The 230,861-nt window shown below is 43.7% G+C and overlaps 3 protein-coding genes across 30 annotated transcripts in view; 2 read left to right on the forward strand and 1 right to left on the reverse strand.

Moving 5' to 3' along the window:
* Positions 1-13,528: 13,528 nt before the first annotated feature.
* On the forward strand, positions 13,529-28,163 carry rgmd (RGM domain family, member D). Of its 3 annotated transcripts, XM_011473839.4 has the most exons (6): positions 14,153-14,229; positions 18,382-18,415; positions 21,013-21,155; positions 23,819-24,118; positions 25,081-25,592; positions 26,506-28,163. In XM_011473839.4, exons 2-6 carry the CDS (start codon positions 18,402-18,404, stop codon positions 27,190-27,192), a joined length of 1,656 nt encoding a protein of 551 aa, XP_011472141.1. In that variant the 5' UTR covers positions 14,153-14,229; positions 18,382-18,401; the 3' UTR covers positions 27,193-28,163. The 3 variants fall into 3 exon arrangements, with proteins under 3 accessions (XP_020557898.1, XP_011472141.1, XP_020557899.1); XM_020702239.2 differs by lacking the exon at positions 23,819-24,118 and having other exon boundaries at positions 13,529-14,229; XM_020702240.3 differs by lacking the exons at positions 14,153-14,229; positions 18,382-18,415; positions 23,819-24,118 and having other exon boundaries at positions 20,902-21,155.
* Positions 28,164-34,121: 5,958 nt separating this feature from the next.
* On the reverse strand, positions 34,122-207,114 carry celf5a (cugbp, Elav-like family member 5a). Of its 25 annotated transcripts, XM_078946523.1 has the most exons (13): positions 206,631-206,979; positions 190,230-190,312; positions 146,624-146,702; positions 103,152-103,200; positions 64,310-64,438; positions 61,037-61,116; positions 52,996-53,142; positions 45,606-45,762; positions 40,623-40,838; positions 40,413-40,511; positions 38,656-38,799; positions 37,834-37,997; positions 34,122-37,110 (listed from the first exon to the last, which is right to left on the reverse strand). In XM_078946523.1, the coding sequence occupies exons 3-12, from the start codon at positions 146,627-146,629 to the stop codon at positions 37,870-37,872; spliced, it is 1,155 nt and encodes a 384-aa protein (XP_078802649.1). In that variant the 5' UTR covers positions 146,630-146,702; positions 190,230-190,312; positions 206,631-206,979; the 3' UTR covers positions 34,122-37,110; positions 37,834-37,869. The 25 variants fall into 25 exon arrangements, with proteins under 25 accessions (XP_078802649.1, XP_078802644.1, XP_078802641.1 ...); XM_078946518.1 differs by lacking the exon at positions 146,624-146,702 and having other exon boundaries at positions 45,627-45,762; positions 64,310-64,435; positions 206,631-207,114; XM_078946515.1 differs by lacking the exon at positions 146,624-146,702 and having other exon boundaries at positions 40,419-40,511; positions 40,623-40,835; positions 64,310-64,435; positions 206,631-207,114.
* A 21,060-nt stretch (positions 207,115-228,174) lies between these two features.
* creb3l3a (cAMP responsive element binding protein 3-like 3a) overlaps positions 228,175-230,861 on the forward strand; it is a 7,077-nt gene continuing 4,390 nt past the window's right edge. Inside the window, exons 1-6 of one of the 2 annotated variants that reach the window (XM_020702247.3) lie at positions 228,175-228,302; positions 228,736-228,852; positions 228,970-229,219; positions 229,815-229,957; positions 230,550-230,660; positions 230,736-230,842. In XM_020702247.3, coding sequence (XP_020557906.1) covers positions 228,207-228,302; positions 228,736-228,852; positions 228,970-229,219; positions 229,815-229,957; positions 230,550-230,660; positions 230,736-230,842 — 824 coding nt within the window. In that variant the 5' untranslated portion in view covers positions 228,175-228,206. Of the gene's footprint in view, positions 228,408-228,735; positions 228,853-228,969; positions 229,220-229,814; positions 229,958-230,549; positions 230,661-230,735; positions 230,843-230,861 lie in introns of both variants that reach the window. The other variant, XM_004067695.5, reaches the window with a different exon arrangement.

The raw sequence follows: 230,861 nt of genomic DNA on the forward strand, positions 1-230,861 counted from the left end.
AGACAGACAGTGTTGTCAGATTGGGCAGTTTTCCGCTCAAATCGTGCAGATTTTTGCTCAAATTGGGTTGTTTTTTTGCCCAATCTGGCAACACTGCAGACAGATAAACACCGTGCAGGACTCCATAAGTAAATTAATTAATTAACGTTAATGTACTAAATTATCAGTATTAAAGAAAAACTGGGATCCGCCCACCCCTACTATCCATCCATCCATCCATCCATCCATGCTCAAAATACCAAACTGTACAGTAAAAAAGAGGCTAGAGGTCACCCACCTGGGATTTGAACCACAACATTATCTGTGTAATGCAAGAGTGCTAACCACTACTCCACAGTGCAGCCCTTTAGAAGAGCCTTTTTTTCCTGTTGATTTGGGATCTAGAGGAGAAGTCAATCTAAAATATTTTTGTGTCATTTTTGTGTTATCCAACATATTGACCTGGATTTTGTGTGATAAATAATGAGCATCAGGAATCCCCAAAACCAACTGAGAAGAAGAAAGGGAAGATTGCTGAAAGCTCATTCACTCATTCATTCATTCATCTTCCTCCGTTGTGTCCCTTTCTGGGTCACGGGGCTGCCGGAGCCTATCCTGGCCACTTGTGGGCGAAGGCAAGGGACACGCTGGACGGGTCGCCATGTCTGTTGCAGGGCCACAATCACACACCCATTCCCTCTCACACCTGTGGATTTGGAGTGGCCAGTTGACCTATGAAGCATGTTTTTGGATGGTGGGAGGAAGCCGGAGACCCTGGAGAAAACCCACGCATCTACAGGGAGAACATGCAAACTCCACACAGAATGGTGTGGTTGTTGAAAGTTGTATTAGTTAACTTGTGTTTTCTCAAAGTAAAGTTCTTCCTTTTGTGGATGCAGCCGTGTTGCTTTGTGGAACAACAGACTTAAATTCCACATGATCCAACATTCATCTCTGAAATGGATGCAACATCCATAACCGGGGGACGGATCAGAGTTTACACCAATTAAGAATCATTTATTAAAATAATTAACCATTAACAAAAAGTGACAAAGACTTTGGGTCAAGGAAATAACCCCCCCCCCCCCACACACACACACACACACACACAGCACTTTGTACAAAGGGGCAGAACAGACAGCATTTAAACAGAGAGGACAACAAAAGGATTTCACTTACTAGGGGGGGGGTTCTCATGTGGGGTTGGTCAGGAGCTCCCACCAAAGAATGCCAACACCCTCCATTGAGCACCTCCTACTAAGCACCCCCCACCCTCCCTGGTTCACCTTCCCCCCTCTCTCTCGCTCCCTCCCCCTCGCCTGACTCGCTGTGACCCATCTTGCACCTCCCAAAGCCCACAACAGACGCTTGGTGTGTGAAGAAGGTCAGGAGTTCAGGCCCGACCGAGGCTCCACTCCTCCCTCTGCACAGGGGGGGGGCGCCCTGTGGGTTTATAATTATCTGCCGTTGGCATTCAGCACAGGTTCAAGCACAGTGCAAACGCTGGCACCAGCAAGGGGGAGATGTGCTTGGCTACACACCGACTGATTAGTCCTCCCTAATTGCCAGTTCCTGGTTCTTTTTTACCTTTCCCTCCATCTCGGCCCATTTCAGGAGGTCCTCCTGGTCCAAACATCTTCACCTGAAGCCTTACTACTCTTGAATGTTTCTGTGGTCCATCAGTGACTGAAGCAAAGTCTGATACCAACATCACAGCTGAGTAAGAATATGACAAAGTTATGCTGGATACCTTTAGTCATACCAGGAGGTTTGGTTCTTGTGGGTTCTCTCATTTTGTCTTTCTTCAGTCTTTGTGAATCAGATTTGCTCCAAGTTGAATGTTTGCTTCCCGTCAGGTATTTATATTGGCACTGCCCTGGGGGAGGGGGGCAAGTGACCCCCCACCCCATAAATTTGTTCTTCAGAGATGTTTCGGCGCCATCAGTCACTCACAGCAGAGTTTAGCTTCTCTGTGGAACACATCTGCAGACCTTAAACAGACCCTGAAATAGGCTCACAACTGAACCCTTACTGTTGTCGGGTGGGGTGGGGTTGGAGGGGGGCATTAGAAAAGAACAGCAGTCAGGCAGATGTGTGACCTGGACTGCTGCCAAACAGCCCCGTCACCCACAGCAGGGCCTTCATCTCCACACGAGTGAGGCAGAAGGGAAGAAGGCCAAACATGGAGAACAGCAGGAAGTAGACGGGGGTAAAAGGAAGACATCCCTTCACTTTAGAGAACAGCTGGTCCTCCGTTTGAAAAGATCCTCCAGAACCTGGACGCCATTACAGTGACTGCAAACCCACAGCCCCCCCTTCAACGGGAACGCTGGTGTTGGAGAAGCTGAAATGCAAAAACTCCTTATGAAAGATCGCTTTGACACTTCAAAGCGATCTTTTCTGTTCTTTGGAGGGTTCCGGAAAAATGCAAAGCACTCCTCCTACTGCAGACACAGGAATAAAGGCCTTCAGATGGGGTGGGGGGTGGGGCATTTCAGGCTGGTGCTCAAACTGGGCAAGTAGTCCATCTTTACTGTTCTATGCATCTCCGGCCTACTACCTTTGCCACCAACGTCACAGGAGCCAACACCCGTGGGTGCAGACCACTTTCTAGTCATATGCAACAACAGTTGTAAACTTATAAAGAGCTTTCCATCTGCTTATACCCCTGTCCCAACTGTCCACATGGATGGATACGGGCTGTCTGCGGGTGAAAAATGGGTGAAAAATGGATGAAAAATGGTCAAATCTTCGTGGAACATACAGGGGACATTTACCAACTATCTCTGTGGGTCCAAATAGCGTAGAACGCTAAGTGAACCCACACAGAGAAAGTGTTCATGTACATTTCTTCTGCGTTCATGCTGTGGGCGACAAGTCATAGTGAACACTTCTACAACACATAAGGGTAAGTAAGGGGGAGGTGGGTGAGACGCAAGTGTGTAGTACGGATTTTTCAGTTTTTTAGCCCCACCCCAAATCCTGCAGACTAGAGTGTAGTTTTTGTGAACATCCCACAGGCACATACTGATCAACTGCACACCCTTTGCTCACAGCATCAGTAAGAAGTTGGTAATCATCTCACTAACGACTACAGTGTGGCATATGGGCGCCATATGACAGCATCACCCATACGTGCCTGTAACTTCCATTTTCCTTACGAATACCTCACGATACACTTACCACATGTACAACAATGGTACGTTCCAATTTAATGACGCCCCTTGAGGTGGTTGTACGAGCCTCAAGGGAACTGCAACACAAACTTGTGCTCTCCTTAAGATGCAGCCGATCCTCTCTACGACCCTCCAGGGACTCAGGCAACCCAAAAACCCACAGCACCTGGATGGGTCGAGCCCAGCACAGGTCATGTGATCAAGGCTTTTAAGAGGCTTTCCTGTCACACCTACATTCACACAAACACACTGATGAAGGCTTAATGCCAAGCTTCAATGTACAGCTCAGTGTCTTCACTTCAACAGACAGAGGCCTGTAGAGCGGGACTAAGCTTTTTTTATTGTTGCAATAATAAAGACTTATCCCCCCCACCCCCAAAAATAATGCCTGTTTCTGCAACTGGTGGGCTGTATTTCCACAGTGACCCCCACAGAGCTTCAGACGCCTCTTCTCCCCCCCGCTGGTCCACTGTGACCACCCTCTGCTAATCTTTTACTGTAACAAAGACGTGCTTGAACTGACCACCAAAAACCCCGCCCTCACATGTTCTAAGGGTTTTCCAATGAGCTCCACATTAAGTTTTTACCCAAGAAGTTTCTGTCCTCCATCACCCCGTCTTGACTGACACCAGAGTCCTGCCCCCAACTTGTGAATCACAACTCTTTGATGTGCCACAATACAAGTGTTTTAGCCATGTGCAGAATCTCAACATGAATCTGGTAAAGTCTACTTCTCGTCTGACACTACGAAGAGGGGGAATTTTCCTCAAATTCTCTTCAAACAGAAGCTGAGAACATCTTCTGCCAGTCGCTTTCATTTTTCTTCTGCTGCAGCAGATGCAGGTTCTTTTTTTAACCGAGCAATCACCTCTGTCCAATCAGCTACTGTAGTCTGGCTTTACCAGGAGCTTCACTGAGGCTCGGTTTTTAGACTGACCTACTTTCAAGAAGAAGGTTGATGGTTTGTTCTCAACATCTCAAGCTGCTCTGGAAAGATTCTCACTTATCCTGGTGTTGTTGCCTCCAGAGTTCCTTTTTATTGAAGGAAATTTGACTGTTATAAAGTTCCTGAAGAAATGCCAACAGTTAACATCTTTAAGAAGATTGGCGTCACATAAAAAAAATCATTTTTACCACACATAATTCATGAAGAACTGGAATCTGTCAGTGCATAAAACAAGCAAACCCACTTGGAAGTGACTTCAGTGTCCAGCCAGTAAAGTTTACTTTCTTTACTGGGCCTGGCAGAGAACTGTATGATGACCAGGTGGGATTTGGAGGTCTGAATGACTGATGCTCAAAGTAAGAACCTGTTAGTTGTTTCTGTGAAACTCAAAGTTGTGTTGAAGGGGTTTAAGAAAGGGTTTAAGGATGTCTGTAGAACACAGATGATCCAAAAAGCACCGTTCAAAAGGAACTGAAATCTGCTTTTCTTCTTTTGTTTCTTGAGGAACCAAAAGAACCAATGAAGGTTAGAAGTAACCCCCCGGATCCAATTTTCCATGTCTTAACAAAAACACCCCTACTTAGGGCAGAGTTCCCATCATGCCTCAGTCCTTTTCCTGCAAACACATTGCAGTACATTTTTAGTTTAACTCCAGAAGCAACAACACTACAAAAGGAACCCACAATCCAGTTCAGAAAGAGTTTATCAGTTCGTTTATCAGCAGTTATTCAGGTCAGTCAATAACAAGAAAAAAACAAGAAACCTTTGGGTTATTAGAAAGACTGTATTTTTCAGGGCTGAGGAAGGGGCCACATCTTTCTTATTAATAAGAGAACCACAGACTGATGAACAGTCTTGGATGAGCGATGAAACGTTTTAAAAAAGATGTTAAACAGTCCAGATTCCATGATTCAACTTCAAGACAAACTACTTGGATGGGCGAAAACCTTCACCAACATGAGAACCATCCATTCACCCACCCAGCCCGCCCTCCATCCATCCATCCATCCATCCATCCATCCATCCATCCATCCATCTGTTTTCCTCCGCTCATCAAGGGCCGGGTCCTGGAGCTCGGGGGAGTCCTAAAGGCATCTGGACCAAATGCCTGAACCACCTCAGCTGGTTCCTCTTTGGAGGGTGGACTTGTGTGAAATAGGGAACAAGTTTCCATATTCTGTGAAAAGCAGAGCAGGAGGAGCCTCTGAAAACCCCTAACATCACTGCAGGGGCCTGTGCTCCAGCTTCCAGTTAGTTTTCCTGCTGCAGACGCAGCAGTGAAGCAGCGATTGACGCGATTAAGCAGCAATTCCATTTGAAACGATGATCATGTCAATTGAGCTTGTCAAGGATGAATAATTTCAGGGGAGACAGTAAAACGTAGCAAATAAGGCTTTCCTCCACAGTAAACATCAGGCTTTTAAATCTGCAATTAGCCTTTTAATGTGAAACACATGGCCAAAAAGCCATCCACATGCCGACTTCCCTTTATCACTTCTCCTCCTGAAGGCCGTGTCACACAGCCTCTACGTAGATTATGCGCATATTGCACAGATGAAAATTGTTCATACGTGAAAATAGCTGGAAAAAGTGAGAAAAGTTGTGGTCTTTTCATGAAGTTTTCACGTTTGTATTATGAATGAACCACGTTAAAACCACAGAAGTAGGAATAAACCACACAAAGAACACACAAATCAACGTCAAATCCAAATCAGGTTTAAAATATGTGCGTCAATTACGTAATTTTAAAGTGATATGTGCGCCGTGATATAAAAGTTATATAACAGTGGCACATGCAAGAAAAGTCTGTTCGCAGAAAATCAATACAATTGTGTTCGTTTTATAGAATTATTGGGTATAAACTACATAAAATAGGAACACAGTTCAATTCAGGTAAAGACCTGTCGGCTGAAACCCTCAACAGACATCTGAGTGTATCGACGAATGACAAACGCAAGAAACACTTATGAAAGACGTAGATCACGCAAGTATCACAGGAGCCCTGAATTTCAGATAATATTAAAAAAATAATAATTATTATTAATATTTTCAGTCAGCTTTCACTTGCACAATCTACAGGTCATCCTCCACAGATTCTTTCTGGTCTAACTCCTCAGGGAAGCCTAATGACAAATTAAATGTATGAATATAGAGGCCAATGATTCTGAAATGATCCTTTTTATCATTTTTATAATACTTTTAGCCCTTATGAGAAAGCTGAACATCTAATTGAATACAGAGCGTTTTGTGTTTTCTGAGAAGCAAGAATTAAAAAAAAATCCTGTAAAATGCAGAGAAAAAAGCGTCCGTGAGTTTATCGAGTTTTACTCTCACTAAGCCCCCCCCCCCAACGTTTCTGCTTCACAGACAGACACACATAATTGGTCACAGATTTTTGTTGGCAGGTCACAAAAGGACCTTCTGTTCATCACAGCACAGCTGCCTGCATCTCCCGTCTCTGTCCCCCACTAATTCTGGCCCCTCTCAAAGCCCACCACCACCACCTCCACAGTGAGCGCCATCAGTCAGGCAAACACGAGGCCTCCTTCTCTGACCCGGACCGTCACTTTCAGAGTGGGACCTCCCAGTCTCCTACCTTGGATGACTCGATGCCTCTGATTGGGAAGTCACTCCTGATGTTTGCTGTTTATGTTCAAATAATTGACTTTATATGAAAATATACATTTATTGGAAGCTGTCAAACTTTAGCGCTCAGCTTAATGCTTGGGATTCCTGCAGAAACATCTGAGGAGGTGGGATGGTTCCTGCAGGACCACAACACGGAGGACTTTGTCCCTGTTCTGTTTGGGTCACGGAGGGTCTTCTATGGATAATCCCACAGTTCCACAGCAGGTGTGGCCAATTTGGAATAATCTGGATTAAAATCACAGAACTGAACTGAAAACTGTTAGAATTCTCTCACTCCAGAGACATGCCTTAAAAAACTGCAGGCTTGAGTGTTTTGGGTTTTTATACCTGCAGGTTTGTGGATTCAATGCAAAAATGTAACCTAGAAAGTAAACATTTGAGGTGAAAACATTTTGACTGGATTTAAGAATTTCAGAAACATATTTTTTCTGTGCTATACTTTTTTGATGCCATTTAAAGGTAAGAGTTTTTACTTTAGTTCTTCCAAAATTAATTTTCTGTTCAAATCTCACTGATGAAAAGGTTGCAGCCACCGCTTTGATGCAGCAGAGAGAAGAAACATGTTCATTCAGGAAGTGAGAAAACAGCAACAGGCTTCACCCTCAGCTTCCTGCACTTTCTCCTCCTTCTGCCTCTCATAATGGATCACACGTGCGGAGTCAGCGCCGGCGAAAACACACGCAGGACGTGAAAATGGGAACGCAAATTAGAAACGGTACGGCTGTGAAAGAAGGGAGAGGCGGAGAGGAGGAGAAGATGGAGCATTCAGGAGAATAACACGATTACAATTCCAGTCACAAGCCAGCTCAGCACTCCGAGCACTGATCCCGGATTTCTCCAGCCTCACGGAGCTGATCCCAGGGGGCTCGTGGGAAGGCATAGGTCAACCACCCCTTTCCTGACTCACCACATGTTAAAGGAATTTAGCAGTGCATTGTGGGATATGACACCAGTTACCCCCACAACCAAGTTTCCAAATTACTAACACACTCTCAAACCAGTCTACCTTCTAGAGTTCAAAAACATCTCAGACTCAGATTTTAAGGACGAATTCTGCAGGTCTGAGTGAATACACGTTTTTTTTTTTTATTGAGAAAAATAACATTCTAAAAGAAAATAAAAGAATACACTCTTAAGCTACAGACACTCCAGGCATGTGACGCACGTTCAAGAACGCGCTAAATGAGCTAAATGCTAAACAAAAGGGTTCTTTCTCAGCTCGATTCCAATCCATGAAAAACAGCTCATTTTAATCTCTCCTTCATGAAAATCGATGTTTAATATTTGCAGATAAATATGTCTTAAAAATTATGTGTAAATGTCTGTTTACTTCTAAACTTCTGTTCTGTCATTAATCTGAACTGTGTCAAGAGCCAAAAAAACGTTCCCGTTTGTTGAAACAAGAGCGCTGACCATCTCACGAATAAATCTACTGCTGAAAAATATGATTTACAATAAAATAACTTGTTTTTATCTTTTCCCTAAGAGGTTTTTGACATAGAATGACTCAAGATATTAAAGATTGCCTTAAAAGACGTTGTTACATCTCATAGAAAAGTTAACAATAAGACAGATTTGTCTTAAATCAAGCGTGATAAGATAATGAAACGAGGCTGCGACTGCATTTGACTTCCTCACTATGTCAGCTGGGGAGCTCAGGTTGGTGCCACAGCAAAGAAGGGGCGTGGCCACAGGTGGCGTCCAGCGGCTGCCGGAGACTAATGTTGCAGGAGGCTAACATCAGAGCAGAATAAACACGTGTTATGTCATGTGGACATATGATGTCCTCAAACGCAGGCCGTTTGCAGCTTTGCAGACCCTTGTGCCACTGGATTCTGTTGTTCTGGCTGTGGGTTCACCCACACCGGATCCTGATGAAGCATCATGACCTTCAAGTAAACATGCAAACACATGCCAGCACTGCACAGAGGCGGGAGCAGCTGATGGTCACATGGTTCAGGGAGAAATAACAAGATCTCTTCAACAGGGAATGAGGCTGGCTCCTCCGCCCTCACGTAGATTCCTGAATGCTTCTGTCCACCTTTCAGCAGTTATAGCAACCCCCCCCCCCAGAAAAAACATTGCAGTTTTATTGACTGGAACTGACTTGATTTCTACCTTTTTTCCACGCTAGTCTGTTCCTCCTGCTTGTAGAGGTGGAACCCAAACTGCAGCAGAAGTGATTGTGTAAATCTGATGTTTACTCAGTTTCAGGTGCCGTCTAAATGCTGAAGCCAGATGATCTGCTCAAAAATAGAGGTTCTCCGGAATTCCAGAGCAATGAGGCAACAAACAAAAACAGGATCTGGAGCTGAACCTGAGCTTTCACGGGGAGCAACAAGACACATGACTGACTGAATGATCAACCCCCCCCACAATGAGTTGTCTCTTTCATTATTCCCCGAGGACAGAGCTCTGCTTTCCAAACGTCTGCAGCTAGTTGAGATGAATACTTAGAGTCCCATTCCTGCTCAGGGGTTCTGGTTCGGTTCTAGATGAAACCTTTGGGTTTTTTTGTTTTAAAGACCGAAGCTTTAGTTAACTGTGAAGGTTGAAGAACCGCTGAGGGAACAGAGGGCCTGTAAGTGAGCTTCCTCTCCAGCCTTCAGTCCCTGGAGTTTGTACTTTTCACAGCTGCTATAAATATGAACCACTTCTCTCAATTTCCTGTGCAGGAGGCCTACACAGGGCGGGCAGGTTGGAAAAGCAGCGAGAGCAGAAATCCCCAATGCTCCCCAGCCCAGAACAGTGAAAGACTCGTTCGCAGTCTGCAGGAATTCCCTGTTTTTATTGATCTCAGCTTTGATCGTCTAAATAAAGAAGTGATTGTTTAAGCCGTTTGTCCCTGGTGTGAAAGTCTTCTGCAGCGGCAGTTCTGCTTTGGTTCCTGTCAGAAAGGATCCCGTTAAACTCTGTATTTGTCTTTCAGGAGATGACGGTGGGTGGGGGATGGGTGGGATGAGAGGAGGAGGAGAGGGGGGGGGGGGGGGGTTAAAATCTGACAAATTGCTGAAAATTGCCTTCATGCAGTCATTCCTGTTTGGACACACTTGGCACATCTGGTTGTGATCTGGCAACAAAAGTGCGCCGACCGAGCGCTCAGCTCTCAGACCGGTGCCACATTTACCCTACCCACCCCCACCTCCTTCCCCCTGTCCTCTGGTTCAGCCTGCAGATGCATGGATCAGCCCCCACCCACTCTGCATGAGCAGCATGGTGTGGTCGTGCCGGCGAAGTTCCTCCATCTTTACGGTGTTTGCTGGTCACTCATTCATGCAAACAACTTTTGACCAAAGAAATGCTAAAGTCATCTGCTGCCTACACATTCTAACACTTGTTCAAATGTCAGAAAGACAAATGGCGCCGTGCGACACCACAAATCCAAAAACTCTGACTAATGAATCTGATTTGTCTTTAAAGATGAAGATGTTCTCCTCCAGCACCAGCCGACTCTGAGCTCGGGCCAATAGAGTCCCCCCCCCCCCCTCTGCCGTGTGCGTCAAACAAACATCAATGGATCGAGAAGTCTGGGGGGGTCATGAGTAAATACGTGCAGCGCCGCCGGTCTGCAGCTGTGCAGCTAGGAGAAGAAAAGTGAGTCCACAGCTGCAGACAGAGGCGTAGACGTCTCAGATTGCTTCTGCCCCGGTTTCTCATTCTTCCTGATCACACCCGGCCCCCACCCACCAGCGCTGCTGGGGCCATCTCTGCTCCTGCCGCAGCATTTACAGGTGTGGGACGCTGTCTGTCTGCCAGTCTGCTGCAGCTTTGACCCCCTGTCGCATTATAATAGGGATGCTACAGCCCTGATCAGACCTGTGGGGGCTTCGTTGTGGAGAGATGTGTGTTTTTAGCAGCAGTCAGTAGCTGGATAGATTTCTAGAACTTGAGGTTAGTTTGTCGATCCAACGCTCATAGAAGACAAAGTTCAGCAAGCAGCGGTGCACATGTGGCCGACAGGAAGTTCCCCAGCTCTGGATTGGGGGGAAGGGAGATGACAGGCCCTCCATTCCCAGCAAATATCAGACAAGACTCCACAGGAAGTTGGAAATAACCAGATCATATGGTCCTCACTTCCTTTTTAAGCCTGTGCAGTCCACACATGGTAAAGTCTTTGGCTCATAATGGAGTGTCTGTCCTTCATTGCAGCCGCGGTTTCAAATGAGTGATGGGGATCATCTGTCCGGAGGGGGGGGGTCATCAGAGCTCTGAAGTGTTCAGCTGTGGGCCTCTCATTACTTGCAAACTTCAACTCAGCATCTCCTGTGTTCAAACGTCTTTAACCCTTGTGCTATCCTATGTACTTTAACGTTGGGAGTTGGGTCATTTAGACCCACTACTAGACAGTGCACTGAACCTTTTTTCTTCAATGATTTGTGATCTTCACTGGTGTCCATGGATTACATGAAACCTTTCCACCTTTATCCACCTTTGTCATGGTAGGGAGAACACGTCAATGCAAGGGTGGGGTCATCTAAGACAGCACAAGGGTTAAATGCAAGAAATCCACCAAGCAAACCTCAAAGAAATACTGTATCAGGGAAATCCAAAGGAAGGTTTAAGATAATTATGGGATGGCCACAGGACCTACAGCTAGTCGGCCAGTGCAGTGAAATTTGGTACTTTTCACAATTCCCCTCAATATGGGACAAAAAAACTTATGTTTGAGCAATTTTCACAAAATTTTACACACCAGGTTTAGTCTACACCACAATTTATGTTTTGTTGACCTTTGACCTTGGTATGAGGCAACCATCTTGAATGTAAAAATAAAAATTCACCTTTGTACCTTCTACAAATGTAAACTTCTCCTAGGAATTTAACTCCTGCTGCATCACTGGGATGTTAAAGTTTGTAGATTTTGAACAATGTTAGCGCACAAGCTCACTACTGTTGCAGTCCTTTTATTGCTTGCGCATTTTTAGGTGGAATACTGTGAAAATTCAATACATGAGTTGTTGGCTCAAGCTAAGAGAAACGATATGAACATATCAGGAATGTGGGCGTGGTTTACAAAAACCTCACTTGCCAAGGAAATCCAAAAATGTGTTTTTGCCGATTCTTCTACAAATGAAATAGACCTATTTGTTACCCCCAGGCGACCAAAAAATAAAACGGTCGCTATGGAGATAAAACCACCTTAAAAAAATGTTTTCTTTGGTTTTCTATGAATTTGTCACACGCAGCTGTGACCAGAGAAACGGGGGCGGAGGGAAAGAGTGAGCAGTGCCTGCGGGCCACACAATGCCGCTTTAATCCCTTTTTTTTACTTTTCATTTCTTCTGTTGACGGCAGAATATCTAAGTTTTCAAAAAATTAGTCCACGATGAATAAAATATGAAGAACAAAACTTTAAATGTCCAAATGTTCATTAAAAAAACGTTTTTTAATAGAATATGTAAATATTCCTTAAGGATTATTTATGCTCCATTTATCTCACAAATAAGTAAATACTCTTTCTGTACTGAAGGTGAACAGACATCAAGTTTTGTTGCTGTGAACGTCTCCTGTTCTTATTGCTTGGACAAGTTTCTGCAGTTTGATGCCGAGGAAGTCCTCTGTGGCTGAAGGAAGGAATGAGAACGTGTTCTGGTAGAAGGAACGCTCGGAGGCCACGTGTGGTAAATGTCAGGAGGCTCATGCAGCCCATCAGCCAAAGACTTAATCCAGTCCAATTCTCCAGAGCAGACGCAGCAGAGCACACACATTTAAAAACAATGGAAAAGCTGTTCGGAATATGTCGCTCAGCTTCAAGGCCCCGGCCAGCTGGATGGAGCTCCAGCTCACACCTGCCGTGTGCTGTGAGAGGCGGGAACAACTGTGCATGTGTGCACGCTCCAAAGCTACAAGCGCCACTGAGCATGCAGGGCTCTGCCATGAATGCGAGCGTTTACGTGGACTTTCAAGAATGCACCGGTGCTTGTGCCACAAGGCATGGCCTCGGCTACATTTAACCTCCGCTGAATGCCGCCGTGACGCCAGTCAGACTTGGTGTGGTCGCATACCTCCACCGGGGAAGACATGGAAAAAATGTGTGGACCAGTAAGTCTTGGAGATTACGTGGCTCCCCTCGGCTCTGGCCTCAAAAATGCCTCAAATCCGGTGTTGTCATGTCATCACAATTTGGAGGATTTTGTAACAAAAAGACTCTCCATTCCACCGCGACAGTTGGCATTCTCAGTGTGGATGAGCAAACGCGAGCATGCCTGAGAAAGGGCCGGCATCGGCATGTGTGCCCATTAAAGAGTGTGGTGGCATGAGAGAGGGGATTATGTATAGAAATAGCGATGGATCAACTAAAACACAACATTGGCTTGATTTTTTTAATTGCCTCTGGGCCACAGCGAACGGCCGGTGCAGCTGTCTGCAAGAACAGCTGCTGGCCTGAAAAAAAAACTGCAGCCAAAATCCTGTGCAGACAAAGAGGCAGCTTTGATAAATGCATTCAGGCTTCAGATTCAGGAAATTTCACTCTTGGTTCCCAGGAACTCAAACAGATGCAGGGTTTGCTCAGACGCTCCAGGAGCAGTGGTCTCTTCCTCTTCTCTCAGTTTGGAGGTGTGGCATTAAATGTACAAATGCAGAACAACTAGGGGGTCCGAAAGGTTGGATGGAGTCACCTGTGTGGATTTCCTGTAAAAGTCTTCATCAGACTTGAGGGAAGTGCTTTTGTTTAACCCCAGGCCTCACGTCTGGCTTCCCCACGTCCATAAATCACCTGAAAGCATGCTGGTATCCAGAAGCGAGCGCGCTGACTCAGTCTGCATCACACAGCCTCACTCACATCTCCTGTTAGCAGCAGCCAGACACACATTACAGGGCATGATCACTCTTGTTTGCAGATTCTCATCATTTCTCCTTTTATCACTGTTGGATGTAGATGAAGCCGCAGGGCGGCTCCGTTTGGCGAGCAGAAAACTGCAGAGGAGTTTTGGCTGACAAAAAGAGATGGGGGTTGCACGGACAGGTTTGGGGTTTCAGTGGACGATGTGGTGCTCATGCTCTGCTCCGCCGGGGGCTCGGCTGCACCCACATCAATCTGTCTGCGGGAATGATGGGAAGCTTTCCAACTCAGACACGTGGCTTTAAGCCCGAAAATGTGTCTGTTCTGATTGTCATGTCGCCGTGGGTGTGTTTGCAAAAGCACGTCTGCCGACATATGATTGTGTTTCAATCTTTTTTCCGTTCAGCAAAAGCTTTGACTTCTTCCTTTGTGCCGCAGCGCCCTGCCCAGATATGTAGGAATTAGGCCGCATCACTCACTAGCATCCCGCTCTGATCAAAGCGCCGAGCGGCCAAACTGCCAAACGGACAGCTGTTGTCACGCGCCTCCAATGGCTATCTGTCCCCACCGCTGCCGGAGCTCTTAGTTGGCGGGCTGGAGTGGTGGAGGGAGCGAGGGTAGAAGGCGTCGGCCATTTGGAACTCCTGCCAGCGTCGGGCTCCACGCTGCAGAACTGACCCCAGACTCTGTTGAAGGTATGTCGCCCTTCTTTGATCTCCTCATTTGAATGCTCCAGCTGCTAATCAGAACTTTTAAATTCATCCAAATCTGTCATCAAAATGCCTCCCTGCCTGTAAAAACCCAACAGCAGCAGATGGAAGATCTCCTGCAGCCTGACAGCGTTTGTGGACCTTCACTAATAAAGGTTTCAAAGTTTTGGCTCCAACATGCATGAACACATCTGACCTCATCAGGAGCAGCTCATGCTCTCCGAATGTGAGGAACATCTGCTAAAACTCAAAGGTGTGGAAAACAGTCGTATTGATTTCCCTGCTCGTCACTAACCCCCCCCCCCCCCCCCCCCCCCCCCCCCCAAACACACACGATTGTGGTCGGAATCAGCAGCTGAAGGGCTTCACCCCACTGGCTGCTGCGTTTCCTCCCACCTCTGAGGTGCTTTGAATCTGTGGAAAATGTGCTCCTGTGTTGGTCACTGGTGCCCCAACTATTCCTGGTCCATGACAGTTGTCCTTTGGTGGTGGGGGGTGGGGGTAGAAACAATAACCTATCAGCTGTTGCTGGCGTCAAGAGTGTCGTGACACAAAAGAGGTTCACGTTTCAACCGATGGATGAGTGCTACACCTTAACCAGCCTTACAACTTCCATGACTGGGAAAAAGTCGGTTCAGGACTTTTTGCTTCCTTGTTGAGATAAGTTTTAATCAGGGGAATGTGGTCAGGGGAGGCAGGTGAGGCATGGACCTGGAGCGACAAACAACAATGTAGATATGTGTCCACTGAGCTGCTCTATAAATATAATTTAGTTTTATCTTTTCATTAAATGTTCTCACTTTCCATGTAATAGATCATATATTTGACGTTTGTCTGTCGTTTATTTAGTGTCTGGATCAGACACAAAGCTGCACTAAAAAATCAAAAGCTGAGGCGGGAAAACAGCTGTGCTTTTTGTGATTTTAAAATGGAAACAAAAGATCAATATTTTTTATAAACAAGTTTTCGGGAGGATTTTTATTCTTGGTGTTGCACTGAATTAACTTTTTGGATTCATCTCAAGTGATGACTTACAGTTTTTGATTTCATTTTTAATGTTTTATTAACACTTAATAACATTGTTTTCACTAAAACAGGTTTTTAAAAATCCAAACACCCTTGAACATGTTTCACAAGAACATCTGATTATATTTGACCTGAGTAAAGTTCATGAAAAGTAAAAATGAAGGATCAATTTTCACTTTCTTCCTGATAATAAGTGACACTGGAGTCCCTGCTACTTGAATATTTCTGTTTTTTGTTGTTCTTGATGAGCTCACATTTGATCTTCGGCGGTCGCTAATAAAGTTCAACAGGAGTCCTTTATTTAATGTTTTGCTCTGGCAGCCAAATGATGAAAATATCTGCAGCTGCTTTAAACTTTATTTTTTGACTAGATTTCATGTAGGAATAAAAAAAATGTAATGAAGATTTTAGCATGCAACAGTCAAAGTGGAAACTATGAAATCAGATGCCAACTTCAGCCTCATCCAACTTCTAATGTGAGACAACTGACTGTATCTGAGAACTGGACTGAGTGACTCCTCCTCCCTTGCGTTCCAAACAGGAAGTACCCGCAAAAGGCCATAGACTTCTATAGAGAAATAAACAGCTGTTACTCAGTCATTGTATTGGTCAAAAGAACTGTTCTGGATTTGATATCTTGTTTTAGCATCTTTTTGATAATCCTCATTAAAAAAATATTTTTTTTCTATAGTTCAAGTTATTCTAGTTATAAACTGACCAATCAGTTTATAACTAGTCTTCAGGTTCCAACATGGCAGGAAAATGGCGACTGAATTGACTTCATTTGATTGGAGCAGGAAGTAAGCCATTTTCTATGGATGACGTCAGACGTGCTCAGTCCAGTTCTCTTGTACGGTTGATGTGCGCGTTGAATACATTTAAAAAACTGTCACTAAAACTGGTATTTTCTAAATATGATAAACTTAAATCCACCTTTTGAATAACTTTATCAGCAGCATCCTCGTAACATTAGACAGCCAGTTGCTGAATATTCTGCATTATTATCATGGTCTGTCGGAACAACTGTCACAATAAAACCATATTTGGAGAAAAGACTCCAAGTTTTTGTCTGTTAAATGCAGATTTATTTTATTTTGAAGTGGAAGTCTCTTTGAAGCGGAAGTCTCCGTTTCCTCTTTTCTGCCAAAAGACACAAATTTGTTTCTTTTTTGTTGTCGTCTTTGCTAGCTTGGGGACTTTAATTTAGTGGTCGACGCAGCCACTTTAATAAATTAGGGGATGGATTCAGGCTCCATTCACACCGAACGCCATTCGCACGGAAAAATTCCTGTCGGCCACCCCTCTTTCGCCGTGCAGCGAATTGTCTAAAAGTGCGTTCCTGTACGTGGCGCTCTCGCTGTGCGTGGGAGGAGCTTCCAGCTAATGTTTTTGGCGTGATGGCTCCATGGAGTGCTGTCTGTGTTTATGTCATCTACAATGCATGGAAATCACGGATAAAGTTTAGAAGAAAAAACACTTTACAACTCGAGATCATTCAAACTTTTATCTAAACTAACTGCACTGCTATAAACATCATGGGGTATTTTAAATAAGACGTAGCTGTAACTAAAGACAAAGAAAAAGAGATTCTTCCTTTTCCTCACTGGCTGATGCAAAGAGAAACACTCACAGCCCAAAAATGCAGGCAGGGCCTGTGGGGTCAGAGGTCAAACAGCCCTGAACTCTTCATTTTGGCTGAGGACATCAGAAGTCCCTCTGTGTGACGCTCTCCATTTATTTTACTCATCATCCCTCATCAGGTTGGGGTGACCCTGTGACCCCAGACTTGGGCCTACCTGCCAGAGGAGGAGCACACCGCTGTGAGGCATTCGCTTCAGCGCTGGACTTTCTGTTGGTGCCAAAGTCAAATTAGTCCACAGAAATCCACAATTCCTGTTTGTCCAAAGATCTGAAGGAAGACAGCAAACCCCGCATGGAGGAGGAAGTGTTAAAAAAACACTACCAACCCCCCCCCCCCAGTGTGGCTGTCAGTCATCAATCAGGGAGCCATAAGTGGGATCCTTGAGTTAAGATGCTATCAGCCCTACCTCATATTCACTCACACCACAGTTTGCCTTATCTCTACCGAGATAACAAATCCCCTCTGAACCCGGCATGCTGGCTTTCAACAGTTTGTGTCACTGTGGAACTGGGGGCCACTTTAATTCACGTGGTGACCCCCCCCCCCCCCCCCAAACAAAACTGAGCCCAAATAAATGAAAAATAAAAACATTCACTTTCTTTTTCAATCCTGTTGAAAATTCAATAAGCGTGAGCGTCTACTGCAGCCACGTGGTTCCAGCAGAGTGCTGATTCCAGCCTCTGATGTCATCAACCTCCAGGACAAACGTCTCTGTGGACAAATCCGGACGGACATGAAATGAAGCTGGAATCACATTAATGATGTTGGGCTTTCAGCTGCTGAGCAAACTGAAGAAAAACTGTTTGAAATTGACAGTTTTCACACACAGAAAACCACATTTGTCCTGACATCTGACACGCCGACCCGTAAGATCGCACCAAGACTGCTCCTAGGCTTCCACTGCACCACAGCCGGTTAGGCCTAATGACAAAAACAAGCATCCTGGCGTGGAACTGGTCCCACAGTGTGAGGACTTTAATGAGGAACATGTGGGGCAGCCCAGACTCTCTGTCAGAGGAAACCCAATCCTTCCCTCCCCCTTTTCCTCCCCTCCCAGCATTTCTCCTGTTTGAACACCCAAACATTCCTTCAGGGTTCTCCGAAGGTTCCCATGTCTGACCCAAACTCCTCTGTCTGTTCTCACTCTGAAGAGAAACGTGAAAAAAGTTTCAAATTTCTTTTGTTTCCAATTGTTAGTGTGTCTTAATGAACACTCTTGTGTGTGTGCATGTGCTTGTGTTCTACAATGTAAGGTCAGGAGGAAGAGAAGAAAGAGCTCTTTCTCCTCCATGGAGGCCAACATGCCTCCATGAGCTGTTTTCATGGCTGAGTTCTTCCTCTCTGTCGTCATGGATCCGTTTGCTTCAGTGGTCGTCGTGACAACAAAGTGGAAGCTCACATTATTTACTGAACGGCAAGCAGCGATGTTTATGATCAGCTTCAAACCCTCGCTGTTTCTTCTTCTTCAGGTGATTCCAGACGTCGCCTCATGCTTCCTGACAGGTGAGGATCTAAAAGAATTACCTTTGGGTTCCCTCTCGGCAACCCTGCTCTGTTGAAACACAAGGAAAGTGAGGAGCAACCTGTTGAGGGGGGTGGGATTAAAACACGAGAGTGAGCTGCAGCCGAGCAGGAAACCCCAAAATTAGCTGGGTAAACGGAGTCAGGTAGATCCTTCTGATGGGGCGAGACTTAACACAGTGGATCCAGTGTGGCCGGGGCCCTTCTTCAGCTCAGACAATCTCCACCCGAGTCCTCCACATTCTCCATCCAACAAACACCGTCCCAGTCCACGGTCAGAACACAACAGCCCACTGCTGTCAGTGTATCAACACATGCATGCTGCCTGCAGCTTACATGTTTGAATCCCACAATCCTCCAGAGCTGCAGTAACGTGCATGAAACATGAAACAGCCTCATCTGATCCAAATGTTGCAGCTGCACCAAAACCAGAAATGCTTGAAAACAAGAAACTTTTAGTCCTGAATTTTGAGTTCATCAAATATTTTTGTGCATCAAACCATAAACCAGCAGCTGCAGCTGCATGCAGATCTCCTCCTCAGACCTCCTACAGCTGCATGCAGATCTCCTCCTCAGACCTCCTGTACATGCAGATCTCCTCCTCAGACCTCCTACAGCTGCATGCAGATCTCCTCCTCAGACCTCCTACAGCTGCATGCAGATCTCCTCCTCAGACCTCCTACAGCTGTATGCAGATCTCCTCCTCAGACCTCCTGTGCATGCAGATCTCCACCTCAAACCTCCTACAGCTGCATGCAGATCTCCTCCTCAGACCCCCTACAGCTGCATGCAGATCTCCTCCTCAGACCTCCTGTACATGCAGATCTCCTCCTCAAACCTCCTGCAGCCGCATGCAGATCTCCTCCTCAGACCTCCTGTACATGCAGATCTCCTCCTCAAACCTCCTGCAGCTGCATGCAGATCTCCTCCTCAGACCTCCTGTACATGCAGATCTCCTCCTCAAACCTCCTGCAGCTGCATGCAGATCTCCTCCTCAGACCTCCTGTACATGCAGATCTCCTCCTCAGACCTCCTACAGCTGCATGCAGATCTCCACCTCAAACCTCCTGCAGCTGCATGCAGATCTCCACCTCAAACCTCCTGCAGCTGCATGCAGATCTCCACCTCAAACCTCCTGCAGCTGCATGCAGATCTCCACCTCAAACCTCCTGCAGCTGCATGCAGATCTCCTCCTCAAACCTCCTGTACATGCAGATCTCCTCCTCAGACCTCCTGCAGCTGCATGCAGATCTCCTCCTCAGACCTCCTGTACATGCAGATCTCTTCCTCAGACCTCCTACAGCTGTATGCAGATCTCCTCCTCAGACCTCCTGTGCATGCAGATCTCCACCTCAAACCTCCTGCAGCTGCATGCAGATCTCCTCCTCAGACCTCCTACAGCTGCATGCAGATCTCCTCCTCAGACCTCCTACAGCTGCATGCAGATCTCCTCCTCAGACCTCCTACAGCTGCATGCAGATCTCCTCCTCAAACCTCCTGTGCATGCAGATCTCCACCTCAAACCTCCGGCAGCTGCATGCAGATCTCCTCCTCAGACCTCCTACAGCTGCATGCAGATCTCCTCCTCAGACCTCCTGCAGCTGCATGCAGATCTCCTCCTCAGACCTCCTACAGCTGCATGCAGATCTCCTCCTCAGACCTCCTACAGCTGCATGCAGATCTCCTCCTCAGACCTCCTACAGCTGCATGCAGATCTCCTCCTCAGACCTCCTACAGCTGCATGCAGATCTCCTCCTCAAACCTCCTGTGCATGCAGATCTCCACCTCAAACCTCCGGCAGCTGCATGCAGATCTCCTCCTCAGACCTCCTACAGCTGCATGCAGATCTCCTCCTCAGACCTCCTGCAGCTGCATGCAGATCTCCTCCTCAGACCTCCTGTACATGCAGATCTCTTCCTCAGACCTCCTACAGCTGTATGCAGATCTCCTCCTCGGACCTCCTGTGCATGCAGATCTCCACCTCAAACCTCCTGCAGCTGCATGCAGATCTCCTCCTCAGACCTCCTACAGCTGCATGCAGATCTCCTCCTCAGACCTCCTACAGCTGCATGCAGATCTCCTCCTCAGACCTCCTACAGCTGCATGCAGATCTCCTCCTCAAACCTCCTGTGCATGCAGATCTCCACCTCAAACCTCCGGCAGCTGCATGCAGATCTCCTCCTCAGACCTCCTACAGCTGCATGCAGATCTCCTCCTCAGACCTCCTGCAGCTGCATGCAGATCTCCTCCTCAGACCTCCTACAGCTGCAGCCTGACAAAATTCAGTTTTATTCCACAGATTTCCCAGCAAAACCCCAGAGGTGAGATCCCCCTGGTTTTTCATCCCTCTGTGCGTGAAAGTTTCCTTGTGTTTCGTAAGCATCAGATTTGGGGCAATTATTGGTTGACACCGCTGCTCGGCCCCCAGTTTGCCCCCCATGTAAATATCAGGCGCTTGGCGGATAATTAGTCTTTCATTGGCCAGAATCACCTCTGCGCGGCAGACCCCTCCCCCGGAGAGCCGCCCTGAAGACGGGGGCCCCTTGACTGACAGCGCCTGTTTGCGTGGTTTCCCGCAGCGTCCGCGTGCAGCAGCCGAGCGGCTCCATTCGGCGTGGATGGATTGGTATGGGGAGAAGCGGAGCCCTCCTCGCGGCTCGGCGGCAGCTCTGGGACAGTGTCGCGGCCACCATGCTCCTCCTGGCTCTGCTCTGCCCCGCGGGTAAGTCAGAGTCACCGCCTCGCTCCGGCCGCGCGCCCCGCATGCTGCGAACCGCACTCCGACGACGGCTATCTGTGCTTGAACACTTTCCATGTTTCTTGCTTGTTTTCCACCGCAAACGTCTGGCGCTTTTAGCGTTCGCTGCGCCCGTTTGAAACTTCACGCAGCGTCGCCGCGCGCGTTCACGGAGCCGACTGCTTAGCGGGACTTTCACGCACGGCTGAAACTCTGAGCCCAGGCCCGAGAGAGGGAAGTTTGTTCCCGGGGAGAAACCCCGCAGCTGCCCGCAGCGAGGCCGCATAGCCCCGCCAGAGACGAGCGCGCTGCTGCCGGACGGACGGACGGACCGAGGGCCCGCGAGACCGCGGTCAAGCAAGGGACGGTTCGCTCCCGCCCGGCCCGCAGACCTCCGTTAGCGGCCCGCCGGGCTGCGGTGTGGGCTCTGCGGGACTTTCCTTCACACCCAGAACCGCATAGAGGATGGCCAGACTCGGACCGGTTCAGAAACGGAACCGTAAAGGATCACAAACGGGTTCTGCCGGGCCGGAACATTTTGCGATGCCTTCACTTGCACTTCACGGGACGACGCGCAGGTCTGAGGACCCGAACCAGGTTCACCTAAAGACCCAGATGTTCCCCAAAAACCAAAGGGGTTCGAGTTTGACATGAAACCAGAACATCAACAGACCAGAACAAGCGGGAAATATAAATAAACAAATAAACAGTATTTTTCCTCCTTAATTTTTCATCATACGAGCTAAAAACATCAATCCGCCTGTAAACTAGACCCCCCCCCCCCCATCTCTGAAAAGTCCTTTTGGCATCTTAGTTTGTTTTCTGGAAACCTTAATCCTGTGATGCCATAGACGCTGGAAGGGGTTGGGTTCAGGTCTAGAACCGCAGTCACCCTCTTCACCAGTGGGACCAGTTTTTTTGTTTTTGTCTATATATTTATATTTTTGAAATTAAGATAGACGTTTATTAAAATATAACTTTTAACTGTTTGCAATAAACAAATATTTACACTTTTATTTTCTATAATTACTTTAATTTCTTTTAATTTGACAACAGGAAACAAAGATTCCTTTCAAAATAAAATACAGCCTGTGTTGAATATTATAGCCCTGCAGATGCAGGTTTACTGGAATTAAAATGCTTGAAAGTCAAACGTGACAATTTCTGTCATTCTGACTTAAATATCTTCTTTTCTGTTTTTACCATAAACATGACAACATGGGTGTAGAAATCTAAATATGTATATGCATTTCTATACAAAAGTAAAAATAAATAAACAGTAAGTATTGTCATACAACCAGAGTACAGAATATGAGCTTTAAGCTAAATCTAATAATAGATCCCTCCCGCAGTAGATTAAATCTTTTACAATCATTTTGCTTGTTTGTTTAAAACAACATTTATTGAAACATTGTTAGCACTTTTCCATAAAGCCATAAAGTCTCACGTGGCTCTAGAGCATCTGGTTACAGACTCCGTCCATAGATGATGTTACTTTTTTATTTATTTATTTAATCTAACTGACTCCTCAATAATAATGTAATGTACAGCGTTCATCAGAACCATCCTGGTGTTTAATGCTCTCATGGAGATTCCTCACATTTGTTGGCGCTGCATGACTGCTGATGGCCCCTAGAACGACCCCCCCCCCCCCCCCACACACACACACACACACAGTTATCGAAGCTGGAAGTGCTGAGACTGTCAGATGTCTTCATCTTTTCTCTACATCAGAAAATAAAGCGGGCAATTCTTCATTTTTTGTTGGTTGGTGGGAGGTAAACTTAGAAATGTCCTGTATGGTTTTAAAGGTTTTTCTGTCAGTTACTAAAATCAGACCAATGTTAGTCAATGTGGGGGGACTGTTGCATTTAAATCAGTGATAGCATTTGTCATGCCCTGCAGTGTTGCACAGTTATGAGCAATAAAGTTTTATCGATATCCATCACAGAGTAGCATGCAGCTGTCACCAGCAGAGGGCAGCAAAGAGGCATTGTTGTATGGAAGCGTGTAGCCTCCAGCTGTTCACGTCAGCTGATTTGTGACGTGAGGACACGTTTAAAATAACACGGGACGTGTGTAAAAAAACTACGTAAGTACGTAGTTTGTTCCTAAAACTACAAAAACTGCCAAACGGTTTATAGTTAAAACTTTAAAATACTTTACAGCTAAAACTATAAAAGGCTTTACAGCTAAAACTACAACAACGACCAAATGGTTGAAGGCTAAAACTACACAAACTACAAAACAGTTTAAAAAAAAACTACAAAAAATATAAAACTGTTTACAGCTAGAACTGTTAAACTACAAAAAAATATTTGTACCTAAAACTACACAAACGGTCTACAGCTATAACTGAAATAACTACAAAACTGTTTACAGCTAAAACTACAAACACTATAAAAAGTTTACAGTTATAACTACAAAATCGACCAAACGGTTTACGGTTAATACTATAAAACGGTTTACAGCTATAACTAAAAAACTACAAGACCCTCTCGCTCAGGCCAGCCAGGTCTCCTGGCCTTTCCTGGACTGGGATGTTCTGATTTTCTCCTGCTCTTCATATTCCGGCTTTTTCTATGTTTTTTTTAGTTCATCAAAGTGGTTTCAGTTCAGGTCTGATGATGATCTGGTTTCTCGCCCAGCTCACTGCCAGCAGTGTCGGATCAAGAGGTGTAACACGGATTACGTGGCGTCTACGTCTCCGGCCAGCGGCCTCCAGGAGGATGCGGCTGTGGACTACTGCACTGCCCTGCGGGCCTATGCTCTGTGCACAAAGCGACAGGCGTGCAGTTGCCGTGGCGACCTTGTCTACCACTCAGCCGTCTTTCGCATTAAGGAGTTATTCTCTAAACACAACTGCTCCAGCGATGGGCCCGCTAAAGCCCCCAGCACGTCCCGGCCGGCGGTTCATGTTCAGGGTTTCTCCATGAATTTTTTAGATGGTGAGTATTAGTCCACAGTAGGCCTGCACAATATACCGCAAATTTATTGTTATCGCAATATCAAGCTATGCAATATGCATATCGCAAAAGACAGCAAATTTGCAATAAATGGTTACCATAGATGTGGCCAAACAATCTTATGGCAACTTGAAGTGTTTAATGGATTGAAAGAATCCCTTTCTGCATTTGAACAATCAGATGGACCCCTTCACGTTGTTAACTAATCGGATGGCGCCCTATTTTGTTGTATGTTCGCCTCCTATGTCAACAAGGGTCATTTGTAGTATAATTTTTAAGCTGTTGTAATGGAATGGGAAGAATATTTTTGGTTGTTTTGCTAATTGTTTATATACCGCAAATTATATCGTTATCGCAATATTAATCACTGATATCGCACATCGCGAGTTTTCTTCATATCGTGCAGCCCTAGTCCACAGAGTAACCTTTATGGTCATACATGTCCGTACACGGGTCACCGCTGCGGTCTAACGTTTGTCTGGATTTCTGTCGGGCGCGTTGATGATGAAGGTTGTGCTCTGAAATGTTTCGGCTCCTCAAGCTCCTCTGCTGGGAAACGCATTGCGTCACAAACGACGAGTTATTCAGATCTCACTAACACAGGAACAGGAAGGTTGTGGTCATTGGACCAGCGGGGGATGGCGTTCAGTCAGAACACGCTGTCCACGTAAATGAGGATTTATCAAGCTCTAAATCCAGCAGTCGGACTGAACCGTTTTGCTCCTTTGAGCCGTAAAATCCCTTCTGTTGGCGGTTGAAGGACATGAGTTCTGGGTCTGGACCTTGGTGAGGAAGCGGGTCACCGGGCCGAGCTTCACATCAGAGGCTGAGATGTGGTTTTGTCTACAGATGGAACAGATCAGCGAAGGAAATCTGGTTTGGATTTTAAAGTTCGTCAAAGTGGTTTCAGTTCAGCTCTAATGATGATCTGCTTTCTTGTCCAGCTCACTGCCAGCAGTGTCGGATCCAGAGGTGTAACGCCAACTACGTGGCGTCCACGTCTCTGGCCAGCGGCCTCCAGGAGGACGCGTCTGTGGATGTGGACTACTGCATTGCCCTGCGGGCCTATGCTCTGTGCGTGAAGCGTCAGGCACGCAGCTGCCGGGGCGATCTGGTCTACCACTCAGCTGTCTTCCCCATTAAGGAGTTATTCTTTAAGCACAACTGCTCCAGCGACGGCCCCACCTCGTTCGCCAAATCCCCCAGCACGCCCCGGCCGGCTGCGTCTGAGCTCTGCAACTATGAGAACCGGGTCCTGATGTCCGGCTCGGCCGCTCAGCAGAAGAAGTACGCCCACTGTGGATTATTTGGAGATCCACACCTACGAACTTTCCGAGATGAGTTTCAGACCTGCAAGGTGGAGGGGGCGTGGCCACTGATCGATAACCGCTTCCTGTCGGTGCAGGTGACCAATGTCCCTGTTGTCCTCGGCTCAAGCGCCACAGCAACCAGCAAGGTAACAGACATTTCTGCTCCGTGCGTTTCACTTATACTTGAACTCAAATGCAGTCCGTGCCTCACTCACAAGGCCCCTCCCAGATGCAGAGCGTTTTTGATCGAGAGCTGTGGCGGCGCTGCCATCAAGCGTCAAACATGTGAAGTTAATTGTCACGCCGTGGAGCCTCTTAGGTCTCCAGCATTCCTGGTGTCTTGAAGCTCCTTCAGATCTCTGAGGGGAGCAGAGGGGGGGTCCTTTGAGGGTGTTGGATCACAGACATGCTTGAGTGCTCCACCTTTAACACATGGGTGCTCATATGGCTGTGATTAACGCTCAGTCAAACACTTTCCTCCACATCGGCAATCTGGAATGTTTTTCACGCCTCTGGTCAAATCATTACCTCTGAGCTTTCTGGGAAAATATGAGAATAATCTGGAAAAATAAAGGAATAACCGAGACTGGAATGTGTTGATCAAACTGGCGGGTCTTCCGTCAGAACCTTCAGTTCACATCCAGTCTGCTTTAGATGTAGAGAGAACGATCCACCAAAGAAAATGAGAGCTTGGAAAAATAAAACAAATTTGATCAACATCATCAAAGCAGATGAAAATGCTTTATACTCTGCTGCCCCCTAGTGGCTCTAAAGTGCACTGCTAAAGACTTTATTTGTTTTTTTTTTTAACCCGGAAATCAGGTGTGGCCTTTTTTTTAAGAAACATTTTAATTTAAATATATTTTTTTAAATTTGATCTGTAAATGTATGCATTTATTACTATTTTTTATTTTACTTTATTTCTTAAAAAAAAACCTAAAATGACCAAACAAACAATAAAAGGTCAAATACACTTTAACAGCCGAGAGGAACGTTGTTCTGCAGTTCTCCTTAGTTAACAACATCGAACATCAAAGCTGCCTTCACTTCCTGTTTCAGATCACAGTCATCTTCAAGTCGTACCTCGGCTGCTCGGATCAGAAGGTGTACCAGGCCACCACAGACGACCTGCCGCTGGCATTCCAGGACGGGACTCGAAGTGGCGGCGAGAGCGGCAGTCTGAGCGTCTCGGAGAGAGGCGGCTCCGGTGTGGGTCGGCAGGTGAGGATCCAGGCCCGTTACATCGGCACCTCCATCATCATCAGGCGGGTGGGCAGCTACCTGACCTTCGCCATCCGCATGCCCGAGGACACCCTGGACTTCTCTGAGGACGGCGGTGGCCTGCAGCTGTGCCTGCACGGCTGTCCTCGAAACGAGCTCATCAAAGAGCACACCGTGAGCCGCCAAAGCCAGCGCCCCCGTCTGCAGGGCGCCAACACTGAGCCGGGCCCTCTGCGGCCTCCCCACCAGGCCTACACGGTGGAGCGAGCCACTGCCAAGTGCAGAGAGACCCTGCAGGTGGAGGACGTGTATTTCCAGTCCTGCGTGTTCGACTTGCTGACCACAGGCGACCCCGAGTTCTCCATGGCGGCCTACGGCGCCCTGGAGGACTTGAAGGCGCTTCCACCCAGTAAACTGAAGCAGAACCCCCCCAGGACTCCTCCCAATCCCAGCAGAGGGGCGTCTGGGACGCTGGCAGCAGCGCCCGGCCTCCTGCTCTCTCTCCTCTGCATCCTGCTGCTGTAAAACACGGAACAAAGAGAACGGGGAAGATCTGCCAGCTAAGAGACGGAAGAAGAGATGTCGGATCTTTAAAGAAAAAGATCTGAACTTTTGAAGGATTTAATTTTTACGTGAAAATATTTCCAGTTTTTCAGGATTAAATGAGCGTTTTTCAATCAAAGATGGACAGGTGTACCATGGGAAATTATTCAGTTATAGCTAATTGGTCTAAAAACATTTTCTATTGTCAGGATTTCATCTCATTAGGACCAGGTAGAAATAAGCAGCACTAAATAAGCATTTAGTCTTTGGGTTTATTTGATTCTCATTCAGTTGATAAGGACGCCTGTGTGTTTCTATGCAGACAACAGTTTCATTTAAATTTCCATTTTGGGTTGATGCTGTGCCTTAGGACTTTTTTCAGAGTGGCTCCAAAAACGGTTGAAAAACAGAACTAAATGAGGAACCAGTCATATGAAAACCATTTCAGAGCCTCTGTTAATTACCTTTCAGCCTAGATGGTGTCAGGACTTTTCTCAGCGGGAAACCTGGAGCTGCGTTCTCTGATGCCGCTCAGGTCCAGGAGGAACACTCCGGCTCGGATGATAACGTTTGGGAACGCAGAGCAGAGCCACTCAGAGATCCCATGTGTGATCCAGAACAGCGTGGGATTTTATTTTTAAAAGTTTCTTTTCCTTCGATTTCCTGAGAAAAATGCAGGAACCAGCAACTGTCTGTAGAAACTACCTAAACTCAACATTTACTTCCTGTGAAAGTCGCTCCTCTAGCTGTTTGGCTTCCAGTTTAAAGGGGAAAAAAGTCAAATGTTTATATAATAATATATTAAGAGTGTATATATGTGTTTTATAATGTGTACATTTTCTTTTTGTATAGACGTTTAAACTGAAATGTGTTTTTGCTGTTTGGTAGATTATTTTATGAAACTGTGTTGTGATGTATCCTTAATGTTGTGTATTAAAGTGACGGACACTCCACATCAGGATTTCAGAGGTTTCTTTGTTTTAATAAAGGTTTTGGGCCGACGGATTTCAAAAGCTGCTCTTTTGACTCTGATTGGTATTTAAACGATAAAATGTCTGTTTTTGTCAGAGATGCTGGGAAAAACTTCCCAGGATGCTTTTCTGAGCAGAGCAGTTCCAGATGTGTCCAGGTGGGGTCCTCGGTCCATCAGGCCTGGCAGCTCCTAATGTGTAAAGGCCAGTTTGACAGGCTGGCTGTGTGCCTGGGGGGTCCACAGTATGTGCCGCCCCCCTCTGAGTAAATGTTACTGTGAGTGCTGTACTGGCTTCCTTTGTCAGAGTTCTGCATCACCGCAGATAGGGAGGTTACACCCCCCCACCCCCATTCTGAGGTTTGCACTTATATGTAAAAGAAGTTTCTTAGTAAAAGGCTTGAATCACTGCCCCCCCCGCAGACAGTAAGGATGATTTGATATACGTTTATTCTCTCATTCATAGAGCAGACCCGACGGCCCCTGGAAGGAGGTGAAAAGTCTTTACTTCAGCTTTTCTACCTGGTGTCACAGCCGACCCGTAACAGGGAACAGCTCATCAGCCATGTTGAAACCAGTCGACACTGATCGGTCCGAGTTGCTCTGAGTTATCGTATCTATGGCAACTACTGTTACCATTGCCATAGATACGATGACTGTAGGCTGGTTTCAACATGGCGCCGCCCCTACCAGGAAGCATTGGTGAGGGATTTGGCTTTATTTCACAAGGCATTTTCTATGGATGATGTCACACCTCAATTCATCCATTGTTTTTACAGTCTATGGTTTAGTGTCATGTCCAGGGCGTCTTTAAGATTCAGACTGGACACATTTAGTAACTTTAATTAAACCAGAGTTCGTTTCCCCCGATAATCTGGAACAAATTTTCAATCTAAATGGTCCGGGACTAGGAATCGCTTGGAGTCTTCAATAAAAAAAACAAAATGTAGTCCATTCAATAAATGTAATCTCCTCCTAGGGATTTCTCGGCTCTGAACGCCTTGAGCATCACTGGGAAGCTACTTTGGATCGTAGCAGAAGTGGCTGTCACAAGAAAGGACAGACTGCTGGTTCCAATTGCAGAAGGTTTTATTAGCACAGCTAAAAGTCCACAATGCAAAGTTAGGGTCAGGCAGGGTCCTTCATGGCCAGCAGTTCCCAGTCGCCAACGTCAAAGTTCCGCTCGGCATTGTTACGTTTTCTGGAAAAGTAGGCGCATGGGAACGTCTTGGCTGGCTGACCATGAGGTTGTGAGAGCACTGCTCCACCCCCGTGTTAGAGGCGTCCACCTCCACCATAAATTGTATGACTGGATCCAGGTGATGGAAGGATGGGTGTCTGGGTAAATCGCTGTTTCAGCGGCTGAAATGCCTCAGCGGCCGCCGGAGTCCAGAGCAGTCGCTTGCGGGTGCCCTTCAGGAGAGAGGTGAGAAGGCCACCATTGTGCTGAAGCCACGAATGAACTGGCGAACCAGAGGAACCGCTGCAGCTCTTTCACTGTGGTCTGCTGGGACCACTGCAGCACCGCCTTCACCTTGCCCTGGTCCATTGCCCCCCCCCCACACACACACACAAATGTGACAGAGGCCTTGAGGAGCTCACATTTCTTTCCTTTGGCATACAGGTTGTGTTTGTTCAGCCGCTGTAACGCCTGCTGGATATGCGCAATGCTCTCATCCAATGAGCCTGACTAGATCAGGATGTCGTCTATATAGAGGACAACAAAGCATGGCAGCATGCCTGTCCAAAGTGCAGCTATCCACTCACACGCATCTCAGGTCAGGAGAGAGCACACCAGTGACACTTTAGCATCTTCTGTAGGACAGAGGTTTGTCGGCGGATGTGTCGCTGACAGGCGGGTTGATTTGCAGTCAATACATGATGGCTTCAGTCGCAGAGGTTAGATGTTGGAGCTGGCGACCGTGCTTCAGCAACAAAGTAGCAAACCCCGTTGGGTTCACTGGGCGAAGAACTCCTGCTGCTTGGTCTATGTTTGGCATTGTTTTCTGTCACAAAACTAAGGCTTGTTCTAATTATAGCAGGTTTATTAGCTCAGCTAAAAGTCCACAAAGCTAAATCAGGGTCAGCCAGGCAGGGGTCAATAACAGGCATGAGATCATCAGAAAGAAGGAGGATTAGTCAGGATCCAGGCAAGATTCAGGGCAGGTGGCAGGAAACTGTCTCTATTTCAGGCACGAAAAGTTTTCAACGTCTTTCTAAAACCTGGTTTAAAACCAGGAAACCACTCAAGCCGGTCTCAGACTGCTTGTCCAATCTCTCTAAGACATCCTGTTCCTGACTTTCTGCTGTAAACAAGGACAATTACTAAGCTAATGAGTTGAGAAAAAAATGCATGATTGATTGATAACCTCACGGGAGAAATTAATTTGACAATAATAAAGCACTTGGCAAGATAAATAGATAGTGCTGTGAGTTTTCTCCTTGATTGGTAATAGATAGATTGATGGCTGCCTTAATAAATGCTGCTCCTCAGACCAAAATGAGCTGGCTGTGAAGACGACACATTCTTGTACGATGAGATTGTCAAATGTGTGGAGCACCAGGTTGCTTTAACTATGTTTTGGGTTGTTTCACAGCTTTGCTTTATCAAGAATGAAAGAAAAACAGGATCAGTGGCAGGAAAGGACACATTTAAGATAGAGTTTAGTCCAACAGTTACATGTTTGTTTGATTTGTTACAGCTAAATTAAGCACAAAATGTTGGTTTTCAAAAAGTTTCGGGATGGTCTGCTCCAGGCTGAAAGGATGGACCATCGTTCTCACTCATAACCCGAGCATCTGCCGCTGCAGCATTTAGTTTAGTGATGAACTCACAGCTAATAAAAGGGCTACACATGTGTGTGTAAGTGGATGAAAAGGTATGGATGTGTGTGTCAATGTGTGTGTATAAATGTGTAAAATGTGTGTAAGTAAATACATATTTCTGGGTATGTGAATGAATGCATGTGTGGGTGTGAATGTGTGAGTGTGTTTGCATGAGTGTTTGAATAGAGGTGTGTGTGTTTGTGAATACACTACAGTAACAATCTAGAACAAATGAGATCACCTGGATGTCTGGGTGTGTTTTTTTATTAACGAGTCCAGATCACCAAACTTTTAACAAATGGCCCTCCAGCACCCTGACGCCCTGAAAAACCTGCTAGGAAATTAAGCATCTGCATCATAAATCTTGGAAAGTTACAATAATTTGCAATTCACTCCCTCATCAAAGGCAATATTACCCTAATTTATTATCTCCCGGCACGAGGGGCGCGCAAAGGCCGTGGAGATAAGAGTTTATCAGGAGGGGGATTGATTTTCATTAACTGATTGTAATAAAGATGAACTGCCTGCCGTGCATGCTGACCAAGAGCCACACTTTATTGTAATTGGGACAATTTATTTCATGAGTCAGTAGCCCCACTTTTTTGTGCCTCACGTTGAATTTTTTATTCAGATGCCACTCTTCAGTGTAGTGGACCTCAGGTCTTTTTTTTTTTTTTTTCCTTTGATTCCTGATGGAAGAAAACGGAGGTAATGGGATGTACAGAGGTTAAAAAAAGTCTTTGTAGATCACAGATTCTTTAAGTTTTTTCCCATAAAAACACAGAGTTTGGGATGATCATGAACCATGAGAAAGAATTTAAAACTGACTCCGGGAAATCAGAGAGTTTGATTTGAAATATGAAGGAGCAGAAAATAAGGATTCGTTCAATACCAAAAGTTCACCATAGTTCTTTGTAATGTGACGCTGCTTCAAATGACAGAGGTCAAAGGTCTCCTGTAGGTCTTCAGCAGGTTTGGTCCATTCCTCCATGCAGATCTTCTCCAGAGCTGGAGAGTTTCGGAGCTGTTGTTAGGCAACACAGACTTTCAACTCCCTCCACAGGTTCTCTGTTGAATTGACTGGCTTGAACCCCTCAGAACAGGGATGGGCAACTCCAGGCCTCGAAGGACGTATTCCTGCATGCTTTCCAACATAACCAGTTCTGCATGTTCTCATTGGCTGGAAACACCCGAACCTGGTAATTAGTCATGAGTAGGATTGGATATCTGGAAATCATGCAGGTCCTTGAAGCCTGGGGTTGCCCATCCCTGGTCAAGAACCTTCAAAGGTCTTTTACGAGGTCACTTTGGTTGCCATGGAGATGTGTTTGAGATTTTTGTCATACTGCAAGATCTAACCCCATTTTATCCTCACTGATAGACAGAGGTCTTAGACCAAAGTCTCACCAAACATAGATCCATTCGTCCTTTCCACCATGCGGATCAGTCGTTCTGGTTCCTTTGGAAAGAAGCACCCCAAACCACGATGTGACCTCCTCCGTGCTTTACAGTGGTTATGGTGTCCTTGAGATGCAGCTCCTAACAGGGAGTTTTTACCAAAGACTTCCATTCTGGTTTCATCTGACCACATGACCTTCTTCTGATCCTCTTCTGGATCATCCAGATGGTCTCTGGAGAGCTTTAGACAGACCTGGACATGTGCTGGTTCAAGAAGGGGAATCTTTGGAACTCTGCAGGATTTGAATCCATGACATCGTGTGATATCATAGTAACCTGTGTTACTGTGGTGCCGGCTCTCTTCAAGTCACTGACCAGTTCCTCTGTGTTGTTCTGGGCAGTTTTCTCACTGTTCTCCAGATCATTTGTTCCATCAGGTGAGATCTTTCATGGAGGTGGAGGGAGATTGTCAGAGATCTTCTTCCATTTTCTAAAAATTGCTCCAAAAATTGATCTCTTCTCTCCAAACTGTTAGTTTTATCGTAGACTGGTTCATCCCAGTCTGGTTCAAGTCTACCATCACGTCCCTGATGTCATTCGACAGCTCTTTGGTCTTGGTCATAGCGGAGGGCTTCCAGTCTGACTGTTTACAGGTGTGGACAGGTGTCTTTATACAAATAACCAGTCCAAACAGGTGACATTAATACAGGTGGAGGAGAGAAGAGCTCCTTAACCTTGTGTTATCCTAGGCACTTTTACATTGGGAGTTGGGTCATCTAGACCCACTAAACAGTGCTCTGAACCTTTTTTCTTCAATGATTTGTGATCTTTACTGGTGTCCATGGATTACATGAAATCTTTCCACCTTTATCCACCTTTGTCATGGTAGGAAGAACACGTCAATGTGAGGGTGGGGTCATCTAAGATAACACAAGAGTTAAAGAAGAAGAAACAGGTATGTGAGGAACAGAATTCTTTTTCTTTGGAGATAAATCCTTATTTTCTGCTCCGCTAAAGATTTTTTTTTTTAAATCCAACTATGGGATTTCCTGGATTCATGTTTTACATTTCGTCTCAGTTGTTCCTATGGTGAACATCACAGACGAAACTCTTCAGAAGAAGAAGAACAGCTGTCAGAATCTGAGACTGACAAACACGGCAAATAAAAGAGTTAACTGATGTTTTGTCCAATTTAGCTTCCAGCTTCGACAAAGTTTTGCTGATTACACTTGTTGCCTTCCTTTCATCATTAAATTCCAGCCTGTCTTTTAGAGCCACGTGTTGAGCTGTTTTTACTTTGCAGACATCTTGCAGGTCGTTTGTTCTCTATTTGATACTTATCCATCCTCCAGGTGTCCATCCATTTTTTGAATGGAGCGTGTTTTTGGGGAGGAAGCCGGAGAAAACCCATGCATGCATGAGGAGAACATGCAAACTCCACACAGAAAGGACCCAGATGGGACATGAACCAGAACCTTCTCGCTAACCACTACACCACAGTGCAACCAATGATTCTGTCCACCAAGTTCATTTTTCAGTTAAGAGGCATTTTTATGTTCAGCACACCCCTTTAGGTTTACTCACAAACAAGACAGCATCGTCACTAAAGAAGGAAACAGCTTCTGGGCTGGAGCAGCAGCATCTGACAGTTCAGACGCTGGTCAAGGGGGGTTTAGTTTTCCATTACAATGCAACACAACTGTGAGACAGCAAAACATCCAGTTGGAAATTTTATTGTAAAATTGGAAAAAAGAAAAGAAAGAGAGAAAAGCCCCGATAAGCATTTCCTTTGATACATATCTTTATCGTACCGTAACAGGAAAAGAAAGCAAAGAAACGTGGCCAGTTTCAGCAAATAAATAAATAAATTAACATCAAGTTACATTTTTGACCAGATAGTTGATTATAAAATTATTAAATCATTGAAGTAGTCTAAGCAGCAAGTATTAAGAATTACACCAGGGGAAAATGTTTGGTTTCTCAGGCTAAGACAGAACACACTGTTTTTTTTTTTACTTTTTTTTTCTAGGTTTTACTTTTTTAAATATTTATAAAAAAGATACTGCTTTTCCCTGTCAGTTATTTCATGCTGTTCTGATGCTGCCACAAAAACAGGTGGCACTCATACTTAAAAAGAGAAGAATAAGAAAGGAAATGAAAAGAATCGCCTGTAAACAGCATTTTCTCCTTCAGGTTGAAAGTACTGAGATTCATCTGAGCGCCCTGCATGTCGGAGAAGTCTCCTCACAGATATTCATACTGCAGTTTGTGTTTCTGTATGCGTTGTGCTGAGAAACCAGTAAGTTTGCTTAACCCCCCCACACACACATATCAAACCCCAGCCTATAGGAACCCAAAGGAAGGTCCAGTGCTGATTTTTCACAATATACAGATTTCATATTTATAATGAGCTTCAATCTTTTGCATTCAAACCAGATTCCTATTGTTAATACAAGCAGTATTCCAAACCCTCCCCACCCTCAATGAGCATGCTCAGAAACGGAAAGGGCACCATGGCTGCATGGCCTAAAACGATTAATGATAAAAATGATGCAAGAGTGAATCTTTGTCAAATCAAACTTTATCTCAAACACATGCAACTTGTTGAGCAGAGTGCGAGCGAGGATCGCTGCTGTTCTCCTCCTCTGTGAGCCCCACAGAGATTTTCAGCATTTCTGTTTCTGGCTACAAATGCACCTTCTAACCATCACCTCCTGCAGCTTGTAGTGGACATGTATGCGCAGGCGTCTGCACCTGCTTCCATCCACAGAAAATATCCGTTGTCATTTTTCAGTGGTGCTTTAAATAAAGGAAGCATCAATAGCTGCTATCTTTCAATTGATTCTCCCAACCTGTCAGAACACTCACTTTAATCACATTTTAATAATACTTGTAAAAAACCAGAAACTCTTCAGTTCTAAAAAGAGAAAACCTGGACAGGATTTCAGAAATGGGGCTGGCAGCGGCCAGGAGATTGGCTTCAACTCCCTAGTGAGAAGAAGAAATCCAACTTTTCTTTTTTTTGTAAATCAATCCCTTTACAGCCTGAGCAGACCCTCTCTCTACAATGGTACAGTATTTTACAAAAGCAAAGTGTCCTGTGTCAGAGCGATTACTTGTTGGGAGGGGTAACCTGGCAGTAGAGGGCGGAGCTTCAGGGGATATGCTGGCATCATTTGGCAATTGTGGATGAAGAAAGGCATCTCAACAGTTTGGCCAATGCTCTGTAGCCTCCCTCCAACACCACTGATATACTCATGGCACAAAAACTGAGCCAAAGTCCATTCCACTTCTGCTCTGGATTTTAGGAGTCATACCCATGGAAACATGAAATCAGACCGCCGAGGCATGCCATGCTATCTGAAGAATGAGACGGGTGCTGGTATGTCTAATGTTTATGAGATCTGGGATGTTCTGATGTTGTCTGGTGATGAAGAAGGCATCATGCCGGCTCTGGACATATGAAGCACATTTTCAGGCCCGCTGATCTCCAGATGATGGACTCTTGGTGATGATGCTACGGATGATCCAGCTGCTGTTTGCTGAGGAGCTCCCGGTTCTGCTCCGTTCATCTGCAGGAACGTCCAGATTCTGATGGTTGAGGAAACAAAGATGCTGATGGGCGCTGAACTCCAGGGCTGCTCCCCTTTGGATCAGTACTACCCTCATTGTGGTTAGCGTTGGGGCCCCCCAGCACTGGGCTGGTCTCTGTAACAGCAGATGTGCTGATACTTTGACGGGGGGTGGTGGTGGTGGCTGCAGACGCCTCTAAAATCCAGGTGATGAGTTGGATCAAGGTCTCCATGGAGGGACATGCGGTCCTTAGGGTCAGCGGCTGGAATCCGGTTGGTCCTCTTCACACCTTCACATGAACTCTGGGATGAAGTGGCAGACACAATGCAGGTGAACATGCCCCAAAATATACTGTAGCTAACCCATAAATTCTATGCTGCTAAAATAGTAACGTTTTCTTTTCTGAGCACATTTCCTGTTTGACTCTAATGTTCTCAAACCCAGAACTAGAAACCCTTACTGCTTTTATTTTCAACCTGAAGCTATTGTTTCCTGTTAACTTTGAATACTATTAGCAGTAGTTTGTAGTATTAGTTTCATTAATACTATATATGCCTGTTCAGAACAATAAAAATGTTTGGTCCTTTGGTCCCTTGGGGTTGAAAGCTCTACGGCTGCTTATGGAAACGTCCACAGTTCTGCAGAGACAGAAGAAGAGGGAAGGAGACCGGAAGTCTGTAGGAAGCTTCTCGTCTCCACTGCTTTTTCTGATCTTCAAGTTTTAACCCTCATTTGTCCAGGAGACGCCACAGCGCCTCTTTTCATAGATATATAGAATATGTATATAGAAATCTATTTGTTGTTGCTGCTTTTTTGTTTGTTGCTTAATTAACAGATAAAGTCTCAACAAGAAATCAGCTCTGTTGCTGATCTCTCGTGTCTTTCCTCCTCTGCTGGTTCCGGCTCTACTCCTTCACGGATTTTCCTGTTCCTCGCTGAAACGCCTCCTCCTCCTCCTCCTCCTCCTCCTCCTCCTCCAGGTGTCCTTTCACGACCTCGCCTACATCCTCATGTGTAATCGTTGATATGTCTCCAAAAAACTCCTTAAAGTCTTGATTTTTTTTAAAACATATTTTGCGTTCAAAGAAAAAAAGTTCAGCTCCTTCGAGATTTTCTCATGTGTCCTTTAAAACCTGGAAAGGAAAAAAAAGGAGATGTCGGACTTCAGAATGTTGGTTAATCAGAGCATCCTTGTCCTTCAAGTTAGAAAGGCTCTCAAGGTCTGGAGAACCCCAATTCAGTCAAGATGATCCTAACACTCAGCTAACATGTGGCTAAATGCCTTTACTGACTACATCAACAGCCAACGAGCTAGAATGATACTAAAGAAGAAGAAGATCTGTTGGACAGGAAGGAGGAACCAGTTTTCTCCTCAAAGTTCTTCCATTTGAGTCTTCTTGGTAAAAGTTTTGTTTGAGGTTTGCTTCTGTTCTCTATGATCTCTCCTGGTAACTAACATTTCTCATTTACTACTTACAGCATATACTCTTATTTTTAAGAACACTCAAGTCTTCAGGTAATGCAATTCTGGGTCTAATTGACCCAGACCCTCTAAACGGTATTTTTTCTGTTGCGTTTTTTCTAAAAGTGTCCCATATGCTGTTCATTTTTGTGTCCGTCTGTCAATTTGACCCCAAAACCATAAAAAGTGAAGTTTCAGTGTAAATAAATAAGATTTTTGCTGGAAAAAAGCAGACTGACCTCATTGATCACTTAAATCTTTGATCAGATTCTGTATTTCGACCTCATGAAGGACCTGAACTAAAGCTGTGACAAAACCAAGTGATGCTGCTGAACTCGGGATAACCATAACCTTGAAGGGCCAGTTCCAACACTTTGGTGTTTCCTGAAATCACCTGTGCTGCTGCTGTGAAAACTGAAGGTAGGCGGTGTCAGTAAGGGCGGCTGGCGTCCTTCGGTCTCTTTAGCTGCACTTTCAACCTCTTCATCCCGATCTGAAAGCCGTTCATGGCCTGGATAGCTGCCTGGGCACTAGCAGGGTTGTCGAAGCTCACAAAACCTGTGAGGAAGAAAACAATGCTCACGGACGATCTGAGTGAACCTCAACCTGACCTCTGTAACTTATTAAACAAAGAAATGGATCAGAGGCGGAAATCTGTGATGAAGATCAGAAGCTGTTTTCTTTTTTGTAGCAGCAGTTTATTATTACCGTAACTCTTTGACCGTTTAGGAAATTTACGTAATTCCAGCAGATTCTGAAGTGGAGAGAAGCAGCCTTGTGTTGACATGCAACAGTTCATGGTAGAGAACCATGGGGTGTCCAAATCCAGGCCTCGACGGCTGGCCTCTTGCTAGTTTTCCAGAAATCCTGCATTTTCTGATTACCTGGATCAGGTGTGTTTAGCCAATAAGAAGCTTCAACGGCAGGTTGGTTGGAAAACGTGTAGGTCACGGGTAATCGAGGCCTGGAATTGGGCACCCCTGGAACGGAAATCAGCTCATTTTGATGCAGGGAAAGCAGCTTAGCACTGTAAGGCAACACTTAACGGTCATGATGTGTTGCACAACGGTGCAAAAAAGCTACTTTTCTCTGGGTCAGAATCAGCTGATTCAGGTTGTGTTTTAAGTGTCTGTAGGATGTCCACACAAACTAAATACACTCTGATTGTCTAATTTCCTTATTTATGGGATGCCGTGTGGACAGCAGAACTTCTCACCAAAGCACTTGCTCTGGTTGGTTGCTCGGTCCATGAAGACTTTGGATGAGATCACGGTCCCGAATGGCAGGAACATCTGCATGAGTTCATTGTCTCCAAACTCCTGCGGCAGGTGGTAGATGAAAAGGTTACAGCCCTCTGGACCTGAGGACACACAGAGGAACAGCGGTCACACCTCTGCAGCCTTCAGACACACAACACACCTGACCCTGATCCTTCAACCTGAAGAGGGAACACCTAGTACCTGGACTTGCCCTTTGAGATGCTGTTATCAGAAATGATTTGACTTTGCAAAAGCAACTGTCTGACGGCAAGCAGAGGACGGTTCACGGTCCATTGATTTCTGATAATGGACACCTCGTTGAGCACTATGCCTTACATATTTGTACAGAAATTTATTTTTTATACCTAGATATTTATTTTTTTATACTTTTTAATACTTACTACTCTTCTTCTTGGGCCTTGTACTCTGTTGGACAGTCATGAAACTCATTTTAGTATATATTGTATCATGTATGTAGATGTGTATGTATCAAATAAAATCTGAATTTTGTCAATCCATCCTTTTATAGCTGTTTTCTGCAACACTGGGCAGTGTGCTAGAGGTCATCCCTGCTGTCACAGTCAACTTGGTCAACTCGGCGCCCACCCTGAGACTAGAAGGTCGGGAGTCCAAATTGAAGGTCGACCCTAAATACGGGACCTAATGCCTCCCTGTTTGACACTGGTTAAACTGGATGGGGGGGGGGGTGTTAAAGCTCAAATGTGGAGGACAAATGTCACAAACCAAAGTGTGTGACAGCTAATGGGACCTTAGGAGGGGGGTTTGCTTTGGTGTGTCCCATCACTGAGCGACACTAACATCTCCATACAATTACACTGAAGACACTGAAAAGTCCCTCTGCTCTGAGGCGACAGAAACAACAACACAGATCTTTATGGAGTAAATTACTGATATCAAACCTTCTAAAGCTTCATGAGGTCATGACTCTTTGGTTCTGCAGCATTTAGAACTAACAATAGCAACAGTTTTGTGTAGAAATAATCTGTGTCTCTGTCCCAGCATGCAGATCAGCTCTCAACAAAACCCAAACCTGTTCCAACACCGTGGACCCCCCCAACCTAGAAAAGCTTTCTCTCCAGATGATTCAACAAGCAGCAGCATTCAGACCAACACCGTCTTTAGCTCTCTGCCAGTCCCAGGTTCAAGGCCCCCCCCCCCCCCCCCCCCACTGCTCTGCCTCGCTCCCAATATAAAAAAAGACACATCAAAACCTAAACTCTTCTGCATGTTCGACTTTTTTGGAATTTAGAAATAGTTATTGTATGGTTTCTGCTCTTGCTCCTATGAAAATTTTGAGGCGCCTTCCCTATGTTTGACGGTTCTAAACACCAGAATCCCGACAATGAAAGTCACATGGATTGGTGGGAGCTCATGTTCATATTAAACATTCATGTAGTTCCATATGTGTCTGTATATTCATCATCATGTTACTCTTAAAGTGAAAAAAATCCTTTAAAAAAACACAAGGCATTTGGATAAACATAATAATAGTTATTTTGACAAAGCAATGTTACCTCACATGAAATCAGTGGACCCATAAGAACACATGACAAGTGTCATCAGTAACAGAAAAGATCGGAAATGTGTTTTTGGTCTGTGGACTGGTCAACAAAATGGTCATTTTCAGGGTTCTGATGGGTAAAAGGGTTTAGTAAAGAGGATGTGAAGTGTCAAATAAATAATGTTCTCTCACCCTCACCTTCTCGCTGCTGCTGTTGCTGCTGCTGGATGACCTGGGGGGCTTGGGGCAGCGTTTGGCTGATGGGGGTCAGCGTGGTTGCCGGGTAGATTGCTGCAGACAGAATGGAGAGAAGGTGTTGAGAACAAGCAGAAGCCCTGCAGTGATGATCTTCTTCATCCTCTAGCAGGTGTAACGGTCCAAGAAGGGGGCGGTGCCTCTCACCTGTGTATTGCTGTACACCTGTGAAGGCTTGCTGAAGTGTGTCAGCTGCGTTGGGGCTCTGGGTGGAGTAGGGCGGCAGGCCGTTGGTGTAGACGGTCTCCACAGCAGGATGTCCGTTGGGCTGATGCGGGATGCCGGTGAATCCGTTGACGATGGGCGTTACGATGCTGGGCACGGCGGAGGTGGTGATGTTGGCTGGTGGAGAACTGAGGCCTGCTGGGGGGAAAAAACTCTCTCTGTTATAGGATGGAGGGAAACAAAGTGAACGGAGCAGTATTACACTACAATCATGAAGGAAACACACACATGCTACACACTCAACGTTCGTGCTGCATCCCTCCTCTAATGCAAGGACACGGGTGCAACATCCGGCTGTCACGTTTCCCGGTCTGCGGCGACACATTCTGTAGAACAAAGTCAACCTGTGAAAAATGAGCCTGTGGGAGGCGTCTGTGTGGGACCCTGCTGGCTCATCCTGCTGCAGATGATGAAACCGCCGTGCAAGTTCAGAGAAAACAATAAAAAAAGGTCCACAGAGCACCAGATTACAGAGGGAGACAGGCCTGAACGAGAGGGACGCTCCGACACACAGATGCCCCTCCCTTTGGAGCATCATATTAAAAAACAACCGGTTGTCAGTTTGACGAATGTGGGGGTCAGGACATGAGTGTGTTTGCCTGATGAGCAGCTGCAGAGAGCTTCCTGAGTGGAATCAGAATGTGATGCTCTGTCCTTCAGAGCGTTTCTGTCAGAAAGGCCTCCGATCATAGAGCAGCATATGCCAGCTCACTGAAGTACGGCTCCCCAGAGGACCACCTCTCACTCTGAGGACTTCCATCCTGATTGGACAGACGGAATAGGTTGTCATGGTTGTCATGGAAACCCTTCAGCATGCCTTATTCCTGCAATCCGGTACCTGAGTGGGTACGGCTGCGTTCGGAGACGTCACCTTGACGTTCACAGAGCGCTGAGGCACATCGCCCCAAACTGGAAACATGATGAGCAAAAGCGTTTCTGCTTCACTCTGACGGTTCATTCCGCCTCAGCACCATCAGGAGGGGCTGGGTGGGGGCAGCTCCGATCCAGTGAGAACTCTGGTTCCCTCTTTTTTGTGTTCCTTTCTTTAAAAGGAGCCCCTCCACTGCTGCTGGTCGTCCGTGGAGCTGTGATGAATGAGACTGCAGCTTCAGCCCATTCTCCTATCAGGACCCAGGAGACCGGCGCTCTCACCGCGAAGGCCAGAGGCAGCTCGTCTGCTCCGGCCACACGCATTCTACTGTACCAGCAGATAATGCACCCTCTCCATCATCAGGCACATTCATTTTCCAAAGCTTAGCGGTGCTGTGGGGGCTCCACTGTCTGGATGAAGGCTGGAGTCTGCTTCACCGCTGCACAGCAGTAAGTAAACACTTGATCCAGACGTAACTGAATTGAAGCAAATATTACTGCAGCGGGGTCATAAATGTGCAGAGACTCTCCAGGGTTTATGATATCAAGGAAAGACAATAACGTGATGCCCGCAAAAACAAAGAGCACACAGAAAAGGCCTTTATGTGGACGACTCATCATCTTTATTCCTTCTGTCACAAAGGTCTAGTTTCCAGCGGGAGCAGAACTGAGAGAAATCTTTAAGCCGCTGTGACTGCAGAGCTCTGACACACAGGTAAACAGGTTTCCAGGTGAGCCTGTGGCTGTCAGCCAACCAGGATTATGACAGCAGATTACATTTTAAAAGAGCGAGCTCTGAACTATTAATCCCTCTTATTAATCCACAAAAGGACGCTATATGCTCACGCGTGTCACGCGCACACATTGCCATTGCGTTTACATTCTTGCTGGTTCTGGCGAGAAGGGGAAAGTGTTGACGTACTCCCTGTAATCGTCGCCTCACAGCAGAACTTTTTGGCTGTGACAGAAGTGTTTGTCATGCTGATTATGTCTTCAAATCACAAAGGACTGCTGCAGAGAGCCGTCGTTACAGTGCGAGGAGCCGCAGCGACTGGAGCAGGCAAAGCAGACGCTTTCATCCCGTCTGCTGTTGACTCTGGCTGAGGGTCAGGGGGGAGGAGCCTAAGGAAGACCCGCTCACACGGCCAGAAAACCCACATGATTGAACCATCAGGTAAGACAGGACACATGAATTCAGCCTTAAATCAGTAGTGAAGGCTTTAAAGCTCATCTGTTGGTGTCCATGGTTACGGGACTGATATGTGTCCAATTTGTAAAAAAAAACTGTGATGAATCGAGGATAAAGTGGATTTTGGTTGAAGAAATTCAAACTCAGTATTTTTTTAACTAATCTGCATATTTTGATTTATTCCTTTGAAACAAACTGAAAATAAAGAAAATGAAAATTTTCACTTCATGTGGTAATTATGATCCTGGAGAATTAAAGAAGCAACATTTAAATCATAGTCAGAAACTTGAATCTGTTTTATGAATCAATCAACTACCGAGTCAAATATCCACACAGATGAGCTTTTTATGTTTTTTTTTATCTAAGGTTATGACAAAACGCATTGGTGCTTTGAATTTAGCGTGCAGAAACACATGTTCCCATAATGTGAGTAAAGCTTCAGAACCTGCCTCTGCTTGTTCTCCTTCTAAAATCACGCTGGATGCCAGACGGTCTTGGAGTTTTCTGTCCATCAAAAGTACACGCAATCATTAATTGCCCTCTGCACTGCAATTGACGTGGAACAAGCCCTTAAAGGTAACCAGGAGCCGGTAGGACAAGTAGTAATAGGAAAGATGGGCGTGTCCAACAGGTTCCTGGTGTTTGCACTGTGGAAGCGTTTAGCACCAGCCGAGGGTTTGAATCCAGCAGTGTTGTTATGGTACAACATCCCATTCCTGTCTGTGCAGCGTCTGCAGCACATCCATGTTTCTATACTTCACCCACCCAACAAGCTCTTCCTCCACCCTCCACCCACTGCTCCACCTCTTCCGCGCTTGTCTTTGCCATGCGCATGTTTTATTTCTTCGCATTTCTCGCAGAGCTGCAGAACATTCGGGTCAAAAAGCATCATCGTGTAGGGAAACCGTCCAGACGAAGAAAATGCTTTTGCATCGGTGGCTCTGACAGGAGTGGGCTTGTTTTTTCTGAGGATGTCTCGTAACCTTTGAGCCTCTTTGAGCTTCAGTCTGCTGCCAAAAAAGGCTTTTATTGTTGCAGAAGTTCCCCAAATGACAGATGAGGATCACACATGATGCTCCGAGATCAAAAGGCTTTTCCTTCCATAAATGAGCTGCTGGAGCTTCCTGTGAACCTGCAGAGACGTGTGACCGACAGCAGAGAAGACTTCATTCTGAGCTCAAACATTTCTGGAAAAATCCAGCTGCCGCTCGGTTGATGAAGAAACTCAAAGCTAAAGTGAAACCCCCCTTACAGCAAAGCGACTCTGTAAAATGAGATTCATATTTCTATAAATTATTCCACTGACTCATTGCACACATTTTGCAATCTCTCAGTAGTGTCACATTCTCTTGGCCTACTTGTACAGACGGCTTTGCCGTAACATCATGTATTCCTATAATGAAGTGTAAAAAAGCTGCAGTCACAGGGATCCAAACCGCCATCAAAGCGGGACGTCTTCATGCTTCATTCAGCAGCAAACTTCAGGATTATTCTCACTTTCTGATTATTTGACGTGACGAAACTCCATGAAGAAGAAGAAACATTTTCTAGATTTTTCTGGAAAGATTCTTAAATGAAAACAGAGCCGTCATTCTTGCTCTTCTTCCATGAAGAATAATCTTTTCAGCAGGAAGGTTTTTGACATGGTGATATCTTCTGATAGGAACATTTTCTAATTTTCTTTCACCTTCTGGCCATGCCCACTGCAAATGTTCATTGATTTATTAATCAACTGCATTCTACGTTTTGGTTTCTTGAATTTTGTTTTGATTTCTAGAATGTAATGTTTTTTTTTTAAATATTATTATTTTGCTTTGTTTTATAGCTGTGTGTTTTTTTTTAATGCGTTTAGTGATTTATTAATGCAATTTGGACTTTAGGGCCACAGTAGTCACAGGAAAAAAGCGGCTCTGATGGGGTCTGCTAATTGTTCAATTTGGACCTTCAGACTTCTGAAATTCTGGATGTAAATTCAGATGCTGCAGATGCAAATACTTTTAGCTGGTATATATAATAAGTCTGACCATTGCAATCCTAAGGAACTGAAACACAAACCGAACAGGTTTCTATGATGAATGACTTCTTTTGTCTTTTTTATAAACAGTGGAAAGTAGGTTAGTCACATGCAAAGCATAGAGAAGAAAGTGAAGGTTCAAAAACCCAGCAGTCTCCATCTTTATATTGGAGTGAATCACATGGAGGTTTGAGCCACCTCTCATTTGTGTCTTTAGTTAAAGATGGACCTGTTTTTACAAGAAAATTCACTTTTGCGGCCTTAACCTCCAGAATATTTCTTTCCCACAAACTAAACAGGTGATTGATGCAGACAGAGCAGGAAACTTTGCAGAAACAGAATTTCTTCAGTCTAATGAAGAATCTGAAAGCTGAATTCGATGATGGGACTCCTCCGCCTGGATCCCTGCTCACCTTACAGATGACAAAGCAGCTGAGCAGAGAGCAACAAAGACTTGTAGCATGTATAATTTATTTTGGCCCATGCTTTGTTGAGCATGAAGTTTCCAGTGTCCAGAGACAAAAAGAATCTGCTGAATCAGCAAATGTAACTCAGTGGGTTGGCATTTCAAAGCGCTCCTCTCTGTAAGGTCTCAGCATCCAGGCGGTTTGTTCTGGAAAACAGAAGCGTCTGCATGCAGATCATGCACAAGTGCTTCAGAGCTCAAGGTCACCACCAGGCATTATGGGTATTCCCTCTGCTGCAGCACCGCAGGCGCTCACAGCAACACGCCAACATCATGTTAGGCTGCGTTGTTGTTGTTTATAAGAAAAACACAAACCAACAACTCACCAACACAAACAGCAAAAAGGAAATGAAACAGAGTGCTCACCCAGGGTTTGATGAAACTCACCCGACACCGGGGTCATGGGGGTGGGGGGGAGACTGTTGATGTTAAGCGGCCCCATCTGGTGTATCTGTGTGGCGGGAAAAGCCACGCTCGGTGTGAGGTAACCTCCGTGGCTGGCCGCCATGATGGCTGCCTGCTGCTGCATGAGCTAAAGAAGAGGGACATGGAGAGATGGGCGTAGGACAGGAGGGTGTGGAGAGGTGGAGGTGGTGGTGATGGTGGTGAAATGTAAATATAGTGAAATGCAAAACAACAGAGAAAGAGAAAAAACAAAGCTGGAGCAGAGGGATGCATCAGGAGGTCAATGGATGGATGGATGGATGAATGCATGAAAAGGAAGTAGAAATAGAATAAAGGAAGTAGAAATAGAATAAAGGGAGTAGAAAAAAAGCCAGTCAAGCTTTGTTTGGTGGATCTTCTGTCCTTCCAGCAGGATGCTTTACAGTTTTTCTCAGTCGCTTTAGTACAATTCTCAGATCAGAATGAAATTCCCAAAACTATTTGTTCAATCTTCACATCACATCACACATCACTTTTTCGAACAAGTTGCAATTGCTTTGGTACATCCATGCAAATGATAATGTACAATTCTCTGCTCTTTGCTACATTATCAATTGTTTATGTCATGTTGATCCAAATGTATTATATAGTTCACTGTGCAATAGTCTTACTCCTCAAAACACCCAGTCAGTAGTTCATCGTATAAGTCGTTAACTGCAAAATGGTTGACCAAGTTGTCATAATGTGACAAACATATTTCCCTGCATTGCAAGAGAGGATATTCGCTGTAATGTGGATGAGAATTTGTGGCCTAACATACAGGAAGGACAAGAGGTGTAGGAAGACCACACCAATTCCTACTGCACTGCCTGTACTGTTGTACAGAATATTGTCCTATCTTTTTTCCCGTTTCTGTTACTGCAGTGGTTTTTTTTTCTATGTTGGTATGACATGGTCTGTCAACAAATTACAATATGAAAAATAAAAGTGTAAATGTGAATCTTGTCCAGTCTCTTGCAATCAAACAAAAAAGGTGTAACTTAAATTTTACAACAATAATTGTCATCAAAACTTTAGCCATAGTTTACATCAGAACCTCCCTCTAAAGTACACAGTTATATTGACAACATGACTAAGTCATTTGACTGTCTTGTTCGTAGACAATGACACAAGGACTTGACATTCTGATGGTACTGACATGTTCAATGACATAAAGACTTAGTTTTGAGAGATGAACTAAAGATTTTGAGCAAGTTACAGGCTTTTGCAAGAAATCCATAGTGTTTTGCTGTTTGTACAAATTGTTTTGAGAAATGCACACATGAATTTGCAAACTTCAATTCTGATCTGAGAATTGCACTAAAGCGACTGAGAAAAACTGTAATAGCTCACACAGATCAGGTCATTCATAAAAGCATATTATCACAGAGCTCAACAAACAGACAATGTTTGCAGCACCTTTTCCCTGTAATTTCCAAATGTCACATGACAGTTTAGCCTCTTAAGAGCGAGGCAGGCTCCTCACACACTCGTCTGTTTTCTCGACTCAGATTTTCTCGAAAGACAAATGTAAAATAATGTCAAGAACTGTTGGACATGCAGCTGCTTGAGTGTCTAAAGCTTTCGTCCCAGCTGTCCTTACAGCAGTCTGCAGGTGAAAAATGGTCAAACCTGTATGACCCACATGAAAATATCAGGCTTGTAGGTCGCTCCGTGAACCCGTGGAGAGAAAATATTCATAAACATTTTTTTCCTACGGTCATGCTGCAGATGAAGGGTCAAAGTGAACACCTAGAAATATTCCTTTACCATTTTCTGGTGCTGTTCAAATCTACAGTACCCCTAGAAATTTCCCAGAAGTCTCTGCAAAAAAACAGTATGCATCAATGCACATCATGCATCATGGCCCAGCACTGACTCACACAGGCAGGTATCGAACCCACAGGCGCAGATGCTAATGAGGCCGATGTGGGAGCGGGGCTCGTATCTGCATGTGGACGCAGCAACAGAAAAGCCAATTATTTTCCCTCAATGCCCCTGTCATTTCACCTGAAAGCGGCTGTCCTGCTGCTGGCCCTCATTCATTAGGCACACTTCTCGACAGCGCCACCTTTTGGGGCCTTTTGTCATCTGAATTATTTCATCAACATGACTAATGGGGACCATCTATTTCATTTCAAATAAGATTAAGCTGCAGAAGACAGAAGACATGTACAAGTTCAACAAAAGCAAAACAGAGTCAGGGATCTTTCAGGACCCCCCTGAGATCTGGAGGTAATTCTAAAAATCTTCCATCCTTTTTTTACACAATCTAAAGTGAACCAGAGCACAAGTCCCCCCCCCCCGCCCAGATTTTCCCAGATCAAATCTGACATCAGTGGATGTTTTGTATGTGGGAATATTGTGGCTTTTGCTAACTGAAGGGTAAAAAGAAACAATTAAAAGCAAAAACTCATTTTGTTCTGCTGACAGAGAGAAAGAAAGTCACTTCATTGTCTTACAATTTCAAAAGCATTCAATTCTAACCTCTTTTTTTTATCTTTTATTTGTTCCCCTACTGAAAGTGGGCAAAGGAGTCTGGACTCAAGACTCAACAGAGTCTTCATCACCACAGACAGTTTTTCTAGCATCTCTTCTGTCCTCTTGAAACACAAAAGGCCGATGGAAACAATGAGACAAAATTCAAGAGGTCCGCGTGAAAGACACCAAGGAAAGTCTGAGATCCAGCAGCATTCAGTTAGTGTCAGACATCTGCTTTTTATTGCAACCTGATGACATTACTCTCCTCTGGTGCTAACAGGCAATCACCTCTTTATCACATGGCAATTATCCCAGCAGCGCTGCTCTGTGACTCGCCGGCTCTTAGCACGGTCACGTATGACCCTTTACAGCCCAACCAGCCAGTAACATGAAAGGGTTAGAGGAAAACAAAGGAGGGTGGGGTGCAAAAACGGTAAAAACAAATGTAGAAAAGTATCGGGGGGGTGGACAAGAGTGCAATGAGGTAAACAACAGTCTGAGGACTGAAGCTCAAAGGCCACATTGTTAGTGCAGCGCTTTTCCAAAGACAGATTTTAGAAAAGATTTGATCCCTTTGACATTTCTGCATGTGAGCATGCACACACACATGTGCGTGTGTGCATGCATGAACCTGTGCGTGCATTCTTGTTTGTATGCAGGTATGTCGGGCAGCTGTGGTGGAGAGGAAGAGTGGTACCTCTGATGTGACTATCAAAGATTTGATTCCTGCCTTGCCCGCCCTTGTGTTGAAGTGTCTTTGGGCAAGACATTGAAGCATACATTGCTCCTGGTGGTTACAGGTTGGTGCCAGTGTTCGGCAGCAGAGCCGGCATCAGTGTGTGAATTTGTGTGAGTGGACAAATAGGACAGTGTATGTAAAGCGCTGTGTAAGTATTCACCATTTGCCATAAGTGCATGCATGAATGTGTGTGCATCTAGGTGTGCATGCATGTATATATGTGTGCATGTGCATGTGTTTTTGCATGCACATGTGCATGTGTGTAGATAGATAGATAGAGAGAAAGAGAGAGAGAGAGAGAGAGAGAGACAGAGAGACAGAGAGACAGAGAGACAGATAGACAGATAGATAGATAGATAGCTTTATTAATCCCACGTTGGGGAAATTTCATTTATCTGTAGCAGCAACAACGACATTCAGAAATAATATAATATATAATATAATGTCCCCCGCCCAGCACACAACTCCATAAAGGACCACTGAGGCCACCACAGTGTCAATCCTCAGCAGCTGTCTGCACACGCCAAAGGACATGCATGTGCGCGCACATGAGTGTATATGCATGTATTCATGCATAAATGTGTGTGTGTGCATGTATGTGTGCGTGTGTTTGTGCATGTGTGCATGCAAGTGCGTGCACGTGCATGCGTGTGTGTAAATGTATGCGTGCACATGTTCGTGCATGAAAGTGTGTGCATGCATGTGCGTGCGCCTATCAAAAGTCCATCTTCTGTTCCCAAATTTGACGCTAACCAGTAAGTTCCAAATGTTGCTGTGTTTTTGCGTGTTTGTGTTGCTCTGTGTTTTTGTCTTTGTGTTACCATTGTTTTAAAGGGCCAGTGTGACTGCAACAACAGCTGAGGATTTTTCTGTCAGTCTCCCTTTCCATCCAAAATGCTAGTGCATCTCACAGCTTAATCAGAAACTGCTCTGTGAGGCTCTATGAAGTCCTCAACCAGAAGAGGCAGAGACGAACAGCTTTAGATGGCGATCAAAAACACTGATTTAAACTTTGCTCTGAGACCCTGTCTGGATGTTTATACAGAATTCTGTGGGGTTATCATGTGAGGACCTGATTAGTTCTGACTATTACTCAGAACTGGACTATAATGTGTAATGTCCTGCTTTTGTTTTCAAAAAATCATCTTTTTACTAATGGGGTTTCTCCTGTCAAAGCACACCAGTGTCGGTGCTGGTTGCAAAACTGGCAGATTTCTCATTTTTGGCGTATGTTGTCAAGTGTCGTAGCACTCCAATTTGTGTTCTGAGCCTCCTCTTTTGCCTGGTTTGACCAAAATCCAATTTACTGGCTGTCAGCTCAACTCTATAATCCTATCCACTGCTGTAGTGGAGGGGTAGCACTTTGAATTTAACATTTACTGTATTTGCTGGCTGTAGCTATTTATACCGTCTCTTCTGGAGTCTGGACCCCGTACTTTGCCATCTCGTCTTCTCATGGACGGTGCATATAGAGAGTGGGTGAACGCGTCACGTGTAAAGCCCTTCTTTTCTGTCAGTTTGCAGTTTATCAGCAAAGAAGTACTTTAAGAAGAAGATGCACCGCATGAGAAAGCAGGCAGCAGTCAATGCAAACATAAATGTCACGCTGAGATGTTAAACTAATACAATCAATTTTGTCTCATTTCTGTGTGCTTGCATGCTCCGGTATGTGGCATGCATCGGTGTGTGCATGCATCTGTGCACACATGCATTGCTGTGTGCATGTGATGGTGTGTGCATTTATTGGTGTGTGCATGCATTGTTTGTACATGTGTACATGTGTTTGTAAACATGCACACTCTGGTGTTGAGGCATAGGTTCTTGTGTGGGATTGTTTTAGTGTAGGTGTGTAGTTTCTGTTGTGTGCCTGCACACGCAGAGGTACTCATATATGTGTGCTACAGTGTGTGTGTTCCATGACACACGCTGATGTGTGTCTGTGTTTGCACATTGTAGTATGTATGTTGGAGAATGCATACTTCGCTATGTGCATGTCTATGCCTTGTCTGTGTTGTGCGTGAGTGTCCGCCCTTCGGTGTGTGCACGTGGGGACGTGCATCCTCTGATACGTGCTTGCGTGTGCACGCTGTGGTCTGTACGAGCCGACATGGGTCTCTGCTACAGTAAATAAAAGTCACGGCTGCCCGAAGCAGAGCACAATAGTTTCCCCACAGACCAACGCCGTCCCCCACCCCCTGACCCTCCAGCCACATTTGCATTTCTCCACATTTTCCCAGGAAAACGCTGCATTTCATGAATGGTAATGAAGGTGGGAGTTTTACCAGAGAAGGCCTTGCAATTACTGTGAGATGGTCAATTTGCACATGTCACTGCAGGTCCCACAGCGGTAATATAAAACTGAGGGGAAATGGAGACGCGCCACAGCCGGCTAACGTCAAAAACTTGTCCTAACGGCTAGAAACCATAGAAAAATACAAGTTCAGCATCAGAAGAAGTTCAGGACAAAAAGAGACGATTTTATGTTTTTTTTTTAAATGAATACTATGCAGGTATGATGGTGGGAACCTGTTCCAATAATACTTTTGCTAAATGTAGGTCTCCTTCCAGGTCACATGTTAGCACGCCAGCTCATAACTTCAGGATGGGACGTATAGAAAAGCACTCTGCCTCCAGAGGAAAGAGACAGAATATTCTGACTCAACCGTGGAGGCTAAAGCATCACGCACACCCAGAGGTGGGGAGGGAAGAGGAGCTATGTGGGGGGCCTGATGAAGGGCTCAGCCCCTCTGCTTGGGGCAGCCTGAGTATAGCTGGGGTGGCACGGGGGCTTCAGACGGGCTGCTGCTCATTGTGACGTCAGCTGTGAAAAAGAGAAGTGTAAATGTTCCCAATCAGACACCCGCACACGCGTAGATCCCAGACATGCTCAGACACCTGCACACGCTCAGATTCCATACATGCTCAGATGTGAAGATGTGACATTTGATAACTCGTGTGCGAGTTAATAAATGTCTTGTATGAGTTAATGTTCATGTCTTTGTTTAATTGTTTGTTTTGTCTCAAGAACCTGGTCTGCATATTAGCTGTTAGATGGCCTATGAACACGGCAACAGTTGCATTTGAAACTGTAACAATGTATTTTTTTTGTTCCATCCTTTCCAAATAAATAATTTAAAAAAAATTATGTGAGGGTTTCAGATGTGAAGAAGAACCAGATGAACATGAATGACGGCTCACCTGATCCTCAGCAGAATGACTGACTGTTGTTTTAGCTGTTTCTGTCATTTTATGCAGAAATGTTCTAACTTTATACAGCAAATGTCTGAATCTCTTCACCACTCACTGCTTCAGGGACAATAAAGAGTGTTCGCCGTTTTGTTGAGGTGTCTGAATCCAAAGTTCTAGAAATGACTCTGTCAGACATAGCCCAGGTTTACTTATGGGTGTCATGTGTTTGCTGCTTTCAACGATTGAACATTCCTTGTATGAGTCAAATGGGCGGGGCATCCCGCTGCCTCCTTTGGGGAGGAATATTATTTTTGTTGTTTCTAAAAAAAATGTTGTTCTTCAGATGATCCTAACGCTTCTTTCTTTGACTCTGTGAGATATTATCAGACAGAACATTTGAAGCAGCTTCCATTTTCTCCAACAGTCTGAGAAGAAGAGGAACAGACGGCGAAGCCAGCACGAACGTCTTTTGAGGATTTGGGTTGTCAGGTCCGTGGAGGGTCGTAGACGAGCGGCTGCAGCTTCAGTGGAGCGCAGGAGTGTCTGCAGTTCCCTTAGGGGTTGTACGGTCACTTCAAGGAACGTCATGAAAATGGAACGTACGCCAGCATCACCTGTATGTGGAACTTTCATTATCCTTAAAAATACTTCACGATACACTTACCACACCCACAACAATAATTACGCCACACTGTGGTCATTAATAAGGTGTGAGTACTGGCTCCATACTAACCACACACAAATGCTGAACGCATGGCGTGCCCCTTACCGCTTTGACCATTTTTCCCCGGCAGACAGCTTTAGAAAGGATCAGCTCAGTGTCTGCTGGTTAGTTTTGATCATAGGTTGACCTCTGCTGTAAACGGACTGCTCTAGTTGTGTTGGTTCTTCTGCGGCACGTTTAAAACGACCTTTCCAACTCACCGCATGTGCATAAGAGCTGTACGTGCTGAAGGGAAGGGCGATGGCGGGATTGAAGATGCCAAACTGCCCCACCATCTGCTGCATGCGTCTGATGGTGCGCTCTTTGTCTGTGTCGGCGAACTTGACCACCAAGCTGGAGGAAGCGCCCTGAGGGTCAGACAGAAACAGGAGAAGATCATGGTTTGCTCAGTCAAACACAGAGGAGCACATGTGACGCGTGATCCTCTTCATCTGTGATCGGCTGCATTTCACAGGACGGAATAATGCAGAAAAAGCCTTCATCATTTCCCAGTGGACACTGTGAGCAGCAGCTGTTGTTACTTGAACACCTTCTCTGCTCTTCTGACTCCACGTCAGACATGTTGCTCTTTGGCTTTTGATGGGGGGGGAAGCTCCATCACCCCAAACTGAGGCTCACATCCATAAACATGAAACCCAAAGAGAAACGTAAACAGAGGTGCTTTGACAGCAGAGAGGAAGTCACTACAGAGAGAAGTCTGTACTGTCCATTCCTGTGACTGAAAACCTCCCATGCAGAGAAGAGAGAAACAATTTACTAACCTGGATACAGGTGCGTTTACATGTTCAGACCTGCTCCTTTCATCCTGCCGGTTAGGCTGATTTACCGGACAAATCCTGCTTTTTGTGGTAAAAGCACCAAATTTGGTTTGGATGCACTTTAGGATCCTCTCTTTCACAAAAGCACATTTACCACAAAAATGTTTTAAAACTAGTGGGTTTGTTTTTTTAAATGGCTGTCTTACACTCAAATGTTACAAACAGATTTAATTTCTACTTTGCCCCACTCTCAACAATATGGGCTGTTCATGCAGAAAATGCAGTCTTTACCTACAGAATACTCAAACTATATTTCAAAAGCTTGGATTTTCTGGAACACTGGTTTTATCAGCTGCAATCAGGCCAAATGTGCTGCTTCCACCACAAAATACCTGATTATTTTTAGTCATCGGCTCCACTACTCCTGCTCTTTCTAACTTTGCATCTCTTCATCAACGCTGCGTCTTTGTGTGACCCAATAATGAAAGCAGCATTTGATCGAGCACTACTGTTGACCTTTAGGGTGCTCCGCCTCTTTCTGAACCCTCCTCCCCCAAGAAACCAATCGATTGGCATAAAAGGCCGGAATATTTCTCTGGTCTGACAGTTCAGTAAAGGTTGAGTGTCAGATTTGATACGAGGCTCCATAAAATTGAAGCAGGACTGTCAATAGAGTAGTGATGTGCAAGGACTGAAGGCTGGGCGGGGGCTACAAAGTGGGGCTCAGGTGTTTTGGTTTGTTTGAGATCCAACGCGAGCTGTGTTGGGGGGGCACAGGGATCTGAATGGGGATTATAATCACAGAGTTGCTGTGTCTCCTGTCTGTAGAGCCTCCTCTCTCTAAAGTCTCCTGCTGATGAAGATGTCTGCAGACAGCAAAAGATACTCAAAGACAGGCTTGGACCTTTCCACTGCAGCTTATAGATTTTATGCTCCTCTCCCCGCTTTGCTCAATATTCCCCGCAGCCCTCTCCTCCGGGTCTACTCGGTTGAATCACGGGCTGGAAAGACGAAAGGTGAACGGCCCGTTGGTTAGTTGGCTCTCTGACTGAGGACTGGCCGTCGCGGTAGTTAATGATTTAGTGACTGGCAGACTAGCTTGCTAATTGCTCAACAGACTCTTCGTCAGGCTGATTGAAGGCAGGGCTCCTCTCCATCAAACGACTGCATGTTTCGCCTCCTCCTGGATTGGCCGCTCTATTTCACAGTGAAGCAGCAGACAAAGTCAGAGCACAAAACGACGGGTCACTCTTTTTGGAGCCGAAAGAATTTGAGTTTCTACGTTAGCCTGTTGGGTCAAATTAGATACTGAATTTTTTTTCAAAAACATTTTTCTGAATCATTTTCAGTATTAGGATGAGCTGAGAAACAGCTGTGGGCTAAGCACATGCATACAGACAAAGTTCTGCTAAACCTTCCAAAAAAAAATATGAACATTTTGTTTTTTATTTAACATGTCTGATGTGAAAACAATTTGTCTGGGGTTCGAATCTGACGGTTACATTACAGACAGATTTATTGAATCACAAAATATCGATTCAGCAAAGTGTGCATAAGAATAGAGGCTCATTTATTGAACTAAACTAGAATAGAATAGAACTTTATTGAAAACTGAGACTGAAAATGACCTCGTTACCATAGCTATGTTGAAACAACAAACAAACTAAAAAGCCGCCATGTAATAATTACAGCAATCTCCAATCGCTTCTCTGGTTGCTTAGCAACAGCAGCTGATTGTGTAAACAATGCAACCACAGACCGTTTCAGACCCAGAAATGACAGAAGATGGTACCAAAAAAGAACAGCAGACAACAAACTGCACTGTCTCTTGTTTATGACATCACTGCTGCGACATGAAGGTTAGTGATGATTAGTTGTGACCAATGATCATTAATAAAATCATTAAAAAAAGAAAAGTACTGCAGTGATGTACAAATCTTGTAAACTTCTAATCAGTTCCTGATTGTTCTCCATCCCCCTGACGGATTTTTGACCGTAATTTAACAAAAAGGTCATATTCAAAACGGACATGAAAATTGAAAACCATAATTTATTGAGTTAAAGTGAGCACTTTGAGCACATGATCCATTTTGACAGTTATCTCAGCCCGTAAACAGCCCGGCCCTCTGAGGTGAGTGAGAAAAAAGGTCAAACACCTGAGAGGAAGCTTAGGACACCTGAAGAGTGTCTTTATTTTGGGAGCAGGCTGTGAGGATTTGCAGCCATGCAGCCTCTAATGCAGCTGCACAGAGAGAGGAGTGTACCTGCATGAATAATAGAGACCAGCTTTATTGAGAATTGACCTGTCTGCTACATAAGAGCGCTGTGCTCTTCTTCCTACTCCTGGTTGTAAACCCTGTCCCAGGAAGCCTGTACACAGAGACCCCCCCACAATGGGTCTTTTTGGGACGGATGAGTCTAGTTGGCGGAGCATCCGTTTCCACATTTGTTTATCTCAGAGGTTTCCCGTTTAGGCCTGTCAGGATATCAGCCAGCAGAATCACCACAGCTTTAAATAGGGGGTGGGGGATGGGGTGGTGGTGAAAGTCTCATTAAATTTTTAAGCTGCCAAGTGTGAGCACAATCCCCCCGCCGAGCGGCTCCCAGCTGCTTGGAGAGCCGCTGAAGGAAGTCAAGAAGCACTACAGAGACGCTCGGCCAGAACGAAGGCCCGCCTCTTTACGGGGTGCACCTCACTGCCGGCGAGCTCCAGCCGGCGCCGTCCCAGAGACGAAAGATGTGAACTTTTCTGCTCAAGAGTTAAAGACTGGCAGCTGCAGGACAACTTCTCTTTATATTTAGTTTAGCAAACATTTATTGTCCTTACAAAGTTGCTGCTTCTGCCTTCAGGACTGATGTTGGGGAACTTTTCCAGAATATACCGGGACTGTTAAAGTCCTCCAGAAATCCACCAAGCTTAAATCCTCCTATGGAATCTAAAACACGTTTTAGTGCTAAATTTCTAACTGCAATAATCCTCAGGAAACCCCAAACCATAACAGCCCCACCTCCGTGTTTCATCATCAGTATGTTTTTTTTTTTTTTTTTAGTAGGCAGGTCTTAAAAACCCCAGATTGGTTTCTGGTTCTGCAGTGGACCTGGTTTCTGCTGGACGGCGTTATAATCCCTAGAAGAATTTTTTCTAAACAGATGAACAGTTTTTGATAATTTTGCCTCAGACTCTCTTTCTGCGTTGGCACAAAAGGTAATTTTCCACATTTTTAGATCCAACATTTGTCATGTCTCCTCCTCTCTACTCATTAGGCAACAGAAACGTGGGACTCTGTCATCGGAGCAACTGAAACATCCTTTCAATCTTTTGGCTACTAAAAGAATGGACGCCAGGCATCGTCTAGATTATCAGAGAAAACCAGCAAAAGCTATGAAAATGATGAAAGCAGAAGGTTGTCAATGTTGTTTTAGTAAAAACTCTGAACTTATTTAAGGATTTTTAAGGATTTGAGACTTAAATCTGAACCAGAAAAACCACGACTTTTCTTTCAATGAAAACAATTATAAAGTGACTTACACGGGGCTGATGAATTAAATCAAACAAATCTGCAGTTATTTTGGTTTTGTGTTAAATACAGGCATTCATGAGAATGCATGTATGCATGTGTGCATGCATGGTGTGTGTGTGCATTCTGCATGTATGCAAAGCCCAATACTGCAGCTTAAAGCCATAGTTACATTGATGATAATAAATAAAGCCAGCATCAACAGCTGCGGTTGATGTGACAAAGTGTGCGGTTTGTTCTCATGGTACGGCCGGCAGCTCCATGGATCTACTGCTGTGTGTGTGTGCGTGTGTGGGTGCATGTGTGTGTAATTACACACTGAACGTCTAAATCTGCGTTGAAGGCTGAGCTTAAACTAACTGCACGTTTAACCAGAAAGGTCTCAGGTGTTTGTCGGCTCTGCCTTTCACTTCCTGAGGGATGAAACGAAGAAGGTAAAGTGGAAATCAATAAAAGATTCAGAAATTCATGGATGGAATGTAACAAACTCATATTTTTTGGTAGTTATAAAACCAATACACAGCTATCAAATAAAATGAAGAAGGCCTCAATCAAAAGTCAAATTATTATAACTATTGATAACGAAGTAAGCTGGAAGCTGCATATCAGACACATACAAACTAAAGTTTCCAAAAATATTTCTATCATGAATAAATCTAAATATATACTAGAATATAACTGTAGATATTTACTGTACTGCTCCTTAATATTACCATACTTAACCTACTGTATAGAAATTAAGGGTAGTGATTATTAAAGTTCACTGAATCTTTTTTTTTAATTATTTTTTTTTTTTTTTCTCCAACTTGTCCTGTCCAACAGCTAGGCAGACAGATGAGAGCTGAGGGCCTCTTGGGTTGGACATATTTTACTTTAACAAGAGGGGTTATTAATCGTCAGACAAACCAAAGGTATGTCTGAATAAACCCCCTTTGTAATTGAGGCCAAACTTTATTAATTTCAATCATGTTTGAAAATCTTTGGTGTTGGACCGGACGGAAAAGGAAAGAAGGGAAGAAGAGAGAGGGATGTTAGAGAGGGGGGGGGGGGGGTGATAGTGGGAGGGGGGGGGGGGGGATAAGACCATGAAGCAGCATAGAGCAGACAGGTTTACTGGTTGTTTATCATTACGGTAAGGTTCAAATGTAGTACAAAAAGGGGGTCAACCATGGGAGGGGTACCACTGCCAAGTAGCTCCCCCCTTGTATAGTTTAATGACCTTGTTGATTTTTAATTACAAAGCTCGTGTGGAGTCATGACAATGCAGCATCCAACAAGATTTCTTCTAAAATAAAGGAAGCAACAAACTGAGGGAGGGGATGTAGGATCTTTATGATCCAATTGATAAGAACCACAAAGAAAAGTTTCTGTGTGTGGCACTAAGCTTTGGAACGAGCTTAAGTAATGAGCTCAAACATCTGAAAGTAAATGCATAAAAGTCTTAATTTCACAATATGAAAATAAGAGGAGTTAAAGGCATTTGAATACATTTCAAATACGTGGATGTGTGAACTTGAATGTGAGGAAATAATTAATGCTCATTTTTGTTAATTGATCTTTCATGTGTAATATTGAATTATTACTGTAATGAAGCAAAATTGTTATCTGATCAGATTTCTGGATTAATGTGATAAAGTATTCTGAGAATAATTAATGAGTATTACATATATGTTACATGACGTGTGATTCACCTGATAATTTACTGAAATTAAAAAAAATAATTGGGGGAGAATAATGAGTATTCACTAGATCTGATCAGAACCGAAAAATGACGACTACCGGTATGCAAAAATCTAAAATGAAGTAACTCAGTAGAGGTGGGATGGTATAAGTTTGCTTCTTCTCACTACTTTTCAAGCAAATAAACAAACACTATGTGACTTTAGTTAATAATCACTATATTTAATACAGCCCAGCGTGTATTGTATGCATCACTGCAAAAATCTCCAGTTGTGATTTTTAGTAATTACACAATGACTTTCTTTATACATTGACATTATTTTTTCTTCTTGTTTTTTTCTTAGTCAGTGCATTTCATATCAGTGTGATTTTTTTTGTTCTGGTGTCCACAATGAATGCTTCAATAAACCAATACATCACATCAAATTAGATCTGGGACCCGTGTGGAGCATCTTTCGTCCCGTTCACTCAACCCTGATGCCTGATACTGTCTCTTTCGTAGCAGTGATTCACTGAGCATCTGAACGAGCCTCAGTGAGAACAAAGGAAGTACAGTTCATGGTTCATTCCAGGATCTCTGCTGTACCCATGAACCCCCTGCTGAGGCGGAACAGTCCACCGGTGGTCGACTAATCTCAGCGAGGCAGGAACGCTGCGCCCTCTCCTCCTGCAGTCACAGGATGTGAGGCGCTGATCAGATTTCTATAATCAATTTACCAAAGCAGGAGGTATAAATCCCTTCCATTTCCTTTCTGTCTTTCAACCCCCCCCCCCCCCCAACCCTCTGCTTAAAGTCAGATGAATAATTCAGCAGCCGATGTGGTGAAAGGTGGAGTAAACAAGTCTATTGGCTAATATCTCCAGAGGTTTCCAAACAGACACAAGTGAGAGCAGAAAGCGAGCAGAGATGGGGGGGGATGGCGTGCCGCAGAAGGACATTTGGGGGCTCACTTTTGACCTACACTCATTTGGACTTAGATTGACCCCTAATTGCACTAAAATTGTCTAGCTGGATTTGGCATCGATGGATGAAACATTGGAAACTTAAAAAAAAAAAAAACCTTAGGATTCTGAGATTCACCAGAGCAGAGATGGAAAATGGGACACACGCAGGAAAACGTTAGAATTTTGCACGTGTTTTGCTCTCACAGGCCGTAGATCTGGTTTGGGCAGCACAATAATGATCAGTGTGAAAACCACAGATCAGTATTTGCTGTTCGATTCCAACCACCTGCTGCAGCTCAAACTATAAAAACCCCAAACCTTCAGATGAGAACAGGAACAGGTCTGACCGAGCAACACTTTAGTGATTATCCAATAATCATCTTTGCTGTGCATTATGGTGATCTGGTGCTCTCCCCTTATTAATTATTTTCTTAAGTGTGCTCCTCACATTATCTCACTGTTAAATTCCAATGATTTTATTAGTTTTTGCTTTTACTTGTTCCTACTACAGGTGAAAATGAGCCATTTTGCTATAACCTGGCACATTACATCTGTTCTTTTGTGCATTGTCCCTTGTTTTAACTATTAACTCTAAACTCTGAACTCATTCTGTTGCATTCACTGTCAGACAAATAGATCAATTTACATTTTTGTTTTCCTCGTTTTAGCTGGAATCTGGATCTAAACTGTACGGTTAGATAGTTCTGATGTTGCTGCTATTTTTGTTGCACCCATAATGTTAGGTTGGAGCCGTAAGAGGCTGTAAGCTACTGGGAGAGCATGTTAACAAGAGAGCTCTCAGCAACAGTAGAATTAGGGGCAGGGCTTACTCCACACTAACAGTTTCAGCCACAACTCAGGTGAATGTCTAATAAACTCCTGCCGCTCTGACGAAGCTATGTCCTAAAAAACAACACAGTTTTTTGGATTTTGGCTAAAAAACCGCGTCATCATCAATAAAAGACCACAGGGAACACTTTGAAAATAGATCACAAGATGATGGGAGTGGGAAAAAAATGAAAAACTAAATGATAATTTTAACAGCTTAGGATCATTTTTTTAAGAAACTGTGGTTCAATAACATCTGATCAACCAATGTTAACAACGATGAGGTTTAAAATTTTCAACACAACCAGATGTCACAACTTCAACACAACACCTGGATGTTTGAGACCCTTCTGCGATATTTTAATGCCTTAAACGCACAACTTTTTAGCCTGTTAAACACAAAAAAAGTAACACACAGCCTTGTGTTTGTCCCAACAGCATCCTCTCTGTGTGCAACAGTGCAGAGATGGTGCTTTGAGGTGTTTTCGGGGGAAGTAGGCGGAGTTTCTCACCGGCATGGTCTGGCTGCCGTGCAGAGCTCCAATCGCAGACTGAGCCTCTGTGTGTGCAGAGAACTTAACAAAGGCGCAGCCTGGAACAGAAAACACACACAAACAAAACACATTTTACACAAAAATACACACACAGTATTCAGGTGAAGACATAATAAGAAAATGCGACGTTTTTGTGTCCCAGGAATGAGGCTTGTTGCACAGCAGGCTGCCTCACTTCAGGCATTAGGCAGACGCTGCAGGCTGAAGATCGCACTGATGAAGCAGAAAACATGCTATTTCACAACACATGCCTGTCTGTGCACATTAACCACTAGAAGACACGACTTCAGTCAGATAGAAAAGCCAAATCCCATCATCAGGCACACAGACCAAAGAACAGAAGTGACGCTTGAGTTTGGAACATGACAGAATATTTGGAAAGGTTCCTTCCAATCAGAAGGAATGTTCCATCCACTGATATTAGAAATGGAAAACTCAGAAATATGCTGACTGCAGGAGCTAAAAGAATCATCACGTCATGCTGAAAAATGAACCGGGCTCTATACCAGGTGTGGCTTCAGGTGTAAAAGGCTGCTGAGTCACATGACCACAGCTTCTCCACAGTGGTCACAGAGCCACCATGTTCTGTCCTGATTACACCCTTATTCATCTAATTTTATTTGAAGTTTCTTTTTACTATTTAATCTTTCATGCTTTATTGGTTTATTATCTCCTGTGTGACCCCGTCACCCTGCCATTCTTTTCCTGTTAATGGGCTTACCCTTGTGGACGCCAGCCCATCAAGATTCCCATTCAGCTGTCAAACCACTGCCCCCTACTGAGATATGGACAGAGAGGAGCTGCAGCTCTGGATGACCTGCACAAGGTCTTCCTACAGTAACGCACACTATGAAATCTTTTAATTAGTCTTTTCATATTTAAAGCACTGAGGAACTCAGAAACCATGCAGAAGACATGAGACATCACTGTTGCCATGGTGATGAAACAGTGCAACAGTTGACAATCCTGATCACTGTGGCACATTATTTGTTGCAAACTTGTATTCATTTATAGTGGATCAAAACATAACAGTCTTTTTTAAACTCACAGCTGTAGAGTCTGATAGTTTTATTTTGAAAATCTGCAAAATGAATGCAGAGACCACATGTCCTGTCTCTGTCCCTGAGCTTATTAAGGTTTGCAAATATTTAAAAGGTCCAGTGAGTTAATATTGAAAGAAGGAAACAAAGAAAACCAGAAAAAGTTAAAGACCAAGACTCGCTAACACGGCTCTGCATTCAAACAAAGAGAAAGGGAAGTAAGGCGCCATTGAAGAATGGAAAGCCATCATTTCGGCACTAGCAGTTGTTTGTTTACCATCTTGGTTTGTTCAGAGCACCGACTGTATTAGAGAACTGTACTGAGTGAGTGTGACATCAACAGAAAATGGTTTATTCCAGCTCCAACCAAATGAAGTCTTTTTTTTTGTTTCAATACCGTCAATACGTCGTCAGTCGGCAGCGATTGGTCAGAGTTGGTTTGAGTCATTGTTGTCTAGAGCAACCCCTGTCACCAATCAAGAGTGAGCTTGTTGGAAGGTCACACCCCTACCAATTGAAAGCAGGCTACACAAAATCTGTCAAACATTTTAAACATTAGATGTGGGGCCAGCAGGCTCCACCTACTTTAATTGAGGCATCTGATTGGTCAGTTTATAACTTAAACTACAGAAAAAATAACCTGAAAGAAATGAGGATTATCAATAAAATGTTACAAAAATAAAAAATGAAAAGGCATCAGAGCTAGAATGGTTATTCTGACCAATAGAATGACTGAATAATAGCGTTTTTTTCTCTATAGAAATCTATGGGATTTTGGCTTCATGGAGCCAGCAGGTACTTCCTGTTTAGAATGCCATGGGGGAGGAGTTGTTTTTTATATTCTTCAGCAGCAAATATGGCGAAAGGTTTAATGCTGCAAATAATTAGCATATTAGAAGATTATTAGTAAAAGAGTGTAAAAGGATCCAGAAAAAATCTATTATCTTAAGGTGGAACTGAAAACAGAAATAAAATAGCAGCTGTTTAGCAAACATCACACAATGATATCACTGTTTCAAGGTAGAATCACTTTTTTTATAAATACAAGAAAAAGAAGATGAATAATAAAATCTCCACTACTGAACTTATTTAGCCAACACAAAAATAAATATGGAAATACTTATATAAATATAGATACTGTCATCCTGCTTACTTTCCAAATCTGCCCGCAATAGGTGAAACCTGTGAAGGAGTCATCTTTATTTTTATAATATTTCTAGATGTTTTAAGGATGTAAATCTCCTCACCACTTTCTCCACTTTTCTCAGACCGACATGAACATTTTCACACTTTTCTCTCTAAAACTCTCAAAGTTTAAACCTCCATAGAAAAATATGTCCAATATTATAGAATGAAAGTAAAGATCTGATCACGACCAACGATTTCTGTAGATTTGGCAAACTGAACGGATCGTAAAACAGAGGAGAATGATTGACAAGCTTAACAGCCAATCAAGACGCAAAACACAGTGTTCTACAAAAAAATAGCATTTAAAATTTCTAAAAAAAAAAACAGCAAAACTGCAAAGGCTAAACCGTGGTCTATTGGGGGAAAACTGTACACTTATATGTATATAGTCGACCCTTAAATGAGCTCATGGAATTTGCAAAGGAAGAGGTCATTCAGCTTCCTATTCCGAACTCAGCATCTGGAAAGGTATTGGGGTGTGTTCATGCACAACGGCTGGTGACACATCTGTTTGAGCAGCTGCTGCATCCAGACTCTGCATCCAAGGAAGGCTATCCTGCATGCAGCAGGACACCAACGCAGCAAGTTGCCTACGGATTACAGCAGCCAGGTTTGAAGCATCACGCTGCTGAGCTCATGTATGAAGCAAGAACCGGAAAATAATTTACTTTCACATCAGGAACAACGATTTCATCACCAACCCCCCACAACACTACTTACAGTCCTTTTTAAGTAAGGGATGACGCAAACTTGTGGTAAAGAAACATATTTCTGGGATCATTTCAAAATGAAGGGATGGTTATGGTTTCTTTACAGCATTTATGCATTTCGGCTTAAATTCCTTCAGCAGCTTTGCTCAGCTCTGCAGGTCGTCTTATCAAACAGGGCAGAGACCATTCATCTGTGATCACATGAATATTCCACCTGACTTGTATCTGTGTTGATAGAGTCTCACACACACTCATTTCTCTTTGACTGCCACAAATGAACCTGACGGCTGTACCTTTGCTGTTTCCATCCGGACCTCTTAGGACCGTGCACTCCTCGATGACTCCGTAGGGTTCGAAGAGGCGGTAAACATCCTCTTCGGTCTGTTGTTTGTTCAGCATCCCAACAAACAGCTTCCTGTCTTCTGGAACAAAAAGAAACCACAAACGGAGACGAAAGCTTTCGTTAAAATGGACCCGATCAAGAGACCAGTTTGATTGTCGATGTTTCTGGGGAAAAAAACGGCAAAATCGGAACCTAATAACCTAAAGAAACGCACACACATTCGCGGGCAGAGATCGACAGACTATCACGTTTAGACCTAATGAAGACCGAACTGGGGTCACTTCCTTTCTGACCCCCATCAGTCAGCAGAACAAGTGGAGTTTGTCCCACACGTGCTGCAGCTGCAGGGCGCCGAGTCCACGCTCAGAGAAAAATTCTAAACTAATGAAGAGGTTTCTCATGTGCGCACACACACATGCACGCTCAGATTTGGGTCATTGAAATGCATGTGAGGCTCCAGGCAGACTCCAGCCTCCTCCACACTAAACTGTACAGTCTGAACTTCTCTACTCCTTTACTCTCCGCCTCACCTCCGCCTTTTCTTCATCCATCTCTGGCTTTTTCTCTCGCTGATTCTACATTTTTCCCCCCTCATTCTTTTCACCCGCCGTCCTCCCTCCCATGCTCTCTTCATCTCGCTCTTACTCCACTAATTGCTGCTGATCCAGTGTTTTTTTGCTAGCCAGAGAAATATTTCAGCGTGCTCTTCAGTGAACAATGGCACGTTTCTCCTGTGAGCAGAGAGGGCTGGGAGACATGCTATGAATAACGCTGACTTTTCAATAGATAGCCTGTATGCTATTGAGTACTGTTAAATGCTGTGGGATCTGATCTTTACCTTGACCTGACAGGCGGTGTTTACTGATGCACTCTGGCACTGGATGATTAATGCTGCAGTTCAGTGTCTTTCTGCTGGCAGCAGAAGATTGTTTCCACAACTCTGACCCGTGGAGCCGCACCGGAGGGTAACAGGCGGGACTAACAGCCCTGCTGTGAACACAACAAACCGCTACCAGAGGTATTGGCTAATGCCAGCTTTTTGGTGCCGCCCCCTGACCCGGTGCAAAGCCGAGCCCTCATTCTGGCATCCTGCATGGCACCAACTCCACCCAAACGTGGCATCCGACTGGGATTCCACCGCTCAGCACCGTCAGTGATGCACCTTTGAAATAATCTTCCATGTCAGAACGTTGTCTAGGAACGGCCGTCCCTGGTGTTGGCTCCTTATTGCAAGTGGCAGGATCAGAGGCTACGTATCAAAAGGGAAGTGATGCAATGTGACATCTGTCAGGGCGGATTGGAGAGCATTTATCTGCAAAAAAAGCCCTGAACTGGAAAATGAAAGGCCAAGATGATCCTTGCTTCTGCTGGAGGGAAGAAATATATTCTGCGGCTGCATCCGAAGATAACTCAAGAGTGGTGGGTGGGGCTAAAGCTATTGAAAGCCTGTCAGATCAATACAAAGACAGAAAGAGGCACAAATTATTTTGGTGGTTTGTCTTCAGAGTGGAAGAGAAGCAACTGTAATTATGCATGACCTTTATCAGCTTGTTATGAGGTGCGCTCAGAATCACACGGTGTCCCGGGGCCTTGGCATGCCATCCGTCCTACAGCTGCAACACTTAGCTCTGTTTCTGCACTGAGGCTGACAGATATGGTGGCAACCTCAGCGGAAAGAAAGGTGTGATGATGTTTTTACAATACTTAGAAAAGATGTGCATCCGAGACAGAGGCGGCATTCGCTGCGTGGAACGGAAATTGGCTTTGGAAACCAGCATAGCCTGATCATCTGCACCATCTTTTCTATCTGCCATGTGGCTCTGGCACTTCTCCACTGAAATACGCCGTTGGGAATTCAGGTCTCGTCTCCATCGGTGATACGAACATTATCTTATTTATCTGCAACCGTGCAGCACAGACAGCGAACAAACAGACACAAGCTGCAGACAAAACACTGGCGGTCATTTACACCCATCTGACAGACTCAATGAGAGGAAAGAGGGGAAAAAACGACTCCCTGATTCAAAGGATTAGAGATAACAGCTCCCCCGCTGTGACCGCACACATCCTATACACATGAGTGCACCCTCCTGTGCTAACTATGTTGTAACACTGTATTGACTTTTCCTCGGAAACATCACACATCCCCGAGTGAGAGCTACTAGCTTGATTCACCAGCTGCAGAGCAGCTTCCAAAACGCCGTCATTTGATCGGATTTCAGTCACTCTGATTGCTTAATGGCTGCGAGTTGTACTTCCTGCTAATCTCTGGTTTAACTGCAGCTGAATTACAAACTGAAACACACTGCAGATAATCCAGATGGGTGTTTGCTTCCACAAAGCTCTGTGTGGTCCTGCTTGAAACTAATGAACGAAACATTTTGCTGTTTTTTTCAGTCAAACTTTCCAGAAAATTTAGAAGTAAACCAAAACTTTTAAACCCGTGATGCTGATGATTTCAGGTAAAAAACCTGCTGGTTCCTGTTCAGGGTCACGGCGATGCTGGAGTCTACACAGACACGGACAGGTGGAGGTACGGTACAACTTGCACTTCACCTGTCCATTAAAGGGACACAACCAACAGGGAAACAACTGAACCCATTCACACCCAAAGGCTTGGCCACATGCACCTATGCACCTACATGGGAGGTTGAGCCGTATGGTTGTCCGTGTCTGTTGAGAGTCATAGAGAGGAGAGGCTGCATCTTTAGGGGAACACAAGTGTGTTATGCAGTTCTCTCGAGGCTTGTATGACCACCTCAAGAGACGTCAGGAAAATGGAACTTTGCATTGTGATGCATGTGGTAAGTGAATCATGAAGTATTCGTAAGGCTAATGGGAGTTACACACACTGACGTACAGGTGATGCTGTCGTACGGCGACCTTACGCCACACTCTAGTCAATAATAGGGTGTGAGTACTGTTTCCTGCACACACGAGGTGTGCACATGATACATAAGTGCGTAAGATGCCCACACAAACTACACTCTGTCTAATTTCCTCTTTTTTTAAAGGCAGGCTAAAGCAAGGAGCATGCATGTATCACACAAACAGGCCTAATGGTTTGGGGGATTCTAAAAATGAAAAATCCATGCCATATGCCTGTGTCTCGCCCACTTGCCTCTTACTCACCCTTACGTGTTGTAGAAGTGTTCACAACGACCTGTCAATCGTAGCATGAACATAGAATAAATGTGCATAAACCTTTTTTCTCTACATGTTCACTGAGTGGTGTGTGACCTTCATATTTTGTACTGCACTTGCAAATCCTGTACAGATTTGACCATTTTTCACCCATAGACGGCCTGTATCCACCCATAAGGGCAGTTGGGACTGAAACGTAAAGGACACCAGTTTATCTGAAGCATGTTTTTGGACTATAGGAGGAAGCCACACAAGTACACAAAAAAATAACCCAGCAGGGATTTGACCTACTCACTGCAAGACAAGAGTGCTTACCACTACACAACCGTGCAGCCCTAATGCCATCTTCGTGACATAATCTGATTATTCCAGAGCGTGGATGAAACCTGGCATGACTTTTGTTGTGTGCATGAGCTCAGCATCTCCTCGTATCAGCGAGACGCTTTACAATCTGTTTCTCATGAGGAGCACGTTCCTGCTCCTCAGTCCTCTGGACTGCAGACTTTATTACACCACGCTTCATGATTACACTGCGGGCTTCTGAGGAGTTCAAAGAAGACTTTGCAGAGCAACAATATAACTAGTTTCTTTTAGGAAACTAAAAAGCAAGACAAACTCTTGGAAAGCTAAGTGAAAGCAAATGGAGGAGAAAGAGTGTCATAGACAGATTATCATAGATAAAGATGATAGATGAAGAGTTGCAGACGGAGAGTCATAAACAAGGAGTCGCAGACGGAGAGTGAAAGAGTTGAAGAGTCCTATACAGAGAGTCATAGATGGAGAGTCATACATTGTCATTTAGAGTAAGCTGCAGCAGTCCTGCCGGCCATGGCTCCAAAGTATGTTGGTGTTGTTGGTGACATGATGGAGAAAATGGGGGGAACTGGAGTAGAGAAACGAGTGGCTCCCAGGATGGCGACATGAAGGAAGGAAGGATTTCCAAAGTGCTTTCTGGTTTTTGGCGTTTCAGAGCTGGATGAAGGAGGCAGGGGAAATACTGAGGCAGACAAAAAAAAAATACTTTCAGAAGGATGGCCAGGTTGCCATGACAACTAGTTATACAGTGGACTGTCATCATGTTTGATTGGAGTTTGGAGAAGAAGAGACAGATGAAGAGAGCGGAGGACGTGGAGAAGGAGGGGCCGGGGAGAGGTCATTTTTCCATCTGTCTGCTGAGCCTGAAAGTAAATTTGACTGTCAGGCTGAAAGATAAGGACAAATTATGAACAATATTAGCAAGCCGATAAAAGGAACAATAATGAATGGATAAATATATTAAAGCTGCAGGAGATAGCATCCAGGCAGAAACAGGGGCCCTCCAGAAGCCATGCAGGTTTTGTCATTTGGAAGCAAAGATAAGAGCTGAAGAGGGGCTGTGGAGGGGAAGGATCCCGCTTATTACAGCGAGCTGCTCCACAAGTCTTCCACACCACCGAATGAAGGAAAGAGTCAAAATCACTTTACAGAATGAAACATGGCAGCTTCATGAGCCTGCTATCCTTTTGCAATGAGCAGGATGCCTTCCAGAGTCAGAAAGAACAAAACAGAAACAGAAAATTAATCAACCCCATTAGGCCTGGGTAGATAAAATCGACTTATCGATCTGAAACGATCCAAGCTTCACAGATTAATAATCGATCCATAACTACAAAAGGTACAAATATGATACTACCTCCCTGTCAATGCCACTGTCACGTGTTATGTATTTTAAAGGTCCCACTATTACATGCAATGAGTACCTCTGGATTACTTTAGTGAGTAATAAGTTTCTTCTGATAGCTGTTGATTTTTCATATGACAAATAAACACCAAACATACATAGGGGTCAAAGTAGAGTTGTGTTTGCACATCCAATGATTCTCAAATGTTCCAATTACTGGACTCCTAAACAATGAATCTCCAATGAAGAGTCCTGTAAAAGTCTGACACACTGACATTGTCTACGCTGGAAGAACCTCGACCTCAGCTTCCTCCAGCAGGTCGTCAACTAAAACAGAAAAAACAAGTTCACACAAAAGTCTGTTTAGAAATTCCCCCAAAATATCAGCATCCTGGTGTGAAAGCATTGTTTCTGCAGCTGTTTGCATTCTGGCCCACTGAGCTGACAGCACCAAGCGTGGAGGCCTACCATGCACCCACTCTAATGAGGTGGCTTATTAGTGCTGCTTTCCTCATAAGTACAGAGCTGTTGCTCAGAAAAGCCATGAAGGAAACAACAGCAGAGTTCTCACTCTCGCTCCGTGTTTCTGCAGAAGTCAGCGTCTGAATGACCCTGGAAAAGCATGTGGTTTGTGTAGAATGGTAGGCATCATCTCTGCAACCTCGTCAGCCATTAGTTTGGTTTGTCTTCCTTAGACCTGCTTCTCCAATCTATGAGGCACAGGAAGGAGCCTGATTTCATGTGATAACGTCATCCTTTTGGTAGCAGAACTGACCATCAATAACTTGATTTCACCACTGTCAGTCACGCTTAAAAATGATGTAAAGCAGTGGATGTGAGGCCATAACGTGTTACTGAAACGGTCTCCTTCACCTAACACTCCTCTGCCTCTCCATTTAAACCTAGATGCACAGAAATGCATCTATAAAATCAAATAAACTGCGCTTACTTAAGATAAACAGAAACGTTTGCAAATACAAGCAACTGCATCAGCAGGCGCGCCCGAACACCCAGAGTTTGTGTTGCTGAAAGCAGAACAAAATGCTATGTGGAAATGCAAAACATATTCAGCAAACAAACATCTCGGCAGAGGAGGGGGTCGTGCTTGGTAACGGTTGCATCACGAGCCCCTATGGCGTGTTAATCGGGCCAAAGAGCTTAACATCAAACTGTAATGTGTTAATGAGCAGCAGCCTCGCAGGAACAGCAAGCTGCGTTCGAAGGAAGCGCCCGTCCTCCTCCGACGAGTCCTCTCCATCTCGGGGGGGGGGCAAACCAGTGATCATGGATTCACTCTGTGCCTCTGGCAGACACAGTGATGCTTACAACATGTGACATCTGAAAGGCTGAGTGTGCTTGTGGTCATGCGGTTGTCCGCACAAATAATTTCAGAGGTCAGGTGTTGTCTGGTGGGGTCTTTTGTGGTCTCGTGTGGTTAGGTGCCGTAAGTGTGGTCTGGTGGGGTCTTTTGTGGTCAACTGTGGTCAGGTGTGGTCTGGTGAGGTCGTTTGTGGTCAGGTGTGGTCTGGTGGGGTCTTTTGTGGTCAGGTGTGGTCTGGCGTGGTCTGGTGCCGTCAGGTGTGGTCTGGTGTGGTCTGGTGCCGTCAGGTGTGGTCGTGTGTGCTCTGGTGCGTTTAGGTGTGGTCTGGTGCGGTCTGGTGGGGTCTGGCGTGGTCTGGTGCGGTCTTTTGTTGTCTGGTGGGGTCTTTTGTGGTCTCGTGTGGTTAGGTGCCGTAAGTGTGGTCTGGTGGGGTCTTTTGTGGTCAGCTGTGGTCAGGTGTGGTCTGGTGAGGTCGTTTGTGGTCAGGTGTGGTCTGGTGTGGTCTTTTGTGGTCAGGTGTGGTCTGGTGGGGTCTGGTGGGGTCTTTTGTTTTCAAGTGCCGTCAGGTGTGGTCGTGTGTGCTCTGGTGCATTCAGGTGAGGTCTGGTGTGGTCTGGTGGGGTCTTTTGTGGTCAGGTGTGGTCAGGTGTGGTCTGGTGCGGTCAGGTGTGGTCTGGTGGGGTCTTTTGTGGTCAGGTGTGGTCTGGTGGGGTCTGGTGGGGTCTGGCGTGGTCAGGTGTGGTCTGGTGGGGTCTTTTGTGGTCAGATTTGGTCTGGTGGGGTCTGGTGGGGTCTTTTGTGGTCAGGTGTGGTCTGGTCTGGTCTGGTGAGGTCTTTTGTGGTCATGGTGTGGTCTGGTGGGGTCTGGCGTGGTCAGGTGTGGTCTGGTGTGGTTAGGTGGGGTCTTTTGTTTTCAGGTGCCATCAGGTGTGTTCGTGTGTGCTCTGGTGCATTCAGGTGTGGTCTGGTGCATTCAGGTGTGGTCTGGTGCGGTCTTTTGTGGTCAGGTGAGGTCTGGTGTGGTCTTTTGTTTTCAAGTGCCGTCAGGTGAGGTCGTGTGTGCTCTGGTGCATTCAGGTGAGGTTTGGTGTGGTCTGGTGGGGTCTTTTGTGGTCAGGTGTGGTCTGGTGGGGTCTGGTGGGGTCTGGCGTGGTCAGGTGTGGTCTGGTCTGGTCTGGTGAGGTCTTTTGTGGTCAGGTGTGGTCTGGTGAGGTCTGGTGGGGTCTTTTGTGGTCAGGTGTGGTCTGGTGGGGTCTGGTGGGGTCTGGCGTGGTCAGGTGTGGTCTGGTCTGGTCTGGTGAGGTCTTTTGTTGTCAGGTGTGGTCTGGTGGGGTCTGGTGGGGTCTGGCGTGGTCAGGTGTGGTCTGGTCTGGTCTGGTGAGGTCTTTTGTGGTCAGGTGTGGTCTGGTGAGGTCTGGTGGGGTCTTTTGTGGTCAGATGTGGTCTGGTGGGGTCTTTTGTGGTCCGGTGTGGTTAGGTGCCGTCAGGTGTGGTCATGTGTGCTCTGGTGCGTTCAGGTGTGGTCTGGTGCGGTCTGGCCTGGTCTGGTGCGGTTTGGCCTGGTCTGGTGCCGTCAGGTGACGTCTGGTGTGGTTTTGTGCGATCTTGTGTGGTCAGGTGCGGTCTGGTGCGTTCAGGTGTGGTCTGGCGCAGTTTGGTTTCCATACACCTTATGTTCACCTTCTGGATTTGGGAACCAAAGTGACCCAATCAGATACCTTATCCTTAAAATGAATCTAAAAAGGATTATCTGCTTTTTTCAGGTGTGATCACAAACTGTAGGTGTTTGTTGTAACAGCATGCTGCATGAACTGCAGCAGTTCAATGTCTGAAACATTGGGGATTACAGACACGCGGAGTCTGCATCAGTATCCAGATGTTCGGCTGCAGAACTTCTCTCTTAAGATAAACATTTCTTTTCATTTGTGAGTTTTGGTGCATAAAATGCTCCTTCTGAGTCACACATCCAGCGACACACTGTTTTCCTGCAGTTTAGGTAAAGGACGGTAATTGTCAAACTAAAATAGTAAAAAAAAAAGAGATAGACTTTCATTTTCCACATCAGGTAGAAGGCCCTTTTCCTCCAGCCCTCCATGTCTTCTTCAACCTGACAAGCCTTAAAGTGAGCATTTCATTCCCTCTGACCTTTCTGATGCTGTCTAGGCATCGCTGAAGGCAAAAACAAAATGAAATTTGAATTTCAGCTCAGAATAATTTAAGAAGATCCACTCAATCCATGGAGTCTCAACTGTTTTCCAGTTTTGGAGGTTGTCAACAGACCAATTTAACTTCCTGAAATCCTTATTCTTGCCAGTGGGATTATGGGATAGAATTTAGTGTGTGGTTCTTTGTGTGTGTTTTTTTGTTTTTTTGTTTTTTTTTTTGGGGGGGGGGGGGGGGGGGGGTGTTAAAATAACAACAAGAACTCAATTTCCAAAATTTGCAGGAATGCTTCCTCTTGTGAAGCAAACAAAGCCAAGGGCTTATAGCTGGGAAAAGCCATGTCAGCAAAAAAAAAGAGGAAGTCTGGGGGGGGGGGTGGGTAGTAAAGTACAAAAAGCAAAAGCATTTGATGAAAAATGCATGGGGGGTATCTAAGAACACAGTAAGACTGCATGTTCACATTCTGGAGAAGACCTTGTGTTTTACACAAGTCTAAAAATCCTCAGGTGAGATTTTGACGTTTTTGGACGAATCGGACCCCTCCAAGCTCCTCAGACTCTGACTGACACTGTTGTTGGACTGACTTAGAAACTTTTTTAACAGCTGGGTGAGTTTTGTCTTTAAATTGTTTCATTTAGTAAAAGCTGGAAAACGGTTTCCACTCTTTTAATTAAAACTTTCTTCTGACATACATTGTCATAAAAACAGGTAAACAGCTGGATCCAAATGCAGCAGGTTTATTAGCTCAGCTAAAAGTCCACAAAGCTTAATCAGAGTCAGGCAGGCAGGGGTCAATAACAGGTATAAGTTTATCAGAGAGACAGGATGGTCAGAATACAGTACTTCACACTGAACTGATTTCAGTGCAGTGCGTAACCCTTGTGCTATCCTAGGCACTTTACCATTGGGAGTTGGGTCATCTAGACCCACTAGACAGTGCTCTGAACCTTTTTTCTTCAATGTTTTTTGAACTTCACTGGTGTCCATGGATTACATGAAATCTTTCCACCTTTATCCACCTTTGTCATAGTAGAAATAACACGTCAAAGTAAGGGTGGGGTCATCTGAGATAGCACAAGGGTTAAGTATGCTGTGGTTGACTGAGTGAATGAGAGTCAGGTGTCCAGGCATCCAGGAAGTGTGGTTAGAAATCTGGAGACAGTTCCTGCTGGTGACCAAAGGGGGAGTTCTGACTTCTGACATATATCACTACTCAGGTCAGGTCAAAGAGGAACGGGTCATCGTGTCCTAACCTGTCAAAAATGTTAATAATGACTCGACATGAAGTCAACTATGAACTTCAGAATAACTGGGTTTGTGCTTCCATGCGGGCGAGTTTGGCTGAACTACAGAGAGGTCATGCTCATGAGGACCTGTGTCCCGTGAACCTTTCATTTCATTTATTTATTTGTTCCTTTCATGAAAATTATTGATGTCCAATATGTTTACATGTTTGTCTTACAATATTGAACATTTTCATGATTAGAAGGGAGCAGACTTGAAGAATACAATTCTTATAATTGTCTGCTCCCTTTTAAACATTTCATCATATTTACATTTCCCACACCATCACCTGTGCTCAGGTTTCACCAAATACAGTTCAAATAAAAAATAAATACATTCCATTCATTTAATACATACATTCCAAAAATTCCATTCAACAATCAAGTTTGTACAAACTTATTTGTTCAGCTTTATACATCCGTTTAAATTGAATAATATTTTGACAACTTTTTAACTGATTCTCCTGGGAATTCCACATTTTTACCCCTGCTATAGACAAACACTTTTGCTTTAGTGTTGTTTGAGCAATCTGTTGTTTGAAATCAAATTTTCTCCTATGAGTTTCATCTCCTGCAGTAAAACTAAAAAGCTTTTTTTTAAGTTTTCAGGTCTGTTTCTGGCTTTAAACATAACTAATAAGGTCTGCAATTCAATTACATTTTTAAGTTTTAATAAACCTGACTTAATGAAAAGTCTGATCTTTAAATTTAGCTTTGTGAATAATTTGAATAGTTCTCTTTTGTAATAGAATTGAGGGCATTACATTAGTTTCACCTTACATATACATATACCTTCACAAGCCTCTCATCAGTAACAGGACAGATGAACAGATTTAAAGATACCTGAGTCTTTTCCTTCTACAGGATGCTGCTTAAGGCCTGTTGTCTGGGTTTTAGGCTGTCCCAGCATCATTACAGTGCTTAGGCTACAGTTTAAAAATGCACACATACAAACCACGCTGAACATCTCACTGTTCCTCCACAGATTTGCTCCTTTCTGCCCCTCCAATCCTTTTAACGTCTTTGTTCAGCCCTGAAGACCCCAGCCCAAAAACAAGCATGTTCATGCTTTCACTACTGTCCGTATGGTCAATTTAGAGCCACTGATTACCCTAACACCCATGTCTGTAAGCAGCGCCTGGAAAGCCTGCCCCTAGAGACCCCCGCAGAGGCTCAGGAAAACATGCCAGGCACATCTAAAGAGGGAAAAACCCCGCTGTGAGGCAGCATTGTTAAATGCCACACAATGATGCCTCCTGCAGATTCATCCATGAAGGCAGACCAGAGTCCGGCGAGTGTGCTGGAGGCTCGGCTTTAGGAAACATCAATTCATGAAAAGAATGAAACACAAACCTGACAGGAAAAGATAATGTAGGAGAATTTCATTTTTCCAGAAAAATATATGAAACACAGCCATGACAAAATATAAAAACACAGATCTGTAATCTCACAAACAGTCTCTTTCTGGACCTCATATTGACTAATTGAAGTCAATATCATTGCAGAGATGAATAAAATCTTTGAATCTAAACTGAATAACACTGAAAAACACGAATCACAAACAGAAGGCTGCATTTGCTGCATTTAAAGGTGCATTTCAGTTTTCATGTGATCCATGGGTGGATGATGTCCATCTTCTGATCTGTTTTCAAAGTGTTCCCAGTGGTCTTTTCATTATGATGATGCCGTTTATAGCTATCTGTTTCCAATCTCTACCCCTAGCTTACAGCCCCTCACACCCCCAACCTAACATTAGCGGTGCATCAAAAATGGCGAGCAATATAGTTTAGATCCAGATTCGAAAGAAAATGAAGACGTGCATGGATCTGTTTGTCTGCAGGTGGATGCATCAGAATGGGGCGGAGCATGGAGCGTGTGGCTCCGCCCAGTGTATTTTCTACGTCAGAAATGTGATCTTTCTCAAATAGTTTTTTTGTCTTCTCCTGATTCACAACAATTTGAATAAAGAAATACTCAGAAATGCATATTTAAACTTTATTTTCTTTATATATGTCCTCCATTATCCAGAAAATGCTACAAAAACATGTTAAAAACACCAAAGAACACAATTTTTTTAATCAGAGTGGGTAAGTAAATTGTGGATATTGGTTCCAAACATCCATTTGCTTCCATGCAGGTCAACAAACAGCCTAAGCAAAGGTTGGTATTTTCATGATGCAGCGAACAGTCCTGCTGAGACAATATGATGCTATTCCTGTTAGTGCACCTCATTCATCACTCTACCTTTGTTGGTTATTTAGCTGAAATACCATCAGAAAAAGAGGGGAAGATGTGTCTCTGCATTGCAGATATCAATAAATGCTGTCAGCATGACCCCGTATGTCAAAGGATTACCTGAAAGTACTTTAATTCATCATTTTAAGGGCCGCTGCTTTGCCTCTTGTTAGTTATTGTCAATTAAAAAGTCCCTGCAGAGTTTGTGCCTCGAGAACTGAAGCTCACATGAAATGTTCACAGACAAACGGGTTCGTTTGAGGAGGCCAACAGTTAGAAAGCAGGAGAGAAGATCCAGTCTGACCTGAAGAACGCAGCACAGGAAACAGAACCCATTTCTCCATCAACGGAGACATTACCGTAATCAATAAACACGTTGTAGATGTTAAAAATAATGTCAGCCTAAAGAGGAAGCCATCGTGCTGACCCTCCGCAGGTTCCTATTACCATAGTTACTGTTGCTACGATACAGAGTTCAGCTCACCATGATTTAAATGACCCAACGGGGAAACCTCGTTCCAAATCAGGCTAGGACAGAGAATAAAGGAGCTCAGAGGTTCAATCTCTTAACAGAATCTTTGGTTTTCACATCCATTTTTTAGAAGAATAACTCCAAATGTCCAGGATGGCAGCACCAGCAGTAGAAATTAATATGGACACATAAATCTAAAGAAATAGAAAGCCATTGAGGGCAACAAGAAACGTGACTTCAAAGTTCAGGGAGAATTGTGTATGACAGACGCCTGAAAGCTAAAATACCAGTGATGTTTCTACAACATCTGAGCGCACATCCGCGCAGACGTCAGCTCAGGTGGAGCAGGCCTGCATCCGTCTGCAGGACTACAGTGATTTGATTTGGATTCCAGAAGCCACAGAGCGCCTGGCGAGAACTGGAGGAAGAAGATCCTGCTTAGCTTCATCAACAAACGAATCAAACATCAAACATCAACGAATGTTTTCTTCCTCGTGAGAAAAACCTCCTCTCAGAAATGTCGACAGTCTGACGTTCTCAGGGTTCAGGGGTGAGTTAAGGTTTGACTGCAGCTTGCTTAAGGGCAGCAGCGGAGCAGTGAAGCTGCCCTGGATCAGGGTCTGCAAAGAAGACTGCTAATGCATAAAGGGGTTTGATTATCCAGAAATCCTACCAACTTTCTTTAAATGTTTCTTTCTTTTCTCATTTCTGCAGACGGGTGCTGTAAGTATCCAGCATCTGAAAATATTTCTTGTTGTTTTTTTATTGAACAAGCATTTCTCTGATCCCCATGACTCATTTGTAAAGTGCTCTCTGCTTAATCCAGCTTCCTGTGGGAAGTTTTAGAGACAACATTCAGAGTTCTTCCAGGATTTTCATGTAAACACGTTGAGATCATTAAATAAAACCCTGCAGGTTTGCAGAATCCCTTTTTAATTTTTACTTTAAAAATGTTCTCAGACACAGGACATTACATTTAAAAAAATGAAATATAGCTGATTGATTTTGCATGATGACAAACTAAGAGAGACGGGAGACTGCATTTTAGAAATGTGTGGGAGCAAATGGACAGATTCCAGCTGAGCTGAAACTAAACTATGTTCAATTCCAGATTTAACTTCTCAGATGTAAGACATTCTGTAGAAAAAAGCTTTGCTTCTGCTCATTGTGTTAACGGTTTACAACAGGCATGCAGACTTCTGGCGCAGAGGATGCAGAAAACCTGCAAGAGGGGATCATCTCACATGACCACTGCTGCTGTTTGGGATTCCCAGGAGGCCGTCTGTATGTTGGACGTTTCACAGTAAAGCCCAGTTTCTGCTGAATTCCATCTCATGACTCAGAAATGATATGTTGATTTCAAAATAAAAGCCAATTTTAAAAAAATCCTAAAACTCCCTAAAACAGTTTTCCTCAAAAAAGTTTGATCTTCTTTGAACTCCAGGAAGAAAAAGTGTCAGAAGTGTTTCCAGTTCAGCTTAATGCAGAAAATCCCCTTTGAGGAAGAACTGGAAAAGCCAGTCCAGTCTGTCCAGTAAAATCAGAACCCCCTCCTTATGTTTGCAGAGGAAATACTTTAAAAATGAGGACTTGAAAGGAGGTCAAATACCTCCTAAAATCTCCACATTAACTGACTTTAAAGCAAAAGGAAACTGGAGAAATGAAAACATCTGTACATTAAAGATTCTGCCAAATGTTTGGATTTAAATATCCTCCTTCAGAGCAGCAACTGATGAGAAAAATCAATTCAGCTAGAAGGAAAGCTCTCAACAGACGGCTGACAAAAAGCCCCCCTGCCCTAACAAACCCGAGGAGCATCACTGGGCGGGAAGAACAATCAGAGAAGAGAACATGTCTGCCTCGACCCAAACTCATTCACTCCTAAATGCCCAAAAGTTTTACAGGATGTGTTTGCCTGAAAAGGCTTTTTTCCACTCTGAAACTCCTGCTTCTGCTGCAACGCCTCCTCTTCAGACTCAGTTTTTCAGGTTTGTTTCCTGAGAGCAAAGCCTCCAGTCATGTTCGCCTCAATTGGATTGAATAAAGGAAACAGAAGAACTTTGTCAAAATACCAAAAAATAAAACAGATCAGTCATAAACAGAATTATTTTCTTTGCCAGAAAAGAGGTTTGCTTAGTTTGCGTGGCGTCTGCACGTGTCCACGATCAGGCGTGTTACCTGGGATTAATGCAGGCAGCTCAGTTAAACAGAAGACACTTAGAGTAGAGGTTTGGACCAGAACTATAGCCTCATCTTTGCTATATGGACATTAATTCAATTCAATTTAGTTTTGTTTAGCTCAATATTACATCGCAGTTGTCTCATCGGGGTTCACTAATTTTAGCATTAAATCAGTTATAAAATACACTAGCTGATTGCTAAGAAAAATGAGCTTATCTAACTCTACAACTACATGTTTGAATAGTGTAGCAGATGGGCTTCATCCAGAATGTGTTGCGGGACGGCTGGGGGTGCGAGACGAGCCAGAGGTGAGGTCCACAGCCAAAGACGGACATCAAAGGGACATGAATTAAAGAAATTAGATTAGCTTCTGTCGCCATGGAAGACCTCATCTTTTCAACGTCACGTTTGCTGCCTCTGAAGAAACAGCAGACCTTTACACGACTTACGCTATGAAATTAGGCAAAAGGGCAAATTCAAGAGTCTTGGTCAAAGCAACCTGCAGTTTTTTTCCATGAAAGAGTAGAGAAGCACAAGGTCAAGTTGAAAACTCATTAAAAATGTCGTAACTGTGATTCTCAGAACATGCAAAATAGATTCTGACATCTGAAACTCAGTCCAGCAGACTCCTTTCATTCCACCTTAAATCTGAGTGGCATCCACAGACCAGAACTCCACAGGAACATAAGATCCTCGGGAAAGGCAGAGCTGGGCTCAGGAGACTGCAAACATCAGAAGAGCTTCTGGGTTGGAGTTGAAGTCATGCATGTGTGCTGTTTTAATGGAGTTCAATGCATTACAAAAACAAAAAATAAGAAAGATTGTTGCTTTGAAATGTGCAGGAGTCCCTTATAAGTGAGTGAGCGGGGGGGGGGGGGGGGGGGTGAAAATGGAGGGCAGTGATGACTGCAGGAAGAAAAGGGCAAATATCCGCTGAAGCATGAAAGTCTGAACATTTTCTTCTCTTCTTTCTTTCAGCACAAGAAAGCTTTCAAGGTTTCAGAGATTGTGAAATGTTCTTTTTCATGTCTTCTTCTGAGGCGAAAGGCAGCTTGAAAAGCTGCAGTTACCGAGGTTTAACCACCCCGTTTCCAAATTGAGGTCTTTTCAGTTGTTGTGTGCCATTCAGACCTCCTGGGAGGAAGGAGACCATGGAAAGCTCTCCTCACCGAGCTTTACCAGCTCATTCAGCCTCGCTGTAGCCTGGAGAGGTACAGAGATGGAACCTCACACTGTTTGACCCCTTTTCATTCTTCGTCTTCATCACATCTCAAAAACCTCCTTTTTGCAGGTTCTCCTTCAACGATAATCTATGATGCAGTTTTTAGATTTCTTCCAGATGAACAGTGGCGGTTCGCTTTAGAACGTCCAAACTCGGAGACACACAGTCAATGTTGACTTCCTTAAGTCTCATCTTCACCTCTGTGGAGCAACAGCATCTTCTGTCATCCTGCAGAGCAGAGCTTTAGATGCTGCTGCAGATTGAAAGAGTGGTGAGAAGACGTTCTCTCAGTTCTCTGCTGTGATGCCAGAGCTGCTAAAAAGCACTAAAATCTCTTTAAATAAAGCTCGGCTCTTCATCAGCAGACGGTTGGCTCCAACCATCAGAGAGGAACACTAAACCTAAATCAGCATCTCTGAGAAGCTCCTCTGGGAGAACACCTTCCAGCCTGTGAAGTGTAAATGAAACCGATGCCCCCGTCAAAAGAAATGTTAGATTCTCCTCATTTTTTTCTTGCCGTCCTTACCTCCAACAGACTGTTCAGACCTGTCCCTGGCTCAAAAGCACACATGCATATGTTACAAAGCAAAAGCTAACATTTTCTTCACCCTGGATGTGATATTAAAGCCCCACTCCGATCAGATTCTCATCTCTTTTCAATTTTTTCCCAGTGATCACAATGTTTTTCCAACATCGTCTGCTCCTGATTCACAGCGATTCAAATAAAGAAATACTCAGAAATGCGATTTCTCCATCTTCAATCCTCCAACATTAGAAAAATACCCCAAACATGCTAAAAACAGCAAAAACAGCATTTTAACTGGAGTGGGTCTATAATCAACATTAGTGAAGATCTCAGACAGGCTGAGTTTCCGGTCATTTTACGGATTTTAATCCGATTACCTGAACGCCAAAGTTATGGAGATGTCTGTTGGTGAAGTTAAATCGTGGAATATTCTGGACATCAAAGACATTCTATATTTATAAGAAATAAAAAATCCCTTCTAACCCTCAGCGGGCGGTTTCTCCTCCAAGCGCCGGTCCTCCACCAGAGTCCTGGGAACTGGAGGGTCCTGCAGTATCATAGCTGTTGCTGCACTTTTCTGGACTGAAATGTCTGAGTTTCTTCCAGGGATCTACTGTAGCCACTCCTCCAGTTGAGGGGTTACTGCCCCAAGGGCAATTATTACCAGGGGCACTGCTGTCATCTTCCCCTTCCAGGCCTTCTCCAGTTCCTTCCTGAGTCTGTGGTGTTTCCCCAGCTCCCATGTTCTCTCGTCCTTCGTTCCTCTTTCCATCCACTCAATGATCAAACGTGTTCAAGCTGCCTCCAGTCTATCAGCTTTGCTCTCGTTCCATCTGGTCTCCTGAACACATGAGATCCACCTTTCTTCTGTCTATCAACTTACTTGTTTTTTCTGTCAAAGTTCTGCTCTAAGTCCTTCACTCTTGTCTTTCCTTTTCCCTGTCTACATTCACACCTTCCTCTTCTCCCTGTTTTATTTATTTTTTTGTCATTGGATGCCCTTCTGGACACAACCCTCTGCATTTACCCAGACTTGGGACCAGCACACAAAATCCAGAGGTTGAAAAGGTATATGTAATATATTTGTCCTTTACACCTTTGGAGAATCGGATGAGTTACGAGTTTCAAAAGAATTTTCCATAAAAAGAGAAACTTCTTCCTCCTCATTTTCTGATTTTGTTCCAAACAAGTTCCGGTTAATTAAAGCATCTCATTCCAGGTGATTTCTGCGACCATCACAACCTGCTTTGCTCTGCTCAGCCAAGGCGCCGCCCTCTGAAGATCCTCATGAGTGAAACATACGCTGGATGTGAGGCTCCAGTAACACAGCGCACACTTTCTATCTCCCAATTAGACATGCATCAGCTTCACACAGATGCAATACTCTGTGCCCCCCACCCACCCTCGACTTTGACCAATATTGGAAGATAGTGCTATTACAGCAACAGAACTTTAATGAAAGGTTTGAAAGGAGGAATCAACGCTCGGTTGGTCTAATGAGATTGCTAACTGGTTCTGCCATCTGCCAAACCCAAGTCATGACATTAACTATGCAGCCCCACCCCCCAAGAAACAAAACAGGCAAACACATGCCTCACATATGGCTCTCTTCAGGTTAGGATGCAATGAATCTAAATTACTGTATATGAAATAAACCTACTTGCTTTCAAAACAATCTTTTTCACTCTGTTTTCTTTCAGCAGCACTGATGTGTCTCTGCTTTTTCAGACAGATCTCCAGCTTTCCATGGAGCCATTGTTCAGCAGGCGGGGGCGCAGACACAACGAAGCAGCGAGATTGACTGGTCTCTGCTGGAGGAACCAGCTCTCTATTCATTTTCAGGCTTCCAGGGTGAAACATCAACACGAGCCCAAAAAAGACCTTCAGCGTCCACAGTCCCACAACACACACTGTCTGTTGGAGAATATGGACCACTTATCCGTGTGAATGTTACCAAACACACACACACATGTAACCCCCACACACACATAGTAGAAAGTGCTGTAAACAAAGAATGCTTTCAAAACTTTCAATCATTAATTTTAATCAATCAACAAAATGCAGTGATTGAGCGACATACTGTAGCTAACTCAAAATCAACTCAATACTTAGTGTGACCCCGCCCCCCCTTTCTTTTATGCTTTCAAAACTGCATCAATTCTTCTAGGTACAGTGTTCCTTGCTATAACACAAATCACCTTTTCTTACTGTTTCGGGGATTCAATCTCCTTCATGTCTCCTGTACAAACTGCGCTCAGTTTGCTCAATTTAAATTAATTTTCAATCGCGATCAGATCTGTCTTTTCAATTTATAATCCTGAACTTATTTTTTTATGAAGGTTTGAATTTTGAGAGATAAAAGTGTGAGAATGTTCATGTCTGTCTGAGAAAAGAGTAGAAAGTGTGTAATGAAGAGTTTTACAGTCTTTAAACATCTAGGATTATTGTAAAAACTAAAGATCAATACTTCACAGATTTCATCTATCCCTGTGATTTTTTTAGAGCGTAACTCTGGGAATAAACGAGGAACGTCTGAATACCGTTTTAGAAGGAGCTCAGGTGATATTTTGCTCCAAACGTTCCAATGCGGCTCTTCCAAAAGTCCCAAGACAGTGTAATGTTCATCTACACATGCATTCATAGACTCGGAAAACACAGAACCACTTCCAGGTGATCACAATGACTCTGTAGGTGGGAAAATCCAGCTGACTCAGCATAAATCCATGGGACTCTCCACCAGTCCACTAGAGCTTATTTGGATGATGATGACCAGACAGGATGCTGCAATTGACAAGACAGCTCACATTTTAACCCCTTGTGCTATCCTATGGGGTCAAGATGACCATTGACGTGTTCTTCCTACCATGACAAAGGTGGATAAAGGTGGAAAGATTTCATGTAATCCATGGACACCAGTGAAGATCACAAATCATTGAAGAAAAAAGGTTCAGAGCACTGTCTAGTGGGTCTAGATGACCTCACTCGCAATGTCAAAGTGCTTAGGATAGCACAAGGGTTAAATAATCAGCAAAAATAGAAAACACCTGGATGAGAAACTGTTAAATTTTCTTTAAACCACACAGACCACCGGACCGGTCCAAGGTTCTGGTAGTCAACAACATGGATGACTTTGAGAAGTGTTTGACCAGGGACGTCTGAGCAAAATAAATCCAGTTATAAAAAGAACAGTTAAATAAAATGTCACGAAAATCATGGCGACTGAGATCTACCTCTATCTCTAAAAGTCAACAGTGACCCTGATTTTCAACAGAGAAGTCTGACCTGCAGACGACTTCGACTTACTCAGCTGCACTGATAACAGCTGCAGAAGGTCAAGGACCTGACAAACACTATCTGCAGACATTACAACACAGAGAACTCTGTTAAAAAACATAGAAAGGTAAGTAAAGTAAAACAGGGGTGGTATTATAAAAGTTTGCTTTCTCTCCTTCAAGCAATAAATTAAACTCCCTTTGAAAAACTTCATATTTATTTCTATGACATGTCAATTGAATTCTTTACAACTGTGTGTGGATTTAAGCATATGTTAATGAATTTTTCTATCAATGTCACAACTAATTATCCTAAGTTTGATCTGTGTATAGATGGATTTCTCCGTTGTTTTTCTTATTTGGTTTTATTTTTGATTTGTTTTCTTGAAATAAACCATTTTCCAAATCCAAACATGAAGAAGGAAGTTAAGAAAATGGGGAAATACCACAGACTCAGGGAGAAACTGGAAAGGCCTGGAAGGTGAAGGTGACAGTGGTTCCCTTCAGGGCAGTTACCCCTAAAATGGAGGAGTGGCTACAGCAGATCCCTGGAAGAACCTCAGATATCTCATTCCAGAAAAGTGCAGGAACAGCTAAGAAACTGCAGGAACCTCCAGTTCCCAGGACTCCGGACTGGAGGACTGGAGCTTGTAAGAGAAACCCCCCGCGGAGGTTGAGAGGAGCGTTTTCTTTACATGTATACATATATGGTGTAATGACAGACAAGACAAGCACCCATCTACGACAACAAGATGCTAAAAAGAGTCTAAGCAGACCCTGTGTTTCCCTTGTATGCAAATGTAAAACTGGAGAAACCATCAGAGACCAGATTCGTTTTCCCGCCTGATGTATTAAAACGGCAGAAATCTCATATTCAGATCTCATCTGAGACTAAGTAATGGATCTGAGAGTGGTTCAGAAACTGCAGAAACTTTCTTCTACTGCATTGTCATCAACTGGAGACACAGCAACAGTCTGGACGCCAACCGCCACGTTCACCTGCAAGCATGCATGCTTTAATTAGAGAGAGCTCCTGGGTTTACGTGTTGCTTTTGCATGAAAAGAGCTAAATGTTTGTGCCACCTCTTGCTTTTGGCTGTACAGTCGGGCTAGAGCCGTGTAGGGAGGTTGCTATCCTGTAGTACAGACAATCACAGGCGCAGCGTGGTTTTCCTGCTCGTTGCAGCATTGTCACATGCCTTTTGTGCATACTGAAGTCATGACGATGAGCAGCTTGTGAAGACCACAGGTGTCAGTTTCCAGAACTGCTGTCTTTGTGTGAAGAAAGGATTCTTTAATCCACAGATACAGTCACCCAAAACCCTGCGTGCCTTTGAGAAGCTGCATCTCGCATATAAAACGACGTGTAACAGAGGCAACGAGATATGAGCGCAGACAGGAAATCAAGTCATCGTAAACACGTTTGCATTCTGGATGTGATTGTACACTAAACATGTGTGTTGTGTGTTTGGATATGTGCTGTGTGTTGTCATTGAGGCAAGCAGTGATCTATTCTTTCCCATTACCCTACTGCATACGTGTGGTTCATTTACATTCATGGTTATCCAGATAATGAAGCTTTCAATCCGGAGAATCCTGTGGCGAGAACAATGAACCCAATTACCTCCCGCCGCCTGCGAGATGGGATGGCAGACTCCGAGACAGATGGGAGAGGCTTCTCTCGGCCGGCAATCCAATCACATCCATCTCGTTTGCTTCCCGTTTCCCCTGTTCCTGTGTTCTGCTGCAACTTATCAACAGGCAGGGGCCGAAGAAGCTGCGATCATCAGTACATCGCTCACGGCTGCACTGCAAACACAGATGTACACGACGGCATGCAAATCCAGAAGTCCACTCAAGTCTTTTCAGAGAAGTTCCTCCACCTTTTCCACACGCAGCACCTCGTAAAGATCAACTGCTGGGGAGAAAGGGGACGAAAAGGTGATGTATGCTGTCATCCCCACATCAGCACAAAACACCTGGATCAATTATGCTCAGCTTTCTCTATTCCACCCAAATCATCCCGTTGTGAGCTCCAACCAACATCATCCAGTGATGCAGTCAGCTCCTCATGAGGAACAGCCCTCATGCCGCCCGGAAAAAGCTACGTTTAACAGGAAAAAGGTTGTTTTTGACCCCGTAACGCAGTCATGTGACATCATAGAATATATTGCACATGTTCTCCTTCCCTCCATTCAGATCAGGACCACAGTGAGGCTGTTGGGTTTGAGACGGTGCTTAAGGGAATCTCTCACCAGACAATTAGCCGGCTGAGTGCAATAAACCAAGTTACATGCAAAATATTCCTCTTTTGTATGTTCCCCACACTTTACAGCAGCTTTATTTCCACTAAGTTTGAGACTGATCAATGGAAATTGACTTTCTGATCAATGTTAAAGTTTTCCATCAGTGAAAAAGTTCAATTCCTGCAGGAGCTGCAGGAGGATTTGCTGTTGGAGGATCTGTACATACTCCATGACTTCCCTCTGTCATTATCTCTATCTTCATGCTGGCCGTCCGCTCACACAGGTGTGAACAGGCCTCTTCACACAGAGGCTGATCAATAGAGAAAGCAAACTGCCTTCAGCAGCGCTCACAGACACACAACTCCACACAAAACTCCACACCCACTCAACCCTCAGCTGCATTATTGATAACTTACTAATTACGCTTGTTGCAATTTCAGATGACCTTTACCGGGAACATCCTGGATCATTAAAGCGGAGTTCTTTCTTAAAATTGCAAAAAGGTAATCTACGCTTTCGCCTCCTCATTCTCAGCCTGTCTAAACCTGCAACTCCGCACCCACCCCCACTCCTCCCAATCACAATTTTCTTCTGGATAGTCTTTTTTCTCTTTTTATCCAGAGTTTTATTCTTTTAGTTTAAAGTGGTGTCTAAATCGGCCATGTAGACGTCAACGTCACATGAAATCGGTTCAGCTATAAACAAAATAAAATAAAAAGACATCATTTGTGTCATTCCATTAAAGTTTTAAAACAAGAAAAAGGTTCTTTTTTTCACTGGTTTGGCATAAATGATGAGTTTTTCCCTTAAACGTTGTTGCAGACTAAACTATTACCATCAGGATTTACAGAAAATGTTGTGTTTTTTTTAAAAATCTAGCAACCTGTTTAGAAAAGTGAGGCTACTGGATATGTAAAAAAACCATTAGGATCAATAAAAGTGTAAAAATGTGAAAGCAAATATGTCAGAGTCACATGTGACTCTAAAAGAAAAGCTGCAATTAAAGGCCTTTAAATAGAGCAAAGGTGGGTCCTTTGTGCTGCGGTTCTTGATAAATGCATGTTTAGTTTGTATCCATATTTGATAAATAAGAATAATACTGAACTCTATAATAATCCACAACAACATTCAAAGGTTGGAGTTCACTGCAGGATTGTATTGATGCTCACAAATGTACCCAGAAGGTTGTAAAATGTGGGATAACAGTCACATGTCTGCATTCAGTAACTAGATTTCTTCATCTAAAGGTTTTCTGGGGTCTTTTAGACCCGTCTGGGGGAACACTTTTTTTTTCTCCTGCTAGGATGACTCAGCTGTGAGATCACTTTAATATTTTCTTTTCAATATTTCCTCATACTAACAAACAGCAAAAAGTACAAACCCTAAGTCACATGGTAATAGTTATATGATGTTAAAATATCAAAAAAGACAAACTAAACTTCTCTGCAAAGCTAAAGCTGCATCCCCGTTGATCCAGCTGATTTCATGGGTTTACTTCTGAGCTTGTTTAAACAAAACACAGGAGACAGACGTCACTTAATCAAGAGTTGAAACCCATGGTGGCATCCTGTATCCAAGGCAACGGCTGTTTACTCGTCATGGATTACATGACAGCAGCTACGCAGCGTCAATCCTACAGACATTTTAGCTACAACAACTCAAGTTGGGCGGCAGTTTAGCTCAGGTGTCGTCCCCCGAGCACATCCAGCCTGCAGCCCACCGTTCCCCCGGGGGACGTGTCAAATGTGGAGACAATTTCCCCATTGTGGGATAAATAAAGTACAATTATTTATTTATTTTACACTCTTAACATCACCAAACACACAAGGGGATACAAGGAAACCTGGACAAACCCAATATTTGGTCCATAGATTATAATCTGAAGTCCTAAACCCTTTTTAGCAAATTAGAAATGCTCATGAAATTGTCTGCTTCCAAATTTTTGTTGCGTCTCCGCGCTTCACTAGAGTTTGGTTTCCCACTAGGAATTCAAGTTATCTGAACAAGTTTGAATGTAAAAAAAAAGGATTAATGCCAATTGCTACATCTGGCGTACTGGTTTCTCTTCTAACCCTTCAACACCAGAGATTGGGCTCTACTGTCGACATTTATTGAGTTACCGTAACGTTTTAACTGTTTATGAAATGAACGAAACCCCAGAAAATTCTGAAGTGGAGATAAGCAGCTTTCCGCTGATTCTTAACCCTTTAAGCATTAAAATGTTCACAGAATCCACATAAATCAGCTGATTTGATCGCAGAGAATAGCAGTTTTGTGTTAAATACGTAGAGTGTTGCATATCTTTTGGAATTATGTTAATTCAATAAACAGCGTGCACATAACCTGTGTGATTATATTATGTGTTGTTTGTTTTTTTGCGCTGATATGGTGATGGCTTTTAATCTGATGGTAAATGTGGACAATAAAGACATTCTATTCTATTCTATTCTGTTCTAGTTGTGTCAACGGTTGAATAGTTTCGGTAGTTCAAATAGAGGGTGTTATTTTGCTGTCACTGGCAACAAGTCAGGTGTTAAAGTGTTAAGGAAGCTACCAATCTGAAGTAAAAATGGACATTTAAATACATTTTTATCTTGTTTGTCAAAACTATTTTCACTTTGATTTCTATTTAATCATTTCTAATGTGTTCTGTTGAGAGGTTGCTATCGCTACAGCTTTAACTAAGAGCAAAGCTGCTGCAGCTCCTTAACCATAAAGTCGTTGTCCAAAAAACATCAGATAGAAAACCAAAACAGGGAGGGTGAGGGGGCGGCGATTTCTGATGATTCCCACATCACCAAATTATCTGATTATTCCCAGGATTCCTGTGGTTGACACAATCTGCTTGTGTGTGTGTATGTGTGTGTGTGTGTGTGTGGGGGGGGGGGGGGGGGGGGTCCTCGCTTACTTTTTTCATCAAACTTTAACAAACTTTAGTGATAAGTCAATGGAGGGCCACTGCATTCAGTTGCTGACTGTTTACTGAAAAACACAGGTCCTTGTTATTTTTTTTCCTCCCACCAGAACCTGCTGGTGATGTGAGCCGACTCAGAAATAGAATGAAAGCTGCAAGCAGCATGGGGGGGGCAGCCAGCCAGGTGAGCCAGGGCAGGGAAGGGGCACTGCAACAGGTAGAGGTGTTCTCCCTCATCAAAAGTAAGGGGGTTTAGGAGAAAAACGTCAGCAAAACACAAACAAGTCAGCAGACAACTTTCTGTCGTTTTCTGAGACTTTTGGATCAAAAACGTGATCTTTTTGTTCCGTTTCCCTGCACGTGTTACCTGATGTTACGTGATGACCTATAGTTTACACTCGCATGTGTACTTCCTGTAAAATGATTTCAACATTTTACACTTAAACCAAAATAAAATTAAGGACATGTTTTGTCATCAGTCTTAGGAGAAAACATGCTCCTTCTCAAATCAAATCTACACACAAACACACACAGATACACAAACACACAGCGATGTCAGTCATTGAATTCTGCACAGCAAAAACCAACTCTGAAAGTGGACTCCACGCTGACTGGACAAAGCAAAGTTTGAAGCTCTGATAAGTCCACCCACATGTCAATTAAAAAAAAATTTTTGCATTGTTTGTGTCATTGGTATCGTTAGTGTCGTTTGCATCGTTTGTGTTGTTTGCATCATTTGTGTTGTTTGTGTAATTTGTTTTGGTTGTATCGTTAGTGTTGTTTGTATCATTTTTGTTGTTTGTATCGTTTGTGTTGTTTGCGTCATTTATGTCGTGTTGTTTGTGTTGTTAGTGACATTGATGTTGTTAGTGTTATTTGGGTCATTTGTATCGTTAGTATCGTTTGTGTCATTTGCGTCGTTAGTGTTATTTGCGACATTTTTTATCGTTAGTGTTATTTTCGTTTGTGTTGCTTGCATCGTTTCTGTTGTTTATGTCGTTTGTGTCATTTGTGTCATTAGTGTTGTTAATGTCGTTTGTTTCATGAGTATTGTTTATGTTGTTTGCACCGTTTGTGTCGTTTGTCTTGTTTGTTTCTTTTGTGAGGTTATTGTAGTTTACGTCATTTGTGTAGTTTGTGTCGTTAGTTTCTTTAGTGATGTTCGTGTTGTTTGTCTGGTTTGTTTCTTTTGTGTTGTTTGCATCGTTTGTGTCATCTGTGTTGTTTGCGTCGTTTGTGATGGTTGTTTCTTTTGTGGTGTATGTGTAGTTTGTGTTGTCCGTCCACAGTCCCACAGAACCTCAGGCTGGACTCGGCTTCTCCGCGGCTCACACAGAGAAAATCGCTTCCTAGGAAATAGTCGACCTGGCTCAGCTCCAGAAAGATGGACGCCTCCGGTTCCTTCCACACCTGATGGTTCCGTCCGCGTTCCCGCTGTTAGCTAAGCATCCCGGTACCGTCTGTTCACCGATGACACACGCATTCACAGTCACACACAAATCTATCATTATTTACAGATGACCCTCAAGCTCCACCAGAGAATCTAATAAATCAGATTTTATTTCTAGAGAACTTTATTTTGAGTCGATTTGAAATCAAAGTGTTTTATTTCAGCTGCAGAGAAACACCTGAGCCCCGTGTCGCAGCTTTAACCAGCTGTGCACCAACAAACTGTATCAAAGAGGGAAATCCAGTTCATGGTGTGTGACAGTGTCTAGACTGTTCCTTTTTCCTCTGTGTTTACAACACAATTTGTGCGAGTCCACCAAAGCAACTTTCCTCCAGCAATGTGTTATCAGAGAGGGGAAAACAAGAGAGAATCGATAGAAGCTGTGCTCATGTATAATTTGCAGGGCCAGCACCTGGCTGCTAACAAAAGCCTTTTTCTGCACGTTGCCTTCAAGGATATTGGAAAATTTAGTTGGAAGTGGGCGGCTATTCAGGCCAAATCCCGGCTGCAGGTCAGCCGAAAAGATTGAATCTCTGTCATCTCTGTGGGTGCTCACCACTGGGTTCCTGAGCAAACCAGACGGGCCTTCAGGTTCCACCTTCACCCTGGGTTCCTCAGCCATATACAACGTTTCACAGGAGTCAAAGGGAAATAGTTTGTTTTTTTAAAAGAATAGTTTGATTCAATTCAGTTTTATTTATGTAGTCCAACAGTAGTTGTCTCAGCGGGCTTCTGAAGGAATACGGAAAATATTTAGTTGTGTGTGTTTGAGTCTGTTTGTAGGTGTGTGTCTATATGTGTGTGATTGGTGTGATGGGAGGAAGCCCGGAATCAGCTGGACCCCCCCACACACACACACACACCTCCAAAGACCCATAGTCCCCCCCTGTTCTGAAGGTTACATCATGATACACACAAACAACAACGTAAATAAAGCGTGGAAATCTTTTAGAATCAAACATCATAAATCCTAGAACCTGCTTTGAGTTTACCAATTGTCTTAAACCAGTACTTCAATTCTTCTGGTATGCAGCTCCTTCTAGGTCTAAAATGATTTCATAACAGTTTAGGTCGATTTGATTAACAACGCGCCTCAGACAAATGGATCTGGTTGGATCGTAGCAAAATAAATTTATTTATAGATAAAGTTGTGAATTGTTAGAACCCTTCCTTTAATAATTAAACAAAATTCTCAGGAACTAATTGAAGGAACCCGATCAGTACTATTTTAGCTTTTTAGGCTATCTTCAACTCAAAAACGACTAATTCTGATCCTGTTTTCAGTCTAAATGTTGCTGATGCGTCTCCGAATGAAGAATGAAAATTCCACCACCTTAACTGGGATGATATGGATGCTCAGGACTTCAGTACAAAACCAGGAAATTGTTGGTGTTTTCTTTGCTTCTACGTCCAGCTTTGCCGATTTCCCATTTCTTGCTGCGTACATGACTTTGTTCCCAGCAGTGAAAGAGCAGGATGCTGCAGGTCCAGGTCATCTGGTGAGCCTGAGGACCTCGCAGTAAAGGTAGAACTCTTCCTCTGAGCTACCTTTGCCATTTAGCTGCAATCAGGCAGCAGGGCTGGGTGGGCAGAAGCAGGTGGTGTTATGGGGGGGGGCATGAGGCTCAGAGGTAATGACAGAAAAGGGAGACGAGTGAGCTAGAGACAGAAATGTTGCATTGAATCTTAATGTCAGATGAGAGCGCATCTGAACGGCGGGATGATCTCTGCTGGCAGCAGCGTCAGAATATGCATCTGTATCACGGGTAAAATATTGTGATCTCTGATTATTCCCTCTTTCACCTTTCATTAATGTCATCCAGATAGAAGCAGGGCAGCTTGACATGCCCACACAGGCGGGGAAAGGATTTCACAGACATCGTTGCTGAGACAGCAGCGGATTTTGACAGAGCCCTTTGTTTCCTCTGCTCTGCTGCTGCTCAGCGCCTCTATGCTGCTGTAGGTCACATTCATTTCATAGTGAGATGCAGCTCTCTGCTGGCACCGCTCAGCTTTATGCTCTGTTTGTGGCTGCATGTGATAAGAATGAAAATTGGTCATTTGCCCGTCATCTTGTGCAATAAAGACAGAGAGGAGCATAAAGAAACGGCTTCCTAACAGAACCACACATGAAAGCTGGGCGAAGCTCTTCTACTGAGCAGCATCAAGGTAAACAAAGGATGATGGTTGAATTCAGCAGCACGTGTGGATCCAACATGGAGCAGAAAAATATAAATTATAGTCTGAATGAAACACCAGTGAAACAGCATTATTGTGCCTCTAATTCTAAGACACTTTGCTTATTTTAGGGAACTGAAAGATTCCAGATGAAGTCCCGTTTCTCTGTCATGCAGGGATCCCATTTCTGAAGATAAATAATTCAGATTGTACATGCTGGCAGGCCGAGAATAGATTCCTAAAATAACAGGACGCAGTCAGGAAGGAGGGTAGCAGGAAAGTGTGCTATCCGAGGGGGCTGACAGCCAACCAGTCGGAGACTTGGCATCCCAAAGCATCTCAACCTCCAGGCCTTTCTTGACCTGAGAACGGAAGCACGTCTTGATGGTACTGCTGCAAAAAAGCCATCATTACTCTGAGAGGTGCAGTCCCAGGTTGATGCGTTCTTGTTTTTTGGCATTGACTGCTTCCTCCGCCGTCAGGTTGGTGTTGTTAAACAGAGCTGTCATACATTTACAGATCCGTTCCCATTAGGAAGCCAAACTGCAGAAATGCTCCCTCCTCTGACAGAGAAAGTAGGGTAGTAAGAGCAGCGGTTCAAGCTTTGGCTTCAACATTCAGGGGTTAGTCTCCAGCCTCTATGAAGGGTATTAGGTTGATGTATGCCAGCAGTCCAAGCAGGCAGCTGCTCAGGGCTGCAGCCCCCCCCAAAGCACACTGTTCCCAAAAAACATCCAAACCCAGCAGATGTCCCCGGACCGGTCCGGACGTTTTCTTCCCATTGCAGTGTTGACTACTTCTCTCAGCCTGTGTCCAATTTTCTGAGATCTCCTGTGGCTTTTAAGAGCAACACAATATTGACCTACAATATCTTCCACATCAACCGCGGCCGACCATTCAAGTCCCTAATGGTAGGAAGATCAATAGGTAACGAATGGGTTTATTTATATTTCACGCAGTGGTGTGTCATGCTGTGGCTTCTGTGACAAGTTTATTGCTGTGGGGGTTAGGAGGAAAAAACACACAAGACTACGTCAAAATAATGAAAAAATGGGTTTGTGTTTGTTTCTCTCAGGTTCGTGTCGTTTTACAGCAAATAAGATCAGTTCCACATCCTAGCAGAGATCCACGTTTACTTTGTAGTGAGTCTAGTTTAAAAAGACCGTTTGCCTGCTGGAGTTCAACCAATAATTCTCTTCCCCATCAAAGAGCTCTTTGAAGTGAAGGTTTTCTTAAGAGTTTCGGAGTGAGGTCAAAGGGAACGGCTGCTACGCCAACGCATGCTCACCCCGCCATTCACCTTCCTCCCTAAACAGCAGCAGAACAACCGCTTCTCCCTCTTCAGCCCTGAGCTGCTTTAACTGGCAGATGGGTGGATGGTAGACGGAGGGTGGGTGGAGCAGGAGAAAGGAAACAGGTCAGGTGTTGTGGGGGTCTGATACTAAAGTTTCATTACCCCCTAATGGTGCATCATCATCCTGACGTGTCTTCACAGTCATCCCCTTCTCCCCCGCCTCTGTTCTCTCCTGCCGTTGAGCTAAAGTCTTTAGTACAGTCTTAAGTGAGCTACAAAGAAGTCAAAGGTAGGTCTTCATCAGGTTTGCACCACTGTAGCTGCTTTACTTTTGGTCCATTCCTCCATGCAGATCTTCTCCACAGCTGTCATCTTTTAGTTCTGTTGTAAGGCAGCAAAATCTTTTCATCATCCTCCATGTATTCACTATTTACTCCACAAACCGAATCTTAAGAACGTGAAAAGACAGTTGTTTCAAAAAAAGTGTCTTATTTTCTGTCTGGAAAGAAAAATGATTTGATCCGGAAATATTTTAAAAAACAAAATAAACTTAGTTTAATACAGCATGTCTTAATTTTTTTTTGTCTTACCCAATTGGCAGATTTTAGGAAGACTCTTAAAACCTAGGATTTTAGTTTATTTAAAGAAAATGTTTTTTTCGCATTAAGATGCAGAGACTGGCTAGAACACTCCAGGATATAATGTCTGATGCTTTAAGGTTACTTTAGTACTTTTGTTAATTCATTGTGTTTTTCCATAAACTAACTGTACAGTGAATAAAGTGGAAGCCCGGTAGAGAAGAAATAGGACAGAATTTAGCGCTGGTGGGTGGGTGGGTGGGGTGGGGTGGGCAGGCAGTCAGCAGGAAAAGGCAAATTCTTCACATCTTCTTTAGGTCTAAAATTTCGTATTGGGCTTCTAATTCAGTCCTGTTGTTAACCACTTCCACCCAAAGTGATGAGACTGAAGAAGCTGATGGATAAATGTGAGCGTGCACACTTCCTGTCCACGTGCACTCCAGTCTGCCGTAATCTCTTCCCATCTGCTGGTGGACCTTCTTCCCCGCCCAGAGGCCTGCATGGCCCCGCCCGATCTGCCGGTTCTGACCCTGGAGTGTGTGAAAGTTCCCCCGTCTGCTGGAGTGTGTGTTTGTAGCGGGGGGTGGGGGGGTCTTGATGAGCCTCGTTTTTCATGAAGAGGTGGCATGAAAACAGGCAGAGGAGGCAAACGGGTGATTGCTGTGATTTGGCCGAAGTTATAAAGTCTCCTCCTCCAATCAGAGCGCTCCCCGGTTTCCACAGCAATCACACAACCGGGTAGAGGCACACAAACACACACAGGCACACACAAACACACCTCCAATGTGCATTTCAATAATTCTGTCTGCACTTCAAAACCAATCCAGAGCACAGTTAACATTTTGTTCATTAGGATTTTGAATTTGTAAAACTTCCTCTAAATGTGACTTGAATGTAATTCAAAGCTTCAGCGCTCACAGACCAGAAGAAGCTGCAGTGAATTCAAGATCTCAATGAAGCTGCTGCTGAACCACGAGCCTCTGGCTGCTTCGAGAAGGAAGAACGTTTTTGTTGTTTGTTTATTTGTTTTAGAGGGGAACGTTCAGTGTTTTCAGCCCAAGATGTCTAAACATCAGAAGCAGATCTAGAGTCAATTATCTCCTCAGGGATTCACATCAGGATTTCATCAGAAATGATGCAGAATCTAACAGTGGCTTCAAAAGGATCTAGAAAAGACAAATGTTTGAAACTGACCCAATAAAATGACATGAAACAATAAGAGCAACAAGAGCAAAGTCGCTGTAATAAGAACGCCATTCTGGAAAGAGGCGGGGGCGGCCTCCTCCCATCTCCATCCCTCCCAAAGAAGACGAGTTTGTTTCTCAAGGTGATTGTTGTGGTGATAAGGGAGGGGACATTATTAAGGGTGACAGCGAAGGGGCTGAGAGGCAGCGGCTGACTGGATAACCTTGTCCCCAGCCCCGCCTCACTTCCTTCTGCATGAGCATCCCCCCCCCCGCCCTCTCGTCTGAACGTGATCCTCTGGCTGGAATTACCTCGCGGCCCCGGGAAAACTAAACATGATTTCTGACCTTTCCTTTCTGTGTTCAACAATAACCTTTGCTGATCCGCCTCCGCCGCCGGACCACTGCGGCGAGCGCGGGGCCGAGTGGAGGAGATGCGTGTGCACCCGCCGTATTTAAAGGCCAGTCAGGAGGAATGTGTGTTTCACTGGATGCATTAGGGTAAACATTTAGAAATCCATGGACAAAAATACAAAACTCCAACAATAAATATTATCTTCTGAAGGTTTTTCGTGTTTTTAACATGATTCAGAAATGTTGAAAGGTTCACAAATGTTTACCCTCTCACTCCCACTTCTGATGGTGCATGAAGGCAGGTGTTGGTTCAAAAAAACCTGATATGAAATCTTCCAGAATAATGAGGATTTTTTCTCCTTTTTGGTGAAACACAATGAATCCAAAACCCTGCAGATGCAATAGATGAATGTGGAAAAAGGCAACGAGAAAACTTTTCTGCCCCGCTGGAAAAAGGAATTTTTGACATAGTGAATCGGACAACATTCTTTTATGGGGCTTAAAACTGTTTAGAATACACTAAGGAAACCCAAATAGATTTGTCTGTGATATCCAAAAGGAAGTTTTAGTATTATTATGGGATGGCCACACAACCTACACTTTGACAACCGTGTTTTGGCGATTTTAACATTTTCTCAGAATTTGGGAAAAACTTTTGTTCGAGCGATTTAAAAAAGATTTCAAAAACGCCACAAGGGTAAGTCTACAACCAAAGTTTCATTGACCTTTGACCTCGGGAAAAGGCCGCCATCTTGAATTAACTAGAAAAGCTTTCAGGATTACATTCAAACTTCTTTTCTACACTTTCAAAGCCCTCCATAACTTGGCTCCTTCTCACTTTCTAAGCATCTCCATGTTAGCCCTGCCTCTCACTCTCTCCGGTCTCCTTCCCTTCAGCTTTCCAGCCCGTATGGTCACCATGGGGAGCCATGCCTTCAGCCGCTTGGGCCCCCCCCCAGACCTCTATAACATTGACTCCTTTTCAATTTTTTAATTCAGATTCAAAACTACCTTTTTGAATCCGCTTTTCTAAATCACAATTTTTTATCTTCTGTCATCTGATTGTATCATTGATCTCACCTTCTTTATTGTGTTAATAACATGTTGTGATTTTATTGTGTTTTAATTTTGAATCTGAACAGCGTCCTTGAGTGTTTTGAAAGGCGCTTTTAAATAAAAATGCATCATTTTTATTATTATTAAAAGAAAGCTTCCTCTAGCACCAGCAAAAAAATTTAAACTCCATCCATCCATCTTCCTCCGCTTATCAGGGACCGGGTCGCGGGGGCAGCAGTCTAAGCAGAGATGCCCAGACTTCCCTCGCCCCAGCCACTTCCTCCAGCTCCTCTTGGGGAACCCCGAGGCGTTCCCAGGCCAGCCGAGAGACGTAGTCTCTCCAGCGTGTCCTGGGTCTTCCCCGGGGCCTCCGCCCAGTGGGACATGCCCGAACCACCTCAACTGGCTCCTTTCGATGTGGAGGAGAAGCGGTTCTACTCCGAGCTCTCCGCGGGTGGCCGAGCTTCTCACCCTATCTCTAAGGAAGCGCCCCGCCACCCTACGGAGGAAGCTCATTTCAGCCACTTGTATTCAGGACCTCGTTCTTTCGGTCATGACCCATAGCTCATGACCATAGGTGAGTATTGGAACGAAGATCGACCGGTAAATTGAGAGCTTTGCTTTTCGGCTCAGCTCTCTCTTCACCACAACGGACCGATACAGCGACCGCATAACCACGGAGGTCGCTCCGATCCGCCTGTCAATCTCACGCTCCGGTCTTCCCTCACTCGTGAACAAGACCCCCAGATATTTAAACTCCTCCACCTGGGGTAAGGATACTCCACCCACCGAGAGATGGCAAGCTACCTTTCTCCGGTCAAGAACCTGGAACTTGGCTAAATTTAAACTCCTCCTAGAGATTCAGAGTTATCGCAGTAGACGGTCCCTATACACCAGTGAGGACAGCTGGGACTAAAGGTTTTTATGAAATGGTCCTGAACCCCGTGACCTTGAGTATCGGAGCTGTAACACTAATGAAGGCTCCTCCCTCCAAAGCAAACGATGGATCAGATAGTGACACTCATTTTCTAACATCTGGAAGGTTCTGGCGTTTGTCTCTGGTGGAGAATCACCTCATCAACCATCTTATGATGAGAAGCAAAGCAAAGCCTACCAAAAATATGGGAAAGTCAGGGATTCTGAGAACAATCTCTGCATCCTTAACTTGCCACAACAAAAACCTCCACGCACAGCTTCCTGTTAGAGAGGTTTGTACTTTGGTGAACCATTTTCAGGAATTGTGGCTGTGCGTCAAACTGTCAGAATCCGCCCACAGAAAGTGTAGCAAACATGGAGGAGGACAGCATCTTCCAACTGTTTAAGCTTGGTACCTTCATCACTCAGCTTCCTCTTCTTTCCTCGTCAGCATTAGACTAATTGATCTCTAACTTCCCAGAGTTTTACTGAATTGTTTGTGATCTCCGTCTTCCACCGACTCTGCATAACTCCTGCTGACTCAGCAAAATCGGAGCCCCAGGAGCAAAACACCTCCCAAAAGAAGCTATTTCATCGTCTTTTCTTTCCTCCTTTACTTCTGCTCTCTTCTGAACCCTCCACCCATCCCCGTCAGAAGGTAAACGTTGGAGCCTGTGACCAGAGCGCCGCCCGAGCCACCCCGGCGGTGGAACAAACAGCAGAAGGAGGTTTGAACAGGAAGCTCCGAATGTGCGACCCAGAGCCGGCTTTAGCGTGGGATTAGCTCCTCCTGATCCCCACCACCTCTGAACATGCTCCCCACCATTTCAACATCTCTCCATTTATGACCAGCCAAGCACATCGTGACCAGTAATCTATAGTTTCATCCTCTCCAAAGGAGGAGATATATGGTTCAGCTTTTAGCTGTGGTTTATCCACACTTTATTCTGCTTATTTTGCACGTGCTTTCTCTCTCCATCTTCCACATTTACAGTGCCTCTCTGCAAATTCCCTCCTCTCCCTTCTTTCTATTCCTCTCATTTTCTTCCTGTTAACACCCCCACATCCCTCATACCCCCCTACCTGCTGCCTTTTCTGGGGGGGATCAGTGGAGCTTAGAGGCCTTCCTGCTCGGTTCATTACTGAGCTGCACAGACACGAGTGTAAAAAACCTCCTGATGTTTAAAACATGGACCTCTGTTGTCTTTTGCACAACCTAAATTCATAATAAAAACACGTGCATGGAACAGTAACCGTGCACGTAGCTCTGATTTACGTGCACGGGGGGGAGGGGGGCTGGGTCTGGTCTTTGTTCTGTCACGTTTCAGTGATCCGGAGCAAACTTTTCTGCCGTCCTTCACTTCAGGTAAAAACACAAAACACTGTGGTGATGCTGTGAGGCCCACAACTCGGAACGCAACACAACAACAACACAAATGAAGACAAATGTAACCGGAAGCCATCAGCATCATGGAGACGCTGTGTGCACGTACATGTGTGTGCATGTAATTGTGGTGCTGTTTGTGTCCACGTGCTTATGCGTCTTGGCTTGTGCATATATGTCCGCACTCATTTCTGTGTGTGTATTTCTGTATGTCCGTGCATGTTACTATGAATCTGTGTGTACGTTTGTGCCTGTTCATTAGAGTGTGTTTGTCGGTGAGTGCTCGCGTGCGTACATGTGCATTTGTGTGTGTATGCATGTTACTGTGAATCTCTGTGTGTGTGTTATTTGTGTGTGCGTGCATGTGTGTGTGTTTGTGTGAGGCGAGCCCTGAATAAAAGCCAGAGCCTGTTTCTCCCTAGACCTCCTCGGTGGGCTGCAACCCCTGTTCCAGCAGGACCTGCTGCACCGACAGAGCTCCAGCTGACAGCGAGTCTGCTCCTCTTTCTGCTGTCAGAACATCCAGAACCAGAAGCTCCGGGTTAAACCACAGAAAGAGACTCCAAGGAAGAAAACAACAGACAAAATCAACAAAAAAAGCGTTAAAAGATTGCAGAAGTAGAACACAAGGACTTTGTCATGACATGGGTGGATTTGTTAGCAGGTTTAAGACAGAACCAGATCGGTTAAATTGGATTTATCTTCTGTAAAGAAGCCCAGCTCTCCAAGGAGGCAGGGAACAGCTCCTCACAAATGGAATATCAGCAGCAGTCAATGCCAATCATCAGTGCCACGTTTGATGGAAAACCAATCTATTTCATATCAGAGGCCTGGGAGGAGAAAATGAGACGGACAGGCGCCTGCTGTCTTCCTGTTGCACCTCTTTAACCGTCACCACAGTGGCAACGTCACTGAAAGGTTTGCGTGACGGAGACATTCTCTCATGGTAAAACTGCTGCTGTTCTGCTGGATAAGGGAAGCGATTGAGCATTGATATTCATTTCACAGTTTTAGGTAGTGTTTCCATGTGTTTACTGTCTATACGAGCCTTTTATTCGGTTCCCAAACACAGACTGAACAGACGTTTTCAGGTGAAGTCCAGCTGTTCTGCTGGTAACATTCACATCTGAAGACTGTTTGGTTTGTCTGGAAATGCGAGGATGCAGTTTGGCAGCCGTCACAGAGACGGGATCCGGCAGTAATCCACTCATGGTTTCTGCTCCTTCTGGCCTTTGCAGCAGCAGCAGTTCCTCGTGGAGAAGTGGAGGTCTGGAAGCCATGAAAACAGAATACCAGCTCCGTCCCTGGTGGAGAGCAACCTGGCAGAGGTGATCTAAACTGTTCTCACCATAATGAGATTAAGGGACTAATTACCTGCACTGGGTGACGTTATTCATTCAGAATTCTGAGCTCACTTTGGGACCGACCAGGAAGCTCTTTGGAGATTGGACCAGGCTGAGCGAGTCCCTGGTGTTCTCCACCGAACTCAGAGGCAAATTAAGACTTTTTGGATCCACTGTTCTATGCAGCGCACTGAGATTCAGCCCTGAACTTATTGATTCTAGCACCAACGTCAAAGACTGAAAAAGTCAATTCAAGGGGGTTTGATTGGATAGGTAAATATAGCAATAATCACAGAACGAACAAGAATTACAACACACTAAAAAGCTGAACCCTTTCAAAGTAAAGCATCAGCATGTCAGCTATACAAAATAAACAGTTATTTTTGTCCAGGATTCCTACAAACGGATTTCAGGAAAGTTTAAGTAAAATGACAAAAGGAGATTTAAAAATCATCCACATTTTCCTCCATCTTTTACTTCAAGCTCTAAACCTGTTAAATCTGCAGTTAATTACCCCCCCCCCTACTTTGCCCTGTTCATTTAAGATGATGTGCAACTCTCAGGTCGGTTCCAGCCTTCGCTCGAAGTCCCAACCGCTGGCCAGTAAGAGCCGACCACGGCACCCTGGGAGCTCTAAAGGCAACCAGTCACAGCCAAGTAAAGAGCCAGCTGAGTGTCATTGTTAATGTGGACACACAGCACTACAATGGCAAAATCAATGGAGCTTCAGGAGACATCAATCATGACACTACAAGAGTCGTTTGCTGGTCTCTCCACTGCTGTGGATCTGACCATGAGAGACTGAGAAACAGAAAGAAAGAAAGAGTTTTAAAACACCTTTTATAATCAAGCGGTGCTTTACAAATTAAATTTACATGGATGGAGAAAAGGGGTTTGCAAAGTAAGAGAAAATCCCCAATCAAAAATATCAGGAATTCAGCACCAATGGGTCTCCGCTGACAGAACATTAAACATTTTTAAACCCCCAAATTTTAACAAAATCATCGACTGAATTAATAAGTTTGTACAAACCAAACTCTATCCCTAACCGAGCTACCAAACACCTTTTGAAAAGAAATAAAACATCATCCGACCCTCATTAACGCTCCACACTAATATTCACTCACTTCACTCTAAAACAAACGTAGATTAGAAAAGCACGGACACATCTGAATATAAAAATCAATCGGATTTGCCCAACAGTAAAGCAGTTAGTAAGGAAAGATGTTGTCAACACCAAATCCTAATTGCTCACCTACCCTTGTGGCTGCGCCACCCTTCAGGTGGAGCTGCTCCATGAGGTGTCACAGCGGACACCACCCTCCAGGTAGAAACAAAAAAACAACTCAAAAGCAGAAGAAACATAACTAATCATGCAGCAAAAACGAAAAACTGAATCAAAAGAAGCGCCCTCTCTCACGTCACTGCCATTCGATCTCACTCCGTTCCACTCTCTGGAAAACAGAAAGAAGAACTCTGCATGTCTCTCCATCAAAGATCTCAGTAGGCGGATCTCTCGTGTGAACAGTGACTGACAGCTGCTGTCCTGTTTTGCTCACAGGTTTTTAGGTAAAGCCTCAGAGGGGCTGTGTGACAGCTTTAGGAATGTTTTCCTTTTCCTATTTTTTAAACCCAAATCGCTCGTTTGCAGCAGGATGGAGTCACCTGCAAGCTTCTGAAAGACAAAAGAGCCATTGAGTTTTTTAAAAAGAACGACAGATGAGAAGAGGCCAAGTTGAGACGAGGCAGCGTGTCACCGACAGCCTCAGAAAAAGGAGAGATCAAAGAGGACAGAATTAAGACGCAGTAATGAGGATCTTGGCAAGAGCCCTGTAAGTGTATTGCTTGTTTGGCAAGCCGTCCTGTTGCTGCCCCATTTTCTGTGTCTATACTCCTCACTGTTGGCCTTCAAATTTGTACAGATCACATGGGGGGGGGGGGGGGGCACTCCTACAGACCGCTGGCATGGCTGTGGCTCCACAACAGCCCATCCAATATAATCAGTGATGAGTATGGAGGGGAAGGCCAGCCCACCACAGCGCCATTAAAACCATACGTTTAACCAATCCCAGATCAGGACTACAAGAACCATCTACAAACCAAGGGTGCACGAAACGACAAGAAGTGACAAAAAGCTGATGTCAGATTACAAAAACGTACTGAAATCAAACCCTAATCTAATCCCATCTTTTTTGATGTCTTAGACACTGTTTGACACGGCTGCTACGATAAAAGCCAAGATGCTTCCATTATATTTGTTGAGCACAAAAGCAAATAGATATGAGGCCAAAAAAAAAAATTCTATAGAAATGTTGCATTTAATAAAACAGATGAGATCAGAGGAAGATGAAAGGATTCCACCGAGATGAAAGAAAAGGAGAAGAATGAAAAATAATCATTAAAAGAAGGACGACTACCTCCACGACTCTCGCTGTCGGCGGGTTTCACCTGGATGGGACGGGTCATCTGGAAGACAGAGGAGAAAAACAGCAGAGGTCAATGCTGATCACCATAGCAACATACAAACAAACTCACCTCCTTTAAAGAGGGAGAGAACCACCATACATGTACATGCATCCCTGGCATTTCAATGGAAATCTCATTCAGAAGCTGCAGAGCTGCAGAAGTGGACATAAAGCCTTTGTCCCGTTCACTCGTATGGGGTAATGACCCGTACGGGTTCTGTGGGTTTTTGGGTTGTCTGGGTCTATGGTAGAGGTCTAGAAAAAAGTGGCTACACCTTAAGGGGGGCGCAGGTGTGTCTTTCATTTCCCTTGAGACTCGTACAACCGCCTCAAAGGACGTTATAAAAATGGAACGAACCATTGTCGTGCCTACAGTTGTTGTCGTACTTACACCACATTATAGTCGTTAGTAAGGTGTGAGTACTGACACATTTCTGACCACACAAATGCTGCATGTATGAGTTGTGCACGTGATTCGTACGTGTCTGTTGGACGCCGTAGGATGTTCACACAAGCTACTCTCTAAATTCCTCATTTCTAACAGTGAGTCTGCAGCAAGGAGCGTGCACGGATCACATGAACAGCACTGACGGGCTCCTTGCACAATCTACAGGATTGCGGTGGGTGGGGTGGGGGGTAAAATGGAAAAATCTGTACGACACGCCGGCGTCTCACCTACTTTCCCTCTTAGGTGCTGTAGAAGTGTTCACTACGACCCCTCTGCAGCAGCCCCAAGAAAAAACGGGCAGGAACATTTTATCATACGGGTTCACTGAGCAGCCTAGCCACCTTGTAATTCTTGGGGGTCACTTGCGGGCCCCGTACAGGTTTAACCATTTAACTGCTGATAGCCCGGTTCCACCCTGTTGGAACGAAGGCTTAAGTAAAGGAGGAGGCTCAGCCAGTCCTCATGAAGGTGAATCCACATTCCTGTTGAACTGGACATTTGGGCTGAGTCCGGATGGGATTAGGAGACTGCCTCTGATCCACTGGACCCTGATAGGAACTGCATGGCCTGGATCCTATGTCTTCTAGCTCTTTGTATCACGTCCCCCCTCCCTTTCCCAACCGTGTCTCTATATTTCTTCAAAGTTTTTGTTAAAGCTGAAAAAGTTCCCATTTCTCAGAGCAACAGTTCGAATGATTGGAAATGTTTGTTGCAGCTGCAACCCTTTTTCTCAGATGTGCCTCCTTTCGTGCATCCACCCACGCATGCTCGTGGAATGTGTGTTTGTTGCAGCAGAGCATGACTCTGAGGAGATGTAGATGCATCACAACTGAAATGAAACCAAATTGATTCAATGGATGAATAAAAAGCCATTTTTGTAAAAAAAAAATGTGCAGCAGCATTACTGGAACCTAAGAGCTGCCATTTACCACACTTTTCTATTTACAGTTAACTATCTGTAGCAAATATTCAGACATCCTCGTTCCACCTTAAAAATATGTTCCATTCCCAGCAACCCGGTCAGACAAATTGCTCAGTGGAATTTTCTCTTTTTTCATCCTCATATTTGGACTCATCTTTCTATCCTGTATCTTTTTTCTCTTGTTCAGTTCGGAGCAGAACTGAAAAGGTCATATTTAAAGACAGGGCAGTCCAATAAAAGCATGGCATGTTCAAGGAGAAACATCATAATGGGATTTTAAAATGTCTTAATAACATGCTGATATATGGGGGAGAGGCCCAGGCCCAATTCATTAAGTGCTAAACGTATCCATTTTCACCTTGAGGAACCGAATAACCTTCCCGGCTGAAATTATTCCATAAATTTACCCTCCTCAAGTAATATCACAGGAAAACAGGGAGGGTGTGAAGGTTAAGGTTTCTGCCACTTCTTTCTGGAGTGGCACCCCGTCTGCAAGGGCTTTCTTTGACTGGGATAACATGAGCAAAGGAACTGCCAACACGCCTCAACGTGCACCCACGTGCACTGACGCGGCGTCACAGAGTCTTCTGCACGAACGCACACCGACGGGTTCACAGACAACACCCTGAAAGTCTGATTACAATTAGTCTAAATGTAAAACACAAGCACGCAAAACATGGGTTCTGTATTTTCTATTTATCTTTGTTACTTGATACATTTTCCATGTAAAAAAGTTGGTCAAATCATAAAAAGGGTAGGATTATATGAATTTAATTCTTCCATTTCTCTTTCATGCAATTCATTTTGCTCCGTTTTTAATGGATTCAATGTAAAAGTGCAAATGTGTCATTTTATGATCAGGAAAAATGGTAATGTCAAGCAGAAAGCATCATTTTCTTTTATTTATTTTGTCAGTGAAGGTTCTCAGGTGATGTTGTCTTGAGCTGGAGGTGCAACTGGACTTAAAATCCCTCAAAGGGTCTTTCTTGAAACACTTTGTCCTTCATCCAAGGGGCTTCATCAAACTGAGTGGTGCAGAGTTCACACCACGTTTGGATTTTCTTCCTTTATTTTTTAATCAATTTATGATTTCAAATCGTAAATAGATTTATGAAGTCTTTTTATTTTTATGACCTTAGCCTTTTAGTTTTATTGCTGAAAACGTATTGAAGTAAACCGATCGATCAATCAATCAATCAATCAATCAATCAATACTACGTTTAACATGTTTTGCAGAACACTAAAGGTAAATAATTGGTTAATTTTCAGTTCATTGCATTAACAGTAAATTGGTCCATCTTTTTTATTTCGTATTTTCTTTAAAATCGTTTAAATTTTTGGGGTTATAAATAACAGACTAATAAAAGTAGTGTTCCTCTTCATTCACTACCAGTAATATCAAAGGGGAACTTTTACAAATGTCGCTAAAATTCTGACTAAATAGGAAAAACATTCCTGGAAATAACAAAATCTCCAACTTATTGTGAGTTTTGTGTGTTTGTGGACAAGGTGAAACTGCACTGAAGCGGTCTCACAACGCATTTTCATCAACAGACACTGGCATGAAACATTGCAGTGTGACTAACAACTAGCTAGATAATGGGTTTTAGGCTCCGCCTCCATCAAAAAAACAAAAACTAGCTTTTACCGTGAAGTTCATTCATTCATTCTTCTTCTTCCGTTTGTCCCTTTCGGGGTCACAGGGCTGCTGGAGCCTATCCTGGCCACTTATGGGCGAAGGCAGGGGACACCCTGGACAGGTCGCCAGTCTGTCGTGGGGTTACAATCACACACCCACTCACTCTCACACACACACTTATGGATTTAGAGCTGCCAATTAACCGATGAAGCATGTTTTTGGACGGTGGGAGGAAGCCGGAGACCCCGGAGAGAACCCACGCATCCACGGGGAGAACATGCAAACTCCACACAGAAAGGTCCCCCAGCCGGGACTTGAACCGGGGGCCTTCTTGCTGTGAGGCAAGAGCGATAACCATGTGGCGCAACTAACCGTGAAGTTTTTCAGAAAATTTAGCAAATTAAAAGCAGCCAGTTGGTCTCTTTTCAGCAAAGTTTCAGAGGAAATTTCAGAATGAACTGATCCGCCACAAAAACGTTCGTCCACATTAAAAACTGAGTAATATTATGCAATACTTGATTTACTGATGGCAGTACAACAATTCTGGTAACAGAGATACAATAGTTGACAACCCCGGACCCCGTATTCCCAGAACACCGTCAGGGACAAACACTTTTTCTAAATCCATAACACACATGTGGAGTGAATGGATGAACTCCCATTGTTCAGCCTTTGATTGTTTGCCCATGAGCAACACATTTTGGTTTGGAAACAGATCCTACTTTTAAAACAGAAAGAAGAAGAGAACAAAAGCTAAATGCATCGTTTCTGCATCCCCACATCACGGATGAGTCTCACTTATGAAGCATCACTGTTTCCATGGAAACGCTGTATCTTCTGTTACAGAAAGGCTTCAACAGCCGCTGGAAGCAGCTCTCTGAAAACAACCCTTTTTTATTTGATGATTTATATAAAGTCTTGATAGAGTTTGTCAGAAAAAGAGAGAGAGAATGAACAATACAAAGAACATGTGACATCAGTTCCTTTCTGTTTGTAAAGCTTCACAAACACTGAAAACAGCTTAAAACAGCTGGAGTTCCCCTTTAGAGAGGCAGGTGCAGAAATACTACTCCAAGGGGTTCACCTTTTTCCTTTTTTAAACCCCTCAACATTTGACCCACTCCATCCTGGCACTGGGTCCCATTTTCAATGTTTGGTATGTCCCGACTTTAGATTTGAATCCACTGTCCTCTAGTTTCTGGATACACACTCTACAACTAGGCCACTAAGCTAGAGATGCTGCTAAAATGAAAATTCAGTGAGACATCGCTGATGGACAAAATACAAGAAATAAAAACATTTGACATAGTTGGTTTTCCACGTCCTTATCCAGTAACGAAGCGAGCATCAATTTAATAAAATGTGAAATGATGACAGGAAGAAGATTTCATGTTTCTTGTTTGTTTTTTTTATTGTAAAAATTGGAAGGAGGTTTATATGTAATGTTTCTGATGATTTGGTCAATTTAAACACTTAATTTACAAAACAATAACTCTTTTGTATTTCTCATAGACTCTTGTTTCCTCTTTTCTCCAGGCTGTGCTGCTTCATTTCTGTTTCATAAGCTCTTTCATTGAGGGCTGGGTACGACCTCGGTCGCTTAAACCGAACTAGAATCTTTTACGTGTCGTAAAAGTTGAGCAAATAAAAAATTGTTTTATCAGATTTAGTTAACTTTTCTAACCTTTGCTGCATTTTTTAGCTCTATGTCTGAATTTACTACAAAAAAAAGTCTTTTTTTTAAAGAATGCTCATTTATATAAATGAAAAATAAAGATTAAATATATAGGTGGCACTTATATATGTAAATGTTAAATATTAATTTATTCCTATATGTCTATGTCCAAAAGTCAGCCACGCCCACATCGCTGTATCAAACTCTCCAGTCTGTCCAATCATCCGTTTGCTGCACATCAAATATTTGAAAAGAACAAACAGAACGGTGTTCAACAAAAAGTTTTACTGGAAATGCTGATATCAGAATAAGCAAACCCCACAGTTAAGCACAATCATTGCAGTGTCCCGTTCTGTTCTGTTTAACCCTTGTGCTATCTTAGATGACCCCACTCTTACATTGACGTGTTCTTCCTACCATGACAAAGATGGATAAAGGTGGAAAGATTTCATGTAATCCATGGACACCAGTGAAGATCACAAATCATTGAAGAAAAAAGGTTCAGAGCACTAGTGGGTCTATATGACCCAACTCCCAATGTTAAAGTGCCTAGGATAGCACAAGGGTTACTCTGTTTACAGAGAACCGGTGTTATTCTCCTACAGCCTTGTCTCATGCAACAACGCTGTGGGCGTGGCTGACTTTTTAAAACTTGTTTGGTAGGCGTGGCTGACTTTTTAGGACTGTTCGGGTGGGTGTGGCTGACTTATTAGGACTTTTTTTGGATGAGCGTGGCTGACTTAGTAGGACTGTTTGGTGGTTGTGGCTGACTTTTTATAACTTGTTTATGTGGGCGTGGCTGACTTTTTAAAACTTGTTTGGTGGGCGTGGCTGACTTTTTAAAACTTGTTTGGTGGGCGTGGCTGACTTTTTAAAACTTGTTTGGTGGGCGAGGCTGATAATTTAAGACTTGTCTGGTGGGCGTGGCTAATTCTTTCGTACGCTTTTGGTGAGAGTGACTGACTTATTAGGACTTGTTTGGGTGGGTGTGACTGACTTATCACGACTGTTTGGTGGGCGAGGCTGATAATTTAAGACTTGTCTGGTGGGCGTGGCTAATTCTTCAGGACGCTTTTGGTGAGAGTGGCCGACTTATTAAGACTGTTTGGTGGTTGTGGCTGACTTTTTAAAACTTGTTTGGTGGACGTGGCTGACTTTTTAAAACTTGTTTGGTGGGCGTGGCTGACTTTTTAGGAGTGTTTGGGTGAGCGTGGCTGACTTATTAGGACTTTATGGTGGTTGTGGCTGACTTTTTAGGACTTATTTGGTGGGCGTGGCTAATTCTTTAGGACGCTTTTGGTGAGAGTGGCTGACTTTTTAAAACTTGTTTTGGTGGGCGTGGCTGACTTTTTAAAACTTGTTTGGTGGGCGTGGCTGACTTTCTAACAGTACTATTTTATAAACAGACACTATTTAACCGGGGAGCTAATTTGATTCGGGCGGCCGTGGTGCAGCGGTAGGGCGGTCGACCCATGATCGTAAGATTGCAGGTTCGATTCCCGCCTTGCACGCCCATGAGTTGAAGTTTCCTTGGGCAAGACACTGAACCCAACCTTGCCTGTGGTGGTAGGCGGGCGCCTGTGTTTGGCAGCGGACCGGCCACCAGTGTGTGAATGGGTCTGTGACTGTAAAGCGCTTTGTCCTTGTAGGTAGAGTGCTATATAAGTGCTATATAAGTATACGCCATTTACCATTTACCATTCAGCCTATAACTTCTGTCGGCATCCTCGTAGGTCGACCAGCAACAGACTGCAGAGGATTGATAATCTACTGCTCTGAACCATTTCTCAGGACTCAATTGAAGACTTCAGGGTGCACGCTGGAACCCCCGGGGACGAACGCAACCAAAGCAACAGTATTGCTTTCAAAGTTGAACATTAAGACAGAAGTTTTTGTTTCCAACCTAACCAAACAGGAGCCTCCACTCCAAGAAAAATGCTGTAAAAAGGTCTAAAACTGCTGCTGTGTTCAAAGGAAGTTCATTCATCAGGAAGGGGTGTGTTTTAAAAAACGTTTTACAGCAACAGACACTTACAGCGTTGCAATAAAATAGCTCTAATAGCCATACAATATGTGCGGTGTCTTCTGGCTTTCATTCCGGTTTAATACAGACTAATGTTTGTCCTGGGATCATTAATACACATTAGAGGGCCATCAGAGTTCACACCGCTGCACTGCTCTGTAACAGGAACATAAACAGCCCCCATCTGACAGGCCACTGCTTCAGCTGATATAATTAATATTTCCAATTATTGATCTGAGAGATTGCTGAGTGGTGACTGTCCCGGGGCCCCAGCCTTAGCTCATAAATCTTTACTGTGTACAGTAGAAAAGGATCTGCAGGGTTTGATGGTTTTCATTAATGAAGACTGTCGATGCTAAAGTCAAAAGATTGTTTTATTGACATAAAAAAAAACACATATGAAAGAAAATAACATTTCTTTCTTGACTGAGTCAAGATCTGAAATATATTTGGGAATTTTACTGCCTCTGGTAGAGGAACCAAGCTTGAGTGAGAAACCACCTGCGGAGGGTGAGAGGCGGGTTTTCTTTATACATATATTTATCCTGTATATGGAAATGGGTATCTGCTTACTTTACAAATGGTCCATCATACCTTTATCTCCTCTTGCAGTGAACCCGTGGGCAAATAAAAAAATCTTCCAATCAGGAATAAGACAGCAGTAAACATTTCAAGGTCGAAAGATTACCGGGACCACCGCGTCCAGGGCCGTCAATAATGGTCACTTAACTCCTTCCTCTACCTTCCAAAAAACAACCTCGAGGCCAAACCCTGAAGAGGAGAAAAGGAGAAAGAAGGGCTGCAGCTCCCACGTTTAAACTGCAGTCAACAGCATCAGCGGCTCTGCTGTCACCATCAGCTGATTGCAGACGTGCATGGCAAAACGAGCACATGGCTTGAGTCTTTAACGGCACAGGAGACAGAGCCAGGCCAACGCATGAATGCAAAGACAGCGCTCCAGGTGGAGGAAGATGCAACCCTTTCAAAGGAGAAATCAACTGATTGGCTCCGTGACGGGGATGACGGCCACCTGACAAACAAATTTGACCGGGAAGAGCCTCCACGTCACACACCTGAGCCCCGGAAAAGACTGAGCAGCAATTGTTGCAGGTTGGTCTGTGTTGTACTGCAGGCACGAATGTCAAACTGTGTGAGCATCAAACAAATATTCAGCCATAAGCAGACAAGGTTGACGTCCTTAACGGAGGCTAACAGCTTCCGCTGAACATCGGTCAAAGTTAGCTTAAACCGGCAGAAAGCAAACAAACAACCACCAAGGACTAAAATCAATAAACTGAAAGGTTTTCCTAAACTTTTTTTTACAAAGCTTCCAATGAATTTTGTTAAAACCCCAAAATGGAGACATTTCCAAAATGTCATATAATAAACTGACATGATCTTTATTGTGAATAAAATATTAAAAGAACGAGCGGTGTTGTTTGACTGGCAGGCGCTACCTATCCGACATTTTGGCCCCATTCATTTTTTGGATAGTTTTGGCTGCTGTGATGTTATCACTCTTTTTGGGGGGGGGGGGGGGGGGGGGGTGTTCACTATGCCTAAAATTCATTTCCCCCTTGTTCTAGGTGTGTGCAGGTTTTGGTGAGTTTGAACATGTAGCGGGGAGAATACATTCTGACAACAATTGACAATCAACCCTACAGAAGAACAGAAACCCTGTGAGAACATGGATGAATGAGGATCCTCACCTCCATGGCTTTGGGTGGTTTCTCTGTTGTCCTCCTCCACTTAGTGTTTTGTTATGAAGTTTTATTTAGACTCAGAGTCCATTAGGGTATTTTCTTTTAAAAATCCCCTAAATGTCATTTTTTCTGTATCATTCTTGTCAAAAGAAGCTTGAGGATTGTCTTTAGCTGCGGAGGATTGGATCGTTTCCTCTGCAGTGTGTGAACACGCTGCTGCTTCTGGGGGAACCACAATAACTTGAAATGGAGAGTTACAGGAAGCACAGGTGGAAAAACTGCGCTCACAGGTACCTGTATGGTTTAGGGAATATAAAAATCTGCATCTATGTGATCCAGTTTACATATGAGCTTGTTTGTGGCTGGGATTTCTCATTCGCCCACATGAGGAAATGTGCTGGAGGCACCAATGTGGTGCTCCTGATAAGAAGACTGAGTCGGTTCTGAGAGGACGGCAGCCTAATAATCTTTGGGATTCCTATCACAGCTGATCGAATTCAGAGCGTGAAGCAGTCAAAGTCCTGCAGACATGAGCTGCTGTTTGAAAAAAAAAGACTTTTAGAAAGTCTGAATGATTGATTTGGGATCAAACCTGGTGATTTACATCCATCTGGTGAAGAAAAAGCTTCTCGTTGCCTGCTAAATGGAGCTACCTCAGAAACACGTGTGATCTGCAGCATCATTACTTCAAGTACCACTACAACATCTCTGATGAAGACCATCAGACCTGCTGTTGTCTGAAGCCATCCAAGTTCCTGTTTATCTCTTTCCTCAGAACACCAACTGGCTCCCAGAAACAGCCTGAAGTCCATCGCACAAATGTTCTCCGAAAGGCTTTCCAGCCCCCTCCATCACCACGGCTACCAAAGAGACCCACCAGCTGTCTCCCTGACCATCCTCCTCATTCATCCAGAAGGTCATCTTCATTACTCAGCAGTCAGAAAGCCGGACTGTATTATAATGTTCTGCACAAACATGTTATGTTTTGTTTTATGTTGTTGGCTGATGTATGCCTAGGATGGAAAATGTGTGGCATCAGGACGAGGAGGACAAAGGGGTGGAGCTTATCCCAAACCCTCATCTGCTGGATGTGTTAATATTAGGTAACAGAAGTGAGGACAACAACAGAAACGAATATCAAACTAAATGAAAATGAGAATCAGTCGACCAAGAAGAAAACACAACAAAAGAAAACTTTTCTGTCTCTTCGCTGTCCCGTCCCCCTGGTTCCCGAGCCCCGCTTCTGTTTTTGGATGGAGGCCATTGCCGGCACACATCTTTGATGCGGCGGCTCTTCCAGCTCACAGAGCTGTGGACACGCCGCTGTACAGTAATGCGTGGAGCAGTGGGAGGCTCAAAGTAAATCTGTGTCAACAAACGCTCGACTCCCCGCTCTGTGTGCATCTCCTCAGTTTAACCCTCTATCTAATGAATCTTATCTGCACGGCACACTGGGGGCTTCAGCGTTTGATGGTCTCATGTCTCCCCCACACACATGGACTCACTTTGTGTCTTCTTCATCCTGCTTGCTGTTTCATGTGATGAAGACTTTTCAGTTCATGTTGTCGACTCAGCAAAGCCTGGAGCCTCAGAATTACATCACTGGACTCCAACAACAGCCAGGGTCCACTGGCAGCAGGGAGGTCCCAGGACGGCAGAGGGTGTGCGTGTTAAAAACCCGCCATCTAAAGATAAAACTTAATGCCTCCTGAAAGCAAAATCCTGCAGCTAAGATTCATTAAAAAAAATTTTTTTGTAGAGATGTTGTGTAAAACGCTCAGGACATTTTTAAAGTTCTCATTCATTTAAACGTTATTGTTTTTGTTTGTTTTTTTTTTTTTTTGGGGGGGGGGGGGTGTCCTTGGTCCTTCTCTGGTTGTCTCCCATGGTCCAAAAAGCAACTTCATAGGTTCAATGGTTTCTCTAAAGTACCCCGAGGTCTGCGTGTGTGTGAGTGTGTGTGCCTGCATTAGAGTGGTGAACCCCGCCTTCATCCAACAGTTGCTGGGATAGGCTCCAGCAACCTCATGACCCGGAAAGGGGTTCAGTGGGTTCTGAAAATTAATGTATGGATGGAGTTCCATTGAGCTGAAGACTCTCAACCAATGAATCCAGCATTTAGTCTAAAGAGATTAGGGAAATTAGGACAAAAAAAAGACCAAACCAGGACTTCACGAAGAAGTACCATTGGGAAGTATTAATCAGAAAAATGATCAGTTGAATGAATCTCAGATGAGCTACAGACAAAAGAATTAAAACAGCATCAATAAACTGCAGCCTCAGTCTGTTTTAATTTCCAAAAATAACTAACTGACGTGTCCTCCTCAAACTATACTAACAGGTTTAATCTTTTTTTTTTTCTTGTCTGTGTCATGTGACCTGACACAAAGAGGTGCTAGTCCAATGACACGGCTCCTGGTTGTTCCTGCATCTCTTCTTCATCGGCATTGAGCGTTTTCTGCAATATGTGAGCATTTTTCTGAACCCGCCTGAAGCTGTGCATCAATGACTGATAGAGTAAAGTCAAACCTATAGATGACAGCAGGCAGACACTGCTGCTGACGTTTAGATTACGCCCACATGAATGGTGTTAGCAATGCAATTAGTGTGTTACTTTAGTGATCACCTGGATTCACTGCTAAGATATGTTGGAGCGCACAACACAAAACTGACAGAAATTTGGTGAAAGATTCATAAAATGTCAGTTTGGTAACAAGAAAACAAATGCACTCATTGCCCCCCACCCCTCAGTCAGTGGTACGTGAAATGAATAAAATGTGAACATGGATGCAGAGATGGAGCCCAGAATGCTCCTGCTGCTGTCACTGCAACTCTGGGATTGTGACAGATTACGGCCTGCTGGCTCGACCAATAGAATGGGAGAAGTTTAGCCTGCCCACTGACTCCTAATTCCTGCCAAGCAGGTGAAGAGCTGACACGTTTTAATGGTCCCTGGACCTGCAGGAGGAACTTCCATGATTCTCTATTAGAAATTCACTAGCGCCTGCATTTTTCTGCTTCACTCCCAAAGAAGAAGGGAGGACCAGCAGGAGCAGTCAGCACAGAAACAACCACGCACTTTGGTTCTTGTGTGAAGAACAGTTCTGCTGTGATGAACCAAAACAAAACTGAAGTGAGAACAAAACTTTCTTCAAATGTGCTGTTTTTGTGCTACAGTCGTGCTACAGTCAGCAACAACCCAAACCCAGATAACGGCGATGATCAGCTGTGTGTCGTTCTGTAATCAGGTTAGTGGGTTTCACAAGGCGTGTGTGTGTTTGTGTGTCAATCAAAGTGGGGATTGTGGGATGAAGCCAGAACCTCTAGCATCCACACCGGACCCGCCTGCTCCGTCCATCTGCTCCGAGCTTCATTCCCAGCATCCTCTTGTCTCACACACTGAGAAAATTCTGTCCTTTGCAGCTTCCCCTGGTTATAGGCCTCCTCCACCTCTTTGGATGTAGCTTGTGTTTCATTATCAAACTAAAGAAGATCCATAGGGATTCAGAGCTGCATTACCGGGAACAGGCTTTGGTTTTCTCAGGTTTGAAAGCAGCTGATAAATAAATACAAAAGTGTAGCATCTTACCGCATATAGATAAGGCTTCAATCACACAGACCCTGAGTGCAGCTTGCCTGACGCCTTTGCCGTTATTCTGAATCGGCAGCAAACGCGCTCTGACCAGGAAAGAGTAGGAGGAGCTGGAGCAGAAAACACATGGGAAGTGTCTCTGCCAGATCCCTACTGCATCCCAGGGCTTCGTGGGCCATGTTTCATGGAAAGGCTTGGCTCTTTGACTGGTTCTGATGGATCCGTTGTCGTACTTCTTCTGCAGCTAATACTGGTTCAATAGAAGTATGTCAACTATAGAAATATGTCAACTAAAGAAAAATGTCAACTATAGAAATATGTCAACTATAGAAATATGTCAATTAAGGTCACTGAAGTAAATTTAGTCATTTTCACAAAGTGAAGTTAGATCCTTCTCAGATCAGGGTTGTGCGGTCAGGTGAGGCTTTGCCTTAGTGGTTGCTGATACAGTTCAGTAGGAGTTTGTTATTCTACGTTTTGCTCTGATTGACTGAAAACATGGGGTGATATCATTAAAAATGGACCTTTAATGAAAAGTCATAAATAATGGATGACCAATGCCAAAACAACACGTCTTCACTGAGACGCAGAGACTTCGAAAACGTCTGTGTGTGTGTGTGTGTGTGTGTGTGAGCGTGCATCCTCCATGGTTCTGTGTCTATAGCATTTGTCTTTATGTCTTTTTAGAGCCATACTGAACCGCTATACATTGTACATTCTTTCTTGACACAACATGAACCTGCTATAGAGTTGGCGCCTCACAGCCTCACTGCACATCACTGTTACATCATCATTCTGTCTCCAGATGTACCCAGGAATCTGTGGCCCCAGAAGAGGCTATGAGTAGATCCTAACTCACTCTGTTCATAATGCGTCCCAATGGTCACTACGCTTCATGTGCATGAATTACTTTAGTTTACTTAGTCTGATCCTTTCAGTCCAGGCCATGGAGCCTCTAGAGGCCTCAACAGATCCATTTCTCACAAGTCTCTGTGTTGGACGGGATGCGGGCGGTCAGCCACCGTAGAGTAAACCTCTTCAGCGTTTCTCTTGACTCTGCATCCAGATGTTTGCTGAACACATTTACTCCTGTCCAGTCCAGTTCAAACCTAACCCCGACTCTGGTTCTCTGCAGAAAACAGACCATGTACTTCTAGAAAATAAACGACTGTACCAAGGTAAGAACATATCACGACTCAGCACTTTGGATCAGTGTGAGTCATCACTTTGATTCAGCGGGGTTTGGGCCACAGATCCACCTGTGACGTTGTTTTGTCTGCAAACGTTTCCGTGTTGATGAAGCTCTGAAACACCAATGTTCACGCCATCAGCCTCACGATGACTCCGCCTCTATCTTTACCGAAACACTCCTGGCAATACCAGACTTCTCTTTACCCCTCCACTCCCACCCCACCACCCACTCTACACTCTTCACATTCACACATTCATGTATTCATGGGCAGATGTTCACTAGAATTTGTTTTGTGGGAGTGGAAGTCGCTGACATACAGTCAGCGAGGGGGGGGGGGGGGTGTACACTGAACTCTACATGAACTCCTGCCAAATTACATTTAGAATTCTGCTGCACTGTTTCATGTAAAGCCCATCTTCATGTTTACAGTGATATTTGGGATTTAAGGCCCTGAAAACTCAAGACTCACTCCTGAGTTTGCTGCTTTCCTTCTACATCGTCTGAAGGTTATACTGCATTACTGTCAAACACCAGGAGATGAAGCCCTTAACAGTTACCACACCTCTAAATGCTCACAAAGTCACCACCACATGAGGATGAGGAACTCATCTGGATTTCAAAAACATGTGGGAGCGGGGTCAAGCAGAGGCTTCCCGCCCACCCACATGGTCCCAAAACTAAAGCGAGAACAGAGAAAGACATAAGGAAATAAGAGCGAAGGGGGCACCGAAAAGAAAAAGAACCGGAGAAAGCGATTGTGCCTCGTAGTTTATCTTCATCTGGATTCTCAGTTCTGGCCCCCGGTTCATAAAACAAGTCCTGCTGAAAATCAATAGCAGCCGGAGCCGCGTAAAGGTCAGCCATTCAGCACTCCTGGCCTTGGTGGAGCCGTCAGGCCTAAGCTTGTACTGTGAGGCTCAACTAAGTAAAATTAATGGGCAGATCAATTATTCTGCACACAACTTCAACGGAACTAACCCGAGAATCATTTTAGGGCTGGAGCTGGACTATGACAGAGACACATTTGCCTCAGAACTGAGCCCGGTTCTCCTTCAGAACCTCCACAGAAAATCTGTTGGAATGTTAGAAAAGAAAACGAGAATCAAGTCTCTTCAACTCTCTTCTTCCGACAATCCGATTCTCCTGCAGTTCCTTTATTTTTATCTCTGGTCCTCTCACTCAGGAGGACCTCTCCTCCGCTCCTCCTATTCCTCCTCCTGTCTCTCTGTGTCTCCCCCTCCCTCTCATTTTTTGCCTTGTTTGAAACCAAATCAATATGGAACCAAGGGAGAGAAATCAACGTCTGGCGGCACTGCGGGGGGGGGACGCACCCACCTCCCAGGTCACATGTTCCTCACTCTCATGCATAAAACCACCAGGCTTAAATTTCACAAAACAAAGTTCAGAAGAACCACAGAACTCTGGTTTCCCACTCATATTTACTAGACTGTATTGACACACACAGATCTACACAAACACACCCATACATAAATGTACACACAAACACACAACACTACAGGTGTAACACACTAACATACACAAACACATACACACGGACAGAGGAGCCTTTTTCTGACCATAAACTAAGAAATAATTATCAGGACTCGGTGATCCCGTCATTGGGAATCGATAACAAATAACCTGACTTTTCATGAGCCATTATAGCTGATGTCTCCCAGCCCCACTCGTCTGTATCCACATCACAGTGTCACGCCTGACCTTGGCCGCTGCTCCCCACATAGACTTCAGGAAGGTTTAGCAGGGGTTTTTAGAAAGGTTCAGACTGAATCCCGTGGGAGTGAGAAGCAGCGACCAGCCATCTCCCATGACAGATCAATGGTGGCTCTTACCACAGGACAGAACGCCAGAGTCCCAGTCTGAAACCTGATGTCACCGCTGACGGTACAATGAGGTCAAGTCTATAGAGCTGTCTGCAGTTAACTGCCTATGCAGACAGATCATCACCAGAGAGGAAAATGTTGAGCTCCCTCCTCAACTCAGAGAAATGACATGCTCTCCTTTTGACTTCTCAATTCATCATTAATATCCATGCATCCTGGCGCAGTATAGAGAACGGAAAGCCACGACTTGCTTCGCACACCATCCACGTATTTCTCTGCTAGGACAGGCTAAAGAGGCTCCACACGTTCTACAAGTGCAAACATCTAGATGAGGAGAAGAGGAACGCTGCTGTGAGGACACGCCCCCTCTGATAAAGTCTTAGGAGAAGATGAGGCGAGGCGAGGACTCTGGTCTGTCGTTTCACCTGTCAGAAGCAGTGGGACCAGTTGAGGACTTCCAGCCTGGAAGTTCCAGGCTTTCCTCTTTATCATCCAGAAACTCTGAGACTAAAGCTCCACGTCACACCTGTCACCCAGGTGTCTATAGTGAGTCGTGGTACACTGTTACTGTCAGGTATAAAATACAATAAACAAACACAGTTCATTTTCAATACAAACCTTAATTACTCATCGACCCTTTTAGGCTGAGCCTTTTCCTGCTGTCAGTGGTAGTCATGCCATTTCCAGAGCATGTCGGCCCCTGGGGGCAGCTCAGGTCCTCCAGCTAACAGCCACTCTGTGTTCATTAATTACCATGAAGTAACGTCTTTTCAAGAAGCTTCTCCTGTTACACGCAGCACACCTTTAGCAGAACTGTGTGCTGCTGCAGAGTTCAGGCATTTGCACACAACAAAATATTTCCAAAGAAATTCCTCCAAGTAACACAAAGTCAAACCGATAGTTTGACGTCTTGTTCCATAAAGAAAAGACATAACGGTTTGACTCTTTTTAGAGGATGAAAATCTTTGAGCAGAACAGAAAGCTCTTCATCCCCACAAAGCATCTATTTCTGTTCCCAGTCAGCTGGAGAGCCCCCTCCCCCCTCCCCCGGTGACACTGCACAGAATCAGATCCATTTCAATAAGAACATCCAGATGGGTTCATGCAGCCGGCCAGTTTCAGTCTACTGCTGTAAACAAAGTCAAACACAGACAAACCAACAATCACCCCCACTTTTGCAGGACAGAGGCAGAAATGCACTTCTGCTGCATTTACATTCATAATTTTTACTGCCTCTGGTTTCAAACATTAAACAAAGGTAAGCAACTCCATTTAGCAGGATGCCTTAGTCTCATTGTGGAGATGTCTGCTAGAGTGGTGGACAAAATTGTTGGTACCCCTTAGTTAAAGAAAGAAAGTCCACAATGCTCACTGAAATGACTTGAACTCAGGTATGTCCTTTAATTGACATCACAGCTGTTTTCAAACTCATAATCAGTCAGTCTGCCTATTTAAAGGGAGACAAATAGTCACGTTGCTGTTTGGTGAAAAGGTGTGAACCACACTGAACATGGACAACAGAAAGCCAAGGAGAGAAGTGTCCCAGGACATGAGAAACCAAAATGATAGACAAACATGGTAAAGGTAAAGGCTATAAAACCATCTCTAAGCAGCTTGAAGTTCCTGTGACGACAGTGGCACATATTATTCAGAAGTTTAAGACCCACGGGACAGTAGCCAACCTCCCTGGACGTGGATGGAAGAGGAAAATTGATGACAAATTGAGGAGACAGATAGTTGGAACTGTATCCAAAGAGCCCAGAACAACCTCCAAAGACATTAAAGGTACATCAGTGTCAGATCGCACCATTCGTTGTTGTTTGAGCCAGAGTGGACTTCATGGGAGACGACCAAGGAGGACACCACTGTTGAAAGGAAATCAGAAAAAAGCCAGACTGGAATTTGCAAAAATGCATGTTGACAAGCCACAAAGCTTCTGGGAAAATGTCCTTTGGACAGATGAGACAAAACTGGAGCTTTTTGGTAAGGCACATCAGCTCTATGCTCAAAAATGAAGCATCCAACCAAAAGAACACTGTCCCTACTGTGAAACATGGAGGAGGCTCAGTTCTGTTTTGGGGCTGCTTTGCTGCATCTGGCACAGGGTGTCTTAAAGTTGTGCAAGGTAAAATTAAATCTCAAGATCATCAAGGCATTCTGGATAGAAATGTGCTGCCTAGTGTGAGAAAGCTTGGTCTCAGTCACAGCTCATGGGTCTTCCTACAGGACAACGATCCAGAACACACAGCCAAAAACCCCCAAGAATGGCTCAGAGAAAAGCGTTGGACTATTATGAATTGGCCTTCTATGGGCCCAGATCTGAATCCCATTGAACATCTGTGGAAGGAGCTGAAACATGCTATTTGGAGAAGACACCCGTCAAACCTGAGACAACTGGAGCACTTTGCTCATGAGGAGTGGGCCAAAATACCTGTGGACAGGTGAAGAAGGCTCATTGACAAATACAGAAACCGTTTCATTGCAGTGGTTGCCTCAAAAGGTTGTGCAACAAAATATTAAGTTATGGGTACCATCATTTTTGTCCAGCCCTATTTCATTAGTTTGTTTTTTTAAATAATTCTGTTAATCAACAACTCAAAACAACTGCAACAACTGCAGAGGGTGATCAACACGGCCCAGAAAATCACCGGCTCCCCCGTGCCCAGCCTAGAGGACATTGCTAGCAGAGCCAGGCAAATCATCAAGGACTCGCACCATCCCAACCACCACCTGTTCCAACTGCTACCGTCAGGCCGACGGTACAGATCCCACAAGGCTGGCACAAATAGACTCAAGAACAGTTTTTTTCCCAGAGCAGTCAACCTCCTAAACAAATGTGAATCCCACAAAAATCTGTAACTCGTGCAATATTTGAAGCCAATGTGCAATATTGTCAATTCCCATGTGCAATATAGTGCAATAAAGAAAAGTTATGTAGCTTGTACATATGTATATTTTTAGTTAAACACAATTTTATCGTTCTTTAGAAGATTACCTATTTTTATTGTTTAAGCAGCTGGAGAGCACCGGAAATTTCATTGTCACAAGTTTCTGTGGGCGGCTGTGGTGCAGCGGTAGAGCGGTCGACCCATGATCATAACATTGCAGGTTCGATTCCCGCCTTGCACGCCCATGAGTCGAAGTGTCCTTGGGCAAAACACTGAACCCCACCTTGCCTCTGGTGGTAAGCGGTCGCCTGTGTTTGGCAGCGGAGCAGCCACCAGTGTGTGAATGTGTGTGTGACTGTAAAAGCGCTTTGTCCTTGTAGGAAGAAAGGCGCTTTATAAGTACACGCCATTTACCATTTCTTGTGTAACAATGACAATAAAGGCTTTCTGATTCTGAAAAGTAATGGCTGATTTTGATAATTTAATTTTCAATAAATTTTAATCTACTGTTACTTTTGAACGTTTCAAGTCATTTCAGTGAGCATTGTGGGCTGTCTTTCTTTTACTGAGGGGTACCAACAATTTTGTCCACCACTGTATGTCTGTTGGTAAAAGGATGCTGAGGTCGGAGTCTGGAGGAAAACCAAAGAAGAGGTTCATGGATGGCCAGGAGGAGGACGCAGAGGAGGTTAAATTTACTGTGGTCACTCTTAAACTAAACAGTCTGAAGACAGAAAAGAAGTTGTGAATGTCCCTTCTTTCTTTTTTCCTGAGACAGGCAACCTCGTGAACAGGTGAAGGCGTCCGTTCCTCTAAAGCAAGAATCAAATGAAAAAGGGAAACATCAGGGATAAAGCCATGATCTGATGCTTTCCTCAGAGGGTTCATGCCTTTCTTCAGATAAGTCCTGCCTGCTGTGGGGGAGGCGGGGGCAGCCTGGAAAAGGACACAGCTGTCACATTAAGATCACGCAGGCTCGTAGCATTAATCTGTCTTGTAAAACCTTGAGACCTGGACCACTGTGATAGCACTGAGCGTGTGCAAACATGTGAGGTGCCACTCATGTGAGGAGGATGGAGATGAAGATGCTACTGAGACATATGGCTGCGCATCCACATGCTATTGCAAACTCATGGCATGATGAGGTCATAGGAAAGAACATGTAACCTGAGTAAGAAGAAGAGCACGTTGGAAACTGGATTTTTATCAAGAGACGGCTTCAGAAAGGAAAGAAGGAAAGAAAAGTGGCAGACGAAAGATGATGACAGAGCACAGCTGCAACTTCAGCATTGAGGCTGAGTTTGCTGCACGGCTGACCTGTTGCATTCACAGCAGCATGATGTAAAGCATCGTCTGATGTGCAGTAAGCTGTACATCAGGGCTGACCTAAGCATGCTGGACACTAACATAGCATCTGCGGTCTACGTTTGCTTTACTGTTCTGGCCGGCGACAGAACTGGCCGCTGACAGTGTCTTAAAACTCTCCGCTGCCAATTAGAGTCAGGCTGGGGGCGGAGGTGGCAGAAAAGTCCCGGTACGATGGCTTCAGCCATGACAGCCCTGATGAGGAGATGGGAACGTGGTCATTCGGTAACTTGTCCACCGTCTGTTTGTCCGCTGAAATCAACCGAGTCAGCAGCGTCTGATCGGCAACTTTCATTTATATGTAAATGACCTGCTGGATGCTGCAGCAGCTGCTGTGGAAGCAGCGTCACAAAACTCACCGACAGTCAGGACCTGCACTGTCTCCGCCCCTTTTCAGATGGCTGTGGTTTTCTGACTTGCTGTCAGTCTGAATTTGGCAACATTTAGTGCAAAAGCAACAAGAAAAACATTTCTCAGCTCTAACAAACTAGCAACCTCAGCTTCACCAACAAAATTCCTGTTTTTCCAAAAGAGTGGATTGGAGAGGCTGCCTCATGGAAAATCTGCTGCTTCAGGACCATTGAGACTTTAAGGCCACAGACACAGTGGCTGAATGTAGACGTCCTTCCAGAGACACACTGCTCTGAGTGGAGACAGTGGAGAAGATCAGATGGAGTGTCCAAAGCTCGGAGGTGTCTCCGCTTCATTACCCAGCGAGCCATTGTGCTGATATAGAACTGAGGTCCTGTAAATTCCTGCCTGCTTGTGACACCACAGATAATTACACATCCATAAATAATGGAGTGTGCCTTGCCCACTTCCTGTGGAAGTTTTCTAATGAGATGAATGTAGTGTGAGCAGCAGAAACACGTGAAAGACGAGGCTTTGATCCTTTGCAAAGAAAACAATTTCGGAACGTTGTCTGTATATTCCTTTTGACCATGTATTAGATTGTCTGTTCACACGACCCAACAAGACCCTCAGCTGTTCTTCACCCTGAGTATAGGAAAACTGGACTGAATGACCCCTCCCCCTGGCGTTCTAAACACAAAGTACCCAGAAAATCCAATTGACTTATATCGAGAAATAAACTTATTGGTCAGAAGAGCCATTCTGGATCTGATAATTTTTTTAACATTTTCTTGATAATTCTTATTTTTTTCACGATATTTTTTCTGTAATTCAAGTTATAAACTGTCCACGTCCAACGTTCAAAACATTGAGGCAGATTTTATGTAGCCTGCTTTCAAGTGGTAGGGCTGTGACCTTCCAACAAGCTCACTTCTAGTTGGGGAAAGTGGTTGCTATTTCAATGATGACTCACTTCCTCAATGACTTACTAACGATGTATGGCTCCAACATGGCGGTATCCATTCAGACAAACAGGCTTCCCAGTCATCCCTCAGTGGTTTAGAGCAGTGTTTTTCAACCTTTTCTGAGCCACGGCACACTTTAACCTTGAAAAAAAACCTGTCTTGAAAGTAAACCTGTCTGCTCTATGCTGCTTCATGGTCTTACCCCCCCCCCTCTCACTATCACCCCCCCCCCCCCCCCTCTGACATCCCTCCCTCTTCTTCCCTTCTTTCCTTTTCCGTCCGGTCCAACACCAAAGATTCAATCATGGTTGAAATGAATAAAAGTTTGGCCTCAATTACAAAAGGGGTTTGTTCAGTCGCACCTTTGGTTTGTCTGAAGATTAATAACCCCTCTTGTTAAAGTAAAATATGTCCAACACAAGAGGCCCTCAGCTCTCATCTGCCTGCCTAGCTGTTGGACAGGACAAGTTAAAAAAAAAAAAAAAACCTTGAAAAAAATTCCGCGGCACACCAGCATCCAAAAAAAAAAAAAAAAAAAAGGAGAAACTCATAGTCTGTATTGATCTACAGTCCCTCCACACTCTCACATGCATTTTTGAGATAATTGTGGCAGAAAAAGCTGGAAGCTGCAGCTGTTTTTTTTCTAAAAGATGTAATAAAAGTTATTTATAAACAGTTTGAGGTGTGTTCGTTGTGGTTTCAAGACGGTTCACAACAGATCTCATTGTGCGCTGTCACTTTAACCCAATGCATCATGGGAGATGTACTGCATCTATTTTCAGAGCTTCATTGTTTTGTTTACTTGTTCCACGGTCTGACACCGGATCCTGTGGAAAGCTACGCGGCTAAAGACGAGCATTGGCTGGTATTTTAGTTAGAACTGAGAGACTTTACGAGCTAAATCAGGACAAGGATGTGACGACTTTAACCACTTCTGATTGGTCAGACTGATGACATGTAAATAAGCCCATCAAGAGTGATTGGTGGAGACAGTTAAAGGGGTGGGACTTTTCCAAAATACAGTTGAAGCTGCGGCTAAATCCGTCATTCTTATCAAAGTGTCTTTAATAAAATAAACGCAATTTGCGTATTTTATGATCTCTCATATTCCTAACTACTCAGTGTTTTCTCATGACCTGTTTGGATGAACAAAGAGCTGATATCCTGGAGATGGTAAATGTTTTTAGATCAGTGAATGAGGCTAATTTCCTACGGCACACCTGACCATCTCCCACGGCACACTAGTGTGCCGCAGCACACTGGTTGAAAAACACTGGTTTAGAGCTTTCCACCATGATGAGCCTGAAACAACCTTCTGTTCATTTATGAGTCCGAGCTCTTTCTGTTCAACCATAAAGTTTAAATTTGCTCGATAAAACCTAAAGTAATTATTTAACCTACGACATTCTGAACAAAAATCGTAAGATATTTGAAACAGATTTAGATTTTCTTTATCTCTCAGAACAGATTTGAAGAAAAGCTGCAAATTTACCTGAAATCTAAAAAAGGGGGTCTCGTTAAGAGTCTGACTGAATCCTGAGCACATTTATCGTAGATCGCTTTACTGCTTTACTGCTTTTACAGTTTTCAGAGCCTGTGAGTCACATTTATTGGTCATTACTAATTCATGAAAGCCTTTGATGATGCACTGATTTCATTACTGAAATCTTTAAGTTGTCTTTGATCTGGCACGCGCCTTCTATTTATGTCTGGTCTTGAAAGTGAAATGTGGGATGATCTATTTTGGTTCTTTGGATTCGACTGTTAGAGATTCAAGTTAGGTAAATAATTGATGTCTTCAAATAGTTCAATCTGCAACGCAAACAAATGCAGAGAGGACGCTCGGGTTTTTGTTTGGAATTGAAACTCAGGTCATTCTACTCTGTTGTTCATTGAGATCTATTATACACCAAAGAATAAAGATCAACTTAAAGTCATGAAATCATTTTGGGATAAATAAAAGAATATTTGAAGTTTTCAACTGAGACTCATGAAGACAGAAAATGATTCTCCAAGTTCCTTCTCATAAATGTTTTTATGCTCACACAGCTTTCTACTGCGAGGCACAGAAATCCCATCGCGGTGGAACACAGGCTAATACATTTGATCTGTCTGGAAGAGGCATAAACTATACTGTTAGCACCTCAGTGTGTGCATTTATGTTGGTATCGTTCTGAAAAAAGGTTCAGTTACTGCATTAAAAATGAGATCTTGATGCAGAAACCTTTTTTGTTTCCTTGTGTCTTCAGACTAGAATGAAATGGGTCGTGAGTGACGGGTTTTTTATTCAAGAGGAGCGTCCTAAATGATAATAACAACTAAATAACAATAAAGTGATTTTCTGAAACCAATTCAGAGATGCTAAAAAAAATAAGACAGTGTAAAAAATGTTCTTGTTTACATGAAGGGAGGATTCATCTAGAATAGATGAATCCCATGCAGGTGAATACTGGAATCTGATTGGCTGCAGGGTGTCCATTAAAATGATCCTGATGATGAGGGAGACCTAAAAAGGAAGTTCCGGTCACTTGGCCTGATTGTTCTGTATTATTGCTCTGGCCTAAACACCAGTTGGTAACCGGAACAGAAACGTGGGACATAGGTGGACAGACGTTATTCCACAGCTGATCCCAATAGAAGACTGTAGAAATGATCTCTGTCCTTCGAATGTCTCTATGATCGACATGACATGACTTTAGTTTGAAATAGTTTGCTTTTTTGTCTTGTTTACCCGTATTGCTTATATGTACAGAGAAAAGATGTGTTTTTTAAAATAATTTATTTTTAATCAATGAAAGAAAGAAACTACTGATGGACTTTGTTTCTTCCCGCTTGTTTTGATTCGTTATCTGGACAAAAACAAGCGGGAAGAAGTGAACTTTCCCATTCGAAATGATGGTTTGGATCACTGAACATGACGTTTAGCAGATAAACCAATCTACTTCGCTGCACATCTGCAGCAGGGCAAGCTGCTGGTTACCATGACAATGTGTCACATCATGTCTGCTTTTTGTAAAAGATCGATTTAAACCTAAAAAATAAAAACATTAAAGTAATCATTTCTTGTAAGTGATTACCGTGCACGCGTTCATGCCACTGGGTTTTCTGTTATTGTCTGATAAGGGATTCCTCAAAAGACTTTATCCCCTCAATACACTCCAGAGCTTCTGCATAGATTAAATCCTCAATCTTCCCCTCTTTGTATAAAATGTAAAACTGGTTTAGGAACATACTATCACTGCATCTGGCAATGTCCTTTGATCATTAGATTCTGGAAAAATATTGTAACAGAAGTCAGTTGTATTTTTCATAAAACAATCCCTCTGAACCCAGCGTTATTTCTTCTTGGCGTGTCAGTGGAGAGACCACCTCTATCTGGTCAGGAGATGGTTTTATTACAGAAGCTTTTACACCTGGCGAGACGATGCATACTGCTGCAGTGGATTCAGGAACAACCTCCTTCTGTCACACAGTGGTACAGAGAGGCATTCAAAGTTCTTCCTATGGAACGCCTCAGTGCCCTCTTAAAGGGCAACTCTGATGCTTTTTATAAATTATGGAAGCCTCTGCTTGATCATCTTCCTGGTGATTTAGTCAACATTCTTTATAAAGGCAGTCCAAATGTTGTCCTCTGATTGAACTAATGATGACTAGGTTCCCCATGACATAATTTATGTCATTATTTATTTACTAGTTGTATGTAACTGGCTGATGTGTTGCCTCCGTGCTGTGACTTTGTGGTGCTGGAAATGTTCTTGTTTTTTATTTTATTTTATTTTTATTTTATTTTTAATGTTTTTTCTTCTCTCTTGTTTCTGTTTATTTTTCTCAAAATAACAATAAAAAAAATGTTAATACTAAAAAAGACTTTATCCCCAACATGACTGATGTGGTTCAGATCATCTGTCCAGAAGGTATTTGACAGTAGCAGATCACACATACACAAAAAAACACACACAAACACACACAAACCTACAACGACCATCTTAACAGCAAAGCTGCCATGCAAAGCCTTTGCAATAAAGTGATCAAAAGCTCCCAGAAACCACCTATTTAGGATAAACGGTGATAATAATGCCTGAATATGAAATTAGCTTCATTTGCACCAAAGTGAAGCCTCACTTTTCCTCTGCAGCAGCGTTTACTGACACACAGATCCAATGAAAACTTCATGTATTTCTCCATCAAAGTTCAGCCGCTGAAGGACTTTGGTTCCTCTCAATTTCCTGATTTTACTGTTTTTAATTTTTTTCTGCCAGGTTGAAGAAATCGAGCAGCACCAGAGCTATGTGTGAAGGATCAATCTATATGTCCATACATGTTGTGGTTAGTGGGTTTGTGTGTGCAGCGTCCCCGTCCAGAGCAGCTAAATGAAGGAGCCACAGCTCTGAGTCTGTGTCTATTGAAGACTTCAGGGCCACGCACACAAACTGCAATAAATCTCCAAGAATGGACTGAAAAGTGGTCGTTGTCACCGCACGCACACTACCAAATAAGTAAAAGACGTTGAGTTTAAGGAAAATGAGGTTTCTGCAGACACACACACTAAATATTACACACTGCATTCATTCTCATCAGCACCCCCTTTCTTCTCACAGAAAAAAGCTCCTTTAATGAAAACATCACAGGGCATCTTTGACCCCCCCCCAGTGAAAACATGGCAGACATGGCAGAGAAAAGAAAGGAGGTGTTTCTCAGGACGGACAGAGGCGGGATGCCCGCCGGAGGCCCAGACACTTGCTTGATATGCTTTTCATGGTGAGGACGTATGGGTTCTACAAAAGCTGCCATGTTTGACATTCCAGAGTTCAAAAGCTCAGCAAAGCCGTCTTCTTCTCCTAACGTGTCCTGACATTTTAAGTCCTCCCAGGGCGAGGCGGGTATCAAAGACTCGTGTGATGAAGAGGAAACAAACAGCCTTTGAAGTAAAACTGAACAGTTGTGAGAATCTATGCATTTAAAACGACTCAAAGGCAGGTATGAGAACTATTGTTTGTTCAATTGTTAACACAAACCCCCAACCATATTTTTTGTTATGTTTCCCAATAGAATGGGAGGGGGGAGAGACAGCCTAAGGTAGGGCCCACCGCTCCTGCCTCAAGCCCCCACAGTTCAGGTCCACGTCTCTGCAGTTCCTGAAACAGTTTCTTCCAGCTTGAAGGACCGTGTGAAGATCTGTTCATGATGGACTCCTCAGACTTTAGCAGGAGGATCCGTTAAAACAGAAAAAGTCTTTAAAGTTGAGCAGAGATGAGGAAAATAATGTGCAGAACGTTGCAAAACATTCTGCAAGCATCTGCATCTAAGGTCCAAAGACAGACGTGATGATGAGAATCCTGTCGATTTCTTCAGCTCATCTGACTTCAAAACAGAGCACATACAGTCTAGGATAAGCAGTGCTGACTGCAGAGTAAATGCCTCAACAGGCTCCAGCCTGCTGCTCGTGCGGGGGAGTGGGGGGACAATAAGTCTGAAGGGGGGTAGAGCTGCTTAATAAATACATAAATAAGCATAAATCCACAGCCTGACATGTTTGAAGCAGCACCTGAAGTCCTGGAAGACACGACTCTTCCCTCTGCTGTCTGCAATGATTGATGTGAAGGAGGAGGATCAAAGGCTGCTCAACGCTGGATGGAGGAAGATGGAGACATAGGCCAGGAGGGAAGTGAGTGGAGGTGACAGAGGGATGGGGAAATGGAGGAGGAAAGTGGAAACAAGTGGAGAAGTCCTCTGTCTGTCACTCATCTCTATGAAATGAGCCTCGAACTACAAAGCTGAGTCAGACGCTGAGGCCTCCTCCGTCAGAGGATTCAGTCGTCCTCCTCCTGCTATGTGCAGATCTGAGGAGGAGCAGGGGAGGCTCCTTATCTCCCATCCAATAACAACAACATTACTGGAAGGGCTGATCAAAATGAAGCAGAAAGTAAAGTGAGGAGGGTCTCCAATCCCACCGGCATTAAAGCAGAAGAGGCCTCAGCTGTTAAAAAGGAGCGGCGAAGGGAAGGGGGGGCGGGGGGAATTAGTGATGGAAAAAAAAGCAGACAATGTGAAATATTTCCTGCTATCGACCTCTTTGCCAGGGACATGCATAGATTTCTGTACGTGGAAGATAAGTGTCTTTGATAAAGTAGGTTAGCATTGATTAATCCATGAAATCGTGGTGCTGCCGACTTCAAGGTAATGAGTAAGGATTTTTTTATTTTCCTCGCAATCTCTCACCACAAACATTCCTGGCTGCCTCCAGCCCCCTTATTTTAGATGTCTGTTATTTTGGGCCAATCAATGAAGTTGACATTTGTTACAGTGAAGGATTCACAATGTAATCATGGAATAAGAGCTCTTAGTGCCTGCTAGGTACATATAGAGAGGGTGGAAAGGTCACAGCTAATCTAAAGGGAACAGGAGTTATTTATCCATACACACCAGAAGAAAAAGAAGATGAGAGACGCAATCTATATAGACGGTCCCTGTGGGGTTATGAAGGCGTTACACACACATTAGAAAGCATCCTATATCTGCTGCAAAGTCATTTCCTTCCCATTTCAATTGGTAATAAATGCTGAGCATCCAGCGACCCGTCTCCCCACCTGGATCAGAGTTTTGTAGCAGCATTCAACAACTCAAGGATGAGAGAGTCGGAAAGGGCCATTAAAGCGTCACCCCCCGGATGTTTGAAACAGCCGTCTGCATCATTTCACCGGCATGTTCACACGCCGCTTCGAAGATGGCCACAGTCTGTTTGCATGCTGATGCGGTAAAGGAAAGCCGAGTCAACGGCACGCCGGCCGTACATCATCCACACTCTGAACAACCTTGAGAGAAAAAGCGCGGCAGACGCGTCCTCAGCTGCAGAGGGAAATGAAGAGTAACAAACCGAGACATCCATATGCATTCACACACCAGTGGGGCCACACTGGAGGCAAGGAGGGTGAAGTGTCTAGCCCAAGGACACAACGACGGGGATTGAACCACCGACACTTCGTTCATTGGCCGACCTGCTCATCACCTGTGCCACTGCTGCCCAAACACCCACTCCGATGAAGATTGTGTTTTTAACATTTTCTTGTAGAATTTTTCTCATGAGAGAGAACAGAAATATAGAAAATTAAGATCAAAATGGCATTTCCGAGTATTTCTAATTTTAAATCTTTGTGAATTAGGAGCATAAGAAAAAAATGTCGTTGAAAATAGATCGCATTTGGGGCAAAGAAAACATGCTGGGCGGGGCCACAAGCTCCCTGCTCCGCCCCCATTATGATGCATCCACCTGCAGAAAAATGGATCCATGAACGTCTTTGTTTTCCTCGTCTGAGCTGGAATCTGGATCTAAACTGTACAGCAGATAGCTCCAATGTGGCTAATCCAGTTTATGTTGCCCAGGTAAAGTTAGGTTGGGGGTGTGAGGGGGTGTAAGCTAGCAGGAGAGAGTGTAAACAAATGGATGACAGGAAGGAGGGCAGTTGCTCTCTGCCAATTGTCTCACCCTCAACTCAGAGGTGAATTTCTAATGAACTCCTGATGCTCTGCAGAAAATATGTTCTAGAAAGCGACATAGGTCTTTAGATTTTGGTCAAAACTGCATCATTATGATGAAAAGACCACTGGGAACGCTTTGAAAACAGATCAGAAGATGATCAGAGTGTAACTTTAAGGCGTTTGGCAGCCATCTGTGTAGCATTTTAACCTCCGTGGGTATCACGCAGATTTGTCTGACCACCCACCACCACCACCCTCCCCACAAATCATTGGCCTCAAAACCTCTCTTCTCCCACTCCATCCTTGTGTCATTCATCCCACCACCATCTTAACTGTTCAGTGGACCCCGCCCCCCACCCCCCACCGCCGCTGGATGAGGCTGTGCTCCAAACACAAAACCCTTTAATCCAATACCTCCCAAACTCTCTCCTTTTAGCTGGATGCAGCTGCTGTATATCTAAGCCGTGCTTACTGAAATCACTTTGGGGCCCTTGTCTATGCAGAAGCATGCACTACACACCCACAATGCATTTGTTTTTCCTGTGGAAGTGAGGGTCATTCCAGGAAGTGAAGGCAGTCCCACAGGGCTGTTGACAGGCTGCATGAATCACTTGCGCAGCAAGACCTTGATATATGGCGTTGTAGGACACTGACAGATGCACGTCCAGGCTGCACAAACCCACACATCGACCCAAACGCACATGTCTATAGGCCTTATCCGTGTTAAACAGGGGGACTTGCATGTGCAGAGTATGGGTTTTTGGTGAAAGAAACATCAGTTTCACACAAAAACCCCAGGGACTTGTGGAACAGACTTTTACCTTTAATGTTTTTTCTCCTGGCTCTACTGAAAGCCAAAAACTCTTTGGCGTCCACCTTTGCAGGATCTCTGGTCTTTTTGGTTTAGGCTGCATCCCTGGGCATGATAGTGTGGTGGAGGAAAGGTGAACTGGCATGCTAGTAGGACTTCTCAGGACATCCTTCACTGGGATTTTGGTGTTCCAGGGATGAAGCTCAGCATCCTTTCTCCTCCAAACACTGCCAGTGGTTTCATTTGACCACATGACCTTCTTCAAATCCTCCTCTGGATCATCCAGTTGGTCTCTGGATGAGCGGCTACTGATGAAGGCATTTTGGAAAATGGTGGTTGGTGATTTTCAAGAGGAGCTGTTGATTCAACAATTCCACACGCACAACAATTGACGCATTCAACTTTCGATAGGCCGTGTGAGGCTGTGGGACCTCTGGTGGCGCCCGCTGTGCAGCACTTAAATCCGACAGTTCCTACCAAGAGGCGCATCGCCATCTGGTTGTTGGTCATGTGACTCATTTAACTCATTTAAAAATGTTTCCATTGCAGTTTTGAGAAATATGTCATTTTGATTTGTCTCAAAACCCAATTTTTTTCAATGTAAGTTTTTTCAAAATTGTTGTGTTTCCATTAAGCAAATTTATTATCGCAAATGCAATTCGCACAATTTCATAGTCAATGGAAACGCAGCTACTGATGTAGGTAATCAGGGTAAGTTAGGAAGAAGAGATTCTTAAAGAAGAAACAGGTCGGTGAGGAACATAATTCTTGTTTTTGGAGATAAATTCTTACTTTCAGATACATTAAACAAAAAAATTTAAAAAATGTGATTTCCTGTGTGCGTCTGTGCGTGCGCAATAAAAAGGGGCGGGGGGGGTGATGGGAGGGGAGCATGGATGATAATGAAGTATGAGTAGATGAAGTTGGTCTGAGAGACAGAGCTGGAGCCAGAAAGCAGCTTCCTCACAGAGCTGGTGAATCACTGAGCCTGGCCTGATAAGCTGTGACTCAGGGAACAGGCCAACGTGTAGGTGGAGGACAGCAGAGTGTGTGTGCACATGCGTGTGTGTGTGCACATGTGTGTGCCTGCTGCAGTGGTGACAGTGAAGGTCAGTGGCGTGGGTGTGTCTCAGGCCTCCTAGCTATGGCCCGAGGCTACGGAGCTATCACTGTCACATCTCTGTCTGCTGCTGAGCTACTGGCCCTGCAGCACACAGCGCTGACTCACAACGACACACCCATGCACACACACACAACCCACCTGAGGAGACAAAGCAAACAGAGATTCAAAGACACACAGCAGGATGTCATAAGAGTGTATTCTGAGCATGCTCGGTCTGTAGAAACTTCCATTTCTCTGCAGCACCTTAGAGTGAAAACTCAATTTCCATCCCTGACATGAAAGCATGATGCATGTCCCCCCTCTGATATGTAAACCTGATGACCTCATCCACACTCATTCAATCACCAGCGAAGAGAACAATTAATACAGCAGACTCTGCTGGATGCACTCAGCTTCACTCTCTGCTGCTTTCAGCAAATATGAACAGGAGTTAAGGAAGTTTAGTGCTTCTGCCAGCAAAAACATCATGACGGTTCAGAGAGGAGATCAGCATCTGATCATCACAGCCGTCAGAGTTCTAATTCCTGAAACTTAAAGAAAAAAGTCCTGGAATTTTAGTGATTTCATCAAACAGGACATGAATGGACAGCAGGTTAAAAATAAGACTAATGACTGGAGGTGTAACGATTCCATTCATATCAGAACTGGTGGTTCCTGATCCGACTCAGATTCAATACCGGTTCATTTTGAACAATCCGATTCACTGACCTACAATGGATCCAGAATATCTTTAGCCAAAACTTCAACCAATGTGACTTTAGTTTTCCAGATTCTTTGGATTTCTTCAAGATCATCAAGTGTAAATGAAATATGTGTCCAAACAAACAAGTAAACAAGAATGACTGTCAAATCCATTCACATGTTAGTTTCCTAGACTTTAGCCCACTGTTGTTTTTCCACATCCAAAGAATCCAAAGGGAACATAATTAGAACATTCTACACACTGGATGGTCACATGACTTTGATCAATTCAGTGTTTCCACACATTGGACTGGAATGATGGACTGGTCAGTTTTTGCTGCATCACATGTGTGTTGTCAGATGTGATTGGTTGTTTTTACAGTCTAATAAACATACTCAATCCAGATGGTATTTATGATTTATTTCATTTTGAAACGATTTTTTAATGATAGCAGTCGATTCGATTCAATTGACAACTTGCCTTGGACAGATCGATCTGGTTGGATCATAGAAATAGAAAGGGATTCACCAAATACGTTGAGAGCCGTGCTAAAGGTATTTGGAGCTGGTGAGCAAACGACCGGATGTATTGGGTTCCAGTTCGTCAGGAACACATCTTTTAAACTCTCCTTCACAATAAATTAGACTTCTCCTCTTTTGTATCGGTATAATGGTCAGACGCTGTGGCACAGGCCTCAGCACAGCTGGCTTCACGCCGGCCTCTTTATGGTCTAATGCATTGCACATAAAAAGATGAGCCCATCACACAATTGCTGCCTAATTAAGTGTCTGATGTTTTATGTGGTCACTGAGGCCACAGACAGACTGCAGATCATTGGTGCTGAGTTTTAGAAGAGCTGTCTCTTCCTGGAAGGTTTTCTCGTGATGCTCTGACCTCAAACACTAATTAATGCGCAGGTTTGCGTCCGCTTGACTCACAGTGAAGCGCATGTTACTTTTCTGTGGAAGGAGGAGGTTATTTGCCTGGTTCCTCTGAGTCACGGCTTACCTCACACGGCGTCAAGCGCCCCACTCCACCCTCACCACCTTCAGCCCTCAACAGCAGCAGGTTTGCATCGGGATTTGAGGTGTAATTAAATTCAATAAATAGGTGAAGGTGAAGAAATAAATCAGCAGAAACTGATGAACAACAGGAGATTAAATGCCACTGAGCCATGCAAACAAATATTTCAATAGAATTTCCAACAGAGGGCACCGGGGGCCTGAGGAGACTAGAAAATTTTTCGAACAAAACCTCGTCTCCTCAGAGCTGCTATTTCTTCATTTGCTGCCATTGTCCTGATTGACATCATAGGACGGAACACAGTGAGGACATGAATAGGCATTTGAAGGACACAGACGCAGCAGATGACAGATTCTGTTCTTCTGTCTGTCTCTCACACACCTCATCTTTCTGTAGATTGATTGCCTATTTAAAGGCCAGCCACCTCCCAATTATGATTACTAAGGTAGCAATTAATGCTGCATAATGCATGAACTACAGCTGTGCACTTCTGAATATGGTCTGATTGTGTCCTAAAGAGGATGGAAGACAGACTGCCATTTTCAGACAAAGGAGAGGTTTTATGAAGATGCATCTGATGAAGACCAGCCCTTAAAAGCCTCAGGTGAGGGCTGAATCACCTCTGCAGCATCGTACTGGCCTCTAGAGAACAACAAGCCAGAGTACTGAAGAGTCCCTGAATGGAAACCGCCTGCTTTTAAAGACAGGGTTGAGAGCCTCACGACTGTGAACCAACCAGGGTTCCCAACCACTAGAAGCATGTTTGGCTCCATGGGATATTAAGACATAATATCTACTGAACTGACATGACAAAGGGCATTATGTGAAAACAATCATCCACATGGAAACTTAATTAAGCGAAAAAACTAACGATGATACTCTCTCGGCAACCTTCTCAAAAGCTGGATGACCTTTTCTATGTGGAGTATGACAGAAATGAAGCTTTCACTCATGGAATACAGGATTTGGTTTTACACTGACATGTCTATTTTCAAAAGGACTTTTCTTTGATTTGAATACAAACTCTCCCCAGTTAAATTACAGCCAAAAATCGGTCACAGGGTAACAGCGCACATATCGAGTTACAAAACATCAATTGAACAAAGTGTGAACGAACGATCTCTAGAGAGAACGTCAGGAAATAAAGATGCCTCACAGATGGAGAACAATCAAGAACTGATAAACAGTTCACATGTTTTATAAACCACTCTAGATCTTTTTATTTTTTAGTATTACTTTATCAATCATTCCTTAACGTAGATCATTGACCACTACTAATTGTCAACAACCTCTGTGTCGCAGTGTGAATGGGTGTGTAGATAAAACTAAAACAAAACAACTCTCTACATATGTTAGCAAAACAATTTCCGAAAAAGAAAGACAGCAGGAAATTTTGATCATAGTAAAACATTTTTTTAAAACTAGTGCAATGGTAGACGGCTATTTACTGTAGCTCAGAGTAAGCTAACCTGTTTTTGTTTCATTTCTAATCATCTTTTCAAATGAACATGGCCTTTTTGACACATATGCAGTGGCACACCTGCTGCTCTCTTTTGGGCCATCTTCCATCACTTCTGGGTTTGAAACGGTCTCCCCGTGCTTGTTTAGATGATCAGCTGTTGTCAACAGCCCAACAACAAGAACGTGCTGCTGAAGAAACGACCAGAGATCGCTGTCGTTATTATCTGTGCTTTTTGTTTGTTTTTTGTTTCGTTAATGTGGAATCAATAAAGTTCTATTCTCTTCTTTTCTATTTTTTTAGTGTAAAAGACGATAAGCCTTAGAACGAATGCACAGTTTTTTAAATTGATGGAATGTGACTCGATTTTTATGCCGGAAACCACGTGACGTATGTTTGAAGTTTGTATTCTGATCTCAAATCGTATCCACAACAGAGACGTTAAATATAAAAGTAAATGTTGTATTCCCATATTTTTGCAAAAACGTCTTCCATAAGCATACTGTAGGTTTCATGTTGACCGTTAACTTACCCCGTATTTCTGTCTTTCCTAAGCGTGGATTCAGGATGAGCCCCCCTCCTCTGACAGACTGTCAGCATGAGCTCATAGTTTCGTTCTAGCGACGGCTGTTGTATCTGAAACGTTTGTGTGTTGCAATTCTGTGGTTTCCAATCATTTAACAGCAGAATCCTCCAGTAGCGGGTGAGCTGAGCGGCCACCACCTGATGTGATAATGGAGGCCAGCTGGGCGCAGCCATGACAAACATTTATTAACAATATTTTTTAAGCAAACTTTCATTTACTAGGAAAAAGCAGCTGCAGTGCTGGCTCTACATTTCCTCTGTGGCCCGCTTCTTTCCCTACCCCCTAGCGGCATCACAGGGAACCTCTGCGGCTCTGACACCGGTGGATGTCACCAAAAAAGTTCGTTACACTACAGGTATCTCTATGACAGATCAGGAACTTGGTCCCAGAGACGCCCAGCAGAGGAAGGCAGGCTGAAAGCTGAGGCGGGTTGTGAGACTAAATCAAGCATGTCAGACTGACCTGCCTTCCTCCTTTAGTGGGGTGGGGGATGTGAGGCCAAAGGCAAAGACATAGCGGTAAACAGCATTTTGACCTTTCTGTCCTCAAACTAAACTAACTTCATTCCACTTTAATGCTTTGGCAGTTCATTAATTCATTATTATAAACTATGTCACCTGTCAGAGCTGGAAGGCTGTGATGTTTTATTTAAAAACAGAGTGGAAATGGAAAGGTATTTTACTTTACCACAGCTTGTCTCCACATTTTCCTGCTGTGCTGAAGTGAGTCAGAAATCATTCCACATCTGTCATCCATGAGGTGTTAAACCTACAGATTCATTAACTTTGATGCTTTTTTGGTGGTGTTTGTAATGATTGATGCTTTCCTCACTGTTGGGCCAAACCTCTGGCTGACATTCACTGAACTTTGTTTTGTGCGTCTGTCTCCTCACGAGCTCTGTTAACGGCACGAAGCAGGAAAAGGACACGAGCTGCCGCCGATCAACTATTAGAAAAGGTCATTTTTCAGGGGAAAAAATGGTTTTGGCGGACAGGAAGTTCTTTACATCCCTTTGTTTGAGGGACCTTTCATAAAATGGGTGAACATCTCTGTTCATAGCTTCAGCTCCTCTCAGAAACCCTAAGCAGTCAAAGCACTAAGCATGTTTGAATACTAACATTTATTCCATGGTCTGGTTAAAAACTGGATTCTGATTGGCTGCAGGGTGTCCAAAAAAAGTGACAACAGATGCCTAAAAACAAGGAGGAAGAGGTAAACTTTGCCTCTAGAATGATGCTTCACTGAACATGACAGCATTTAAACTACCGGTACTTCGTCTGCTGGTTGGTATTCATACACTAGCTGCGGTGGGACGCACGTTACCACGACAACGCATCATACCGAGAATCAAAAAATGATCGCTGGGGTAATGCCTGACGAGGTGTCCACTATCAGAAATTGTTGGATGACGCCACTTCTGCGTTGTACAATAATTTCTGACAATGGACATCTCTTCGGTCCTTATCCCTTACATAACTTAGAGGACGTTTATGGAGTGAGTGTATAGACACGCACCAACCTTTCATCTCTGCTCACTGGGCATGCTCACACACAAACACTAATCCAGAACCAAGTATCTATACATGCAATGCAGCTCAGTGGGTTTCCGCCAGTTCGTATCGACAATTAGAGATTTAGGAAGCAGTGCCTGCCGGCCGAACTTAACATATGGAATTAGATTTGGCTACTAAGGTTGCTGCCCCCCCCACACACACACACATGCCTCTCTAGGGCAAAGGTAAAACCAATTATAAACACTCAGGATAGTTACAGCTTATTGGCTTCAACGTGAAATGATCAGTTCTCAAAGTGCTCATGAATCTGGGCAGGATCTGAATCCAAGACTTTGATTATTTTGAATTAAAGGGGGACTCTTATTTAAAAACTAGAAACTCAATGTCCCATAATGCATCTGAAAAAATTAAACAAACAGGCCTTATTTATATTTGGATCCAACAGTTTGTGCATGCAGCAGACATGGAGCCACTCGCTCTGTAAATGTGTATCACAGCTGAAGCACCGGGACATGACGCTCATCCCGGTAAAATACAGTTTCTGAAGCAGCATGCTAATGAAAGCCATAGGTCTTTGTGAGTGGAGATTGCTTTTCCAGAGCTTCATTTTACAACCCTCAGTTGAATATACTTCTATGGAAACTCCTCTTGAATGTTTCATCACAGACCCGATCCCCGGGGTTGCTTCAACCCCCCATCACACACACACACTACCCATCATGCATGTGGAGGATATGAGAGTCAACTGGATGCCATTTCATCTGCTCAGGGAACGATTTGATTGCATATTCAATGCGGTTGGGTATAAACATGATATAGCGTCACGACAGCAACCTACGCTACAGTCCTGCTGTTGGGCCACAAAGCTTTTGTTGGTGTCAGCTTTTTTTTTCCTGGTTAAAAGCTTCAAAAACCTTTCATACTTGGTGAGATGTGCTTAGGAAAACTCTGTATTTAAGATGCTGTTTGACTTTTTCTGTTTCACTCAATGCCCACACTTTAGCATAAACCTGTAGCACAGCATAAGATAGCACAGAATAGGATAGCATAGCGTAAAATAGCACAGAATAGGATAGCATAGCGTAAGATAGCACAGGATAGGATAGCATAGCGTAAGATAGCACAGGATAGGATAGCATAGCGTAAGATAGCACAGAATAGGATAGCATAGCGTAAGATAGCACAGAATAGGATGGCATAGCGTAAAATAGCACAGGATAGGATAGCATAGCGTAAGATAGCACAGGATAGGATAGCATTGCATAGGATAGCACAGGATAGGATAGCATAGCGTAGGATAGCACAGGATAGGATAGCATAGTGTAAGATAGCACAGGATAGGATAGCATAGTTTAAGATAGCACAGGATAGGATAGCATAGGATAGCACAGGATAGGATAGCATAGCGTAAGATAGCACAGGATAGGATAGCATAGCGTAGGATAGCACAGGATAGGATAGCATAGTGTAAGATAGCACAGGATAGGATAGCATAATTTAAGATAGCACAGGATAGGATAGCATAGTTTAAGATAGCACAGGACAAGATAGCATAGTGTAAGATAGCACAGGATAGGATAGCATAATTTAAGATAGCACAGGATAGGATAGCATAGGATAGCACAGGATAGGATAGCATAGCGTAAGATAGCACAGGATAGGATAGCATAGCGTAGGATAGCACAGGATAGGATAGCATAGTGTAAGATAGCACAGGATAGGATAGCATAGTTTAAGATAGCACAGGATAGGATAGCATAGGATAGCACAGGATAGGATAGCATAGCGTAAGATAGCACAGGATAGGATAGCATAGCGTAGGATAGCACAGGATAGGATAGCATAGTGTAAGATAGCACAGGATAGGATAGCATAGTGTAAGATAGCACAGGATAGGATAGCATAATTTAAGATAGCACAGGATAGGATAGCATAGTTTAAGATAGCACAGGACAAGATAGCATAGTGTAAGATAGCACAGGATAGGATAGCATAATTTAAGATAGCACAGGATAAGATAGCATAGTTTAAGATAGCACAGGATAGGATAGCATAGGATAGCACAGGATAGGATAGCATAGTGTGAGATAGCACAGGATAGTATAGCACAGGGGTGTAAACTGAAAAACACAAAGGGACAAATTTTATAGAAATTTTAGTTTAAAGGGCTGGACTGGTTCTGTAGATATTGAGAACTAAGGACCACCAACAACAAATGACCTTCTTGCATGAATTGAACCTAAAATGAGCAAAGCCTTCAAAACACTAACAAGCATGATACAAATCTGCTTTTTTCCCTTTTGAACCAGTTTCCTTTGTAATTTTTTCATCAAAGGCAGAACAATAATTTAAAAAAAAAGAAAGTTTGTATTCAAGCTTAGATCTCCACTTTGTATTTGATGCTTGAAACGGAAACTAACTAAACTGAGACTGTTTTAAAAAAACATTAAAGGAAGACCAATAGCATATATTTCTTTCTGGGGGTTTTCTGGATTAGTTTTTTAACTAACCTCATTTTTCTGCAGACCAAAAGCAGCCAAAATCTAATTTGTGGTAGAAAAAAAATTCTAGATGTCATGTAGCAGCAATAAAACAGAAAGCTGCAGTTTAGCTCAGCTTCTTTTCCCTTGCCGGACACTGACTCGTCTGAGATACTCCACGTCTCATGTTGGAGAAAAGTTCTGCGATGTTCAGCGTCAGGCTTTGAGCTGAGGAGATGATCACCAGAAAGTCTGAAAGTGTGAGGTAATTTTTTACAAAAGAACTCTTGCTCTTAGGCTTTTAATACACAAACAGTAGTGCATTGTGGGATTTTCAGTGCTCTGGAGGTGCACCTCCTTTTAGAGACCAGGTCTATAAATGATCTGATGTTATCATGTAGACCTAATATAATTACATTCAGCATTTTGAACATATGTTCTTTACATGTGTAAGGATACAGCTGCAGCAGATGCTTTGATGGAACAGAACCTTCCTGAAACTACAGACATAAACAGAAAAAGACAAAAATGAGCAGCAGACTGAGCAAAGGAAAACACAGACTAGCTGCAAATTCGACACGGAGGGGAAAGAAGTCGGTAAATTCTTCACTTCCTCAGTTTGGCCTGATCAGGTTGGTGCTGTGGCATATTAAGACATGTTTGTGCCAAACCTTTTAAGCATTACTCTGACATATCAATCAAAAGTTGCTAAATAAAAATCTCCAGTGGAACAACAATTCTTTTTCCAAACATGATCTGTGTGAAGGTTTTTTCCCCGCTCAAACAGAAAATGGTTTCTGTTGCTCCCCTAAAATCGGACACATTTCTGACAGATGGGTGGGGTTATTGCAGCGTTTCTTACCATTGGCGGTTTGATTTTGAGTGACTGGTTAGTGACCCAGAGATACTCTGGCTCTGTTGAAAACAGACCATCTTATGCTGGAAATAAACTGGACAGAAATAGCTCATCCAGCGTTGCTCTATTCCTTTTTGCAGAAACATTTGCAGTAACTTTTATTCTTTGCATTACTGGAGGTTTTCATCTGGCAACTTCTGACTTTTGATTAAAACACAAAAAGTTTTGCTGAAAAGATTTGGCTCAAATATACCTCGATGCGGTAAAGTGTCCGCCCTGAGAAAGATTTAGATTAAAATACAGTCTTGCAGCTGCAAGATTCATTTCTCAATAATTTGAGCTTATTATGGAGCAAATAATGATGTAAGTTATTTGATCAGAAAGGGGAGAATTTGTAATGATAGTGATATACGTAGTTAAAAATAATATCAATGTAAAGTTTGTGGAAAACATTTTTTATCAACAACGAAGAAAACTAAATCAATATGCTTTTGGTTGGCATCTTTGTCATAAATAAATCCGTGAATTTAAAGTAAAATGTGCCGAGTGAATGTCTTTTATGCTGTGACTGGTGGTTTATACTTGACATAAAACCATTTTACAGCAGCTTTTCCTAAAAAAGAAGCAACGTGGGCTGATGCTTAAACATGAGTACACACAATAATGAATAACATATTCAACATTTAATTAACTTTAGCCATATCAGCATCCCATAATTTGAAATAGTCTGTAGGACTACAGAGATTTACCCATCAAGCTCAGCTGATAGAGCAATCACACCAGTGGAATCCCTGTCTTTTGCCATATTTTGATCTTTTCCACTTTGTGTTTTGTCCCTTTTTTTTTTAGTAACATGGCGTTTTCTTTTTTTGGCTTCTCTTTTTTCATCCCCCTCATTCCTTTGATCTAGCCTTCTTTCCACACTTCTCTAAACTCCGTCTTTTTTTCCATCGTCTCTGTTTCTTCTCGCTCTCAGCTTTCTGCGGCTTTTATCTCTACTTCTTACAGAATAGCTGTGCAGCTTGGTGAGTATAATGAGGTTGTTCCCTTTGCAGCTTAAACCTCCTCAGACCCGTTTGTTCTAAAACAAGCGTGGTACAAATATTTTGACATTTAGATGCTGAGACGTGTGCAGCGGTTCGGATCCAGCACGGAGGGGAACCCTCTGACAGAAAACTTCTATCATGTTTCCTTCCTTTCTAACTGGATCTGGTCCGGATCCACTGTGGATTCTGCTGGAGCTCAGTCACAGGGAGCGTAATTACAGAACGGCGTGTTTGTTCTCCGCAAAATGAGGCCTGCGATGGAACGCATCACCATGCTTCGCAGTAAACTGACAGAACTGCTTACGATACAGATTCCTGCCCACTGTGGCACGTTTGTCGGGGCTGTTGCTGTGAACAAAAAGCTCGCAGAACCTGCCACTTCGCACTGAATTTTATCGTAATTGTACAAGTATAACAAATTGAATTTGAGAGGCCAGATCTGTCACCACAATCGCTGAAAAAGCATTTACAGAGGGGAGAATCTGGGCCACAAACAGTCAAAGGCCTAACAAGCCTTGTGATGGATGCTTTAATCAGTTAAAAAGGAATTTTCCTCAATACTCTGATGAAGTTATTTCCCTTTAGTGAATTATTGATTCAATAAACAATTCACCTGGAATCAGAAGGATCACAGGGGGCTGAAACAGTTGGGGGGGGGGGGGGGGGAGGAGTAGGGTCTGTGATGGGTCTGCAGCACTAATGAGGAAGCAATAAAAAAGAGAGGTCTTTGTGTTGTACTTTAAGGTAGTTCATCTTTAAAATGAACAGTCCCTGAAGGTCCAGGTAGTTAATGTCATTTATTAATAGGGGGGGCCGAGGCAGCAGTTTGGGCTGCAGCCCTCTGAGGGCTCTCAGGATGGAGACAAAGGAGTGTGACGGACTGCCATAACAAGAGGAACGTGTGAGGCTGAAAGTGAAAAAATTGAGTCAAAGTTTGATTAAAATCATTAGGTTAGTGACGAGAGTTAGCCATCTTCAGCCAATAGCTGGTTTAAAGGGTCTATATTGTGCTTTTCCTAAGCCTCTTATAGTACACTATATCTATAGATATAATAATAAATTACGTTTGGCACACTAAAGAACACATTTTTTAATAAATACAAATTATTTTACTGAGTTCTTTTCCAACCCAGAATTAGAACTTGATCTCTGAGGCTCCGCCTATTGCTCCTTGTGGGTGCCGCCCATTCCATGACATCATCCTAAAGCTAGCGTGTCTGCGTTTCACCCACAAAAACAAACAACATCCAAACTTTTGCAAAGTTGAGAAAGTGGGTGTGTGTGTGTTGGTCTGGGGGCGGAGCTGGCAGTGCACACTCTTCCTGGAAGAGGCTGTTCCTCACTTTGTGACATCATAATGTTAAAACCCACTTGTTTTGAGGATCAGGAGGGGCTGGTGCGCAGAGAGAAGGTCTTTAAAGGAATACTCAGAAATGCTTCAGTGGATCAAAATACCAATTTGGGGTTGTTTATGGTGAGGAATAAACATTATTATACACTTAAAAGCTCAAAAAGTTGATTTTGCATGGTATAGGTCCTTTAATGCTTACAACAGAATACATGGGATCCAGTTTAAGTGATGATGAAAATCGTAAATTGTGGAACACGCTTGTGCTTCCATATCTCCATGATTTGGTCAAAAAGACCCCCCACCCCCAAGTTTTCACAATGGCACCAAATCCTACAAATTCCACACATCACTTTTGAAAATTTTTGCTGGAACTTTAGCTAAAGGCTCTCTTTTTGAACAAGGTCTATTCAAGTGCCCCGCCAATCAAGTTGGAAGGCTTAAAGTACATGGGGCAAAAACGTGATTTTACTTTCCCATTTCCTAGTGACCATGATGCTGCCATGGGTGATAAAGTCATGACAGTGGAGGAGGATGAGAAACACACCAGAAAAGGGACTAAAATTTGTGTCCAAAGCCTTTAGGGCATGTGTGTGAATTTAGCATAGGGCTGCACGGCGGCACAGTGGTTAGCGTTCTCACCTCACAGCAAGAAGGGCTTCTTCAAATCTCAACTGAGTGGAGTCTGCACACAGTTTTCCAGGTTTCATAGGATAATTGGTGTCTATAAATTGCCCCCAGGTGTGTGTGTCTGTGAGACCTGTTCAGGGTGTACACCCACTGTCATCTAACAGTAGTAGCAGTAGTAGGGATAGGCTCCAGCAACCCAGTGACCCTGAAAGGGATTCAGTGGGTTTTAAGGAGGGAGGGATGGTTTTTTCACATACTCCAAGAACTGGCTTCATGGGTTTATTGGTTTCTCCAAATTACCCAGAGGTGTGCATGTGTGTGAGTGTGTGGGCCTGCTTCAGACTGGTGACCCCCGCCTTCACCCAACAGTAGCTGGGATAGGATCCAGCAACCTCGTGACCCTGAAAGGGGTTCAGTGGGTTCTGAAAATTTGGATGGATGGATGGATGGATGGATGGATGGATGGATGGATGGATGGATGGATGGATGGATGGATGGATGGATGGATGGATGGATGGATGGATGGATGGATGGATGGATGGATGGATGGATGGATGGAGAACTTGAATTATTATGAAGCAGACAGGCAGCAGCAGAGGGCAGCCAAGAAACGGCCAAGAGTTCCTTACTAAAGATAGTTTAGAACATTAAACTCAAACTGTTTGATGATTTGAAATTTCCGGTTATCCTAACAGACAGCAGCCCCTCCCTATTGGACATTCTATAATGGCATAAATATCATCACCAGCAGCTGAGACAGGAGAGCTGGGGAAGATTTCTGTTGAGACTTGAAGAACTAAACCGTTAGGATAAGTGGAGTGAATGTGAGCACTTAGTTCAATCGTCAGACCAAAAGACCCAAACGACTTCAAAAACAGTTACAAGTTCACGAGTTAAGGTAATATTCAGGGATGTATCCAGGTGTAGGCTCCATCTCCAAGCTGGCCTGCTCTGGTGACCTTTATTTTCAACCCAGCCCACTCCATATTGCTTTTCTACAGCCAGAAAAGCAGGCCATATTATCAGGGTTACGGGTGTCTTCAGAGTCCAGACACAGCTCCACGGCTTCCAAGAGAAACCCTCCTGCTTTCTCCACCTACTTTTGAACTTCAGATGACTCAGCAAACCGAGTAAGCATCCTTGGTTGTAAACATGCATCTTGATAACCAACACTCTACGACCTTCACTGCACTGTTCATCCATCCACAGTTGGACATTCTCCATGTTTTTCTCTGTATCTCCTGGTGACCTCACTGACGATCGAGCTATTTCTAATGTCAAGACATCAGCTCCATATCTAGTGACGCTTACACATGTATGACAGAAGTGCATCTGTCCATCAGCCCTACGGAAAGAGGAGTAGCCCACATCGACCTAGATCACTAATGAAGTGACCGCCATTAGCCTCCCATAAGCCTGCTCGGTGCCCCGCCATTTGTCATAAAGTAAAGGGGAGCCGTCACAGAAGAACAAACGATCCTGGAGCCGAGCTGTGCTCCCAGAGAGACACAGCAGCTTTGTTTGCTCCCAAAACCCCACACTGTGACAGCTCTTGCCAAATAGTTTTTATTACTGGGGGGTACAGGCCTTGATATCAGATCCAAGAAATGAAGAACAGCCAGAGTCTGTCTTCCTATAAACAGCTTCAGACAATATTGTTGGTATTAAAAGAAAACCCCTTCAGTCATTTGCACACATCTAATTGTATGAGTGCAGGCTAATGCCTCGCCAGCTCCCGTACGGCCCAAATCAACATGAATCATGGAATGATAAAACCATTTCTTACCTTCATGGCGGCGATGCAGCACAGACGGCGACGCAGCAAAAAGAAGGAGAGACAGTTTGATTAGTTGTGGCCTTCCTGCCTGTAGGACGATAGAGTCACTTTTACACTGAGGCAATCAAAGGCTGCAGAGTTTAGCAAAACACACGGAGTCCAAACGGACAGAACCTTCATGAGGTCTGAGCAGGTCCCTGACTTTCAAAATCCAGAGTGAAACACAATGACATTTATATAGCCATTCGTGTCATTTATAATCCACACATTCTGAGACACCCCCCCCCCCCCCCCCATCTCATTAGCAGGATTCAAACTTTTCTAACAAAACTTTATCATCCCTCCACTAGGGGCAGTAGAAGAGCTTTTCCTGCTCATTTCAAATTGGCTGCTTCCATGAAATCTCAAAAACACTTTCGAGGTTCGAGAACAACTTAGCTATTGTTATTTATTTATTTAGATAAATAAATACTTGCATTAAAAGAATATAATAGATTCAAAGGGACAAGATAAAAGCAAAAAAATAAAACAAGTATAGGAAAACAGTACTAGCATTAGAAAAAGTAAAACCATCAATTTACGAGAATGAAGTCGTACATTTAGGCATCTTTTTACAAGAAAAACTTCCTGTTTTTTAAAAAAAAATAAAAATTTGCATTTAGCTTTTAAAATGTCTCACCAAAACAATCAAACATTAGCTGATTAGTTTATTTTGCCAATAATTAAGAGAAATCAGACGGACATAAACAATCTGCTCAATCTGATTTACTGTTTTTGTAAATGTAAACATTTATTTTCATTATAAGGCTTTTGTTTTGGGGAAAAATTATGACATTTCCTTGTTAAAGTAGAAATTTTAAAATCATAAATTGACAATTTTATTCTTGTAAAATGTTGACTTTTTTCCTATAAAGCTTTGATTTTACTTTTCATTGTTTTATTTTGACCCTAAAACTGTTGAAAGACAAAGTTTGCTGATTGTGAATTCTTTATTAAACACTTACAGTTCAAAATGTAAGGATCATACAAATGTTGTGAAGAAGAACCCACTGAATCACCCAACATATCTTCATTAACACCATCTTTAATTCAATTAAAAAAAATGATACTGCAAGGATTTGAAAAACATTAAATTATCTGTCAACTCTTGCTGGACGTTATAAAGTTTATTTAATCTCATTGCAGAGACTTGTTTTTATAATTGTCACAGCTTTAATTATGAGAATTATTTATACTTTTACTTGCAGTTTTCTATGCATACTCTGACACAGGTGCTAAACAGGTGATTCAGCTCATTTTCACTGAATATTACACATTTTGTTGGAGACCCAGAGATTAGAAATCAGGATATTTAAGCAACTATTCCAAATAATCAGAAATTTCAGCCCCCTTAAGCCAATGTCTCTAAGAGCCCCCCCCCACACACACACACACACATTCACTCACTTAGGCTCCGAGTCAAAGTCTTGGACTCGAATCCACAGGAGCCTCCCACCACAAATGTGCTTTAAACACATAAATATGCATTGGCTTTGCACAGAAACCTCACGCCAGTAAAAGCAGCCATCTGCACGAACAGGCCTCAAGCTGTGAGCCTGGCTGCACCCACCGTCTCCTGCATATAGATTTACGGGAGAGGGGGGGAAAGCCAGACCATGTTCCCACATCCACAGCAACCTACACTTGGCAGGTGAGATGGTGAAAAGTGCAGCTCGACTATCGATGGTGCAGCAGCTCAGTGCCATATTTAGCCGTCCCACAAGCTCTTAGTTTGGAGCACTTAGTGGGCGAGTTTCACTTTCACACTTTGTTTTCTGAAGCCTCCACATCAAGAGGCTGTTTATTGTTGGTGTGGAAAAAGGTGGAGCTCAGATGTATTCTTTCACCTCACACTGGAAAAACAGACCCCCCTTAAAGATCAGCCGTCTCTTCTGTGAACAGCTCAGAAAAGCTGTTAGAACCCCGTGCAGCATCTCCACTGTTCTAGAGTGAAACAAACCTGAACCACAGAGCAGCTGGAGCTTTTAAGAACGCATCACTTGCCACCTTTCAGATCCAGCTGTAAAGGCACAGGACAAACCCAGAAGACAACAGCTGTGAGAACTCCAGCTGCAGAAAAACAGGCTCTTCAGTGTGTAATTATTTAAATACCCGTGTTACAGCCTCCACCAACACCAGCAGCAAGACGGGGAGGAGGGATGGGTGGATGCATGGATGGAGGGATGGTGCTCCTGCCTTGGAGAGCAAAGCCTTTCAAGTTTGCCTGATGTACAAAGCGGATGGGGTGGGGGTGGGATCTGCCATGCTGTGAGGCTGCAATAGTCTGCCGCCGCCTCCTGGGAGGAGCTACAGGCAGCAAATGCATGTGCTGCTGTTAATCCTGATGCAACAACCTGCAGCAATGCTGCATGCTCCAATGATGATAAACTAACAACAGTTTGGGTGGGGGGTTGAAGGGCAAATAACACTCTAGGGGTTTTTTTCTACCATGAGATCTTTCAGTTCCTTTAGAATGTATTTTTGAAGTTTGGGCTTAAGAAAAAAAAGTGATGCAAGAGCCGAGGAGGAGATGAGAGGAACCGACGGGGATGGGAGCGGGAGGGGTGCATGAGAAAAACGTGCAGAGGGAGGGAAATGCATGGAAAACACAACACACAGAAGAAGAAGAGTCGAGGACTCCAGCAACGCAAAACACGACGGGGACAGGATATGAGACGAAACCTTTGAGTCTAAAAAGAAAATGGGATTTTTATGAGATTAAAAACGACTAAGGAAACTGAAGGATGAATACACACTGTAGAAAAGTCCCTGTTATTCTATGTGACTATATTACCCAGCATTCCTTGCGGTTATGTGACATGAGAGCAGTAGTGGTTCTGCGCAGCCTCGATTGCGCAACACTTGGATCATTGCAGGCCTTTAGATTACTCAGCTCATGCTAATAATGTCATTCTTTATTAACTAGTGCAGACATTTTCATTACGCGTCTTTATTTTGCGTCTAAAATGTGATTTTTACGTCATTTAGTTGGGGTTATAACCTATTGCACATAAAGGCAGCAGGTAATGCAGGCAGTAAAACAACTGCGCTCTTTAAGATCATATATAAACAATGAATCGTTTGTTTATGAATGTATTGAGATCTTTTTTTTTAGGATTTTTACCGTTGTACGAAATTAGGAAAATGCCAAATGTTTTTGGAGTAATCCCAGTGATGAGTTATATTATTTACTTTTTAATGTTTACTAAGACCTAAAAATTATAGTCACAGTGAAAGGTTTTTAAAAATCAAATCGCTGTGATACGTTTCACAAAGATAAACACAAGACGTCACACACCAAGCAGAAATGTACTTGTTGCTAAAAATGATGCCAGGAGTCCAACTCTACAAAAATTGACAAAAGAGGAAAGAAAACGGAATGATATGATCTGTTGTTTCTTAGTATTAATATTTCCACGCTTTGTTTGTTCTGAAGCCTGTTCAAATTTGTATAATTCTGACAGAATATATTTTTATGGAGCAAAATATTATAAATTAGTAAAGGTTCAACTTGAGTTATACTGGATTAATATTCCTGTTTTATTCATATTTATGTTAAAAAAGTTACATTTTAAAGGATTAAAAGTTGGAAAAGTTTAGCTTTAATGTGTTCAATAAATTTTCATCTTGTTCGGCCCAAAACCTAAAACGTGTTTTGGATTAAGGTCCCCTGTGCGACTGAGTATGACCCCCCCCTGCAATACAAATAAAGAAAATTCATGCATTTTTGTGTAAAATGGCCAAATAAAAATACTGAACACAAAAGAATGTCGTCAAAATTGTGTGTGTGCTGGGGGGTTCCTCGCCCGGGGTTAGTTAGTATAGAACCCCCACTGCTTAAGTGATATCATCCCAACTCATTTGCTCTGTAGCTCAGGAGTTTGAGAGCTAACAAAGTGGGTTGTTGAGGCTGGTGTGCGTCACATAAATGTTCATTGTTATTCAATTATCCTTATTGTGTAATTGAATTACACTATTTTAGCACGTTAGTTTAAGTTTATGCAAATGTTTTAAAAGAGTCATACCTGTTGTATAATTAGAGTAAGCTAAAAAGTTACAAAAGAAGACTTGTTTTTGGTTTGGAGTGCCATCTCCAAATGTGTTTGTGTAACTCTTAAATAATTGTTTTGGGTTATTATCCTCACATGGCTGAGTTCTACAGATTTGTAGTATATATCCTGGTTTCAATTTATGGTTTATTGTGTTTCTTTATTCTTTAGAAATCACCCCCCCCCCCCCCACTACAATCCCCCCACTACAACCCATGCCGGTTGCCAAATAAAGCCAGTAATGATCTCATTCTCTGCATGTGAGTCTCCTGACAGAGGACCTTGCAGCAGCCCACTCCACCAAATACCTAACTAGCATTACTCCTTTTCCACGCACACACAACCACACACACACAAATACACATAAGCGCTACATAAGAAATAGATTAAATCAATTTTTCATGATTCATGATGCAGCAGTTTCCAAAACATTTGAGCCAGGATTTGTTTTTCAAATCTTTTCTTTCACGCTTCGTGATATGAAGCACAAACGCATACAGCCACATGCGTACCCAAAATGGTATCAAAACACACACATTCACACGAGCATGGCACTAGATACTAACACATTTTCATAGACACAGTCATGCAGATGAACATGCACATACTCACACATGTACTCAGTAACACACACACATGCTAGCGTACAGGCTTTGACACAGACACACACACTGTCACACTTCTCTGTGAGGTTTTTAATCAGAGTCTGTCATGCTCTCAGTCCAGACAAAGCCCAATCAGGGCAGTGAGAATTTGGCCTCTCCTTCAATCAGCAGCAGCATAATTGCATCAGTCACAATCTCCATTTCATTTTTCATCTCTGTGTTGGGGCGTTGGACAGCAGGCAGGAGGACCCTCTGATGCTCAGACCTTTCATCAAAACAGGCAGCAAATCCTGGAGAACAAGCGAAAAGAACAACCCGACCAGTACCTGTCTTTGAAAGCTCCATCCAGCTGTTATAAGCATGAATGCTAAAGGGAAACGTGGTCATTGTTTCTTTCATTTCCCTTTGTTAAACAATAAAAACATGCTGCTTTCTAAAAAATATATATGATGAAGTGAAGAACAAACTGCAGCACATAAAAGGTGACATGGAAGACAACAAAATGTAAGAACTGAGATAAAACAAAAAAGTTAATCCTGTTCAGGATCAGGGGGTTGCTGGAGCCTAACCCACTTACTTAACCCTTAATAAACACATCAAATTTCCCTCATAAATAGATATTATTGCTACAAGATCAAAATCTTATTTCTCTCAGCGGGGGAAGATGTTTCACTTTAGTCTTTGTTTTTGTTGGTAGACATAATTTAGCACATATTGATGCCAAAAGAAGGTTTCAGGGTGAAGATCCTTTAAAAAAAGAAAGTTACTGCATTTAAAAACTGGTTTGAGTCATATGTATTGTCAAGAGTGAATCTATCTGCTTACATTACTGAAATGTAAATTTCAGGGAATAGCTCCACAAACTCAAACCTGCCTGCAGTCCCAACCGTTCCACAGAAAAAATTGAAACCATGCTGAAGACAGAAAACCTTAAAAGAAATGACATCTAAATGTTTCTGGCTTTACTATCTTAGACTGAAAAACAAATCTAACACGGAACATTAGCAACAAAATAAAGTCAAGGCATTCTAATATTCACATATTTTTGTGCTTTTTTTGATTAGTGGCTTTGGTAAGCTCAAGACAATAACTGATGTTAACTAAAAATGTTGAACAATAAAGTGAACTAATAAGAGTAAATAATGTAATTTACCTTTAAAAACCCATGTTTTTTCTAAAGAAAAACTTGTTTTTCTGCAGTTTGATTATCATGATGGGCGGCTGTGGTGCAGCGGTAGGGCGGTCGACCCATAATCGTAAGATTACAGGTTCGATTCCCGCCTTGCACACCCATGTGTCAAATACACTGGACCCCACCTTGCCTCTGGTGGTAGGTTGGCGACTTTGGGCCTTGTAGGTAGAAAAAGTATACACCATTTACCATGACGGCGAAAAAAATCTGAGTTGCACACACAGCAAAGAGAAGGAAAGAAAAAAAAGGTGTTATGACAGATATCAAAAGTTTTGCCATCTTTTAGCTAAATTAGCCGTATGTTTTTTAATGCAGCGTAATGCATGTGTCATGTAAGTGAAATTAGCCTGTGAATGATTAATGACACGTCTGAAAATTTCATGGTGAGCACGGAGCGCTGACAGGAGGAGGTTTTACATTTTCGATGTCACGGCGGACCATCAGAGGAGCCAGCTTCAGTCACTTAATGCTAACGGTCATCTGGAAATGCACGAAGGCAACATCAAAACTTTGAGGTGACACCAGCTGAACAAAGCTAAAATCCAGCGTAACACCTTTGAAAAACAGTAATGATGCATTAGCAATGAAACCACCTTTGATCAGGTGTGTCACACAGACACTAACACACTCACACTCGTATGGTTTGCCTCTCACTACACAAAATGGATTGGTGGTGGGCAGCATAGTAAAAGGAGGCAGAAAAATCAATTTAGGTGATCTATTGAAGTTATTAGTAATGACATTTATGAATATTTTATGGCAGGTAGAGAATGTCATCATAAATTTTAATATGGAGAAATAAGGCAGGAATTTAAAACAAACAGCATTAAACATTGAACGTGGCCGATATGTTCAGAGGTATGTGTCCAGCACAGGTGTGTGTGATTGTGGAAGAAGCCGCAGCATGCTGTTCTATTCTGTCTACTTCTATGTGGATGCCCAAACCCCTGTGCCGAGACTACATCAGTTAAAGGGGGCCAGACTATATTAGGGTTGGTGCTAGTTGGGGCACATTGGATGGTTGTTTGGATCTCCAAACATTTACTGTAAAGCTAAGGGCTTCCATCCGTTATTCAGTTCTTGCTTTGACCCCAAGACTGGTGTTTGTTTCAAAAATGAATGTTTTTCGTTAAATATTCTTCATCCTGACATCAACACATGAACACATCAACACTGGAGCTTTAGCCTCACTGATCTTGACCTGATGTCACGCGGACCGATGTCCCGGACTTATGGTCTAGGACCAATGTCTCGGACTGGTGTCACACGGACCAATGACTCAGACTAATGTCTCAGACTGACGTCACAGAGACCGATGCTACCCGGGCCGATGTCACAGCGACCGATGTCACGCGGTCCGATGTCTCAGACAGATGTCTTGGACACATGTCTCGGACTTATGTCACGCGGACTGATGTCTCAGACTAATGACTACGACGAATGTCTCGGACTGATGGCACAGCGACCGATGTCACGCGGTCTGATGTCTCAGACTGATGTCTTGGACACATGTCTCGGACTGATGTCACGCGGACTGATGTCTCAGACTAATGTCTCAGACTAATGACTTGGACTGATGTCTCGGACTGACGTCACAGAGACTGATGTCACGGCAACCGATGCCACGCGGACCGATGTCATGCTGTCCGATGTCTCAGACTGATGTCTTGGACACATGTCTCAGACTGATGTCACAGCGCCCCCGTTCACGCTGTCCGATGTCTCAGACTGATGTCTTGGACACATGTCTGAGACTGATGTCACAGCAACCGATGTCACACTGTTTGATGTCTCAGACTGATGTCTTGGACACGTCTCAGACTGATGTCACAGCGACCGATGTCACGCTGTCCGATGTCTCAGACTGATGTCTTGGACACATGTCTGAGACTGATGTCACAGCGACAGATGTCACGCTGTCCGATGTCTCAGCCTGTTGTCTTGGACACATGTCTCGGACTGATGTCACAGCGACCGATGTCACTGTGACCAATGCCACCCTTAATAATGTCTTGGACACATGTCTTAGACTGATGTCTTGGACACATGTCTGAGACTGATGTCACAGCGACCGATGTCACGCGGTCTGATGTCTCAGACTGATGACTTGGACAGATCACTCGGACTGAGGTCACAGCAACCAATGTCACGGTGACCGATGCCACCCGGACTAATGTCTTGGACACATGTCTTAGACTGATGTCTTGGACACATGTCTTAGACTGATGTCTTGGACACATGTCTTTGACTGATGTCACAGCGACCAATGTCACGCTGTCCGATGTCTCAGACAGATGTCTTGGACACCTGTCTGAGACTGATGTCACAGCGACCGATGTCACGCTGTCCGATGTCTCAGACAGATGCCTTGGACACCTGTCTGAGACTGATGTCACAGCGAGAGATGTCACGCTGTCCGATGTCTCAGACTGATGTCTTGGACACATGTCTCGGACTGATGTCACAGCGACCGATGTCACGGTGACCAATGCCACCCGGACTAATGTCTTGGACACATGTCTTAGACTGATGTCACAGCGACCGATGTCACGCTGTCCGATGTCTCAGACAGATGTCTTAGACACCTGTCTGAGACTGATGTCACAGCGACCGATGTCACGCTGTCCGATGTCTCAGACTGATGTCTTGGACACATGTCTCGGACTGATGTCACAGCGACCGATGTCACGGTGACCAATGCCACCCGGACTAATGTCTTGGACACATGTCTTAGACTGATGTCACAGCGACCGATGTCACGCTGTCCGATGTCTCAGACAGATGTCTTAGACACCTGTCTGAGACTGATGTCACAGCGACCGATGTCACGCTGTCCGATGTCTCAGACTGATGTCTTGGACACCTGTCTGAGACTGATGTCACAGTGACCGATGTCACGCTGTCCGATGTCTCAGACTGATGTCTTGGACACATGTCTGAGACTGATGTCACAGCGGCCGATGATGGTGACCGATGCCACCCGGACTAGTGTCTTGGACACATGTCTGAGACTGATGTCACAGCAACCGATGTCACGGTGACCGATGCCACCCGGACTAATGTCTTGGACACATGTCTGAGGCTGATGTCACAGCGCCCCCGTTCATGCTGTCCGATGTCTCAGACTGATGTCTTGGACACATGTCTCGGACTGATGTCACAGCGACCGATGTCACTCGGACCGATGTCTCGGATAATCTTGTGGATAATCCCTACACGTTAGATTCAGACTCATCTGCACACATTACGGTAAGAAGGAAAGGCAGCTGTGGTGTAACTCACACACACCCACATGCATGCACACACTCATGGACTCTGCAAAAACTGTGTTTAAACTTGCATTTTTAGACAGATTAATTACTGTTCATTATAAAGGGCTGTGCATCAGTGGTTTGCCTCTCTATTTGCTGGTGACAGTTGGTTAATCAGAGGCCAGGCAGAAGAAAAGCATTTGGACAAGAGGTGGGGATCAGCATTCACAAGGCACCTGTTGCCAACCAGTGTAACCATGCAGCTTGCAGATAATTACAGTCATTTTGTGGAGGGCAGCAGTGCTGGAGTAATTGTAGTTTTGGACAGGAAAGACAGAATGAAAGGAAATGAGTCTGATAATCACACAAAAAAAAAATCACTGGAAAAAACAAAGAACATTCAATCTGCATTGACAATAAAAACAATAAAGTTTGGGACATTCAAAAGGGGGTGAGAAGACAGAGGTTGTAAAAAAATGGAAAATAAAAGACACACACAAACAAAACATTTGCCCCCTGTGGAGTGGTCTGATTCCCTTCAAGTTGGGGGTCATCTACCAGAGGTCTGAGAGCTTGAGGTCCTGTGCAGTGTTTTCCTAGAACTACAACGATCTTTGATGTTTTCCTGGTCTTGGGTGGAACTATTCCACCAGTGTGGAGTCACAGCCCAAAGAGTTCCAGTTACCACGCTTGGCTTAAACTCCCACATCCTCTCCAGCTCTTCTCTCAGCCTTTTTGGATCTTCATGTTCCTCCTCCATTATTTTACCATCATTTCAGTTTTCTAAATCCATCACTATGCTATTCTTTTCCTTTGGTCTGGCAGTACTGTCTCCAGTTGGTACAGGTATTTCTGTTCATGGTGCCAGTCACTATGATGCTCAGTTTATGGCCTGCATGGGATTAATGGATGGAGGATACTGTGCAGGGTCATCACACAGAATGTTTGCTCATCGTCAGACAGGAAGACTTCACAGCACACAGTATCAAAAATGGAGGAGGAAGTGTAATGGCATGGGACTGTTTTGTTGGATCCAGGCTCTTTCACAGAGCAAGTCATGCTAAACAAAGACAGTTAGAGCCGAATTTACAGTCAGAGGTTCATCAACAAGATAAAGACCAAAACCTACACCAAAGTTATGACAGAACCACCTGAGGAGGATCGAACAGAAAGGAAACCTTCTACAAAAAACTTGGGAAGAAATTTCTGGAGAATATTTAATTTCTAATAAAAAGGCTGCGACTGCATTCAGAGGTGAATCATTTGATGTACTAAATGTTTAAAGAACATTTTAATCTTTAAACTGAGTCCAGGATTTATTTTTGTAATTCCAGAATTCTACTAAAACTGGATAGATTGGAGCATCCAAATACTTTTGACCCAACGGGTTTGAATGTACAATTGGATGTTTGTCCAGCTCTGTTGTTTTCAGCTTGATGACAGATGATGGTAGTATTAAACTTGACAAATATTTACAGTAATTAATCATTTGTACACAAGTTGTTAAACGTGAGGCTGAAGAGCAGCAGGACGGTTCAGAGACCAGCTTCTACGAATGAAAGGGAAATCTGTCAGTTGTGTTGTCACCTCAGCCATTACAAATGATGTTATTCAGTAAACGTCTGCGCCGCACCTGAGGGATGGGACTGAGAGAATGAGTGGAGGTGGAAGGGAACATATAAAATTACATAAAGCGTCAGTGCTGTGAAAAGCTTTAAAGGTTGGTGTTAAGGTTTTCATTACACAAAATGAGTAATTGGTTGTCGTTTGGGGCTGGCGTATCCCACAATTCTGCTCACTTCTGTGCCATCAATCAAACGTTTAAATGCTGATGACTCTGCTCACATTTAAAGCAGACGAGTGACAATAAGCAGAACAATTTCAGTTTGCTTTGTTACTCAGAGCTCAACTCCTAACTGCAACTGTGGGATTGTGTTTGTGCATGCATGCTTGTTCACATATGTGTGTGCGTGTCTTTGTGTGTTTGTGACCTTTTTCTTACATGTGAGACCAGGGCTCAAAAGGAGAAAGAAAAGCAGCAGGAAATATAAACCTGACATGAAATTTCCATAATCTCCATTTTGACTGCAGCTTTCTGACACAGTTGCATTCTGGGAAAGTTGGTGTTGGCTTGAGACGACACATTTGTCCATCTGCACTCTCACAGCTGAGTCGGTAATTTGCATTGCTGGGCTGCCAAAATCCTGTATTGAATCATTTTGGTTCAATAAGATTTGATCAAACATTGATTTGTTTCTTAAATTGTTCTCAAAATTAATTTAGATTTGTTTTAAAAACAGAAAGCAGTAACTTTTAACATTAAAAGTTCACTAAAAAACATAACAAAACCTATTTGTCAACAGAGGTTCTGCTAAGGGGTATGAATCAAGTTTTTTTATCCGTCCATCTAAACATCCATCTGTCCATCCACCCAAAAATATACCAAAAATTCAATTTTGCAGTTGAAGATCAATTCTATACCATCAATCAATCAATCACATTATCACCCCTTTTTTTTCTTTCTTGGGCCGGGGGGGGGCAGTCGCCAAATAATTTACTGAGTAAAGTAAAACAGTGAAACAGCAGCAAAGTGTCCAGAGGAGCCTTTATTACCCCCCCACACACACACACTTTAGTCCTGGCACCAAATCTCCAACTTAGTTTGACAGGAATAGAGCTACTCAGGCAGGAGAGGCTGTAATATTGCTGTTTCCTACAGATGATTTTTGCCTGAGGGCAGATGAAAACTCCAGAGGATAGCAGGGAATTAGTCACAAACTACAGAAAAGACACAACAACAAGAGACAATATGAAGTAATTCGAGACCATGTTACCACGGTGTCATAGCTGTGAATTTGTGGTTAAGTATTCAGACTAAAGGGGATGAACCGTCCTCCTGCAGACTGCATTTCTCGTGGCATCTGAACTGCAACTATTATGCAGTGAGCAGCTGTCAGCATCGTTGTTGTTTGCAGCTGCTCGTCTCTTTTGCTCTCGCCCCGTGTTAAAGGATCTTCAGAAAGTTGCCCCCTCTTTGTGAAAAGCGCCTGTAGACAGGCAGATGGACTAGGCAGCAGGAAACTGAGCTACTGCTGAGCCCAGAGCCAGAGCAGAGAGGCTGAAGCCGAGGCAGAGAGATCGATAGCTTAATGGAATTAGCCTGGATTTGAAACATGGCTGCCAATCATATTTACTGACGGCTGTTTATGTGTGCTGTAGAGCTTCACTCAATATTCAAGCGTCAAGCAGAGACCAGAGGAAGAAAACACTTTGATGCTTTCACTAAGCAGGATCTGCCTGCATTTATTCACAGAAAATCCTAAAATGCTTTTCTTCTGACCACAAGAACCCCTATGGTTCCGTCTGCACCTTCTCGTATGTCCCATCAGAGCAGTGACATCATTGTTGTTGCACCTGGAAGGTGTTTCTGCTGCATGCTGGTATCTGGCATCAATATTGAAGACTAAAGCCTTAGGTATACACTAAGAACCTGTGTGACATTGGCTACCTGATCCACACCACCAGGATCTACAGTACTGCATTGGGATGTCATTAGGGCTGGAGAAATGCAGTCGGATGGTGACAAAGAGAGGCAAAGTAGTCCACACAGAAGGGGTCTCACCCCCAGAAGGAAGAATAGCAGACATTGAGGACAGTTAAAAGTATCTTGGAATTCCACAGGCAAATGGCAACCTGGAAAAGTCAAAAAGGAAAGCTGCTACAGCCAAATACCTCAGAGTAAGGCAAGTCCTGAGAAGCCAGCTCAATGGGCAATGAACGGTTACACACTGCCAGTTATCAGATACCCTCCAGGAATAATAAGATGGCCAAAGGAATAGATACAGACCACAGATGTTAATACACAAAAGCTCCCCGCCATGCATGAAAGGTTCCATCCCAAAACCAGCACCCTGAGACTGTATGCTAGCTGCAAGAAGTGAGGATGGAAGCTACTATCCATAGCGATAGAGGCTGAGATCTACCACACCAGACACGACCCAAGGTGTAGGCTATGCAAAGAGGCACCTGAAACAATCCAGCACATAACTGCAGGGTGTAAGATGCTGGCAGGGAAATCGTACATGGAGCGCCACAATCAAGTGGCTGGAATATTATACAGGAACATGTGTGCAGAATATGGACTGGAAACCCCAAGGTCAAAATGGGAAACACCTACCAAGGTGGTAGAGAATGAGAGGGCAAAGATCCTGTGGGACTTCCAGATCCAGACTGATAGGATGGTAATGGCGAACCAACCAGACATTGTAGTGGTGGATAAAGAACAGAGGAAAGCCGTTGTGGTGGATGTGGCAGTGCCAAGTGATGGGAACATCAGGAAGAAGGAACATGAGAAACTGGAGAAATACCAGGGACTTGTGAGACACGTGTGTACATCATAAGTGCGTCTAACTTCAATTATCCTAACGAATATTTCACGATACACTTACCACACGCACAACAATGGGACGTTCCATACAGGCAGTCCTCTCAACAGACCCTCCACAGACCCTACAACCCCAAAAAACCTGCAGAACCCAGAGAGCCCCCCCCCCCCCCCCCATTTAGGAGCATGTGACTAAGGCTTTAACAGTGTGAGGTTGCAGGTTGGCATTTGTGGTGGAAAAGCTAGAGTTCAGGTTATTCATCTGTTCTTTGTTTTTCCCTGATTAGATGAATTTCACCCATAATTGATTTTAGATTTAGAAATTACTGTTTAGAGTTTTGAGCAGCGGACTAAGTCCTCTCTCTGCAACAGTAATCTTTTTATCTTTTTATCAGCCTCATTTTAAAGATGTTTATCATTTTTGAATGAAAATGAAAAATGGACGAGAATAAGATTTAATTCTGATGAAAAAGCAAACATTTTTCTGGTCCAATCATACAAACTAAGTTCAGGTCACAAACAGACCCAGCTAGGGGTGGGTTGATTCGTTTTTACTTTGCAGCATCCCTGCTTTCCAGCCACTGGAAGAAACTTATCTGCTTTATCAGACATAAGAATATCATAAAGTGTGCAAACAGATGCTTCTGCAGAAACATCCATCACCGCTGAGCTCTGTTCTGCAGCAAACCTTCACATCTAACTCCAGCTGTGGTGGATCAATCACTTTGTCATGAGCTGCTTGGAAAGAAAAGTGAGATGATTGGGGCGGAGTATCAGGGGGTGGGGTACCAGCCAACTCTTGCATTTGAACTGTATTTCAAATTTCTGCAATAAAACCCCAAAAACCGATATTTTCCTCCATGCATGTTCCGTGGGCTGACATTCCACCCCACTGAAGCACACTCAAAGAACTCACCACAGGGATGGCGGCTCGGCGAGTGATTAGAGCCATGGAACAGATGCCCACCTGCTCCCCGTGAACTTGGCCACGCCTGGGCGATGCCAGAGTGCCCGGGGTTGCCCCTGGGTGCCTTAATACAACGTTTCCATCTGTTGCCTGGAAAGCAAAGGGCGGAGATGTCCAAGTGTACAGACATTAGCCCCGCGCTTCCTCACATTTCCTCCCAACTTCCCATTTCCATGCATGCCATTCGTGTTCCAACACCCCCCACTCCACCACCACCACCAATACCAATCTGCCTTAGAGGAAAATTGCACCAAACAATGTCTGACTCTTTCTTTCAAGTCATCGTCACACCCACAAAGCTCCAGCTTTCAGCTGACAGACCAGCTCTGTGCATTTAGTATAATGACGCCTGAGAGGAAAGAGATGAAGAAATCTGCCCAGAGTGTCTCCTCTGATTTGACTCCCCCTCCCCCCTCCATCCCCCATCAGAGGACGGCCTGCATTTACTCAAAGAACAAAGCAGGAAGGAAAAATGTGGCTTGATGTGTGTTTAGAGACGAGACAAGACAGGGCCACGTGCTTCTGAGGTCTGCCCGTCTGTCAAAGAGTAATGATGGCGGAGCCCCCCCCCCCAGTCAGGAACGATTACCATCAAAACAAAGCCCGCCTTTATTCTAATTAGCTTGTAAACAAACTTGCTTGTCATTACTTTTCAAACCAATTACAGGCCGGCTAATGGAAGAGCTCAATTAGTGGACACTCCAGCAGAAAAGAGACAGAAGGGAAGAGAAGGAAAGAACAGAAAAACGGCAAAATGCAGGAACGTGGGGGGGGGGGGGGGGGGGGGCATTCACTGCACAATTATACCATCATCAAGTGTTTCTTTTTCATTTCTGCTCTTTTGCAGCACAATAGAGAATGGACCCCCCCACACACACACACACACACAAACACACACACTAGTCTGTTAAGTAGGAAGTTGACAATGGTGCTCCCGGCTGGTGGTGACCCCCTCCCCCCATGGTAGTCATGAAGCCCCTGAATGCAGCAAAAATGCTGCCTTAAGACCCGCCCAACTGCCTCTAAATTTGCCAAGATTAGCCTGAAGGCCTGTTCAAACCGGGACGAATTTCGCCGGCGATTTTCGCCAACGTTTAACGCCTCGTGACTAAACAAAGGGCACCAATGTGAGTGTGCACACCGACGCGAAAAAATGGCACGCGCCAAAGCGTCAAAAAAAAAACGCCTCGGGTTAGTTTTTTTTTTTCTCGACGCATCGCGTCGAAATCTATTCGACCAATGAGAATGGCGCTTTTGCACACGTGTCTAGAGCTTCTGAAGTTACAGTAAAACACAACTTGGGGGCGCTCAAACACAAAATTGCCTTGCTGAGCACACATACCAGCGAAGAAGATAGACGCCAAGTAGCATCTACACTGCCGCAAAGAAATAATGACGGACATTCTAAAATATCCCCGAACCAAGCACCAGTTGGAGCTACTGATGCTTGAAATATTCATGTTTTCTTTGTATGATTCTGACGAGCGCGTACATACTTGCTCTCTTCTTCTGAGTGAAAAGCAACTTTAAGAATCGTAAAGTTGCGCAGCGCCACCTTGTGTACAGGAGTATTTCTGTTTACATTAAGCGCCATCTAATGTCAGGGAAGGAAATTGCATGTTCGCTCGGCTCATCGTCAGCGAAAATCGCCTGGGTGTGAACACAAAAAACGTGGCGAAAAACGCTGGCGAATAACGCCTGGCAAATATTCGTCCCGGTGTGTACGGGCCTTGAGCCTGTGGGATTCAAACCCTCCACCCTTCCATTACAGACAATGACCGTGATGACGTTTGAGAAACTCGGAAGCCTCTCCGGTGAGTGCCTGAGTTTACACTTCCAACAGAACTCCAGCGATGAAGACCTTCCAGCAAAACATCCTTATTGAAGGAGACGGTGGTTTGAAGAAAGGTCAGTAAACTGAATCTGGTTGGTTGATTGAGAAGGCCTTTTAGCTGTAAGGTGGAGGTGTTCCTCCATTCCAGGAATTCTTGGAGAATCTGTGAAAGCCATTAAGGAAAATGAGGAAACAGCTGTACAGTCTCTGAGCCGACAGGTGTGTCGACCAGGAAAGAAAACATCATTACTGGGGGGGGTATTTCCCATTCTTCATCTGATGGGGTGTAGAGGATGGTGAGGGTGACAATAGCCTACGTGCACGATAGAACTTCCGGTTAACTTCCGTGTTTCGAGTGTAAGGCCGACAACTTCCTGTTAGTCGTGTTATTGTTGTGGGGAGTTTTGTTTTCGGGTAAAAGACAGGCTTTTGTTATTTCAACGCGTGACAAAGACATCACAACATTGTTGTGTACCCGTGTGCGAATTTGTCAAAGTACAACAGTACTATAAGCTTTCATAGCTTTCCAGTATAATGTGTCGGTGAGAGCCGAATGGATCGTGAACACGGCGGGAGGACTTCAACCCAAGCAAGACGAGTCGTGTTTCGTATTTGCAGCAATCGGAAAGAAAAATGCGTCATAAACACGCCGTTCGGAATACTTTGCCCCGGTCAGACTCGAGTCGTTCGGATCAAAATTTATTTCCGATCGAGATAGGTGGGTTATACCGATCGTTTATCCGATCGTGGAGCATGTAAACGGTCATTCCGATCGTATGTCACTACTGCTCTGGGTTACGTCATGCATAGACGGTGTTTCGCTGAGAGAAAGCATTGGAGCTCATACGGGACCAAAAAGCTGCTCTGCGGACGCCCCGCGTAATGCGCCGCTCCGCCCTCGCCCCGCTGGTCCCCCCCTTCTCTGTCACCCCTTATGAGGGAGATGCGGGGGGATGCGTGTCCACTGACGTCTGGACCCGGCATCAACCGAGCTCTGCGTTTGGGCTCCGGTGCCAGTGGACCGAGTGAACCTCTCTGAACAGAGCAGCTGGATTTATTAATGTGTTTGAGGGGAGCGTGCTTTGTTACGTGTGCGTTTTGTTGTTTTGTTATGTGTGAGAATTCCGTCTGCGAGCCGACCCGCCGCTATGGGTTAGCGGCTGCCGGACTCGCGAGGACAGAGCAGAGCACACAGTGTGTGTGAGCTTTTCAGAGCAGAATGCCGCACAGTCCTTAGAAACTGTTCAAAAAAAATCACATGGAATTGTGTTTCTAGTTGTGCCCCGACAAAATAAAGGCTGATGCTATTCCCAGACGTTTACGTGCAGCCAGGATGCAGATTGCAGCGTTTCCCGCATGGTTAGTCCTGGATTTTGTGTCCATCAAAAGGCTAATGTTGTTAGCCCGTGTTGTTAGCCTCTCCTAACACTGGGTTCTTCTTCCAGCTCCGTACTTCTTCCACAAAAAAAGCACTGACCACAAGGATTAAATATAAAATGATGAGCGGACAGGCACTTCATAATATTCATAACATTAATAAAAGCACGTTTGGAAGATCGCCTCGTATACTACCGAGCTGCTGCATAAATATATGTGACAGCAAAGGTTTGTTTACAACGGCACACATTCCCTTCCGGTTTTTTCGACACTATTTTTTCGACACGATATTTTGCCCATGTAACCACGCACTGGTCGACAATCCTGTAGATGTCGTTCACGTCGATTTTTGGGAGACCTTGTAGACAACGGGTGAAATATGCCATCTTTCGCAATCAAAATCTGCCGTGTCGCTGCTATAGAAGTCGCAAACCGGAAATGGTCGGCCTCACACTCAAGGCGACGGAAGTAGAACTCCTTAGTTACGTGCACGGAGCCTATTACAGCAGGGCTAACACTGTGGGGAGGAGCCTCGCAGTGGTGGTGCAGCAGTGTCATCCTGCTGTTTCATTGAAGGTTTCTGCCAGAATAATTGCATTTGGACCCTAATCTGCGGCAGCATCGAGCCTCCTTTGACGAAACATTCAGGTGACTTATCTGCCGGCAGATTATTATTTTTTTGGATTAAACAGTTTGCTTGGCCGTCTTATCTGGCTTTCGTCATCGCACCGTCATCCAGTGATGCCCAGCAGAGTCGGAAAGAAGAGGAAGAAGCAGCAAAAATGGGGTCAAAGGCGCAGAGAAGAAATACTACGAGGAGGAGAAAGGAGATACAAGTAGGAATGGAGACAGAGCAGCGGCATCAACTGCCTCCCTGACAGGCGCTGAAAAGGAACCACCAAACAAACATCTCAGGAAGTGACCAGTGGCCACGCCCACTAAGGCTTAGGTAGACCACAGGAACAGACCTCTTCATTCTAAGATGAAGCAGCGCCACAGGTTGCAGGACAGGCCTGAACAGCAGTTTTATTTTTCAGCACTCCACCTCTCACATGCAGGTGCACACCTGCATCAATGCATACATGGCTCGCTGAGTAGTCAAATTTGTTTGAATTTAAGGGTGAACATTTGGTCCATCCATGCATTTGAACCAGAAACTTCTCACTGTGAGTGCTAACCACTGCACCACCATGCAGCCAACATCTGATTTTCACACAACTGAGGCAGCATACACATGCTAATACTAATATCCATTCTCACCTGGATAACGGAAGTGAGGAAACAGGAAGTGACATCATATGTCAAAATTATTTTTTTTCCTGCCGTGCAAACCATTTTATGTTTCCAAACTTAGTTTATTCTCATATATCAGAAATAGAAAGATGAGCTGCACTGAATCACAATAACGCTCACTGTCACACAATGATGTATCAGCCACCTACCGGAAGCCTCGAGCAAGCAGCCCCCACACGAAGCACGTGCACATACGTGCACAAACCTGTGTTCTCATGTAGGAGGTTTGAGAAACGCTTGTGCCGTTTTCGTTCCCTCAGACCGTCACACCGTGTCTCCTCCACGCTCAAAATACTTCTGTCATTTTCCTGGCATTAGTCATGGCCCTGTTTAGAGGAAAGGGGCCAGTCTAAATGCTGCATGAGCTGGCTTGTTTAAGCAATCTGTTTTTTGATCATATTCATTTCAGAGTGGAAAAAACACAGAAGAAATGTTCATGAGAATGAACACATTTAGAGCTAAAACAGAAAAACTTGTCTTAAACCCACGACTCCTTCGTACGACAAGAATAAACACAAGTGAGCACATTTCAGCAGTAAACTCACTTGATCATAAAAAGAAAGATTCGTGTGCAAAAACGTGTCCAGGTGGACAAAAATAATTTCCTCTAAGACTTAAAACATGCGACGTTGTCTCATAGTTCATAGTTTTGCAGACCTGTCAGCATCATGATCATCATATTTGTTGTTTCTGAGTCAAACTATGATGGCAGAGCTATTCGGCAAATCACAAACATGTATGATGTGTTATCACCAGCACGTCGGGGGAAAAATGGAGCACAGATTATCCAGCCAATTAAAATGAGCATCAAGTACATTTTTGTTTTCTAGCCTGCAGTTTCTCTATATTTAGGTGCGAGAACATTTAAAAATACAATCACGTCATGCAGTCGCACTTCAAAGTATTTACTGAATCAGTGCCCGGAGTTAGGATTTAAATTCTGAAGAAATGTGTTTATGGATCAGGCAGGTAGAGACGGATTTAATCTGACAGATTGGAACAGAAGAGCGGGATGTGTGCTCGACCCGGGTGAAGGTTAGCTTAGCCCCACGAGGCATCAATCTGTGAGACGGAGGACGACAGACGGACGGAAGGCAGGCCAGAGCGCAGGAGAGTAAGTAAAAAAAGACAGATAGAGAAAAGTGAGAGTGAAGACGAATGGAAACGGAGATGAGAGCTGGCCAGATCAATAGGGAAGGGTTGCTATGGCAACAGGTCATTGAGAAGCATCATTGTCATATTTTTTCTCTTGTCAGCACCTTCCTCTCAAACACAATGGGAAAAAAAAAGATAAATGAAAAGTGTCATTTCAGAAGCTGGATGTTCCCGAGCAGAAAGAATCACCTGCCGAGGGAAACGTCCCAGCCCAGAAAATGAGGCGGGAGGAAAAGGAACCTCCAATCACAGCAAAGAAGCTCTGGACTAAAGGTGTAAAGAAACACTCTGATGAAAATTGTGTTTTTGGTGTTTTTAAGATGATTTTATGGTATTTTTCTGTTGATGGACGACATAAAACATAGTCTCTTAGTATTTCTGTATTAGAGTCGTTGTGAATGAAGAGCAGATGAAAAAAATCCTATTTGTGATGCTGGGTGGAGCCACAAGCTCCCTGCTCCACCTCAATTTGATGCATCCACCTGCAGACAAATAGATCCATGAACGTCTCTGTTTTCCTCGTCTGAGCTGGAATCTGGATCAAGACTGTACGACTCGATAGCTCTGGTGTTTCTGTCAATTCTGTTGCATTGCTAATATGGATTGGATTTTTCTGCACTTTTCCAAACCCTCAAAGCGCTTGCAATGATGTCAATGATTCATTCACTCCTCAATTATATGTGGTGATGGTAACTACTGATGAAGCCACAGCTGCCCTGGGGCAGACTGACAGAGGCGTGGCTGGCAGTATGCGCATACGGCCCCTCTGACCATCACCAAGACATTCATGCACATTCACACACACCAGTGGAGCCACACTGGAGGCAGGGAGGGTGAAGTGTCTTGCCCAAGGACACAACAGTTGACTGGAGGGAGCGGGGATCGAACTGCCACTCCTTCGATCGTTGTCCGACCTGCTCAAACAGCTTTTTTTTTTTTTTTTTTGGTCTCAAAACATCATCATCATTAAAAGACCACTGGGAACAATTTGAAAACAGATCAGTGGAACTTTAAAAGTAAATCAGGATCAGGTGATCACAGACTGATAAATCTGACAGAAAAACAAAGGAGGAAAAACGGAAACGGTTCCCGGTTTTGGAAAGATTCCCGCTGCTCCATCCAGCAGTTCTTTTGTTGGTTGTGGACAGAAATTACCCTCCGATTGTCCCTCTACTTATAGAGGGGCTCTACTACTTACTTTAGCTGCTAAAATTCTTCCGAGATCTTTCCAGCTGAAGCTCTAATTGCTGCGGTTCTATGCATCCATTTTTCAGCAGGAGAGAATCTGCCGCCTTCGCCGGCCCAGATGGTGTCATTACTCTGCTCAGGCTGAGTGATTATACGCCGCTCACACTGGGAGAAACAATAGTTGAGAATTCTATAGCCATCCTTCATGCACCCCCCCGCCCTCCAGCCGCCCCCTTGCCTTTACTCACTCTCTTTTCTTGAGAGTTTTCTCTTCCCCCTTTAGTTTGTAATGCCTCTGTTTCAACACCCCCAACTCCCACCCCCACCCACCCAGACAGACACACAATTAATTCAGAGAAAGCTAAAAAGCGTGCTGAGGCGCACACCTGATTGGAGATAAATATGAGCCTCCCACGCTCATAACAGCAAGTCCAGCGCAGGAAACGATCAAAGCAGCCGAGTTCAGGTCAGCATGATGGGGGGGGGGAGCGGGGCGCAGCAGCTGGAGCTCTGGTTGCCAAGCAATCTCCTCCATCCCAGGTGGAGACAACAGACAGGGACAGCCGTCCTCTCTGAGACAAGGGTCAACCGATGGAAAGCCACTGTGACACACCTGCCCCCCCCCCTGAAGGCATAAGAGTCACGTGGAAGGAGGTGAGAAGACAGAAGCAGGGAAACGGCAACGCGGAGCCCCGCCCACTCAAAAAGGGAAGCCGAGAGAGGCAGCGGTTTGAAACACTAAAGGAATGAAGTAAAGATTGAGCCGGAGCTGCAGGCGCTTATCTGCCGGGGGGGGGGGGGGGGGGGGGGGTATTTTGTCATTTCTTTTTTTTCACGGTCGGTTTGGTTTGAGAGACCATGAAACGGAAATACTTTTCCCTTTACAGAGCTGACTGCAAAACTAATGTAAACACACACACAAACACACACGCGCAGCATAAACCCAACGGAGGCTTCAGGGTCACTAGATTATGGCGGCCCTGAAGGGTAAAACCACATCAACAATCACTAAACGCAAAAACATGAAAATCCCAACAAAAACTCAAGAACCAAAACAATTAAAAAAAACATTACAGAAAGGAAAACATAAAAAAAATTAAATCCATTCCAAAATATTGAAATATTGAAACAAAATAAACTTTAAAAGCAAGAAATTATAGGACATCAGTGATTGGTTGCGGTCTTTTGTTCACCTTTTCAACAGGAAGTTATTTAGCACGCAATTTGCAAAAAGTACTACACTTGAAGGTCATTCGCGTAAGTATACTTGAGTATAAGTATGTACTATAGCCCATGTGGGGGAGACGGCGGCTGGTTGTCACAACGCTTATTCCAGACACACTACACGGCGCTGTGGCACGATTTTGATACCAACATGTTAGTCTTTGATTGCTTCATCATTTGCATTTCCCATTTTATTGAGCAGACACAAAACATTCAGGTGAGGTCACAATTTTGAATTTTCAGACTAAATGTTCATGTTTGTGTTGAGAGCTTGTGTGTTGTTAGGAAATCAATGTTTTAGCTATCAAGCTAAAGCCGTCTAGCAGCTACATTAACATGTTTGTCAAGAAGTCGGGGGGGGGGGGTTGGTTGTCACATGTCACCAAACCTTTACAATTTTTGTTCCCAACTGTGTGTGCAGACAGTGATATTACATCCATCCATAGATTTGTCCCACCTGTGACTGAACCAAGCACAGTCTGGGCTGTGCAGGGTTTACAGTGATTTCAGTTTTCCACCTTACAGATGATGATCTTCCTAGATGTTTTCATTTGTCATCTTTTAGAATCCATGTAGACTGAAGGTTGTCTGTAAGTTTGTCTTTGTTTGTTTTTAGGCAACTGACATTATGAAATGACAACAAAGGAATTTTAATCACTGAAATTGGTTTAGTTTTACTTCCAAAAACATAGAAAACTATTGATGCAACTAACCACTTCCTCAAGTCCCAATATTTCAACATAAAGGGCATTGGTGACAACTGTCAAAGGGATGGTATTCATAATCAAACTTATTTTTAAACTTCATTTTACATATCATCTTTTTAAATCCTAATTCATCAATGAAATCCTGTAATGGGTCTTTGACGATTTATTACTTCTTGTCATATACTTAAACAGACTACTTTTTGCTATGGGTGGCAGAATGAGCGCTGAAGGTAAGAGAGAATGAACAATTGTACACCTGACTTAAATAGGACGCTAAGCAGGTGGGTTAATTGACTGACCCGCCCTAGGGGAGTAACCTGTAATTCTGCAGTGTCTGCCCGAAATGCGACGAGTCGCTATTTCATTTTGATTTCTAGAAATTACTCCAGTTTTTTTTACGTTTGGGTTTCTGGGATGTTGTTTTGATTTGTAAAATGAGATGGTTTTTTATGGTTTGTTTGGCTTTTGTAATTGTCATTGTGATCATTTTGCATTAAATGACAGGTTGATGTGATTTGGACTTCAGGGAGATTCATAAAACAACAGAGCAGGAAGGTCAGTGTTTGTAACAGATGATTAGGTGTTTCCAACAGCACGAGACCTCCCCCACACACACACAAACACACACACACACACACACATCAAAGCAAAGACTGACCCCCACCCCCCCTCACCTTCAGTTTTTAGAGGTTTTTTGTGTCGTCACAATCAGGGTTTTTTTCTTTGTTTTTTTTTACACGACAAAGTCTTCACTTAATCCGAAACTACACAAGACCTTCGACTCTGGCTCTCTAGACCCCCCCCCCCCCCCCCCCCTCTCAAAGCCTCTTTTCATGTATTTTCCCGCCTTTGTGCCTCACATTATCTCTGTCAGTTTTAGTGTTTCTCTTCCCTCCATAAGCGGCTCCTGATGACAGGAAGTCTCCCCCAGCTCAGCAGAAGCCCTCAGTTCTCTGGCAGCAGCGTCTGCTTATGTAACTCACTTTGTGACTTTTCTGTGCCGCTTTCGTCTCTGCCTCCCTCATTGTTTTAGATTGTTTTGTTGTTTTTTTGTGTCACATCTGCTCATCTCTTTTGTGTTTTTGCTCTTTTTGTTATTTCAGCCTCTCTTTGTGTTACTGCTGCCTCTTTCTCTGCGTCCATCTTTCTCTCGCCATCTGCCTGTTTGCGCTTTCTTCTCTCCTTCATCTCCTTTCCTGCCTAGTCTTTTTGTCACATTTTTTTAGTCTCATTTCTTTCTGCCTTCCTCTTTCCTGTCACTCACACACTCTTTCTTCTGCACCTTTTTTTTAGGCAGAATCCCTAAATACCAGCAGGGGAGGGGGACGGCGGCGGATGCCGCCTCTACCTGGTCGTCACACTTCTTCTAGTCAGTGGAAGGCCCCACAACGTAGAGAGTGATGAAAAAGTTTGACACCCATACAGAATTAAAAGTAGAAGCTATAAGAGCAGCGGCCTCCGGAACGTTTGGATCAATACTATTGATTTTCAGATATTGAGAAACTTGTCTGAGTCCCAAAATCCAGAGTTCTACTAACAAAGAAGCCAAAGTCATGACTGAGCTCCGTGTGGGACACAGTCTTGCTGACAGCATCCATCTCTGCGCCGACGCCACACCGCATGCAGGCGCCAGATAAGACGCCCTGGACCTGGCTCCAGCAGCTTCCAGGGTTTGGCCGACGCCCGGCTCCATCCATCTGCAGCCCGGTGATGCCTCTGTTACAGGGGCCGCCCCACAGCAGCGCCGGCCCCCACCAACTGAACAGGATTATACCTAGACAGATCATGAAGTGCCCCGAACACTGGAAATTGATCGGATTGAAATATTTCCACCGGGGAAATAAATGCCGGTTCTCCACCGAGGCAGAGGAGGGACCGGAGTAAGAAAAGCTGACATGGACGTTCTCCCTCAGAACCGTTTGGCTTCTCTGTTCTTTCTTTGAGGACTGAGGAGCGTTCCCATCTCTGAGCATTAATAAGACAGTGTTCAAACTTTGTCTTTGAGTGTTTCTTTTTGTAGCAGAGTCTTCTTTAGTAACAGTGTTTTTTCAAATCCGTGACCATCATCAGAGGACCTGCACTAAAGCCCGTCGGAACCATCTGCTCTTCTGTCGCTCAAAACACCACATGTTGTGTGGTGACAGTTCTTCGTAGCACTTAAACAAATCCAGGTCAGCCTGACAAACACGCAGCTCTGGGTGGACGTCTGAAGCTGATCTAATGTTTCCTTGTGTTGTTTTCTCCCCGGCTCTGGGGGGGCTTTCAACCTGACAGCATCACTACAATTCCCACAAGTCTGCAGCTCATGGCCGCAGAGAGACGGAGCACGGGAAGCAAGTCAGAGGAAAAATGGAGGATGATGGGAACCTCTGCTGTGGGGACACATCACACAGTCATGCTGGATGTGAGCTCACTGAACGGTCCGGAGGCTCTGCTGCTGCAGCACACATGCAGAGCGTGCACGCTCATCAGAACGCATCCTTCAGACGGACAAACACGCACTCAGGGATTTTCCCAAGTAGACACATGGAAAACAAATCATTTCATCTGCATTCACGTCGTCTGTCTGATAAATAAGCTGCACATCATTAACAGAAACTCCAGATTCACTAAGCACAAAAAGTCTTCTGGTCATTTTGTGGTTACTTTGCTTTGAATCCCTGATTTTAATTGGAGAGACAAAACTAATTTTGTGGATTTTTATCAGAGCGGCGGGTTTGATCACATGATGATGTTTGGATTTTCCCGTTTTCAACTCCTCCTCCTGTTGTAGCATCAGAGCCATTTAAAGCAGGCGTTCCTCCATGAGTTGTCCACCCGGCTGACTGTGATGCACTTTCTGTCTCATTATCAGAATTTAAGGCGTACTGCAACTTGGCCTTTCACCCAAACAACCTGAAAGACGCATCCGCAAAGCAAACTATCTGTCCGCTCTCACAGCGTCCGAGCAGGTCCATCAAAGCTGAGTTAAAAATGACCAGCGTGTGCTGTGGTGGCCTCAGCTGTGTCATCAGGGGGCGGGGTTTGTTTCACGACAAGTGCAGGCGCCTGTTCAAATCCAGTCTTCAGATGTGGGCCGACGCCCGAGACGTAGACAGAGCTCAAGGCCATGCTTAGCAAGTATCAGAATGCTTAAACAAAGTCATATGTGATGCTGACAGAGCAGAATATTAACAAGATATGGAATAAAATCAATCGGATCTGGAGGTTTGGTGCTGCTGTGCACTGAATCATCAGCGTATATAACCATGTCAGCATAATTCACTTCCCATCTGTCAGAACCCAAATGGATTCGAGTCAAATCTGGTGTGAACTTCCTAAACGTGGCGACCACAGAATTTGTTCAAGTAGATAGACAGGATGTGTGTGGGGGGGGGAGTCTCTCCACCTAGGATGTGTGTGTGTGTGTGTGTGGGGGGGGGGGGGGTCTCTCCACCTCAACACAGATTTCCCCCTGAACTCCTGTGTTATTAGATTTCCATGAACTGCTGAATGTGTGTGTGTGTGGGGGGGGGGGGGGGGGGTGTCAGGAGGTGAAGAGCCACTAACATGAACGCAGAGCCACAGAGTACAGGGTAATTATGAGCAGTAATCTAAAACATTCATTTCATATCCATAATCCAGCCAGCAGCGTCTTATTATGGGCTTTTTTTTTCATCACGTCTATTTGTGTGCTGTAAATATGGATTTTAATGAGCCCCCCCCCCCTCTTCTGTGCAAAGAGTGGGCTGTCTGATGGAGAATGAGTTAGGAAAAATGCATTAATAAATTACCTCTGCTGTCTGTATTCATTCCAGTCAGAATCTTTTTTACCCCCCCCCCATGTATTGGAGCCATCATCCCAACTAAGAATAGCTGCTGAACAGGATGCTGAAGCGTATGACCCCCCCCCCCCTCATATTTATTAATCATGCTTCTTTTAATAATGGAACCAAATGTCTTTCTCAGTTTTTAATGTTCTCTCAGCCCTGCCATGTATGGAAGGTTATCTGCAGCTGGAGACTCCAGCAGGACCTTCATCCCAACACATTATTAAAAAGCCCCCCCAACACACACATGCACACACTGATCTCACTGATTTCCTCCTCCAGGACCCTAAATTTAGACAGAAACTCTTCGACACACACAGAACTACACACAGCACATTATCATACCCATGACCTATTTGTTTGGTGTGAAACTGTCTGGGCAGCACATGCTGAGCATTTAAGGATCGATCCATTAAGAAGAAACAACCACAGATTTAAGGAACCGCTTGTAGAAATAGCTGGTATACAGAAGACCCTCTTGGTGTGCGTTAAAAATCACATCTTTTTGCGGCTGCAGAGTCCTCCAAAATCCAGATAGCAATGACTTGCTTTATTTAAACAGGAGCAGAGCTAAGAAGTCCTGTCTGGTCTTATACAGAGTGTTTGTAGGCTACGTTTCGGCTCCAGGGAACCCTGCGGCATTCCAGCACCAACCGTCTCCAGAGGAGCGCCACCACCGCTGAGTGAGGAGAAAAGCGGCTTTGAAACACAGAAATGGAAACATGGAGGACGGAGAGAAGGAGACACGACAGAACCAAAACCCTTGAAAGAAAAAAAGACGAGTGTAAAAAAGAAAATGCAACATTATGTTTACACATGAAGACACAAGTGCACGCGTGTGCACCGACTGCACATTTGGAATAATATTTAATCTGTCAAGAGCTGGAAGAACAGAAAAATGGTGTAACAGGCAGAACCAGAAAGGCTCAGGTAATTCAAAGGAGTTTGGCAGCACAACAAAAGACATAAATCAAAGACACAGTGCATTGTGGTTAATACACAGGCTGAGCTAAAATTACAGGTCAGAAAAGCAATTACTCTTTTTCTGAGCCTGTCAAATCGAATAAGAAATGTGTTTTAGACAAAAGACGAAAAGCAATCTGCTGGATGGGTGTCATAACATGCTGCACGTTTGCCTTCAGGTGCTAAGAATTGTTTTGCCTTGCAAAAAGTATTTCCTGTTATGTGCATTTTTCACAGCAGTGTGCAGCTAACAGGCTCACATTTTATTCTGCTCATATATAGTCAGACAAGGACCCCCACCCACCCCCCACTGATACAAGGCGAGCTGTTTCACTCTACAAACGGAGGAGAAATGCAGTCAGGTTAATATCACAGAGAATGGGACACATTTATTATTTAGGATAAAGAGAAGCCAGGATCCTGTGCGTGCTGACTGTTTCAGCACCTTGGACAGCACCACAGGCAGCAGATTTTCTCACAGCAAAGCCTGCAGTGGGTGGAAGTCGGCGCTCGAATCACACCTAAACCTGCTAGAAATGTCTGTCCCTGATTGGCTGTGACGGGAACCAAAAATATTGTGTCGGATGTCACGGATGTTTGACGAGCATGATTGTATCTCTAGTGTCATCTGCACACCCTGTGATTACACAACAAGGAACAAAAACACACAAGCAAACAAAGGAACAGGCAAATCAACCAATTAAAATCAAAGGCAACAGAAGCATGTGGCCGTGTTTGTGGAAGCCAACACTCCAGTTAAAACCTCCATCTGTTGAAACGCGTTCCAGAGGTGCTCCTAGAAACTGTGAACGCCCACACACAGAAAACTCTGCCAGGAGAACAAAGACAAATATTTCAGAACCAGCATGCACCTCTCGCACCATCGAGCACGGAGAAGAAAAATACTAAATATACGAGCCTAACGCGGGAGTGTGTGGGCTGCCATATTCCAGCACTGATCCACAGTATCACGACGAGCGGCTCAGCATCATCTTCCGACCTCCTTTCTCCACAGATGTAGTTTACAAGGTTTTATAGATATTCCATGAACGGGGATCATTCATAAACACGTAGCCGTGAAAGACGTCATGATTGTCTAACAGTTGTGTTAAAGCAGACGACAAGGACATCTGGAAAGGCTGCAGGAGTGTGATCCTAAAATCTTCTTCATGAAAGCCAACAAACAGCTTCGAATAATGTCTCTACAAGATCACAGCCCCCGACACCCCCACCCCCCAGTCCATTCATATTCATCATCAAAGGGAAAGGCAGTGCATTAGAGTCTATTCTGGCCGAAGGTTAAAGGCCTTTTCAGTAACTCAGTGCCGAGTCCTTTAACCCCCGCCTGTCCAGAACAAACGGCACTCTGTTCAAAACTGTAGGTTTAATGACGTTCATTGATGTTCATCTGACAGACGCAAACCTTCACAACCCGAAAAAGATCCATTTACCGGTAATTATTTCAATAAAGCTCAGCATTTATTAAACAAATCTGCAGCATTGAGACAAAGATTTCAGGCACAAATATTTGAATCCACTGAGCAAGACCACGAGCCGCGGTGCATTTGTCCAAACCAATGACGATCTGTCCTCAGATTCGACCCGGATCCCAGCCATGAGTCCAGATCATCGACTGTGTCAGGGACCTGGACTGAGTGACGTCATCCATAGGAAAAGGTTTACCTTCAACCAAGTGAAGTCAATTCAGTCGCCGTTTTCTCACAAAACGCAGGCCGCCATGTTAGAGTCTGACATCGTCAGTAAGCAGTGATTGGTCTGAGTCAGTCTGAAACGTTTCTATAGCAACCATTCAGCCAGATCAGAGATGTGCTTGTTGGAAGGCCAACGTTTCAACGTTGGATGTTGGGGTTAGAAGGCTCCACATACTCTTATTGAGGCATCTGATTGGTCAGTTTATAACTTGAATAACTAGCACAAAAAAAAAGTTTCATAAAATAAATGTGGGATTATCAAGAACATGTTAGAAAAAGATGTCAGTGGCAGAATGGTTCTTCTGATCAATAGAATGACTGACTAACAGCTGTTTGTTCCTCTATAGAAGTCCATGGGATTCTGGCTTCTTGGAACCAGCAGGTACTTCCTGTTTGGAACGGCCAGAGGGAGGAGTCACTCAGTCCAGTTCTTAGATACAGTCAGTGATCCAACCCGACCTTCCATACCCCACATGAGGCGTGTTTTCATGTGTACTCAAGAATATGCACGTTGCCTTACTATTTCCAATTCCTGCTATGTCATCAAATATTAAATAAAGTATTTTCTTAAACAAACAAATGCAGGCGGCATCATCTGAGTTGGAATTCAAAAAATTTGATCCAGGAGTAAAAACCTAAACCTAAATAAATTTAAAAAAAAAACACTCAGCTGTGTTACTTTTAGGTTGCATTTCTAATTCAAGGTCAAGAAATAATATTTGAGCAAAGACTATTTTCATTTATAACTTATTTTAAACCCCAAACCTTAAGCTTCTGCCTCAGCTAACCTGTAATGATGGTTTTCTTTTTGATCAGAGCCAGGATTTTCTCAGCAGCTTGGACCGGGCATCCATCCATCATGGAAGATGTTAGCATCAGAGCAGCACACATCCATTTTGTCGGCTGTTTGCAGTTCACATGTTGACACAGAGAGATCCCGTCCGCGGCTCTGTCAGAGGGAATCCATTAGTTAAAGCAAACAGCCCCTCTCGCACTGAGAAACACTTAGGTAGCATATCATTTGTGTCACAACAGACTGATGCCTCAAAATGGCGGCTGCAGAGTAATGTCTGTCAACTGTAGACAAACGCACCGTTTTTAATGCACGAGGAGGGGAGGGGGGTATTTAAATGTTTGTGCCGTTCTGAGGAACAGTTGATGCCTTTGGTGATGATTACAGTGCACGTCCTTCACTCTGGCTCTGCGTGAGTGCGGCGGCAGCAACAACAAAAAAACATGCTTGTTCAGAGAGCAGTCACTCTGGAAAGTAAAAAGCAAAGCAGTCTACAGGTCAGACGGTTGAAACGTTCTGTTCACTTCAGTCTGGAACACGGACTCAGTTCTGTGCACGCACATCTGTGCATCAAAGACAGGGACGTCTCAGCTGTTCTGGAAATGAGGTGATGGTAACTTAGCCTCATTCCCCCTCCAGCCCCCCCTCCTTTGTTTAGGTGAGGTTGGAGGCAGAGAGGCGGAGCATCTTCAAAGCCTTGGCGTTTATCTGCGCTGACCTCTGCAGCCCTGAAGGCGTTTTATCACCAAGGTTTTAAGCGCTGCACGTTACCACTCAGTGATGAAAACAACATTAGTCAAGAAAATTTGATTTTTTTATTTTATTTATCCAAACGTGATCCGTTCAGGTCTGCTGTAAGCTGGCGTCACCAAACCAGAGCCACGGCAGACGCCATCAAGCACATTCACGCAGGAAATAGGTCGCTGTTGCGTTTTCTTTAAGACCATGAGGCAGACGTAACCCGTCATCCCTCCATCCTGAACGTATGTTCTGCAGGCCATAAGGCCATGCCACCAGAAACGGTCATAACAGGGGGGGGGGGCATATAGGTTGGCTTGAAGCCGAAACGGTGGAAAGCAGAAAGTGAAGGCTTGAGCCGTGCAGCCGTTCCCCTCAGGGCTCCCAGAGCACAGACACCCCCATAAATTGGACTTGATCACGTACCGGCCGTCCAGCAGATGCAGCCTAAGTGCTTTTAGATGTGTCAGAGGACATGACAGACTTTCACAGCTCCACTTATGATGTCCCATTCATCCTGTGCAAACTTACTCAACTGTTCCCTGCAGAGCTTTCAGCGTTCACAGTCATGATTTGGTTTCTGTACAGCATTCTTCACCCAAACAAATGGCAGCTCTTCTTGGCTGAACCCGCCTGCAGGATCCAGCCGGAGAGCCTTCGCTGGGCTTTTCTTTGGGTTTTACTGGAGCCCAACGTTTTCTGATGAACACTCGGCGAGATGGAAAAGTTAGAAATATTCCCCGTTTGGATAGTTTGGATTTAAAATTTTGTTGGAACTTGGCTGGATGATGCAGAAAATAACAATCAATAAAAAGAAAAATTAATTATCAAACAGCAAAAACAGTATTGTTGTCATTTAAACTGCAGTTTTATGAAAAAATAATTTTTATTTTACTTAAAAATGTACTCTAATACAAGGAACACTGGAAAACCTCAAAACTGAAGCAGCTATAAAAAGCTGTAAATTGAAATTTTCCCTCCCTTCTCTCTCAATCCTAAAATTAAAAGACGTAGTGCGGGACTATTCAGCGCCCTCCGATTTTAAAAATAATTCAAACAATATGCTCATTATTTATTTTAAACAGCAAATATGACGTCACTGATTCCCCAAAGTTAAAATTCTGAATCCACTGTGTTCTGATGAGGAAAACTTGGTTTCTAAAAAAAATCCATCAAAATAATTTTTTTACATGAATTATTGTTCAATGCAATGCATTGTGGTCTTGATTTATCAGTCTAGCCCTTTGATGCACAACATGGGTCAAAAGTGACCTGGCTGAGTTTTAATATTTTTATATCTTTGCAAAAAATTAATATTATCATTCAGCAGTCAAGGTATTCCTCAAATAACTTGTTTTAGACCATCACACATAATTGTCTTATTTTTTCATTTCTTAGTTTTGGAATGAAAACTGTTTTTGTATCACTACCCCTTCTAATGCGCAACATGGGTCCAAAATGACCCACATTCATTTTCTATGTTATTTCTCATATGGCTCAGTAGTTACACAATACAACTTTGAAATAAATTACGTTGAATCATTTGTTCCTCCATATATGTTCAAAATATCTTGTTTTTTGTGCCTTTTGAGCACCATGCATGAAAACAAAGCAGTGGATGACAGCAATCAGAAGAAGAAACCAAAATTCATCCAGTACTCTAACAAATCAAAATGAGGTGTGGACACAATGGATCAAATGATTAGAAACTATTCATGCCAGCAGAGAACACGGAGGGGGCCCATGGTTCTCTGGTACAACATGCTGGATGTTGCCACCCTGTATGCCTTGACTGCACAACACCCTGGCTATTTGGGTGGTGTCAGCAATGCACAGCGGCTTTTTATCAAGGAGCTGGGCAAAGAGCTTGTCATGCCACATAAGAATAGGGGCATTAAGGGCACACCCTACCTCCAAAACGCATGTTTGGGCGGCAGTAGCTCAGGTGGTTGAGCAAGTCAGCCAATGATCGGAGGATCGGCGGTTCGATCCCTGCTCCCCCCCAGTCAACTGTCATGTCTTTGGGCAAGACACTTACCCCTCCCTGCCTCCAGTGTGGCTCCACTGGTGTGTGAATGAATGTCCCGGTGATGGTCAGAGGGGGTGATGGTCAGAGGGACCGTAGGCGCCAGCTACGCCTCTATCTATCAGCTGTGGTTACAACAGTAGTTACACGAATGAAGAGTGAATCAATAATCGACACATTGTAAGAACTTTGAGAGTTTGGAAAAGTGCAGATAAATCCAATCCATTATTATTATTTTGATTATTTTTCAGGCAATGGAAAAATGTGGGTTTAAAAACAAACAGAGCCACCATCCAGCCTGAAGACAGCATCAGACAGGAGGGTTAAAGGAAGAAGAAGAGGTGTGCGATCTGCCAAGTTTCCTAAGACAGAAAAGTCAAAAGCTGGTGTTCTCTCTGCACCAGATCTGTGTGCAGAGAACAAATGGCGTATACTTGTATAGCGCCTTTCTTCCTACAAGGACAAAGCGCTTTACAGTCACAGACCCATTCACCCAGTCACACACACATTCACTCACACATTCACACACTGATGGCGGCTCCGCTGCCAAACACAGGCGCCTGCCTACCACCAGAGGCAAGGTGGGGTTCAGTGTCTTGCCCAAGGACACTTCGACTCATGGGCGTGCAAGGCGGGAATCGAACCTGCAATCTTATGATCATGGGTCGACCGCCCTACCGCTGCACCACGGCCGCCCCCAACAAATATCAAATTATAATTTGTGAGCATGTAAAAACGAAGGTCGCAATTGGTTAAACAGATGTGTCACAGCAGTTTAAAATTGTTAAACTACTGATACAGTTCAGATTGTTAGACATGTTATTAGGGTTGTGCCGATGGACGATACCATCGTCCATCGTGATGGGTGACTGACATCACACTGCGAGTCGACACCATAAGCCGCGGTTACATGTGAACAATATCTTGACCGGATCAATGGTCGGATTAGAATCCAACCGTGTACATGGTTCCAGAAAAATGTTTTTCAGAATATAACAAACGTTCACATGGGTCACACTTTCGGTCGGAATAAATCATTCGCACATGCGCAGTAGGGTTTAAAAAATCGGAAGCGGATATCAGTTCCGCCGAGCGGCTATTTTTTTCTCAAACTTTATTGAATGTAACAATTCAATACAAAACAATGTCAGCTCGGTAATATACAAGACGATCTTCTAAACGTGCTTTTAATAATATTACGATTATTATGAAACGCCTGTTCGCTCATCGTTTTATTTTTAATCCGTGTGGTCAGCGCTTTTTCTGTTGAAAAACGGAGCCGGAAAGAAGCCAGAATTAGCAGTATGCTAACACGGGCTAACAACATTAGCTTTGGGTGGTGCTGCAATCTGCATCTTGGCTGCACGTAAACATGTGGTAATAACATCAGCCTTTATTTTGTCGGGACGCGACTGGAAACACAAAGCCACGTGATTGTTTGAACGGTTTATAAGGACTGAGCGGCCTTTCTGCTTTGAAGCTTACACTGCCCCAAAGCGCTGTGTGTGTGCTGACGATCCTCTGCTCAGTCACACACTTTTAGACCCGGTTCTGAGTTCGGTAGCCCGTTCCCCTAGAGCTGCGGAACGGATCGCAGTTCTAAATCTCCCACATACCGCTCATGTAACAAAGCACCCCCCTTCCACTCAAACACAAAGCTGTAAGTCCGCGTTCCGCCGGTCCACTTGACTAGTTATGTGCGGGAGCGGACCATTTCTTTTCTATTTTGTTTGTTACTTTTTTTGTTAAAGTCACTTCCCTCAGTTTATACTGGATCATCGCGGATGAGTCATTAGTTGGGAAATAAAATAAATAAAGTAATAAAGTAAAATAACGAATAGCAATTATATAAGGCCGAAATATTATAAATAGCCCTCTCCCCCATGACGATATCATCGTCCATCCCGATGGTTGACAGCAAACATCGTCAACGGCCAATTTAAGGGACATCGCCCAACCCTACATGTTATGTTATCAGAGGTATGAGTTACAAAATGAAAATAACCATGTTTCAATTAAAGAAATAAATGTTTGGCCCAACTCATTGCAAAAATATTGCTTCAAAACAAATGTTGTTATTATAGTATTAAGTAATTTGATTAAAATCACACTTAAAAGAATGGGACGTTTTTGATCCGTGTATGTAAATTTATTGTAAAAACCATTATTATCCATTGAGTATGAAAGGAAAAATGTAAATAATATTGTGGGTTAAGAAAAAACAAGATTTGTAATGAATACTTGGAATAATCAACAGTAAAAAATATATATTTTAAAAGATACAACAAAATAAAAACTCAGCCATCATAAGATTACATAGAAAATGAATGCGGGTCATTTTAGACCCATGTTGCGCATTAGAGGGGGTGTGGATATGTTGCGCATCAAAGGGCTAGTGAGCATCGATGCACACTGGTTTTGTCGCAGAGACTTCTGGGAAGTTCCTAGGGCTCTGAATTTTGGAATCGTAGATTTGGACAGCCTGAGAAAACCAATGGAGGTATTTGGACACAACCTGTGTGTTTGGATGTGTGTGTATTTTTGAGTGTACATGCGTGTGTTTGTCTGTTTACGTCTGTGTGTGTCTATGAGTGTGTGTTTTGATTGTATGTATGTGTGCGCAAGTGTGTTTCTGTGTGAGTGTCTATTGGTGTCTGCGTGTATACTAGTGTCTTTGATGTATGTGTGTACTTATGCATGCGTGTGTGTAGTTTTAATAGTGTTGATTCTGGTATAAAGTACATTCTTATTCAGTTATATCAGTCTCTCTATGATCAAATTCATCATAGTTTGCCAAACAGACATTTCCTTGTTAAAATAATAAAATCTGTAGTGATTCGGTTCTTGTGCGTTTGTTTAACGTCTGATCGAGGTCGGCAACCTGAACCTCTCAAAGAGCCATTTGGATCAGTTTCCCACTGAGATGAAAGCACAGGGAGCCGCAACAGTAGGGATGTTAGAAAAAATGTTTTTGCCGATGTATCACTATAGTTCATTTTGGCAATACTTGCATTGATTCAAAATGTTTTCAAGATATTCATTTAATTATTTATTTTCATTATTTTTATTCTTTTTGAGCGTGATGTTTCCTTTGATCTTTTGTCCATTTTCCACAACCTTGAACAGACTTTTCCGTCTGTCAAACACCCAGAGTTAAGTCATGATGGAAACAAATTCACTTTGATGCAGATTCCTTTCTATTTTTTTCTTTAAATCCAGTAAACCCAATAAATTATATTAATTTTTTGGAGGACAACTATGTTTTATTAGGAAGCAGCTGTTAGTTTGTTGTGGCTCTGGAATCATGAGCGGTGAGTGGTGAGTCTAAGCCCCGCCCCCGCCTCTCTACCTGTGTGTTTTTTCCCCCGCGTGCAAACCCGCCTCCAGCGTGTTCTGCAGGATAGTAGGGGCGCCCTAAAAGGCTTCTTTTATGGCCGCTCATGTGTCCCCCATGAGATCACCACTGACCGTCTTTCCAGAAAAACTTTCCATCCCATAACAGACTCTGGTCGGCGTTCACAGCTGCAGACACGCCCCCTCCGCGCGTTCACGCTGCTCTCTTCCTCCTGCCTGCTCGCTCTGACGGTGTTAACTCTTAGACAATCTTAGAACATGACAGGTATTTTACAAAAACACTGAGAGCTGCAGCACAGGCATGAAAGAGCTGCATGCGGCTCCGGAGCCACCGGTTGCCGACCCCTGGGTCAGACAGAATCTGACATGGAAACCAGACATTTAATTATCTCTGCACTGGTTGTGTATTTAAATCTTCGTCCAGTTCTGTCCTCCAGTCCGTGAAGATGATGATTGGTTACAATGAAAGCATATAGTGTTCCATGATGCATCCTATGTATATATTTCTGTCTGCTGAAGCAGCCGAGTGTTCCTTTAGGGTTACTGATGTTCTGCAGACTGAGGACAGACGTGTCAATTGTTGACAGCGATGTTCTGATGATCTCAGAGTGACTGCAGAACATTGTCACGTGTGGTTGGGGTGCTGCACAGCAGTTTTATGGGTCACTGTCATTGATTTGAAATCAAAGCAGTGGAGCCTCAAGTGGATCTATGTGATCTATAGGATCTAAGCTGCAGGTCTGCTTCATCTCCTCAGTCTTTGTTCAAACTGATCTTCATGTTTTGAAGGTAAAGCTGACAGGCTGTGCATATTCAGCAGGCGAGCATCACACCATCAACCTAATGATTACCTCTGGGATGCCTGTGGAGCTCACCATGGGAGTTAACAGAAAAAGGCACAGCTGTGCTGCTGCCTCACTGAGTGGTACAGTAGAAGTCTTCATCAGGCAGGGACTCATGCCCATCCTCACCGTATCTCTCATTAAAGCGTTTTTTTTCTGCGATCTTCCTCACGTCTGAAATGCTGAAGAAAAGGACGCAAACAAACAAACCTGCAGGGAAAGGACTTCTGTTTCATGCCTGTGTGTCTCCCCCTGCAGAACATAAACTGTATCCAAGAACTGGACTGAGTCAGTGTGACATCACCTACAGAAAATGGTTTATTCCAGCTCCAACCAACTAAATCCATTCAGTCGCCATTTTTTGACAATACAGACGTCATCAGAAAGCAGTGATTGGTCCAAGTCGGTTTGAGTCGAAGTTTCTCTATGGCAACCAGGAGTGAGCTTGTTGGAAGGCCACATCCCTACCACTTAAAAGCAAACTTCTGCAGACTCTGTCACCTTTCAGTAACTGCACTTCAATGTAAAGCTCATCACTGCATCAGAAAACTCCAGATGCAACGACAGTCTGTCTTCCTTTTATTTTATTGTTAATTTAAATGATTTTTCATCTGAAACGCACAAACTGACATGTGGGGTGCCTCAAGGCTCCATCCTGGGTCATACACTTTTTAATCTTTACATGCTTCCGCTTGGTGATGTCATCAGGAGACACGGCACTAACATTCATAGCTATACTGATGACACTCAACTATATGTAGCTGTGTCTCCTGATGACATTGGACCCATAGAAAGCCTTTTAAACTGTATTTTAGATATTCAAATGTGGATGGGAGAAAACTTTTTCCAGCTCAACCAAGACAAAACTGAAGTCTTGGTAATCGGTCCTGAAGCTGAGAGAGATAGGGTCCAATTTTATCTGTCAACCAAGTTTATGACCATATGTGATAAAGTAAGGAACCTCGGTGTGATTCTAGATGCAGATCTTAGCTTTGACCAACATGTGAATCAAGTAACTAAATCTGCATTTTACCATCTGAGGAATATGAGGAATAGTGAGACCCTTTCTCTCTAGAGCCAGTGCTGAAATCTTAATTCATGCTTTTATTACATCAAGGATAAATTATTGTAATGCCCTCCTTTCTGTGGTAAAGAAAACCACTCTTAATCGCCTGCAGCTAGTCCAGAACTCTGCTGCTCGCATTTTAACGAGAACCAGGAAGAGGGAGCACATTTCACCGATCTTAAAATTTCTGCACTGGCTCCCCGTCAGCTTCAGGATTGATTTTAAGATTCTTTCAATAGTTTACAAGAGTGTCCATGATTTTGGGCCTTCTTTTATATCAGATTTGCTTTTAACTTATGAACCTCCCAGAGCCCTTAGACCCTCAGGCGCGGGCCTGCTAAAGGTCCCTAAGGTCAGGACAAAAAACCACGGCCAGGCCAGATCTAAAAACTACGGGCCTCGTCTGTGGAAACGCCTGCCTGAGGATCTGAGGCCTCATCCACTGTCAAGGTTTTATAAAAAGAAATTAAAGACCCATCTATTTAATTCAGCTTTTATTTAGATCTCCTTTGGGGAATCAAACATTTTTTCTGTTATATTTTATGATATTTTACTACATATTTATTTGTTTAATGTATTATTATTATTGTGTCATCTTAACATCTTAACTTATTCTTACTTATATTTCAGGTGTTTTAGACTTTTTATGCATTAACTTCTTTTAATTTTTTATATTTTAGCTGTTTTTATATTTTAACTTCTCTATTTATCACTTTTACATTTTAGACAGTTTATGAGTGTTTTCTCCCCCTTGGCTGGGGAGTTTGTGTCTATGCTGACACCCAGGCCACCAGGAGGACAGGGCAGACGGCACCTTCTTGGTTCTCTCTTCTTAAGTCATTTCTTTTTTACTTGTGCTTGTTTTTGTGTATTTTACTATGAGAGGCTTATTTCTTTACTTTTTGCATTGGTGTTCTTTCATTCCTGATTGGTTTTCTGTACAGCACATTGAGCTGTTTTCTTTACAAGAAAGGTGCTATAGAAATAAACTAATTTTGAATTTGAATTTTCCTAATTCCTAATCCGAATTTTCTCTCAGAGTTCTGGTACATCACCTGTCCATCCTGGAGGAGGATCTCTCTTTCTTCATTATGACATGTGGACACCTGAGGTTTTCCAGAATCTGTATTTTTAGGAGTTTTTCCTTACAGAGAAGGAGAGTCTAAGGCCAGGGATGCCCAGTTTAGTCTGTTTAAATTGTTTTTGCAATCAGCTATCGTATTTTAGAACTGATTTCATATATTGTATAATTAGTGACGCCCGTTGAGACAACTGTGTTGTAGTGGGCTGTATACATGAAACTGAATTGAATTCAGATCACTGGCAGGCCTCAAGCCATAACTGAAAATTAGTTAAACCGTCTAAAAATATCAAAAATTATTCATGATTCGGGTGTTTTGCAGATCTGCACCTCTGGAAAAAAAACAACAGACATCTGACTGAAGCTTCACGGAGGTAGAGCAGCATGTCATGTCACATCTGCCATGAGTGTCTGTGAAAGGGGGGGGGGAACTGTCATGTGTTCCTTCAGGAAAGCTCATGGACTGCTGCTTTCCAGATGAATCGTTTCTGCAAACACTTCCTGATCCTTAGTTGTCACGGCTAGTTAGAAAATAAAAAACAATTAAAGAAGAATATATTTTCTGGGCTTTGCATGGTGAAAAAAACAAACCACTCCTAAGAAGTAAATGTCCAAGAAAAGGAGGAATCCTCTGAGTGTGTGTGTGTTGGTGTGTGTGTGTATGTGTTCTGCTGTTTAAGTGCTGTGTGTTGGAGTGTGTGAATGCACAGAGCTGCTTTAAGAAGCGTGGATTCATTCTCTCTCAGAGCACCGAAGCACAACCGCTCTTTACTGTGTGTGCACACAAACACACACATAGACGCACACACCCTAATACGCAAGCATGCACAGACACGCTTGCACACACACATATGCACACTAATATGCATCCATGCACACACCACATACGTGCACACACGCCGATGAGCACACTCTCACATGCACACACACGCACACACACAGCAGTGAGTAAACTTTCTCAGGAGTAAACTTGTTTGCTGCACAAATTCTTCCAAACTTCTTCAAGTCTGTTTGTGACCCAGACTGTTTTATGATCAGAACCATGAAAAACTTTCACAGATTTTGTTCTAAACACTGAAAATGAATCATCACTGCAGAGAAAATACAGAACAGAAATGTTACCGGCTGGTTCTTTTAGGTTCTCCCTAGTGAGATCCACACACGACACACGACACACACACCAACACACACAGGCTGGGCTGGTTTCTCACTGTCCTCCAGACTTCCTTTCCCGCCTGCTGCAGCGTCGCCTTGCAGACCAGCGAGCTCCATTTCTGACTAAACTGGTTCCCGGCAAACATCCAGAACAAAAAAGCATGAAGCCCATTGAATCCTCCGCCTGCCAACCTTCACAGAGAAGAGCGCTAAATTATTCAGCCTTTGCCGCAGCGGCTCAGCCGCCACACGGGGAAGCTCAGCTGCAGACAACGAAGAGGATGATGAGTGAAGAAGCCATGTTGGAACCCATGTGGATGCGTGTGAGGATCGCTTCACATGGAGGAATAGTTTGGTGTTCAGCAAAGCTTCACTTCTTCCGCTCTCACTTCTCTTTCCACACATTGATGGGGGACAACAGGGCCACCTGTCACACAAATACAGACTCTGCCTTTACCAACATTGTGTATTTCCGCTGTGTAGGTCTGTTGTTCACCTGACGGAATCATCTGCTAGACCTTTTATATTCTATTTTAATGGGAGTTTTGGGAGGGTATCCGTGTTTGGGAGAGGGTCGGCAGGTATTTTAGGCTCCTTTTCTGCATGTGTTGCTGTGCCTTCATGTCTTTCCGGGGTTTGTGTATAGTGTATGTCATTAGCTGTGTAGGGTTGTTGTTCACCTGACAGAATCTTGGTGTTCTGCTGGCTGCCTCATCCATGTCTTGATTTAGGATATTTTCTGTATTGATAAAGTATATTTTAGAACATAAAATATCTTAAGGTCCTTGACTGACAGGTTTATTCCCGGCCTGGTTGGACCAACACAAACATTAGAGGTACCTTGGACAGCATCTGTTAACACAGTGGTTTACTCACTCGTATACTAAAGATGCCATTTAAAAGTATGAATATGAATTTAAACTTATTATTAAATCAGATAACACTAAGTTAGGCATTAGCAAAAACAGAGTTTGGTGAACAGAGAAGCAATGGGGTAGGAGGGGAGTACCAAGATTTAAGAACAGTGAGAGTAACAGGGGAATACAGGAGGCAAACACACCATTGTACTGATAGTTTCCCCCAAACAGAATGTAAACTGGGTTTGTGTCTCTTGTGGTGAAGAAGGAATGTCTTAATGTAGGTCATGAGTTTGTCTTTCTGTTCAGCTTGTTTTTGTAAGATTCTCACCTTTAAACTAAACTGGTGCTTTTCATTTTTTTCCCATCTGCATGTGGATCTCCTCACCTTCCATTCTCAAATGTTCTGACACCAAAACTTTTTTTCATTTCTGCTCCTGACTTTGCTCTCCAGCTGTGACATGATTCTAGCTGCTTGTCCTTCAGACTTGGACGCACTCATGGACTTTGACAGATCAGACAGAGTTCTGCTTATTTTCTGTGGTTCTGTAAATCCCAGTACCAGAGAGCTGGAAGGATTTATTCGGACCAACAGTTTGTCAGCTCTATGAAGTCTGTTTTATGATGTCATAACATCAATTATCAGCCCGAAAGTGTTTATGGTCTGGAAAAAACGGACTAACAAGACGGAAAACGCTTGTGCATGCTTGCAACATCACAGCCATCACGGCTGCTCAGAACAGTTAATCTCATTTAATCCTAAAGAAACAGAAGTGAAGGATTCCAAATGTTTTTACTACATTCATGTCAAAGGAAACAACAAAAGTCTGCAGAAAAGTTTCGAGGCTGAAGAGCAAGACGTTCCTCTGAGAAGGGGGCGGGGCTAAGAGAAAAAAACTGACTTTTAAAAAGAATTGAACCACTTTCTGGAAGCATTTGGTGCTTTTGAAAGGAAAAGAATGAAAAGTTCTCCAGCATAAAAACCATGAACTTTTCCTCCGGTTAGAAGGCTGGGCTTGATGAAAAGTGATCATCTGCAGACTCTGGCGCTCGAACATTAAGGTTGAAGGAAGCAGCTGCGCAACATCTGCATCAACGTCTGCGGCAGAGGTGAAGCGCCGAGGGTGGAAGGAGACGGCAGGACAGACAGCGGGATGCCACATTCAGACTACCGTTTCAAATGCAGGAAGTTGGTCCCATAAAAAAAGCTTTTGCACTGAATGCAACACAGAGTCAAAAAGTTTTTAATTCAAACATTTTACATTTTTAGGTGTGTTACATATTTATGTTTGAAATGTCTTTATGGTCTGGTACATATTCTGGAGGCCTCAATTTGTTGTTTTTTCTAAAAGGTTTTGGCCGAATATTCAGCAGGTTAAAGCAGTTTAGATACTGTAAACTAAAAAACCCATTTGATGCATTACATATAAAGGTAACAGGAATACATGTTTAATAATAATAAACTAAAGATAAAAAAAAGACCAATCATTGCCAAACTAATTTGTTTTTTTGAAGAGGGCTGAAGTGTTGTCCAATGTGGTACATCATCAAATTATAAAATTAAAATTATATCCAAACTTTGATCGGAAATATTCCCATTTCTGAAATCCTTTTCTTTGCAAAACGATGTGAGCCACACGATTCAAAGTGGTAAAACAGAAAAACAGCAAAGAGCAAAAGTCAAAGCTCTCAGGTGAACGCCTCTTAGAGCTTTTTTCTGACTTTTGTTTTCCTGCGTCGGTTAAAGGTGTGCAGCAAGAGGGTCTGTTCTCTGCCTCAGAACGTCTCTCAGGAACCAGACAGAAAAAAAAACAGAATCCTGGCTTTCAAAAGGCTGAACTATTGATTGAATAGATCTCCACAGCAGCTTTAATCTCCAGAACCAGACAAGAAAAGTTCTGTTGAGAGCAGCTGACCATCCGTTAGGAGAAAAGGAGGAAGGATGGACACTTACCCCCGGCAGCGTTTTCTGTTCATGGAGGGCGTTCTGGGCCTTGATGGCTGACTCCCGGGCACAGTACGTCAAGAATGCACAACCTGAAGCAGATGAACACAAAATACACATTATTTATTTTTACTTATCATTATTTAACCTGGAAAGTCCCATTGATATCTGCAGATTTCTTTTTTAGGGGAGTTCTGGCAAAGAGGCAGATTACTATTCAAACCGTACAAAAAATGTAAAACATGTCAATGATTTCACTTCCAGATTCTTTAGAACAGCAGCAGCCAGAGACAAAGTAGTAAGACGTGGTAAATGAATTGCCCGTTTGCAGAGAATCCCCTATAGTGAAACGCCGTCTTTCCCTTCTCCATCCTGACTCTACAGACAGATGGCTAGTAAACATGTGGAGAAGGTAAGGTCCATCAGGCCTCTGCTGAAGACACACAGTAGAGTACGAAGGGGGCAGAACAACCAGTCCCCTCTCTATAAAACTGAACCCGTGTGAACTGACGAGCCTCCAAAGCAGAAGGCCATGTGGACCTCAGTTTATGAAACGCTAAAAGACAATCTGACTTCACAGATCCTGGACTAGGCCATTGGGGGATAAAATATATCCCAGCTCAGGACTAAATGCTGCAGCAACAGGTCTCTGCCCTACATGGAGAGAAAAACATCTTTCTGGAATAGGAACTCGACTATAGACACTTTAAAGACAGAAAAATCTCTGCCTAATAGGCCCAAATAGACAAAAGCATCAACAACTTCAATACAATAATGGGGGGAGAGTGTCTGCTTGTATTTACTATTGGAAAAAAACCATCACTTTAGTTTGTTTCTATTCAGGGAAAGGCTTAATTTGAAAAAAATCAATGACAGACAGCATTAGAAGAACAAAAGAGACGATCATGTTGTCGGCATTAAAACGGCAACTGGAAAACAGAAGTAAAAATACATCGAATGCAGTATTTCTCCCCTAACACAAACATTTGACGATGATTTTATTTCCTCCTCTTATTTTCTAAATGATCAGGAGGATTTCAAACCAAAAAGTCAGAGAAATCCTGCAAAAACAAACCAAGAACTAAAAAGGACATTTCAAAGTTTAAATAAAACTCTACTTTAACGAAAAGAAAATTGGTTTGCAAACTAAAAAGCAGAATTCTACACAAAAAAGAAGCGTCTTTTGTAGAACTGATGAAACTGTTCTGTGTAGTTAGTCCAAGTGTTTTGTTAATTGTACATAATTTACTGAAAAAACACATGCTTGGATCGTGTTGGGTAAACTCGTTGTTCAGTCGATCCATCATTTTCCCGCTTCGGAAAAATTAAAAAGCCCTTTTCCCCGCTTGTGGCACTAAGAATTGTGGGAAGAAGACCGGCAGAAAGTGGTAAATAGCTAAATGCGTAAGTGAAGCCATTTCAGATGGTGTGGAGAAAAGTAATGTGAGGTATTTTATTGTAAAGGATGCGTTGTTTGCTGAAGGGGTCCTCTGCTTTTTTCAATATAAAACAGCCACACAAACGCAACACAACCCATGGACACAAATTAATCCCATCTGCAAACGCACAGGAGGAAAAAAGGGAAGAGAATAAAATGATGGAATATTGAGGCCATCATTTTCCTTCTGACTATCTGGATAAATAGATTTGCTTGTGTTGTATTAATGAGGTTCCTCGGGGCCAGCAGGCATCATCTTTCTGCCACTCTGAAGATGCTTTATTAGCAGCCGATGCATTCTGGATCTCATTTCATCAGCTGAATGGATGCACCGCATGCTGATGTATTAAGTGGCTTTACGTGGACACTATTCAAATCCATCTTTCTTGCCTCATGAAAAATCCCTTTTATTCATGCATGCATCATAATTTTTGTGCCTGTGCGCATTATGGCGGTATAACCTGAGCAGAGGTACACCAAATAGGATTAATGGGATGGCACCTTTTTGTGTTTCCGAACTGCAGAAACACAGATTTATTTCCATAGAAGCCAGAAAAGGTCCAAATATAACCTACATTTAAAAAAACACAGAAGTTCAGCCAATAATGTTCCACATAACAAACCTGGAAGTGTTTGAAAATTCCTTTAAATAAATTATGAAATGACTGTTTTCGTTCTTTACCTTTGCAGAACTACTTTAGGCTTTTAAAGTTAATATGTCATATTTTTATTTGTTTATTTGGGAAGCAGCAATGAAGAGCAGCCAAAAAAAGGGATAAAAGAAAAAGAAAAAAGTAAAGAATAATAATTACAATTTTTTAAAAATAGAATAAAAACTGTGGCTAAATTGATCCCTGTGGGTTCTCCAGGTTCAACTAGAACATAGAATATTTTCCTATTGAATTCTATGTATTTATGCTCCTTTTGATTTTATGTTAAACTTTTTCAATTACCGATACGAAGCCCATCGAGACGACTGTTGTTGTGAATTTAAACTATACACATAAAATTGAATTGAATTGAATTGAATAGAACAACTGATTTAAAAAAACAGTTTTACAGAATGAAAGAAATCATCTCAGTGGCCCCCCCCGGACTGAAGATTAGCACAGCCAGAAGCTGAACTGACCCTTCACCAAACTCCCACCTCAAGAATAAACTTGAAGAAAAAAAGAGCAGCACTGCAAAACGCCATTTGTTCCTTTAATGGTCATTTTGTTGTTCTTTTTGTGTTGTTCTCTTTGCAGGCTGGTGATTGTTGGTTTACTCGTCAAATTTGTTCTTTAAGTAAAAACCTCTAGCATTGCAGTCACAGGGTATTTGCTGATGTGTAATACACAGAGCACTGAGAATAAATGAATAACAGCAGCAGTAGGGGATGCAGCAGCAGGAGCCGTAGCATCAGCAGCGGTAGCAGCAGCGGCAGAAGTACAGCGGCATGCAGCCGTAGCAGGAGCAGCAGCAGCAGTCGGGGAACCAAAAAGAAACATGACCTCAGTTTAAATGTGATGTGATTCTCTTTAACGTACGGCTTAGTATTAGTTTTTCGGCCACGGGCGAAAACGCTTTAACAACTCCTTAATTGGAATCCAAACACGTACAGACTGCCAGCACTGCAATAGGAGGGGGGGATGGGGGGGCATGATGAAATTGTTTGAAACCTAACAAAAAGCTGCTGTAATCAGAGCCTGCTGACACAGCAACAGGGATGATCCTCTGCATCATCTGACAGAAACCTTCAACAGCTTCATCTCAGGCATCGATTTCAGCTCCAAAGACAAGAAACTTCCTCTGCTAGACCTCTGGTCTTCTGGAAACGAGTCTGTCATCTCCACTGGCTTAGCTTTTAGTCAGAAACAGGAGCTTCTGTATTTACCCTCCACAAAACGCTGGAGAGCACTGCATGGAAAGGGGATGGGGGGCTGATGAGATGGTGAGAAGTAAAACTGTTACTGCTCAGCTGTTTGCTCTCTGAACCTGAAGGCAGATCAAAGTTTTTATTTCCAAACAGAGAAATAAACAGCTCTCACTCAGTCATTCTTTTGGTCAGAAGAAGCATTCTGGATCTGATACTTTTTTTAACGTCTTCTTAATAATCCTCATTTTTGTCATGATTTTTTTCCTGTAGTTGGAGGTAATAAACCGACCAATCGGATGCCTCAATAAAAGTGGGTGGAGCCTGCTGGCCCCCACATCGAGTAAGCCCTGGCTGCAGCCTTCCTCAGCGTTCCAGCATTCCTCTATGTTGTGCAGTTCTGCAGGCTGCAGCCAGGGGTAGTTGCCCACATCTGAGCCCGATTTTATGAGGTAAGGGTATGGCCTTCCAACAAGTTCACTCCTGATTGGCCAGAGTGGTTGCCATAGAAACGATGACTGACTCAGACCAGTCGCTGCTTACTGACGATGTGTGACTTCAACATGGCGACGTTTGTATTGTGAGAAAATGGCGACTGAATTGACTTCATTTGGTTTGAGCCGAAATAAACCATTTTCTACAGATGATGTCACTCATTTAGAGGTAAGATCAGGCCTAAAAAATCCAGCCCGACCCGACACAGGCCCGCAGGCATTAAAGCCGAACTCGGCCCGAACCCGATCAATTAACTTGATTTGCAGGCCCAAGCTCGAAGCAAACCCGAAATTTCAATTTATCCCATTTTTTTTGGCAGAAAAAAAACGCCAGATTTCTTAAGGTTTAAATAATCTACATATTTTTATGATCATGATAAATGCATTTGCACAACGAAATAACGCTGGAACACAGAATAAGAAGCCAGACAAAGAGAGTGAAAGAGAGATCTTGATGCGCACTTGCTTAATTACGTGGAGAAATACTGCAGCTGCGGCGGTTCATGTTTGCCTTTTCAGTTCCCCTGTCTTAAATTAAACATCTTGCTGCTCCACATCGGGGATACCTAAACAAAATAGATGCGGACTTGCGGAGGGAAGATTACATTCACGACAGGTGCGCAAAGCGTGCCCTTGCTCTGCGTCTGCGCTTCATGTTTAATAGTAGTTATATAGAAATTACCTTACAGCGCCTTCTCTGTTTTAACCAAATTATTTATTTATAACGAGTATTCCTTAGTTTAGTATCCACACATCTTTTTAGTGTACATTTTTATAAACATAGTGTAACGACCCAGAGTTTGGACAGAGCTGCGGGTGTCCGGCACCCACCTCTTTCTGCCAGTTGCTGGACCACAGTGTATGTCAATCAACGGTGGGCTGGTGACTGGTGGGATAGAGGGGGTGGGGTCTACCTGTGTGTGTGTGTGTGTGTGTGTGTGTGTGTGTGTGTGTGTCTGCGTGCGTTCGGTGAACGTTCTCCCTCTGAGTAAGAAGAAGCTGGCTGTGCCTTTCGGTTTGTGCTTTAACCGTTCTGACATACAGGATTAATAAAGAGCCGTTTGACAACCGCCCGCCTAAGGAGCTTCTTTGCAGCCATTAAAATATGTTTATTAAAAAAGTCAGCGAGAGAGAAGCCCGGCCCAACCCGACCCAAACGTAATGATTGTCATTTTAGACCCCGAACCGACCCGAATTTCAGGTCGGGTCGGGTTCTGACTCGGCTCGGGCCTAAGATCTCATCTCTACACTCATTCAGTCCAGTTCTCGGATGCAGTTGATGCGTCATTCAATCATCAGATTGTGCATGTAAAGAAATCGTTTAAATTTTATATTTAATGTTTAACAAATTGAGAATACTGCCCCTACTGGCACTCAGCGGCATAGCTCCTTGCTGGTCACAAGCAGCTAGACTTTTATCAATGACGATCTCATATTCATTTTCTTACACAAACCCTGAAAATACAACTTAAACAGAACTTGTTTGTCTTCATCTAATCTTCTGAATTACTATCCATGTAAACTTGCAGGTTTCCACCGTGGTCAGCACCGGTGACATCTTTACACGTGGGGACAAACTTGCTCGGTGGAACGGTCCAAAGAGAAAGGAAGCCTTAAGGGACGAGGCAGCTTCAAAACCTGCTCCCTCTCATTTCCCCATGTTTGTTCCACACCCTGATCCCAGAAGCGCCGAGCCACTACGGCGTAAAGAAACGTGTGAACTGGCTCTAACTTGAGGCGTTTCCTTGGCCAGAAGGTGTGAATGCTGCAGAAAGCGTGCCAGTCCTCATACTGGCCTGCTCCCTCACACATCATTTACACTTTTGGAAAACGCCATCACTAAGGCAGGATGACTGGTTTTCTTAACACGCTGCCGTGTCGGGCTGCAGGGGGCGTGATGGTCAGAGGCCACACCTTCAGCAAAAAAACAGTTTCATCATGACCTGAATCACTGCTGGTCCGGTAAACTCCAACTAATCATCTATATTCTTTTTTTTCCTAATAGCTAGGCAAACAACACCAAGAGCAGAAAGAAAAGCTTTCAGTGCTTCAAGAGCAACATTTTCCCCGCCAAAAACCCTCAAACCTTAAAATACGACGGCCATCCGTTCTGTTTTAAACAACGTTCTTGTATCACTGCTTTATCCACATCTCCACATCCTGTTTCATTCACAGCAGTGCCCCTCCCCTTATGGTAAAACCTTTACCTGGGGGCAGACGAAGGGGCTCTGCAGTCCTTAACAGGGACAGGAATTAGTCCCCCAAACCCAGCGTGATATCCTCTCTGACCCCTGCACCATTGATTTGTTGCCTCTAGCTTCCATGGACTCCAAGAATCAGTCAAACAGATCCATAGACAGCTCATCCCAAAGGACCCCCCCCCCCCCCCCATCTGTATATGTGTATTTACTGAGTCTGTCTGCAGTGGTTATGGCGGGGTGAACAGTGCTTAATGAGCGTTATAAATGCAATAAATTTGCCCTGAAGGAACCTTCAGTGCTTTAGGGTCAACAGAGGGGCAAACAGGCCAGCGTTACCCTGATGCACCTCCAAACTCCCCACCCTAACCGTGGTGCTGATGCTGACGCCTTTCCTGCATCCTAAAGACACCCCAGAGGTTGTCAGAGCATCTTTGTCATGTGTGTCAGTCGCACCGACAGCGTTTCAGCTTCTTTTTACCGTATGCATCGTCTGAGCAGCCTCAGACTCGTTTGGTTTTTTTATCCCTGTTTTGCTCTTAAAGCTTTGGTCCGATCCATAAAGACGTCTGCATCCCTGATGAGCAGGCTAATTGACGCCGTTAATGGATGGACTTTCAACCGCGTGTAAATAATGTGCAGATTCACACTCACTGCCTCCTGCTGCGTTACTTCTGGGGGGGTCAACAAGAGTTTAGCTGCCAAGCACCATCTCTCTGAGTTGTTCCCCCCTCCCTCCAGGTCTGCCCCAGCCAAGGGATTTACAGAAATCAATAAAAGCTTCTCTGAGGTCCCGACTGGTTCAAAGCCAGAAAACAGCATCGCATCCTCTTCATGAATTGGGACAAGCAGGATAAGACACAATGAAGTCACCTGCACCAATGGGATCTAACTGCAAAACGCCCTCTGCTGAACAAATGCAAAGGCCAACAGAACCCTCACATGTTTGACAGTGTGTGCAGAATAAAGCATTTCCATCCATGAGTTATCTGTGGATCCTGTCATAGACTGTCCCGTCTGCTGAAAGACGGAGGAAAGGATCAGGTTCTCAGCCTTTGATTCCATAAAAGAAAAGGAACCTTTAAAGAAAAAAGCTTCAAATGAACGCTGTCGAGGGGCTGGTTTAAAGACAAATGAGGAAGATGAAAAAGGCCCAGTTAACCCATAACACACACTGATGTCAAACGCACAACCTTATAGGAAGAACCAACAGCTGCAGAAGCTATAAAGAGTTTATAGACGATAACGCAGACGTCGATTATGGCGCTGAATGCTCCTTCAACAGAAACACTGGATGCTCCTTCAATGGGAGAGCTGGATGCTCTTTCAACAATAGCACTGGATGCTCCTTCAATGGGAGAGCTGGATGCTCCTTCAACAAAAGCACTGGATGCTTCTTCAATGGGAGCGCTGGATGCTCCTTCAACAGAAAGCTGGATGCTCCTTCAATGGGAGAGCTGGATGCTCCTTCAACAAAAAAGCTGGATGCTCCGTCAACGGGAGCACTGAATGCTCCTTCAACAGAAACGCTGGATGCTCCTTCAATGGAAGCACTGGATGCTCCTTCAATGGAAGCACTGGATGCTCCTTCAATGGAAGCACTGGATGCTCCTTCAACAGAAACGCTGGATGCTCCTTCAATGGGAGCGCAGGATGCTCCTTTAAAGGAAATGCTGAATGCTCCTTCAATGGAAGCACTGGATGCTCCTTCAATGGAAGCACTGGATGCCCATTCAACAGAAACGCTGGATGCTCCTTCAATGGAAGCACTGGATGCTCCTTCAACGGGAACGCTGGATGCTCCTTCAATGGGAGCACTGGTTGCTCCTTCAGCAGAAACGCTGGATGCTCCTTCAACAGAAACGCTGGATGCTCCTTCAATGGGAGCGCATGATGCTCCTTTAACGGAAATGCTGAATGCTCCTTCAATGGGAGCACTGGATGCTCCTTCAGTGGGAGTGCAGGATGCTCCTTTAACGGAAATGCTGAATGCTCCTTCAATGGAAGCACTGGATGCCCCTTCAACAGAAACGCTGGATGCTCCTTCAATGGAAGCACTGGATGCTCCTTCAATGGAAGCACTGGATGCTCCTTCAACAGAAATGCTGGATGCTCCTTCAATGGAAGCACTGGATGCTCCTTCAACAGAAATGCTGGATGCTCCTTCAATGGAAGCACTGGATGCTCCTTCAACAGAAATGCTGGATGCTCCTTCAATGGAAGCACTGGATGCTCCTTCAACAGAAATGCTGGATGCTCCTTCAATGGAAGCACTGGATGCTCCTTCAACAGAAACACTGGATGCTCCTTCAATGGAAGCACTGGATGCTCCTTCAACAGAAACGCTGGATGCTCCTTCAATGGAAGCACTGGATGCTCCTTCAACAGAAACACTGGATGCTCCTTCAATGGAAGCACTGGATGCTCATTCAATGGAAGCACTGGATGCTCCTTCAACAGAAATGCTGGATGCTCCTTCAATGGAAGCACTGGATGGTCCTTCAACAGAAATGCTGGATGCTCCTTCAATGGAAGCACTGGATGCTCCTTCAACAGAAACACTGGATGCTCCTTCAATGGAAGCACTGGATGCTCCTTTAATGGAAGCACTGGATGCTTTGTCAACGGAAACGCTGAATGCTCCTTCAATGGAAGCACTGGATGGTCCTTCAACAGAAATGCTGGATGCTCCTTCAATGGAAGCACTGGATGCTCCTTCAACAGAAACACTGGATGCTTTGTCAACGGAAACGCTGAATGCTCCTTCAATGGAAGCACTGGATGCTCCTTCAACAGAAACACTGGATGCTCCTTCAATGGAAGCACTGGATGCTTCTTCAATGGAAGCACTGGATGCTTTGTCAACAGAAACACTGGATGCTCCTTCAATGGAAGCACTGGATGCTTCTTCAATGGAAGCACTGGATGCTTCGTCAATGGGAACGTTAAATGCTCCTTCAATGGAAGCACTGGATGCTTCTTCAACAGAAACGCTGAATGCTCCTTCAAGGGGAGCGCATGATGCTCCTTTAACGGAAATGCTGAATGCCGTAGAGAAGGAGTAATGGCAGGAGGGCGGGATGGGAGATGGAGGGGACAGGATGTGAGGGGAGAATATTGGAATGGTGGGGACACGGCTGTGCCGCCCACAGACGCCCCCTCTGTGCCACCCCTCCTTCTCCTCTTAAAGCCGTGTGGGAGCAGTTTTTGGGGGGAGGCTGGCAGGCAATCAACGATGTCATGCCAGCAGTGCAGTGATGGCAGCTTAACCCATTTTCAGAAATACCAGAGAATTTCTATTTATAACTGTGCTGAGCAGCGCGTCTTTGCACACATCCTTCACAGACAGTATCCAGTCAGGAGTTTCTTCTCTGGACATATTGTTAAGTCCGTTTTAGTATTTTCCATCTTCTCTTACATTTGATCAGATGTAAAATACACATTATTACACAATAGGGATGTAAATGATACAGATACGCATCAAAAAGCGGATCTAGTACTGAGAGTAACAGCAGCATCTTCAGATACAACTTGTCTGGTGAGTCAGAAATGAGATTTTGGCCTCTGGGGTTGTGGCTTCAAACTTGGAGCATCAAACCAAACGCAGCAAAATCCGTTAAAAGGCTGCTTTCACTAAAAACATTCGGCTGAATGCATGTCGTGTTTCTCTTTATGAGAGCTCAAGCTAGCGGTAGCTCACCAAACATCTGCTGCATTGTTCTACAAATGTTTTTACTGCTTAAATTTAGTTGCAGTTGGAGTACATTTCCTAAGGAGATATATTAAATAATTGTTGTTAAGTTTTTGTTAAAGAAAGTAAAAGGAGAAAGAAAAAACATTTAAAAATCAGAGATTTTATTTTTTGGCCGTACCGCCCGGCCCTACATTCAGGTGATTTTTTTTTTTTTTGTGTCAAACTTGACATCTGCGCCCCCCCCCTCCATTCATCCCGCCCCCAAGTGCCAAACTGCCACTCAGCCTGTCAGAGCCATCCTCCCCATCTCAAGTTGAATCATCAATCCACTCTCTGCCCGGGGATAAAAGCTACCATTTGTTTCTGCATCTCTGACAAACACTTCATCTTCTTGCCTTCCACTTATCCATCTGTCCATACGTCCATTGTTCTGTGTGCCTGCCGTTTGCCTGGTGGGCCTGGCTGCATGCATGTGCCATTCACCGCCCGTCCAAGTCCTCTCTGTCACACTGGGCTCTGTGACAGAGAGGGATGAGGCGGATCCTCAAAGCTTTGTGTTTGCATGTCTTCTCCAGCAGATATTCCACCTTCAGGCCTTTCTTACTTCCATCCACATCACGGCTCAACCATTTTGCCATCCAAGGGATGCCACGACTCCACTCATCTGGGATTGTTTTGCTTTTTTACCAGAACATGGAGGCTAGCAAGGCCTGCACAGGCATGGCACCATAAGGAAAGGCAAATAGTTCCCATTATTTTCCCAGCTTGAACGAGGCTTTATCACTCCAGTTCTTCTGAACTGTTCCAAAAATAGAGAAGGATTATCACCAAACACTGCATTAAAATCTCCTCTTCCCTGTTCTTTTATTTTTCCATCTAAAATGAATGTGTGACCAGCCAGCCTCAAACTCAACATTAAAGAGCTCATTCACCTTCAACAGCATCCACCATCCCCCTGCAAAGCTCCCTTCAAGAAGCAACCTTCAGATTCCTGTTTGGGCTGTGAGACTAGCTGGGATCTTTGTGCGTAGAAAAGAGCGCGTCTCTGAAAAAGGCATGTGACCTCTGCCTCAGAAATCACAGCAGCTATGAGACGAGGGAAAATGTTGACTCACATTTTTTGTTTTCAGTCTAATAATGAAGAATGTAGTCTAAAATAAAGAAAAAAAATCAAAACAAGAAGACACATTGTGAAAATTAAAACTGCGTGCGGCGTTGTATGGCCCAAAGGCGTTACCCCCCCCTCACTGGCTGAGCGCTGCTACAAGCCCCTCAGTCTCCCCTTCTGCCCCTGCCACCCTGGTCAGAGCTCCACATGACGAATTCATGAAACAGAAACTTTTTTCAAAGTGATTTTCCATTAGTTTAATCTCCATAGCAACCATTTTATTTTTTGGTCACCTGGGGGTGACGAACAGGTTGATTTCATTTTTACAAGAATCAGCAAAAGTAAACTTTTGGATTTCCTGTGCTACTGAGGTTGTTTTAACCACGCCCACATTCCCAGTATGTTCAGATCGTTTTGTTCATCTTGAGCCTTATATTTTCACAATGTTCTGATAAAAATATGCGAACAAAACGGATAGGCCACGTATGTAAGCTCGCCACACTAACACCATGTCAAATCTACAAACTTTAAAACCAACATTTAAAAAAAAGCATTTGATGCGAGCACTCATTTGATGCTCGAGGAGTTAGGAGGTGATAGATCAAAATCTCTGGGAAGAGTTTGAACTTGTAGTTGGTTCTTGAGGTGTTTTTTTTTTTTTTTTTCTTAAGGGTCAAAGGTCAACAAATATTCAGTCATAGTTGTAGATTTACCTTTGTGTCATGTGTGACATTTAGTGAAGTTTGCTCCAACAAAACTTTTCTTTTCCCATATTGTGGGAAAATGTGAAAAATCACAGAATTTTCAGCTTTGCCACAAAATGGCCAAGCAGTAGGTCCTGCAGCCATCCCATAATAATTTCAAAACCTCCTTTTGATATCCCCAACACATGTTTTGGTTTTGTTAGTGTATTTTGAATTCTTTTTTTTGGAGCCTCACAAGACACTTTGGGCCCATTCATTTTTTTGACAGTCTCCTTGATGTCATCACTCTTCTTTGTTTTGTTTTTCTTTTTTCTTTTTTTTTTTTTTTTTTTGGGGGGGGGGTTAACTATGCTCAAGATTAATTTTCACTGGAATATGTAAATTTTGGCAATTTGGCGTTTTTGAGTCAAATTTTCACTCAAAGGTCCGGAGATCTTCAGTCCAGGATTACTACTGCTGCAGCTGCTGCTGGACAGAAATACGAAGTTTCATGTAAATGTCATTTCAAACTTGTAAGGGGCCCTTTTTTTTTTAAACAGTGTCCTGTTTCTGCCGTTGCTCCGGGTGCTCTATGAATGCAGAGATACTCCTCTAAAGGTCATAGAAAAACAGCACTTTTAACAAAGTATGGGTGAGTCGCTGTGAGCCATAATAAATGTTGCATTGGAGCAGGAATCAATCCATCGGAAAGGCAGGGATGAAGGGAGAAGGAGGAGACGGGAGGAGGCAGGTGAGCGTGGACAGTCCAGCGGAGCGCTGCCTGCCTAGATTGCCCATCTCTCTGGGAAACCATGAGAAATGGGGGGGGGGGCTGCACTCATCATCCTGAAGTCGGGGCCCATAGCGCCTGTCAGGACCGGTTGAGCTGCTGCATCTTTCATGAGGAAAGCCCTGTTGCTTATTACAATATTTACAGACGTTTAAAGATTGCAAAGTGAGTGTTTTTAGTGCCTTGGCCAAACGGCCTTCGCTTCGTCGCCCCGAGAGGATTTTCACCCGCAAACAGCAGAAATGAATTCTGCCTAAAACCTACCAGTGATTGTTAAATGACACCGTCAAAGGGGCGGCACCAACATGTCACATGTAAGTGGGCACAAACGCTTGAGATGCAGCTGCAGGATGAACTAATATTATCATCCAGGCTCATCAGGAGGTTTTTTAGTTTTCCTCCAAAACCCTGCTGGTGTTTGTTTACTGCTTTGCAACCAATCAGAACATCTAAACATCCTCCATATGTTCGGATCAAAACACGATAAAAAATGACAGTCCTGCAATCCCAGAATGCACTGCTCTCACTTCTCATCCATCAAAGCGACTCCGATGGGGAAGAAAAAAAAAAACTTGAATAAATATTTCATCAGATTACGCCGTGATTTAATGTTCTTCTGCTCGGCTGGCTTTACAGCCACATCTTCATTCATAAATGCATTAACAGAGCGATGGCCGACACCAGCGCCGTGTTGACATGAGAGGCGCTTTGGCCGGTAGATTAAAGCAGGAATTGGCTATTTGCTCTTCTAATTCCTATTTTCTTTGTCTGCAGGACAACTGCGCATTAACGTCCAAGATTTGAGATTAGGATCTACAGAGAGATGGATGTTTGATTATGAAATTCTCCATTTGGAGAAGAAAAAAAACAAACATAAAAGGCCGAGGCAGACCCTCTGATGTTTATGGAAGGACTTGGGAGCATGCTTTGCACGTCTCATCAGGTAATTAGAGCCAAAGGGAGGACACCTTCCCGCAGTCTACGGTAAATTCTACATCAGGAAGTCCTGAACTTATAAATACTAGCTGGGCGACAATAATTGGCAGCCATCGGTGGCGTGGGCAGACTTAATCATCTGCAGAGGCACACTAGACAGATTTTTTAATTGGGAGAGGCAGCCACTGTTTAGGAAGGCAACCAGCTGATCACCCGAGAGACTGCAGCTTCAGACAACGCACGTTTACTAATCCTCTGGAGTGAGTTATTATGGCCGTGCATTATTATCACGCTTTACAAACTAATTCCATGTTCCCCCCAACGGATTACCAGCAGGAGAAAACTGTCACATAAGAGAAAGGCAAATAATAAACACAGCGACGTGGACGAAATGGAAATTACTGAATGCAAAACACTTAGAATAATGAAAGTGACGCTTGTGTGTCTGTGCGCGTTTATGTGTGTCAGCTGTCCATTCCTGTCTTTGTGCAGCAGCTGCATCTCAATCCTCGTCAATAATCCCTCTCTGCTCAATAACTCCATTAACTATAAAAGACTGTAAGAGTTTGCTTTTGAATTGTTCGTTGGCCCGACATCATTACACTTTAAGACGTTTAATTTGACTGAAATGGGCTGATCTGAAGGAAATGAGGACAGATGCTGACTTTTCCGTCTCTTAGATCAAAGAAAACTTTATCTTGCTGCAGCGAGTCACATCAGTCATTCCGTCCATTCGTAAAGAAATGCTTCCTAAAGATTGTATTTTTACTGCTGCAGGATTTTAGCAAGGAAACTCTTTCTTGTTCAGGGTCTCTGGCAAGTTTGTCATTTACATTTACATTTCAAATGTTAACCTTCCTGGAAGGAATTCCAGCATTTCAGTTACAAAATTTAAGCAGTAGATTTTGTTCTGGATTATGATCAGCTGATATTAATTTAACATGAAAGAAATCCTGAAAAAAAAACATTAAAAACCATAAACTACAGAAATTCCAGTCATAAATAATCTCCTAATAATTTGAGATTTTTCACCTAAAATGTCTGAATATTCTTTGGTATTTAGGATCCAAACTATTGGATGAATGTGTCTTAGATCAAGTTGGGTTTTCCCAGACGGGAACTTGTTTACCTGCGTTTACAGCTGGGGGATAGAATATTCCATCACACGAACCCAAACGATATTTATCATATGTTCGCACACACATGACCTGGAAACCGCTAAGATCATCTATGGCTGAAAGTTTTATGATTCATAAATATGAAGCGACAAACAGCTATTCTGCTAAAAAAAAAAGAACTTCCTTTTATCCTTTAATGACTGATGTGGTCATTCATGAAGCTGCAGGATGTTTGGGATTTGAACCAACGTCCCTTTCTGTCGGCCAGTTCCCAAGTTAAGACAAAGGCTGTACAGTGAGTTAATATTAGAAAAGATGGTTACACACAGCTGTGACGTAATGATTTACATCACGTGTGGGTCCCACTTATCCAACATTACTTGCAAAAACTATTCTGAATAAAAATGCATTTGTGTTTCAGAATAGTTTTTGTCTTCAAAAAAGAATGCCATACGAGATCAATGCAGTTAAAGCGACACTAAACCCGTCCTCAGACGTTTTCACAATAATTCAACCAAATGATGAAATTATTCACAAGATTCAACAAAATAACGTGCGCTGAGTTTCACATTCTACATTTCTATCACAAAAAAACACTAAATCATCAGGTAAGAATCAAACTTTGGTGTGATGGACTCCGAGCTCCCAGACTCAGTTTGTACCGACTCCATTTCAGCCAAAAGCCTGACTCAGAAACGTTCTCCACACCAACTGTGGAGCCTGGAAGGACGAGCTCCTTGTGACTAATGTGAATCTCCCTAAGCATGAGTGGCTAAATATTCCAGACCATCATGTCTCCACCACCTTGCTTGACAATTAGAGAAGTTTTAGTCAAGCTCCTGCTCTTTGGCTGACTTCTTGGTTCTTCTGTTATCAGACACGGTTGTCTTTTTTCACATACCTGACATATGAAAGGAAGTCGAAACATGTCAGGTATGTGAAAAAATACAATCGTGTCTGATAACAGAAGAACCAAGAAGTCAGTTAATAATATAGAAACTATGAACTTTATTTTACTGCTATTTGGGTTTCAGCCCTTTCTGCTTTATTTGAACAGGACGACGTGGTTTGAGGCTCCAGTTGTGAGTCTTTCTACAAAACATGTCTGATCTGTTTACACATGTTTCGTTTTATGCCTTAGACATGAGCATTTCTCCATCTGAGATGTAGTTTTAGGGTTTCTGACATAAAAGCTTCTAACATGTCCCCTCAAATGATTGGACACCATGAAAAATCAGACTTGAAGATCTAACTCTCTGATTTGGGTCATTCTGATTGGTGCATATCACCTGTGGTTTGTCTGATACCATAATGTGGAGCAAACATTTACTTTTATTGTAAATAGATCTCAGATTTGATGGAGATAAAAGCAAATGTGTTTTCCTGTAGCTGAAGGCTCACATTCCAGCCCCCCATGGAAGAGGGGCTGCTTTGGTTTTGGCCCGGGGCTCCTGCAGGCCTGGCGGGGCCAAAGGGCTGAGGGTTTGGCATCATCTCCATGGTGACGGAGACTGATGTCCACCTGCGTGGAGCTTTGGTTTCCACCGGCAGCGATGAGTCTCGTTGTGCGCGTGGAAGATGGAAGCCCCCACCCCCACCCCACCGCACCCCTTCAATTTCAGTGGCAGCGGCGGCATCCGTCTCCGTGGTGACGTCCATCATCTTGTGACAGCCCCCGCGCTCTATGGAGACGCGCTAGTATTGACCAAATTCGCTCGCGCGCGGGCGCCGCAGAGAGCATGTGGATGAATAAATGATGCCGCCCCCTCGCTGAAGATGGGGGCTGGCAGGAGAGGCTGCTGAAAAATGCATCCTTTGGAGCGCCGGTGCCCCACTTACGGAGATGCTCTTCGATTACCGGAACGTAAATAAGACCCGGACTCTGCTGGGGGGGGGGGGGGGGGGGTCACCAGCTCACGGTGACAGAATCACGCGTGAGGAGAAGCATTACATGACGCGCCAGAATGAACTTCAGCCTGTTTCAGAGATTACGGAAGTCCCAGTTTGAGACCAAAAACGTCACATTTCGAGCTGAAAATCCTCCTCAGAGGAGCATAAAAACTAGTGTCCCGGTCCCGCGCGAGCGCCGCCGTTACCTTTGTGCATGCCGGTGTAGCGGTCCTTCAGAACTGTCAGCTCGTGGATTTTCCCAAACTGTTCGAACAGAGGCTTCAGGTCCTTCTCCTCCAGGTTCCGCGGGATCTGCCCGATAAACAGCTTGATGGCATCCTGGTCTTTCATGGCGCCGCTCTCCGGATGGATGCAAATGGGTTCGGACCCGTTCATGGGTTTGGGGGACGGGTTTTGGGGGTTCTGGTGCTGATGCGTGGTGAGGAGGAGCGGTGGCGTCGGGGGGGAGGGCGGTCCGGCGGAGAGCAGACTGCAGAGAGCGGGCTGGAGCTGCTGCTGCTGCTGCTGCCGTCTTCCTTCAGTCTGAGTGGATCTGGCCATTCTGAGCCGCGAGCGGAGTGGATAATAATGACAGCACGAGTGCGCGCGTGCGCACACACACGCAGAGGGAGCGAGCACTCAGCTGGAAACCAGGCTGACTTCCATCCGACACATGACGCACGCGCACACGCTGTAAAAGCGAGCGGGCGGGGGTGTCGCACGTGCTACAGCGACATCTAGAGGTTTTTACTGGAAAACGCAGAAAAGGCTGACATTTTTTTGTGTCTGTTGAGGAAAATCCAAAGTTTCTCAGCAGACATTTGATGCCAGGAAAGTTTAAAGCAGCTTTGACCCAGAAGGACGTTAAATAAAATAAAAAGACAAAGTAGAAAACAGCTTTGCATTAACAGCATGTTAAAACTACAGAATATGCTAAAATCAAATATAAGAAACCATACGACCAATAACAGGAACCAAAGTTTAATGAACATATTTAAATATAAGCAACTCAGAAACAAGCGAATACAAAATGAGTGGGGGAAAAAACAGATGATCTGACAACAAGACAGTCAGATAATTAACTGAAATGAAGACAGCTGTGATAATGAAAGCAGCTAACAGAGGCCTGAACACAGAAAGAGAACCAAACAAACCAAAAGAAAGGACGGGTTGATGAAAGAAGCAGAATCCTTCTTGAAGGTACGGTATGGGTCAGTACTGGGGCCTGTTTCACAAAGGAGGTTCAACCAACTCTGAGGTCAAACCTGAACTCTGAGTTGGTCAATCGAGAGATTAACAACTCTGAGTTTTCAGTTTCAGAGAAGCTGATCCGAGTTAGATCAATCAACTCTGAGTGGACTGATTCGGAGGTAAGCGTCCGCACCGCGACTATAAGAAGCCATTATCAATGGAGCGCAGATATCACGAGTCACCATGGCAACCGTGGAAAAAAAGAGGTCTGCGTATTTTTCGCCAGCTGAACTTGACGTGCTGCTGCAGAGTTACAGTGAATATGAGCACATATTCCAGAAGAAAAGCAACACCGCTGCATCTGCAAAACAGAGACAGTTAGCGTGGAAAACATAGCTGCTCAAGTTAATGCCTAAGTTTGCATTTAAATCATTGTTATAAAATATTGTCTGTAACAACTTTTTAAATAGCGTAAGGAGTGAAATAAAAAATGGGGATATTTAGGTGTACTTTTGAAGTGTTTTTCCTGGTGTAAATGCATGAAATGCTGCATAGTGTACAGAACCAATCTGGGGGAAAATGCATTTAATGTTGATAATGTTTAGATGACTTTTTTGTTAACCTTCCCCTCTAGCAAACGTTGGTCAGTTTAATATTAATACATGCAATTGTGTTTTTAAAAGTGAACTTTTGTCTACTGTTGAACCTTTCGCTGCACGAAGACTTCTCCTTTCTTTTCTCTCGTCTTTCCGACGCGCAGGGGAGATTTCCTTCAGGGCCGAAGGGAATTCTCCTTCGGGGTTCACTTCCCGTTGGAAACCCTCAACCTCCAGAGCGGGAATGACACCTTCCCTTTATTTAACTAAGTGCTCCGTCCTCCGAACACACAATATATACCACGCACACACCTCTGCTCCGTCCTCCCCCCCCCCCCCCCCATCTGCACCTGCAATCGCCCCTCCCCTTGTCTCTCGTGGATCGCACCCCGCTCAGCACACACACGCTGCAACACTACCCCTGTATTGATCAAGTGGTATAGGTTTATATGGGATTAAGAAAGTAAGCAGTGCTAGAAAATTGTGTTTCCAAAAAATAATTGTTACATTAATCTAATTCAATGTCCCTGATTTCATTTTCACGTAGATGCAATCCTGCAGGAATTAAAAGAACATGGCAGCAGTTAAAAGTGAAAAAGAAATCGAGTCTTCTCAAAATCCTCGTACGACGTAAATGTAATTCTCTATGAATTAATGCAGCCTCCTCGTCTATTGGGTCCTCCAAAAAAGAACAAGCCATTCTTGTCACTTAGACCGTCTCTGTGTGACGGAAATGTGGGCAATGAAGGTTAAAGCGAAAAATATGTCGTTCGTCTTTAAAAAGGGGAGGGGACCGGCAGAAACTTCGAGTTTGGAGAATAAAACCTGCTCCCGACCAGGTTAGGTTCACAGCATAAGTAACCATGGATACTGACTCCGAGTAAAAGTTACCTCTCTTTCAGAAACGGGTTTGACTTACTCTGCTTTCTCTGGTTTAACAAACCTCCCATTCTGAAACGGAAAACCCAGGGTTTCCCTGATTTCAGGGTTTATGAACTTAGAGTTTACACTTAACCTCCTTTGTGAAACAGGCCCCTGGTGTGGTGCTAAGATATTTTCCCCTGCCAGAATTTGTTTCCCCTGTCGCTGCACAACGTCTGGCTTCCTTGTTTTGTTTCGCAGCACTTCGATTTTGCCCCAAAAACCCTAAAAAGAAGGTGGATGTTTACAATATACGTAATTTCTGCAGCTTTTGGCAGTTTATTGTCATATTTGCATCATTTGCCACATATAAGCCTGAGACCGGGGAAACACATTCTAGCAGGAGAAACGTATCTTGGCACAACACCTGTGCAGGGGCCTGTTTGTTCAGAAAGGAGGTTAAGTGTGAACTCTGAGTGCGTTAACCCTGAAATCAGGGAAACCCTGGGTTTTCCGTTTCAGAATGGGAGGTTTGTTAAACCAGAGTAAGCAGAGTAAGTCAAACCCGTTTCTGAAAGAGAGGTAACTTATACTCGGAGTCAGTGTCCATGGTTACTTACGCTGTGAACCTAACCTTGTCGGGAGCAGGTTTTATTCCCTAAACTCAAGGTTACTGCCGGTCCCCTCCCCTTTTTAAAGACGAAGCGGTATTTTTTGCTTTAACCTTCATTGCCCAAATTTCCGTCACACAGAGACAAGTGAAAAGAATGGCTTGTCCTTTTTTGGAGGACCCAATAGACGAGGAAGCTGCATTAATTCGTAGAGAATTACATTTACGTCGTGCGAGGATTTTGAGACCTAGGGCCTGTTGCACAAAAGTAGAATTAAGACATCCGGGATAAATGACTAAGCTGAGCTCAATGAATCCAAAACATGTGCGTCCAGGCTTAATCGGTTGCACAAAGACCAAGCCAGGATGAGCAGACACGGATTCATCAAGCCAGGTGTAACCAATCCTGGATAGGTGCGCGCTCACGGCTCACTCAAGCAGACCCCGCCGAAGATCACAGATAAACTGATTTACCATGGCAACTAGAGCCGCGTACCTTTCCCCGTCGGAAGCACAAATCCTCATGGAGGCATACGAGGAGGTAAAAGATATAATTAAGAAGAAAGGCAACACCACCACAGTGATAAAGCACACTCAAGATTTTTTTAAATTAAATTACCAGCCAATTAATTTTATGAAAATGTAACTTGTCATTTCAACCAGAAAATGTTATGTTTGTAAATCTTACGTGAATTAATCATGTCGATCGTACATAAAAATAATACATTTAAAAGTTACTAATTTCAATCATGTTGATCCAACATGATACCGTTAAATTGGATACATTAGTAATCGCAAGGAATTGTGGGATTCCATTTTCTTTGTCTATCTGGGTAGATTGGGGTCTAAGTGTGAGTTTTTGTCCATGGGTTTTATTGTCTAGCTCTAGCTGTTTTACTATGTTTTAACTAGTGATTTAAACTGATATGTTTATTTCTTTTCTGCACCATGAGTTAGAGTTTGGTAGAGGATGATTACCAACCCCCTTGTGCGGTAAACTGTTCATGTGACTTAATACAGAATTCGCGTAATTTGAGTTCCTGTCTTGTCATGTGGGACATTACTGCGTATTTAATGCCTTTGATGTGAAAATTAAAAGACCCATTGGTTGAAACTTTAGAAAACTTTATCAATGTCAGATGTATAAATAAAATTAAACCAAAAACTAACAATTTAAGTTAGATCAACATAAATTGTGTTGGGTAGTCGTACCAATTTAAGTTGAATAAACTGAATTTAATGAGGTGTGACCAATTGAAGTGATTCAATTTAGTTGGATCAACTTTTATCCTTTGAGAGTGAGCAACAATATTAATTTAAAGTTGGGTCCAACTGCAGTATTTAGATTGAATCAACTTAAATTTATTAGTTTGAACCTAAGTACATTGAGTAGGACCAATATGATTCATTTTTGTTCAAGTAAAGCTATCTAATCATGTGGAAATCATTTCCATAATTTTTTTATGTTCATTCAAAGTGAACGTTTTTTGAGTGTAGTTTACCTGCTTTGTTTTGTCCTTATTCAATAAAGGAACATAATGTTACACATTGTGCTTTCATATTTTAATGGAATGTGTATTATTTTATATGACAGAGTACTAGGGCCCACTAAGGAAAATAGGATAAAGTCATAAATTTACGAGGCTGGTTCTTTCTGCATAAAAGCAACATATTCTTTTTACAGTTTTGATAGTTATGAAAATGTAATACTTCATATTCTGGCACATCAGCATGTCTTCGTTTATGAAACCATGAATGAGCAATGACATAACTATTGGTTTCCATTTGTGGCGACTGCTGACTGACATTAGGGCTGAGATTAATCCTGGAATTTAGCCTGGTCTGGAGCAGGCTAGCTCCACAGAATAAATCTCCATGGTAACTTATACCATAACATATCCTCCTGCCCCCTATCCAGCTTTAGTGCAACCGGATTGGGGATCAATTGAGCCATGATCCCCAAGATATCCTGGCTTAATCCCTTATCCTACTTTTGTGCAACAGGCCCCTGGACTCGATTTTTTTTTTTTTGTCATTTCCCCATATGTTTTTGTTTGAGCGTTACCGCTTTTCGTTGCAATCAATTACATATATACAATGAAAACAACATTAGGTATTGCTATACAAAGCCTACATCCATGACATGCTCAAATTTGACCTGATTGAATTATGTTTTTATACTTCATTTTTAGCTGCTGCCATGTTCTTTTAATTCCTGCAGGATTGCATCTACATGAAAATGAAATCAGGGACATTGAATTAGATTAATGTAACAATTACTTTTTGGAAACACAATTTGCTAGTACTGCTTACTTTCTTAATCCCATATAAACCTATACCACTTGATCAATACAAGGGTAGACAAAAGTTCACTTTTAAAAACACAATTGCATGTATTAATATTAAACTGACCAACGTTTGCAAGAGGGGAAGGTTAACAAAAAAGTCCTCTAAACATTACCGACGTTAAATGCATTTTTCCCCCAGATTGGTTCTGTACACTGTGCAGCATTTCATGCAATTACACCAGGAATAACACTTCAAAAGTACACCTAAATATCGCCATTTTTTATTTCACACCTTACACTATTTATAAAGTTATTACAGCCAATATTTTATAACAATGATTTAAATGCAAACTTAGGCATTAACTTGAGCAGCTATGTTTTCTTACGCTAACTGTCTCTGTTTTGCAGATGCAGCGGTGTTGCTTTTCTTCCGGAATATGTTCTCATATTCACTGTAACTCTGCAGCAGCACGTCAAGTTCAGCTGGCGAAAAATACGCAGACCTCTTTTTTTCCACGGTTGCCATGGTGACTCGTAATATCTGCCTCCATTGATAATGGCTTCTTATAGTCGCGGTGCGGACGCTTACCTCCGAATCAGTCCACTCAGAGTTGATTGACCTAACTCCGATCAGCTTCTCTGAAACAGAAAACTCAGAGTTGTTAATCTCTCAATTGACCAACTCAGAGTTCAAGTTTAACCTCAGAGTTGGTTGAGCCTCCTTTCTGAAACAGGCCCCAGGTGTTTTCTCTGAAACTGCAACATTGACTTTTTTTGAGTTTCTTCCACTCCTTTTAGACACCCGTTTTTGACCAGGAAGACGTGTTTCGTCTCCTATCTTTAGGAGAGAATCCCTAAAAAGACCCATTACAGGATCAATAACTCTTTCAGCTTTTTGGAAGAACTGCTGTATTGACTCTTGGCTGTATTGACTCTTGTAATGACCTGTGTTTATGTTTCACTGCTCATTGTTTTGTTCCTTTAGAGATTGCTTAAGGGCTACACAGCAGTGTCAGTATGGTCGCTTCAGTCCAGGATCTCCAGATGGATCTTTCCGTGTTGAATTTGGAGGTTTTCTATTTATTTCTATCAGTCCATACATGCTGACTGGTGACTCCAAATGATGATGCTTTAGGTGTGTGTGTATGTGCGAGCAAATATGCGTGCAGGAAAGGGTGTGGCCTGTGATAGACTGACGACCCACCTGGCGTGTACCCCCCCCCCAATACAGTTTAGGACTTCAGCATCCTCGTGACCCAGCAAGACAAAGCGGATGCAGAAGATGCTTTTACTCAGTATTCCATATTTTGTATTGGGTTAGATTCCCGTCATCCATCTCACCTGTTCCAGCTTCAGGTAACTCGGCTGTTTCAGTGTCGCTTGGACTTTCCCAGCCTTACCTTCGTCATCAGTCTGTGGGAGCTTACGTTTGGTGGACCACTGCAGAGCAATTGACAGTGCTCCAGGTTTCTAGGGTGGATATCACACACCCTGACCTCGAGGACACAGCATGGATGAGGAAAGCACACCGGCCGCTGCCTATCCTCAGGGCGGAGGTGCATCACAGAAAGTTTTCTGGAGGCTGCGGCTCCTCTGGAGGTAAGGACAAAGGAGTTCACTGTCCTCCCTCCAGGAAATTTCAGCACTCTCTGTACCAGGCCAGAACAACTCACCACCACCATCAAGGACCGTGGTCCTGGCCAGCCTCTAGGTGGAGGTTTGGTACCAGAATCCCCCCACAGACAGCTAAACTCTGAACCTTGGTTCTGGTTCCAGCTACATTTCAAAGCCCAACCTGATGTCAGGCTGCTGCTCATCTCTTCATAAATTTACCCAATTTTAACCTTGGGGCTTGTTTTTGGGTTTTTTTCTTATACTAAAGTGTTGATTTTGTATTTGAGTCATCACATTTGGACTTAAAATCGTTCTTGAACACTCAACTCACAACTCATCCAAATGGCTTCATGACTTAAAGTCCAGATGCCATCAATCAGTCACCTCCATAAATCAGAACCTTCAACAACTTTGTCCTTGTTTTTTCAAGTCAAAACACGGAAATCTTCTTCTGTACACCAGGGGGGTATTCCAGGAAGCATGTTTAAACTAGCCTGACTTTAAGCCTCGCTAACTCTGGGTATGTCGGTTCCAAAAGACCGGGTATGAGTTGGCGTAATTGCGCTCGACTTGGTAACCCTGGGTTAATGCTCGTGCACGGAAGGTACATAAAGACATTAGCAATAGATCGCCGATTTCCGGAGTCACCATGGAAACGCGTGGAGAACCAAAGAGAGCGCAATACTTTAGTGAGACGGAGTCTGAGATTTTAATGACGGCGTATGAAGATTATATGTCCATCAAAAAAGTAACATGGCTGCATCATCAGAAAAAAGAGTTTCTGCTTGTAGAAGAACAGACAAAGTAAACGCACAAGTTTCTGATCTTATTTCCATTTTCCTTGTGACGCATATATATATAATTTTGCCACCTTAAATGAATTACTTCTATTGGTATTTAACTAAACCTGCTCCCGACCAGGTTATGTTCAGAGCATGAGTTGCCATGGCAACTTGACCTACCCTGAAACATACCTCAATTTCTGGAACCGAAAACTGAGGTTATCCATTTCCTTAGCCTCAAACTTACCGTGGAAGCATAACCTGCTTCCTGGAATACCCCCCGGGGGCGGTATTCCAGAAAGCAGGTTATGCTAGTTCCCCCGGTAAGTTTGGGGCTAAGGAAATGGATGACCTCAGCTTTCGGTTCCAAAAACAGAGGTATGTTTCAGGATGTGCTTAGTTCCCATAGCAACTCATGCTCTGAACATAACCTGGTCTGGAGCAGGTTTAGTTAAAGGTTAGTTTGTTTTCAGAGAGGTCAAGCAGCATGGCGTGTCCATTTGAAGATGATTTAGTGGATGAAGAAGCTCAGATAATACTTTTTCCACCATGAGAGGGTGATAAGACCATGGATGTTGGAAAGAAACTTTTTTACATTGATCAACTTAATTATTTGCTTCAGTTAAGCTAATTTTTTTTTAAGTTCAGTCAGCTTAAAAATAACACGTAGTTATCAGACAGTTATTTTCCTTTCATTCAAATTAATTCAATGAAGTAGGTGTAACTTTGGTGCTGCTGTTTGATCGGCACCGCAAGGGATTGTGGGATACCATTCCCTTTGCCTGTCTGGACGGATTTGGTTTAAAGTGTGGGTTTTTGACCAAATGTGTATTTTTTTGTTTGGCTGTTTTACTGTGTTTTGCAGAGTTATTTTGTCCCATTATGCTTAATTCTTTCTGCAACATGAGTGAGAGTATGATGAGGATGTTTAGCATCCCTAGTGCAGCATGAAGTCACAAGAAAAGAAGTTACAGTCAGAGTTATATTAACTGAATCTGTGTTACATGTTGCAAATCTACATTGTTTTATTCATTTTAATATTTTAAAATTTGTGAATATCACGATGATGTGAAATCTACTTGTTCATCCATCCATCCATTTTTCAAACCTACTAAAACCCCTTATGGGTTTATGGCCATGTTTACAACACCCCTTGTGGGCCCCCTTTTTCCCCCGGGTGCCCCCCTCCTGGGCGGGGGCGACGGGCCCCTGCCTTGCTCCTCCCTGGACCAACCGTGGGCCGGGTGGGTGGCTGCCTGGAGTGCGGAGTGGGTCTCCCTTGGGGGGTCCTGACTCGTACCTGGGGTTGGGGCGGGGGGGTGCCCGGAACTCCTGGGTGGTGATGGGGTGCTCGTCTGGGGCTGTGGGCGCCATTCTCCGGTGGGGCCCTGCGTTGGGCTCTCCCGGCGCGGCGGGGGGGCTGCTTTCCTGGTTGGGCTGGGCCGGCGCTCTCTTTCCCTCCGTGCCTCCCTGCTCTCTGGCTCTGGGCGCCTCGCGGCGGTCCTGCTGGCCCTGGCCTGGGTGGCGGTTGTTCCCTGCCTGCTCCCGTGTGGCGTTGGGTGGGGTTCCGGCTGCTGCTGCTGCTGCGGCGGGGGTCTTGGTGTGGGGATGGCTGGGAACTCTCCTTCCTTCTTTACACATTCCTCCAGCCATTTTAGAAGAACATAAACACTCACCTGAGCACAGGTGTTAGCTCACCTTTGCACTAATAGTTTGCGTGATTGAATGAATGAAAATTTCACACTAGTTGGTTTAAAGGCATAAGTATGCGTGTGAACACTATCTGTTTTGTGTACATGTTGACATGTGGACATTTTTGCAGCTAGCAGGTGTGTTTATAACATTTGAGTGTGTGTGTGGACAGGCTCCGCCCTTTTTGTACTACATTTGAACCTTACCGTAATGATAAACAACCAGTAAACTTGTTGCTTTATGCTGCTTCATTGTCTTAGCCCCCCTCCCCTCCTATTATCACCCTCCTAACCCCCCCCTCTCTCTCTAACATCCCTCTCTCTTCTTCCCTTCTTTCCTTTTCCGTCCGGTCCAACACCAAAGATTTTCAAACATGGTTGAAATTAATAAAGTTTTGCCTCAATTACAAAAGGGGTTTATCCAGACATGCCTTTGGTTTGTCTGAAGATTCATAACCCCTGTTGTAAAAGTAAAATATTTCCAACACAAGAGGCCCTCAGCTCTCATCTGCCTGCCCAGCTGTTGGACAGGACAAGTTAAAAAAAAAAAAAAAAAAACCTTATGGGGTCACAGTACTCTATTACTTTCTTATAATTTTCTTTTCTGTATTATACACTGATTGCTTACATTATTGTATCTGTTAGCACTGAACTCAATTCAGCATTACTGCTGGAACTACACTGGAATGACTTCACATGCATCAGTACACATTTTGGCCCAGATTACCATCAGAGATTTTCTTCTGTCAGACACTCAGAATGGATTTCTTTTCCCTCTTAATTCTGTCTCATAACAGGTTTAGCTGGTAGCCTTCTGTGGCCTGCCTCTCATTTCTGCAGAAATAAAATCAAGTTGACCAAAACTTTGCATTTCCTGGTAAATGTTTGGGAGTGGGGTTCCGCATATTTGGCTGACATGTTTTATTAAACCTTAGATTAAAGGACAGGAAGTTTCTAAAAGGAGAGGAGCCTCTCCAACCCTACAGAGGTGGAGACGATCCTGACTTGCTGCGACTGCAGGGAGGAGAGTCTGTATTCCATCCTTAATTTTCATAACAAAGAGAATCCACATTCAACGTGGTTTGGACGCTCCATGAATCTTTATCCGAAGCTTTACTTTATCCTATTTAACACCAAGTTTTGCGTTATTTGTTTCTTTTCTCTTTTATATTTCTTAAAGAAATGGTAAACGGCGTAAACTTCTATACCGCTTATTACCTTCTTCGAAGGCCCAAAGACTGCAGTCACAGTCCCATTCACCTATTCACATGCAGATTCACACGCAGGTGGCAGCTCCGCTGCCTGAAGACTGCATGGCGCCAACCTTCCACCAGAGGCAAGGTGGGATTCAGTGTCTTGCCCAAGGACACTTCAACACATGGGCAGGCAAGGTGGGAATCAAACCTGCAATTTCCATTCAGAGGTCACCCGCCCTACCACTGCACCATGGCCGCCCGAAATGAACGTTAAAAAAACGGATGTAAAGATAAAGCTCCACGCGTCGCTTTTATGCATAGTTTTTCTTTGTCATTTTTAGAATTGATACTGAAAAACAGACAAACATCAATTAATCTTTAGTTGTTCTTGTTTCTGGAGGTTTTCCTTCATCTTCCCGTGGCTCAGAGCATTTCAGGTTGTACTTGAACTTCTCAGCCAGCAGATGGAAACCAAACTCCACCATGATACGAGCCGGTCTTCATGGTCATGTTCCATCATTTGAATCCTGGCTAGTGTTTTCTAAATCGTGGTGGACATCTGTAAGACATCACGTTTAGGTTCAGATGTTTCCAACGATCACATCAGTGCAGTCAGCATAAACAGATTCACACAAAGCTGGCAGGGAGGGTTCAGCAGATCATTGATGACCTCATCGTCTTTCTACACAACTCAATAACACAACATTTGCGTGCGAACAGAAGCCTTTGGTCATTGGGCAGTTGTGTTGAGGGTGGAAATGGCAAAAAGTCATGACGTCTCCTTAAATAAGAGTCTATGGAAGAACCTGAGTCTGAATTTCAGACCAGAGATGATTTTGTTCATCAGGAATGCCATCATTTTCCTCACATTTTTCCCAACTCAGAAGCTGAAGCTGGTTGTGGCTAAAAGGAATCATAAAGCAACAAGTAATTGGAGGTATTTAATTATTCTCCAATACTATTACTCTAGCATCCATGTGGTGATGGAAGATTAGTTTTTAAATTCTTACTATCATTCAAACGCCACTTGAATGCAGGATTTCTCTAAGATGAAACCAAACTGTGATGAGTGGGTTAAACTAGGGATGTTAACAACAAAGATTTGTGATACAGCAAGTCAATTTGACTCAGATGTGTATCAGCTCGTCGTGTCAAACGGTCAAACGGTGCAGTTGGCTGCAGGTGTGGGACAAGGAAATGATCCTAAATTTTCTTTGAGAAAATTCAAAAGAATGTAATTCATCAAACGGATGTTTATTCTTTTGTTTTAGAGAAGAGAAAAATGGGCAACCACATAACATTTGGTTATGTAATGTAAATCATAGTTTAGTTCATAATAAAAGAAACGCCCCGTGAGAAGAACTTCAGATCAGATCTGCAGAGGACAGTTTGTTGTGGGGTAAAGTCAGTTAGAAACTTCCATTATTTTGAGAATTATACATTTTTGATTGATCATAGGGAAAGTGGTTCAGTATTTGTCCACAACTGAAGCACATTCAAGACTTTTGCTTCTGCAAACTATTTTTAAAGAGAGATCAATACTCTTTATACCTATAATGTTGCAGCAGCTCTGGAGGCAGACCCGACAACAGAGATGGTCATTTAAGGGCTGTCCGAATCTAAAATTCCAAAATCTACTGCCCTTGAACTTTCCCAGAAGTCTGCAGTAAACCAGTGGGCACCAATGTTCCCTAGATTGGCAAATATAGATCACAATGCATTACAATTGAACAAATTTTCATTTGAAAATATCTATGTAATTTTTTAAAAATCATCCAAGTTTTCATATCAGAAAACAGAACTCATAGTTTTCATGAAATGTTCGTATTTATTAGGTTTTGACTTTGGCAAATCTAAGAAAAAACAATAAGTAGTGAGCGTGATTCTGAATTTTATTACAGACCAGGACAATGGATAGTCCAGCACTCTGTACTCCTTTAGGGGTTATGTGGAAACTCAGACAGCTGGTGTCTGATGAGAATGTGTGTCAGTGGATGACGACCTTTGACACAGAAAGCCCATGATAGTATATTGGTAAGACAAACACCACTGATGCTCTGAGATTAGCCAATAGATGGTAAACAGGCTGGTGGGGTTGTTTGTTTTGGTAAAATCAAACCTTTCAGGTTCTGCAGAGAATTCAGACAGACATGGGTCCAGTTTTAAACATCATTGCTGGTGGATCAGAAACCATCTGCAGCAAAGTGATGTAGATTCACACAGAGGCTTTATGACACACATTCACAGAGTTTTACATGAAGGGAAACCATGCTCCGTGCTCTAAGCTTGTTGTCTCTTCTCTGTTCAGAAATGCTCTCAAAGTCAAACGCTCTTTGAAGGTTTGATAGATGAAATGAGTCTTCACCTCCTTAAAACAATTACCCCCCCTCAGAAAAACACTGAATTTTCCATGGAAAATGCCGCAGTCACAGTGGCTACAAAACATCAGAAGATCTCAGAACACATTATTAAACATATATTCATCCAAGATGATTTAATGAACACTTTCTTCAAATGTCAGCCTGTCAGTCAGAATGTTGCCACTAAATCATTAGTATGTTTGTTTCTATCCATTGAAAATCCATTTTTCATTTGTTGTATTTTTATTTTGATTCCTGCTTGTGTAGAAGCTGCAACAACACTGATGACGCTTGTCAGATTGGCATTTACTTCAATGACTGGCATTTAGTCTGTGCTGTGGGTTCACCTCAGCACGATGCTGTTTTCAGATGCTCATTTACATATTTTTCCTTCCATCTATCAATTAGAAATGTATTGTCATCCAACCTAGATTTCTGGAATGCTGGATTAAACCCTAACAGTGGGAAATGAAGACGGAGATTTCCAGGGGGGTATTCCAGGAAGCATGTTTAAACTAGCCTGACTTTAAGCCTGAACTCTGGCTGAAATCCGCCTGAACTTGCTTACTCTGGGTATGTCGGTTCCAAAAGACCGGGTATGAGTTGGCGTAATTGCGCTCGACTTGGTAACCCTGGGTTAATGCTCGTGCACGGAAGGTACATAAAGACATTCTCAATAGATCGCCGATTTCCGGAGTCACCATGGAAATGCGTGGAGAACCAAAGAGAGCGCTATACTTCAGTGAGACAGAGTCTGAGATTTTAATGACGGCGTATGAAGATTATACGTCCATCAAAAAAGTAACACGGCTGCATCATCAAAAGAAAAAGTTTCTGCTTGTAGAAGAACAGACAAAGTAAACGCACAAGTTTCTGATCTTATTTCCATTTTCCTTGTGACGCATATATATATATATAACTTATCCAATTTTGCCAACTTAAATGAAATACTTCTTCTTCTTTCTCTTTCGGCTTTTCCCATCAGGGGTCGCCACAGCGAATCATCCTTTTCCACCTCACTTCTATTGGTAACAAATAATTGAGTTAAATTTAATCAACCTAATTTCTTACGTCTATAAAACTCAATAATTGTTTATACAACTCAAATTTATGTATTTATCCAACTAAATGTAAAGAAATGTCAATTCAATTAATATTTTTTCCATCTTAATTAAACATATTTCTTGATCTCTCATATGTCTAAGTATGAGCCGGCAGATATACTCATTTTTATAACAATAAAAAGGACAGGGGGAAAAATGCACATTGCGCTCAAATTCCTTAAAGAATTGTCCATTTTTGTCATTACCTAAATGATCAGTAGGGGTGATATAAACTCATCATCCTCTCCTTCACTCTTACTCATGGTGCAGAGACATAAGCACAGTAGGACAAGATAACTCAGCAAAACATGGCAAAACACAGTAAAACAGCTAAAAAACTAAAAAAATTTGGTCAAAAACCCACACTTAAACCAAAATCCCTCCAGACAGGCAAAGGAAATGGTATCCCACAATCCCTTGCGGTGCCGATCTAACAGCAGCACCAAAGTTACACCTACTTAATTGAATTAATTTGAATGACAGTAAAATAACTGTCTGATAAATACGTGTTATTTTTAAACTGAATTAACAAACAAATAATTTATCTTAACTGAAGCAAATAACTAAGTTAGATCAAAGTGAAAAAGTTGAATTTTCCAACATCCATATGTGGTCTTATCACCCTCTCATGGTGGAAAAAGTATTATCTGAGCTTCTTCATTCACTAAATCATCTTCAAATGGACACGCCATGCTGCTTCACTTCTCTGTAAACAAACTAACCTTCAACTAGACCTGCTCCCGACCAGGGGCCTGTTTCAGAAAGGAGGTTAAGTGTAAACTCTGAGTGCGTTAACCCTGAAATCAGGGAAACCCTGGGTTTTCCGTTTCAGAATGGGAGGTTTGTTAAACCAGAGAAAGCAGAGTAAGTCAAACCCGTTTCTGAAAGAGAGGTAACTTATACTCGGAGTCAGTGTCCATGGTTACTTACGCTGTGAACCTAACCTGGTCGGGAGCAGGGGGGTATTCCAGGAAGCATGTTTAAACTAGCCTGACTTTAAGCCTGAACTCTGGCTGAAATTCGCCTGAACTCGCTTACTCTGGGTATGTCGGTTCCAAAAGACCGGGTATGAGTTGGCGTAATTGCGCTCGACTTGGTAACCCTGGGTTAATGCTCGTGCACGGAAGGTACATAAAGACATTCTCAATAGATCGCCGATTTCCAGAGTCACCATGGAAACGCGTGGAGAACCAAAGAACCAACTTTAGTGAGACGGAGTCTGAGATTTTAATGACAACGTATGAAGCTTATACGACCATCAAAAAAGTAACACGGCTGCATCATCAGCAAAAGAAAAAGTTTCTGCTTGTAGTAGAAGAACAGACAAAGTAAACGCAAGAGTTTCTGATCTTATTTCCATTTTCCTTGTGACGCATATATATATAACTTATCCAATTTTGCCACCTTAAATGAAATACTTCTATTGGTAACAAGTAATTGAGTTAAATTTAATCAACCTAATTTCTTACGTCTATAAAACTCAATAATTGTTTCTACAACTCAAATTTATGTATTTATCCAACTAAATGTCATATTACTCCAATTCAATTAATATTTTTTCCATCTTAATTAATTATATTTCTTGATCTCTCATATGTCTAAGTATGAGCCGGCAGATATGCTCATTTTCATAAAAATAAAAAGGACGGGGGGAAAAATGCACATTGCGCTCAAATTCATTAAAGAATTATCCATCTTTGTCATCATCCTAGTGATCGGTAGGGGTGCTATATAAACTCATCATCCTCTCCTTCACTCTCACTCATGGTGCAGACACATAAGCACAGTAGGACAAGATAACTCAGCAAAACACAGTAAAACAGCTAAAAAACTAAAAAAATGTGGTCAAAAAGCCACACTTAAACCAAAATCCGTCCAGACAGGCAAAGGAAATGGTATCCCACAATCCCTTGCGGTGCCGCTCTAACAGCAGCACCAAAGTTACACCCACTTAATTGAATTAATTTGAATGAAAGCAAAATAACTGTCTGATAAATACGTGTTATTTTTAAACTGACTTAACAAACAAATAATTTATCTTAACTGAAGCAAATAACTACGTTAGATCAAAGTGAAAAAGTTGAATTTTCCAACATCCATATGTGATCTTATCATCCTCTCATGGTGGAAAAAGTATTATCTGAGCTTCTTCATCCACTAAATCATCTTCAAAGGGACACGCCATGCTGCTTCACCTCTCTGTAAACAAACTAACCTTCAACTAAACCTGCTCCAGACCAGGTAATGTTCAGAGCATGAGTTGCCATGGCAACTTGACCTACCCTGAAACATACCCCCATTTCTGGAACCGAAAACTGAGGTTATCAACTTCCTTAGCCTCAAACTTACAGTGGGAGCTAGCATAACCTGCTTCCTGGAATACCCCCCAGGTTTTATTCTCTAAACTCAAGGTTTCTGCCGGTCCCCTCCCCTTTTTAAAGACGAAGCGGTATTTTTCGCTTTAACCTTCATTGCCCACTTTTCCGTCACACAGACAGAGACGGTCTAAGTGACAAGAATGGCTTTTCCTTTTCTAGAGGACCCAATAGACGAGGAGGCTGCATTAATTCGTAGAGAATTACATTTACGTCGTGCGAGGATTTTGAGACCTAGACTCGATTTTTTGTCATTTCCCCATACGTTTTTGTTTGAGCGTTACCGTCTTTCGTTGCAATCAATTACATATATACAATGAAAACAACATTAGATATTGCTATGTAGATGTTTCATATGTCAAATATTGTCAACAAAGCCTACATCCATGACATGCTCAAATTTGACCTGATTGAATTATGTTTTTATACTTCATTTTTAGCTGCTGCCATGTTCTTTTAATTCCTGCAGGATTGCATCTACATGAAAATGAAATTAGGGACATTGAATTAGATTAATGTAACAATTACTTACTTACAATTGCTTACTTTCTTAATCCCATATAAACCTATACCACTTGATCAATACAAGGGTAGTGTTGCAGCGTGTGTGTGCTGATCGGGGTGCGATCCACGAGAGAGAAGGGGAGGGGCGATTGCAGGTGCAGATGGGGGGGGGGGGGGGTGAGCACGGAGCAGAGGTGTGTGCGTGGTATATATTGTGTGTTCGGAGGACGGAGCACTTAGTTAAATAAAGAGAAGGTGTCATTCCCAGAATAACTGTTTTGGAGTCATTCTTAATCCGATCTGGAGGTTGAGGGTTTCCAACGGGAAGTGAACCCCGAAGGAGAATTCCCTTCGGCCCTGAAGGAAATCTCCCCTGCGCTTCTGACCACGGTCGGTCGGAAAGACGAGAGAAAAGAAAGGAGAAGTCTTCGCACAGCGAAAGGTTCAACAGTAGACAAAAGTTCACTTTTAAAAACACAATTGAATGTATTAATATTAAACTGACCAACGTTTGCAAGAGGGGAAGGTTAACAAAAAAGTCCTCTAAACATTACCGACGTTAAATGCATTTCCCCCCCCAGATTGGTTCTGTACACTATGCAGCATTTCATGCATTTACACCAGGAATAACACTTCAAAAGTACACCTAAATATCACCATTTTTATTTCACACCTTACGCTATTTAAAAAGTTATTACAGCCAATATTTTATAACAATGATTTAAATGCAAACTTACGCATTAACTTGAGCAGCTATGTTTTCTTACGCTAACTGTCTCTGTTTTGCAGATGCAGCGGTGTTGCTTTTCTTCCGGAATATGTGCTCATATTCACTGTAACTCTGCAGCAGCACGTCAAGTTCAGCTGGCGAAAAATACGCAGACCTCTTTTTTTCACGGTTGCCATGGTGACTCGTGATATCTGCGCTCCATTGATAATGGCTTCTTATAGTCGCGGTGCGCACGCTTACCTCCGAATCAGTCCACTCAGAGTTGATTGACCTAACTCGGATCAGCTTCTCTGAAACAGAAAACTCAAAGTTGTTAATCTCCCGATTGACCAACTCAGAGTTCAAGTTTAACCTCAGAGTTGGTTGAACCTCCTTTCTGAAACAGGCCCCTGGTTATGTTCAGAGCATGAGTTGCTATGGCAACTTGACCTACCCTGAAACATACCTCAATTTCTGGAACCGAAAACTGAGGTTATCAACTTCCTTAGCCTCAAACTTACCGTGGGAGCTAGCATAACCTGCTTCCTGGAATACCCCCCTGGACCTTTGTCAAATGTTGTCTACATTTATTGACGTCACCAACATGCAGCTTTGGCTATGTTTACCCTGCAGGACCGACATCACTGACATCTCTGAAACAGAAAGCTGCATCAGACCTTTGAACTGCTGTTCAGTGGAGACTGGTGACACTTTACCTGTGTTGAATATCCTAACCAAACTGATTCTTTGCACCAAAAGCCTGGTCAGTGTGTTAACATGCAGTGTTTCTGCAATAAACTGGGACTACAGCAAATGCTCTGGACATCATGGCTGTAGGGCTTCATGTACACTCACACAGACACATATGGGGACACAGAGGTGGGCACTGAGGGCTACATTCCTGCATATCTTCTAACATACCCTGCTCTGTCATGTCCTAATTAGCAAGATGTTGGCCTGTTTTCCAATTCAAATCATTTTTGGATGTATGTAGATGACAGTAATTCATGAATTCAATCATTTAAATGTTAGTCTTCTGTGATGGACTGGAGACCCGTCATGGCTTCATCCTGCATCTAGAATAGCAGGAATATGCTGCAGCAACTCAGATGGATGGACGGACGGAGGGATGGATGGACGGTTGGTTGAATGGAATAAAAAGGCTTAGTAAAGATTGATTTTTTTTTTTAATAATTAAAGTACTTTTGAAAGTACATTTTTATCCTGATAAAGCATCACAGAAACATCAAATCCTCGGTTTTGCTTCTGCTTTTTGTACAAAAGATGTCTACCAGCAATAGTAAATGTGTATAAAGTAGATCGGACACAAAGTGAGATTATGCATATCTGGAGTTTACTTTCACACCAGACTTAGTGACCATGATCCAAGCAAACAGAGTTAAGGAGCCTGGTGCACTAGTGACCCATCACCATGACACCTGTCTCCACCAAACGTACCTGCATATGTTGACACCACAGGAACTGCTGCCAACAGTTACCTTCTGAATTTACTTCTGCTTCATCCTGAACTTTCTTCATACATGAAGTTGGTTAGTGAAGGCAAACTTTTTGCCCCTTTGAACTGTCAGATAAGGACTGATTGCGAAACCCTTCTAGTATGAAAACATGATAGACTTTCCTGTCTGGTTTCTGCTGCTCTCAACTTTTTTACTGCAAAGTTTCATTTCTCTTTTGTCTCAGATTGCAGTAGAAAGTCCTTCTTCAGAGCAGAACTTATCACGGAAAACAAAGCCTTTTTGTTTCGTCATTTATATTGTAAAACTGACAGTTTGGTTTTGTCACGAAGTTGAGGTAAAGGACCCAATATGCAGGATGTATATAAACTGTAAAATATAAACATTTAAAAAGTGAACTTTAATTTGACAAACTTTAGCAAACAGATAAAATCCCGGATTTAGATGATCTAAACTGCCACTACACCTCTGTTTACATGTTTATTGTTTTTCTGTCACATCTGTCCACCTTTTTTTTTATTTGATCTATAGATTCTTTTTCTTTGTCTACTTTTTTCTTATTTTCTTTTAATTTGTCCTGTCCAACAGCTGAGCAAATAGATGAAAGCTCTTGTGTTGGACATATTTTTATGATTCTACTGACAGACATGGTGTTTATTTGAAAAACCCCTTTTGTAGTTTAGACTAAACTTTATCTATATTATTTATATTTGTAACTGTTTTTTGTTGGGAAGAGTAGAATAGGAAGAAGGAAGAGAGAGGGATGTTAGAGAGGGGATGGATAGGAGGGTGATTATAGAAGAGGGGGGGGGGTACAATCATAAAGCATCAGAAATCATAGCGCAAAAAGCACCAAGTTGCTAGAAGTTTATAATCATTGTTGTCAGGTGTATATGTGTAATAAATCTAGAAGGGCCCCACGTTGGCCCCAGCCCCAGACGAGCAGCCCATCACCACCCAGGAGTTCTGAGCATCCCCCCACCCCAACCCCAGGCACGAGCCCCAACGGAGACCCACCCCACGCTCCAGGCACGAGCCATGGTCCCCCAAGGAAGACCCACCCCACCCTCCAGGCACAAGCCATGGTCCCCCAAGAAAGACCCACCCCACCCTCCAGGCACGAACCATGGTCCCCCAAGAAAGACCCACCCCACGCTCCAGGCACGAGTCAGGGTCCCCCAAGAAAGACCCACCCCACGCTCCAGGCACGAGCCAGGTTCCTCCAAGGAAGACCCACCCCATGCTCCAGGCAGCCAGCCACCCAGCCCGCGGGAGGTCCAGGAGAGAGCAAGGCAAGGGCTGGCCACCCGTGCCCAGGAGGAGGATGCCCAAGAAAAGTGGGGGCCCCCAAGGAGGCTCACCTGCTTCATCCTTAATTGTTGCCTCTATGTTGATGAAGAGGCAACAACTTCTTCATTTTTACTGTTGACAACCAAATATGTGTTGTTTTCATATATGCTGTTTTCATTTTGCCTAAAGACCATCAACCTGTCTGTAGGGACTAACGATAGAAATTATCATAAGAGGGTACAATCTCATATAGTTGCATTTTTGAATGTTACAGTAATATATGATGTCCATGTCTTAAATAAACAAACAAAATATGACAAAATTTATGAAGAAACTAAAAGGTGAAAAAGCTGCTGCTGTTGACACTTATCTAGGCTAAGGACGATTAGCTTAAACCCGGAATGACTGACATAAAACAACTCAGAACATAACCATAAACATCACTTCTAAACCACACTAATCCTCACTGTTTTGTAGCTGCAGCTTCTCCTAGAGGTTACCGCCCACTCACCTGTGGTTCTCTACAGCTGCCTTCTCTCTCATTGATTTGCTTGAGCAGTATTTTAATGCGTCTGTTTGAGTCCTTCTGATTGGTTGAGTTTGCCTTTGGCTGTTGCGACTCCGCTCTGAGGACAAGGATGTTCTCATGCTGGTTTTTGGGGTTTCCTTCCAAGGTTTTTCACACCTGCAGAGGCGCTTGTGTTAATAAATTCCTGGGTCTTCACTGAACCTGGTCTGTCCTGCATCTGGCTCATCCTGATAACCCTTTAACACAAACAAATGCTGTCCCTACATAGACTGTTTTACTAGCCAACACCATTAACATACATGTACACAAGCACACACTGACAGAAAACCACCAACCCAATCAGACTATCTGTTTACATGCAGCTGCTTCCTCAGACTGTAGTTTGAAAATCCTCATCTGCTTATCATATAGAAATGGATGGCAGAGGTCGGAGGGTTCCTCAGGTCAATACTGAAGGAAAACAGAGAATGAAGGACAGGAGAAGCTGCAGACTTTGGCCTTTCTGATGTCATCCTGAAGGTTTCAGGTGTCTCGGCTCCAGACTGGTCATCTTGTGTGTGACTTCACCTCACTTGCAGTGACATTGCTGGTATCTGTCCTTTCAGCCAATGAGAGCAAGGCTAGCAAGTCAGCTGGGTGTGTTGTGTTGGAGTCTCAACTTTGGACCCAAGCAGAGCAGCCGAGGGACAGAAGCTCCACAGGAGGTGAGACTAAGGAACTCCACTGAAGTTTGAATATTTTTGTTGGACCGTAGCGGTTTTTGGTGGCATCATTCAACCAGGGAAATGATGCAGCAATTCCCAGATCAGGTATGTGCTTGATTTCAGTGTTTTTTTGTGGCACAGGAAACCAGAAGGTTCTACAGAGCAAAGTTCAATCTAACAGGGAACCCAGGAGTCGTCGGGAAAGTCTGAACTACATTTTGGTTTAAATGTTTGATTTTAAAGGCAAAAAACCACAAATGACATGTTTTATGTTAGAAATCTTTACACCGAATGTGACCACAAACCACACATGCAAAGTTATGATGAAGGTTTTACACAGAGAAATACTTTTGATGTCATCAGCGTGTGGAAACGCAACTGGTTAGTAAGCCAACGTAAAGAATTTTCTGTGAAACGCATTATCTCCTTTCAGGGGTGTGATTGCTCAGAGCTGCTTGACTGGCTCTTTGATAAGAACAGTGGGATTCTCCGCCATGAGGAAACTGGAAACCATGGCAACAATCAAAGCTGGCCATTTCAGGGACCAAATGTGAGTGAGGATGTTGGATGTTGCGTGATGCTCAAATCTGCTGCAGATTCATCTTGATCCTTTGTACCTCATACATTACTGCTGCTTTCCACTCCCACCCCCCATCTCCCCCCACAGATGCTGCAGCCGGCTGGGCAGGCAGACGAGGACTTCCTGAACGCCCTCCTGAGTGGAGGCGACTCTGTTGCCGCCTCCTCACCGCTGTGGTCGTCCCCCTCCCCCAGCGACAGTGGAATCAGTGAGGACCCCCCGTCAGATCAAATGGACAGCCCTGCGCGCACAGACAGTCCCCCAGGGGATACTCACTTCTGTGCAGCAAGACCACAAAGCAAACGAGACCTGGAGGCCCAAGTTCCTGCTGCCTTCAGTGAGTCATCAAACGCTTTCTGCTGAACTCCACGTTTGCTTTTCTACGACTGAAGAAGTTTAAAGCAGAAGAAACTGTGATTCTGTCCATCTTTGACACTGAAACCTGCTCTTTTCCCTGCTTCTCTGATTCAGTCACTCTGAAATTCGAATACGTTTCCTTCACCTCTACATTTCTCAAAGTTTTCCTAGATCAGTTTTAAGATTTTTCCAAAATGATGGTGAAAGTTCTCCATGTGACGTTGTCTTCAAGTTGAGTTGTTTTCCAATTCTGTCACTAAAGACGAAAATGTCCTAAAGGGGCGGTTCTGGAAGGGACATGTTTAAATAAAAAAAATGATTTTCTGTACAAATTAATATTTATATCTACACCGTTCTACTGAGAACTTGTGTTCTCATGGGTCTCCAGGAAGCTGAATGATAATTAATGGAAATCTTCAGTCTGTCAACGATATCTGCACTAAAATGAAAAATGAAACAGTGAATGCTGCTGATGAGGGGTCATGAAAAACCTGCCAAAAACTGGGGCAGCACTCAACAGCATTATCATATCTCATCAGCGCTTCCTCACGTGTTCTTTGTGTGTCCTTGTTCAGATGGCTGGGATTTCAGCTTCCCGATGGGAAAAACCAGGACTCCGCAGCATCCGCAGCATCCCTCAGAAGTCCACAGTCCTCAGCTGTCCTCCGGCTTCCCGCTCACAGTCAAAGATCTGCTGCTGTCTGGCAACGCAGAGCCCGTAAGACTTCCTGTTCGCCAGCAGCAGCGGGGAGAGACCGCCAGGCCTTATGGGAGTTTGCGCACAGACCCTGTTGTTTAGTTAAGCTAGCAATGAGTGAATGTGTACCAGAAAGCAGTCAACTGCACTCCCAGAAATCAGAAATCACTCTCGGGAAACGACATTAGAATTGCAAATGGAAGGCGTATTTTTAGACTTTTGTCTGTGTGGTAAATGTGCAGAGCAGGCAGCATCCTATCTTTGTGTCCTGGAAGGAAGAACACAGAAAAGATCTACATTTGAATTTTGTTGAGTTTTGTATTTGGACTCAGATTCCCCACAAAGAAGAAATTCTCTCCTGATACTTTTCAGTTTTGATCCAAATCAACTGTTAACTACAGTTTCATGGAGACTAATATTTGCTTTAATGAATACAAAAGCATTTAAACAATAATAAAGGTGAATATAGGCAGATCCATTTGTATGAGGGAAGTCCTGCAGAGCACCATAATTGCAATGAAACAACCATGAAATGAGTGATTAAACTACTTCCAGTTGGGGGGGGACATAATCAACCAACAATCATGAAGCCTCCTTCATGTCTCATTGACAGCCTCCCCAGCCGACGCAAAAGTCTGTCCAGGAGCTGATCCTCAATGAAGATGAGAAGAAGCTCCTGGCAAAGGAGGGGGTCACTCTGTCCAGCCAGCTGCCCCTCACCAAGGTAACGCTGCCCGGTAAACTCTGAGCGTCAGCCTGAACGAACCCCCACAGGAAACGTTTCCTGTTTGTCCATCAGTATGAAGAACGGGTCCTGAAGAAAATACGCAGGAAGATTCGGAACAAGCAGTCAGCCCAGGAGAGCAGGAAGAAGAAGAAGGAGTACATCGATGGGCTGGAGAACAGGTAAAGTATTGATCAGCAC

The sequence above is a fragment of the Oryzias latipes genome, chromosome 4 (genome assembly GCF_053564925.1).
Source record: "Oryzias latipes strain Hd-rR chromosome 4, Olatipes_Hd-rR_3.1".
NCBI lineage: Eukaryota > Metazoa > Chordata > Actinopteri > Beloniformes > Adrianichthyidae > Oryzias > Oryzias latipes.

Coding starts and splice junctions, on each gene's coding strand:
- rgmd (XM_011473839.4), top strand. Junction 21,156..23,818: donor GGCTCTGCTCTGCCCCGCGG/GTAAGTCAGAGT, acceptor TTTCTCGCCCAG/CTCACTGCCAGCAGTGTCGG. Junction 25,593..26,505: donor GCGCCACAGCAACCAGCAAG/GTAACAGACATT, acceptor TTCCTGTTTCAG/ATCACAGTCATCTTCAAGTC.
- celf5a (XM_011473840.4), bottom strand. CDS start 206,985: ATGGCCAGATCCACTCAGACTGAAGGAAGACGGCAGCAGCAGCAGCAG. Junction 64,439..103,151: donor CGACAGCGAGAGTCGTGGAG/GTAGTCGTCCTT, acceptor TTTTTGTTCCAG/AAGACAGGAAGCTGTTTGTT. Junction 45,772..52,995: donor ACAGCTCTTATGCACATGCG/GTGAGTTGGAAA, acceptor CCTCTTCTTTAG/CTCATGCAGCAGCAGGCAGC.